The sequence below is a fragment of the Cygnus olor genome, chromosome 8, assembly GCF_009769625.2.
Source record: "Cygnus olor isolate bCygOlo1 chromosome 8, bCygOlo1.pri.v2, whole genome shotgun sequence".
Lineage (NCBI taxonomy): Eukaryota > Metazoa > Chordata > Aves > Anseriformes > Anatidae > Cygnus > Cygnus olor.
Genome location: NC_049176.1, coordinates 6,911,447 through 7,199,804, shown reverse-complemented (window position 1 = coordinate 7,199,804; position 288,358 = coordinate 6,911,447). Strand labels below are relative to the sequence as shown.

The 288,358-nt window shown below is 38.7% G+C and overlaps 2 protein-coding genes and 3 long non-coding RNA genes across 13 annotated transcripts in view; 2 read left to right on the top strand and 3 right to left on the bottom strand.

Annotated features, from left to right (window-relative positions):
* The window catches only part of LOC121073934, an 87,435-nt gene extending 19,921 nt beyond the window's left edge, over positions 1-67,514 (bottom strand). The window contains exons 1-3 of one of the 2 annotated variants that reach the window (XR_005822017.1): positions 67,356-67,514; positions 57,358-57,407; positions 51,218-51,404 (exon numbers count right to left, since the gene is read on the bottom strand). This is a non-coding gene — a long non-coding RNA (uncharacterized LOC121073934). The remainder of the gene's footprint in view (positions 1-51,217; positions 51,405-57,357; positions 57,408-67,355) is intronic. The other variant, XR_005822018.1, reaches the window with a different exon arrangement.
* Positions 1-97,505, top strand: part of CRB1 (crumbs cell polarity complex component 1) — a 106,473-nt gene extending 8,968 nt beyond the window's left edge. Inside the window, exons 2-13 of one of the 6 annotated variants that reach the window (XM_040565512.1) lie at positions 22,177-22,761; positions 29,273-29,468; positions 31,576-31,715; positions 32,751-32,933; positions 56,341-57,294; positions 60,770-60,943; positions 61,100-61,317; positions 61,704-61,869; positions 65,435-66,341; positions 67,305-67,433; positions 70,465-70,591; positions 91,834-97,505. In XM_040565512.1, coding sequence (XP_040421446.1) covers positions 22,177-22,761; positions 29,273-29,468; positions 31,576-31,715; positions 32,751-32,933; positions 56,341-57,294; positions 60,770-60,943; positions 61,100-61,317; positions 61,704-61,869; positions 65,435-66,341; positions 67,305-67,433; positions 70,465-70,591; positions 91,834-92,049 — 3,995 coding nt within the window. In that variant the 3' untranslated portion in view covers positions 92,050-97,505. Of the gene's footprint in view, positions 1-9,052; positions 10,101-22,176; positions 22,762-29,272; positions 29,469-31,575; positions 31,716-32,750; positions 32,934-56,340; positions 57,295-60,769; positions 61,318-61,703; positions 61,870-65,434; positions 66,342-67,304; positions 67,434-70,464; positions 70,955-91,833 lie in introns of those variants that run through there. The other 5 variants (XM_040565509.1, XM_040565511.1, XM_040565508.1 and 2 more) reach the window with 5 other exon arrangements.
* LOC121073933 lies at positions 4,050-12,932 on the bottom strand. Of its 2 annotated transcripts, XR_005822016.1 has the most exons (4): positions 12,030-12,932; positions 10,774-11,493; positions 7,888-7,982; positions 4,050-4,242 (listed from the first exon to the last, which is right to left on the bottom strand). It is a non-coding gene; the product is annotated as an uncharacterized LOC121073933 (long non-coding RNA). The 2 variants fall into 2 exon arrangements; XR_005822015.1 differs by having other exon boundaries at positions 10,774-12,932.
* A 6,177-nt stretch (positions 97,506-103,682) lies between the features above and the next one.
* DENND1B (DENN domain containing 1B) lies at positions 103,683-262,693 on the bottom strand. 2 transcript variants are annotated; one of them, XM_040565506.1, is made up of 23 exons: positions 262,516-262,693; positions 260,245-260,309; positions 221,623-221,666; positions 205,163-205,212; positions 197,073-197,192; positions 189,003-189,072; positions 187,709-187,789; positions 185,280-185,339; positions 183,379-183,432; positions 180,156-180,266; positions 166,282-166,382; positions 161,231-161,276; positions 159,598-159,699; positions 150,615-150,740; positions 141,239-141,340; positions 135,124-135,214; positions 132,167-132,207; positions 131,236-131,304; positions 128,691-128,747; positions 127,781-127,891; positions 113,900-113,979; positions 112,501-112,717; positions 103,683-111,272 (listed from the first exon to the last, which is right to left on the bottom strand). In XM_040565506.1, the coding sequence occupies exons 1-23, from the start codon at positions 262,530-262,532 to the stop codon at positions 110,715-110,717; spliced, it is 2,373 nt and encodes a 790-aa protein (XP_040421440.1). In that variant the 5' UTR covers positions 262,533-262,693; the 3' UTR covers positions 103,683-110,714. The 2 variants fall into 2 exon arrangements, with proteins under 2 accessions (XP_040421440.1, XP_040421441.1); XM_040565507.1 differs by lacking the exon at positions 185,280-185,339.
* On the top strand, positions 257,263-258,785 carry LOC121073931. The gene is made up of 2 exons (XR_005822012.1): positions 257,263-257,657; positions 258,636-258,785. It is a non-coding gene; the product is annotated as an uncharacterized LOC121073931 (long non-coding RNA).
* Positions 262,694-288,358: the final 25,665 nt, after the last annotated feature.

Below are 288,358 nucleotides of genomic sequence, written 5' to 3'. Positions count from 1 at the left end.
CAAGGCTGAGCATACTGGAATCCTATTCCCTTAACCTTTCCTGGAATAAAGGCACAGACATAGCATCTTTAATTGCATTAGTCAGAGTCTGAAAGCAAGATGCATTCCTTCACAGTGGGAATACCAAAGGCTGGCTGCTCGCTGAAGTAGTTAAGCTCAGAGCTGCTCTAATTCAGATTCAGGCTGCCCGGAGAGCTACAGAAGGAGACAAAAGGCAGCATACATTGGTCATACTCTTTCCTCGACAGCTGTTGTTCTCCCGTGTTGGGGTTTCTAGCAGGGATGGTAGAGCACTTCATTAGCTTTGTTCCACAAGGAGGGCCCAGAATTTGACTGTAACACTTCACCTCCTTTCTTTCACTGTGAGTTAGAAGACATTGAAAACAACATAATTTGGCAGGGAGTCAAAGCAAGGACATAGAAAGATAGACAGTCATCAACCTGTGCGGATGCAAACAACTGTAATTTAAGTAACCTGCACTGATGAATTAATCACAGTACGGAATCCAAAACTCGCACTGTAATAATCTAGCCTTGAGAAAACATCTGTATGCAGCAGTAGCTTCAAGTGTGTCTTGCTAAGCTTTGTGACAACTCGTAGGTGCTTAAGCAGCCAAGTACTGCCCTTGCTGTGGCTAACCACCTGTGAACCTGAACAAAGTTAAGTGCCCACGCTGCAGAAAGATGAAAGCAGGGTCTGTAACCAGTAAAAAAGTCTGGGGTATAACTCACCAACCTCCTGAAAGCTGGAAACAGAACCTCAGAGTACGTCTGGAGCTATGCATGTCACCGTGCTGCTGCTTGGACATCAGCCAGGTCTGGTGCAGCAGTGGTGCAGCTGTGTTAGCACTGTGCTGAATCTCTCAGCGTGAGCTCTTGCAGAACATGTTAGCTGAGGCTCTGGGTCACGTTAACACAGCTGAATGGCACCTGGATTAGAGCTGACTCAAAGCATGAAAAAGGAGTTCTGTCTGTACCTAGCCATGTACATCTTGTTATTTATGCAGGCATTTTTCCAGGGTCTCTCTTAAATGCAGTGCTAAATATCCCACAACAATCCACTGATGATCCCATTTTGGTGGGGTGGAATAGGAAAGTGGAGCTCAGGATTACATGCACAGTTCTGGAAATGTTGATTACGTGCCACAGAAGATGTAATTCAGTTGCAACAGCCAAGATATGGAGTCTACAGGCCATGTAGCATGCAGTTCCTCTTTGAGTCTGAGGACTCCAAGAGCTTTGAGATGGGAAAAGACACTGCTGAAGTCTGATACAGTGTACAGCAGTCCAAACTGTAGCTGCTCTTCTCCAGCAGCCCCTTACCTTCCTTTGATGCCCTAATGTATATTGTACAGAAAGAAGATGCACCAAGTCTCCTAAGCTAAGCAAACAGAGGTTGCATAACAGGATAGCAATGACAACGAGGGAAGAAGCCAGAGAATGGCATCGATATATCAGAAATTACATCAGTAATGTTGAATGGAAAGATGATGCGTGTGGCCCTTGTAGGCTCTGTCCCAATTCAGCCTACAAAACAATAGTTAAAGTTGAAAGTAAAGCTATCTTCAAATGTAGGAAAATATGAAGAATGCGTTGGTGGGAATGATAAACCAAAACTCTTTGCTATCTACTCGCATACTTATTTGGAGCAGTATATCTCATGAGAAGAGACAGAAAATAGGTGCCTCTACAATACAACTGCAGAAAGTAAATCTGGACAACATTTCGTAGGACTCACCAATTCAAACTTTCTAGCTAAACGCATTCCTTCTCTCACATTAAAGACTGCTGACATTTGTATGTCTTTATTCACTAATGGTACTGAACATTCTGCAAGCCTCTATCTGTGTAAAAACGCCCTCTGCTTGATGTAACAAGAATTATCTGTACTGTTCTCTCTTGAGTATGTCTTAAATGTCTGATTCAATTTAGTCTAACATCCAGCCGTTCTAGAGCTCATGGCAAAGTGCAAGAAGAGCGAGGTGGCTAAAATCAATTGTTATTTCTGCATTCAAATGACTGATTCCAAAGAACACTGAAGAACAAGTAGACATCCCAGAACTTCCGCCATTGTCTATGCTAGTGACAAGTGAAAAGACAGAGTATTTAGGTGAAAACTTCATGCAATTAAACATAAGAAAAGATTGACACTAAACACCTTTGGGGAATCTTTCCAGCAGACCAACCTAATAACCCAACAAGTGATGGAAAGAAAGAAGAGGCTGCAGTTCTGCACACATAGCAGAACAAAAACAGTCTATCACTGTGGTTATGTTCTAGCCTGAAAACCATAAGAGCTCCTTCAGATACTGCACTTCGTTGGGGGAAAATGCACATTTACTCAAATTCATATGGCCACTTTCTGTCCTTGAAGATCTCTGTAAGCATTCTCACAGTCCAGTGACTTATGAAAACTGCTTAGAGTAGACCTCCTGCATCCCCCAGCTCCCAATTGTTTTGCTGCAGTAAGTGATCCATATGTTGTAGGTACTTCCAATATTCCGTGTATAGCATTCAACAGAGCTGATTTCAGTTTTACTTAATCTGGTTCACCTTTAAAAGTCCACTGGTTTCAGTGAAGATGCTGCTGTGCTGTCCAGTTAGGGCCAGCATGGCTTTTCTTTACATAACAGAAAATTTGTGGTTGCAATCAGGAGTGGCTTCTTTTCAAGCAGGTGGAGAATGATGTTCTTTGAGATACTTGTGATGAATCAGAAATAGGACTACACTTATTAATCTTCACTAAAGAATTTGACTGGCTGGCAGCATTGCTCTCTGCTCATTGTATCTAAACTCTTAAATTAAGCAGTAATCTCCATTACTACTAAAACCAAATGGATGCTGTTATCATAGAATGATAGAATATCCCGAGTTGGAAGGGACCCATAAGGATCATCTAGTCCAACTCCTGGCACCGCACAGGTCTGCCCAAATTTCAGACCATGTGACTAAGTGCACAGTCCAATCGCTTCTTAAATTCAGACACACTTGGTGCAGTGACTACTTCACTGGGGAGCCTGTTCCAGTGTGCGACCACCCTCTCGGTGAAGAACCTCTTCCTGATGTCCAGCCTAAACTTCCGCTGCCTCAGCTTAACACCGTTCCCATGGGTCCTATCACTGGTGTTTACGGAGAATAGGTCGCCTGCCTCTCCACTCCCCCTTGCGAGGAAGTTGTTTGTAGACTGCGATGAGGACTGTTATTGGACTTTACAGGAATTTCTGTATAGCATACATGGCAACCAGTTAGAAACTTTTGCATTCTGAATTGTATCTTTATTTCTTCAGGCTTGCATAGAAATATACTGCTTTAGCAGAAATCCACATGATGACCTGCCAATGCTATTTAATTATGCCTCAGTGAGACTTGCAGTGTCACCTTCTCTACAGACAGAGGAAGCCTTCTCTTACTTTTATTAACATAACTATAAACGCTTGGATAACAGAGACTGATTTTCCTGTCTTCTTTTAACCTTGCACATCTTTTACGCCATGGCCCTGAATCAGCCCAAGGAATGCTGGGTCCTCACGGGTGACTGCGTCTTTTCTGCAGTCACTGATGAGCACCAGCACTTCTGTTAACCATAGGCACGAGGTTACACATGCTTACAGTGAGCCTGGTTTCTAGGATATAGGTGATTTTTAAATAAATCATTATGGACAGTTATGAGGAACTAACATACCATCGGTAATAGGTGCTAAGCTTTCTGCTCTAGTTGACACTGCTTTGAGCAAGTGGGTTGGACTGGATCACCTCCAGGAGCCCCCTCCAACCTCATCTGTTCCGTGATTCTTTCCTGTGAGCCACTTCAAGTTGAGCTGAGGCCATTACTGTGGTGCTAGTATAGCAGTCACTTCAGGGCCTAAATCAGAAAAGCCATCCAACCAACCCTGGAACATTTATTAACATTCAGTAACAAAGAGATTATTAGAGCTTGCAGGAAGCTGGTTAGTGACAGAAAAAATGGGGGATGGAAAATAAGATGGGAAAAGAAGATTCTGAAATATATCTCAGACCTCATTTGAAAAAAAAAAAAGGTGCAAGAAAAAACAGTTACTAGCTTCATACAAAAATCCAGAATCTCCACTCCATTACCACTTTAGTGCAGACTTGGTACAATACCTCTTCAGTCCCCCCGCAGAGCAGTAGAAATGCAAACAGTCCCGAATGCAAACACAGTCCCCCCAAGCTCAGAAATGTATCCTGACATCAAGGCTGACAGTCTTGAGACAGGGGAAGCTCCTGCAGAACATAGTAATGAATGCTCAGCTGCCCCAGGAACATCTGCAAAACCTGCCACTTGCCTTTTAAAAAAAATTGAGTGCTTTTAAGATCTTGACCTTGATGAGAGGTCCAGTGATTCAGCCTTTCATACTGCAGTCATGCCCTATTCCAGCTATTACATGCCTCATTTCTGTTAATCTTCTCTAATTAGTTCTGCTTCTCAAGTGAAGTCTTTGAATCTAACATTTTCCTGTGCTAATAGTGAGGGCTTTGCTTTCATGTTCAAGGTCAGACTGGCGTTTCACCCTGTAAAACTCATTTGTCCTCCCAGCACTTACAGCTAAATATTGAGTTTAAGTTTAGTCTCTCTCAAAGAATTTTACTGACTTTCAAGTTATTGTTAAAGTTGTGAATGTGCTAAAAGCTAGCACAGTCATGCAAGTGTAGAGGAATAGGCTCCTTTTGGATTATTTCTTCTCCTTGCAAATACACAGATTTTTTTCCCATAGAAGTATCTTCATTTTTTTACTCAAGAGGCATTTGTTTTTACAAAACATAAGTAGATTGAGCGTCAGTGTGTAAGTAGGCAGCATCTCATTTTTACAGGTGAGAATCCTGAGTTCAAGAAGGGTGAGGTGAATACCTCTTGTTCAGTGGGAAAGCTGTGAATACAATCCAAAATTATCTTCCTGTTCCACGTTCGAGCTACTAAATTTAGACCTTACATTTCTCACTTCATATGTTATAAACACATGCTTATATATATATATATATATACTTACATAGGAAGGGAGACACTTTTCCAGATTTGTAATGAGCCTGAGAGAAACTTGAGACCTATAATATAGCAAGCTTTCTTTTTTATACAATTATTATTTATTCATTCTTGCAATAAATATAGCCAATCCTTGTGTGCTGTTTTCCATTGCTAACTGGAACAATTTCCTTTGCACACCACTTTGATAACTCTTAGCCTTCTTTTATGAAGGGATCGATGCACTCTCTAGTCACATGCCATCCTACAGTCTTCCCTTTCTGAAGACTGGTGAGATGCAGCAATTTCTAGAGGCATGCAATGGCTGAGGTGTGAACACTAATGGGAGGATGCATCTGAGGCACTCTTCTCCAGCTGATGCTCGACTCAAAATGGCAGATTATTTTCAGGTTAAAAAGAATTTGTCCAGGCAAGGGGGAAACTCAACATTCAGAAATATATGACTTAGGGTACAATAAGTTTAAGCAGCTTACTTAGAGCACTGCTGCTGCAGCTATGGACAAAATTTGCAGTTCATCTTAAAAACATCACCCAAGTTTGATGTTTTTAGATTTAATGTGGTCATACATAGCAAATAGACATAATACAGGAATAGGATGACATTAAACTATCAAGTGTTTTAAATGGTTACTTTCAGTTATTTCATAGGCAACAGGTCAGAAAAACCTGCTAACTATTCAACCTTCTTCCTTACAATAAAATAATAATAAATATGTAAATGAGATATTCAGGAAATACTTAGCAGTTTCACCTTTAAATAGCCCACTCCCAATTCTCATATCTGAAAATACTACCGACAAAGCATTTTGAAAGGCTTATGGTAACGTAACCCTGGAAACTGTAGGAGTGTTTTTTGTGTTTGTTTTTTTTTTTAAACCTCTTCAGTGGGATTTATAAAGACATTCAGAAATCACTAAAAATGTTTTTTTCCCCCCAGAGTTCAAATGAGAAAAAGCACCGTACACACGCATAAAGAAAAAAAAAATCATAGACTCACTGTGATATCAGTGCTTCATTTTAAAAACTGGAAACTATTCTAAAAGTGAGCTGCACCTCACCCTGAAAGAGCCTTTTTGAATCCCTGTTCTTTGACTATTGAGAAAGCGTTCTTGTTACAAACTAGAAGCTTAAATCAGAATGGTGTCCAATTGATAGGGAACAGTCTAGAAAATACGGGACTGGATTTAGGTAGGAAAAGCACCCTCGCAAATTGTTTTTTTCAGTCAAACTCCAAGTTGTCACCCAGACGTGTTCACGCAATAACCTAGATATCCCCACTTTCTTCTCTCCTGTTTATGGTGACAATGATTTTGTCACAGAAATATTTTTTTCTATGGAGCACTGAGTACTGACAGTTTTCTCTTTCCCTACTTCAAAGCATTACCCTTATATATTTGCCTTGACACTGTCTTCACATCATCTTGACATTGTTCTGACACTTACGAAGACTCAATCACTATAGCAAGCAGCCATGGCAATGCAGAGAAGGAAATTGTTATGAAAATTGTTAGGGAACTGTGAAGAATTGTATACTAGCAAAAAGAAGATCTTGCTTTTTCAAAATCATATTCCAAGTAGATTTTAATAAAAGCTGCTTTATGAAAGCTTCAGCCAAGGCTGGCAAAAAAACAGCTCAAAGAACTCAGTTGGCAGTTGTGGATTCCGTACCTGAAGTTCAGATGTTGAAGTGACAGCCACTTTCATTGCTCTGAATTCAGGTCCTTTACGAAAGCAACATCAGCTCACCTCCTGGGGCACGCAGCCTGCTAGAATAGCATGAGGTGTTGACTTGAGGAACTCCTCAGAAACTAATTTGCAGCCCTCTTCAGGGCAGCCAGAAAAAAAAGATGAAAAGATGAAAAAGAGTGGCTGGAGTGTTACTGCCCTTTGCTAATAATAAAACACAACTTACAGATGTAGCCTAGAAAGAAAGTATTGCCTATCAATCGATCTAACAATTGTTGAATGTTGTTGTAGGAGGCAAAAAAATCAGCATGTGTGAAGTAACTAGGAAGTTTTATGTACCAAATAATCTAGGAGTGGGGGGAAAAAAAAAAGCAAACTACGTTTAGTGAAACTCTGCTCAAAGAATCTGCTCAAAGAAAAGAGAGAAAAAAGTTTTGAAGGGCAGGTGTACAAGTCTGAAAGAATCTTGGTATCCCGTGCATCAGTATTGCTTGTACATGCAGATAAAGCCCTCAACACTCCTGGAAGGCATTGCTTAGCCAGGCACTTAGAAATAAAATCAGGTCACTATAGCAACTCCAAAAGTAAAAACATTAACATTTGGCATTTTTTAGGTGCCAGAGAGCAATAAACACATAGAAAATATTGACCATTTGAAAAATTGTCAACGTGCCTGAGATTTTCAGTATTTTAAAAAGTTGGGAACAAACTTTTAGGTCTATGTTTGTACAATAGCTAGGACAACAGATTTCAGGAAATTCACCGATGTCAATAAACGTAGGTGAAAGTAGGTAAAGAATAGACCCAAACCTGGAAATCTGGAGCTACTCTGAGGATCTCAATCACATTTTTAGTGAAGCTCATGATGACCAATTTCTTAACTGTTTTGTGGACTTCTTAATGGAACAATTTCTTAACTGTTTTGTGGGTAGGTACAGACACAATGAAGTGCTTAGAGACCACATACGTTTTTGACAAGTCAGGCTTTAGTTATTTTGCCAAATGGCTGAAACACATCAATTTGAATAAGAATTCTGATCATTAGGAATCACATTATTCCCCCCACACACACGCACAAGAGATCTCTGCACACAGGCAGCTTTGATACTAATCCAAATGTCTTAGTACTTTTAAGAACACCTAGTTAATACAACAACTCCTTTATAGAACTATATGATACTTGCATACAATCCGCATCTTACCTGAAAAGCCCAGTGAAAACACATCTACCGCAAAGCAGAGCAGAGCCCATCGGCAGGGCAGACTGCATCGCCCAGCAGGTGACACGCAGCGGTTCCTGTAGGTCAGACAAGCATGAGTTCTCCACTACAAGCATAGCTCTCCCTCTCCTGCTCCATTACTGCAGCTTGCTTTCTTGCCCCTAAGGTAGCTAAGGAAGGGAGGTAGTCTGAAGCTTGGTTCCCTTTGCTGCAGAGCCCCAGGCCTCCCTCAGAGAAGCTCTGTGCCTCGTGATCCAGGTGAACAAGTAGCTCTGTGTAGAGCAGAGCACCAAATTGCCTGGGTAGGGCCAGCTGCCTCAGTGCTCGGGACAGTAGAGCTGGCAGCTAGGCACTAACTTCTCCTTGCAGAGCATAGGTTCTTCACTAAAGCCTCCCAAACTGCAGGACTAGCCTGCCAATGGATGCCTGAATAACCAGATAGCGGCTCAGGCTCCAGAGCTACAAGAAACCTCAGCCACCCCCCACCACCCACCCCATTAGCATCCTAATGAGCCAAGGAGGGGCAAGGGAGCAAAAGTGCTGATTTGTAATCTGCTGACTAACCTGCAGCTGGCTCTGTGTAGCTGCCCCAACAGGTATCTGCCCCAGGTTGCTGATAAAGTTAACATTTTGGTTTCTCGAATGTAAGCCATACATGCTGTACATGGAAAATATAGTGATTCGTGCATCTAAGCAGGTATATTTATCACAGCAAGGTGAAGAAAATGTTAGTAAAAATTTCTTGCTGCAACAGAATATACAGAAATAAAACTCTCCTAGTCAACAAATGTAATTTCTGTTGATAGTAGATGACAAAAATAAATCAAAATATGTAATTATGGACATACAATACTAAGAGTAAACTGGGCATGCACAACTACAAATGGATGCTCATCAGTTTATTGCTATTTGCCACAGCTGCCATCAATTTTGTGGCAAAATTCTTTTGTTCAAACATGATGACTAAAGCACAGGAAAGACAAAAGCAGAACAGAAGCAAAATTAGTCTAAAGTATTATTAGCAGAAACAATATGCTTCCATTTATCCAGAGGTAAAATTAAGCTTTAAATACAGATATCTGAGATCACATGATGAAGCATGGCTCTATGCAATTAATAAATAAGACACAAAGGAGAGGGCCCCACACAAGCACAACCACTTTTGAACCGTATATTTTATACTCCAAATGCTGCATTGGATGGTGTTGCTGTAACTGCCCTGGCAAGTTAAAGGACAAACATTTTAGTACTCCCTTCTTAAGCTGTTATGCCTATGAGCTCCCTTGATTATTAATGGAATAATATTTGTTAAAGTAGTCTACCATGGTCAAATCAATACCAAAGCGTCTTGAAAAGACACCACAGCTGACCCTTTAAGATATTTTGTTCCTTTCAAATGAGACACCATTTTAGGAGCACAGTGGCAGTGCCTTGTTCTGTCCAAGACTGTCCATAATTAATCCCACCGATCAAAGGAAATGTGATCCTAAGAGAAAATGTCTTTTGAGAATCCCCAGGTGCTAAGTACCGCGAATTGCTTCCCAATCTGTTCTGCAGCCTCTCAGCACAGTATGCTGTGTGGTGCCCTTTGGGATCATCAAACAAGCCCCATCGTGGAGCTCTCGGCCAAAATACCCCCCGTGAGACAGTCATTAGATATTTATCACATATTTATTATTGCCATCAAATCTTTCTTATTTTTTTCTGGTCAGCCCTTTATTATTACACGGATCTCATTTATTTATATAGCATAATTTAATACAAAGTAGGGGCAGAATCCTGCCCTATAACGTCCTCTGTACTGGTAAGGCAGGATAGGTATCACTGTGAGAAAGGGCTCTGCACCCAAAATACAGTATTCTTTCTCCCTGTGTCCTGTGAGAGGATTTGTGTGACACAAGGCTCCACTGTCACTGCAGCAGGGAGGGATAAAGCATATCTCCAGGGGAACAGCAGTCCAGAGCAGCTTCATTGTCCCCTGGATCATTCTAGAGCGTGAGCATTTCAGCACAGCTCTGGAGGCATCTGGGTTACGCTGCCAGGCTGGTGCCTGGTGACCCTGTATCTTGGGGCTACAGCTACTACAGTCACTTTCACCAAGTTCCTGTAACTTCCCACTGCTGCCTGGCAAACCCCAGTCTGCTTTGGCTAAGGTCTCAGAGGAAGAGAAGAGGAATGACTGGAAAAGATCTATGGTAGGAAAGGGAATTGGGAAAGGAAGGAGAGAGGAGTCAGATCTGTTGCTTACATAAATAAAATAGAGGAATTAAATGAGATTATGAACAGAGAAAGTAAAAAACTCCTCCCCACAAAAATGATAGCACTATACTGATTGCTACTATATAGTGTTTAGTCATGCCTTAAAATTTTATACCCTTTTACTGGCAAATGCCACGCTGCTCTAATTTTGATGAAGGATTGCTGGATATTTTTCATTTATAAGAGGTATTTAATGCCCTAGTGGCAGGAGTTTTTTATGCTAAAACACATCCCCTCATTAGGCTTATTGAAATAATTTGCCTTTTAGTGATATTCCTCTAATGTGAGAGGAATTATTCCTTAGTGTTCCCCACAGAAGGCTCCTGGGCATGCCCTGATGCTGGTGAATCTTGTTTTTCCATACCTCTACAATAAACACCTCACAAAGTTTTCAGAGAAAGCCCTAATGGCAGAGGGGATTTTCAATTCCTATTCTTGCTGTTACTTTGGGCCGGGTGACTCCCGCGAGCGTCGGCCCTGAACCCTGGCAGCCAGATGCCCGGAGAGGGAATGTGCTCTGGGCCTGACAGGCAACAAGTTGCAGAAAACATCCCATACTTGAGCTGTGGGCAACCACACAAAACCGAAGACGAGCTTGTGATCTGTTACCTCGAGGAAACTTCAGGATAAAAGGCCAGTCTGACATCCCACTTCTCTGTGAGGACAGGTTCCTGATGCTTTGAGTTAGAATAGAGACATTAGTGCTGTAAAGAAATCAACTGCCTTGGAAAACACCTTTGGCTATGGCTGTACTGCTAAATGATCCGGCACTTCTACAGATGATATATCACAATACTGAAGTTTCCAAGCACCAGGCATAAAGATGGGGGGTTGTAAACAAAAAATATCTCTCAGGTCTTTTCTGTTATTGTGTAGGAGTGAGGGAAGGAGAACTGTCCTTCAGTAGAGCATCTGGACTAGAGTGGCACATACAGCCTTGAACTCTGGGGAAACATCAGGTGACCCAGCCAGCCCGAGCTGTGCTATGACACAAAAATATGCCAGGGCTGATGATGGCAGAGGCCCTCCAGCCCTGCCTGGCCTGGCAGGGGCACGAGCTCAGCAGCTCGCTTTACTGTGAACACCACTACACAGACCAGTCATCGTGCTCTGCTCTGAAGTGAAAGGAAGCCAAACAAACCACAGGAATAACCATGTGATAAAACCAGCTCTTTATCTGTACAGGATGGTAAATGTCAAACTGGGGACTTTGTAACTCCACTCTAGTAAGAGTTCTGATTTTCCTAGCAGCCTCCAGAAGTTCACGAATATCTCTCTGTGGAAAAAGAGTTTCCGTTGTCCCTCAAACTCCATTCAAGACAAGTTCTCCTATGACAGAGAAGACAATATGAGTTTTATTTATTTTTTCTCTCTCAGCTTTTTGTTTCATTTGATTACACTGCATTGCAATCAGATGCAATTGAGTCCTAGGTGTCTTCGAGCAAGAGTTTGGCCAGTCCTATCTAGGACTGTAGTATGGGCAAGGAAAGGGTGGTAGCTGTTAGGGAAAGTTGGAATGACAGCCCTGCAGTGTGTTGGGGGTCAACATACAGTTTTGCCATTAATAAGCAAACCGTTCTTGAAAAAAAGAGGACAGGAAACCATGATGGTCTGCAGACCAAGACTAGTCTGAAATTTAATTTCATGTGGCTTAGAGTCTTCTTAGGATCTGTTTCTGAACTTACTCTAGAAGTAAGACATACCCTCCTCATGTAAAGCCATGAACTAAATCTTTCATCATCAGTTTCAAGTCAGAATATTTTTAGGAGGCCACAATATGCCTACCTTCTGCTACTCTTGGAGGTGAGGGAAGCTACCACAGAGGTCACCTTGGAGCAGTGACCATGGTGGAGCTTCACTCTTACCTGAAACTGTAGCATTCTCTCCTACTGGAAAACCCCACATTGTAGCATCCTTCTCTCAGGTCTATGACTGATTTTTACCTGTGGGAGGTCAGTAAGAGCAACTGGTACAGATCACGACCATATCATCATTCTCCACCAATCTCAAGGTGATGGTTTTGGCCTCACTGGTAGCAGCTCTCAGCATCAGAGCTCAGCAGGTGGAGTTTCTGGTTGCGCCAGTCTCCCCATTCACCTGTAGCCTGCCCTGCAATACAGGAGCTGCAACTTTCCTCAAGTAGTCTCTAAATCCCAATTCATGATTATCTCGTGTAAGGAAGAAGTCATAGCTGATTTCTATACAAAAGGATTTAGTAAATAACAGAAAGGGCTAGGATGTGAACTCCCCTATGAAGGTTACTACTCTGCAGAAGACTGACTTTGATTCCTCTGCACTCTGTACATTGTAGCTGCACTGAGGCTTTCTTCTGATTCATGTAGCATTTAAATCACTGCGCTCTGTGTATCCAGCAAAATAATGCTAATCTGCCCCAGGGCTGATTGTTTTTTAAAGTCTGAAGAGACTAGAGAAGCAGCATCATGATTTTGATACAAGAGTGCTGTTACATTGCATGAAACTGAAATTGTGTGAGAAAAGGACTATACATTCAGCGAGCCTGGAGGGACAGCATGCGCTCCGGTGGCTGTGTCATCAGTGCGACGCTAGTCAAAAGTTGGAGCTGATCTTGTTGTTCTGCTGCATTTTGTTGACTTCAGCAAAGTTTAGTCCTCAGCTGTGTTACTGAGAACCTACTGGAGGCAGTCCCCACATCTGCGCACATCAGTACACAGCTCTGAACTTAGAAACTTTAAAACATTCGCTTCCTTACAGACTTCAAAGCAAGCATTGCAAGCCAGCTAGAGGATGGAATAAATCTATAAAACCCTTATGCACTGTCCTGGTTTCAGCTAGGACAGAGTTAATTTTCCTCCTAGTAGCTGGTAGGGTGCTATGTTTTGGATTAGGATGAGAAGAGCGCTGATAACATGCTGATGTTTTAATTGTTGTAGAGCAGTGCTTACACCAAGCCAAGGACTTTTCAGCTTCTCGCTCTGTCCTGCTAGCGAGCAGGCTAGGGATGCAGCAGGAGCTGGGAGGGGACAGACCCAGGACAGCTGACCCAAAGTGGCCAAAGGGGTATTCCATACCATCTGACGTCATGCTGAACAATATATAGGGGTGGCTAGCCGGGGTGTGGGGGGCCGGCTGCTCGGGGATAGGCTGGGCATCGGTCAACGGGTGGTGAGCAATTGCATTGTGCATCACTTATTTCGTACACATTATTATTATTATTATTATTATTATTATTATTTTCCTGTCTTAATAAACTGTCTTTATCTCAACTCACAGGCTTCACTTTCCTGTTTCTCTCCCCCATCCCAGAGAGGGAGGGGGGAGGGTGAGCGAACGGCTGTGTGGTGTTTAGCTGCCAGCCGGGCTAAACCACAACATGCACTTTGTCATGGTTTTCGCCCCTGTTCTAGTGTATGTTAAAAAACATCATTTTCTAAATGTGTGTTTTGTTGCTAGAGGTTTGGCTGTGCAGAAAGGATATGGCATGTCTGACACAATATGCCTCAATGGCATCTTCTGGTTATCCAGATGCTGTAAAAATAAGTGCTTGTGCAGACAATGTTGACTGGAAGTAATCAAAACCTGGCTGTCAACATATGCCTGTTCATACACCTGACCATAACATTTTCCCTATGATTTACCAGCATTTGACCAATGAGCTTACACCTATTTTCCGGAAGCAAAAATTTAACCATGACTTATGGAAATGAAAATCTAAGATTCTGAATCTGTGACTAACAAAGTGGATGTGAAAATATCCCTCACCTAAGGAGAAATTCTTGCCGTATATTACAGATTTTGATGCATTTCTAACGCTGAGGCCTTTAAACGTATCCAGTTTTGACTGGGAAAAAGAAATCACACCTGAATGGGTGTTACAAACATTTGCAGCTATGTACCTTTATGTGCTAGTGTATGCCTTCTCATATTAAGAAAAATATTAAGAGGCAATATTAAGAAGGCCACCGAGCTGAGCCCCTGGCAGCAGGAGCCAGGAGCCCAGCAGCAGCCGGAGCCACAAACCACTTCTGGACACCAGAGGAGCCATGAGGCCTGGTGTCTCTCAACGCAAGATCTGGCCTCTTGGAGATGCAACAGCTCCTTCACTTCCCCGTTTGCATTATTTGGAATTCAGACAGAACCGGGAGTCACTGGATTTCACCCAAATTCACAAACTGACAGTTTATGCTGTTACTCCCCATGTTTCAGAAAATCTCTCTGTTGATGCAGAGAAGCGAGACCATGTTTTTGTCTTTCTGCAGCCCCTCTGGGCTCTGGCACCATTTCTCTTGTTAGTTTGCTATGTGCCTGCTTCCAAGGTGTATGTTTTCCCCCTCCTTTTTATCAAAACTGTGAATGCAGGTGGTACCCATCTAGCTACAAGCATTGCTCTCATTTTTCCAGTTCCTCAGCACCACATGCCCCCATCCCTGGATTCACATTGACAGGTTTGGAGCCAGACTGTGCTTCCATTAAATTTAAAAGGTGTGATGCTCCCATCTTTTAACTCTTGAGAGTAAAGCAGGAGCAACACCTTTCACAAAAGAATTCCAACCCCCCCCCCCCCCATCCAAACAAGATCATCAGTGTGCCAAAAAAACTTGCTAATGGCAGGCAATACACGATAACATTCTGAAGTATAAGAGATGATTCTGACTACATTCCCAGCCCTAAAAAAATCACCTTTATTCTACAAAACATTTTCTCTCACAGATGAGACCTTTACACACATGGCTCTGTGTCCTGAGTTACATGTCAAGGATGTCCCTAGCTTTACTGAAGATCTAGAAGCAGTGCAGGCAAGAAAGGCATCAACTGAATCCTTAGTACCTAATTAAAATTGTTTTAGATTTTTAGCACAATTGATTATCCATGTTCTTTGCCTCCGAAGAACTGATAGAAAAGCTGATTTGAAGCTGTCCCCCAGATTCCCTCCACCACATATTGCAGTTATTGGTCACCTGCCCATTGATCTCCCATGTCCCTGTGTAGAGGAATCCTGCTCTGTAGCATTAAGACTAAATTCTGCTGCATGAATTCAACTAAAAATGATCATCATTACACTCCTGTCTTTACTCCTCTCCAGACTTAGAAGATAAGAACATACCATGAAACTATTAAAAGAGGAATGTTATATTCCAATAGAGCGTATACAGTAGTGGGGATTGCACAGCAGAACCAGGTTCAGTTTCTGATCAATGTTTATGCCACTTATTGCAACTGGTATCAGCTACCTTCTGGGCCTGCATCTTATATAAACAAAAATCCCTGCGCACAGTAAAAGCACAATGACGGCTATGCACTATCAAATTAAACTGCAGTGGTGCACTAGGTGTAAAGGTAAAAGAAAATAGTGGATGAACTCATTTATTCATATAAGAAACCAGTGTTCTTGCCCTTGACTATGGCTTTGCTAGTAGTACCATGCCTTGATGACCAATTGGACCAAAAATCTTCCAAAGTCAGTCTGCAGGATGCCTGCTGAGCTCACGGGCCTGATTTTCCTCCTGTTCCCAGCATAGACACTGCAGTATGATACAAAATAAAGTGAGAGCCAAAAAGTATTTAGTGCGCTGAAGCAAAGGATAAAAGTGAACAGGGACTGCGAGAAGAAAGCATTTACCTCATTTCGGAGATGTTTGCTTCATTTGCCCACTGCTGACAACACAACTCACGAGCTAATGAGCTGCACTCACTCCTCTCTTTTTATCACTCTTGTACCAGCTGGAAAGCGCGCCAAGTGAGCGCCTTTGAACTAGCACACCTTGCTGTGGCTCGCTGGGTAGTCTCCACACGGCTGTTTTGTAGGAAAGCCTGTCAAATTGTTGCTGTGCTTAGGTGTCAGTAGGTGTGGCTGTAAGGACTGCTGCTGAAGTGCTCGTAGGATAAGTCTGGGATGGCACAGAGGTAAAAAGACAGCAAAAGAAAATGACAGCAAGCAGTAGCATCCTTCATTCTTGGGGAGCAGCACCAAGTTAGCGTGAGCTTGCAGAAATGATAGGAGAAGGACGACATGGAGACACTGATTTAATAACCAGTTCTGTAATTTGAATGACAAATAGCTTTGATCTTAACGTGTTTCCTAAATAACATTCAACAATTTTAATGCTATTCGGTTGTTATTCTTATGCTAATATAATACTTCGGCTTCAGGTATGTTGTTAATTTACTTTGCTTTTGCTGATACAAATGTATTTGAAAAGAAAACTGTCTTTTTCAATAGTAATGCAATATTTTGAGTAACCACCTTTTTTCTTTTGTGCCTGTGTGTAGCGGCGGTTACTATGGTAATATTCGTGATTCAAGATTTAAAGCCTGAAAGTGGTTTCTATAACAACATGCTATGACATTTTGGACACACAACTGAAGTTAGGGATTCAAGATTAACCCTTTATGACCACAGGATTTGCAGCCCCAATGACAAGCTCTTGTTAGTTGGTCAGAAGTTTGCTCATACCTTCCCAAGGTACACCTCCTCATTGAGCAGATGGAGTAGTAATTCCAGCTGTGGACAGAGCAGGTCAGGCACTTCCATCCCAGGTGAAGTTTGCAAAGGAGAAATAATACCACAGTATCTACAGGCTGCTCATTACATTACGTAATTAGGACAGTAGACAAACATATTTGGAGATGGACTGAGTAGAGATGAAATAGTGTTAGTGCAATGTTTAGGAAGTCTGAGATTTCAGTCTGGAAATCAGAACTGTGGGGAAAAAAAAATGAAGTGATCTATTCTCAGACAATCTTGATGGAAAAGCTGTTTTGAGGGCTCAGATAGCCCCTTACCTGACTCCATTTTATCCAGCACGGCATGTTGTTCTGTCCTTTTCTTCCCCCTCTGTCAAATGCTGATCCATGAATGGCAGCTCTACCTTTTAGTTCAGGGCAAAAGTATCCGATCCCATCTCTGTCACTGGTGATTATGCAGCTGTACTCATTGCTTATCTGGTTCTTCAAGATACATAAGATTGGATATATATGCACACCCACAACTTTAAGGTTGTCTTTGCAAGGAAGTTATTGTCATAGTGATGAACTATATTTTCCATGTCATGGTGCAGTGCAGAAAAACTGTGATATGCCTAATTATACCAAAGCTACGTGCTCTTCAATGCAACACTAAATGCCTTGGGATATATTTGAATATTTCCAGTTAAATGCTAATTATTTCACGATCGCACTAAAATTGAAGAGCTTGATATTTCAGTGACACTTTCACACACTTGTTTTAAAATCTCAGAGACAAATTTTAAATAAGAAACGAATGCAAGCATCAAAGATTCTTATTTCTCACTCAAGACATCAGACTACCTAAGCCCTCACTACCCTCAAGCTATCCAATGATTTCTTTATTCAATTTATTTGATCATAAGGTAAACCCTCAATTGTGAGCAAATGCTATATGCTGTTGTTGTGTCGATGGGAGACATTGAAATAACAACACTAAGGGAAGCAACTGTTGATTTATTAGTTCCAAGAACAATTTCTCTCTCAGTGACCACAACCAAGGTATCAATAGTATAAGGTATTTTGGGAAACTAAGAACAACAACAACAAAAAAAAAAAAGCAAAAACAAAACAAAACAAAAAAAACTCAACACATATTTCCTAGGTTGCTTTTCTGTTGTTGTTTTGGTTTTATAACAATTAAAAAAAATTGCAATTATATCATTGTTTCCTTATATTTCCATGAATATTTTAAAGTTTAATTTCTCAACTCATAGGCCAGCAAATGGTCTATTGCAACAGGAGAAAGGAAGATTACAGACAGAACTGCAGACCTATAATACCTTAATATTCATGTTTTTAACAATGTTTAGGTATTAGAAGACAGTATCTGGCCTTAGTTTACCTCTGCTGGATCATGAATGGTTTTCCAGTACCCATTCCTTTCCAAAGTGTATGTGTTACAAACAAAAAGTCATATTTTGCTGTGAATTATTTTATCTGTTTTAGCTGGTGTGGCTTCCTCATTTTAATCCAAAATTTAGTTCAAAAGTTTGAAGTAATAGCTGTTAAAAAAAAAAAAATACTCCCCAAACCACTGTAAACTTATCATTGTTGATGAGTATGGGCATCAAGAAGATAGCTATCTCCTCATAGTATTCTTGTTTGTTTATTTTTCTCCCTAGAAAATTGACTGCCTCTGTTAAGAAGCTCAGAAAAAATCTGCAGCATATGTAAAAAGACCCTGAAGCTGTTAGTGTTGAGAACCTCTGTCAAGCCAGGAGTCCTCCTTCAGGGAAAAAAGGCACATTTGAATGATAGCATTGCGAATTACAAGGAGTCTCCAGGCATGATGAGGTGATTAGCAAAGTGCAGGCAGGACCACATTCAAGTGAACTCAAGTTTATAACAATGTGATTAGCAGTGACTGAAATTTGATTTTAAATTCTGTTGCTGATTAAAATATTTCACCAACTTGTGGGAAGAGCCACAGAAAGAAAGAATAAATTTTTACTGAAAGAAATTTCTGCCAAAAACAACCCAACACAGCTTACTAGGTTTTGTTTGTGGACTTTGAATGGCTAAGATTGCAAATCAGATTCTCAGAACTGGAGAATTGGCAATTTACTTTTATCAATTTAATATTATATATTTTGAAAAGCACACATGAATGCTCTAGCTCTGATTCAAACAGAATCTAGAAAAAAAATACTTCACATTCTCAGGAAAGATTTGAGATCAGGCTCCTTAACATTACCTGCATAACTGAAGAACACTGGTTTCTTTGAGAGGATTCAGAAGATCTGTGCCAAATTGTTTCAGCTTGTTCAGAACTCCCACCCTGTTACCTTTCCCACTAATTTAATTTTGCCCTGTTATATTCATTTTCATGCATTTCCAACCTCCCAAACAATATTGTATTGCTTCATTACAGCAGTTTCTGACCACTGAGATGTCTGTACCACAGCAAAATCATGTTTTTTTTATTACTGATTAGTATATGAATAATCGAGATTATGTAACGAACAGCAGCACTTTAACTTAAGTAATCTTGTTTATGAGGAAAAAGAAATTACTGTCTCTCAGCATTTCTTACATTTAATAGTGCCAGCTCTTGCAAAAGATAGAGAATACTGCCGTTTCTGGCAATACTGACGATTTTCCAGTAGATGGCAAGCTTTACTGCAAGGAATTTTACTGCCAAATATCTCAACTGCATGAAAAGGACTTAACCATGGGGTAAAATGCTTGGCACAAATTCCTCTAGTAATTAGATTAATGTATCAATGTTTATAAAGAGCCAGATAATTACCTCAAGTGTCAGTCAGTGTAAATCAAAGTGATCAGCATTTTGTTTCCATTTTTCCGATGTTACATATAAGTTTTAAGAATCTGTCAGAACAAGTCACTACTGAAGTGATCCTGAGTGGGTAAGCATGAAAATGACTCCCCTGCCTACCAGAGCTACCACACAAGGCTTTTTCAGATTATCCTTGTGCAACATTACCAAAAATAAAGCCTCCAAATACATTTAAACACTTATTTCCCTTACAACTCTTTCTGTAAATGTAGTAGAAAATATTCTTTAATCATCAGCTCAAACTGAGCTAGCCTTTTCATCAGACACAATCACAATCTGCCACATCACATCCTATAGCATGGGTGTGTTCAGCTTCCACATGCTCTGATCTTCCTCTGCTGTTTCCATGCAGCTCCCAATAGCATTAGGTTTCCAATTCCATCCTTCCACATGGCTCCAGAGCTGCAGGAAAACTGAATGTTGACAGGGGAGGAAGGGATGTACTGCAAATAACTTGTTTAACATAGGTGGGAAAGTAAGTGGAAAATAGATCCTCTAACTATGAAGACTCCAAGGATTTTCTGAAGCACTCATATGATTTAGGAATATGACTTTTGTCAAAAAATCATGGGGTGCCCTGGTAAACTGCATACCATTTGATAAACACAGTTTGATAAATTATCCTTTGATGATCACCTCTTTAAGGTGCAGTTGTGCTGAATCTTACCACCCCTAACAAAAACTCTTGGTCCTAGTTTTTAAATCACAAGCAAGCTAAAACTCAGCAGTGATTACATCTCTGCTAAGCCCATCAGAATCCTTGTATTCATCAATAACTATATACATAATAAAAAAAAAAAGAAAAGAAAATGAAGATAAAACTCCAAAAATTGTATTGCTTTGCTGTAAGCTTTATGTACAAATCAGACAAAAGCATCCCTGAGGAATATTGGTTATATTGTATTGTCTGTTGGCAATTTCTGCATAAGAAACTTGTTTTTATAAAAGCCAGAGGTGTTGAACTTAAAATGCTTGTTAAAAAATTCCAGAACAGATTTACCTTTCTATATTTTTCCCATTGCAATGTCACCTTGGAGACAAATTGATTGCCTTCACTACTGACTGTGCTTTTAGGGCTTCCTTTTCTCTTCCCTCAATTTTCATCCACTGTTAACGTCTCAGTGAAGCATGCAGATTTTTAATCACTGCTTAAAGATAGTATGTTGCTATCAAAACTGCAAACTGGCAAATTCTTCATTTTCTCTCACATACAGTAATTATAACAAATTGAGATGTTGCAGGCATATCATCTCTGGAAAAGCAGTAGTAATTAACTGAATTGCTTCTCAAGTCACAGTGGTCCTACTTAAGAAATACTTCAGTGGTTGACCTTACCTCTTGCAGTTTACATAGAATAATAGTTAGATAATGCTGCAAATTAACCACAGTTAAATCCTTCAAATTTGCAACATTTCTTCAAACATGCAATTTTAATTAATTTTAAGTAGACAGACTGAAAAGAAAGCTCTGTAATGTGGGACAGTCCCAATAAAAATGTGGATTGCAAAAGTTCCATTTGGGTCTTACCATCTCCACAGCCTGGAGCCAGCATATCCCCAAGTAATGAGATTCCTAAGTGCTGCAGGATGCACACCGATGATTAACACCATTTCCATTGGCCCATACCAAACCAGTGAAGCTGTGATTGCAGAGTATTCAGCCCAGGTCAGCACACATACCTCAATCACTCAGCATTAGCCATCCTCACTATTATTCGGTATAACTAGCACTCAGTTAAAGGTGGTATACCTGCTTAGCCAAACATGGACATTCATTTTGTTATGGAGACAATTAATCAGGATTAAAACAATTACACATTTTCATAGCAAAATTCTTTTCTTTTACTGGAAAGAATGCCCTTCACTACTCTCACTCTATTAGTGTTTCTCAGTTGTGTTTCATGAACAATACTGGTAGCAGCTCACTCTTCCTTCATTGGGAAGTGAGAAATAGCTATTGTTATTACCTGTTAGTCTTTACAGCAGCAGCAACTATAAGTTGTGTTTAATTGATGCCAGGAGCTCAGTTCCTGGAGGATAAGGGAAATATTTATACCATGTCCACTATGTCATTCCAGCCTCAGAGGCTGGAAGGCTCTCAGAGTACTATTTTGAATCTCAGGTATTTGGGAGATTCTTTACGGTGGAAGTGCTGTACAGATATCAAGTTAGTAGTATTTATAATTGGGAAGTCAAAACCAACTCAAAGTGCGTAATAGTTTGAGTCACTCATGTGAGACTAAAGCATACCCAAGTCATTTAGCTTTGTTGAACTCCAATACAATAAAACTTCCACCACAAAAGAATCCAAAATGGTATTGCACTGAAAAATGTTGTTCAATTCCTCATTCTAGTAAAAAAAAACAAAAACACACACACCACCTGTTTTAAACATATGTAAATGCATTCCATGTTGTTGGTCATCTCTGTTGACAGTCACAAATATTGTTGCGACAATATCGTTGTTAAATAATGTATTCACAGTCCTGGCACTACAGCCATGGCTGCTGGAAGAAGTGAGAATTCTGCTCATATTTCCATAACTGTTTTCACTTTACATTTATTAGTCTACCAATATGTGCTGCACATTTACTGGCCCTGTTTTCTTCTCATAATCCAGCAATTGGAGCTATTAAATTTGAAACAATGTGGTAATAATTGCACCTATTTGACTCTGGTTTACTCCAAATGCGGTAGAAGTCCTCAGGATCTTTTTTGTTTCCTTCCTAGAGTCACTTTGCATGAGAAACGATACCAGGTGCCTGTCAAATTCCTGCCAAAAGAACTCTACGTGCGCTGCTGCTCACAGGGACAACACTTGCCGTTGTGCAGATGTACCACCTGACACTATGGAGGAACTCTGCAATAAAACCTCTGATCCTTGCTCCTCAAACCCTTGTCTTCAAAATGCTACCTGCTTAAGCTCTCCTGGAAACCTCAGCTTCACTTGTGAGTGCCCCGCTGGGTATAATGGGACTACTTGTGAAAGAGCCGTCAGCGTGTGTGACACAAACCCCTGTGAACATGGAGGCACCTGCCAAAATGGCGTGGCTGGGCCCACCTGCCTTTGTAGCGCAGGTTACACAGGTACTCTCTGTGAAATGGATTTTGATGAATGCATTTCTGAACCATGCCACAACGGAGCTGTGTGCAGGGATGGGGTCGATGAATACTCCTGCTACTGTGTCCCAGGCTATCAAGGCAAGCACTGTGATCTGGAAGTGAATGAATGTGTGTCAGATCCGTGCCTGAATGGCGCAACGTGTCTCAACCAGATAGGAAAGTACGACTGCGTCTGCCCACTTGGGTATACAGGTAAGTGCCATTTTAAACAACCTTTTCTTTGTATCATGGAGAATTGCCAAATTTGTGTTCTAAGATCTACTACCATACACACACACACCTATTTAGTCATACCTGTATTACCACATTGCCTTCAGCCTCAGCAGCTGTTGGTATATCATGGGTTATCTTATCACCTATCTTATCACCTGCAACTTGTGATATTGGATGGAGAAAGACTGAAGAAATCTCACATTTTCCAGAAACTACAGAGCAGTTTCTTAAACATCAAGCTGTGTCACAGGCCCAGGTTAACTTTCCTTTAAACAAAATATTCTCAAAACACATGTCCTCAGAGTGCTATACATAATTTTTAGCCCACAGACAAAACCTATGTTTGGCAGTGATAAAAATTAGATCTACTTTGACTTGGTTGATTTGCTAATCACAACAAAGAGTACTCTTAAACCTAGACATTTGCTTTGCAGGAGTCTTTTCCTTTAAAACACTTTTCTTTCATTTTTCCGCCTTTTCTGAGCAAAGGTATCTTGTTCAGAAATTTTCAAAGCACCCTATTCAGATGTTTTCTATCAGTTTTCCTTTATGCACATTCACTAATAGGCCTTTTTCTCCTCCTCTACTTTACCAGACCTCAAGGCCAAATAAATTAATCTATCACTTTTCCTCAACATCAATTCTCAGGATGGCTATGCCTTTCTGGTTTCATTCTGCAAAACTTTTCTAAGCTGTATACCCTACTGATGTCACGTAATATAACTAATTTTTCCCCTTCTATTATTTTTCTGATCCACTCCGTGATTCAGTCTGGCTGAAGCCACAGTTAGATTTCTTTTCTTTTTGCCTCAGCAAAACTTTCCAAAACTCATTTCTGGCTTCTTTTCTGGGAAACAAAAGACCAATATTGCAGTGGTTTCCAGGCATTCAAAAGAGTGTGTCTCCCTCTGTGGAGCACGTAGGTTGGCTATTTCATAATAGCCGCATAGGTTGGTTATTTCATAAAATATTAGAAATTACAGCTGGACATTCTAGAAGAATGTACATTTGTCAAGAATGGAGATAAGCTGTTCATATCATCAAGAGAAAATATCCTTACACTCAATTCTTATTCTGCAGGTTTTTAGCAGTTCAAAGTTGATAACATTGTACTTTGCCATATACTGGCCTTCCAGTTGAGTTGGAAGGTTTAGTATCAATGCAAACTATGAACTCTGATACAAAAAAAATGAGTAAGTGCAGTATAAAAGCCACAAAAGAAACATTTTCAGAACCAGAAAAGGGTAAGACAACAAGGACTAAGGAAAAAAATGTATCCTTCTGACAGAAGAAAAAATAAATAGACATTTTACAGCCAAGTTTTTAGCTTTCCAAGCAGAAACAGAAAAATCAAAAACATGCCACTGCATCTGCAAAAGCCATCCTCCCCCTGCCTAGAGGCCATGCGTATTCTGAACTCACTGCTTAGCCTGTGTAAACTTAACTTTGACTAACCTTGTTGGCTTCCTTTCCTCTGTCCAACCAGAAACAGAGGATTCATGTGGAACTAGAACATTACCTAAGTTATATAGAAGGAAAAGTACTATCAGGTTCCCAAACTACCCATTTTTTGATAAATTTCCATTTTATCTGGCCCCATTTTTAAGAAAAATCATACCCATACCTTGTATACTTTCTCTACTGGAGAACATAATAATGGCTGCAGGAGACAGTTCCCTTCAAATTTCAAAGCTGTATTCAGGGACAGGACAGCAAGAGAAAGCACACTGAATCATTAAAAAGAGAAAAGGGGATGCATTTTAGTGATAGATTGCCAGTCAGGTAAGCAAAGGAAAAAAGCATCTTACAGCACAAGAAGGGAAAAAATAACAGCTATTGCTTCAAGTGATTCAAATGAATAAGAGATGCAGTTTACAGCTCCATCCCAAAATCCCCATGCAGGAGGGGAAGTCAGAGGTAAAAAGCAGCTTTCCAGTGTCTGACGCAGCTCTTGTTGGAAGCCAGCCCTCAGTTAGCTTCCCTCATGAGCAGGGGGAATGTTGTTTGAAGGAAGCTTGTTACCTTCCTTCTACCCCACTGCTACCAGCGGGTGTCCAAGCCCGGGCCAAGCGAGGGGAAAACTACACAACCAGGGGAAAGCCAAAGAGCAGAAGGAAGGAAAAGCCTATTAACAAGCAGCATGGCTACTCTGCAATGATCAGACTCAGCCCAGACCTCCTGTGGTATCCAGGAAACTGTATTTGTTTAACCTGCGCTGTCAGTAGTGTCCAGGCCTGGATCTGTAGCTCACAAACTCAGCTTGAAAGGCAGAATATACACCTTAGAGGCAGAGGGAGAAAACATAATAAAATAATAAAGCCCAGACAAAGAGAAATGAAGATTTAGATCAACACAAACTGCTGGAGGGAGCTCACCGTGCTGGAGTCACCCCGCTTTTATCATGCAGTTCTGCTGTTTTCCAGGCAGATGCTGCTTGGTCTCACCAAAAAATAAGCAGCAACACTCGGAGTGCTCTGCACTCAGCACAAGCAGAGTTAAGAAATGAAGGAGCCAGTGAAGGAAAAGACGTCTAAAACAAAGCAGAAGAGGCTGCAGTGCTTTAACATACAGCTCCGACACTGCTCCCAGCAGTAGAGACACTAATCATAATTCTGTAAAGGAGTAGCTGACTGTTCCTTCAGCAGTAAAACACCAGCTTTTAAAGGCTACTTAACCAAATGATTTATCAGAAGCATTCTTTTTTGTTGTTTTCTGCACCTTGCTGTGAGTTGTGCTAAATGCACAAGCCAGGGGGATTACTGGATGAAAGCCCTGAGGTGTCCCCACCGGTAATAAAAATCCTCATTTACTCTGTCGGGGGATCTTGCCAACCATTATTATCCTGGCCTGACACCATGAATTACTGTGGGAAATCATCCAGCCTCATCTCATTTCCCTAAGATGTTAAAAAGGTTACATCTCCTGATATGGAGGTAGAGAATGCACAGTAAATCTATGGCAGTAATGTTAACCAAATGCTTGAGTTACTGGCTGCAGTTGCTACTTGTTTCACGGGCTATGACTGCTATTTTGTATGATTGGTATGCTGCAGTACTTCTCAAAATAGCTGAGAAATGTCACACATAATTCTTACACAAATGGAAGAGGTTAGAACGCACCAAGAGCCAAAGACTGGAAAATTTAGCATGAAATTTGCAGTTTCTATGATAATGCTCTGCATGTGTGAAATTATTTACAAGACATGTGTCACGCAGCTGTTAAATAATGAAGCTCGACTGCCTCACCGAAGTTTTGCTGGCTACCTTAATCAAATGCATTTTTTTCTTCCATTGGCCTAATTGCACTTGCTTTTAATTCACCCCAGCAGGGCCTAGTGCCGCAGCCTGTTAGCTACCCACAGCTAAGTATGTTAATTACCTTGCTGGGCTCAGCTGAAGCCAGTCCTCCACTGCCAGAGAACAGCTTAGTGTGAACTACCAGGGGCAAGGGGCAGCTCCAAAAAACAGTCTGAGTCCAAGACAACAGCAGGCCTTTTACACAGGGAAAAGCATTCCAGCATCAGATGAAATAGGTACAATGGGCGAGATCCATTCTTTGTGTAATACCTTTTACTATGATGTAACTGTGATGAATTCTGTACAATATAAGGAAATTATTACCTGATGAATCTTAGTTCTCGCACAGAATTCTTATCAGTAATGTAGATGCATCATAAGTCTTAGGCACTAAGATGAAAACTCCCACAGACTTTAGGTACCCAGATGTCAAACTACCAGCACAGAAACATCTACTCCACAAGCTAGTCATAGGTATAAATTGTTGTATTGAAATTCAACATAGGCGCTATGCCAAAACTCTATCAAAATCACCAAGTGGCAAAAGCTGCTGCGGAGTCAAAGCGTTACTGCTGCTGTCCTCATGCCTGCCTTTGCACTCAGCCTCTCCATGCTTCTGCCTCCACCTTACACCATCTGCCTGCCCAGAAGTGGGGCAGCAGTACCTGCCCCTGCAGTACCTGCCCTGGTGCTCTGCCTGCGCTCCTCCTCCCCTCTTTCATCAGCAGCACTCCTGTGTCTCCTCAGTTAAGCACCGAAGTGGGTCAATACAGATCTGTACTCAGAGAAAGGATGAGGGAGTCCCATTGCCCTCCCCCACAGAGGCACTGCAGCCTCTACTGTGGGGTGAGGTACCTCAAGCACACGTCTCCCTTCCCAGCTCGTGGTAGTGTTGCATCAGTAGCAAATGGCACTGTCCATCCAACAGCAATTGTCTGCTGCTTCCCACAGTGCTGTGCACAAGTGCTCAGTAGGACTTATTTGAAAAGCAAGTGGTAAAGGAAATAATAATCTTAGTTCTTCAAAGAAACCAAAAAAGTTACAAATATCCCTTCTCAGTCTTTCAACCCAAGGCACTTGTGGGGCTTGGTTTATGCTGAAACTGCGCAAGGAGGGAATGCCTCTGCTCTTAATGGCTTAGCCCCACGCAGTAACAGCGGAAGGGCTTGGTGGTGCCTTACCCCCCCTTTCTGGCATATGATATTTGGCATACAGCATATTCATGACAGAATGTTAGGCTGAGGTGCAAATACAGATCTAATCTTTTCATCTTTCCTCCTCACATCTAAGAAAATCTGACAGCAGACTCACTAAAGGCTAGGGAGGAATTCCCCCTGTTTGCGTGGCGTATCACATTGGCTAGATGCATTATAAAGAGAGAAGTTTTCTTCTGAGGCAACATTGCCGAAGGCAGGTTACTGGGCTTGATAGATTAAAGACGTGAACCAAAACAACAACGCTACGGTCTCATGTTAATCATCAGGCTGTTCTCAGGCCTGTAGTCTTAAATTTGGTTGAACTGAGGATCAGTTGAGCAGGGCTTGTTTTGTCACATGATTTTTAGTGTTCACAGTAAGCTGTTAACAAGCTCTGGCAGATTTACGGTCACTAGACATACTTCTGCAAACACATTGTTTACAATTACAGTGAATTCACAGGGCAATGACCACAGAGGGATTGCTCACTATGTCTGGATGTAATGTACATTACCATAAAGCTATAAGGGATCGTTCCTGTGCTAGGATCTCACACAGGCTCCCACTGAAAGCCGTGGCTAGCCAGATCCACGAGCCATGAGCCAGAAGCCCGGGACTGGTGACTCTACCCACTGAGTGTTTTATATGCAGAAGAAGCTGTAAGAATATATTCTCGAAGTTTACAGTAATAATGCTTCATAACTACTAGAAAGATGAAAAAGTGCATGTATTTTAATGAGATTTAAGATTAAATACAATGAATGTTATGAGCTAACATCTTTGAATTTTGTTTTGTTATTTCAAGATATTTCTAGATATTTAGCCATAACATGGATTTTTATTCCTTTTTAAACATGGATGCTACATTCAAAACGATCAAAACAAATCAGTGATCAAGGAACAGTGCTAGATATTAGCAATGTCTAAAAAAACAAGTTAGTGTTTTATGAAAAATGCTCCTAGTTAGAAGGCACAAATTTCACAGCAGGACAGAGCTGGAAAAGCAGTATAAAGAATTACAGGTGAGCTCCTAAACAGACTGCTAAGGTAATACCAATAATCACAATGTGGCCATTCCCATCTTTTGAAAGCCTGCCCCATCTTGGACTGCAACTTTCATCCAAAAAAAATATATATATATAAAAAATAAAAAAATCCCTGCAGAATCTTCTTCTGCTGCAGATTCTCTTTCAAGTAAGAAACGTCCCTGAAAGCTACTTACAATCCTATTGCTGCTTTGGTTAGCCAAACAAAAGACAGGGAAGTCCACTTAAAAGTGGCTTCTAAATTAAAATTTAAGCCTGTGGTTTAAATTTTTGTGGCTGATACTGTAGCTGGTAAAGCAAGTTGATTTGGCAGATGAAAATAATTTTTTTTTTTTTTTTTTTAATAAATCACTGTTTCTTACCCAAAGTAAGAAATAAGTAAACAAACATACAGAACCCTCGAATAATCAGAGCAGGAGCTGCTAGGTACAATCAAATCTTTTTTAGAGTCTCCTAGACTGGATTAGAGACAAGAAAAGGGATTGTGTACGTAACCTGCCAACTATCAAACATAGCTGTAAAGTACCATTAGAACTGATGGAGCTTCATCAGTTATCTCTGAAGAGCAGCTTTGAGAGTCTGACCTGTTGGAACGCAGCATCGTAGGCCGGTTTAGTTACACATTGCTAAATCTTTAAAGTAAACAGACATAACTAAGCAGCAAAACAGGGAAACCGACAGCTTCCCAATGGATTCAATTAACTGTGCAGCTTTAAATGGGCTCTTCTGAGGTCATTAAATTACTAATCACGTCTGTATTATATAAATACGATGGTGGCACAGTTGGAGTAATCTGAAAACTAGTTCATTCTGCTCCAGTGGTCAAGCTAACAAAAAAGTTGTTTTACCTATTGTCATGAATAACACCTGAGCTCTTTGGTGAAGCCTCCCAAGCCTCAAAAGCGAGCATCTCGCTAAGTCTGGGGCTTCCCTGCTTTCTTTGCCTCCGCAGGTGCGAACTGCGAGCTGGAGATCGACGAGTGCCTGTCGCAGCCCTGCCTGAACGGCGCGACCTGTCGCGATGCCCCGGGCGGCTTCTCCTGCTCCTGCGCTCCCGGCTTCCAGGGCCACCGCTGCCAGCACGACGTGGACGAGTGCGCCAGCCTGCCCTGCCGGCACGGGGGGCGCTGCCACGACCGAGCCGCAGGGTGAGTCCGGGGCCGTTCCGGGGCTGTCCCGGATCCCTCCCGGTCCGCCCGGGTGCGCGGCGGAGGCGGGCGCGCAGCGGGAGCGCAGCGAAGCGCGCAGCAGCTCCTGCCTCCAAACCACCTGCAGCCCTCAGGGTAACCAAAGGAAAGGCAGGGAGGCTGAAAAGTTTCTCCGCCCGATGTTAAAAGCTCTATGCATTGCTCCAAGCGCAGCCCGGCAGCCGGAGCTCTGGCATTCACTCACTAGCATCGACTCTGCATGCTCAGCGTGAGATTTTACAAACTGAAAACGTGTGTAAGCTCAAGTTTACATCACAGAAAAATAGCCAGAAGTCAGTAAGTGTATTCATGGAGGCGCTACCCTTGCCAGTGTAAGATTTGTCCTCTATCGTCTGCTTTCCAGTTTTTACAAATCTGTTTTGAAGATATTCATGTCCCAGAATCAGCCCCAAAGTCACATCAGCAAAAGGCATGCTTGCCTTGAATGAGAGGGGAAGATATCCTGTTCTAGGAACGCTAGCAGTGCGGTGACGCGGCACCAACCTTGTGGAGCTGCTCTGTGGCAGCCCTGAATGACTGATCAGGACAAAAAAAAATCCCATTCTCCAGCATAGCCAAAGCACAACAGCAGGACAGGGAAGTCACCTTGCTCCGGACTGGTTCACAGCAGAGCCAGTGGGTAACCTGCAAAGCTTTTGAGGATACGCATGTGAGGTGAGCAACTGTGATGCTCATGCAGGCCAGGCTTAATCACACTGTCCTCTTCCTCTGAGCTTTTAAAGCTAAGGTGCATGTAAGAGCAATTTTAATTGGCTTGTAATACTGCAGGACATCTGCAGAACTACTGGAGCTTCTTTACACAATGAAAAGGGTTGGACAACAAAGCAGTTCAAAGCAGAAGGGTAACTAGCCATTTTATGGTATTTTTTTTCAGGAGGGGGTGTTAAATGAAGAATTGTAGACTTTAAACAGGTTTTTCCTTTTCTGACTAATGATGTAGTACAATCAAGACTTGTGTGTTTGCCACCAGCTATCACAGCATTGCTCAAGGGGACAGGTTTAGCATTTAAAGCTATGAATACAAATACCAAACTAAGTTCCCTCCCAAATCTCAAACCAATTCTTCCAGTGAGGTTTTGGGAATGCAGCAAAGTAGGACTTGACCTCTTCTAAAACCAGTTGCACATCATTGAACATTTCTACTGTTCAGCAAGATTCCCCCACAATTTCAATTGTACAACAGCCAGTATATCATTTTAATGTAAAATAAAGCAAAATAATTAAATATTTTTGTTTCTTATAGTTACTAAAAAAAGGTCATCTGAGCATGCGCATTTATCAGTTATTTGACAAAGGTTTGTCTTTTCTTATGACACGTACAAGTTGACCTTAACTCCTATGCTTAAGGCCATAAGATACATGTATTTTATAATTAGGTAATTTTAAAAAGTTTAGACAATAGAGATTACTTTCACTTTGTTCAGTATTTCTTATAATTGTATATATATACATTAATTTGTTTACATCTAAACCCAGAGCAGTAGCATTGCTGTCAAAAGGAAGCTATCTGTACTGAACTGTAACTATCGAAACTGCACAAGTAATTGACATCTCTGTATTGAAACCCAACAACAAAAAATACAGTGTTTTCCAACAAAGAGGAAATACCACTTAGTGATATTTTAGGATCAATTACTGTCTTATTTTTTGTCCATTTTTAAGAGAAAGGGATAACTCACTTTCTCTCCCGTTTTCATTTTGTGAATAATGTTAAGCCTACAAAAATCGCACTGGAAAGGGCAGAAATATTTTTCAAATTAAAAAAGAAGAAAAAAAAAATCAATAATTCTAGAAAGAAATGAGCTGTCAAAACCTATTTTAATTCATAAGCAGTCCCCTCCTGGGCAAAGCCACCTATTTCAGGAAAACGCTCGACCTTCATTCCTGGTTTCTAGGTTTTCTCCTGTAACACTGGAGGACATCTCAGGCCTGGACTCTGCCGTGCGAGCTGTTAGCTGAGGCAGCACAGCAAGTCTGTGCCCCTTTGGGATCAAAGCCCAGATCTGCTGACTTCCAGCTAGACTAAACATTTTATTCTGCGTTGCAGGTACAGCTGCAACTGTACCGGTACTGGATTTATGGGCCTGCACTGCGAGACGCTAATTCCCTTGTGCTGGTCACAACCCTGCTACAATAATGCCACTTGCGAGGACAGCGCTGACAGTTATATGTGCCACTGCTGGCCAGGTAAGCTCCAAGTTCTCCTATAAACACCCTCTTTCCTTATGTAATAGATAAGTCATCATCATGTGCTGATACAAAACTTGAAACTATGTGGCCTTAAAAATGCTCTAAGGGCTAGGTGCTAGATGGGCTTCATTCCTCATCACGAGCCAGAGCCCTGTGGGTATACTGCTCACTTTCCCCAGATAAGGATTTGTTGGTTTCCTGCACAGCAGAAGTGGGGGAGAAAAAAAAAAAAAAAAGCTTTCTTCTTCAGAGCAAGGGCCAGTATCACCAAGTCAAAACAGGAGACTCAGCTGGAGCTGGGATCCACCTCCCAGTTTGATGTGTAATCCATCAACCCACACAGTACACAAATCACTGCTGTGGCTGACCCTTTTTTGCTCTTCACTAGCATGACATATAAATCAGTCTTAAAAACTTACTTTTCAGTGCAAAATATTAGTTGTCCTGTTCACAGATAAAAATTAAACTAGGCATTATATTGGCAAACTGCTTTCCTTCATATCACCGATGCATGCTCTGCTATCTCACAGCTTGGGGTGAAAACACACTGGGCTGTGTTTTCTTGTGTTTTCCTCTACCAGCAAGGCTTGCATACCCAGTCATTTGGGAAAGTGCTCCCGCACACCAGTGGGAACACAGCCACTAAGCTCTCCAAGAGACTTTGTGAATCTTTCAGCATGTGAACTAAATACAAAGACCAACTCCCTGCACGCCTGTCTTTGGGAGCTGGTGCAAAAGGCAAGGAAAGCTTTACACAACCTGAGAGCAGCACAACACAGTGCTTCGTTACCCACACAGGTCTCCACGTTACTTCCTGAAAAGAAGCCAAGTCCATACAGCACAGCAAAGCTCAGCTAGCTTACACAGAACAGCCATAGCAGTATGCAGCTACTGAGCTTCAAGAGGCACTTTTAGCACATGACAGACTCTGAAACCAAGCGCATCGCAGCATATACTCACAATAACACTTTCAGGTCAGGAATGAATTGGCAGCCCAACAATTAAACCCCTTCTTCCAACTGTTCTTACCAGGCTATACTGGTGCCCGATGCGAGACCGACATCAGCGAGTGCAGCAGCAACCCGTGCCCCGCCGAGGCACAGTGCGTGGAGCGCTCATGGGCGCGCTGGTACGGCAGCATCCCAGTGCTGCCCTCCCACTTCAGCTACGACAAGGCAGAGGGCTACGTCTGTAGCTGTAAACCGGGACTTACTGGTAAGGTTCTTTCGGTTAATGTAGGAAGTAACATCCTGCAGTATTCCGTGGTATAGGCATGCTGTAAATCAATCTGTAAAATAAGTTTTGGGTGTTAAGGCGTCATAGTGCAGAGGGTCCCTCTGGCGGTCACGATACATATGTTCTGGTCGTAATTTGGGATGAAGGGTTTGTTGCATAGGTTGTGAAGCTAGCAAGAGAGCATCAGGCTCCGGGGTTGACCCCCAAGCCAAGTCCACACAGCAAGAGAGAGATGCAGTCTCTCCCACAGTCCTGCCTGCTAAGCCTCATTATTCAGTCACATTTGTTTGAATTATACCATAAATACCATCAGTTTATGTTGGCAAGTGTTTCATCATGAGTTTGAAATGCACAGCATACAGGTATTGTATTAAAAAATAATAATAATAATAAAAGAGTGTTTTCATGAAGCAGCCATGAAGTACAACTGCCAGTCTTTCAGCGTTTGTCTCTACACTACTCCTGTACTTCTACACAGTAGCACTGGGGACTGCCAGGAGCACTCCTCCGTGTGAGCATAACACCAGATTTACAAAAGATGTTGCAATCTAATGTGTTGATGATGTTGTACAGCTTAAATGAAAAATAAATTATGTGTGCAGCTGTGTTCTTAGGAAGAGAACAAACAAAAAAAAACAACTAACAAAATTGCAGATAATCATAATCCTAAGAAAGACGTGCTAAGTTTTGTGTTTAACACACCCTGTACTATTTTGCACAGACACTAGCAAGGTGGCTTTGGTTCTGGGTGTAGAGTCTCCACTCCATTCTGTTACTCTTTCTGTAGAGAATGTAATTAGTAGCTGGATTAATTTAACTGGTCTTCACTTTCTCATTCCATTCATCTCCTGCACAGCTGCTAAACTTCCCCTGTGTCTCCCACCATGCTGCACGACTGATCTCTGCAGCTTAACAGATACAAAAGCATACAGAGAGTACAACTTGTGCTCTGAATTCCCAATTGATTTTTCTTCAAAGGCACGGTGAGACCTGTTTGCTTTTGTTCTGCTCCATCCCCATAACTGTCCTTCCCTATCCTGTCACTAAGTGTTGCTGTTGTACTTTTGTTCTGCCTAAGAGAGCATAACATCAGGCTTCTGCTCAGGCTTGTTATGTCCCCCGGTTATGACCCTTACCTCTTCCAACTTCTCTTCAAATGCTACTTCTTTCTCTTTGCTTCCTTCTAGCGGTGTCCAGCTGTCAGGTTTCTTTTCCTTCCCCTCTTGCTCTGTTTTAAATCCTCCCATGCTCTGCATGACCACTCAGAAGGCGGTTCCTTGTTTAGCCATCACCGTTCTTTATCCTCCCACTTCCTTCTATTGCCTATACCTGCCTCGTTTGCTTGATTGGGTCAGGATTCTGCTGGTTTTAGTCACATAAGGGGGCTCCCTTACTCCCCCAGGGGTCAGTGGACCCATGTGCGGGCATACTCTAAATGATTGAGATTCGTGATCTAATGAAAAAAAAAAAAAGTGTCAGAATCTATTAAATCTATTAATCTTAAATTATTTTTTTTTACTAGATAAGCTCCTAAATAAAATTGAAAGCTCTCCAGAGATAGCGTGGCTGACAGAAGTCTTAGAGACTCTGCAATTCCTGCTAATATCATATGCAAATGACTTTACATAAAGTCTTCATATAAGTTCAGTTATCCGCATACCTGCTGGATGCTATATATAAATGTCATTAGCCAAAACAAACAAACAAAAAACATACACAGAAAACAACCCCCCCCCAAAAAAATATATATATATACATAAATTATTCTTAGCAAACAGTGTGCTTAGACAGCTGGAACCAGGAAGAACCACCTTTAACTGGGATGGTTGTAAAAGCTGCTGGTGAAATGCCTTTCAGCAATGGGCTGCAAACTAATGTCAAGACAAGGTTAATCTTGCTACTCTTGTCAGCTCATTCACTGCCTGTGTTTTTCAGTATGGTCTAAATTTTAAATTGTTTTCTTCCTGGCCTGTGTGAAGTATAAGGTAGTCAGGTAACTTGCATATTTGTAGAGAAAACAGCAGCATTGCTCTAGCTGGCAGCAAGCATCCCTGGGGTCCTAGGCTGTGCTCTAACAGCTGAACAAGACCTGGCTGGTGGAGATCGGGCTAATGTGAGGAAACTGATTTGCATGGGAATAACACCATTGCTAAAGGTCGGGAATTCAGCAATGCCTCTAAGTACAATACATCTAGCCTCCCCAGTCCTCCTGTTAGCACTGAGCATTTCTCTCTGGCCTTTCTCCTTCCCCCAGGTAATCTGAGAATGGAAAGTGCTCAAAATGAACCCCAGCCTCCTTGCATGTCAGAAGAGCTGAAGGCATGTCCTACAAGGAGAGGCTGAGGAAATTGTTTATGCAATCTGATTCTAAATAATACAAAGTAATAATCCTGGTGTGGCAAATTTATCCCAGCCAGGAGTTTTTTTTTGAGTCCATTAGATATATGCCTTATCCCACATCAAAGACAGAAAATTCTTGAGGTGCTTCTACAAAGGGTTAAACTTCTCCAGCTCCCTTCTAAGTCAAAGGGCCTGGGGATACTCAGATTTCAAGAGGTTTCAGTACTTCTGCAGTAGCAAGCCCTAGATTTTTGATATTACCTTGGTCTGCTAGCCCCCTAGCACAAAAGTACTTTTAATAGACTGAGCTTTCTTTTAAAGGTCTTGTGATTTGTTACTGCTAGCTAAAGGCGGCAGTTATCCTAGAACTTTATCCTTTCGTATCATGGATATATTGTATTGCTCTAGCACTGCACATTTTTTAAACAGAGTGTTATTTGAAAAGGTTCAGCTTCTCCCTTTCCTCATGAAAACACGTGGGAAAGGAGGAAAGCAGAGCTATGGCTTTGGTAGTGACTCATTTCACCAGGTTGTAATAAACTTAACACCATGTCAGAATTAAAGACTCTCTGAACCTGCAAGTTCTGTCAAGTGACACATTCCAGTGCTGAGCTGAGCCCGAGGAGAGGTGAGCGTGCGAGGCAGGCGGTCCTGCTCCCTGTGCCTCAACAGCAGCCCCCAGGTGGGACAGTGCCACCAGCAGGGCTGAAGATCGTCCCTTTGGCTTCAGCAGGAGTGTCAGAGGAGCAGAGCCCACTAACCCCTTTGTAGGCAGGGTGCCTGCTGCCTGCCAACATGCAAACGAGCGCTGGCTGACGAGGACCTTACCGCTTCTGGTGTCTTGTTATCTGCTGTGTGCCAGCTGCGCCACCAGCACTGCTGCTTGCTTTGGCGTGAAGAGTTCCTGAGCATTTCTTTGCCCTTTTTGTTTGTTTGTCGTTTCCTGTTTTTCCCTTTTAAATCTCCTTGGCCCCTTTCCCAGTCTGTTGGACTGCTGCAAGAGAAAATGATACGATCAGACTGGTGTCGTATGTGTGTTGAATTTCTGGCATATGCATGAGGGAAAGAAACTGTCTCCTGGAGCCAGAAGATGAGGCAGATAAATGGCCAGTATGGGAGAGTACTGAGCACTCAGCTAACTAAAGAAAACCTCAACTTGAATACTGAACTGTGAACATCATGGGACCAGTGCTTAAAAACGGATTCATTTGGACCCTGGTTTTGCACTTCAGCCAGGATGAAAGAAACACAGGCACACAAAGCATCAGGCTTCCATTTCTCTGCACATCTTTAGATGCTGCTACAGGCAGACCATTTGGCAGATGTCATGGCAGACTGTCTCAGCCAGCCATAGCTCTCTCTCCTCTAGCCTCCTTTTTGTGTGTGACAGTATTATACAAAACATAAATATTATTTACCAATAATGGGTAGGATACTAGGTACATTGTTGCCAACTTGGGAGGCTTAAAACATGCACATATATGTAAGGTTGCTTTTTAAAAAAAAATCCCATTCTGAACCATTAGTACAATGATCACAGAGCTGCCAACTATCTTAGATGTATAAAGTGTTGTGATTCTTACAAAAATGAAATCAGATGTATAGCAGAGTTCTCATCTTGTCCCCAAACTCCAATTTTTTTCTTTATTTCCTCATCTGTCCTTCAGCTGTTCACACCACAGCAGTCAATCCTTGCTCTATCACAGCAGGTTAATTAACTTTATTTCATGGGCCATCATCACAGTTTAAAAGGTTATTTTATCTTGATTCTGAAGACTTATAAGACAAGACTATTCAAGGGGCATTCACCTGCTTTCCTTTTCTTTGCCCAAGGAAAGGATCAGGAGAAAAAAGGAGATACAGAGAAAAAAACATGACTTTTTTCATTGCAGGGAGACAAAAGAAGAGAGAAGCTGGACTGGCTTGAGCTGGTAGGCTTTTTCTGCTCCCTTCCCAATCCTCTTTTGTGAAAATAATTTTTTAGATCCCTCCCGATATTAAATTCTTCAAGGTCCCAAGGGAAAAGACATGGTTCTTCCTGATTACTGTAGCAGTTCATTGTCTCTGGGAGGGCTTTTCCACCGATAGAAAAGGAAAACAGAGGGCTGCACTTTCTCCCGGTCTTTTAACAACGGGTAGCCAAACTTGACAAGCTATAGCAAGTTAGGTCAAAGAGACCCATCTGCACTATGATCACTATGCCTAGTCATGCCAGGTTCACTTTGTGGCTTGTCAGACAAAGAAATGGCCCAGGAGGTCAAGGTGGCACTTCACTGAAGTGATTGTGAAAATGGCTTGGCAGTGAATTTGACAAAGAAAGCAGTAGGGTAGGTCAACAAGAATGACTGCTGAGGGAGCTTATGGCTTATGGCAACCACACGTCTTAACAGATGACTATGGCAGGGTGGATCATTGCAGCACCCGGTTGTTCCAGAGGGAGAAAGAGATGGCGAGCACATGGATTCTGCGTAATAATTTCATGATCCTGCCTCCAGTCCAAGTTGGTGAGGTGTCCATGGCACCTCCTACCTTTTCAGTGGGACTCAGGCTGCCCCTGCAGGCAAAGTGAGCATTCAAGTTCAAAACCAAAAGGTCAGGAGGTGCTGTTACCTTGTGATTATTCCTATACAATCAAAGGTTTAAAAAGGAAAACGGTGCTACTATCAAGCAGTCATTCAGGGTGAGCTGGTTTAAGGAGAAATTATTATTAAGGAGAAATACAGTAAGGAGAAATACAAGTAAAACATGGGAAACAAACAAACACATAAAAAGAATTAGAGTTTGATGGATACATAGGTTTCTTACCAGTTTGGAAACTCTAGAGAGGCTGTTAAGGGCATATATCTTTTCCCTCCAAACTCAATTCATAATCACTAGAAATAATAATCAACCCTTCACACTGTTAGAATGCTGTGAAAGGATCCCTTAAAAAAAATCAGACTCTAAGTGGCCTGCTGGCACTGGGAAGTTGTGCAGCAAAACATGGAAAGGTGTTGCCATTTTCTGAACATGGGGAAAAAGTTCCTATTTTCCTAAAGCTACTTCTACAGTGCTGCCCTGTCTATCTGCGTTAACAACTCTGTGAAGTGAACTCCTTCACACATTCATGTGTTCAAAACCACAGGGTGGAAGGAGGGGGAGGACCTTGTCTTACTGCTCCCAGCCAGCCCCTGGCAGCTCCAGCACTACAAGACCAGCCTAGCAAGCACTGTACCAACACAGGATGCCCTCAGGGCCTGGCAGGCACTTGCTGCCTGTAAAAACCCTACACAAAAAAAAAAAAAAAAAACACACACACACAAAAAAAAGACAATTAGCACTTTAAAGTACTTTTTCAATCTCTCCTAAAGCCTCTGATCTTGAAAGAACATTTGGACAGGCTTTAATGATCCTATTCTCTAATACTTTTTAACCTTTCTTCAATCTGCAGCATTCTGGTAAGGAGTTGTTCATGTTGTCATCAGATTTGATTCCTTTTGAGTTTTCCCTCTCCTCCTCTACTTTTGTCATTGAGCTCTTCCATCTCCTCTTTTTTCTTAGTTTTTGGAACGGTTCAGGATATTCTCTTTGAATCACAGTGCGTCCTTTAGCCCTGGCCTGTGCACAACTCCAGGGAAAGAGGCAGACAGCTTTGCGAACAGTTTCAGTATCCAGGAGTGCAGCATACTCACCAGTTTCTTGCCTAGCTCTTTATTCACTATTCATCAGGCTGTTTTCTTTGCAATAAGCACTAATCACTTCTCACGTGCTTAACTTCCAGACCAAACTCATTATGAACTTAGTGTGATTAGCCTGTCTCTGGATAGCCCCCCTGGAAGAAAAGCTGAGGTTGCACTTGCAGTTTGCACACTCTGCACCATAAAAGAAACATACCTCTTACAACACAGATAGCAGCACTCGAAGTTTGGTTATATCTGCAGAAAGTTATGACTTGTTCTGTATTTACCTCAATATTCTGCAAATTGGATTTAAACTCACTGAAATTGGAACAGTTTGTGAACACAAGCAAATCCATATATACCATTACTGTGAAGTACGTAAGTATTACTCCCACTTTAGAAATATGGAAAAAAAGACTACAGTTCAATATGTTCATAAGCTATGATGTTACCTAATGAACAGTGGAGCTTCACAAGAATGCATTTAAAATACATGTGTACATCATTATCAGATCCAGTTACTATATCTGATGTGCTCTAAGTTGAGACTGAAATAGTTTCAGATCCTAGATACATAATGTGAACTTAGCATGGGCACCAGCTATGCAAAGGACCCCTTTTAATGTAATAAAATGCAGCTTTGTTGAAAGCTTCAGCTTGACCCTATTATTCCTGTTGTAGGAAAGAACCATTTGATGGAAGAGTATTTTTACAGGCAATCATACTCTAGGTAAAAATTATGTAAAAGCTGAGCTGTGATCATTAAGAAAGGAGCTCTGGAACTCTTCATGACAAAAATTTCCAGAATTAGCCCCAAGACTTGACAATTTGTTTGCAACTCTGAGAATCATATTTAGAGCCCTAATATAGCTATGTATATTTTGTCATGAGGAATATGTATTATTTGAGAAATAACTCTCTTTGTTGCAAGTTGCATTGGAAATATACAGAGATCACAGCCTTCACTTCTGCATTATTCAGCACCAAAAGAATGCACAAAAATCAAGGGTTTATTTAGTTTTTTTCTTTTGAGTTAGAAATACAGGGAATTAAAAATGCTAGGAAGCATCTACCAATATTATTTTCAGAACAAGTATAGGGTTTTATTCTTTAAAATTTCACAGCTGAGCCTTCATTACTATGATCTATTTTCTCTAGTTACACTGATATGCGAAGTTGTGTAATGTAGTCCGACGTGACTGACAGAGCCTGCAAGCAGTGGATATTTTGAAATCTGGCACATCTCTCTGTGTTAAACATTGTTGCACATAAACACTTTCTAGCATGAAAATCTTTTTTCCTTGAACAAGAGGAGGAAGGGATGAATGGATTTTCAGCCATAAGCACTCAGGTCTTGCAATAAGCAGACAGAAAACATCCTTAGATGTAAGGAATCCTAAGTCCAGTACTTGCAGAAAGTGCTCTTAGAAAAAAAAAAAAAAAGAAAAAAAAAAGACAGTTGTATATTATTTGGCAGCAGGAATAATGCTTTTCAAGCACTCATTATTTTCATGACAGTCCTTCCTAGTGGGTCATTCGATTATATGACTGACTATTTGCTAAAAATAGTCCAAATATTCAGTAAGAATTTTCCTCCTGGGGGTTTATTCAGGCTGTGCCTACTTATCTTTTTTATTTCTTTCTGAATATTGTGAATAAACCTTTCCTAGCCTTTTTAATTGGTATATCTGTGATATTTATAGTCTCCTATAATCGAGTTTAGCCACCTCTTGGCTGAGCTTATGAACCCACTCAGTTCCACCTTTCCCTATTGAACAGTCTCTCTAGCCTTTTCATTTCTTGTTTGCTTTGCCTGAGCATAATAGTTCAGAGAGGTGTTATGCAGCCTGGAACCAAACATAGGACTCACTTTGCTGTACCCTTTTTGTTACTGAAAAAACAGTAGCCATCATTTCCCTAATATAAACAGAAACTGCTGTGTATCTCCTGGTCTGTGCGCTGATGCTAGTTCTACATGTCTCCCGCACCCTGGCATTACAGATAATCCTGTATGCTTCCTCAAGAGAGGTGTTTCTTGCACATACACAGAGCTGCACTGTGGATGCACACAGACTGAAAACAAGGACAGCTGCTAATGAAAGCAAAGTTTAAAGTGTGGTTGAAGTTATAACCGTACACAAACCGAAGACATTGCACATACTGAACTGACAGCAGAACTTTGCTGATCCTCCTAAGAATTTGATTCTCCACCTCAGCATCTACTTTATAGCACATGCTTTTCAGTGTTGCATCCTATAAAGCTACATCATTCTGGTCAAATTACAGTCAAGTTGCAAAGTCAAGCAGATGCACAACTTGCTCTTCAAACCAAAACAAACTTTAAATCTACACATTGTACAGTTTCCACTTATCTGTAGAAAGTGCTTAATGAGTAGACAGTAAATAGGAGACCTGTGCTATGGGACTAATATCTTTTACTTCCTCAATATGTTCTAATTAAAAGAATATTTAAGGTCAAATGTCAAGTGATAAGCAAAATGACCCAATTTAATAGTTCAATGATTTACTTAATAGATGATTTTGAAAAAAGCCTTAATTATCTCACTATTGTGAAGCCTATTAAAATCTAGTTTATTGGAAATACAGTAAATTATACAGCCAAACATTTAAAAGGCATTACTTCTCTTTCCCCTCATAACAGCGGAAATAAGGAGTGACATTAGAGAAGCTGAAGGAGTTCATTCAAAAATAACACATGGACAAGTAGTTCTGAATCATATGCTTACACATGTAAGAATACATGTGTACACGTGCACATATATACTGGTATGTCTATATATATACACATGTATGTAGTTACGTACATAATAGCTGCTTCAGAGTACTTTGTTGTTCTGCTTATAGAAACCCTTTCTTTGATCACTAATTAAAAAGGTCCAAAACTTTCATCATTTCTATTTTGAAGTGTACAGGTTTCTAGCTGGATTGTTTTGTGGTAAGAATGAAAGATTTGTCTTCATTCGTTTCTTCAAGATTTGAAGCATGCAATGTGTATGTTTATTAATAAGCAGAGTTTACGTTGGTCTTCATTACTAATTAATTATTTTAACTGCATGGCTTCTGACAGTGGGAAATGTGTAATGTTTGCGTGCCAAACCTGTATATATTTGTTATGCCAGCAGTATTGGCCAATATTCAGAAAAAAAGTCAAGATGTGTGAGTAAAATTATTTATGATTAAAGTATCCAGGCTGCTGTTACCTGGCTGTGGCATTCAAAAAAAAAAAAAAAAAAGGCATAAAGCCATTTATCACTTAGTTATGGTATAGTTTACAGGTTTTATACAGCTTAACTACTCTGTTTTCATGCCCATAGATTTTTTACATACCTTTGAAATACCACTTCTTACTTATTAACCTCTCCAAATAACCCACGGCAGTGGGATGGCATCCTGATTCCTCCTCATCGAAGGGCTTTACTTAGTAAACTGTTATTTGTATTACCCACAAAATAGTATAAGCTGACCTAATATGTGAAAATATGCAATTTATTTAAACTAGCATCAGCATTTTAGTACCAGCAGGGCTAAGGTCTCTGTACTCTTCCTGTAGCTCTTTGCCAGTAGAGGGAGCATGAAATACTGTGCATTTGTAGCATCTGCTACACATTAGCAAAAATCTAGTTTAAGTTGATATTTCAACGCAGTCATTAGAGCCTAATCTGGTAGGTGCCATTGCTCCAAGTGTTTGTGATGAACCCTATTTACTAGTCCAAATTCTTACTATTAATTTTCAGATTTCACCCTGCACAGTTTGAGTAGCAGAGCCTTCTGCATGGACTTCAGGGATATAGGTCTTCGGCCCACCATGCAAAGTCCACTCAGAGCTGCAAAAAATATGGAAAAAACGAGCACCAGGGTTTTAAGTACAGAAGAATAATCTGATGATCCAGATCAGGGCTACTCTTAGTTAAAAATTGTTAGCACCTTGGAGGCTTGGCTTTCGCACAAGAATAACAACATAATTTTCATCCCAAAGTATTGGGCTTTGCTGATTATGCTAGTAGTCCTGTTGGTGGAGCTATCTGGGTGAAAGAAGGCAGAGGACTTCCAGTCCTGCTAAAGGCTAAGCACCCACCATGAATTTTGAACTCTTCCTTGACAAAAATATTCATGTTTTCTTCTTGGTCCTTAAAATATCAGCAAAGGACTATTTTAGACCCTTACATAAGTTTCCCATAATGCCAATGGCATAAATGAAATCAGTTTTTAAAGCATAAAAGGCACCTCATCTAGGCTCAGAAACGTCAGTAGTAATTACAAACTTTGTTTTCAAGTATAATCAATTCTTTATTTATGGTGTGAAACTTTTCTTACCCTTTTGAACTTTCTCTATTCTAAGCCAAGCAATATTGTTGGCATGTTCCTTTAAAAGTAATTGCTTCTGGACTGAGAAATTGAATGTCAAGTTCCAACTTGATGTAAATTAAATGGGTTACATTAATAGTCTGGCCTGTGGTAGAAGTGAGTGTTTCGATTCTGGGTTTGACTTCAGGACACGACCTCTTGATTGCACAGGTCAGCACAGATGGCAAATATTGAAGAGGTACCCTAGGATGACGCGGGAAAGAAAGTGCCTTGTACTGATGTATCACAAACTGTCTGATCCATTAAACAGAAGCAATGTCAGACTCCACAGAGAATAAAGCTTGGTTGTCATAGGTCATTACGCTCTTCAAAAAAAAAAAAAAAAAAGAGTTGGAAGGAAAATCACAATGATGGAAATCCTCAGGGCCGTCATGCACATAATCTTCTAAACCTTCTTGAATTAACACTGCCAAGCCTATATACAGGGTGAAGGGATTAAAGAATCCAAATAGTCTTAATTTTTACAGTACAGCCATGTCTCAGATTTCCCACTGTTCCCATTGTAAACAATTATTTGACAACATACAGCTTTTTAAATATAAAAGCAGGTTATCACCACAACTGGGACTCACAGTTATGTGATCAGATCTTAAGCAGACTTGTATTCATGAAAGCAATCATGTGAGCAAGCCCAAACAAAATATAGATGTTCAAGGAGAAGAAACAGGTGAAGGTTAGGAGAAGTTTTAATCATTATTATTATTTTTTTCTTTGGAAAACTATTTCATGCCTTTAAAATTTACTTTCTCTTCAATTGCCCGCAATGATGATGCAGACCAGTAATACCATCCTTTCTTGAAAAGATAAGTTTGTATGTATATATAGAGAGATATATCACAGAATCATATGACTGTTGAAATCAGAAGACATCTCTTGAAATCATTTAGTGCAAACCCCTTGCTCTAAGCAGGGTAAGCTAGGGCAGTTTGTGCCTTCCCTGGGTTCTATACTGTGAAGAGTCTTCTTTTCTCCCTTCCCTGCAGGTATTTACATGCACTGAGAAGATCCCCGCACCGAGCCTTCTCCTCCCCAGGCTGCACAACCCTGTCTCTCTCAGCCTTTCCTCACAGACAGACTTTCCAATCTCTTAATCACCTTCATGGTCCTTTGCTGGACCTGCTGCAGGACGGCCACTTGTTTCTTGTAGCTGGGGAGCCCAGACCTAGACTTGATGTGGTCTCATCAGTGCTGAAAGAGGCAAAGGGTTACCTCCCTTGACCTCCTGGCAGCACTTGTCCTAATACAGCCCAGGAGGCTGTTGGACCTCCTTGCTGCAAGGACATGTTGCTGGGTCATGGTCAACTTTTTCACCAGCGTTGCAGCCAATCAGCCTGGTGCACCTCCTGGTGCATGGGATTGCACCTCTCCAAGTGCAGGGCTTTGCAGTTCCCTTCACTGAACTTCATCAGGGTCTGAAGATTGCCTGTTTCTCCAGTCTGAGGTCCCTCTGAATAGTAGCACAACCATCTGGTGTATCCACTGCTCTTCCCAATTTTGTATACATTGTAAAATTCCCATTTAAATCCACAATCAACAAAAGAATGATCACTAATGCATTTTTCTTTTCTTTTTTCTTTTTTTTTTTTTTTTTTGGATTGGACTTGGAAGGTTTATACTTTGCTGGCAATTAGTTATCACTGATGAATCCCAGGTCTATGGTCTTCTCAAGGAAACAAAAAGTATGTTTGGACACTGAGCAATAAAAACAAGTTGGTAAAGTGAACAACAAAACTAGTTCTATGTGATGCACATGGTAAAAGCTCTTTTACATGAATTGTTCCCTGTAGCATCTAGCTTTTAATTATTCAAGGTTTGCCAATAAGAGGAACAGAAGTGATAAGACCTAATATTCTTATCTCTGCTCATTTGGATTCTTTGAAATAAACCCAGGTGGCTATAAGGCAAAACCCATCTCTGTTCAGGCATCCTGACTGATTTCTTCAGGAATAAGGAGAAGTTCAAAGAAGTTAAGCAAGCCTTTTACTGACCATCTGGGTGCTGTTACCTTTAAAAAAATAATTAAATTAATTTAGAAAAGGACTTCTGCTGATCATTTGAGAGAAATGGAGTAAGGAAAGCACTCTTTCCCTGGTTGACACCGAATTTTGCACTTTCCAAAAACTGTCTCATAAAAGAAAAGAAGGCTAGTATAGACAACGCCTTTGTGCTGATAATTAACTGCTAGAAGTAGATTTGGTGGATCTGATTCAGATTGCTCTCCCACCGCTGTAATTCTTGGAGTCTAGCTGTGGTAAAAACATGACACTGTTACAGTGTATCATAATGATCAATACTATTATGGCTGTGGGCACTATATTTTCTTAACAAAGAGGATTAAGAATCTGTTAGTAGGCCTGTGTGTGAGGCCAGAACATTGCATTCAATACAACCTATAGTAACAAATAGGGAAAATTATTTAAATAGTGTGTTGTAAGTATGTCTGCACAGCAGTATGAAGTTATTTGTAGCATCTGAAGACAAACAAAAGCTGGATTTAATCTAGCTAAATCACACACCTGTAATATGACCCAGGTAATCCCTGAAAATTATGGTCACAAGTCTATGGCATGCACATAAAATATTAGCTGAAGTCCATGTTATCACTTTGCCAGTGGGATGGTTATGCGATCTACTGAAAATGAAGCTAGTTTGGGTGTCACACTTTGCAGCTTCAAGATATGTTAAGCCTACAAAACCTTGGATAAACAATGCCATTGTTCAGGTGAGTTTTCACACTGCGAAAGAACTCATGTTGAAGGGAATGAAAGAAATGAAAAAGTCAGGAGAGCATGACCTACTATTCCCACTGCTCTTAAATTTGATTGAAAGATGACAGTCCACAATCCAAGGTCTTTTGCATCTCCATCTAGACTATAGCAAGCAAAAGCTTATTTACACAGGAAACAAAACCCATCAGGAAGAGTAACAGCCTTATAAAAACTTAGTTTGGTGTAAAAGACTAGATTTTCTGCCTATAAAGTGACAAGAAAGGATGTTCAAATACATCAAGCAAGAACAGAGAAACGTAACTGTACAAGCCGTAAATAGAGAAAATCTTCATGCAATTTATACAGCTATACTATACACTGCTTAAAATACACACAACATGCACACGCATGCTATGTATGTTCACTTGTACATATTTTAAGTTTTTCTATTCTTGGGTCTCCATTCTCAGTTAAGTTCTATAGGCCCAATTAAAACTATGATTTTCTAGCCTGATGGCTTTTTCAGATTCTTTTAATATCGACAGACAGTGAAGTTATGTAAATGCAATCGTTTTGTGAGTTGTGGACGCTCACACTGGTTTTAGCAAAATGAAAAATCTTGCAAATGACTGAATATTTTCAAAGCTCCGTTTCCTGGGCAAAGGCCATTCCACACCAAGCAGCGCAGTGGCTGTGCTTGCCCACCTCAGTTAAAACAAACAGGAAGCAGCCAACAAGAGACAAGGTAGAAAAGTCCCTCTTAGCGGAGACTAGATGCAGCCTACATTTCTCAATGGATGTGTTCATCAACAGCAAGCACTCTTTTAAAGCTCTTAAGTGTTTGTAGGAGCAAAAATTAATTTGTTTTCCAATTCCAAAGTGAATCATATGCTCCAAACAGATTTTTAAGTCAATGAAACATGACCTTGTACAATCTAATTAAACAACTCAAAGGTATTGGTTGTCTTAAGATCCCTCTGGATACACTTCAGTTCAAATGCACACACATCATCTGTATGTACAAGCTCATAAATCTACAAAAAATGCAAATCAGATCATTAATGCTTTGAATTCAGCAGTCTTACCACAGTCTCCTGAAAGGTAAAACATGAAAAATACCTGACTTATCTATACTCTTTTTTCAGCTTAAAGAACACACAAAAAACGTTCTGGAAGCAGAATACAAAATAACTGTCTTTGGCTTCCAAATACCTAATGCATAACCAGGTATAAATTCATCAAATTCTCTGAAACCCAGTAAACATTCCAGTTTCTTCTCTGGATAGTGTCCTGACCCTGCTTTGAGTGGAGGTTTGGACCAGGTGACCAGACTTCTCTGCTCCATTGCACATGACTACCTTTATTTCATTACAAAAATGCAAGGACTTATTTATTTTTATAATTATTTTTTTTTAGTCATTTGTCTTTGGCATTGCTCCTGTTGTCTCCTTTCTGCACTTCTATATTTTAGGTCCGATCACTGTATAGACTCAATATATGATCTGCAGTCTTTTTAAGCATTCCTTTACATTTCCTATATATATCTGTGGTCATACAAATACACGCCTGCTCCTCATACTACCCATGCGCCCCTATGCGTGGCTATCTCAAATGCCAACATAAGTATCTTTGGGGGTACCACTGATTCTTTTATTTCATTATTTTATATTGAGATTTTATATTGAGATCCTTCTCACATTTTTCTCTACTTTTTCATCAGTTTAATCTCCAAAATTTTACATGCTAAGTAAGAAATCTCTTCTATCTTAATGGTATCCTCTATAAATCATCTTTCTCCACTTAAATTTGTCTTCTTTCTTTTATTCTTCCTTTTAATCTATCTATCACCTTTCTCCACTTTAACCTGCCACGCCCCATGCTCATGCTCTCCCTGTCACAGCCCTCCTTCCTCTCATCAGCCCTTCCTAGCTCCTGTCAATGACATGGCCATAGCTGCACACACGTTACCGCAACCAGAAAACCCACTCAGGGAGGATGCTGCCTGGGAAAACTGGGCTGCCACTGCTCAGTTTTCATTCCTACCTCCATCAGTCATCCACAACAGCAGCTGCTTCTTTTACCTATATATAAAGCTGACTCTAGAAGTAGGGAAATGAAAGGAAAATGAGTGCCATGCAGGGACATATTTCTTCACCACGTTTCTCTTTACTCCAGATTCAGACCCTAATCCCACAATTGGATCCACATGGCTGGCTGTGTTAATCGAAATATGGGATGAAGGTGTAGGCTACAAGCAACAGTTTTGCCATGCTGCCCTTCTAGGACATGGCCCCTTGCCATTCACAGCCTATATGTTTCTGACCTCTGGCTGCGCCGCTCACACAGCCTTGCAAAAGGAGCCCTGCAAAGCAGGATCATGGAAAAGGCTGGCTGAGCTACCCAGAAACTGAAGCCAATGCTTAAATCAGTCGGCTGTTTCCAATATTTATAAAATAAAATAAACACACCAGATCTCACTAAACAACTAATCACCTACATGGCTTTTTTTTTTTTTTTTTAAATGAAAACTGTTTTAGGTGTGACAAAACATGTGAAACAAGTGGAAAAACATTTCCAAGTACTTTTGCTCTCAAAAAAAACCTTTAATGATTGAAGAGATTAAGGGATTGGGGATTTTTACTGCTTTAAAAAAAGAAAACTATTTTTACTGAAAATTCAAACTAGTCTATGAAGCTTCAGGCCTGCAAAATTTGAAAAGATTAAGTTACAGCATGCCATACTGACCGTGGCACATTATGATTTCCATATTCCTCAGCTAGAGTGACATATTTAATGAATAAGCCAAGTCACTCAGCTCTATTTCTATTTCAATATTTTTTCCTAACCAGTATTAACTTTATATGTACATTTCAAATGTCAAAAGGAAAAATAGCAGAATAGTCAATTTGTCTGCAATAAAGGAATAACTAGCAAGTCTTACAACTTTACAAAACTAGAATTCTGTGTGAAAGGTATCGTGTGCAAATTATCCCAATGTTAGCAAACGCTTATTATCCTCCTATTTTAAAGTATCCAAGTTTCCATATGCTCCAGCTCAGCCTTGTATTCTGCCTTTCATTTCACATGAGTTTTTCCTCCTAAAACAGTGACAAAAAATTGCCATACTAGATCAGATCAATGGTCACATTAAGTTCAATATCCAACATAGGCCAGTTCTTTACTGAAGGAAAATAGGAGAATATAATCCGTTTAAATACCCCTTACTTGATCTACACTGATGTACATAAGAGAAAAACCTCCTTCCTGACCTCCATGACAACTGATTTATGCCCAGAAGCATGAATTTTAATTATGATGACATAGAGATGGTCAATTTATTTCCTTGCGCTTACTTACTCATGAATGTGCATTTCCTCCTTCCAGCAAAAAGTAATTATCTCTTTGCAATTATCAGCACAGATGTGGCAAAGTTAGAATTTTCATGATTGTCTGCTAAGACCTGGATGCCTGAGGAATATATGCACTGCCAGACCTTTCCGCTGGGCTCAGGATTAATGAGTCCCTTGAAAAAAAAAAAAAAAAAAAAAAAAAAAAAAAAAAAAAAAAAAAAAAAAACGTACTTTCTGCCTAAAGTAGGATTTTATAACAGACACTTCCAAAACTGTAAAATATAGGCAGAGGAAGTGTTATTGCAGGCTCTTTGTCTTCATCTTCCATAAAGCATGTACTAAACGGTTTGTTAGAGTTTAAATTTCTCCAACATTTACTCCTATTTGTATTCTATACCTAGATATGTGTACATAAATATATGTTTATATAGTTTGACACAACTGCTGCTCAGTTGCTGGGAATTATTTTATTCAAGGAAGTCACAGAATCATGGAAAACATAGACTTGACAGAATAGACATGCAGACATTGTTTTGCCTATCTGACTTGAATGGGATTAGCTGACCTGTGTCACACTTTGCACTTCTGTTATCTAACCCATTTTTAAGGAACCAAACGAGATGCTATGGCCACGACTGGGCATCCTGTGCCAGGGCTTTGTTACCTTACCATCGTGGAAAATATTTTCTTGAAGTCTGACTTGAATCTTCCTTAGTGATGCACAACTCCACGAATTCTTTGCTTGTTTACTATGGTCTCAGGGAACAGAGTGTTCCCATGCTGAAAGACTGTTACCAGGTCTCCTTTCCTCCTCTTGTCTTTAGACTGAATAGCACGACTTTTTTAGTTTCTCCTCACAAGTCATATTTTCTAGAGCCATGATTATTCCCGTTACTCTTCTCTGAATTTTTCCTCCCAATTGATCCAAACCTTCCTTGCAGTGCAGAACTAAAAGCGGACTCAATATTCCTGCTAAAGTGTGACCAAGGCTTTGTAAACTCACGTGATTATTCCCCTTGATTGATGACTATTTTGGCCTGAGACTATATAAACTTAGCTAGCCCTTCCTTTTTCAGACCATTGCTCCAGTTTCTTAAATTCATCCAAAAAGCTAATTTTTAACACAAAGTTGCTCTTAACCCTGCATTAACAGACAACTTAATAAGCAAACTTTCTATTCCATCATCCACGTCTTTTATGAAAACACCAACTACAGCAAACACAGGACAATCCCAAACCATACGTAGCAGAGCGTCCCAGTTCAACAGTGAACTCCTGATAATTACTTTCTGTGCAGGATTATGCAAGTTTTAAACCCATTTTTATAGTGGTTTCATATAGATCATTTTCCTCATTTTGTATATGAAAATGTTATCAAAGACAGTATTATATTTATTACTGCTACCTTATAGACCTTACAATAATTAGCATAACCACCATCTTCTATAACTCACTTTTTCTTGACACTTGTTCAAAAAAAAACTTACTGATGGTTCTGACATGGCTTCAAGCAGTTTGCTAAATGTCCTGGTATGACGTTCTTTAGTCTTGGAGCGTCATCAGCTCAGTGTTTTCACTGAGCTGTGTTAATGTACGTTTATCCCAACTTGCTGACAATGCATATGTTCGTAATCTTACCTCAAAACATTTGTCAGGATCATGTTGTAAAAGGAGGCTGATAACCTCCAACTTTTTCTTGTTATTTTCAAACTAAAAATGCATTTTTAGCATTACAGCTATTTCAAGCTGTAGCACCAGACATCTGACAAGTACATGCATAATAGCTTACCAACATTAACTTTATTATGTTTAAAACTTACCTACTTTCAAAGAGTCTGGATGACATTCTCACACCGCGGTACTTGTGTTCATAATAGAAATAATCACTCTACGTCTGTATCGTAGGCTGGAAGGAAAAGCAGTTTTCTGAGCACCACGATGGAAGTAACTGCACTGTAGATTAACTGAATCCAAAATTGTATCTTGTGTACAGGTCTTTTGGTAAACCTAAAAACACATTTGAAACAAGGTCAGGAATTTCCTAATTAATGACTAAATGACCTGAGGGAGGGGGAGAAATTGAAAAACATCTGCTTGCAAAAAAAATCAACATTTATTTCTCAGGGCCAGGCTGCAGTTCCTGGATGAAAACAGAGAATGAAACCAGAGGTCCAGAGAGCACTCAGGACTTCCCAAGTGGAGATGAACACCATGTCATGTACAGCCCGCGAGATCCTTCACAACTTACAGCACAGGGAACAAAACCAAAAAAATACATTGGAATACCACCTCACATAGTCCTGACTAGTGGACTACAGAGATAATTTCCCATTCAGTGATAAAATTATTTATATAATGTTTATAATGTGGAGGAAATAAAACAAGATAGGTTGAGAGAGACTTCAGGATCCATGGTTAAGGTTTTAAAATGGGAAACTACCAAAAAAAAAAAAAAAGATCTGAAAGATCTGAATGCATAGTTTGTCATACACTGGAGTTATTGTATAAATAGCAACCCAGGGAAAGACGCTCTTGCTTTATAAGTATTTCAGAGATATCACAGAGATACTGTTCTAGCAATATTTTATGCAAATCATCAGTTCACCAGGTAAATAAAGTATAGTGAAAGGAAAAAAAGTGCTGTTTGCATTGTCACACAGACAAATACTTCAGTCTATGGAATGCTATAATTATACTTTTTAATTAAATTAGGGCCAAATCAAAAATGTCTTGCTTAAGAGCTGAAGAAGAGAAATGTTTCAATAAATTATTTTTTTCTGTCTTCAGCACACTCAAAAATCTACAGACATAAATTTCCAGCAAGCAGAACAATGAATGCCAGTGGAACAAAAATAAATGAAGCCAGACACAACTGTAGGTCTTTTCTTTCTGCTTATTGACATATACAGTTTTCTGAATGACAGTGACTGTAAAAAGGTTGATCTTGGTAAACAAACCTCTTGAAAATTAAAACAATATATATAGTTCTTAAAAGAAAAATAATATAAAACAGTAAAAAGTGACAAATCAGTTTTGAAGAGATCCTAGAAATATGCCTTTTTGTCAAACATCGCCAGAGTTCAGTGTGACCACACTGGGACTGAACATTCTGAAAAAGCATGTAAGTAGAATACATATCTATTACGTAAGCAGTTTAATGAGTCTTACTTTAAGCCTTGTTGATCTGGCTTGGACAAAATACACCCTCAGACTACATCAGCAGGTACAGAAGTGGAGCAAGCTAATACTGGAAAAGAAGCCTTTATACCAAGAACTGTTTTGAATTTTGCAGAAATTTACTTTGTGGACTGCGTAAATGCTATACAATCTTTTTACTTCAGAAAAAGATGGTTGCAACTAGGATACAGGTTTACATCATTTTAATGACAATGTTTACAGGTAAATATTTTATTTTTGTGAAATGTTATGTGCACTTAGGTAGCATTGAGTCTGTCACGTCTATCCAGACTGCTTGCTTGTACTTGCATGATGATTTATAAAGTGTCAAGGAACAGGAAAGGCTGTAGAGAGATTTCTAACCAAAGGTGTGCATAATAAGTGTAATTTGGGTAATGCATATATTTGTTTAATCAAAATGAAAATTAGTGGCATTTAGCAGAAGTATGCTTGAATAAATGCTTTTGTCATTCTGCTTCTGTAAGAAAAGCTTTTCTGCTAAATATGAAACATAGTTCAATTAAGAGGTTAATGGGCAGAAAACAGCTACGCTATAATGGTAGTAAGTGAAAAAAAGGAGACAAAGGTATGAGTGGTGTTGTCAAACAGAGTCAAAGGAGCTGTTTCATCTCTGTTTTGAATAAAAATTCACAGGAGGAAAAATTAACTATTATCTATCAAAATATAATAAACAATACAATACCTTTATCTGAAATTTTAGGTAGGCATATAATATATTTAGAAGAGAAAATGTTTTCAATTCCAAAACAGAAACATGTTTAGCTGAGCTAATGCATGTAACCACTGAAGAAAAATAGTCCCCCTTGCACTTGCTTTTGGTATATCTTTTCAGAATCCTTTTTTTTTTTTTAATGCTAACTTCTCTTCCAACCTGAGCTATTTGAACTGCTTATACAGTTCTATAAATATTGACTAATCCTTTTATCTAGAGTGCTTTTATCTTGAGTGACAGTGGTCTTTGCTTGCATAGCAGTTGGCAGATAACAAGCAATATCAACCACCACTTGTAAGAACAGCTGATTTATTTATTCCTTCTATGAAGAAAAATGGTTTATTACTTGTCTTTTGGTGTGACCTATATTTATGTTTGTGCTAATCTTATTATGAAATAGCAGACATTTGAATCTATATTTATATGTATACATAAACAAATATTTATAGAGGTACCCCCCAAAACCATTATTTTTCGACATATTAATACCATTACTTAGAAAATAAGCATTTATATTCATTCACTGAAATGCTTATGAAATTATATATATTGAGGTCTCTCTGTGATAGTCACTTTGCATTTAGTAACTGGTATTATTCACCATGGGCAAAGAATGCACTACCAATATGTCTCTTCTCATAAAACAAATTTAATTTCTTTGTTAGACACAGATGCTTGTGTTATTAGTGTGTGATCTAAATTTACAGGCAGAAACATATATGATTTTCAAACACGTTTAGGATGTTCATGAAACCATTTCATTAATTTTCCTTCCAATTTTATGAGGTAGAAAACAACACAGACACTGAACGTTACTGTGAAGTTGGGTTCAGTTCACGCATCTATTTCACCCTTTCAGAGGACAAGTCAGTATTGCAACGTGCCACTGACCACAAGCTGCAAGGCAAAGATGATGCCTTGCAGGTGCTGTGGGATAATAAACAAATATACTCAGAGCTGAACATGCAGCAGCTAAGCATCTAGACAGACTCCATAGCATGCCATTCACTTGTCTGATGTTTTCTATGAAAGGTTTAATAGGAGCTCCTGGTCTGTAAATCCTTATGTTCACCCTGACCACTCTGAGGCTTTATGGCAAGGCATACATACCCAATCCTACTGCTTTTAGGCTGTACTAATTTTTCTCTCTGACACAAAAACCCAATGAGACCGATATTTCTACAGCTGTCATAGTAAAACTGAGTAGTACACAAGACCTGTGGTCACATCGCTCTGTATGTCAAAGCAGGAGATGTACTAAAACATTGACTGAAACAGGAAACAGCTCACGGTAACTTCACTTTTCATATACTAGAACAGTAAAAGCAGGACAAGTCGCTAACACAGAAATTGCCACAAACTGGGTAAAGCAGGCATTGTTCTGGCCCCCAGTCAGTAAAGGTTTGGGAAGTGCATGTCACTTTGAGAAAGTCAGGCCTAATGATTCATATTTCTGCCAGATGCCACTACACATTAAGGTATACACAGACATCTCACATCAGAATAAATACAAGCCTGGCTGGAAAACAGAGGCTGCTGCAGTAAAACCCCACTGTCAGACCAAAAAGAGCACTACAGTGCTGGATAGTTTCTGCTTGAAGCTTCAGATCATGTGCTGTAATTGAAGGAGGGGACTGTAGTGAGGAAGATCACTGCTAAGAGGGCCTTTTGCATACATGCTATGACCACTTCACTCTGTCCAATCTTTAAAACAAATCTCGGCCAACTCCCAGGTCCCTTCTGGCTCTCAGAACTTACCGCTCCCTGAGATAGGTCTAGTTACAATTGTGATTGAATAAAGTGGGCAGGCGGGGAATTAGCCTGAGTAAATACGTTTATCTGCTGCTATTTGAAGCTATTCGTTGTGGCTGAATGCTGCTCTGTGATTTTCCATGAAAAACGACTGCATTTTGCTGTAAAAATAAAGCTCTATGTGAATTTGCATGTAAAACTAGGTGTGGTGCCTTGTACCTCGCTGCAACTCTGAGAGTCCCAGCATACCTCAGGATCTAATTTACAGGCACCTAACACGATAAGCCAGTGACGAGCTGCTTGAGGCAATTCTGCTGCAGGGACAGGCATAATTATGTCTATTAATTACTCTGTGCAGATACTTTGCAGTTAGTTCCAAACTAGCATTTCAAATTTTTCTCCAGAACAGGGGAAATACTAAGAGCTGTATTTTGCATGAGTCTTCAAAAACCATTTGGATATTTTGAATGCTTCCAAGGGAGATAAGAAACAGATTTTCCCTGATCCATTTCATACTTATCAGTCACTTGAATGTTCAAGGAAGAATTACTATAATTACAATTTTATAGATAAACAACAGTGCAGAGGGATAAGCAGATTAGTTTTACAAGGCAAACAGATTTGTCTTTGTGCAGCCTGACCCACTATGCATACTTGGTTTACATCTATCAAATTCCAGTCAAGTTGAGATGAGGAGCTCTCCTTTTACACAATACACAGGAAGCCATGCACTACGTGGAAGAAAAGCAACTATGACTATCACCCATGCTTTAATCATCAGGCTCTGGGATGTTTGGGAAGATACTCTGTTCCTCTTTTCTTACTTTATAGTTTGCAAATAGGACAAGTAAAGGATGTTTCCCTGTAGATACACAGTACCAGGAATATTTTTCTGGGCCACATGGGTTCAAACGCTTCCAACAGCTTTTCTCACATCCTCATGTCCCAAGTGAATTCTCCTCTCAGTATGAGATCATAGCTGATGGACCAGACATCACCTCTGCTTCCATCCGTGAAGAACTGCAGTATGCAACTGCTCCTGAAATGTGCAACTGCACATTTATTGTGGACAAGGTGCATCTCACTGCATCTCACCCCAATTTTGATAGGATTCAGGGATGCTCTTTGGATTTCTCACTGTTACACTGCACAGCTCCCTGTTCACTCTGAGAATTTCGTTCTTAAATTAAAGGTAATTGAAGAAAGCACAAGTTCTTAAAAACACAATTCTGGGCTCTAGTTGTTCACTCCAAAATGTCTAATTCTTTGTTTATTCTTCAGGTATTCACTGTGATGAAGACATTAATGAATGTTACATGAACCCTTGCCAAAATGGTGGAATTTGTGAGAATTTTCCTGGGAATTACACTTGCCATTGTCCACCTGCAGACAAAGAAGGGATTTATTATGGTGGCTGGAACTGCACAGAAATTCTCCATGGCTGTACTGATCAGCAATGCCAAAATAATGGAATTTGTATCCCACATTTAAAAAATGGCCAACACGGATTCAGCTGCATATGCTCACCTGGATATACTGGAATACACTGTGAAACCGTAACTACATTTTCTTTTCAAGGAAACAGTTTCCTTTGGTTGAAGAATCCCACGACCCCTAAAAAGCAATCTTTCTATAATGTAAACCTGAGGTTTCAGACTGTGCAACCCACAACCTTTCTGTTTCATCGAGGGGAGAAAGACACATTCGTGAAGCTGGAGTTACTGAATGGCTACTTACACTTGTCTGTGCAAGTCAAAAACCAGCCACGGGCTCTTTTGCATATTTCACATAATGTCAGTGATGGAGAATGGCATTCAGTGGAGGTAACCTTGGCAAGAGCTGTTACTCTTAATTTACTTGACAGCTCTTGTGCAGAATCATGTGTCAATAAAACTTCTTCTATGATAGATAATGATCACGTGAGGCTTGCATTTCAGAGCACATTTTTGGGCAGCTTACCAGTGGGGAACGTTAGCAGCAGCTCTCTACTTAACATCAATAATATACATTCCACACCTTCATTTGTAGGCTGTCTTCAGGATATTGAAATAGACTTGAATGTTATTACTGCAGAGAATGCATCACCTGAATCATCTTTAAATGTCAAGACAGGATGTACTAAAAAGGACTGGTGTGAAAACCACCCCTGTCAGAATAGGGGACGCTGCACCAACCTGTGGCTGAGTTACCACTGCGATTGCTACCGGCCTTACAGAGGGCCCCGCTGCTCAGCAGGTAAGATCACGCTGTTGGCATTAGTGTTTTCAGTGGTTGTTCAAAACATACCGGCCTGCTTACCTCAGTGATGAACCAGCACGTGCCTTAGGATCTCTGGAACTTATTGCCCACTGGTAAGAAAGCACAGAGGTTAGTAGTAGCACATGTTCATTATTTTCTAGTTACTTTCCCAGGAAGGCTGCTTTTCAGCCTGACAAAAAAGTCAGGCTAAACTGGTAGATTCTGCTCATCCAGTTTTAAAATCTTCTTAGCACTCTTAGCACTCCATAAACTCTGGAAAACTGTAGTTCACTGGAGTAAAATTTAGAAAGCAACCAAGTCACTTGGAGTTGAAGTCTTATTTTCAAAGCATTCTTTCAAAATTTTATCCTCAAGCTCTCTAGGCTTTTATAAAGAAACTCATTTAAGGCAATAAAAAGCCAGCAAAAGTACTGCAAGTAAAAAAAAAAAAAAAAAAAAAAAAAAAGAGAGAGAGAGAGAGAGATTCCAATTTTACAAAATGAATGGGATTATGGTATTAACTTAATCTGATTAGCCTGAGGAGAAGCCAGGGCTTCAGAGACCGGGACCGAGGCCCATTCATCTCAGCTGAGTCCAACATAGCTCTGGGCAGCGGCTGGCAGAGGCTGCTGCTGCCAGATAACTGTTTGGTGACCAGAGGAAGATGTGTCCCTGTCTCAGTGAACACAAGAGCACATCTCAGAAAACAGCCTCTTTGGCAGTGACGACCAGGGATTCAAAAGCTGGCAATGCCTGTAGCACGTTCCCTGCTACGAGTGATCTTTCCAAGTGCAGTCCGAGGCCAAGGGGGAGGACACGAGCAGGTCCCTGCACAGCTCCCTGCTGTACCACATCTGGTGCGGGAATGGCAGCAAGTAACTCTGGAGCTGTAAATAAGCACCCCTCAGGAATGTCTTGGGGTGGCCTCTGCAGTCCTTCCTTGGCAAACATTTTAGGGATTTTGAAAAATGCACAGGGCTGTGTCCTCCCTGCAGTGCCTTGCCCCTGCTTCCCCTTCTGCCCCCTTACTAACCATGCACACGTGTTCAACCACAGCAAATGTTTTGGAAAGAAGAATACATACAATAATACGTAGATACACAGATATATATATATATATATATATGTATATACATTTACCAAGAAATCAAAAAAATGAAGTGCCACAGCAGTGCTGTGGTCAGATGAGAATGGACAGACTAACCTGGTGTAGGCTGGCAGGGCCGCACCGCGGCCAGGGAAGCCACACTGATTTGCACCAGCTGAATGACTGGCCCCAGGGGCCTATTGAATGTATTGCTGCAGAAAGCTGCAGCTTGAAATGCACTTCAAAATGTTCAAATACAAGTTCATTTTGTATGCTATACTTAATAGTTATCAATACTTTTCAATATTGTTTTTTTCCCTTATTGCAAAATGACAAAGTCTGAGAGGTAATTGTAACAGACTTCTTTGAAGTCTAGCTGTAATTTATCCAAATGTTTGGAAAGCAACTTTGGAGTATAGGACAACATCTGGTAAATACGTTTGCCTCCTTATATGAAGCGAAATTAAAACCAGTCAGGGCCAGGAGAGGCTTATACTGGCATTAGAACTGTTGAGAATGATTAGAAAGTGCGCTTTTTTTTTTTTTCTTCTGCTGACCACAATATTCCTTGCAAATCATGGCACCATGCCATTTTGATACATAGGTTCTAGATATATGCCATATTTAAAAGGCTGTGACAGGTTTCTTAAAAGGCAGAGTGGGGGAGACTTGCGGTAAAGGATAACATAAGAAATGCTAGTGTCTTTTTGAAGAAAAGTTCCTGCCAAGTATTTAATTGACAAGAAGCAATATTTTCTCTACATACACAAAATAACAAACAGATGTTGACTCATTTTGATCAACATCCACATGTTGTGACCCAAGAGGTTAATATTGACCAAGGTGATGCTAGCCATCTCATCAAACAGATCAGACTGATGATATATATATGTATGTATTTATAAATAGAGGGAAATACAACAAAGTAATTGTAAACATGAAATACCTCTTTGAAGACTAATGATTCATAATTCTAGCAGAAATTTTCTTTTTACCAACATGAAAAAATATTTCAGTCTCTAGTACCAATATTACAGAAGAGGTATCGGCTAAAGAGGTATCATGCCTCAAAACACCCATTCCAACAAGTGCATATTTCTACATACCAGATTTTTAACAGTCATCTAAAAATAAAGGTAATCTTATGCATAGAACTATTTTTTTTAATTTAATTTATGAAATCATTTAGGAACAAACAAGGGATTTTTTTCTGTCGCTAAATACTACTACTTTGCCACATAGTAGTGCAGTGTGATTATTAAGGGTCTGTTAGGGGCTTCACAGTCGGTACCCTATTTTCATTACTTATTTTAATGTAGTCATAAAAAAGAGTAGTGCTGCAGGCAGGAACTTAGCCTATGAGGTCTCACTCTAGGAGTTTTGCTGCGCAAAAGGGGACTGACTGTTCAGCTATGTGAGCACTTAAAAAAAGGCTTGGTTTGTTCTTTCTATGAATTTGATATATTAAAAAATAGCTCTTGAATGTGTTTAGGCAGGAAGTCTATAATGCTGAGGACAAGATCATGAAACTTGAAGTGTAAAAATAGAAACACTTTGTTGTGCTTTAACGAGATGATTCATCAGAATAAAATACGGTTTGGACTACATATTTTGTATCCTTACAAGTCTGAAAATCATTACTGAAAATAGAGAGTAAGGCAGAGAGACAGATGGTTTTGGTTTAATCATTTTAATTGATAAGCAGAAAAAAATAAAAAGGCTTACTCAATCCTGGATCGTTTTTCCCCATGACACAGTAGTGTTATGAGCACTCAGGAATGAGCAGGACTCAAATGAGCACGTACTGAGCTCCAGCAACTGAAAGTCTGTTGAAAAACTGGGGAGCCTATACAGGACTAAACGGGTGTGCTATTTGGAAGTTGTACACAAGAGGTTTTTGCTGAGCAGCTTTTGACTATTTCTATGATTGAAATCAATGCAAAATAGAAAATCACATAGATCCAGAATTATATTAACTTCCATGGTCATCAAAGGATCAAAGCACTTAGTTTCTTTCAAAATTATCTTTCTGATGACCAATCCAGAAAAACGTAGAAATTTGTCCTTATTTAACTGTTTGAAAACACAGCATTACACAGAGCATGACAAAGGGGAAAAATATGCACAATAATATAACATCTGGTCCTGTACTGTGGCCTAATGTTACAGCCATGGAAGCCAACAGGAGTTTTGGAATAGAAGCCCTTTATGGCTGGATCAAGTCCTTATACATCCATTAATACCAGCACATCTTACTACCATAAGTAAATATTACCAGAAGTAGCTATTTAATCATTGTATTGGCGTCTTTGTCATTTAGCCCTAACTATTTTATTTTTCTCCCTTCTCTCTCTCTCTCTTTTTTCCCCTATCGTTAATCCCAAGAGTATATTCCAGGCCGGTTTGGATCTGAGGACTCCTCAGGCTATGCTGCTTTTTCTGATGCCATTCAGAATGAAAATCTGAATATATCAATGTTTGTCCGAACACGCAAATCTTCTGGCTTGTTACTGGCTTTGAGAAACAGTACCTCCGTCTACATAAGAGTCTACTTAGAAGGTGGGAAACTCACAGTGTTAGCTCTCAATTCCATAAAATTATTAGGGAAACACTCTATGAATGATGGAAACTTCTACTTAATAATGTTAAAAATAGAACCAAATAAGATTGAACTGTTCCAGTCCTCTCAATACCTAGGCTTTATTTCTACTCCAGTACTATCCACCCAGCGTAAGAAAATTCTTTACATCGGAGGCCTACCAGATAACAGAGAAACTAATAGAAATGGCAGGTATTTCAAAGGCTGCATCCAAGATGTAAGAGTGAATAACCAGCCACTGGAATTCTTCCCTGTCATCAATTCTCAGAATTCTTTTATCAACCGAACCCTGATCAATGTCACCCAAGGCTGCATGGGTGACAACCTCTGCAAGGTAAGAAGGACATTTTTTGTAACATTTTCACAAGTTCATCATGGGTAATTAAAAAATAATATTTCTTACCTTTCCATACAATATTTGATAATAATGATATCTTAGGAAAATGTGTAGAAATGCTAGAAAAAGCAGATTCTGTTACATTACATATGATGGATATCAGCAACAAGATGTATTGGCATAGTAGAGAATGAAAATATTTTAAGGTTACAATACTGTTGTTCACCAATTAATTACTCTATGCAGTCTTAGCACTGGTCTTTATTTGCTTTCCATCTGAAATAAACAGAATTATCCTTCTTGCCAAACAGTCCCATATCCTTCGAGTTGTGAGTCCACCAAGATTTATTCATACTTAGGTTGTCTCTTCTCTTTCCCCACAGTCCAACCCTTGCCATAACGGTGGCGTATGCTATTCACTCTGGGATGACTTCACTTGCACATGTCCCCCTAATACAGCAGGGAAAGCATGTGAGGAAGTTAAGTGGTGTGAGCTTGGGCCCTGTCCTCCTGAAGCACAATGCCAGCTGGTGCACCAAGGATTTGAATGTAGGTACATTTCAGTTATTCCTGTCATCACTGGAGGTTAGAAACGATTGAAATTTTCATCAGCATTTTCGTAAAACTCAATATTCACTTTTTTCAAGGTTCATTCAAACGCTATTTCTATATTATAATAATAATACTGTTAATTATAAGTAGAGTCAAGTTAATTGGAAAATTCTGCCCTACCAAACACAGGCATTTTCAGCCAGACCCCATGACACAGACACTGATGTTTGTATGACCTTCACATTTGACTTTTTCAACACAACGTGTCAAGGTTGCAGAATACATCACTACACCACCAGAGTGCAAGTGTACCCTACATCACTCTACTGCAAAGAGATAAGAGGATATCTAGTATTGGATTAACCTTAGGATGTTCTCTACCCTCTTGAAAACACAAGCTACGTGGCATACATTGCATTACTTGATTTTCTTTAATGTTAAAGAAAGATGTTAAGGAAATGTTTGAAGAAAGTCACCTTAATGTCACCAGTACAGCTATTAAACCAGTATCTTTGTAAGAAGCACTTGCATTACAGGCAGTCTATTAGTTTGAAAAGTGATGGCCATTGGCTGTCTTAAGAACATTAGCCATCCTGAATGTCTTTATTCGCAGAATTTAAAAGGCAAGGAAGGATTATGAAGAAATATTTTGTCTTTTTTTTTTTTCTATTAAAGAAAGTCTTAATGACACTGTGAAGGAAGATAAATACACAAAATCTGATGGAAGCTGTTAGAATGTCTGACATTCTTCATGTCATGACTCTTAGGAATGAGAAAGTTGGTCTTCAAAAGATTTATACCATAGCCAATTAAGAAGCAGATCAGTATCATGCTATTTTCATTGAGATTGTTAGAATCAGCACTGCATCACTTGTTAAAATTTACAACTGAAATTAAAATAATTACTGAAATTAAAATAATTGCACCTTCTATAACAGACATATTTAATGACAACATCAAATATGTTCTCTCATAAAATTCACTACTGCATTTTAATAAAACATGAACTCCAACTATGAAAAAAAAAGAAAGAGAGAGAGAGAGAGAGAGAGAGAGAGAAGAAAAGAGAGAGAGAGAAGCTAGGTAGAAGAAGCTGAAGTGGGGAGCATCAAGTAACCACAAAACCTTATGCCCAGCGGCACAACTAAGACTAAAAGCACATCCAGATGCCTAGCTGTGGTCAGGATTTAATAAGATTTCAGCAGAAGTATTTTGGCTTTTAAGCTTAAAAACAGCTAAAACAGCTTTGTGAAATGTTTAAAAAATAATTTAGAATTAATTTAAGAAATAATTTTTGAAAAGTTCTGAGTTTCATTTTTGGTATGGTTTCCTTGGAGGAAACCTCTCCTGTGAGAAAGACTGCATTAGTATTGGGATAGACAGTCACTGAGCAATACAATAATTCATGGTGCTTATTGCCTGCGTCGTTGGGAGGTTTCAGGTAAATTGCTTTAGTATTTACTCTGCAGTGAACGGCAAGTTCTCATCTGCTGCTGCTCCCCAGCCATAAGCTTGCACTGGGGTTCCCCGGGGTTCTTTTTCCTGAGATTTACTGAGCCCAGAGAAAGCTCAGAATTCCCCCTTACCTCAGTGCTGGGATCTTGCAGAGCTAAATTTGTCTGAAGTACAAGCAGAAGACATTCCTCCTGTCTTTCCTCCCTGTCTATAATTCTCATAAATCTCAGAATGTGCAAATTTACAGTCCACTGAGTTAGTGCATTTTAGTAGAAACCATGCTAATGAAAGATGTCAAATACCTTTGTGAAGACGTCCATAAAACTGCCATAATGCTGCCCATCAATTTCCACTCACAGCAGTATAAACTGAGTCCTCTGCTGCCCTCCCAGTCCCGCCAGCGCAGGCTCAGTGCCGGCAGCGAGGCTGCAGCAGCCTGCACGCAGCGGGAGAAGCTGGCTTTAAGCACAACAGGCACGACTTCCTACATCGATTTTGAAGTGGCTTTTTGCCAGCTGACTTCAATGAGCGTCATCCTTTTTGCATCAGTGAGAGTAAATTGGGATCCAACCAAATACTTTCTAAAACCTCTTAGTGTCTTATCTAAGAAAAGAGGAATTGAGAACAAAGGTTCACCCAGTGGTGGACTGGTCTATCATGGGGAAAAACTAGTTGCTGATGCATAGGGAACAAACACAGACAAATACGTCTCCTTTGGAAAAACTCTCAGCCTCAGGTCTAAGCTGTATACGGTCATGGTCAACTCCTCTGCCTAAGGAAGAACAAGAGATAACACCAATGAAGCAGAGAAGTGCAAGGAAATAGTACCTATCATTTCCTACCTATTGATTACAAATGTGAATACAGGAACTGATATTGTAGACAAGTACTACAATGAGAAGAAATACCTAATAGCTAAATACTTTTTCAATCTTAATATACTCATGCAACTAACGTAATCATTTAACCTCTTCCCAAATGTCCTGGTTTCAGTTAGGACAGAGTTAATTTTCCTCCTAGTAGCTGGCAGGGTGCTATGTTTTGGATTAGAATGAGAAGAGCGCTGATAACATGCTGATGTTTTAATTGTTGTAGAGCAGTGCTTACACCAAGCCAAGGACTTTTCAGCCTCTCTCTGTCCTGCTAGCGAGCAGGCTAGGGGTGCAGCAGGAGCTGGGAGGGGACAGACCCAGGACAGCTGACCCAAACTGGCCAAAGGGGTATTCCATACCATCTGACATCATGCTGAACAATATATAGGGGTGGCTAGCCGGGGTGGGGGGCCGGCTGCTCGGGGATAGGCTGGGCATCAGTCAGCGGGTGGTGAGCAATTGCATTGTGCATCACTTATTTCGTACACATTATTACTATTAATACTATTATTATTATTATTGTTGTTGTTATTCTTTTCCCTGTCTTAATAAACTGTCTTTATCTCAACTCACAGGCTTCACTTTCCCGTTTCTCTCCCCCATCCCGGAGAGGGAGGGGGGAGGGTGAGCGAACGGCTGTGTGGTGTTTGACTGCCAGCCGGGCTAAACCACAACACCAAAATACCATTTAAAATAATATCAGTATGGTTACATCAGTCAGATTTGGCTATGTCCATAAAAGCCTATAAAAAGCTATTGAGCCCCATCAGCCTTGCTGACCTGGTCTTTTGCTATTATTTCTTTGCTAAGTGCCTGAGATGGACTCCCCTCGTAAGAAGAAGCAGGGCCAACTATTACCTATGGTTATGTACTTACATAGGTTCTTTTACTACAGATACTTCTGATTTACATTACAGTAAATAAGACCAGACTTTGGTCACTGTCCCCCTACTCAAGTCACAGAGAAATGCACTCAAAGCTCCAGAAATAGAGCTTCAGGTGACACAAAGCCACACAACTCCCGTGGCAGCAGGGACGCTGGTGCTGGCACTGCCCTGTAACCTCTGTAGCTGTAAGAGGCAAGCAAGGATCACTGAAACACTGCTGGAATTTGGTTGTTTTTCAGCAGATACAAAAGGAATTAAATGACAGGGAGCATGGGGGCACTGAAGAGATACTGTCCGCACATACTGTTTTAAAGCTGGCCTGGTTTTTCAATTATTATCTTTGCACAGGTCTTGCTAACGCAGTGTTTAGCGGCCGAAGCAGTGCGATATTTTACAGAAGCAATGGAAAAATCAGCAGAGACCTCACCAATATCGTATTTGGCTTTCGAACTAGGGACACAGATGTGATACTGCTGTATGCAGAGAAGGAGCCAGAGTTTGTTACCATCAGTATTCACAACTCCAAACTACTCTTCCAGCTGCAAAGCGGCAACAGCTTTTATAAGCTGACCCTCGCTAGTTCACTGCCTGTGAGCGATGGGAAGTGGCATCAGGTGATGGTCTCTATGGTGGAGCCCCTGTCCCAGTTCTCGAGGTGGCACATTGATATAGATAACAAGAAAGACACTGCAACTAGCACAACTGCCACAGGAAGCCTCAACTTTTTAAGAGAAGAGACAGACATCTATGTGGCTGACAAGGCTTTTGACAGTCTGGATGGCCTGCGAGGATGTATGAGCACCATAGAAATCAGTGGCATTTATCTCTCATACTTTGAAAATGCTGCTGTCCACACTAAAAAACCTCAGGAGGAACAATTTCTCAAAATATCTGCAAACCCTGCTCTTACTGGCTGTTTGCAGGTGGATGCCTGCAGCTCAGATCCCTGTATGCATGAGGGGACATGTGAAGACTTCTACACCTCCTACCGCTGTGTGTGTGCCCAGGGATGGACCGGCACCCACTGCGAGACCAACATCGATGAATGCTTTTCCAACCCCTGCGTTCATGGAAACTGCACGGACAGGATTGCCTCATACGAGTGCATTTGTGAACCCGGCTACACAGGGTTAAACTGTGAAGAGGACATCGACAACTGCCGTGGCCACCAGTGTGCTAATGGGGCCACTTGCATAGACGGGATTAATGGATATTCGTGCCTGTGTGCTAGCAACTTCACCGGAAAACTTTGCAGGTAATATAAACAAGGCAGGTCACAGAATCACAGAATCATCTAGGCTGGGAGAGACCTCCGAGATCATCTAGTCCAACCTCTGACCCATATGATTTTTTCAGGTGTCATCTGAGGGATTACTACACCACTGGTGCTGCCATTTAAATGCACATCTAATAATCTTTCTGTACGTTACAGACCTGTATTTTATATGCTATGCATCTATTTACACGTTAATTGTGGCTGCAGAATTGACATCTAAAGAATCTGCAGTACAGGAAGCTTTAGAGATCAGTTAGATGTGGATCAGTTGGAAGATGCCTTATATTGGCCCAATATGCTCTATCTTGTATGTTAGGTCCCTCTTTTTAGATCGTCTAAGATATCTGGCTATCACACAGATCCAAGCCACTAACCTAGGCAGAGCACTGCCCCTTTTTTTGTTTTTCCTAAAAAAACAATGAATCATTAACTTTCCAGAAAATCCTTGAAAAGGCAAACCCCAATTCAGGCGGTTAAGTATGAGTAACACGGCACACTATGTGAGCCTCAGGCTCCAGCTCCTGCTGTCCATCCACGGACAGTGCAGCACTACGCCCACCCCAGCCCTCCCCTCGCAGCACAGTCAGCAGCCAACCCCCAGCACCAGCCTGCAAACACACAGCCATGGGGTTTCCTTGCCAGGGGGAGAACCAAGGAGGCACCAGGTGTGTGCAGCTCCAGGGCTGGATGGTCACCTGCAGGTAGAATGTGACGCCTACCCCGTTCGCATTGGGCAGTATTTGTCAGTAGGAGTACTGTGCCTTCTGTTCGGAGACTCGCAGTGCTAGGTTCTGCATTCAGACAAATCTGCAAGGTAGATCTCAATATTTTTCACTAAAGCAATGGACTAGACTCAAAGAAGAAGGTGAGAAAGCACAAGACATCCAGAAGTGGACAAGGAAAGAGCAAATAACAACTGCCATTGCCTTCTTATTTATCTAGGTACAGAAAATTACCGCATACAGTTTGTGGGAATGAAGACAGAAATCTTACCTGTTTCAATTATGGCAACTGTACTGATCTCAGCGGTGAGCTGGCGTGTGTGTGCCTGCCGGGATTTGCTGGAGAACGGTGAGACGCTTCACTGTGTGGAGCAAATCATCCAAAAACTGTTCCAGAAGGGTCTAGAGCGTACCATCTACAGGGGAATCACCCTCCTGCAGAAATACAGACAAAGTTGGTTTTCAAATGCAGCAGTTCCTTGCTTCAGTGCCTTTGAGGTCCCCAAAGTATAGCACTTTTACTCAGACAAGAATCACAAATTAATGCAGTGAGGGTCATTCCAATACAGCACCACCAATTCCAGGACAATCCATTATTCCTTAGCCGGCATCTTACATCTTATTTCTTCTACATCTTATTTCTTCTACATGCCTGTTCTTCAGATTCCATGCCAATTTTGTATATGGCAAAGAAGAATATTATCTTTTCATGTATGGACACACATAAATGCACATATCCTACTCATACATAAAAATCAGCTACAGTATACTGACACAAGAATATGCAAAGCTGTTTGTTTTTCACACATATCTGCTGTGAATATACAATCTATTCTACAGGGATGGCATGACGAAATACTTGCTGGTATTGCAGCTTTTTTTTTTTTTTGGTTTGGTTTTTTACTGAACGTCAAAATAGGAAAACAGAATTATTATTTAAAAGTCAATCTGAGAAGTACTTTTTACACCTTACAGAATAGTCTGAAACAGAAGAGGCCATCATCCTTTCCCATAGAAAAATTTGTGTCATGTAGCAGATTGCCACAATTCACTCTTAAACCTTTGTTTGTCGTCTACAAAAGGCTTGGGAATAGGGAAGCTTGAGGGCCTCAATGCATCAGGTGCTGTAAAAACATATGAGGACATTGTTCCAGTCATAATATAACCTGAGGTAACGGCACCTTTCTGGATAGAAAGGGAATGCGGAACAGAAAATGAATGACTTTTGCTCTTAGACATTAGCATTACATTTTAGGACGATATCCAAAAGTTCAATAGCACCAAGCTATGCTGGCTCTGAAAGCACAAAGCAATTTTCAACAAAAGGTTTTAATTCTCTCAAAACTTATTAATCCATGGACTTTGTGGAAACAGTACAGTAAGCCATAAAGGATGGATGAAATTAAAGTTTCCACCCACTCAGTGCTCTGTGTGGTTGGCAGACACGTCTGTGCTGTATTGTTTAACTCAGCCAGAAGGTCTGTGTGCTATGCCACAACAGTTAAAAAAAGGTTAAAAAATAAAACAATAGTAATAAAAAAATAAGAGCATATTCTCAGGCAATTCTTTGGTGTGTATTTTTCTCAGGACTTCGAGGTAGAGGGAAAGCGTTTTTTCCTTCTTCCTTTCCCTGCCAGACAACGTGCTAACTACAGCTTTGGGAATGAGCCTTGCTTACATCCATCCCACTGGCTGGCAGTAATCTCTATTTTATGGTTCCCATGATCCTCATATTGAGCAGCAGCCTTGTACCAAGCACACTGCACTATAACTGACTATCACAGCAAGGCATTCTTCTCCAATGTCTAAAATCGACTATTTGTCCTCTTTTCCTCCAGGCTGCTGCACCTTAAACCAGAAGTATTTCTGCGTTTGCAGAAGTTAGTACACCAAATGAGAAAATTTCACCTCAAACACAAGACTTCTTTTTTTTCAGAACAACTTCAAATATATCAGTTGATAAGAAAATTCAAAGCAAAACCCTTTGGTATATTTATTGATTAGACTGATAAAGCAGACATAGTCCTTTAAGACAATATTTCATCCCTAAGAAAGCCACAGTGCCTTTCTATGTCAATCAATTGATTGGGGATCACAAGTTAACCAAAAAAAAAAAAAAGAATAAACTTGATAATATGTGGAAAGGGAAACGTGAAAAAGATGACTCTTTATTAAAGGAGATATCGCTGTCTCTTGAAAACAGTTTATTCCTTGAATCCAGGCTGGGATTATCAAAATTACCTAATTACCTACTTCAAATCTTCCAGAAGTTCAGCTGAATTCAGGCATCTCATGCCATGGACTATTTTGTTTTCTAGCTGTTTTCCAGTTTTGCATAGGTTAAGTTCATAGCCATACAGTTTTTACATGTTGAATTAATACTTTAATTTCAGCTTTTTGAAGAATGTGAATGTAATTTGTCACTGGAAGAAGTGGTGGAAACTTTTTCATGTATTAAGAAAACCAGCTAAGAGCATTTAATATAAAGAACAGCTCTTCTCTACTGTAACAATTTATTGGGTGGTTATAGATACGATTGAACAAAGCAATTCCGTATAATTTCACACATTCAACTTCAAGGCTAAACATAATTCTTTATCTGGAAAAAATAGGAGTGACCAGTAGCATTATTTTAAGAAAAGGAGGTAGGGAATTAAGGGGGAAGCTTTGCCAGAGCAGAAAGGCACCAACTCATTACTTGTTTCCAAAAAATCTCACACACTTTTCATTAATGTTCAATTGGTTGCTTTAAGAAATTGAGAGCTCGGGTTTCCTTTCTCATCAGAATTAACTCAAAAGCATGCAATGATACATATTTAAACTTCTAAAACATTGCTCTGCATCTCCTTTTCTTACCATTTTCGGTGCCCATGTCCTCGGAGAGACTGGGTAGGAGATTGCGCAGGGCATCTAATGGCATTTCTAATTGAGAAAAAAAAAGCAAGTGAGTATTCCCAGAGGCACTCTGTTGTGAAAAAAAAAATATGCATGTGTTTGACTTAGGTCCAAATTACTGATAAGGAAAATGTGCCCTCATCTTGCAGTAACAATGAAAATGGACGAGCAAGCTTTCAGCAGAGCTGTGCTGGATCCAGCTCTAAAATCATACAGCAATGTACATTTCATGTTGCTAAGCACCATTAACCAGGAAATACTCCGCAGAAAAGACATTTCCAGCTTATCTATCTGTATTTGAAAATAACCCAGGAAGTTCAAGATTTAAGCATGGCTAATAATAAGAGCATAAACACATGTGGAAGTATACTACGTATTTCAAAAAGAGCACCCTCCCACCAAAAAGCTTCTGAATTAAAAATGTGCCAGTTTTATGCATTTTGTACATGATTTCAGAGGCTCACTGTTTTCTCTCTTACCTCTAGGTGTGAAAAGGACATTGATGAGTGCAGCTCTGACCCGTGCCTAAACGGGGGCCTCTGCCAGAATTTGCTCAACAAATTCCACTGCCTCTGCGACGTGAACTACGCTGGGGACCGCTGTGAGATCGATGTAAGCGACCTCTCCTTTTTTGTCTCTTTACTCTTGTGGCAGAATCTCTTTCAGCTTCTCTCCTATCTCATTCTGCGAATGGATGATGATCCAGCAGTCGAGTGGGGTGACCAGGAAGACTATTAGCAGCCTTTTAACTCTTGGTTTAGTGCAACAGAAGATGCCTTGACCAAACAGCTTAGCAAAGCAATGCAAGCATCTGAATTTTAAAAATCATTTTATATTTTTTGAACTTATGTGAAAGATTCAGTTTTATATAATCATTCTTCAACTCTGGTTGCAACGTGGAAACAAACCTCTTAGGTAACATCATGTTCCTTTTAATATAATATAACAAAGTGAATGATGAGAACTTTGTGGTGCAAATGCTCAGGACCAAGTTCTTGCCTATTTCATGAACCACTTTGGATCTGTGTTAGTGCTTTCACTTCATTTTAGATCAAATGCTAGCAGATCTTAAAAAGTGTCTCATCCCACCTCCACCCAAGCATTTCACCATGTGCACACTGCCAACATGAGCAGTGGGGCACATGAAGAAGCAATGCACACTAAAGGGAACTATAAAATACACTGATGGTGGCAGTCAAGCCCTGCTGCAATGGGTGGCAAAGATCCACTGCCTTCAGCGTGGCTAATTTTACCATAAAATCTTACTGATGCCACTATCTCTGCATCACATACTATGTTCACTGCTGTTTCTTTGACAGTTTAGTCTCCTACCTGTGAAATCATGTATAGTATTTTTGGATAATTAGATACTGGTTTGGATTAGCAGTTGGCAACACACTGAGCCCACTTGTACATCCATTTGGATTAGTGCAATCCTACACTGATAACTCCAGTCCTGCACCTCTGCTCCAGTAGCCTCTACACCTCCAATGCATTATAATGAGATAAGCTGCAGCTGTCTCCATCTTCATTTTGATTCCTCTTTCAAGAAAAAGTCACTAAGTACATTAGGTTTTAAAATCATTTGCCTTTTTTTTTTTCCAAAGACTACTACAACTTCAGCTAAGTCTATGTAATCCATCAATAGATATGAGTGTCATCAGACAAAAAATCATTCTTTTATTCCTTCTGAGGAAGAAATCAAGGTAGTACAGTTGATTGGTTGTACATGGAGTCTTTAAATAATGAAAATTAGGGACATGAAAATTATGAATACTGAGAGGTTTAGCAAAAATGTAAAAACTGTAAAAAATGTAAAATATCTGAATCTGTAGATGCCTTTGGGAGAGTAGACACACTGGCATATATTGTTACATACAAAAACAGCAGTAAAAAGTGAGTTTTTCTTTTTCTAAACAATGCTTTAATGCAAAAGCCATTCATGAACTGTGCAAACATTTCTTCAGGCATTCATGATCACATTATATTTGTATAGGTTCTGTACTCCTTTTAGTCATTTAAAATAGTGTCCTTGAGTGATGGTGGCAGGTAGCAGAGTTACAGGAAGAACTAACTAATGTTATACAATGAGGTTTTATGACTCCAGTGTGTCCTAAATGAGATACTGAGGTTCCTGTTTTGCCACAGCGGGATACAGCAGAAGATACTGCCTGAGAATCAAGCCTCTGCTTTTTATTTCCAACCTTTCCAAAGTGTCCCCAAATTTGTTATTTTTTTTCTGAACGCCATTCAGAGCATAATTTCAGCAACACTAGTATTATTAAAAAGATGACTCACATTTTCAGAAAAAAAAAAAACACATTCTTTTACACATTGGTGCAAAATACCATGATTCATCCCTGTGATGTCACGTACCCCTGTATCAAGGACCTGCCTTAGCATGAAAACTTAAGCACAATACATTTACTTGTAACAATTGTATTACACAAGGATAACTTCTTTGTTATCTTTATCTTAACAGAAAAGTGGTTTGGGTAATTTTATTTTTGATCTCTTATAAAAAAAAAAAAAAAGTATTATTCAGCTAAAAGTTCCTTTCCTCTTTGGAAGCAAGCAATAAATATGAGATGGGAATGTATTTTCCATCACTGGGGATGAAATTAATGTGTCAGAGTCAAAAACAAAACTGTTTTCTATCAGTTGTAGGGTTTAGTTACCTTTCTTAGTGGGAATGATTTATAACATTTTGAAAAATGTAACACAGGCAAAGACAACAAACCAAAACCAAACGGTATTTTGGATTTTTTTTTTCTTCAATGAAAATACAATTTTGGATAACTGTTTTTTTTTTTTTTGGTTGGTTGTTTTTTTTTTTCTCTCCAGAAAACAGTAGTATGATCAATCTTACAATTTCAGAGGAAAATATACACATTTTTTTAAATGAAATCAATACTTCAGTGTCACGTTTGCATTTTGGTTTAAAATACCAAGGTAAAACAAACCAAAATGAAAACATTCCCTTTGTTCTGAGTTAAAATAAAACAGTGTATTATGCTGGAAATTTTACTGCAGACCATAGTTATCATTTCATCCTGGCTTAAAATGTTTCTTGGTATAGTATTATTGAAACAAAAAATTTAGATGGCACCAGAAATAATTTGAAATGAAAACTATCATACCATTTTCAAATGCTAAAAAAAAGCAAGGAAATATGAATTCTGAAAATTCTTATTAAGATGCTTCTAACCAAAGGTTTCCAAACCGACCTTTTTAAAAAAAAATCAAAATAAAAAATCACGAGAATTTTTTTGGTTTTATGTCAAATACCACATAAATAAATTGAGATGTTATGTACTTTACATAGTATGGATAAACTACAGTTAGCAAAAATTTCATCCTGGTATTAACATTGAAGAAATCTAGAAACCAACGCGTGTATTAATACAGTATGTCTGACATACTGTAGCTGTAAGCGCAGTATGCAAACTAACAAATGTATCTGTATAGAAATTCCAAAACTCTCTTTAACACTAGAAATTTGATGTGAGTGTACATGCTGTATTAAATATGGGCTTTATATGGATTTAAAGGAATATGGAAGTTACTCATCTAGAATATACTACCTGCAGAGCAGCCGTTCAGTCTTTGTCTGCGTGCACACTGCAAAAATGTTCTCCGTTCCTGCACTCGAATTCTTTCCTTCCTCGCATGCCTTGTCATCACGAAGCATCTCTCCACTTCAGCTACGCTGCTCCTTTCCTCTCTGTACTTCTGTATGCTCTACTACATTGTGCACGTGTACAGGACTTTCCTACCTTTATGCACAAAATAAACGCTCTGCCTTTGTCTCTCTGTCTGCTCCTCATTTTCTGCTATCAGCTCTGTCCATTTGTATCAGGTGTGCCATGCTTTGCCCACCAGCAGTGGTTCCATCTCCCAGTTGCTCTTGGGATCGCTGGCAGCACCCAGGGCAGTCGCTCTCCTGGGCAGCCCCCAGTATCTTGTGCAGCACAGCTGAACAACTCATCAGTCCCAGACCAACAGCTCAGAGAGGAAGGGCTTATAAAGGGCCCACATGGCTCAAAGTGACTCTTACTACTTGGTTCCTCCCTACAATACTTACAAAAAAAGTCAATACTTACCAAACCATTGGGTGTTAGGAGGTCTGTGTTAGCATTCCGACAGGTCATCCCTTCCCTTTGAGTTGTCACAGCCCGTAGGCTGGGTCTCCCCCGTGCACAGATCTCCAGTGGAGAACAGACTTCACAGGTCTAGTTTAAAAGGTTAAGGGAAAAAAAAAAAAAAAAAAGAAATTCCAGATTAATTAAAATAACGTTATCAACTATATTGTTTAAAAGAAAGGTAAGTTTAGGCCATTTTAAAGAAAAGTTTTAGAAACAAACGTGAAAAAACAGTTGGAAGAATAAGGATGCTAAGCACTAGTTTTTGTGTGATTTTTGGATGATAGCTCCTACTTCTGAACCTTAAAATCCAGGTTCTGAGGGACCCTCCTCTGCAGCTGCTCTAATGCAATTCAGGCTCTGCCAGCAGCACCCTATCACAGTTTTAGCTACAAAGAGCCCTTGTGTTTGTGAATTTGAAAGTATCCTCAATGCTGAATATTATTTGAATTCCCTTAATCTCAGTTCATTTAATTTTTAAGGAACTAGATCCCAGAATCAGTTTACTAAATGCATGTGACTACAGTATGTTGGTGAAACTAAAAATAGCAAAAAAAAATCTGTTTCAGACTCACAGTGATTAAACGAGGTTTCTTTTTCTTCATTGCAAATATTTTTCCTGGCCTAACACCCAAAGGTTCAGCTGGGAGGGCACTCTATTTGTATATCAGCTTTTAGCACTTGAACTGGAATTTTTATAACTTGATTCAGTGATTTTCTCTAAAAATGACAAAACCTTTGTTTGCAATGAAAAATTCTTCACAATTTCTACCTCAAAAACTGTAAGCTATATAGTAGCCTAAAAAAATAGCCACAGAAACAAACAAACAAACAAAAAACCTCCAGCAAGCGTTCACTCTGTGATAGTTGGACAACTATTACCTGAAGTACACCTCCAGAGAATAAAAAAAGAAATTGCAGAAATTGGTTGTTCCTTTTACTTTGTGTTTCAAGAGTGCCCTGAGGCCCCATTAGGCTCCAGAGCCCACTCTGCCCGTGCTGTGCATAGCAAAAGGCAAACGTGGTCCCCGTGCTGACTGGCAAACAGCTCAGGCTGTGCTTTGAAATGGTTTCTCGAGCGTTATCATCAGCTACACCTTCGGGACAGCACTTCCTCACAAAGCATACCCTCTCCTATTGTACACGTGAATATACATGAAACTTGAAAGTGGTGGTGGATTTCACGTCCCAGAATTAAAGTTCTGCTTAAGGTAGCTAATGCTGTGCTCTCTGATGTGCACGGCTGTTGCTTTCATACCTGCTTCCAGCTGGTACCATCCGGTCCTCCTGGACGCAAGGACAAGCATCATGCAGTGGAGGTTACGATTCACATTTAGTGTCATTAAAAATACACCGATAAGCATGTAAGATTTGTTCAATATTGAATCTAAATTCAGTAAAACTCTCTCAGGCTTCCATAGCACAGGCACACGGAATTTTTATTGAATATGCGCTACAGCGATTAGCTAATGTATTCATTAACTGCAAGGGTTAGTAATATGAACGTAGCAAATGATACTTAATTACAATAATTAATGCCTGGTGATTCATGAATAATGCATTCCCTATTTACATATTCATACTTTTGAGGGTATTAATGCATAATGATCATTTAACTAAAAGATGTGGACAACAGGAATGTAATGATGACACCCAGTTCCACTACAGCTTTACTTGTTTGTCTTGCTCTTGTACACATCTGTCTTGCTAGTATACAAAAAGATGGAAAGCGTTTTCTTTTCAAGAACTATAGAGCAATGCAGTGACAAATACAGCCATGCTGGTTACTTTTCACATTGCATCAGTTCTAAGCCATTATTTTCATCAGTTTATGTCCTGAGGTTACAAAAATGTAGAAGAATTTTATATTCTTTGAAACAAAACAAACAAACAAAATATTTCACCTTCTCTTTCCAGCAGAGAACTTTTCAAATTTTAGGAGATGGAGTGCAAGAGAAGTATTTATGTTCTGCTTCTTCAAATGTGAGAAATAAAAACAAAAAATCCCAAAGGAGAAATCTACACATTTGTGTAAAAGTATTTGGTGAAAGAACTTTTTTCTCCTTGTGATCATCGTAGGTTTGATCCTGTCCTGGATTTTCTTTCCTACTGCAGATGTTTTAGGGCATTTCCATACTTCAGAGTTTGTTCATTTGTGAAACAAGGGTAGTAATACTGTCAACACCTTTAATCTGAACAAATGATTCTGCTGTAGATGGCTCTCATTTATGCTCCAACACACAGATTTCAGACTCTGGGATATGATATAAGCTGATAGGCCTTCCTAACTGGAAGGAGGTCCAAAGAGCCACAGAAAGTCAGAAACAGAACACAGATTATTATTTTTTAAAACATATTTAAATACAATTATGTTAAGGCAATGTAATCGTTTTTCTTCTTAGCCTAAGTTTAAATGCTCAATGTTGGCAACACTAAGAGAGTACTACTCAGCAGCCAGCCCCAGGAGCGTAGTAAAATGATGAAGTAAGGCTGGGTAAGTCAACCAAAACTGAGAAGTGCTACTGCCCTGATTTAAGACAAGCCACCCACCTTCTGTTCCTCCTCAGCAACTGCTGCAGAGCTGGGGGTTCTCTGGCTCACTGAAAAGCTCATCCCAGCTGTTGTACCCTGCAGGGAGCAAATAGAGGGTCTTGCCATACATGCGGCTCAGCTCCAGGCTCCCCCGGAGCGCTGTCCTGGACATCCGGTGACCCCCAGCAGCAAGGTGGAGGAAGGCCACAGAGCACTGGGCTGAGGGCTTAGCAAACGAGCACGTGTATCTGCTGTGTGCCTTTTGTCTTCTCTGGTGCTCTTGCAGCCTATTGAGAAAGGCTAATATATACAGTAAAATATTTCAAAATAAGGACTAATTTTCTGAAACTCACATTATGCGTAGCTAACTCCACCGCATTTGAGGTCCTTACCTCTCAATAAAATAACCTAATGAAATTGGAGATGCCTAAAACCACTCTTGTTTACATGTCCCAAAGTCCTACTGAAGCCAGTGATACTTGAGGACCAAAGCACAGACGACTGAACCCATGTTCAAAATGGATGCTCTCATCCTCCGGTGACCACAGCAGCACATCCAGCCCCTGGCACACTCCTGCTCTCTGTCTGTCCAAGCTGGGAGCAAACCACAGGGTAGGAGAACATCCAGGGGGCAGAATTCCCCTCTTACCTGTCAGCTTTCCTGATGCTCCTCAGCTCTAGACTGGAGCAGGCTGCTGGTTCCATCAGGTGGTGGCTGCAGGCACGAGGGGCCTTCTCCAGTACTGCGGGGTTACTCCCTGCAGTGCATCACTTACAGAAAAGCTCCGGCATGCCAGCTCTTTGGAGAAAAACACAGGCAGTACAGGTAAACTCACTGCAGTCTGATGACAGGTTATTGAAATAATATTAGTTTGTGACAGAAGTGAGCTTTTCATATTTTTATTAGCCTAGCAGGGTCAGTGCAACTGAGCGGGGAAAAAGCTGGAATTTATTTGTTTTCATGTCATTCACATGGCTGTAGATCACCCATCATGGCAGACTCTTTACCGTTGATGGTATGAGCGGAGAGAACCCAGTTTTATTCCTGTGCCAGGTCAAATGCACAGTAAGAAGAAACATCTTTAGATTTGTAAAATGAGCAGTTCTGCTCTGGAAGTCATTGCAAGTGTCACAATGCCGTTTTAAAAATTGTTTCTCAGAGCAGAACAGCCCCTTAATATCCTTTGCTATTTTTCTATTAGTCTGTATTCAGAACACAGGATTTAACTAAATTTTCTAAAAGGATATTGCAAGAAACATATTTAATATGTGTCATAACATAAGGTACAAAAACATTAGGATGCAAAGACAGTAAGGTTATCTGATGCATCTTAGCTGGAAAAGACAAGAGAGCTCCTCATAAGGCCAGCATTACTGCATGCATCAGTGAAAAGCAGTTGAATATTTAATGTGCATGGTAAATATGAGCAGAAAAGGGAGCCCAGATGACATATGACAGCATAACACTCTGCAGTATAGGAGGAATCAACTCAAGTAGGGTATTCACATAACACATTTAGTATTCAGACTAACACATTTTGTCTGTACACCATCCTTACGTTGCAATGGCATTGTTTTCCTTTTTCTCACCTTCTGATGTTTTCCCTGTAGACTCACATTCACATCACATGGGCATTTACTTCAGTCATTGCTCACTTTATAACACATTCGTGCACTCCATGCCTGCATTGTTCAGATACTAAATTTTACGTGTTTTTTCTCGTATGGTTCATGAGAATTAATGTTCTTTTTTTCTTTTATCTATTTCTTCTGGCTTCCAATAATGAAGCATGCTTAGCAACAAGGGTATACTGGAAGTGGCTTTGAAACAATTAACTCAAATATAAAAACAGATTTTTTTTTTTTTTTTTAAGCAGGAACAAATACCCCAAGAGCAGGCAGTAGTCACCTATGGGCTATTTTACACAATAAGATGCTTTATATTGCTAGGCAAATTGGCCAAACACTGACTGAAATCAGACCATAAATCTGTTTTAATTCCATGAATCCCAAAAATAGCACAGCTGACCAAAAGTTTTTAAAGAAGAGAAAAATCCATCCTCACCTTCAAGCTGAAAAATATAGCCTGACTTTTCCCTGAATGCTTATGAAATGAAAAAGAAACTGGGCAGAAGTCAAAGAGCTTATGATGGAAAAGAAAACTTACTCGTACTGAGTTCGTGATGGCAGAAACCTCTTGGGATTGGATATTCGGTCTCTTCACTAAAATTAACAGAATCAAAATGTGTGCAAGGCACTACATGAAATTTATTACCGGATTACAAGTTGACTTCAGAGGAAGTATGTTCACCACCATTACAATTAGAAAGACCAGAACATACCTGCATCTAAGGTATATTTATATATAAAGGATGCCAGCTAAAGAACAAATAGGGACATTTTTCAGGTACAACACATTAAATGCTTTAAAAAAATCTATCTCCTTTTGTTTAGGTTCCTAAATGGGAACCATGGTCCTCGGCTCCAACCACTACTTTATATAGACAGTGGTAGTCCTGTAGTCATCAATACTATCTATATGCTAGCTCAGCATAACAAATACTTTTGGTAGAATGGTTTTAATGCCTCAGAAACTAATCATATGCTTATAATTACTATCAAAAGGTCTAGAAATTATGATGCTTCCAGATGAAGCAGGGGTGGCATGTTCATCTGCCTGTGTATCTCTTGGTGCGCTGCCTGTGAAGTATGTTCTTGTGCAGAGTACTTTTCAGTTCTTGTTATGAAACTCCATTCCTAAAAGTGTCTGAAAAAATATTTGCACACTTTACTAGGCTTCTAGAATATTTGTCCACTAAAAAGCAATAAAACAAAACCTTGTTCTTGAGGACTTTAAAAATATTTGGGTTTCAAATGATCAGAAACACTTATGTGTTTTGATCCAGAGTCACTTACATAAGAGGCAGAGCTTGTTACTTAAATATCTGAGATTCTTTGTACCAAACTGTGCAGCAAAAAACAGCAGTCCTCAAATTTATTCAAACACTATTTGGTAAAATAGATTATTCTCAAGAACACCAATGTGATATTGCTGTAATTCAGTGCAAAGAACAGAAGACTCAGCAGCTGTGTCCTTTACAAACCTTTGTAATTATTTAGCTTAAGCAGATTTTTCACTGCTGCAGACAGCTTTGGTTATTGGTAGACCCTGTGAAATGCTACAGTAGGGATTTTGGAGATTCTCAAGCATGTAAGCAGTTTGGAGTCTACTGTATCTATTCGTGAAATGAAAATATAAACTAACCGTTATTTGTATAACCTGCTATGAAGCAATACTCTCTGAAATGGTGAACTTCTCTACATGGAAATAGCATGGAAATATTTCCATTCAGTACCCAGCTACCTCCACTCCTCTGGAGAGACATTCAGGTCTGATGCACTCGCTGGCCAGAGCACATCTAGCCTGGACCCAGCACCCTGAAACAATGTATTTCAGCTTGAGAAAGTTTTGAGTTGAAAATCCCTAGCTCATGATAACATTTTTCATCCTCTCCCCAAATCACTGATATATTAAAAAAAAAAGAAAAAAAAAGGACACAGAAGTATTCTTCCAAAAGAAAATGCTAATGTGTTGTGGTTTAACCTGGCCAGCAGCTGACCACCACACAGCCGTTCGCTCACCCTCCCCCCTCCCTCTCCGGGATGGGGGAGAGAAACGGGAAAGTGAAGTCTGTGAGCTGAGATAAAGACAGTTTATTAAGACAGGAAAATAATAATAACAATAATAATTATAATAGTATTACTAGTAATAACGTGTACGAAACAAGTGATGCACAATGCAATTGCTCACCACCCGCTGACCGATGCCCAGCCTATCCCCGAGCAGCCGGCCCCCCACCCCGGCTAGCCACCCCTATATATTGTTCAGCATGACGTCAGATGGTATGGAATACCCCTTTGGCCACTTTGGGTCAGCTGTCCTGGGTCTGTCCCCTCCCAGCTCCTGCTCCACCCCTAGCCTGCTCGCTGGCAGGACAGAGCGAGAAGCTGAAAAGTCCTTGGCTTGGTGTAAGCACTGCTCTGCAACAATTAAAACATCAGCATGTTATCAGCACTCTTCTCATCCCAATCCAAAACATAGCACCCTACCAGCTACTAGGAGGAAAATTAACTCTGTCCTAACTGAAACCAGGACATAATGTATGACACTTCTGCCAAAATTATATATAACTTGCTTGATTTCACAGCTCACAGGTATCTCCAGTTCTGATGACTCTTGCATTCTCAAGGAAGAAGGAATTTAAGTGACCTGAGCTCTCCATACAGATATGTTTCAACCCATGGCCCACACCAAGAACCACATGGTTCTTACTTGCCTTGTCCTGTTGGCCATGGCTCTCCACACTCAGCCCTTTTGTGCCTTATTCAGCTCCTGGCAAAGGCAAGGCTATATGGCTCTTTATAAGTAAAAAGATCATTTTAAATGGGAAAAAAAGTTAACTGAAGTTGGAGCCATGAAGAAAACATCTATAATTACTAGAAATCCTCTACAGCAGACTGAAGTGCTACCTTTCTTGTTCTGGAATCTGGCCTTAGGTTTACAACGTGTACTGAATAGTGAAATAATAGGGAGAAAATGCTAGTGTTGAGATGAGGATCCCATAAGCACTGTATGAGAAAGATAACCAATTGCCTGTTTGGCAATTGCTTTTCTCAGGTAAAATACATTTTTAAAATAAGATTACTGTATTATCTTTTTTATAACTGCTCAGCATTATTAAACTTTACTTAGTTTCAGCATCCTGGCCCTCATAAACTATGAATTGTAGTTAAAAGATTAACTAATTCTATACCATTAAACTGCAAATGAGAAAGAATTTGACACCCATTTTATCTGAATATAGATTAAATTACAACAGATTTTATTCATGCAATATTTTAACATGGAAAGGTAACTTCACTGTTTGAATAAAGCACGTAAAAATCATTCCCTTAAGATGGTTGCTTGAGTACTTAACAGGCTTCTTATTGGCATTCATCACAATGTTTAGGAATGGACTCCTGAGTATCCCATTTATACAAACTGCTGGTTATTCTAACACTCAAGACAAAACCAATAACTTCTGTAAGAAAGCTGTACTGAAGTCTGAGGAAGTCCTTAGTTTAATTCTACAGTTTTAGCTTGCTAGCTGTTAGATGTCTTTTGTTTATATCTGAGCATGGATAATTCCCTGCCTTAAAATAAAAATATTGGAGCATTCAGAACAAACTCAGGTGTATAAGCATGGACAGTGGCACCTGCTCTGTCCCTGCTGCCTGAGGAACTGAAAATAGCCACGTGCTGACTCAAAAGAAATGTGTCATCATTGCTTTGAAGTAGTTACAGATAACAAGAGAGATCAAGCCCAAACCTTTCAGTTTCTCTGAGTATTTCAAGTCTCAGCAAGACCCTTCAGCTCTCCACAATATCTCCCCAGGGTGAGGAGCTGAGCCCACAGGCAGCAGCACAGGGAGTGAGGGCCTGGCTGGCCCTCCTGGGAAGGAGCAATGACTCAGTGCTTGGGCAACAGATAACAGGTCAGCTCACGTGGAAATGGAAGTTTAGACTCAGTTCAGCCTCTAAACCCATAATATATACTTATGAATTATTTATTACCAGTGCAAGTGCAATGTGCTTGCAGTTTAAGCAACAGAGAATGTCATATGCCCCTCCAAAAAGAAATCTTATATAGGAAAAATGCCTGCTCTGCAACAGCTCTATGATATCCATTATATGGTCTATCAAACTTAATCCTTCTTGCTCATGACTTCTTGCCTCCATGTTCTAGCAGCTGCACAAACAGCAAGCAAATGACAGACTGCCAAAGATGGAGCCCACAGATCCAAAATAATCAGCTGGCTAGAAACAGAGCTGAGTTGCACTCACACTCAAAATGACTTGCCTTGGAGGAGCAGAGATAAATTCATTTAGCTGAGCCAGCAGATTATTTTTTGGTCTAAGAAGTATGAGCTTCAAGAAAACCTTCTGAAAGTGTAGGAAGTCTTCTTAAAAGACAGACATTGACAAGGCCCCCATTATTTCCTAAAGTGTTAGAGTAAATCTCTCTGATCTGAACTCCAATGTATTTTCTGTTAGTTATCTTTAGGTGGCAGTAAGGTAAAAGCATGGAGTAGAAAGTTAAGAGTAATCTGATGTATTTCTTGAGACCTTTTTCTCATGTACTGTGCTGGCTATAACATGTAAAGAGACTTCATAAACCACTTGCGTCTTCAGCAAATATCAAAAAAAAAACACCAAACAACAATTATTAGATTTGGCTTTATCCAAATCCTGTTCAAATGCAAACCTGTTGAATGCTGACACTATTAGTAAAATGGCTGGATATTATACTAGGTGTGCAGTAATTGAACCAAGAATCCCTGAGAGCAGAGTTAAGGTTCTTGGGTAGAGACAGACTCATACACTCCCATCAACAAGACGGAAGTACACTGAAAAGAAAAAAAAAGCTACAAGAAGCAGCAAGTTCACTGACAAATCCAACATCTGAATCAAGATTAAAATAGGGTTCCAAGGAGTAGTTGTTGATGTAGACGTCTATAGATTTTTACAAGAATTTAATTTACACTTTCCCTGTGTGCATCCCTTCCAAAGTCTTTCTTGAATCTAAAATGTAATGATGACAGTTCTCTGTAATCAGCGTTCTACTAGAGAAACAAACAAGCAAACAAAAAAAACAGGCTAGTAGGATAAAAACATACTCCAAATTTTTATCTAGGAATATAATTAGCTAAGTAACGTGACAGTGTCATGTAACATGCTAAGGCAAGTATTATATAGCCAATAAAGGTCTAACTTATACCATTAATATTTACAGTTGGAAGCAGGAGATGGCTGCAATCTAAGTGCTGCACCAACAAAGGCTCGCTGTTGACTTGATACCTTGTTGTCTGACAGTGTGAAACAGTCAAGTAGCTACTTACTTCATCACCACTTGACAGCATAATATTAATTCTAGGTAGCAACACATGACTGTTTTGCAGAAGCTTAGCACCAAATCATAGAATCACAGAATGGCTCGGGTTGGAAGGGACCTTAAAGATCATTTCTTTCCACAACCCCCCCCCCCGCCATGGGCAGGGATACCACAAATAGGACAACGAATTTCATAGAACGTCTTGGAGATTGTAAGTTTAGTTGCTTCACAGAGTAGGGATGGAAAGTATTTGTCAATTATGGACTAGAACAGGAATCTTAATTCTGTTTCTACTTTACTGCCCCCCCTGCTTACTGCCTCCCCAGCTTACTGCTGATCTCAAAGGTCTGATTTCAGAAATAAAAGATCATCTACCACTAACTTTGCTCTTTGAAGAAGAGATCTTTTACCTCAGCTGCTGTGAGCTGCAAATTGGAGTTCTGAGCAACCAGTTCGGTGCCCTCAGTTCAGATTCTGCAAATCCATTAAAGTTAACTGAAATTGATAACACAGAACACAACTGAATCATGCATAGTGAAAACAATGTGCATTGATACATATTGGGGTGGAGAAGCAATGTGCAGGTATTCGCTTAAATCGGGTTTGTGCTGCCAGACTGAAAATACCTAAGCAAAATATTTCGTAATGTTACCTAATACAGAAAAAGAAAAAAAAAAAAAGAAAAAAAAAGAGAGAATCTAGAATCAAAGAGAAAGAGAGAAAAAACATGCAAATTTCAGAAAATCGGAAGTTTTCATTAGAAATGGGTTAGTTCCACTCTTGGCATAGCTGCTGATAGTATATGTTGTCATTTCCTGCCCTATTCTCTTACCCAAACACTGTCATTCTCATCAGCCCCATCTTCAATGTTACAGTATCATCCTTCACATGCTGGTCTGCTCCACACCTACACAATTAATGAAGAAAACCACTGTGAAATTCATTCCTCTTTCTCATCATTTCACTTAATCCATTCTGTCTGCTGAATCTCTCTTCACCTCTTTTCTTCAGGAACTGTCCTGCCCTCATCTTCAGCACTGTAGCACCTTCTCCTATTCTTCTCCTCCTGCTTTTGGGTCTAACCTACTGACCTCCACCTCCTTTACTCTCCTATGACAACAGACACAGATGTCCTCAAAAGGCCACTACTGTGCATTCTTCCAAATCCCTTTTCAGGAGTAATTTTTACCGTGGCAACTATGTGGATGCAGTAAACTCAAACCAGCTAGATGCCAGACAATGACAGAAAGTTACTGTTTTCAGCAATAGTCTTTTGATTTTAAATATTATCCATTCCTTCCTGTGAGAAGCTTTCCTGGCAAGGCTTTAATCCACCACCAAGATTTATTCATATAGAATCTGCTGTCTCAAAGCTGTAATGCAAATATCCCCTACATAGAAACAATACCTGATGTACTGCTCTGTTGCCATGTACAAAAATAATTATATATGATACCCCAAAGCATTTCCCAAGCTGGAAAGTGATGTTGCACCCCAGAGACTGACACCTTTACTAAAACACTGTCATACTATTTGTCTAGTCTGCAATGTAGCAGCTATGGGACAAACTCCTCAGCATGATTTACCTGGATTTAAACCAGCTATAGATTTTCTCTCTTACCCTTTCAAATTGCAGCAGATGGTTAAGTTTCTACACCAGAGGCTGTCAATAGAATTTTAAAAGGCATCTCATAACAACACATTGGAGCTGCACATTTAATCTGTGCCGCACCAGCAAGATGATCTTAAAAAGAGCTGGAGCACTCTTACAAAAATTAGCGCTGGCAGTTGCTGCAGAAATGCTATCAAGGAGTTTTCAGAAAGCTTGCAGCTTAACGACAGCTTACCTCCCGAACTGCCAGCCAAATCATTTCTCTGTGTGTAACCAACACTCAGCTGCCTGGGAGAAAAGGCATTTAATACTCTGTTCTGCAAGACACTGATCCACCAAAATATGTAATGGAGATTTTAAGGCACTGCTTAGGCACTTAAGGGTTTTCTTGAGTCCATGGCTCAGCTCACAAAGTATACTACTGAAAAAAGAAGTATTATTTCTTCTACCTAAGACAGACCATCCCAGACCTATTAAATACCATCATTATTTTTGACTGGGACACTTCCATTAAATAGTTAATATACACCAGGCATCAATACTCCAAGTATTAAGAGACATAATAATTATCGTATATAGTCTGTTCGTTAGATATGAGTTCATAAAAGTAGGCTTTTGAGTTTGAAAGCTACATCTAAAAAGCTAATATTGTAAATAGAAGGCTACCTAAGATCAAGGCCAATGTGGATAACACCCTTGCTTTAACCAAAGGCTGCTCTGGAATTAGCTAGAACATTTTGGAGAGCCACCTACCACCTTTACTTTCCAATTTCTTGCTCCACTATAAAACAAACTATAGAACAAACTTCCTCGCTACCTTCTGAAGTGTCACAACAGTGAGACTTTACATGACAGGAGGGAAGCTGTCAGAATTTCTTACAATGAACTTAAATCCTTGCAAGCCCAGCCAAATCATAACTATCCATTGTTTCTGACTTCTTCATTTTCTCACGGGGCACTAAAGATATAATTCTTCCTTGATAAAACAGATTGCATTTTTCTAATTTATAACTGGTCAATCCAGATGATCAATTTATAGCTGCTAAAATGAATTCTCTCTATATTTCTGCTTTGATTTCATGAAGAATTGTCAGACAACTAAAAGTTGACATTTTCCAGGGAGGAATTCACTCAAACTGTCATATTGCAATGAAGACAAACTATTCAAACTATATTTTTTAAACAAATGTATACTAGATGAAGTTTTTGTTTTGTTTTGTTTTAAGAAAACATTCAGACCGAAAAAAAAAAAAAGGTTACTTACCTACGAACATTCTTCTTCAAGGTGTGCTGTCTATACTGTGGCTGTTCTCCACATATCAAAGTGGTTTTGTCTTCAGTAATGTCCATGCCGCTACAAACAAGCTGTGGGGGGGTCTCATTCAGGTACTCCAGCAATGGGATTGCCTTTTCCTGCGGATGGCAGGAAGATATCTCAGAGGCTGATGGAAGAAACAACAATGGCAATCAGTGAAAATTCAAGACTATTTACAACTCTATACACAGTACAGATAGATTTTCAGAGGACTAAAGAGATAGGTGTGGGATGACAGGACAGCCTCCTCTCAAGGGACATGGTGTCAGAGGGAGAAGATTCCTCCATTTTTTATCTAAAAAATAATTTGTCATTTCCAATTGCCAGTGCAGGGTTTGTCTCAACTGGACATGAATCTGCTCCGTTTAAGAGTCCTAAATAGTTCAAAAGTGGTTCAAATCTGCAGCCTAACAACTCGGTCACACAGCTCCTGGAACCTGGTGGCTGGTGTTTAGCACAGGCTGAGCAGCTACTTTTTACAGATGGTGCAAGGCAGAGCAGTAGGTGCTTGGTTGTGAAGGTGGAAAAAAATCATGTGCCACTCATTTAAAGTACTTATATTGGAACAAAGTCAGTCCATAGATTTATGGCCACTTTGCTGCTGTTGAAAATAAACTGTAGTCCCACAAGCTGGGGTTATCAGTGCATCTCATTAGAATTGATTTGCGTATTACTTACTGGATTTCTTCTAGAACCACTGGGATTCTTACTTGAAATCAACTTTTAATGGGATAATTTGCTGATAAGATGGTTATAAATCCTCAATGAAATAAACTCAGCATATCTATGGGCCTTCTAATCATGCTAACGGCTTTTCTTTGGCTGCTCATTATTATCCCTATATGCCCCCAAACCTTTCAAAGTAATTCTGACGTGGATTAGTACCACTCAAGCCAATCATCCCTCATTACTTTAGCAAATGGTTTTGATTTGGGAGCAGTAAATCTGGATGGCATGGATCAGACTTTCTTACCGGGAATGAAGTGATAACCTCATGAGTGGTGTCAGGACTCCAGATCTGGGGACTTCACCAGCGAAAGCTCTAGTGCACACGAGCAGCTGCAGAATTCCCAGAAAGCACCGCACATGACAGAGAAGGGAATTCTCCAGGGCTGGGCAATTCCTGTATTTTAAAGCTTATTTTGATGTCTCTGTCTTGCAAAGCATCCAGAATTCAGCATATTTCTATGTGAGTGCTGAAATGAAGGATGATTAAATCTTAATGCCCAGCAATAGAGGCATGCATCTGCTTTCAGAGCATGTTATGCCATTGCTTTCACATCCTAAAGGCTGTGGCCCAAGCCATGCTTCCCATGCAAAGCTCATACCCAGGTAGCAGTGTCCCGAGCAGCTTGTGCTACTTCTCTCTCACGCATGCAGCAATCGCTGCTCCGGCACCACAGCTCTCTCCTCTCTGGCTCTGGCTCAGCACTTGGTGTCTGGGGCCGTAATTCTCATCCCCCATACTGACATAAAGCAGGATTAGATCAGCTAAGTCATGCTGATGTAAAACACACAAGAGGAAGAGGCCCTTTGTATTTTGCTGGCTCCCTTGTGCTGTTCCACTTGACTTTGACATTTGGCACATATGGAAACATTCATAGATAGCAAATCTCTAATGTTCTCCTCATAAAATAACTGTTTGGAAGACATCTTGTTTAAAGATAACCATACATATAGGAGACTGCTATATGCTACCTCGTGACCTGGGCATTCATGACCCAAACTGTTCATCTACAGAGCAAATCAAGGAACCAAGGCTGAACAGTTAGTCTACAACCAAATGAAATAACCAAATGAAAAGAAAAACTTCTATTCATAATTTTATCTAAATATTTGAAATATTTTTAACTTAACAGTCTAAAAACTTAAAAAGAAAAAGAATCAACTTTAAAATAAAACCAAAAGTGAAAAGTCGAAAGACCTTGTTTCAAAAAAATAAATAAATAAATAAATCCTGCATTTACTTCTGTCTTTGCAGATAAAACTATTCACTACATGAAAATTTAGTTCAAGAATATTTTCCTTTTAATTATTACTAATTTTTATTTTTTATTTTAATTTTACCCAAATAAGTTTGGGCAATATAGCCAAATAACCTTGCTCTGGCTGACATCCAAAGACACGTAAATAGAACATGCTATGTAAAACATCTTAGAGAGAAGCAGTTTGACCTTCTAATTTTAGCCAGCTTCATTTTGTTTGTATTACCATGACACATGACATCATCTTGCCATCAGCACCCATTACCAGTAAAGATATAGCTTTAACAACAGCTACTGTGTTTTAGGGGCAGGGGAACTCTCACAACTGGTCCCGTACTGGTTACCTTCTAGCAAGGCTTGTAGGTTCATTCAGGTCAGAAGAGCCCTCAGGTGGTCTTGCTTTGGCAGCAATATGTTTCTGAAAATACTGCTCAATGCTTTTTTCTCTTTGGGATCACCAGTTACGATTAGTTCAGTATCATCACCATCAAATACTGTGAGGAAAAGACACAGAGATGATCAGAGACAGAACTTCTCTGATGCTTTTTCCAGATCAGCCAGTTCATTTTCCAAATTAACTGAACTGTTCAGCCATCAGTTACAAAAGAAGCAGTTGATTTTGATGGGACCAGACTGCAGAGCCTTCTGGCAATTCTGCTATCAATTCACTGCGTCTGCTAAGGGGGCTACCTACGTCGTAAAACTTGGGCAGTGATCTGTGGGCTGATGAAGCAAGGGACAGTACAAGGGACAGTAGATTTTTTGGGTTAATAGGAAATTCACCCAAATGAATGCATAAAGACCAGTTTTTTCGTATTTAGAAATTAGAAGCGATATAAAAGCAGAATTAAAGTTAGACTGTGTATCATCTGATCATGGGGAAAAAAAAGAAAAAAGAGCTCAATTGACTTTAATCAGTGAGGTAACTTATTTTTTTTTAAACTTACTGGCTCAAGAGGAAGTATTTTGTCCAACCCAGATACAGGCAATACGTGCAATTTTCAGTATTTTTTGAAGTTCAGGTCACTGGTAGACCAAACCAAATGCAATGATCTTCTCTCACCATAAATGTTATTAAACAGAAATTAGAATTGCAGCAAAATGTCTAGTGGATTGCTGCAATGTGCTATGAATAAGGTTTCTCTAATAAGCAGCTATTGGGAAAAAAAATCCTTTTATAAAGATTTCAACCTGAGAATGAGGTTTAGATATTTGATTGCATTTTAACAATTTACAGTTGTTTTTTCTCCCCAACTCCTCTGCATTAAACTTACCCTTAAGAAAGTGCAATTTGAAAGATATCATTAAAAGAATGTCTCCATAGATATAGGCATACTTACAGCAGAAAGTAAAAAAGTATGGACAAGAAAATGGAAAAATAATTTCAGAAAGTTCACATATCGAATACAACATAATACCATCCATCAGCTTATGGTAGTATATTTCTTTCACCACCATCAGGTTCAACCCCAGGATGAGAGTTGGCCTAAACTATCTTATTCCTCAATTTCCCAGAGCAGAAAATGAAAATAATAAACAGCTTTTGAGAACAAAAATTGCATTAAAAATTTGCAGTCTTTCTGAGACATCAGGTCCTTCCATAGACTCTCGTTGAGTCTAAGAGTGCAGAGAAAAACTCAGTTCTCAAACATATCGGTAACACATCTCCAGATGAAATGACCTTCCCAATCCTACAATTTAAAAGACCAACATGTTTCATGTCACCTTATTTTACGGTTGGACTCATATGGCCTGTCACTTGCACTGGATTATTTCTATTGGAAAAAAAATGCTTTAAAAAATCATAGGAATTGTACACAGGCATCAAAGACAGAGGAAAATAATACCCCGGCGCGTTATGCATCCCCTAGAGAGAATGCCTGAGATCAACTTGCTTTTATTATTATAGCTGGACCTTTTACATCAGCATGGAGGTGCAGAGAAAAAAGAGGCAGGATTGTTTTATCATTCTTCCCCTGGCACTGTCAACCTGAGCAGTGCGAGTCCAAGCACGGCACACAGGGCATTGCCACAGAAACAACACATTGGATCCATTGCTGAACGCAGAGTCATTCTCAGAACCATAATTGCACTTCCTTAGAAATGACGAGTAAGCAGGTCACTAAAATATCCTGTAACATGCAGTATCTAACTGGGAAACCTAGCTTTGACCTGCTATTTTCCATTTCTAAATATTTTGGGATTTGAAAGTTCACCCTCGAGCACACACTCATCTATGGCAGTTCAGCTGCCACTCGTAATATAAATCAAAAAATGATGGATGGCAGAATCTGCCCAGAAGTTCAGTTCCTTCCAGGGTCATTCTGTCCGCAGTGACCACTTTTCTGCAGCATCCACATCACTTCATCGGCTACCCTCACAACATTTAAAAAAAAAACCTTAAATACAAAAGCACATATGTAGATGTGTATAAAACATTCAACTACTCTAAAATTTCCCTGGTCTAAAGCTTTTTAACTGGCAGATTTGTTTATGCGCACTGTGCCTTCTGACATTATCACGTTTTCTACTGCTGCATGAAAACAGAAAGAAAGTCATAGCATCCTTACATTCATCCCATACTGTACTGGTTGTGTTTCTATAGATTAAGCTGCAAAGCTTATGTGTAGAAGAAGAGATGGATGAATATTTTAAAGCATTTGTGAGATATACTGATACTCATTTCTCACTGAATAGATGTCAGTTATGTTCATGTGCAGTCTCTATATGCTTATTTCATGCAAACATGCTGGTAGAAAAAAAATACTGGCAGGAATTTCTGTAGAATAGTTACAAATATTTACAGTAAGCAAATTTTCTATATGCAAGTATTCACAGAAACTTGACTTCTCCAGCAAGAGAAACAGAAATGTGACTGACTATATAGCCAGTCAAAATAGCTTGCGTTTAACTCACAGTAGCAAAGACTAGCAATAACATGTTCACAACAAAATTAAAGAAAATGAATTATTATTAAAGTGATTAAGCAAATAATTGCTGAATTACCACTACAGTCCAAGAAGCATTAGCTGACAGACTATTTTCAAGCAGAAAGGAAGTTGCCAAATTAAAAGGGTCATTACATGAAATTCATCCAACTCTGCCTTGTGTGTTAATACCCAGCAGTGAGTGTGCAATTTTCTAAAGAGTCCAACGAACAAACTCTGGAGGGGGTAATTTACTTCTCTTCCAAAATAATGGCGCTTCAGCAGTATGTCCTTTCTGCAAAGTCCTGTCCATAGAAGGATTTTTTGTTTTCCTTCCATGGTAGCTCAAGTGTATCTCTGTATTCTCTTGACATAAATTATATTGCAATTATTTCAATCCTTCCAGTTGACAACTGACTTGATCTCGAACATATTCACCTCCATTGGCTCAGTAATGCTGGCCTTGTTATTGATCCTCTTCTTGGCAGTTGTGGTTTCAGTCATTGCTGCCAATAAACGGGCGACACAAGGGACCTACAGCCCCAGCCGGCAGGAGAAGGAGGGCTCCCGCGTAGAGATGTGGAACATGGTGCAGCCACCGCCGATGGAAAGACTGATTTAGAGGAAGGCTCTCCTCCATCCTGGAAGACGGCTGAATGGGGACAGTGTACATATGTTAGATATGTTCATTTGCATTCTGATACTGGGAACACCTGCTACAAAGATTACAATGACTTTGGGCTTTCAGTATTTTCAACATTTTCCTTTTAATTTCAATAATACTAAACATCTCCTAGCATTTACGTGAACCACTGCTATTTATCACCGTTTTGGACCAACCTGTCCAAGGACAATTTTTATTTGCACTGGAAACTTCAGCCTTGGTAATCAGCAGTAGGCATTACAGACAGTAATGGTTTCTGGGATACTTCTAAGTGCCTGTCTCAGACACAACACGAGTAACAAAACACATCTCGTTTGTGTTTTCCTTTGCCTGCCTAGCAATCACTGCTGCAGAAGGCAATACAGACAAATCAAATAACCCTGCACCATAGACTTCTAATTCTGTTATCAAAGGGTTTAGTACTAGAGCTGTGTCTCAGCATATCTACTTTCATATGTTAATCAGGGATTAAAAGGAAGCTGTGCAAGAACTCTCCAAAATAAATGTTTCAAACGTTATTGGTTTTATTTCCTCCAGTTCTCTCATTTTCTCTGAAGCCTCTCCATTTTCTACCAAAAAGAATTTCACTTTCCACCTCCAACAAATGCATGCATTTCTCTGAATATAAACAACTATGTCCTGAAATATCCAGCAGACACAACCTGACCTTTTAGCAGACATGAAAATAAAACATTCTAAGCAAATTCTGCACATGCATACTACCACCATTTTCTCATTATGATTTTACCCGATGGTCCAAACTATTGCCTTTCCCATCGCCAACATATATTGGCTGCCAAAAAGGCAAGCATGCTTAAAAATGTTTCTCAATGCTCATGGAAAATACCAGGAAGGCAGGAGCACTGGCTTGGAAATAATGAAAGAGCATCTCAACAGTCCTGGAGTTCAGACATCCATATAGGCACAGGCAAATTATTTTTTGTATCCGCATTTTCCTGTTTTGAAACAGGGATAATATCACCGTATTCCTCAGTAGCAAAATTATTGCAACTATTTGTCAAAAAAAAAAAAAAAAATAGCCACAAATGTGTAGAAGGGAATGGATTAACTGGAAAAGTTTGGAAAACTATTGTAATGAAAGAGACATTTGAAAATCTTCAAGTCCATTTAATGATCTTTCTTACAGAAGGAAAAGATATTCCAAAAATAGACCCAGATCAAGGTTTTTGTTTTTTTTTTTTGAACTGTTGAGGCAAATTTTAGCACTAACTCATCCAGCTGATTTTCACACGTAGTGAAGAAATTAAAGCACAAACTCATTGCTCCCATACAAATTGAACCTACAATAAAGAGGCAACAGAATGGAAAGTTCATGGTGGTGTTTTCTTTTTCTTGCAGCTCAGATGATCTGTTCCTGTGGTTGTGAAATATCCCAGATACACACATCCAACTTCCCATGGTTATTCCAGGAGTTGTATTATAGAGCACACACACTCAGTATCCATGTGTTTAAGTGATCATTTTAACTAATGATCAATACATAATTTATTTTCAATGATTCCCTTAAGGGATTATTTAAGATCGATGTCACTCATGTCACTCACACGTATTTCCTTGTTAGCTGATTAGCAGTAATTCTGATAGCAAGCACTTTCTCTTTATTTTTGAAGTCCTTACAGATATTTTTCAAAACAAGGCACTACAGTAGATGGGAGTGGATGGTAGAATTCAAACTGAGTTAAAAGAGCAGAATTTTAGATGAGCATAATGCAGTAACAACACAAATGCACAACAGATTTTATTCTAGCCCAGTTTGCAGCTTTACTACTGAAGCTTATGAATTTAAATGCAATCATTGCAAAGCTGCAGTTTAAATCCAGAGTTCAAATGGCAATAAGGAAAAAAAGAAAAAAGTTACCAAAAATATGGCAGTAAGAAATAGAGATTCAGAGAAGATCTTTTTGAATCATGGCATTATGTAATAATTGAAACTCTTAGTTCAGCCCAGCACTTGCCCTGTGAGACACTGCCAAGTCATAATAAAGAATACTATAAAGTTTGTTTGGCACGATCACTCCTCGAAATACATGCATATTTGAAGAAAATAAGAGGTTGATTTTCAGCGTGTACGGTTTGTGGTAGATAATGCTCAGCAAATGAGACTGCAAAGAACGGTGTGTGAGGGTGAGCCATGACAGAGGTGTGCTTTGTGCAGATTCCTACACACGTGGCTTACGGCTCACTGAAAAAACAGAGACCCGAAGACGAGGCAGCTCTCTAGGCAGAGATGGCAAAGATGGTAATGTGTGAGAACAAGAGGGCAAGCAAGAGGTATGTGGACAAGAAGAGCTGAAAGGTTGCAGGCAGGGAAGGACTTGGGGACAGAGAGCTCTGAAAATGAGGGGGAAACTAGAAGCAGGAATTGGAACTGGGAGCAAGGAGCAGCAGTGGCTTTGAACTAGTAAAGCAGATGCAGAGAAGATGCTTCCACATACCTGCTTTATGTTCTTGCATTTCTGCTCAATGATAATGGTTGTATAAGCTAAAAGGAGAAGAAAGAGGAAAGAAAAGAAAAAAAAAGTTAAGATCCCAGTGAATAATGTAGAAGGAGAAAGAAAAATAGAAATAAACTCAGAGAAAGCAGCAGAAGGAGGTAATAAAGATTTAACTTTGAAGTCAACCCTTCTTTGAGCAGTAGGTTGGAGTAGATGACCTCAAGAGGCTCCTTCCAGCCTAAATTGTTATATGATTCAAAGAAAAAGGACAAAAGACAGAAAGCACCTGAAGATGGAGGTCAGTTTGCATGGAGAAGTAACCTGAAGGAAAGTGTTATTGTTCACAGTGAAAGACACAGCAAGAATAAAGAAGTGGCTGGAAACTCATTTTCTGTTCTGCTCAGTGGTTTGACTTTCTGGACGAAATTTTGGAGACAGCGGGAAAACAATCTGTAATAAAACATCCAAGAAAGTGTTGTCACGCAGAGAATCTATAGGGCTGAGAAAGATACCCAGCAATGGGTACAGAGAAAGGAAGAGACAGGAGATGAAAGCCTGAAGAGTTTTCATACAGACCAAATAGAGCTCTGGAGGAACATGCTACTAAAGTATTAAAAAGACACCCATAAAAGCACAAAAAAGGGAAAATTCTCATGGTGAAACATGAGTGTGGTTTGTAGAAGGTAAGTCAGGGAGACAGAAGGCAGGGGAAAAGCCTTTAAAGTAGGATTAGAATAAATCAGAAGTGACTGCTGTCTGTCTCAGCAGAGAGGAAATGATGAAAATAGGAGTGGTGAAAATTCACACAAAAGTAAGGGGAGAAAAGGGAATGAAAGCAGACGACACTTGAGGAAGGTGGAGGTAAAAGCTGGATTGCAATCTTTCAAATGCAGTGAGGGTGAAGCGGGGTGTTCATAATAGCGAGGCCATGGAAAAGAGGACAGTGGTGAGTCAGGGCATGGAAATTGCCTACTGAGGCAGATCGGTATAGGGTAACTTCGAGGGAGGGAGTTTTATTCCAAATAGAGATTAAAATGTGAAATATTTAAAACCCTACTTACAATCTTATAAGAAACAAACAAGAAAGGGACCAAAGCTGAATTAACGAAACAACATCCAAAGAAGGCAGGGAGTCAGACTCTGCAGCTGAAAAAGCTCAACAGCAGCCTGGAGAAGCACAAAAAAGCCCAAAGCTGTGGCTATTTAACATGCTGTAGCAACCATGGTGAGGAAGCCTGACCCTTTCAGGCCATATCTCAGCCAAGGAACAACAGTTAAAACAAAGGGGAATACATTATACAGAGTGAAATAACATCTTTACTAAAATTTAAGCCAAGGATTAGGACTGATAGAGCAAATGCCAAGCCATTTACTGCTTCTCAGCCCAGGGATATAACAGAATATGTAGAGAAGCACGGGCATTCAGAGAAGAGCAATAACATAACAGTTGTGGAGAGAATGTGTGTCTCCACACAGAAGACCTAAAATATTTTGAAAATATATTTGCTATCTCCTCATTTGACTTTAAAGCCAAAAGTAAAATAATTTGTTCACAATCACTTGCAGCCTACCCATTCAAGGAACAAACACGTAATATGCTCCCAAGCGTTATACATTTGAACTTTCTCTTCACTTCTAACAGTCTTGTACAAAGGAGAAGGTGCTAAGGTAGAACACACAACCTGCTCTGTCTGATTCCTCTGAAGATGCACAGAAGCATGGGAAGGATGAAGCACTCCCCTTTCACTGTCCACTCCCTTTTCCCATGGAAAGAGGTGATATCCAGCCTGCAAAGCAGCAAAGAGAGCCTTCTGACAGTTACAGGAGAATTTACATTAGCCAGAATATAAATATTGTGGCCAGAATTCTGCCAGCTCAAAGTGATCATGGTGTATCATTGCATAATGTGCCTTCTCCACCTTATGTAAAATTAACCGCTCCTTCTCTGTATATACATAGTATGTTTATAGCTTAGTTGGTGTATTCATGTTACTATTTTGCTGTGTAAATATCAAAATGACCAATAAATAAGGATTATATTGAGCCACATGCAACTTATATTTGTTGCTTTATGAGACTGTTTCATTATTTCCTTTACAAAGGAAATTATCCTCATGCCAGAACTATATATGCAGTTTAAAAAGTCAGATTTGCTGTTTAGAATTGAGTGATGGAGGAACATTTTCCATATGTGGAAATAAGATGGAAGTGCTTTGTGCACAGCAACCTGCACAGTAACCTGCTGCATCCTCTGATGTCTGCACCCATCGATGGTACTGTGCTCATCCAAGGGAGAGGTCCTGTGCCACATCCCACGGTGGCATGAATCAATACAGCTTCGGTGCAGCTAGTTTATACAATCCAAGAATCTCATGCTCTGCTTTTCACATTACTGCACACTTTCCAGCACTGTGGACAAGTGTAGACAGAAAAATGGCAGAGCAGCAAGAATTTTCTTGACTTAATGCAAGTCCCATTTTCACAAGGTGCATTCTGCTCACTCCAACAGTTTCTCTGCTACTTTTTCAATAAAGATCAATAACCTCAGAAACCAAGGTTCTTACTGCCACAAAGACAGCAGCTAGCTGCAACTGAAAGGATCCCCTTGGACATATCCAGCGACGGTAATGCTTCTTGTTGCACTGCAAGCTCCCCTCCAGCCAGGCTGGTGATGGCTGCAATCCCTCCATTCTGTTCCAGGGCTACATCAAGCACTACTAGTTGTTCCTAACTATAAATGACTGAACAATTTTGTATTTTTCAGAAGTTTAAATGAAGGTGCATTTATTGTTCAAATGCACGAGTTATTGTGGGAGTATTTGAGTTTGCCAAGGGTCTCTAGGAAGTTTAAATCAGTAGCAACCCTTAAAGAACATCTCAAAAAAAAAAAAAAAAAAAACAAAAAAAAACACACCATGCTTTGCCATTATTTTAGTAACTGGACACTAAAAGACTTTTCTCTGCCAAGCAATTAACGCTAACATCATAACCTAGCCTTGAGGGTTTGAAATGGAAAGCATTGCTTTTCTGTCTTCTCCAGCAGATGAACACAGCGGTGGTGAAGTCTGGCTAGTGATTATTGTTCAAGAAGATGCTAATCGATAATGAACATCCCCCGTGTTACAACTTTAAATAAAGAACACAGCTGATACACTTCTAAAAACAACCATAATAAATACAGGCCCATAGCAGAAAGCTTGTCCCCTAATAGGAGACAGCGAATTCTTTTTTCCAGCCAAAACTGTCTGAGCTGTTTCATACAACTTAAGCCCTGAGTCTCCTGCAAGTCTCATTGCAGGACAAACCTCACATTTGTAATGTCACACAATGTCAGTAATCACCGATTGGAGAATTTTGGCAAAGCTCCTTTTCCTATTCTGTTCAGTCACCTCACAGATGAAGAAAACTGACACCTCTGAAAACAATTCAAAGCCTGAGCATCAGATTAGACATTGTAAGTCAATAAAGTTGAACGGGGAGTAGCTGACAACACTAAAATTTTGCCTATTGCAAAACGTCACAGTTGAATGAGTGGATGGGCTTTCATGCCCCAATGAAGCACGCACAGGCTTCAAACTACTGGCATGTGTCAAGATGCTGCAAAACCTAACATTTATAAAAGATGCATCTGGTGCATATTTATGGAGAGCAGAGTAAGGTCTTGTTTAAATTGCACACATGAATTTGATGTGGAGAACGGGCGACACCCTATGCCTCACGGTAAAAGCATGTTTTAACCTAAACTGCCTCCATCTATAATGCATGCCGTGAGGTGTGAAGGCCTCTTGCACATCGAAAGTCAGAGTATAAATTATGAATCAAGGCACAGGTGGAGTCCTGAAGGCCAAACAGAGTTCTCATTTCATTGGTGTTTTTTCTGGGTTTAGGCTCCTTCTGGTTTTAGGCTCCTATATTTATGAAACAAAAATGTATTGAGATTTCATGCTCTAACCAGCCTGAGCAACTTTTGTTAATACTTTCATTTGGTTTCATAAAAGTTGCTTTTCAGTTCTGCTTTCATTAGGCTGAGATTTTTCTTTCCCCAAAGTTGTTTGGCAAAGCAATCTATCAGCAATTCATCTAATGGTGTAAAACACCAGCAAGACTACGATGTCCAAATCAGGACTTAAAATCATCTTTTTTGATCAGAGAAAAACTTCACAGGCCTTCATCTGTTTTTATGCTCTTCGTGGTGTGGTTTAAAGCATGACATTTTTCTTAGCTCAATATTGTGCATGACCTTTCCGATTTCCCCTGTAGTTTCAGCAAAACTGCAATTTTCATTGGCATGTATTGTAATAAATAGCGATGACAAAAATGTGTGTTTCCAATTTAAAGCCACTTAGTTTCATTTGGCACCTGTGCTTAGCTTCATTTTGCAGCAGAGATTCAAAACCAGTGACAGCAAGGTAGGCATCGGAGGAGTGAGAGCAAACCGACAGGACAGCTCTGCACAGCAATCCTAATCCCACGCAGCCGCTGGGGCTGAACTTTTCTCACCTGTGCCAGCTGTTATTTGCACCGCAGCACGTTTGCAACACGCAGGCAGTCGCAGCACAGGGCAGCCTCGGGTTAAATAGCTGCTTTCCATCCCACAAAATAAATAGTCTTCCATGCAACTGGCACAACGCATTAACAGCATTTCATGTGCCACACCTAAGCAATTTCACAATCTTAAACGCACAACCTTAGAAAGGCCTAAACTCTGGGGAAGTTGTACATAGTATTTTTTCCTCCAAGTGTAAAACAGCTTGAAGAAGTAATGCAGTTTTAGCCTCTTCTAATCATCTCCTCAAGAAGCAGGAAAACATGGGGAAATGAAAGTGGGTGTGCATCCAGTGGTGACAGGTCACCCTGCCTGTGCCGCGAGCCAGTGTGAGAGCAGCCAGGTGCTCCTGCAGACCTCTGCAGGGTTCAGAGCAAAACGCACAAGGCCCTCTTTCAGGCTGCCTGCAGTACTACTGCCCAGTGCTGCTTCTTGAAGCAATGCCCGCATGAGACCCCCAGAGTGAGTCATCTCCGCTCAGAGCCAAGTGACAGCAGAAAAAAAAAAACTTACCACAAAACAGAAAAGCAAACAGATACATGTCTTTTCTTCCTCGGTTTCTGGTAGTGCACCCCCATGTCTTGTTGACCCCAGCGACTCCAGATGCTAAAATGCTTCATTGGGCACACAATTAGGTCTGGTGAGGACTCTTTAAAGTAAATTGGCAGGTTGACAGTTTGGTTCCTAAAAGTACAAGCCCTCGATGTACACCTTGAACTCATCGGGTGCCCAAGCATTTTCTTGCATAGCGAGCTGCCCAAGGACTACCTACAAAACGTTCAACATGATCCCAGCGAGATGGAGGCTCTATCAGTTTTTCCTTCAGAAGTCAGCCCAAGAGAGATGCAGGTCTGCCCTGTGGCTAGATTGCACTCTCTGTGTTGTGGCCTATTGCTGGCAAAAATGATTAAACCAGCTCATGGAAAGATCTTCCCAGTTCAAAACTGTCAGCAATGGTGACTACTTGGCCAGGAAAATGCATGGCTGCGCCCAAGACCTGCACTGACTAGATCAGACCCTGTTTGTCACTCAGTCCTGAGATAGATTTTTCTCATGTAGTCTGCTTGAGATGTAGAAATTGTTCGTCAAATTTTCTGACACTGGGGAGAAAAGAAATAAGAGGAAAAAAAAAAACTAAACACAATTACACAAGTACTGGTCTGTTGACATTTAAAAAGAGACACTGATGAGCATAAAAAAATGCTTAAAAAAAATCCTTGGCCAGCAACCCAAAGGACCAAAGACAAATCACAAAATAGGATGCAACTAATTAGGCTGAAATGCCAACAGTGTTCAGGATATCGTTCAAAGTATCCACAGTATCAGGCTGCTACCATGACCCCCAGTTCGAATATGCCAAGGGGAAATGTAGAAAGTGACTGAATCAGATAAGTTAAATACAAATATTTTAAAATGACATTTTAATTTCTACCTCGCCATTTTAACATTTTCAAAATCGTTAAATAAGCATGTCGCCTATTCTCAGATCAGGCCAAATGTCAGATGTTTGTATGTATTATTCAGCTGAACATTTTAAGTACATAATCCTTCTCATTGCTAAACAGGTGGTATTATATTAACAGGTTATTTTCTTAAAAAGAGCAGTGAATAGAAAATTGCCAATGCTATAAAATGTTGCATTAATAAATGTGGAGCCAGGGCTAGCACAGAACTGAACAAAGGGTTGCAGGAAGAACAGGGAGAGCAGCAAGCCACAATTTTCTGCTGTATCTATGATTTTTAAGGCACATTCCAAGTAATTTCTACCCAGGGACTCAGCAGTCACCTACCACAATTTAAATTAAGTCACCAAACCTGAAATGCTCTCTAAAAGAGCTGGGCTCTGGAGGTTTTAATAAGGGCATGTCCAAGCTAAAACCAGAACGTCAAACATTTAATTTCTTGGCCTTTGAACCATCCAGCTTCACAAAATTCACCCCCTGCCCATTGTGATACACACAACCAAACTTCAGCATTGTACCTCTCATGTTCATAACCCAGGAGAGTTTAAATGTGCGCTGCCATCACTTTTTAATTTCTCTAACATTGCCCTCATCAGCACAATTCCCTACCCGCTCAGTCGGGATCACACTCTGCCCTGCAGAGCATCCGGCTGGAACACGTACAACACACGTTCCTCTTCCTCCTCCCTTCATAGTGTTTGCCCACGTTCATGGCCCTGCAGTGGACTGCCTCACCTGGCATTGCAGATCTCAGCATCTCAGCACATGTTGCCCTACTCCTCCTCACCATCTTCTCTCCACTCCCTTTCTGTGCTGATGTCTATTCTTGGCACTGCCTCCGCTGGAACAGTTACTCGCTCTGGTACTCCACACTCATTCCTCAGTCCTGTCCACCTCACATCTTCTCTTCTGCTGTTTAAGAGACTGAAGAAGCCAACTGGCCTCTCTGATCGTTACTCAACTTGTCTACATAAGTTTTGTTTTGTTTTAATAAATGAATGTGTGAATTTAAATCAATACGCTTGTACCCACAGATGCATATGAACACAAATAAACGTTCCTCTTTAGCATTCAGGAAGTGCATAAAGACAAACAAAATGAAGTGATTTTATACCACTATAAAAAAAAAACTCACCTTGGAAAGCGCATTAGTTGAGCTATTCATGGAACTGGACACACCTGAAAAACAGACTTCTGTAGACAAATGCATTGGTATTTGTGCTTTACACAGCAGAGCACATTTTCCATTATATCTCATCCATGATACTGAATACTTTGCAGGGCTTAACAATTAAAAATAGATAATGAGACTGAAAGGAAAAGGGTCTGAGTTTAATGGATTCATTGTAGCTCATGTCTTTCCTTTGGTTTTCAGTATTGCTTGGTAGGTTTTGCTGTTGTGCTGTAGTGTTGTTTGCAGCACTTCAGTGACAATTATCTGCGGGAAGAAGTAGACCTGAAAAAGAGAATGTGTGGAGCAGTATGCCATCAGGACTCGGCCCTTCAACTTTCAGAAGAAATGTGAAATAGGAGCAATGGAAAGGAAATGATATATGGCCCATAGCATAATCCAAATGTAGTTCACAAACTTTGCTTTTAGAACTAGTACTTGTTTATATTTCATACAGAATTTGTAGCAGGATTGACAACCTCTGCGGTTTTAAAGCTTAAGAAGCTGCTAGCATTTTTTTTTATTTTTTGATTGATGAAAATCTGCAGACTGACTCTACTTTGTTTTATCTGAATACCAGCAACCCCCCAACATAACTTCAGGCATTGCTTAGGTTTTTGTTGTTGTTATCACTTGTCACATCAAATAAAAATCTAAATCCGTGAATTTGATAAAGTTATTTTTCCTTTTACGAACATGAGTTAACACACAATGAGTTCTGGAAAGAAAATGAAATGCTTTGTCTATCATCCAGGTATGGCTGCAGCTGTATTGTGTAAAAGTATCTTGCAAAAGCAACATTCTCAGCTGCTTTTGCAGCACAAGCAGCTGATGAACACTAATGAAGAAGAACGTTTATGATTTCTCCTCCTAAACAAGCCCCAAACGTGACAGTACTTGGGAGCTGCCTTTTTCCCCCAAATGGCCACAACTCTTCATAATATGCCAGTGTTCATACTCAGGGTCTTACTGTGACTGTTAGAGCAAAGCCCTCTGAAATAATTCATTTTTCATAGACAGACATTTGCTATCATTTTATTGACAGGAACAGAGTCCTGCTGTACCACCTGTGTAAAATTTGCCAACTTAAGTTAGACTAACTTGTCTTATTACCTGCTCTTTTTCGATCCTTTGCTGTGCTCAAGTTTGGAAGAATTTAATGAACTGAAATGCCTGTAGACAGCAAGTTGCAAGTGCATTCTCAGTGCACTGAGATAGCAAACTGAGGAAAGTGGGCAAACTTAACCTGAAACATAATGATTTATTGTCTTCATACATGCTCACTCATTCTGCTTACTTATTTTTCGTGAGAAAGATTGAAGGCTTCTCCTTGTTCCTAATGTCCTCCATTGGCTCATACACTGGACCTACAACAAGAAATTCATTGTCACAGCCATCCGCTTTCAGAGCTGAATAAATATGTGGGCACATCTACTGGCAACAGGAAAAAATGACTGAAAGATGCTTTATCAAGCAGCGAAGATCCCTGTGCTACCAGCATTCACAGCTTGTATCATTCTGCTAGCTGGAGTAAGCTAGTATGAGTCTATTAGCAGGTGTTAATATCACACCCCACATTGTTTTCTATGAATGTAATTTGTAATTCTTTCATCAGTCGTGGATTGAGTATACCAATACTAAAATCACAGCCTCCATAGTTTGCCTGCATATCAAAATGTTTTTAATTCAGAAGAGCAAATCACAGACCAGATTTTTAAAAGATACTAATATACTGTTGGAATTACAAAGGACATCAGTATTTAACTTTTGTATTGTATAAACTGCAATTAATAACAAACAGTCAGTTTTCTCTGTATTTGAGAAACTGAAATGAACATTCAATGGATAAAAACTTCCAATTATGACAGTATTTTTATATTATTTTAATCCATATGCCTGACATGTATGAAAATTCATGTCAACCCATCAAACAAGAACCTACATCACCCAAGGAGTTTTGATATTAAGTTTTATTTTATAATACAGTGTTGGGCACTTTATGGTAATGCGGAGTTCACCAAGAACTTCTATGGACACCACAAACTTGGAAATAAAACAAAACAAAACAAAAAACACTGCTTATTTACTACGTATACACAGTGCACTACCAATAGTAGTCTAAGGTCTGAATTACAATTCTTGAGATGACTTTGAACAGTAGTCCAGAGGGTGCAAAAGGATGGATTAAATTTTGAGATTTGGTTCCAGTTTTATTACAGGTCAGTGATTAACTAAATTTCTAATTTTCTAAACCTGTTATAGCACAGTGCTGGTTAGGTTACTTTGTTTCCAAAATTAATAAAATGATCAATAAAATCTCAAAGTGTCCTGTATTTTATGCCTTTCCTACAGGTGTTAAAGGACACAAGAATATTAACAGATTGTTTTCAAAGGCCACTAATGAAATGTTGTGAAAAAAAAATTAGAACTTTTGGGATATGTAATGTGTCTGTTCCATGTTGAGGCATTTCTCATCATATCTGACACATATCTAAAGAAAACAAATTGTCAGTTTGCTAACCATGTAAGCATTTTAAATTTTTTCTTCCTACTCAAATATCATGAATTAACAGACGTGATGTGCTTGTGCATAGGCTGCACAAAAACTAGCTGTTCCACAGTGCTTTATTGCCTCATTCAAGTAAATTAATTTAAAGAAGGTCTCAAGGAAAACCAAAGGTAAAAACAAAATGTACATCAATATACAAAGAAATTAATTTACGAAAAATTAAAAGTATACTGGCAACATCAGTAGATCTTTTAAGTAATGACTTATGATAATTAGGGATGTCACAAACTACATTCTTTTTAACAATACGGTCATCACCCTGAACAGTCACCTCGGTGGCGGTAATGAAAAGTGATGCTTAACTCCTTGCCTATTTTTACCAATGTTAAACAAACGATCAAATGATAAATTGAACATTATAAATTCTAGTATTTAATCTTCAATTTAAAATCACTTACTTGTATGTGAACATTGGCTTAGGCTTTATTATTTCTGTAGAATGTGACATCCATAATCATGCCTGGTCATTGGAAATATACATTTGCCTCATTAGAATATATTCTTCGTGTTTTTATCATACAAGCATATTTCAATGCTACATGTAATTTTACACATTTTTGAAAAATACCATTTCAAAGATTTGCTTGAAAAGCAGATGTGCACATTTATAACTACTAAATTACTTTGAAACAAGGAGAAATATTGCACAAAATTCACTGAAGATTTGAAAGTCAACACATTCCCCTCCTAAAACAAGTAGCTCCCTTATTTTTAACAGAAACAGAATGTCAATTCACACAGAACCATAAAAAACTTGAACTCAACTTAGTTTTCAAATGCTAATACTGTTACTGGATTCTAAATACTAATGTTGTTAGTATTGACCTAAGGAATAGTACAAATAAATTTGAGTACCCTTTACTACAGTAAACCTTGGAATAACTTCCAACTGTGCTACCTGCTTCATACTCCAACTCAGGAAAAATGCTGACAGCCCTACACTGGCAGTGGGTGGCCCTCAGACTAAGCCAGCTGTGGCCTCTTCAGACATCTCTACTTAGAAGTTTAGCAGCCTCCAGGAAAGTTGTATCAAGTACTTTCATCTGGCCACCAACTGAAACCATGAAACAGACAACACAAAGGTAATTGAGGCAGGTTTAACTTGTACAAAACCATACCATCCCTTTTTTGTTCCTTTATTCTCATCCAGCCCAAAGACCATGACGTGGCTCACCCCCGTATGTGGGGACAAGGACATATTCTAGACCAGATGTGGCCCATGCCCTTGGGCTGAGAACAAGGACACATTCTGTTCAGCCCCGACTCTGTTAGCAGGTAAACAACGCTTGGCAAAGACATACACGTCTAATAGCAGCAAAGAAGAGGTTACTGAATACAAGTCACATATCCATCCACACGGCTTTTGCTGGTGCATTTCTACATTCACACTCCAAAGATTCACTGTGGGAACAGATACCCTTTACCAAACCAAGTTTTGCAATAAAGAAGCTGCTTGCCTTGGACACAATTTTTAGTAGCCACATTTGCTTAGGCTGAAATTCCAGTCTGTTGGGAGCAAACCGGCTGGAGTCTCACAGCACCTGGACTGAGGCCTGGCACCAAGAGACAAGGTACTAACTCCCTCGGAAATGAAGACCACCCTTGATCTCTCCCTGCAGAGCCAGGGAGGTCAGCATTACGAGGCTCCTTTCTGCTGGACAGGGTATTACAGGCAGTATTTCACAGGGGATGCATTTAAAAGGGCCTCATGCTGGCACTTTGTTTATTGCATGAAATGTTCCTTCAAATTACATGCATAGAGAAAAGATTTGAGATGCTCCTAGCAATTTGATTAGACAGCTGCACCAAAGAAAGATTGTTCAGTAGGACTGAGTATAACTGATTGTAGGTCGAAAAACAGAAGCTGTTCAAAAAACCTGGCTTACCTTTTCTTTTGCCTAGAACTTTACATAGTTTACACGAACACACGTTATAACAAGCTCATTCTAAAACTCGAAAAGACATCTACAAAACAGTTCTCTAACAGATTGGGTGGGATTTTGAAAAGCACCCAGCACGGGTCTAAAACTCCCACTGAAGTCTGCATTACAGTGCCTGAGAGGGGACTTCAGCTAGTGCCGGGTATTTCTGATGACCCCACCCCTCACCAAACAGCAGCAGTATCACTGAAATGCTAAATGACAATAAAGGTTTCAGTCAAAATGGTACATGAGAACTTCTACGACTACATTTTTCCCTCAGAACAAGTCTATTTTTAGGAGTTACATGACCCCCCAAATATGCAGGATGGAAGAGCAAACCATTGCCTTCACTACAAAGACTGCCCTCTGCATGCATAGAGGGTAGGGATCACCTTTGTGTCCCAGGTCCTTCCTTCTTTTGTTCTTCCCTAAATATCTGTGCCATTTTTCACAATGGTGCAACTCTATACGGATGGATGGGAAGGCTTTGACTGGGACAACGTATCCATTCCAGGCATCCCACAGGAGATTAATCACACAGACAATATTCCTTTTACCTATATGATTGGGTTGGAATCACTACAACCAAGCTAGAATATTAAACAATATCTTAAAATCTGGATTTCCTCAAAGTTATCATCCTTCTTGGGGACTCTCAGGCTCTTCTTCACTGCCTCATTGGAACAATCCAGGAATCTTTCTACTGCCCCTAATTTTTTCCTCCAAATCAAATGAGAACTACAGCTCATTTCAGGCAGACGTATGTGAAATGAACTTGATACTAAATTCAAGTCCTAGTTTGTCTATGTCAGAAATCTGTTCCTAAATGTAAGAGATTCCAAAGCTTAATCGAATAACCTGGTATCTCTCCCTTAAACAGGAGGAATGGGAAGATTTTTGAGATCTTGATGTGATAGAAAAAAAGAGATGCCTCTGAAGACCACCACAGGAGCTCCGACTGAGCAGAAATCAGTTCTCACCCATAGCTGGTGACAAATGCTGATGGTTTTCAAAGACGTGAGAAGAATTTCCACAAGTAAGAGAGATACAAGTATAAAACTTGGAAAAAGTACTGGACCTGGACAATTTATCTTAATATAGAATCCAATGTAGTAATAAAAATACTGCATATGTAGCCAATAGACAGTTTTATATTATCAGAGGACAGAGGAGAACAGTGTTGAACCAGAAATACCATTTTGGACTTTTATCTATTTGGTAACTGGTACTGATGTTTAAGTAAGGCACAAATATAAGCCTTTTTAAAGGATCACTGATAGTAAGTGGAAAAGATTCTGTAAAATTACATGCCTAAAAGGTACCTACATTTAAATTCAACACAGGTATAAGACCAAGTTATTTTTGAACATATACAAGGCTCAAAACCAAAAAGGCATACTATTTAATGACTGTGAAAACACTATGGGCTTTATAAATAGTCAGGAAAATGCGGCAGAAACACAGTAAATAACATTTTAATGGCAACTGAATTAAAGAATAACTGTAAGCTGAATTTTATCTCCCATCTTTAACTCAGCTATTTACTTTTTATTCAGCCTGCATTTTCACTCAATGAAAGAGTGAATTATTACCATGATGCACCAATTTTGAGAGATTTTGGTATTAAACTTTCAATTTCATGCTCATTATAATAACTATATGAATATTAGCAGCCTCATAAGGCTTCCATATTTTTTGCACAGAAGTGAGAATGGGACAATCTATGTGAAAACAGGAATTCAGTGTCTAAGTCTCATGTAAAGGCAGTAGGATTTATTCTATCAGATTGATATTTTTAAAACCGTTTTCTGGCAGCATTCCTGGACTTATATGTTTGATAGATTTGAAAGGCATGATGGCCATAATTTCTGAAATTATTCTATTTTCTGGATAAGACATCAATACTGCTTATTATCTTTAATAAATCAAGACAACAACATGATCTTAGACAGAACTGTGGCCTGAAACAGTCTCAGATGTAGATGAAAAGAAGAGGCAAACTTTGAAATTCCTGTCAGCTTTTGCAAGGACATGAATGAGAACAAGTGAGAAGTGCTACAAGAACACAGTCCTTTGTGTCTTCTATCTTCCCTTACACACACTTCAAAGAATTACATTTGGTAATATTTAGTACCAGCAAAAGAGAAGAATGCACTCCATGTGACATTAATACCACCTCCTGACAAGCATCTGTGAAGTTGCCCTGCCACTTTCTCATATCAGCACCTGAGACATCCAGTTTGACCCACCTGGAAAGGTTACAGCTAAGATTTTAAATATTTTTTATGTTATTTTTGATTTTTGATAGTGTAAAATATTTTGCCAAATAACATTTTTATATTAATAAAAAAGTCCCCTTCCACCTTACATAGCATGTTGATACACATTACAGGAAAACACGGGATAGAGTACAGACCTCAGGACATAAAATCTCTGACTCAGGAATGCTAAGATTCTCCAGCAGTAGATTGCAGATGCCCTCAGGAACGTTCATGCTCTAATCAGACACAGACCCTTCCCTAAGATTTCCACTTTTACAACTTTAACTTTCAATGCACTGATTAAAAAAGTTAATTCTGCAGGCTTACCCTCAATGACAAGTACTGGCTCTTCCCTTGTCTGCAGATATACCAATATTTTGGAATGCAGAGCTGAACCTTTTTGCAGAGATGTCTTTGCATCTCTTCAGTAAAGCATCAAACATTGCCTAATGATATCGATCTTTTCCCTTAAGTCAGCTGCCTTGTAAGAAAGCACCAAAAAAAAACCAACAAAACAATCCAAAACCAGAAAACAACAACAGAAAAACCCTTTCCATTTTTGCTAGCTAGGAGGAAAAATCATTCATAAATCTCATCATGGCAACTGATATTAAACTTTGCTACAAACAACCAAAAATAAAGATACTAAATCACAATCTGATCCAACTCCTGACCTCGTTAATTTGCTCACTCAGGCCGACACTGAGGCTAAGACTCAACATTCATGCCAAAAGGGGAAAGAAAATGAAAAAGTAAAATCTGGCATCAGTATAGAAGAGCATTACATTATTCTCAGGCACAGTTCATTTTATACCCATTTGTTACTTCTACTAACTGCATCACAAAAGATCCTTCAAAGCTGAGAACTATAATCTACTGAAACTTACTTCACACCTTTACTACCCTGAGCTATTTTGGAGAAAGGAATGTATGTATGGTAAGGTGGAGATACAGAAAAAGGAAAAGTGTGTGGGGAAATTAAAAAAAAAAAAAAAAAGGCAGGGGAACAGAAAGCGTTGCTCTATGTATGCAAATTGTTCAGGAATGCTGCCAGAAGGAGGACAAATGCTTGTTCTAAATACAATGTACAAGTCCATATATTCTCCTTCACTGCCTTTGGAAAGAGATTTTTAGAAGTTCAACTTGGCTAAAATGAGAGTTGGATATATACTGTCTTAAGCTCAATCAGTAATTTCAGTTTTCTAGTGTTACAAGTAATTCCCAGTCATTAATCTTTAATAATTTAACTAAATATGACTTCTAAGTAACAGTAATTCATACTACCTTCAAAAGGTAGCTTCTAAGAATCAAAAGAAAATAGTTCCAAACAGGCACAAATAATTTTTCAAATACTAGTAGACTGTAGAAAAAAAAAAAATAGAAATCTATAAATTCCACTTACACGTTCCTTTCTGAAATTTTTTAGATGAAATAGTCTACCTAGAGAAACTGGATAACATGTCTTTAAAGTGTCTTAGTTGTAAACAGAAGTTCATAAACTTCACATTATAATTCAGCACTTCACGTACTTTACAGAAGAAAGAAAAGCATGCACTACCTGTTTGAAGTCTGGAAGACAGGGCCACAGTTTTAGTTTGCAGTAAGTTCCAAGTTATATTCACAAGCTATTCCTTAATCTAAAAAGACTTCCTCCCCCCCATCCCTTGCCTTTGCTGAAGCAAATTCTTGCCATGGAAAATCATTATTGCTGTTTTGTACGTTTGCATTCATCTTCTAAGATAAATCTTTTCTCAAAAGATTAAGGCAATTATTATTTGTTAAAAGCATTAACATTTGTACATTTCAAACAAATCTAGACTGTTTGGTTCATTTCCTGCTTAATGGGTTTTACTACAGTACCTTCAAAACTTGGTTACCTATTAGGTGATACCTTTCCTGCTGCTTAGAGGAAGTAAATGCTACGAAGCACCATCCACCTGCTGTATTTTTAGCACAGAGACTAACTAGTACCTGATTTAAGAGTGCATTTATATACTTAGTTCCATTTTGTGGACCTAACTACAGACAACAAATGAACTGGGTAAACATAGAAGCAAATGTTCCAGTAGCAGAAAATGCATATTCAGCTGAAGAGAATTATTACTTTTTTTGTAATTGAAATCTCTTATTCCTTTTTAATATTTTGGTTAAAATGTTACATGGAGTTATATGGAGTCCTGAGTAGCCTCCCTTCAAATTTCTTCTGGGAGTCAAGTTTATCTTCTAATAGTTTTCTTACGTTTTATTTCCACTGCTATTGCTGGATAAGCTATCCTTTGAAATATTTAAACCATAGTGAAAAGCAGAACTCAGTTTACATAAAGATACCACTTCTTGAAGAAGCCCACCCTCATCTGGAGTTTCATTTCCTTCTTTCCTATCTTTCTCCCAAGGGACCAGAATGGATGGATGTTGAGCAAGACTTGCTGGGAGCTGATCTTCTGAGGTATTGCTTAGTGTTTCATTCTGCTTTGCATACTTATAGGAAGAATAGCCTTCCTTGAAACTTTCTAGAGAAGCAAACTGGACGCTTGATTGTACGGGAGATGGGGATGTTATGCAACCACCAGAGGTGTCCATCTTGTCAGTAATAAAGATTTTCTCACTACTTTCTTCTTCCAGTCTTGAGAGAGATTCTCTATGTCCAACAGAAGAAACTTGCTTCCTTGGTGATGGAGGGAGCTGCTTCCCATGGAGGACACTATCATCCTGACCGAGATTCCAGTCTGCTTGATCATTAGCATTGCTGCAGAGCAGGGTAAGGTTGCTCTCACTAGGTGCATTTGACTTGTTCTGAAAGAAAGAATATGTTTATGTTTAATGTCACAAGAAAAAATGGCAGTTTTGAAACAAGAATACTGTAATGGATTTTGTGTGTTCCTAAATCATGGATATACCCTTTGGGTTTCAATGTTACAAATCAAGTTTTTTGTTGTTGTTGTTTTGTTTTGTTTTTTTGTTTTCTTTTTACTTCCTTGCCAGAATATTTTGTCTCTTATCATGGGGATCACCTTTTGCACAAAGGAAAGAGTCTGGCTCCCCTGTCCGTTCAGTCTTTGCACAAGCACTTTTGACAGTGAACAAAGACATACTTTGCTACTTTGTACCACAATATGAGAAGGAGTTGGACTAAAACTGAAACCAGATGGCATTTCCTCTTTGCTTCAGTAATTAATTATACCAACTTTCAATATTAAATCTTTTAGCCAAACAAACAAAAATGGGCAGTTTATTAATGTGACCCCTATGTGACATTCATAATATCAAATTTTACAAGCTTTTTAAACATTTGTGTCAGAATCGTTGTTCCAGTGACAAATCTTTGACCATAGGATTCCTTTCAGCAACAGTAAATGTTGGACAGCTGATATATGCCTGAATTCAAAAACACCAACTTCTTTTTAGCTAATGTCACAGCAGGTGAGGGTTTTTAAAGTTGTAGGCAAGAGCTCTGACCCATAAAGAAGTTTGCTTACACTCTGGGTCCCAAGCAACTCTATCTAAAGTTGCACAGGATCAAGGTACCCTTTTACAAATCTTTAGATTACTATTCTAGCCGTGTTTCAGGTGCAGTGGATGCCATAACTTAAGACAGAAACATCGCTGTATCACTGTGACTAGTTTAATGATGCAAGGTAAAAATTGAAATACCTTGTAAACTATATCACAAACACTATAACTAGATCAGGGAATACAAGACTGAACAGCTAAATATAGTATTAAACTATCTGATTAAGTATATTATCACTTTATTCACAACTCTGTATGTGGTTAATGCTGTAAGGGAAAAATACTGTGCCCCAGATGACTTGTGTGACACAAGTGTAATCAATCCCTTGGCTGGTGAAAATACATCATGAAGTTGCCAGCATGGTTGTGCTATTTTGTAGCAGTAGAATGACACACTTGCAATTCTAAAGACTATTCCATAGTATCTGTCCTCATGCTGTTGATTCCACAAGTGCAGGATTCCACTATAAAGGGAATGGGACTGTTTTTCAAATAAAAGCAGGAGACTAACCGTAGTCTTGTAATCAATGTCATCCATTGACCTAAAGAAATCCAGGCTCTTTGCTCCTGAGAGTTTTCCTTGATCTGAACTGTGTGTGCTCAGCGTGTCCAGAATCTCTCCAAGCAAATCCATTTCTCCTTGATGCTGTGAAGTTACTCCAGTTTCACCAGAATCATCACTATCATAAAAATAAGCAGAAGCTTCCTCACTGTCTTCTGATGACAACCTGAAGACAAAAACTTTTGCATCAGATGGGAACATAAAAGCCATTTTATTACAGATACTTCTGAAAGTAAGTAGCAGAACACATTTGAAGACTTAAAAATGAACCCCATTTTTCTTTTTGCTCAACAATTTTACCTAAAGGTAAATGTACAGTACCAATGCAGATGTAGTAGCTATTAGCTAATATTCCTGCTTCTTTGCTCTTCCCCAACCACTACAACTATTATTTCAAGTCACCCTTAATACAACTTCCCATATCTTCCCTCCAAATTTTAGTCATTCCAAACTTGGCTCCTCTTTTCCCTTGTCTACACCCTCTATTTAGGTCAGTATTTATAGAACTTTCCAGCAGACCTAGCCATATATTTTTTTTTCTCATACTGCAACTCTTCCTCTGTCACATGAGCAGATTTACCCGAGTACTGCCTATCTACAAAGAGAATGGGTGCTTTTGTCTCATATCATTTTCTCTTTCACTCATTGCAATAATCTTACCTCTGGCCCCCACACTACAACAGTCTATCTATATCTGATCAGAATACTACCATAAAGTCTGTTTCGATAGCTCACTGTTTTGATCACATCCTTTGAACTCTTCTGTAGCCCCCATTTTCCTCCTGCATCAGGCTGCTTGACTTTGCTTTCAATGGCCTTCATGCTTTGTAGCCACATATTCATTATCAAATATCATCTTCTGAATTCAGAGAATGCCTCAACAAATTTAAGTTTCAATTTCAGATTTTCTTTTAATCCACACATAGTAAGACCTTCACATAAAATTCACAAGGCAATCATTCTTTTTAGACCCTTGAGAAAACTTTCCATTGTGATGACCACAACAGCAGACTAAAGACCAGATTAGCTGAGGTCGCTGCCCACCGTGTTGATGAATATTATTTCATTGCTTCTTTGTGTATGTAGCTTATCATTTTATCTCGAGTCTGTGAAGACTGAGGATTACATCAAACTCTCTTAGCCACTAAAAGTAATTAAAACACATAATAGCCTGCCCCGCTTTTAAAAGAGGATTTAATCCTACACTACTTGACATCTTACAGATTCAGAATCAAGCTAGCAGCCTGGACAGGAGAAAGATTTGTCACTTGAACTCAAGTTTGCTAAATAATGCTAGTTATTTTCCCTTTCTCCCATACATACACATATATCCTAACAGACTTCTTACTTGCTTGTTCTCTCCATTTCATCATCATCATCTTCATCCAAGGCAAAATCCTGGTTACTGAGACGCTGGTTGAAACGTGTCTGGAGGATAGAAAATTCACATTATTATTTGGTTTTGTTTTGTTTTTAAAAAAAGCCAACCAACAAACAAAAAAGAACAACAACAACAACAAAAACTATTTCAACATTAATTATTTGGAACCTAGCTGCTACTATACTCATTAAGACTTTCTGAGCACCTGATGAGGAAAGCCACATATCGATCAAGTCTTCTAAAGGTTGTTAGAAAAGGACATGAAATCCTCAAGCATCACCAATTAGGGCTAGAAAACCATTTTTCCTCATGGCCTATAGAGTGCATTATTATTTATGCAAAGCCTTGGTTAGCAGAAGGCTGGCTATATGAGGTAAAGCATCACTAAAGTCTACTGCCTACCCTTTCCTGCAATGACAAAACACTATGTTTTACTATTTTCTGATAGAAATATTTGCAAAGTTCTGAGGTTAATGTGGTCTGCTGAGCACAGTATGGATTTTTGAAGTAGTAAATACAAAAGAAGCCTAGAGTCTCTTTACATAGCTGCATTTATACTAGGCTGTTAAACAGAAGGGCAGAGTAAATAGTATGCCAGCTTGATAACTGCGCACTAAGAATGCCTTTGCGCAGGATAATTCACTGTAAATTACAGTTAACTCAACGTTAGCATACGTTCAGACCTTCCCAAGGGAGCTTGCATAGAGACTTTTTCAAGTATAGTAAAAGTCTTCAGCCTGGTTTTGTTTGCTAAATAACAATTTGATCGAACAGGTTAGTGAGTACTCATTGTGATAGCATGCGAATTTGCAGCACACCAACTGCTCTGCCTCAACCAGAACACTTAAGTCAGGAATTTTAGCCATTTGTGCTTCACAAATGACTGTCTCAAGGTCTATGCATCTCTTACATTTGTTTTGTATCAACAATACCCCACCCAAAACCAAAATAAAAATAAAATAATATTAATTAAAAAACAACAGCAACAAAAAACTATAGATGCAATTAATCCACATAAGTGATTTTGAGCCTTGGAAAACTGGCCGTAATTTAAAGACGTGGATAGAATTTGTGCAAAGGGAAAACAGCGTTAGCTAACTTTAAAGAAAATCATATGTAAATATAAAGTGTTACTGCCCACATCTCATCATGCAGTTCACCAAATGCTTAAGCCTACAACAAGCCCCTGATGGAGGAGAAATATGACCTTAACTTCAGATTACAAGAAGTTTTGAAATCTTGTATTGTGAGGATTTCAATATGCCACCTGTTACAGATGTTGTCAGTGTTCTATATGTACCAGGACACACTGTCCTTTTTTCCCCATTACAATCAGGAATGCCCTAATATACATTTTTTATAGGCTGACACGTTATTCTCATTCAACAAGAGAGGTTTTAATTAAAGCACCAAGTTTTGATAACACTTTCTGTATCTTTTGTTGACAAAGATGAAACATGGTTCTTAATGTGTTAAACCAAATAAAAACTGCTAAAAATAAAAAACAAAACAGAAAGCAAGAGAATTATTACAGTATTAAAAACTAGGAAAAAAAAAACAAAGTAAGCTTCACCCTGAGCAAAAGTTATAGGATAGAACACAGAGAAACAAATATACTATTGATACTTCTCATGTATTTTAGAGAGAAATACCTTTTAGAACATACTTCCTGCATTGGCTGATCTTAGTGGAATAAACAAATAGTACCCAATGGATAGTTTGGACCGATTTATGATGCACTATTCATTGAATATGAAACTAGGAAGGTTTAGGAAATATTACAGACAAATGAAGTAAAACAACTTTTAATAAATGTCATCACAAGATATGACTTACTTGACATGTAACAAAATAACATTTTGTAATTTGTTAGCACCAAACAAGAATAACTTTTAACCTTTGAACAGAAATGGTTTGACTATGATTACTTTATTGCAAAGAATCAACATATGTAATAAACATTTAGAAATGTTTAATGGAATCAAGCACCAAAAACGCAGGACTTAAATCCCAGGTGCAAGTAACAGTAAAAATCATAAAACCATAATATTATGAAAAGAACAAACGACATTAAAAAGACTGACCTCAAACACACTGATCCAATTATTAGGAGACTCTTCATGAATATAATACAGGTATATTAAATACAACATAAACTGGCAAGAAGAAAATAAATTATTAGAAGATGGCTCACTGTCCATTTTGGTGGCTACACCTCTCATGCCAGGATAGTTATCTGGTAATCAGACCACACCAAGATGAGTAAAAGCATTTTAGTTATTCCTTTCAGTAGCTGTAGTCAAGTTAAATTTCCTTTGCAAATTCAATCTCTTTCCCAGTTTTGTGAGTTCTTTGAGTGATTCCCATCATTATTGTAATCAATCACACCACTGCATGTAACTAAAGGGAAGGTTAACCATTTTGCCTTAATTGATACTATTAATCGGTTATCTTAGAGATTACTGCCACAAGGGCAGTATTTAAATTTTAGTATTTGTCTTCACTAGGCAATTAAAATACTTTATTTCTGTAAGACTGGTAATACACTACCTCCTCTGGAAAATTCTGACTGACGCGACATTCATTTACGTTAAAGCTCTAATCCTGACTGACTCTTGGAGGGCAAAACTCTGTCTCACTTTCTTGGAATATGCATCTGAATTAGATGCTGCCATCACTTTTACTTCTATTAATGTAAAGACACGATTTTGCAGGACAGAATGTTCCTTAAAAATATGGAGAAATTTCAGAAAACAAAAACAAAAGAGATGCTTGTTTATCTGCAGATGGGTTAACACTGTCAATGGAATAAATTCTCACAAGGTAACTCCATGATTTTTTAACATAATAAATAATGTTTCAAAGACCATAGACAGAAAATTGGGTTTGTGACAAACAGAAACTGAATAAAATTAAAGTCAGTAAACACCACAGGCATAACAGTTTTTGGCCCCCATATGTGGCCCCTTGGAGCATCTACAGACAGTATTATGCAAGCATGTTAGTGAAAGCAAGAATAACATCATACAAAGGAGTATAACTTAGCACATGTCATAAAAAAAAAACACCACAAAACTTCTAGTTGCTGATGGTCAGAATCTTCTCTTTGAGAAACTATTTTTACTACCAATTTAAATGTTTAGGGGTGCAAAATTACACAAGACAAATTTCAAGAACTAAATCAAATAAAATGGGATTTTTATACCAAAAAAAAAGGGGGGGGGGGGGGGGGGGGGGGGAATATCTGGCTGTAAATAACAACATTCTCCAGAGTTTACAGCTCTGCAAGTTAGCCACTGAGACAACAAGCAACACATGTTTTTGAATAGATGACTTTCCTCTAGGAGCTGTAATAAAAATGACTGCAAGGGAGGGGTATGTCCAGACTACTTTGCAAAGAAAGAAAAACAAAGAAAGAAACTCTTAATAAATTGCAAAAGGAGAACCATAAATCTTTTTCAATGCTCCACCAGGCAAAGTGACATAGTACATGCACCTGCAAAAGCTGTCAAAGTCATTTAAGAAGTCCTTCCATTACTGACGTATCCTGCTGTTTGCAGTTATTTAAGCTTTTAATTTCTGTCTTTTCTGCATTTTGAAGTGTGTAACCTTCTTTTATACCATTTTATGAAAAAAGGACAGATTTCTGCTTCCTTCCTGATCAACATTCTAACAACAACCAGACCATTCATTACTGCGAGAAATGATATTGTAATACTCCTTTCTTGTTGCACCAGAACTTTATAAATTCTTAATAGACTGCTGTCATGTTTTTTTTCTATAAACTAAAGCAACAAACTTCTTAAAAACTACTTAACTGTTTTGCTTCTTTCAACTAGTCTGGCTTACATAATATAGGCATTTCAAAATCAGGCATTTCGTATTTTTCTTATCTTCAGGCACACGGCATCACAAGAACCCACCTCTCATCTTGCTCAGAATATTGAAGAGTTCAACATATTTATCACACAATGAGCTTATGCTCAGCACACACCACTGTTGAACCACTGTTTTACGCTGTTGTGTAAAACACAGCAGACGAACAACCACAGTCAGAGCAAGGATGTGTTCAGACATCCCAGCTCCCCAGAGTGTGAGGGTTCTTGTTGGTACTGTTTTGCTTTGGAAGTGACACTCACATGTTCTGGGGGAATTGTATGGCTGCAGCTGATAAGCTCATGACTTACTGCATTGTTACTGCAATCTTCCGTTTTCCACTGGTTGCAGGCAACCTGCCTTGAATCCTGAATGTTATTTCAATAATAAAGGTGATGCATTTGACTGAGGAGTCATATCTGTCCTCTTTGGTTTCTGCCTGACTCCAAAATCTTTCTGCAACTGGTCTGTTAAAATTGTGGCAAATTCTGATCACTGAAACCAAGAAGAAAAAAAAAGGTACTGACAGTATAAATATGGGTAGAACCAAACAAAGTGAGAGTAAGTCCTGAAACTGCTCTTTTCTGCTTATTGGTAGCCTCACAAAATGTGCTTCTTCGGCGTAAAAATGCAGACAAAATACATGAATACTAAAGGATTTAAATGTAAGATGGTTACACTCTTGATTGGGCATGAAAGTCAATCTTTAAAATGTCAGCTTTTTATTTAACACCAGACCTTTCAGAAGCATAACTTCCTGGAATGAGTGCTTATTGATCAGCAGTAACGCAGGAAGTTTAATAAGGCTGCTGCCATTAATTGTCCTCAATGTGAGAAACAAATAATCTTTTGATAAATGGCAGCACGTATATAATTTCACATTTACTGGCTACTCAATATATCAACACATATAGAGTTTCAAGTAAAGAAAAATATCTACTATGGTTTAAATATATGAAGTACTGCTTGCTTTTTCTTAACAATTTAAAGATAATTCATTCAGTATGAGAAAAAAAAATAAACACATCCACTTTTACTTACGTTTCTGTATTTTATTTCATCTATCCTCTGCAACGCAATCACAGACATAATTACAATTTCACCTCCAGTAGGGAGGCAAAAGATCTCAGACTATCAAACTTTCTAGTTAACCACAACCCACTGCCTTTCCTTCCGGTTAAGGACTGAAAACTAAAGCCATGGATAATGAGATCACAGGAAAAGCACTTCACCTAACACTCCACAAGAGACAAGACTGATGAGGGAAAGAGAGGAAAAACAGAGATAAAACAGAAGTACAGTTACCAAACTTTCTCTTCTTCAATGCCTTTCCTTTTTCAAGGATATGGCACAAACTAAACAACTTCCATCCTTCCTAGTACAGAAGCCTTCCCTGCTTTAACAAATTTAGATGGACATGGTGCATTTGAAAGAGCACGGAGTAGCTGGAAATATACACAACTATATGCCATGAGACAAAAGCATCATTGATTCTGAGATCCTGATAACTAAAATGATGCAGAAAAATAAATCCACGAAGTAGGTCCCCAATGAGAGAAAGAAATCCTCGTCTGTGGCAATAAAGAGCCTACAAGAGCATGAAATCCCTCAAATCTGTTTAAAGACACAGTCAACCAGAAATTTATAGATAAGAGTATGGGTTACATACTCTTACATACTGAAGTTACAAGTAAGCTGTGACATAACAGAGACCTCCACTGCTTCTATAAAGTTAAATGAAACATTAGTATCAGTGCTGAGGTAGGATTCGTTATAGGAGTGATAAATCTGTTGAGGTACCTAGTCATGGAAAGCATATTCTAATTCTTTCTTTTCTGAATTAGCGTGGTGAAAAATTAACAGACTCTAAACCTTCTACATTTATACTCCTGAACACAGATGATACTTGAGGATATTGTAATACTGCTTTTGATTTCTATGGATTAATCATGCTTCTGCTCATATTTTTTTTCAGAAATAGTTCCTTTTCCCCAAAACAGCAAATAAAGTTTCATTTTCTCTGAAGAATCACAGAGCTGTTTTTCTCAGGAAGCCTGCACCATCTCCTACCCCTCTGAAACAGACCGAGGCCCCACTCTGCCTAAAGCTGGGTCTCACTCCCAAGTAGCCAGCTCGGTCTCATTCTTCTCCATGGCACAGCGGCTATTCTTAGCAAAAATGGTCATTTTCAGCTGACACGCTGTGGCATCACGCCATGCAGCATCCTTGCTGTGGAGAGTGCAGCATCCAAAGGCTGCCTGGCTTTCCTTTCATTGGCAACAAGCAGAAGCATTAGTCCTTTAAAACATGACACCTGAGATTTCCAGTGTAAGAAGATGAAGATAAGAGAAGCACAAAAAGAAAGGAAAAACTAATCGATGTCCATATGCACAAAGGCATGTGGAAGACAGGAAAGGGAGCATGTTTCTGAGGTAACATGCAAGTCCAGAGACCGGGATGTAGCTTGGGAGCACAGAGCGACTTCAGTGATTCAGAAGAGTCGTAAACCCAGCTTACATGGCTGGAATATGCTATCTATTTGATACCATTCCTAAGCAGGTAAAAAACAAGATTACTGGTTAAATCAATACTTCCATTAAAATGTGCATCGTATCCTTGCACCAGCATAAGTATCACATGGCAAGGTCCCTGCTGGAATTGCTGATGACAGATCATGTGTGACTTTTCTGAAAGGAAGAACTAACAAAACACAAACATGTTAAATGAACAATACAAGTGACTGAAGGTAAAATGTAGGAAGCAGACGTGATCACAAACACAAACATCATATATCTTCGAACTTCAAAATTTAATCGGAAGACCAAATATCACAAAATTTATAGAAGGTAAAACCTGAGCAGTGCTGAACTCTGTCCATCAAAGCTACAGATGAGCCTATGGAAGGAAGCTCTGTACGAAGCATGACGACAGACTAATCACATTTGCAAAGAAAAAGTGATTGTGCCTTAGGAACAGAAAGATTGCCTCTAAATAAATTTCTGTCCAAGGCTCGCAGCCAGAGGAATCGGGCAGTGAAGAGGAGTCCCTCCACCTGTTTGACGCCACTAGGGGTATTCTGTTCAACAAAGAGGGCCTTTCTCTGCAAGGCACCTGGGAACACGGATGGGACTCAGATATGCATACTCTTCGCTAATTTCAGATGCTTTATTGACAAATGAGATAATAAGCATCGGGAAAGGGCAGCACTGGGATTCAATCCAGATGCTAGGTGGGCTGAAATGCCCTTTGGTCATGCCTCTGTCTTTCTACTTACTGTGGAAAAAGCATCGCTACTAACTTTGGCATTTCAGTGTCTAAAATTAGATGGGTTTAATCTGAGCTTTCATATTCAGGGACACTGAGATCCCTGCAGGAAAGGCTCTTTCTGTTCCTTCCACTGATTCCTCTTTTTGCCCCCAGGGCAAACTTTATTTTTTAATTGAACTTCTTTATTCTTTTTTTTTTTTTTCTTCCTACTCAGTTACAGGATTAGAGAGGGAAAGAAAAGGTTAGGGAACAGACAGTACCAGAGCTGAAGCTTTAGACATAAGGTTGTGCTCTCCAAACTTTGAGGCCAGAAGGCAAAAGCAATATGGAATGGACACAGGTGGACTGACCTTTTGGTTCCCTGCTTTGCTACGTGGAGCCAGAATGCTACCCATGATTGCTCTTCAGGAATATAGAAGGAACACAGCAAACTAAGCAGAAGATAGCACTGTTACACAAAGATGTCTATAAATTCTGTTTGTGAAGCAGCCTTTTTCTGTCAGACCCTCTCGCTTGTAGAAGAAAGGACCTCAGAAAGGCTGCCCTTCTGTTAGTTAAAGAACTAAAATCTAATAACCAGAAAAAGCATCTGCAAACTTTTTGATTGTCTAAATATCTCTCTTCGATAGATCATAGGTAGATGTGCTGGTGATTTTGCCCTGAAAAAAGCAAGTGTTGCATTAAATACCACAAAGGGCAACAAAAAAATCCAGACCAATTTCCTGACCATTACCCTATCTTTCCACACTTCTTTAAAAGGAAAAAAAAAAAAAAAAAAAGGAAAAAAAAGGAATCAGTAATTAGTGGAGAGAGATCTCAGGTGATGCTTATTGCAAAACTTGAAGAAGGACAGGCAAGGTTTACTTCACTTTGCAGGTGTAAAATGAATGGCAGGATCCTGCCAGAGACTTGCAATACTCCTTCACTTAAACCCATGGAGAGATTGGGGCAGAGAATAGGAAAAAACTCATACTAACAAAACCACCAAAATACACTTTACAAAGCTCTATTGCTTCTTTTTTGTTTAAATGTGCTCACTGACTAAATGAAAATCAGTCACTGTCACTGCTCAGAGGCAGTATCTACTATCATCTTGCGAGGGGGAAGCTTTGAGCAAGGTGGTAATTATAGCTCTACTTGGCAGGGTGCATTCCTGAAAATAAAATTATGCATGATACATGAAAGCACCTAAATAGTTAGGTTACATTAAATCCTGCTAATCTTCTAGTTAAAAAAAAAATAACAATAATGTGAGGATGTAGTGCTTGATTTCTAAATGGTCTGCTGTCATAAAAAAAAAAGGTTTATACATGGCAGAGGATAGTACCACTGAGGAAAGGTGTTAGAGCCACGAGAGGGCACTCTCGTAATCTACAATTTGAGTTTTTGCTGCTTAGGTTTTTCATTTTTAATTAAAAGGAAATCTGACTGTTTTGCAGAATGAAGAGATCTCACTTGACACACCAAGACAAAAGATTCTTCTCCAACTTAAAGGAAACTAAATGATATTTACAGTATTTTCAAATTATATAATATTAGCTGAAGAAACAGAACGTACTGATCAACTGAAGCTTACTTCAAATCTGTATTTCACATAAACAAAATGTATACTACATGAAAACTAGCTGTTCCTATTTATGAAATCTGTCAATTTCTAGAATTGTAGTCAATGAGAGCTAAAGTTACCTCCAGCTATGTAACCAGTATTTTCTATGGACTTTATGTATAAATATGATCTCAAGCAGATTGTCTGAATCCAAATATAGATACAGGTCCTTAACCAGAGCTATTATATTTCTGAAATTATTGTGGGTTTCTGTGTGTTTTTTTCCTTTTTTTTTTTTTTTTCTTACTTTCTTAAAGGGGTTCAGTCTCCTGATATAAAATATGTATATTCAGTACTGCATTATCACAAGCATTTTCTCTCCTCTTTTATGTTTGCGGAAAAAAAAATATCTTCAGAATAGCTCCCTCTCGCTACCTTTTTTCAGGTTAGGAGGTAATCAGTTACTCGAAGCCCTCTGTAGCTAATGATTATATCACTTATTTTGCTGGCCATTGTAGGGGCATTGATAAATGTGGCACTCCTGAAGGTAAGGTTATTCTGAGAACATCCTCCTCCCTGACACTTGCTCTCTTTGTTGAAGAGAAGCCAAGTATACCTACTGCAAGCAAAATTACATACTTTCTAGTTAATGACATACTACAGTAAAACTGTAAGAGCTGTATTTGTGTGGGTTTGTTTGTTTGTTTGTTTAAGAAAGGTAATTCTGTTCAGGAATACTAAGGAAAAAGTTCAGACAAACTTGTCTTTTATTACTTTATGCAAAAGTGTTTTTAAAACCTTTTTAGACACTATATTTAAATCCTGCAGAGTCATGGAAAGTAGCTCACTTGGCTTCTTCAATATACAAGCATTTAAAGTAGCAGTGACACACAGAGATTCCTGGTAAATCCACACTTCGAATCCAAATGCCCAAGTTTCCACTACGTCTGCAGACTAGTGCATGCCTAAAGGTACAGGTATTACATACCTTTCCTTAGAGACAAGGGAGCATTGCTAACTTACTCATTATAAAATGAACTCGTACTTGTTACTTGGCATTCTGCAAATCTGCAAGGATATTTTATTAGCCACTAAATACATTAGTACTATTTACATCCCTAAATGCTCCATTTTTAATAAGCTACCCTATCACCCGATGTAACAGTAAAATTACAAAGATCTTATTCATGAAATCAAACAGATCTTCCCAGCATTCTAACCAGGTTCATAATAGACACATTCTCTTTTCAATTATTTATTTTGAGCAATTTTGTAGAGCTCCTGCTGCATTTAGGTCCTTGTCTACCTAGAAATCATTACCTGGGTGTATGTAACAAAACAGAATTAAAATGGATTATGCAAAAACTGAATGCTCAGTAGTCTAATACATGCACTACCATACCTCCTCCATCAATAGTTAAAGGAACTCAGCAATATTGTTGGCAAGATATTGCTAAAAGAGTTGAAGCAACCTCATGCTTGCATTAATTTTTATTTCAAAAATGTATAGCTGGTAATTTCTTATATATCATATCCTCTCTATCTAATTAAAGTAGAAGATAAAATATATCAGACTTGTTATTAGATCTAGACATGAAACAGTTAACAGCAGTGCACATGCCAAGGTTTTAATAAGGCTTAACAATAAAAAGCTTCAATCCTCCACTTTCACTAGATTTTGTTGTTGTGGTTTTCCCTTGCTTAGGGCAATCCATCTGTTAATGTTGACTTGCAATATAGTTAAGCTCACACACATATAAAAAGCCTAGAACAGCTAACCTAAGCAAGAGTAAGCTCAAATGAATATTACAGAGATAGAACAATTCATCTTAGGTAAAGATTAATTGTGTGTATGTGAGTGTGCGTGCACACAGGCACATGAGTGTGCTCATGTTATTTTTACTTTTTTTTTTTTTTAGGAAAGATTTTCAAAATGCAAATTATAGGAGGGCAAGCTGACCACTACAGTTTGCAATAACACATTGAATTATTTATCCTCCAATTAGATTTTGACAGCTATTTTACATGCTATGATTTGTTTTGCTTTACTGTTGTTTTTTTTGTTTTGTTTTGTTTTTTAAAGTCTATTGCCAATCTGGCAAAAGAAAATATAATAAAACCACTATGACAGAAGTGATAAAGCTTAGTAAATATTCATTGTTAAAAACCGCTCTGCACTGTGACCAGTGCTGGTATTCTCCCTGGGCCAAACTGGCCTTGTTTTCAATAAAACCAGAGAAGTATCCTTTCCCTTGAGCCCTGTTAGGCTGAGGCTGCAGTTGGAACTGTCATCTTTACACAAAAGCAAAGGGGCTGGGTTTTACAAACGCAAAGCCTAATTGGGAGATCTTCATGGCTGTACCCTTGACATTTATTAAAGCCTCATCAACAAAACAGGAAATAACCGTACTAATTAGCAGACCCACATACAAACTACTATTTATTGGGGTAAAAGCAGATTCACTTTCTATTGTAAAGCAAACATCCCCAGTCCCCAAAATCCCCTTATAAACCGACCTTTACAATGGTGTTTTAGAGTGAAGGAAACTTTTGTATCATACACAATGTTTCAAATGAAATACATTTTACAGTACCTCAGATAACTATTAGTTAGTATTTAATTGTTTCCAAGCATTAGAGAATGAATAGCTCAACACATGCATCTAACATGACACAAAATGTAGTAACATTCTCTATATTTACAAGTTTTAAAATAATATGGAAGAGAGAGAAAGAGCAGAGGTGCCTCTAGATTGGAACAGGAAGATTATTAAAAAGCACCCTCTTTTGTTTGTTGTTTATTTAGGTTCAAATACATTGATGTTGCAAATTAATCAATACTCAGTCCCTATTTTAGATATCTATCAAAGTGCATGAATTGCCAGGTTAGCACTACTACTGTTACTGACGCTCAAGGGTACCATTTTAGAAATCTGGGGGGAAAGGTTCATCTGCAGCAACAGACAGTTACAGGAAAAATATTAAATCTTAGAATAGTAGCAAACAATGAGATTCACTTGTTTTATGCTATAGATTCAGAACTAAATCAAACAGTCTCTCTTACGCACTTGTGAATACCTACGTATATTTTTTATTTGGGCATAAAGTTTAAAATCAGCACCTAACTATAAAAGAAATTGCATTTATTTTATCTTATTCAAACACTTAAACGGAAAAAAAAATAAATAAGAGAAGCAACAGCAGACTTATTTGGGAGAATCTTTGCTTTGTTTGCTTTTGGGGAGGAGGAAAACAGTGTAAACGAGAGGGGAAGGAAATGGTGTAAGACCAGAGTTCCTGGGAGAGACCACCCTGCTCCTTCCCCCAGCCTGGGCTCAGGTAGCATCTGGGAAGAGAGCTTAGAAGACCTGGGACATGCTGGATGCAGCACAGCTAGATTGTGGGCCATTAGTTACGCTGCTTTGCCTGTAAACAAACGCTATATATGTACATACCTGTATGTGTGTGTATACATACATGCATGTGTAATACGTATAAATGCATACAGAACTATGGAATTATACGCACTCTTTCTGTCTTGTTTTCAAAATGACTGATACAAACAGCAAGAATAATATTGAGGGATTTAGCACTATACAAACAAACAAGCATACAGAAGTTTAATTGTTGTGCCAGAACAAGCCTTCAAGAGAAATCCTAAATTGCATGGAGGTAAATTATATTCTTTTGTATCCCTAGACTCCTGTACTTAGCAGCAGGCAGGACTACTACCATACTAGTAAATTACTGCAGATTTCCTTAATAAAAGCAGCCTATAGAAATTCACTGACTGTAAGAGTACATTTGTGTTACATGTTTACACAGATACATACAATTGTAGATCGACCTACACTAATCTGCATATTTTGGTGTGGTGTGCTATATATTAAAATAACTTATCCATTAGAAGTAATATTTTAAGAACCCATTCCTGTTATTAACATTACAGTTCAAGAGTCATACATAAAGCAAAGGATATCTTCTGTTCTGATACTCAGTGAAGAAAACGTGCTGTACAGAAGTTCCTGAAAGAACGGAGGCACCACAGTTGCCTATACATAAAAATACACTGCGGGCACATAGCTTAACACTTTATCACTGGCTTTAAAGGGATCATGAAAACACGTACAAACTAAACACTGCCTAAATAATTAAAGCAGAAAATCCTTTTGTTATTTATAATACTACAAAAAATGACGACTTAACCCTAATGTACAATTTCAACATTATTTCGCGATAACCTGTATCAATTCTACACTGCATTTCAAAAACTTTAGGGATAAAACTGAACTAATTCAAAACTAAATTGATTACATGCACAAATCAGTGTTACCATTGCACTATCAAAAGTTAAAAAAAAATGCTACTACATCAGCTGGACTGCATTTCTATATTTTGTATCTGACTAAAATATATGCAGTAAAAATCCATATATAAAAATCCATTACATGCATTAAAAAATGTAATAACAATATAACATAAAATCTATACCCACACATTAAAATACACACATACGCAGACATTTGTTGAGTAAAAAAGTATTACAAAACCTATTTTATAGATATCTTGGAGATAAAACTGTCAAAATGAATGCAGAGATATTAAAACACTTTCCGAAGTTGAAACATTACACCTGTTACTGCAGTTCAAGACTAGAAAGGATTAGAGAACAAAAGGGTAAAAGATTGACACCGTATTAACTAGATGACTTAGTAAACTAATAAGTCGTAACTATCTGAACAAGGCTAACAGCCATGCAACTGCCAAATCAATTTATTATAAATGCAATATTGATGAGTCCAACTATAAGAAACTTATAAAAAAAGCTTAACACAGATCTGTGAATAGAGCAGAAGGTATTTTTTTGTGAGAAGCCTTTATCAAAAACAGCATTTAAGCCTAAATTAAATCTCAGATCTATACTGATAAATCTCTTTTTTTCACCCCCTCTCAACAGGGATGAAGTATGAATAGCATTTTTTTCTACTTTTGAGCAGTATACTATGACAGAAGTATTGCTATAAACATAGCCTTTCAATCACACTATTTAAACACAGACAGTAAAATAATCTTAAACAGATTCACTGATGCATTACTATAGCTGGAAAAAAAATTACTCATAATCATATGAATAAGGACAGAAGTTTCTGGGACCTTACCTGTGCAAGTCTTCGTTTTTCTGAGTTTCCTCTTTTCTCATTATGTGATGTGTAGACTGAAGCACTCTGTACTGCACCAGTGCTGCAAGTTCCATACTCTTCCTCACTCTCCTATGCAACAAAACAGATTTAAATTTCTTTATTTATAATCGTTATCTGCAAATGTACCCTTTATATTATGCATGCAGAAAGCATGCAAAATTATCTTGCCACAATCCATTACTGTCATGAAAATACCATCCGTAGTAAGAAAATCAAATTTAGCCTTTCAAGGAGCCAAATTATCAACATTGTCATTTAAAAGATGAATTGTTCAAATGTCTAGGAAGTATTTTTGAAAGCTTTCTTAAAATAGCATAAAAATATTTTAAAAATGCTTCTTTCTTCCTAAAGAAAAATCTCAAGTGGAAACAAAATGTTCAGGAGATGCAGCTACAAAATGTGTAAAACACCTTTTCTGATATTTCTGCAATGTTCCTTTTGCAAAATGAAACTGTCTTCATTTTTGAACACTGCAATTGTTCACATACCTTACAAAACTAAACCAGACAACGACACCTTCTGAAATACATTGCACTGTAAGATTTCCATCTCAAATTCTCAGCTTGAAGCAAAGGCTTCAATTGTGATATCAAAGCAATCAACTTTATGAAAACATACATGCTGTTAATGTATCTTTGAAGACCTCTGTTGTTTTATGATAAAATATGCAAACAATAAAGAGATTATTCAGTGGATGCATAGAATGACAGATAGTTGCCAGAGGGCTCGTTATGAAAAATGTATTGTTGAACAAAGGGCTAAGCACATTTCAAAAGTCATTAAAAACACAAATCTCATGTGATTTGTAAAGTATAAGCTTCAAACATACATGAAGCAAGGTAAGAAAGTAAAAAAATGTACTACATACCTTGTGTTTCAACTTACTCCTTACTTCTTTTATTCCTTGCCTTGCGTGATTTTTTGCCTAGAAAATTAAAAAAGACTTAAGTAGCTCTGTACAATACTGGCTGTAGTCATGGAACATGCTTTATGATACCATACTTATTTCACTTATTTTTCTTTTTTTTTCACACCAGGTGCTATAAAAAGAAGGACAATAATTTATCACAAATTTCATATGTGCTTTGTCAGTATGTTTTATATATTCATGCTTTATCAGTATACCTAAGATGTTTTTTCAGTACATGCATGCCAATGTTGTAAAAACATATATGCTCAAAAAATCTCTGATATTACTGAAGATGAGCTAAAAATGGTCTTTAACATCAGTTCTTTATTGCAAGTGGTCCTTTAAATTTGAAAGGCTATTTTAGCAGCAAGGCATGTTGGAAAAATGTTAAGATTTTCAAGATGACTGCTACAGTGTTCCAGTCTGGCAACTTGCAGGGCAACATCAATCTTAAGAGAAATGAAGTGATTTCATATGCAGATGGAGATTTTGCCCAGTGTTGCTGAACAGAATAGTGCTGCTATTTAGGGGACAATTCTGTATGTATTAAAACAGTCAGCTAAGGACCACTGTTGCATAGAAAACAGAGCCAAGAATGTTCTTCAATAGAGAAATGAATTATCAATACAGGATACCATGTACTTATGTGAAAACAGAAAGAATGAAGGAGGAAGAGAGGGAGATGGAGAGGAAAAAACAAAAAAGGATATATTGTGGTGAAGGGAACAAAAACAAACAAAAAAAACCCTAAGCCTAATAGAAGGGGTATTTTTCCTATATGAATATGGTTAATATAGCAAAGAGCTAGAAAAGTTTTCAAGGTTGCCTTGAAAATAGGACCTTTTAAAATATGGTTGGGGCATAAATCCGTGGAAACCACCTATTTTTGTACGTTTTTCTGTACCTGGAAATTCAGAAAAAGAAAATCATTTTCTTGATTCAAGAGGTCAGAGCGCCTTTTTGATCCTTAAATCATACATCTATAAGCTCAATAACAGCACAATGGGGTGCCATGTAGCAGATGCTAAACTGAGAGCCACTTTTAACTTTGCAGTTCACACTCACTGCATTTGGATGCACTTAGGAGTACTTTGTTCTAACACTGAGGGATGGTATCAATCACATTATTTACTCAAGGCTACCAAATAGTTATGTAGCAACTATGAAATGCATATTTCATTTCTCTAGTAGTAGGCTAGAGAAGGGCAACAGTATGAGAAATTAAATGAGAATACTGTAAACAGACAGATCCTTAAAAAATTTAGCAGTGTTCCTTAGCATAAACAGCAGTTCACTTAGAAGAATCTTGATTATCAAAGACTATTACCAATACTGAGTGCTGGGAGATCATGTAACCACTGCCTAAGCTAATATAAACCAAAGAATAATAATTTCCAAATAACCGGTTAATGAATAATTTTTGAATTATAAATGAGTACATGAATATGAAGTATATTTAATTTATTTACCTGTTTTTCTCTTCATGACTGCTGTGTTTTTCCATTGATGTAAAATTAAAAATTCTCTTTGAAAACTTTACTTGAAGTATACTAGCTTAGACTGATGTTCTGATTTATTCAGGACTACTTATTATGCATCCAACTATTGAAACAGTTGGAAAAGCAAAAAGGAAGCTGAAAGTCTTTTCTCATATATTTAAAAATCTAACCTTAAAATACTTCCCATTTCATTTTAATCTCTTGCCTTCTTTTTTTCTTTCCATACCAGATAGTACCTTTTAATTTAACATGCTTTATTGGTTAGGCAGCGTTTTAAAACAAGATATTTAAAGTTCAAAGGTATAAGCATTAAATCTAGATAAACATGAGTATTCTGATGTAATTTTTTAAACAGAAAATGACAAAAAAGACTGTTGCATGCATTTTTGATGCTCTACCACCTCTTTACAGTAGAGCAGCACTTAGTGCCAAAGAGAAATTCCATCTATGTAAGCCAGGAGTCCATTTTTCCTGCACGATCTTCTGAATAGAGAAGATTCTCTGCATCGTGTTAATACTATATATAACTACATACTGTATCACTATATTTATAATTAAATGTAGATTTACAAAATGTTTTAGATTCATGTTAACTTTGCAACGCATGAGTTGCTACTGGACCTTAGTGTAAATGAGAATTTCTATTTTCAGAATCCATATTTTGATCATGTCGTCATCATGTTAGGATTAATTTACAGCCGCGTATCAACCACCTAAATGATATTCAAATAAGCGTCCAGTGTGTATTATGATTGAAACAATAACAGTGCATTGACACTCTGAAAATATCTGTTATGTACAAGCTATCTGGAAGACGCTGTTACCAATTCTATACCCTAGTGCTCTATGAGAAAACAAATGAAGCTAAAAGCATTCTGCAGGCGGAAGTGTTTTTCTGCAAAACTTTTGTAAAATACTTAGGTTTTTCAGTATTCAGGAAGAATCAGAGGTGGTAGGTAGTTATGACATTTTTACGTAATACTTATTTGATATAGATATCTTACAAATTTATATGCTGTTTTCACAGCCGGAGTGGCTTTGGTCATTGCTGTGTTGATCAGCGCACCACCTTTCTGCAATGTATAAAACATTTTATATTAGTAAGATTTATAACATAAGTCAAAAGTTAAGACAACAGCAAGGAAATCAACAGTGTGCCATAAAGAAATAACAATCTTAAATTGGTAAGAATAACCACAGCTGTGTTTCCTCCACAACCTACTTTCTGCAGATACACAAGGGTTACAGTATGTCATTATCATAGCTGACACATTTATCAATGCATTCTAACAGAATGATGTATCTTCATTCTTCATTCACTGTTACCATTTCAAAATCAATCCAGAAGTTCTGGCTATTTTTCATGTGCTCCTATCTTATACTATGTAACTCCGAAATACTTTGACCTGAAAGAAATAACTAATCACACAAGAATTCTGTTAATCTAAAATAATATATTTTACTAATCCTGCAGAATAACAAGGTTACTCCAAGGGTCTTCGGCTAGTCAAACTATACAAATCCATATTAACTATATTGCTGTTTACTAGAAGTGATAAACTTCATATCAAATTGTGCTGTCACAACTAATTCACAGTTATGGAACCCAATATGATAGGGAATGCATTGAAACTCTTAACTTCTGTATGTTTACAGAAGTACCTTGTGTGTTTTGGCATTTGTTTTGAGGATGGGACTTCTTTTCACCAAGAAAAAAAAAAAACATAATTCTTGCATATACCAAAGATATGTTGTTTATTATAGAATATTCTTAAACTTTTCTTTGCAAATGAACAAACACTTACCATTACATACATACATATAATGAAGAGGACGAAGACTTAAAGAAAAGGCAGTCCAGGATATAGGTTGTTTTTTTTTTTTGTTTGTTTTCTTTTTCCTCAAAAATCAATTACTTAACCAAAACATATATACCTTCACTGTATGCATCCACTGCTGATAAGATCTTGAATTTCCTGAAATTAAAATGGAACATAAAACAAAATCAAACACACATTCAATATTTTAACAGTTTCAACTCTCCTTATAATTTGCATAAAAAGTTCTGTTAGAGGATTATTCATTAATTTAATTCTTCACAGATAGACATATTTAAAGATAAGAACATATGTACACTAAGAAAAAAATGGTTCTCTTATTTAATATTTTCTGTTTTATTTGTAAAAGTTTATCTCTTCACCACACGCATTTTTTTTTTTATTTTTTTTAATTCCAATTGAGGTACAAAGCAAAATTAAAAGTACAGTAACATAATGCTAAAAATTCTAAAAAAATAAAGTAAAATACACCAGCATGGAGGAAAGAACATATAAATGAACTTCATTCAAGCATAATGATCCCCCTGGGTAAACTTTCAAGTAAGACAATGATATGGACTGCAGATGGTACCATCCCAAGGAAAAAGAACTAGAGAAAAGCCCAGGGATTATGGCATCACCATGTCCTCATGTAGGAGAAATTATTGTAAAACGTTAACTGTATCTACTTTCCTTTTTTTATTCAATATTCACATATCATCTGGCCCATGCTGTCACTCTTTCCGTATCTGAGCTGTATCTTTCATGGCCCATGACTTAAACAATTACTTGAGATAGTACAAGAGACCACAGAAAATCACCAAGTTTTAACTGTCTAGTACTTGGGTAGAGACTTAAGAGAAGTTAATAAAAACAAAACAGCAACAACAAAAGACCAGTATATATTCATTTACAGAAAGGCAATGCTAACATTGCATACCCTGAGCCAAAGTTGAAACTCCTGACAAGAAAATGCAGACTCCTTGAAATAAACAATTATGAGAACAGAGGTTCAAAGGCTTTCACTTTTTCACTGTTTTCTTGTACTACTAGCAATGACACTAGTACCATTTAGGGAAATAAATCTTGACCAGCTAACTGAAAAAAAAAAAAAAAAAAAAGATTTATAAAAAATAATGAAATCAACATTTTATTTTCCAATTTCCAGTTTGATTTTCTCAACTGGTTTAGTTATGATTGCATATGTGGGAAAATGTGAATTTAAAAAGATATTACTTAAAAAACATTTTCCATTTGATTTTATACCTTTTAAATTATACTCTCTATACCGTAGAATACATTCACTTGTTCATTTCACAGCTTACAGCTCACTTTCTGTGATGTTTCTGAATGCTAGGTTCCACCTACGTTTTTGTTTTTGTTTGTTTGTTTGTTTTTTTTAACTTTGGACCATCCGATCAAGTGGATGGGATTTCACTCTGCAGAGATCACAGTTCTACTTCTTTAGTATCACAAAACACCACCTTCCATTGAATGCATATTGTTAGCCCTGCACTTCATAACGATAATGAGAAGGCAGTTATGTAAATATTGAATATGTGCTCTAAGCAATTTGTCCACAACCTAGCAATATACAGCTTGTCTGACTTGAAAAGTAAGCACACAGTGCAATCTAAGCAAGAATGATTCCTGAAGGCAAGCACCCCCTTGCAAGCATGGCCAGGTGAGATGTGGTTCACAAGCTGCCTGTGCATGGCCCTAAAGCAAACTTTATCTCAGTTCTAATGCAGTTTTATTGCAGCCTCTTGACCCCCTAACTGCAGTGAGCAAACAGACTCCAAATACTGACATCACCTATCTGAGTAATGGATGCTCAATGCCTAAAATCTGTTTATAGAGCAGCATAAGTTACACCGTAATGGCAGAAAAGAAGCAAATCTCTGTTTAACTTAACTGCACTTTAATCAAGAAAAAAAAAATGATGTGCCATTATGTGCCAGATCATAGCACAAGACACAGAGGGCAGGAGAAGGCACTGAAAATCTTTAACAGAAGGACTGATGTACTCTGAGTATAACAAAGGTATTCTGCAGAAGGTAAAGATGACTCTGCACCACTCCACAATTCCTCTGTGTGGGCCAAGTTCTCTCTTCTGTGAATATGCCCACATAAGGGCAGCCTTGTGAAGGATGTCCATCCAAACCTGCCATGTGCAACTTGGTGGATTTGTTCAAATCACAGAACCTCCATTTGTTAAGGACACTTGTACTCTACTTTCAAGATTGACCATAAAATAGTACTTGTGCTGCGTCATGCACGTTGTGATCTAACACTTCGATAGCAAATAGGGTACCTTAAAAAGCAATATAGCAGATAGAGCATATAAATGTTTAACAGGACATTTCGATAATTCTGTAATAATCAGAAATGGATTCAGTACACACTCTTCTATATGGGTTAACTTTTAAGCTAACCAGCGTAAGAAGTGTTAAAATAACTGTCACGGAATACAACTGAGGGAAACAGCACAAGGAATAATACTTTATTTTTCTTTTTAATGTAGAGGGTATAATTTTCAACGTTCCTCCTAAGATGATAGACAAATGTTCAATTTATTTATTTATGAGTAACACACTTGCTAGAGTTAGTATTCATCTAAACAGTCAGGAAATCACTATTTTCTGCACTGCAGAAATAATTAGATGTAAAAAAAAAGTTAGGAGTATTTTTGAAAATGTTAGCTATCTAGAAAAAAATCAGCAGCACAAATTTAAAGATTATTTTTAAATAGTTTGCATAGAATTTATCAAGCAATATAAACATGCAGATAACATACAATTAACAGTGACATTTCATCACTTCTTGAAATCGAAGTATTATTTTACTAGATTAAAACAATGTATCTTCATTTAATATACTGACATAACTATATTCATACTAATACATGTCCTAGCAGTGATTTGTTGAAGGCTAAAACCTTTCCAAGAATGAATGGAAACACTGAAACAGTAAAAAGATGACTTCTAGAATGTATAGGATACCATAAGGACATCACCATGTTGAACAGTTCTCAGAGAAAAAGAATCAATGAGTACACACAAATTAGAACTGTACCTCCACAAAAGCCTCCTGCTGTAATTTCTTCTTCAAAAACATCGGAGAATCCCCTTCCTGCATTTAATTTTGATAGTCGACCATCAATAAACTGCAAAAAAAAGTCACACTTTGTTGGCCCTTCTATTTCTTTAGAGTGTTATAAGTTTAAGTGTATATGTTACAATGGAATTTGTATGTTCAAGATAACGTATGGCTTCAGGATAATATATTGCTTTTAGATGGATTTTGCAGCTACAAGCATAAGAAATATCTGAATATCAGACAAAAATATCACTGGCACTTCCTTTCAGAGCTTCTGCACTTTTTATGTATATTGAGTAAATTATATGTATTGTGCAAAATTTAATAATAAATTTGTAAAATTTTATAGCCAATGAACTTTCAAATCAGTTTGTTCAGAAGTGCTTTTGATGACTTTCAAGTTTTTCTTGATTTTCTCATTGCATAAAAATATTTTATTTCCTTGCAAATGCTAGCTCTGCATAATCATAATCAATAAAAGACATCTGAGAAATCCTTGATGTTCTGCTCCAAAGTCCTAAGGTTACTCCTTATCGTAAACAGAAAGCTATAAACAGACCTCCTTTTCTGTGTACACTTCAATGGGTCCAAAGTAAAACTTGTTGAAGTACACAGAACAGTTCCAGAACAGCTAGAAACATTTCACCCCGTGCAGTTCAAAGACACAATAGGCTATGATGTCTAATCAATTCCCATTAAAAGTTCAATATATATGTTTTACATTAGAAGTGACCCTATAAGGACAGTTAAGTGAGGGGAAATTGGAGCAAAACAGTCTATACTGAAACACCAGAGGATTGCTATGGCTTGGTTTCAGAAATGGTGGTAGCAGCAACTTGATTTTGATTGCCAGCACGTAAGCTAACTTGAAGGACCTTTCACTCCTGTGTATGGGAATATGACACATGAAAGGTCAAAACAAAGTAAGGCATGATTCCAAGGCAGACACCTAAGATTCTCTCCACCCAACTGAGCACAGTTCAGGGTTTCCTCCATTGTATTTTTTAAGTTCTAACAGATCTGTTTGCCTTTCTTTAACCAGTAACAGTAATTTAGTTGCATCTACAGATGCATATTGCAATAGTCATGCTTATGCACAGGTTGCAGCTGCATGAGTATGTGGATTTACATCCACATAATGTGCGTATATAAAGACTGAAATTATTCAGATATGCCAGAAAGAGTCAAAATAAGATAACTAATGATTAAACCTCTCAGAAGAGATGCAAACATTCTTTTCAAGAATTAACAGGGTTCAAAGAATTACAAGCATATTTTTAAAGGTTTAAAAACCTTTCAAGAAGCAATCTCTCCTTTTTTATTTTGAAAAGGCTAACTCAAGTCTGAGAGATAAGTGAGAAAGCACTTTTCCAATTATACACAGTTCATCTTGTAGGAAGAAATATGAGTTATTCACTGGTACTAAACAGTACATAGGAACTGACCAAAATTAATTATTTGGTTATGTCATATATTACTACAGATTATCCAAACAATGTCAATGACAATCTGATGCTTGTCAATGAGCAGACTAGTGACATGAAACAAATTACATTCTAAGAATACAAAAATTCCAGCAGGAATAATAAGGCAAGCACAAAGATAACCAGTCCTTTCTCTTTCTTGTCTAAATTCCTTTTTTTTTCTCTTCATTTTCCTCCAAGTTGGCTTTTTTCCAAATATGCTGGGTTCATGGTCATACACTATGGGATCACCGGATTATTTCACAGTAAGTAGAGAGATAAGAGCATCTTTAGCTACTGCTGAGGGAAGGAGAGAAAAGAAGGAGAGAAAGCCTTGGAACAGAAAGGTGTTACTTCTTTGGGGAATGTTATGAATTCATTCCATACTATAAACTAACATAAGATTTATGGATACTCAACATTTGGTAAAATTCTATCAACAGCAGGCTGAGACACTGACTGAATTTTAGTTTTTAGAGGATTAATCCAATTGAGTATTTAATGTAAATACTGACAAACAGATCTGCTACCAAAAATATACTTGAATTATTTAAAGAAAGCGATAGTGGTACTAGCTGTATTAGTAATTATTACTTTTCAGTAAATTACAGTTATGAGTTGCATTTTAATCACTACATGAAACGAACAACAGCACTTGGAGTCATACATACACTGTATGGCTTTCTCTTCCTATTTTTCAAAGCCATACACCCTTGGAAAATCAGGGCCTGTTAGTTCAAGTAATTCATTCTCTTATTTTTAGATCCAGAGACCCCCTGTTTAACTACCACTTTATTGAAAAAATAGTAACTCTAATGGTACTCTTGGTTTCTAGCTGACTAAAGATAGAACTACCATACCTAAATAATTTTGAATACTGAAAATAAAATATAGACCACATCCAATTAAGAACACCTTGTTGCATAGCTGCTAAAAAGTGGGGGCGATGGAGGAGAGATGATGTTTTGTGAGCTAAACCCAATCCTTTATTTAGGCAGCAGTAAAAGTTACAAGTAAATTCGCCAGTTATTAGGGACGAGAATTTGGTAGAAGCAATGAAAACATCTTACTTTCCACACAATAGCAGCTCAATACATTCGGAAAAAGAGAGCTCTCTCATGAAGCTTGCAAACGAAAATTGAAATTACTAGTGTTATTAATTTGCAAAGGCTTGTGATTCTTCACGTCCTAATCATGTAATCATTATTTATTTTTCTAGACAGCATTCCCTGGCATCTTAGAAACAAGTGCCAAAAACTGTTGCGGATTATTAATACAATTATATTGTTTAATGAAATAGTTTAACATCAGTTTTCATTGTAGTTCTAAGAATTAACTAATATTATCCCCGGACATTCAAAAGAAGTATTTGACACGTGGGATGCTAGTATTAATTGCTTAGATTTGAAGTTTGATATAAAGATCATCTACCATCAATGCTACCCTAATTAAAGGGAAGCCTTCCTAAAGCTCAGAATCAGATAATAAATGTACAGCATATATAATAGTGTAAGTATCAAAGATGGGGGGTGGAGGGAAAAGATGTAACATAAGTATACAGAATGTTAAATCAGGAACTAAGAATATTTATTCTACAAAAAATAGTTATTTACTTCATATGAAAAAATAGAATGTGATTAAATATCCCTTATGTAAGAATAAATATAACCACTTTTTTATTATTTTTTATTTTTTTTAATGAAATCTTTCTAGGGCAGAAGACAGCTTAAAAAACTACCAGGAAAATATGATAAAAAAGAAATTCAGATGTCCCTATAGTTTTGATTCATATCAGGGTATTTATTATAAATGACTTCTATGGATTCCTGGCATATGTATGTTTTGTATAAACACTTTGGTGTGTTCAGTTTCAGAGCAATGAAACAGTCTTTTTCAGCTTCCAACAATGCAAAAGCATCGACATCATTTAAAAGACATCTCTGTAAATTATGAGTCAGAGAATGGTTTGAGAAAAAGATCTCATTTAAGCTTCATAAAACAGGCTAGGCATAACCCCCTGCCAAAATACTCTGCTTCAATTCAGTAAAAACTATGATGCTGGAAAAGGAAACAAATATAAAAGGGCTAATAAGAATGAGATATAGAACTGGACATTCTAACAACCTAGAAATAAAACTCAAGTTAAAAAAAATCTCTGTCATATGATTATAAAGATACCAACAAAAACAAAAAATGTTAATAAATCTATTAAGGTAAAGGAAGCACAGTAGAAGCAACACTATCATTACTTAAAAAACAAAGATTGTAAGTGCTGGTTTGTCAGTTTGCTCTTAACAGTTTGATTAGGCTTTCAAACAGATTTGGAAGTGGAAAAATGGTAAATGGGAAAATGGAATGTTATAGCACATCGGTTATCAAAACACAGGTTCTCACAGATTCTTTGACAATTAATTTTCTAGATAAAGGAAATGCACATTATCTGTATGTAAGAAAAGCTTTGTGCCTCCACCTTAAAATATTAGTTAAGATCAATTAAAAGCTAAATACTTGAACAGCACCTGAACTTTAAGCCAGATGAAGACTTTCTCAAAAAGAAGATAACAGCTTATAATAAAAGGGAAAGCATCAGACTGGAAGCATCACCAGTAATGGTATTTAAGGACAAGTGTTGGACTGATCCTATTTACAGGTTAGTTAATGATTTTCATACAAAAGACTGGTATGTGCTAACGCATGGACATCCTTGATAGAAAGCGCATCAAAATAATAATAGAAGGTAAAAATGGATGATGTTGAAGGTGAAAACACCCTGAATGGGAAGAACACACAAAGTAATTCCACAGTTTATTCCCACAGTGATTTGCTAGTATTTTGGTGAAGAGATACTCCCAACATCCAAAATGAAAGAGTGGTTAAATAAGAGGAACCAACAAGTTTTAAGGGGGGAGGGGGCAATTGGGGAGGGGAGATGAAAAACCTACAAAGTAAAAAAGAGGAGAGAGCAAAAAATTTTATAAAATGGCATAAAAGTGTATTTAAAATGCCCATTCTCTGCTTCTAAGAACTATTTCTTACTCAAACAATTACTCATTTTCAAGAACAGAATAAAATACAGTTTATTCTGTTGAATAAAACCTTGAAAACAGCTCATTTGTCACTGGGAAGAGCTGGAACAGATGCAGCTGGGCTGAGCATTAACTGAAGAAGTAGGAGTAACATTTCATAACAAACGAGAGAAATGAAAAAATGTTTACTACCAAACCACCACATCAACAAAATTGTTAGTATTTCCTAATCCTCTGTAATATATTATTTCCTTTAGTGGGAATAAAATTAAAAACAAGCTATAAACAAACTATAAACTGATTCTTTTTAAATGAACACACTAAAATGTAATGGGTAAGTTCAGAGCCATACTGACAAGCCCATTTATTTCACTGGAGTTAAACCTTTTTGTTACAGCTGAAGATAGTGCTACAGCAGCTTGACAATGATTTGCAAACTTCCCTTGTAAGCAGCTTTCTGTTAAGAAAGTTTCATGCTAGCTTACAGGCCTAAGATATGCAAAGTATAAACACAGTTTACTCTACTACTTCTTCCCATTTCAGTCATATGTACTAGATATTAGAAAAAGTTTCAGATTTTTCACGGTAAAAGTAAAGGAGCCCACTTCTATGATCTGTATTTCTTTAACTTTTATACAAGTAGAAAAAGCATTTTCACAGGACTTCTACAAATTATCATCCTTACATAAATCTTTACTTTAGACATTAGCCTCTGATTAACACCAAATGTTTTTTGAAAATTAGAAGATTCTATATACTGTGAATTTCCCTTATCTATTATGGCAGTATATCTTCTTCAAAGAAGTCCACCAGATTAGTTAAACACGAACTCCCATACCTCAATCATTCCAGATACTTGCAAGTAAATAACTACTTTGAGTCTTTCAGATTTCCCTCGATTTTTCACAAACCTAATAATAGGTTTCTTGATACCTTTTTGATGCAATGAGATCATGTAATGCAAAGGAGGAAAAAGATTTACAGAATAAAATGAAAGAAAAAATGATTTCAAAGACTGTGATAAAACCATTACTGAGCTGTGCAAGGCATTCAACAACTTGCTCTCTGTTAGTTCAAAATCTGTATTAACAGATTAGCTAGAATATCCTTCAGGCTGCCCCTGTGGCTCAGGTTTGTAACATTCTCTGTGCGCATACTTCAGAAGTCCTAGCAATGAAAACTACTATTACAGTATGAATCCAGTTTTTTAAATAAAATGCTGCTGAAGTCCAATTTAAGCAAGCACTGTGTTGTTTAGGTTTTTTGATCATGATCCAAGAGAGATGAAAATGAAGTTCCCCCATCAAGCTGGGAGATCCATGATTTTTCTTGTTTAGATGAGTTGCTGACTGGTACTGCAGAGATGTTGCACTGGCTCTGCAGCCTGGCGTTATTTTTAGTTTTCTTTTTTTTTTTTTTTTCCCAACTCTTTTTCATTATAACTGAAGTTTTAAAAATAGAATAACAGACAGATGACTGACTGTACACAAATACTTGTATTTTATCTCAGAGTTTCATAAGCTGACAGAAAGGAAAACATATTTAAATATGGATATGTTTCAAAAGAAACTAATTAAATATAGGTCATTCACCGTCTCATACCTGTTTAAACAGTTGAAGATTAACAGCAGTTTCCAGGAACTGTTTAGTAGTACTGGAACGATGCTTCACAAAACTATTCTCACAGAAAGTTATAGGTTCTCCCTAAAACAATTTAAATGGAAAAAGTTAGTTAGTAACTACAGTATATGAAAGTGTTAATTTATTTAACATTCCCCATTATAAATTTCTCAATAGCCAATACATACAAAAAATTCCCTTTCGAGCAATCTTGAAAAACATGCATCAAACATAAACACAGAAAATAACAACAAAATTTTCATACATTTTAAATAGTTCTCAAAATACATGTTGCAGTTGAACCTCTGGTTTATGAAGCTTTAACATCAGCCTACAAAAAACACTTTGCAAGGAAAAAGTAAGTGGTTTACAGATGGTTCATGTTACCTCTATAGCACTCTTCATTAAACATTTCAAGGAAGTGGTTCAAAGTTTAAGGGATAGCAGGTCCTCTACTTCAAATAATTCAACATGCATTACTCTGATTCAGTGGCGCACAAAATAATCAATACTAAACAAAAAATCTAATTCAATCAAAAATAGGAATCTGTCAAATTATTTTTAAATTCTACCAGAATTCGAGAAGATTGACAAATACGCTACCGATTTAACAAGAAATTATTGAAACAAACATACATTTTGACATATTTTTTTTCCACAACACCAAAAACTACAAACTTTTTGGAACATTGTTATGGAAAAAGTCTGAACAGATCAGATTAACATTTATTACAATAATATATTTGCCCAACATGGCAAAAGCACACAGCTTATAGTTTATCAAAAACCCACATCAAAACATTTGGATGATGAAAATATGAAACAAGATGAACAATGAACAAAAAAACGAACAAGATGAAACAATTGAAAATAAAGTCTTTGTTGAAAATCTTACTACTGAAAACAAGACTCATTTAAAAAAAATAAAGATTTATAAATCATCAGATTGGATTCTATGTTATCCATTAGTTTCTTTTATAATTTGCTGTATTCAGTGTGCACAGACCACTGGAAATTACTGATGGGCATTCTCTCAAATTGTTATTCTTGTCATTACTTTGTGATAAATATTTGAAGCTGTTAGATTTAACTGAATAAATAATACATACATTAAAAAGTTTGTGCAGTTCATGACAGACATGAACTGATTCCATTATAAAGCCAAAAGGCCTCCCATCCAAGTATACAAAACAAAGTCATCAGGTTAGAAACAATTAACCAAAGGTCTTTAAGACAGAAAAACTGGAATCCAACTAAATTCCACATCTAAATCTACCTCTAGGATATTTTACTACCCAAAAACTAAACACCCACAACAGAGTAAGACACCTCAGCCACTCAAAAGAAAGATCAAAGACACCTCCTATATTGATCTTCATGATAATAAAACAGGAATCTTGTCAGACTCCAACTGTTGTCCACTTTGAAGACAAATTTATTTGTGCCCATTGACCACCATTGCTTTCCACTCTATACCCTGGTTAACTTTAACCGCACATGCTACATCATGCATTTTCCTCTCTTTCTGGCTTACTGTGCCCTTCTATGCTTCTAGAATATCACTACGTATTTTCTGCATGTGACCTATGTGAGTTTGGTGGGATAGCTCTAAATCACTTTCCACTGCTTTTTACACCTTGCATTGTGTTTTTAATTGGTTCAAGTAAGATCCAATGAAATGTCAAAGCAAAACCACTGTCATGTCATTTTAAAATCCTATTCTGATATTATCAAAAGCTTTACTCTTTCTAATTTTTCATGGGCATCTCCATGTATCAAAAATTTGATTTCAGCTATCTTACCACAATACTAAATTCAAAGTACCTAAAAAGCAAATAGAAGTCTAATCTTACTCAGCAAAGCACTTAAGTTCCTGCTTAACTTGTTTTTAAGTTTTATGGTCTGACTTCTTTATGGAATCCCTGGTTTTAGAAAAGAATTCTCCAAGGAAGAGTTAAAAGCTATACATTTACGTAACACACTCCTTCCCCTTTCTCAGGGTTGCTGGAATGCTGTGATATGCAAAACCATCTCAATACAGTATATGGATCAAGTCTCCAGGACAAGCATACAAGTTTTTCCACTTACTGCTTATCCAGAGATAACTGGTGAACACTGTACACATGCAGGACATGCTGCATCTGCCAAAGAGCTTGAAATGTTTGTGGTACTTTAAATAGCACTGCCTTCCTGACCCACTTTGCATTAGCTGATCTTGAGCTCCTAAAGACTCTTGTCTTACGAAGATGACCTCAAGCTACTTAGCAAATTCAAAGTGCATCAAAACAAATGAAACAGTCTCCAGTGAAATATGGTGGTACAAGACATGGTGTTCCTGAGGGCAGACTCTCTTCTCAGTTCAGTCGTTCTTCCAAAAATTTCAAGACAGCAAATGAGAAAAAAAATCCATATTTATATATTTCTTTACATGACAAACAATTTCTGAAAATACAGAGGCTATGTGGGAGTGCAAAACTGACTAGATGATGGCTCCCAACACACTATGGAACCTTAAATTTAGGACCAAAGAGTGAAAATAATATCATTATCAAGATATACTCCTTAGAATAATAAAAACCAAGCGAAGTCTCCACTGCCACTTTCCCAAATGTCTTGGGAAAGATGAAAGACAGAAAGAAGAGGTTATCTCCCAGTAAAAGAGCAAACAGAGACTCTTGCTCTCCGTTTCACAACAGCCTAGGAAGAGAGCACAATCAGACAGTTCTACTTGATGGCACCTCTCCTGCCTGAGCCATGTAGCAGAATGCCAGGAAATGGTAGTTCAACACACATTTGTGGTGCATGGCTGTATTATTTTCCCAAATATTTTTCTTTATTACTGGGTGCTTCAGATATTTACTAAGTACACATGCGTTGGTGCATCTGTTGCCTTATCAGTAAAGTTCAGAAACAGAATAACCAAAGCTATTCCGTAACTGAGAATGTATTTAGATCTATAAAGGGTTCACGTCCCAAAGCCATCCATGTTATTTTAACCTACTGATAGAAAGTTTGCTTTAAAAATTTGAGTGAGCTTAAAGCTTCCACCTATTCAGCACATGAAAGTAAGAAAAACCATCGAAACCTGTAGAAATTCCAGACTGTTTTCTGAGTATCTGCTGTAACTACTGAAATTCCATTAAATAACACAGTTAACTTCTCTCTCTTTAATTTGCTCCATACTCTGAGCAACAAAATTGCTTTCCAAATAAAACTTTAACAAATCTTCAAGATTATTACTGTAAACATTAGGGATTTTGGAGTATTATTTTAAAACGAAAATATTTATTCAAATAAACAAAAATAGGTTTTGGACATAAAGCTTGTAACATTCTTGTTTCTGCAAATACAGCTGGGTACCTTTAGAAACGCTGAGTTTTGGAGGAATCCTCCACTGATATTTAACTACTACACCATCAAATGGCCCTTTCCGTATTGATCTACAATGTACTTTCAAAACAAGTTCGATCAAAACCCAGTAGGGACTCTATACTGAAAAGTAGACAGCTAATACTCAGACCAAACAATCCATGCCCAAACAAGATATCTGTCCTTTCAACAACAGTTGCTATAGAATTTTCCTCCCCTTTCATAGCTTGCCACACGCAGCAGGCATTTTTCACTCTAAGCTACACTCACAGTTTAAACAAGCTATTTATGCGGACCTCAATGGAACAGGAAAACAGAGCTAAAACAGTGCGGTATTTTTAAAACAAAAAGTAATCTTGATTAGAAGGTATGCTTACCTTTAAAAAGGAGAGTGAACATTCTAATTATTTCAGAAAACATTCATATCTTTCTAGCATGAAATGACTTGCATTAACTATTTGTACTATTGCTATAATTAGTACAGTTTCATATGGTAGTTCTTGCTTATTACAAAAAAGAGCATAAGGTAGGTATAACTTCCTTTGTATTGCGTCATTTATCAAAAAAATAAAAGCTTTAATCACCATGACTTATTTATATCAATATTCTTATTTTTACATGGAAATTCCTCTGTTTAAAAGCAAGGAAATAAAAAGATGAAATTTCAGCTGTTGGCCTGAAATACAAAGATAAAGGTCCAGGGAATAAGAGTATGACTTAAATACTCATTCTACTTAGAAATGTCCCATTTAAAATTGCAAACAAATTACTCCAAAATTTGCACATTTCTTGCTATCTACCTAATCAACAATTCAGATGAGCTGATAGTTTTTGCAGTCACAATTAAACCCTACTAACACTGCTATTAACTTCTATATTCAATAACAGACCAATACAGTCCTTAATTCAAATTTGGCTTTTAACACGTAAAATAAAGTTCTTATGGAAGTGACAATAAAGAGGCATAACAGATATTACACAGGATGGCTCTGTATTTAAACTCAAACTATGTTCTGGCATTTTAATACTCTTCCTTCTGTTTCTGCACCCTACTGTACTTTTTATGCCTAACTCTTGCAGAATAGACAAACAAATCATGTCCTTTTCAAGACACTTGTCCTCAAAAGGTTTCATTCTGAAAAGTACAAGCAATCATTGCTTCCGCATTTCCAGGCATTCAGGTAGATTCTTAATCTTAAGATATCTTTTTTTTTTTTCTATAATATAACATTTAATTGCATTATTTTGCTTTCGTGCAAATTGAATACAATACCTGGATCTGTTGGAGCACTGATGTCATTAGTTTAAAAAGTGTCTGTACTGGCCCAAAGCACTCCAGTTAGCATTTAATTAAAGTGAGGTCTGACAGGTTGTGCTATCTCCAAGGTGGAAGCTTACCCATCCCCCTGGTGTGCTGATCAGACTATAAACTCCTGCTGCCGAGAATTCCAAACCATGCCATTAGCCTTTGCTCTTCATTTCTTAATTTCTGATGATTGATGTTACAATTATCATAACTTAAACCAAAGTTATCCCGGTTTATTTCTTTTGGTTCAATATCAGTAACATCAAGAGCTTTCATGAATTTTTCCCCAAAAGAGGAGGTGATTTTTTTTCCAATGACTATTTTTTGCTAGCTAATTCTTGAAGAAAAGCCAGTTCCTCAGAAGTAGAAAATAACTTATTGTTTCTTATATTCTACAGTCTTTCAATAGATATGTCTTAAAGAAATAAGATTTGTTTATTTGAAATACATTCGAAACGTATTTGTCTTGTCATGATGGATTTTATTTTAATTTTTAATCAGACCTACATTTCCTCCTGGTGTTTGCTATCACATTCCCTGCTTTGTTCATTTTCCCAATGTTAAAATTAATCTCTATTATGGTGAATACTTTTACACTCATTATTATTTTTCTTCTCCTTCCCCAGTCTCTCACCTACCCTTCCATCTCTAGACATAGACTGTCAGTGGAATATTGCCTGTTTAAGAATTTGTACACCACACGGTGCTTTATTATCTGACCATACGGTATATATTTAATAGAAAAAAAATCTAGTCTTTTCTGTCACCTGCAAGGTTTCCACGAGTTCATTTGTAAGGCTAACTTTCATTAGCCATCACAGTGTTGCTAAAATGTTTGACTGTCATGGCATTCATCTGATACAAACAAAGGTGCCTGAAAACCACCTACGAAGAATGTGTAAAGTAAAAAAAGAGCTAGAAACAAAACAAACACAATATTGCCCATACATTGGATTGACAAAATGACACAAGCTGCACAATTATAAACTTTCTATTTAACTCCCACCTCTGCCTGCAATTATGAAACATGCAATATGATAATACTAAATCATAATGATAAATTCCCAAATGCTGGACTACTTAAAGAAAACAGGAGCAACAAAAAGTTCAAGGCTAAGCTGTGACTACCCAAGCTAAATATAATTTCGATTTTTATATGCATCTATACAGTATAAGGAGCACTTATGTCACAATACTCTGATCATTGCAATGTCTCACCAGGGACAGACTCGAGATCAGAACACTTCGTGATCACTGACATTGCAAATCACACAATGGCTCCTACTGCAGCTGCTAGCTAGGCTAATACAACAACATATTGATATTCCACTGAGGAAATTTTCTTCTGAATACACAGATTATTTTTCAGCCATTCATCAAATGGCAGTGATGTCAACAAAGATGAAAATCTGTTTAATTTTCTTTTTCTTTTCCCTATCAAAATCTTGTAATGGTGATGAGATAGTAAAACAGGCTATAAAAACAATTTTTCCAGTCATCCTCATCTATCATGCATGAACTAGATTCCTTCTGTATTAAAGTAAACCAGAAAATGAGCTTCAGCTAGTGTGGATACTCAGCAGTCAACACTAAAATAAGAACCACAGTAAAGCTAGGAATGCACACTGTGTGGATGCCAGGTCCTTAGCACCAACTGTACTGATTTACTCTACAGATCCACTATTATTATGCAATAGTTTCTAATGTAAAATGCAACTTCTTATAAAAATATTTTTGGCAGTTATATCAAATTTGATTTCTCTTTTTTAATTCAGTATCATGATTAAATTGTATAAAACAACTATTTCTGCTTTTCTTGGAAACTTTTACTGCATTAAGATTTTTATTACCATTTATTACACACAAAAAAAATTATCACCTATATGTATTGTGTGTCGTAATTCCTGCCTGTATTAGTCAAATTTTCCATATGGTCTTTCGGAGTCCCATGAACTCCTTTCAAGACCCCTGAAGCTTCCCATTTTCCCTTTCACCAATCACATTATTTTCAATAATTGCTAGACGTTTGTTCAAGACATATTGCTATACCAAGGAGAATCTGTCCTATGCTGAAAACAAACAGTTGCACAGAATGAGTGTTCAGTGTGATGAACAGCGTTTGGAGCGAAGAGAAGTGTTGGATGAGTACAGACACTATCAAAGCTGTTCTTTACTCAAAGTGAATATTAATGACAGTTGTTTCATGTTTCAAGTTAAAATCATACAGAACACTCTGTTGCAAAGAAAATAGTTCACATAAACATATTTTTCAACTTACAAGCAAGCGATAACTATCCAAACACAATTTTATTTTTCATTAGGATGTTTGTGATCCTAAAAATGGTACCCCAAAACCTCTCAGGTCTTGATTTTGAAAATATGACAAGTTTATTTATAGCAAAAGTATTTCAAAACTCTATAGAAAATATTCTCATTCAGGTATACCCTGTACATAGTTTCTATGTGAATGCTACTTCACATAGTTTCTATGTGAATGCTCTAGAAAGAATGTAAATAAAGTCCATAACTTTGGTTTAGATTTTCCGTATTAGATCTAGCATCATGGACTCTAAGACAAAAGACAGTATTTTCCTTGCAACACCAATTCACATGTCCTAAGATTCCTGACAAAGTCCCAATACAGTCAAACGTGATCGGATTTTTTGAACCTCCCCCTTCACAAGGCATTGAACTTAGTTCAAAAGGCTCATGGAAAATGAGCCGAACAACCAAGAGACAATTCCTCTTAGTGTCTACTAATCTGTAGTTTTTCCTATCACAACAAAAATTCTGTAAAATACTATTAGTTAACACAACGTGAACACAGCTCAAAATAACTTAGGCACTTTTTTTTTTTGCCTTTTTTTTTTTTTTTTTTTTTTTTATAAATATACACACTGTCTTTGGACAAGTTGATGCCAATCCAAGATATGCTGGTATTTGCCAGCAGACAGTATTCTGAAATAACATATTAAAAAAAAAAAAAAACACAAAACACCACCACCAAAACAAAACAAAACAAAACACCATTAGGCCCCAACAGTTTCATAAATACCTTCTCTTACACGTAATTAGTGGAGACAAAAAAATGCAAAAGAGAATAATGCAGAAAGAAAGAGTGTAAAGGCCACTTTGACAAATGTTTGCCAGCTGAAATGATATATGGTGCACTACTTCCAACACAATACAAATGTACATCTTACAAATGTGGCAGCAGAAACCAAAATAAAATGGAAAGCAGAGCTGAATTCAAGAGATGCTAACCAGAAAACTGAAGAACTTGCCTTCAGTTCAACAAACTTACCGTAATACAAGGCACTGGCTCCAGCCTATTTCTGATCAGAACAGAGGTTAAGGCCATCAGCCAGACTGACATCATTCTGTTTGCATACATTGAACGCAGACTAAGATACCTTTTGATGCAACTGCTTGTAATGCAAACTGCCAAGAGTTGACACTGACCAGTGTCTTCACCTTTAGACTAAGGGACCAATTATATAACCCCTTCCAAAGCAGCGTCAGGTAACGCCAGTATAGAATAAACTACAACTGTTTTGTAGAAATGATTGATTTTAATGAAACTCATACTGTGTTGTACTCATGATTTTGAAAACAGGTACAGTTGTTTCAATATACTATGCAAATTGATTTTCCATATCAAAAGAAAACTATAACAAGTGTCAAACACACATATTTGGACTAAACCCTTAAATACTACTTCATTTCTACATGGGATACCTTTTTATCTCAATAGTTTTCTAATGCTTGTTAGTGGCTAGGGTGTAAAATGCTCATGTCAAAAAAAGACCACCTCTAGGAGAACCACTTGCGTAGAAAGAAGACCCTGCCATGCTGTATTTCAATGTGTTTCCTCCAGAAATATATCTCATCTGGAATTAATAACCATTTCATCCATTTCCATCAAGGAACACTGCACAGTTCCCTGCCCAAGGGATTCAGCCAACAGCATTTCAGTGCATTTTTATCAAATGAAACTGCAGAAAAATCAGTAGTTTGCAAATATCATACAAAAGTAATTTGAAATTAACCTCCAAGTTGTTTCTGATTAATTATTTTATCATCCAGAAGGCTCAGTATGTGCCACCCTCAAAAACCAGAAAGGATGAGAGCCCTAACACATTAATCTACTGAGCACCAGCAAAACCTCAGGCATACAAGTTCTGATGGGATGGATTGGGTTTTAATTTCTCCTACTTCTCAGTGGAATCAAGGTAAGTGTATAAAAGTAGAGATGCATGTTTGACTCGTCATATCGGGCTTCTGCTAGGAAATAATAATAATAAAAAAAAAAATCTTCTGGCCTCAAACACAACAAAGTCTCTGTATGAAGTACAGAGAAAATTGAGTCTCTGTAAGGCACAACCTCTTCAGTTCTTCAGCACATTAAACAAGGTAAACTGTAAGTATTTTCATTAATACAATCCAATTTTATACTAAATAAATTCTAGAAGTGATACAAATGAAAAATAGCTGACTTTGGACAACTACTCATTTTTCAGTACAACTCACCATCAGGAGGTGGTAGTGTCTTCTAAATTGCCAGCATACCTTTTGCTCAGAGTAAGATTTAAAACATTTTCAGATTGGGACAAACATTATATTTTTCCTGCAAAAGAATGAGCCTGCGTTCTTGTAAATTAAGGCAAACAGTAGTTGTCTTACTGGTTTGTATCTTAGTGCATCTCTGTAGGATCCAAACAGTGCTGCCTGTGCCCGAAGAAAGGCCTTGGCTACTCCGTCACCCGTAGCTGTAGACTGCTTTTTCAGTTTATTTTTCAAGGCCGAGACCTGCATGACAGAGTGGAACAGTTAAATTAACACCTCAGAAATTGGTACGGCGAGGTACGAACCCAATCAGCAGGCAAACCATGGTGTCTACAGGTCAGCCAAAAATTCATCCACCTCCTTGATAGCTTATCTTTTTAACTGCAAAGAGCACCTGCTGGTCTGTTAATTGAAATGAAGGCAGGGGATGATGGTAGAGTGCTAATGCAAATTGGTTTATGCTCTCTTTTTTTCCCAAGGCCTCTTGACATAAATAAGCTTAATTATTTTACAGTAAACTGCATGTGAGCCACTTTTCTGCAGGTCTCTCTCTGATCATAAAATTTACCTTCTCATTTTGAATGAAGACAGTTGGATATTTTTTATTTATATTAAGAAAGCTTATTTTTAAGTATTCCTAATGCTAACTTATGATTCATTTTTAGGGATTTTTCTTTTTAAATATCAAATTACTACCTTACATGATTTCTCAAGCACCATGGGAGCAGCTGCTACCGCTGCCAAACAGTTGAGAAAAGTTTGTGTAAATTCAGTGGTACATTATTGTTAGAATTGTCCTTGAAGATAAAACACATGAAAGGGGAAAAAAAAAAAAGGAGAACAACGTTCTGATTAAGCACCTATAGTTAAAACAAAAAATTAAAAAAGCTATTCTTATTTTAGTGCTTGACATTGTTTTGGAAGGAGGTCTCTATTTTCCTTTTTCTTGGCATAGATGGCTGTTACTCGGAGATTCTGGAGAAAGATCTTATAATTCTGGAATTATCAGAGTATTTTATTTAAAGATATGTGGAATTACACCCAGTTATAGTTTTATTCAACTAATTACCATCATGAGGGATATCTGGAGAAATAAGCCAGCTCCAATTATGTTGAGTACAAGTTTCTACCTCCCTTTGTATTGTAATATAACCATGAAAGCAATATTTTTGTCATTAAATACTATACGAAGTACCATTTAGAGTTACTCTTTAAACAGAACATTATAAGCACAAACTACGAGCAAAACAGCTTTCACTCTTTTAGAAATGTATGCAAGAATGAATATCTTTTTGTTTCTTTATGCAAGCAGTCATGACTGTTCTTGTAGATGATGATTGTAATTGAAGTGTCAACCTAATTAACAACTAAACTTTGAATAATGCTAATGAGAACTGAACATGGCATCAGAGAAAAGACCAGCTCTACAGGTGATAAACCTTCACAGTAGTGACATTTTCCAGTGTAAAGTCACAGTTACTGTGATCTGATCAAAGAGAGAGACCCCCTTTGGGTCCAATTATAACTATAGTTTTGAAAAAAAAAATTATTGAGTTATGATGTTCATAATCTATGCAGAAAGGCCTTTACAGTATAGGTCTTTTCCCCACAGCTGTGATCTTTTCAATTTATATCCAAGCTCCATAGATCTAGATAAAAGTTTAGAGCCTGATTCGTTTAGCCCATGGATAGCATACACCAAGGCTCATTTACGTTTTTCCCTTATACCTCAAAAGAAAAAAGAAAAAAAAAGTATAATTCTGAGCACAAAAAGCAGTTAAGGAGTTCAAGGTTGAAAAAACAAATGCATGTTATTTTATTTTCTTTGTTCTGTACTGTATGATTATTTTAAGGTTGTTAAAAATCAGGTTTATTTAATTTTAAGGGCAATAAATGGGGGAATACACTTTGCATAAGGGAAATCTGCCCATCAGTATTAGCTCAGTTTCACTAAAAGAAAAACAGAAACATGAGGTCAAAAAATGAATTCTCAGCCTTAGAAAGTTGTCTCTGTCATGATGAACAAAGCAGCTTAAACATGAAAGAATTTCCTTTTCCCTCTACTTTCTTGCAAATCTACACTCTTCTACATTATATCTGGTATTTAATGATGTGAAAAAAAGACAATTTTTATACTCATAATCTTACAGTAGGAGTTTGTTTCATAAAAAACAAACAAACAAAATCTCGTGCATACTCTATGAGAAAATATAACTGGTATATTTACATTAAATAATTTCTGTGAAGTGATTTTTAGAATTCAGTAGCTTTTTTAAACAAAGGGATCGTTTGTTTTGTTTTTTCTTTAAAGCAGAAAAATTGTTCAATGCTATCTGTTCAAAAATGTAATAACAATTAGAACTCTGAAATTTAACTTGCAAAATGTATTTGAAAATCCTTTCAGCTACCAGGTCATATATTTCCCCGAAGACATATGTCGAATGGTGTGACATGATCAAATGATAAAGAGTTTGAGAAATACTTCTAAAAGAATCTGGATACCTATCTTGAATTTGAGCGACTTCATACTCGTAGTGGTAGTGTTCTAGATCTAAGGTAATCATGGGCTTATATGTTGTGTTGGTCAGAGGCTGAGTATCAGTATTTTTTAGGACTGTTTTCAAATTAAGTGAAAAATAATTGCTTCCTCATACAGTCCCACAATGAAGTGGAAACACATGACCTTTCTTATCATTCAGCTACAGGGACACCCAAACAAAAGAGGAACAAATGTCCTCTTCACCTGAAATAATTTTACAGCAACATGTTACAACTGAGTTTCAGTTTCTGTTTCAACAGTGATAAAATCAAATCTCCCTGTAAATTGACATTTAGACAATTCTTCTAACCCCAGCATAGGCTCTACCTATACATACAAATGTAAACAGGGAGTAGGCTTCATACTGCTGTTTGGTGACACAATGTCGGTGGAGAAGCTTCTGATGGATTGGTATTAATGGAAATAGCAAAAATAAAACAGAAAGGAGGATCACAACTTGGCTGCAATCAGTTGTTTCTAGGATAATCAATATTTAGTGTCTTTCCTTACGGATGGATAAAGAGTTGATTGAATACTCCTCCCTGTGTCATTCTGGGAGGTAGGGGCACGATGCACGTAACTAGTAAAGACCAAAGAGCAGAAGTGGATATATTTTAATTGAAAGAAAAAAGATGTTATGCTGGGCACTGAAAGTTTGGGGCAATTATGACAGATAACAGAAGGTAAGAGGGAACAGCGAAAAAGAAGATGTAGAGCAGGGGAATTACAGGACAAAACAAGGGAAAAGGATTTTCTGATTTTTTCAGTTCTCTCAGGCCCTATATACCCTAACATAAATCAATATCAGGATGCTTTAGACAAATATATATTAAAAAGAACAACAGAAACAAAAAAAAAAATCTCCCAGTTTACTGCAGTACTGGTACATTATTATTTCAACAACATTAAGAACATCCCAGTGGACTGTCAGCTTGAAGGCAGGAGATTCCAGCACAAATGTGCAGGAACGCTACCCAGTCAGGAGCTGCAATCCCAGGCTGCTATCCTGGAGTGAGTTCTAGCCTCAGGAAGATTGTTCTGGAGTTCAAAAAGTTTCTCCAGCCTTGATTTCCCAGTCACCAGAGCTGGAGCCCCTGCTGAAGCACCCTTGCTGCCTGCCTGCCCACCCGGGTTCCTTCAACCTGAAGTCAGCAAACGTGGACATGCTCAGCAAACCACCGAGCGACAGCAAAGCCAAGCTGCCCGTCTGGGTAGGCTGCCTGCAAATCCTCCACACTTTAACCAGAGTGATAAGCAGTTACTGCAGCCAACACAGTAGGGACAGATATGAGAATGGGTGCTTTGAACTACTTATGAGGACCTGGTGCATAGCAGGATTATGATCACTTCAAACCTAAAGTCAAGGGAGAGTAAGCCCCCTTTACGTGATGCCACGGTGGCAGAATAAATCGTTCTTAAAATTTCAAAGAAAATACACAGTACTGACATGAAGCCAAAAAACACCCAAATGGCATCCTTACCACAGTATTTTCCTTATATGTGTTTTAATCCATCTACCTATTTATGATTAGGAATGCCTGACTCTTTTTCTCCCTTTTTTTCTGTGACTTAAGCAGAAATAGCCTTTTGAAAAGTTTAAAAATACAGAACTAGAAACAAACAAACAACAGGGATTAGAACGCTTTTTTTTTTTTTTTCTTTTTTCCTGTGAGGCACTAATGATCTGTTTCAGAAATGGTATTATTAATTGACACTAGGAGCAAAGTGTTCTTGTCTTCTCCTAGCAACTGCTTGTCGTAGGAAGGTGACTTCATAGGACTGTTAAACACTACCAATGAAGAGCAATCAGAGCTTTGGGAAGGACTAAATCAATAGAATAGTCTTTCGGAGATTTAGGAAGTCATGTGGTTTGCATGTGGGTTTGCTTTCATACATACAAAGTATCTGAAAAATGTCAAAACATATTGTATTGGGCATTGAAAAAAGAAGCATAATTTTTTAAAATAGTCACCCTATATCCTTTTCAAGTTTCCAAAATACAATTACCCGATCAGAAACAAGACATGACTAATACCTCTTCAATATTCATGTGAGTAGAATAATGGAAGGACCCACAAAAGTTAAAAAACCAAATTCATAAAATGATATAACTATTAATCAAAGCCTTTCTTCCTGCAAAAGCTTAAGCACACGTATAAATTTAAGCCTGAACAGAAACATTCAAAAGATTTGTGCCCTAAGGAATGCAGAACCATGCACTGTGATTCCCAAAAACTATTGGATCTCTGAAAAAGATATACCCAAGTATTTCTCCCATATCAGTGACAGTTATTATGCTTTACATTATTTTCCAGTGTTCCCCATCAGATCAGGTCACTGTAAAAGTAAAAGCACACTCTCAATAGCAAAAAGTAATAAGTGGCAGAGAAGAGAAACAAAACAAGACCGTACAATAAAATGGAATCTGAGTTGATTTAAATCGATGTTGTTAATGAAAGAGCTTCTACATACTTGATATTATCTATACACACAGGATTTAGGCATCTCAGCTAGCCCTCCAGCATCTAATCAAAAATACTCATTATCTACCTAAATGCAAATGTTTTCAAAACTAGTTGCATTTTTCAATCTGATGGTCTAGTTTCTAAAATTATATCTAGGTTCAACAGAATCTCAAACAACTCGTTTGAGATTCAGCATAAACAGCTGTTTCATAACATTGCAAACATTGCTGCCTGCTTTGAGTTTCTAAAATATATTAGTAATATTTTGGGTATCTTCTAATGGAAAAACTAACTAAATTATGGTATTTAATTTTTGCCAAAAAATTTTTTAGTTGCAATGTTACATGCTGCTAGTTATTTCTGAAAATGCAATGATTAACGGTATTGTAAAAAAAAAAAATTACAAAAAAAATCTCAATAATTATTTTGTAAAGTAGCTGGTTAATTTTCAACATGAATTACAGCCCATTTCTCAAATGCTACCTTCAAAACAGTGATGTTCATCGCCCAATTTGTGTTGTTAAAATACTGTGACTTTTGGAATCTCAAAAGAAAAACTCAAAAAAAGAAATCTTTGAATTCTGTCCTGTATCAGTGTATATGTACAACATGCTATAAAGGCTATGCATCTTTCAACAGCTCTGTAGATTTCACAGTTAACATTTAACAAACACAGTGATGCTAACATGCTATAAAGCCCATTGTTTTCTGAAGATCATATTTATAAAACTTCTGCTTAAAGTCTATTGTGAATTGAGTAAGATTTGGTTGCTAAATGTGATAATTGTGATAACCTCAATTCTCCAAGATTTTTCTGAAAGTGTTCAAATTGAGAAAAGGACTAATCTTTTTGTCAGAGGTAATTGCAAGCAGGTATTGCAGAATCAGGCCCAAGGTTTATAATTGCGTAAGCATCTATAGTCTACACTAATTTATATACATCACAAATGTTCTTTTTCTACTGCCTTACTCTATTAAAGTGGTGATCTATGTATTATTGCGTTAGGAAATTTACTCCCACAGAAGCAGCTACTTATTTTCATTTTTTTAATTAAAAAATAATAGACAAATTCACAGTGAAATGATTAAATTTAAAAACAAGTGTTCTTGTCAGAAGAGAGGGGAAAAGAAGGTTTTTCCCCCCTCTAAGAAAACAAAGGATTCCTGAAAGTCTTGCACTGATTTATTTTTCCAATTTTAAATACCTTAGGAGTAGCGGAACTGCTACTGGCATGGTAGTATTTCTAACAGTCAATAAATCTAAAATATTATGTGTGAATATTGGAATGAAGCCATTAAGAAGATTACAGCATGCAACGCAGCAGAGGGTCCACATGAAAAAAGGACTGGTAATTCAGGACAACTGTGACCACTGACCTTTGCACCGTCAAGACCACTGGTCAGTCTGACAGAATAATAGAGTTCACATGCATAGAAAGTCATCTAGCCTGTAACTATAATTTAAATACTTAAGTGAATGATTTAAAAATGCCTTTAAATCTCAGTTAATTTATTACGCAGTTTATTAGATAATGCTATATAGTAATGTTTTTCAATCTTGAATTTATCTTGAAAAAATTCACAATGGGAACATTTTCATAGACACATTACTTATACATGGGTAAACTGTTAAATACCTATGCAGTGAGGACGTCATCAGGCATACTGACCAAGGAAAGAATTTACTCAGTTTCCTTCAGACAGAAGAAACAGTTTTAGAGAAGTCTTTGAAAAATATTGCATTTCTTTTGTTAGGCTGTTAATCTATCTGGAATCAATTTTTCAAAGGGATGAGAGCTTCTTTTATATTTTCAGTTCTTCATCCTATTTTAACACCCTTCATTGGTACTCCTGCTTATTACATTTTTTCATCAGAAGTTTTACCACCTTTGTACGTATGCTTACAAGTCTTATTTATATAAGCTAAAATATTTCACGTATGTAAGCATCTGACATCTGCTCTAATGCTTTAAGTTTAACTTACCATTTTGATTCTACAGCCTTACATCTTATACATTTTAACCCAGATGTTAGCAGTTGCATTGTCCCTGCTGAATGCAGAAGGACAAGCGTGCTGTCATTTTATGAGCCAAAACCCAGACACTGTCTTTGTTTCTAGGTTTTCCAACTATAATATTATGTGTTTTCCTTTTTTTTTTTTTTAATTCTTTTATAAGTAGAGAAAGAGATGGGTCTATTTAAATTAAAAGCTTCACTGTAAAATCCTAAAACAAGTTCTGCAAGTATATTTTGCATAAAGCACAGTTGTTCTGTTTTGTTCAATATTAGATATGGAACGAAATATTTTAAGTCTACTGTATAATCCACACTCTTAGATAACTTTCCTTAACATTAATAATAGTAACATCTACACATCATGGGGAAAAACATACTCCTAAAATTATGAAGAACTGTCGCCCCTATTTTTTCATGCTAGCCTATTCATTTAGAGATCATTTTGACATGCAGCTGTAAAATACATGAGGTCCCCCTCATTGCACAAACATCCTTTTTTTTTTTTTTTATTGTTCGAAGGACCTCCAGCTACAACTCTAGTATGTTACAGAAGATGATGCCTAATTCTCAATTCTACATCTAGCTATTATTTGACAAGAGGTACGTACCTCCGTGACATTATAACCTCAACCTTTTACACTGAATGCAAAGTCAGTTAAAATTAAGAACACACCAGAAAATAACTATTTTTTTTTACTTCAGTTATTATTTACTTCAGCTGTACAACAGAGTGCACTCAGAATTATTGTACGTGTATATACTTTTTCATAGATCAGTGTAAAATCACATAACAGCAGAATATTTTTTATATAATCAAAGTCAATTTCTTTCACATTTCTGAACTACAGTTGATAATGAATCAAGAGGAAGACTGACCAGACAATCTATAAAAAAATATCTAGGTATTAAAACTATTATAATCAAAGAGGACTGATATTAATATAATCATCAAGAGTTTGATTTCTGTTGTTCCACATACATACAAATTATCAATACAAAAGACATAGTATTTCAGTCCAATGCCTCACTTTGATTAAGACAGATTGTTTTAATGATTCACAATTTCAGAAAATGTAGCTCTGATTTCACATTTTGATATAAAATTATTTGTCCTGACAATTTGTGATAGCTTGAGCATCTATAGCTAAATAATCAAAACAGTGATTTCACACCGATATTCTTTTAGAGCTCTATTGGGAAAACCAAGGTAAGTGAATTTTACGACTATTTAAAATGATATACAGAACATGTTCCCCTATAGGCAATAGGAAAAAAAAAAAAGGAGGGGGGGACCCTCTGCAAGATCAAAGTCCAGAAAGAACTGGCACTTAATTTATCATCCTTTACAGACAAAAGACAGTTTTCGTCATTTCAAAAGGATCAGATGTCTTTTATGACAAACTGGGTTTGCAGTTTAATTTACAAATAGAATTCTAAGTAAGCAGTCTTTGCTCTGCCAAAGCAAATGACAAACAGTATAGGTTTTCATTCACGCAGCCCTCAGCAGGATAGAAGAGATTAAAATAAAACTGAAATAATTTAGAGAAAACAAATAAATGTTTCAGAAAGTTGAAGAAGATCAAAGCCTGAATTTTCTGACCCCAACTGTACAAGCATTTCTTATTATATTGACCAGTGCCATCAGATCATTAATTAAAAGGAAAGCGCTGGCAGGTGGCAGGGAAGCAGAAGCCGATAATTGGCCCCCTTCTTCTTTTTGCCTTCAAAAACTCTCTCGTTCTTTTGCAAGACATGCCACTAGGCAGACAGAAATGCCTACTTTGTAATATAATGATTAAGATGAGATGAAGAGACTCTTGCGTTTAAAGCAGCTATGCCTAATGAATGCAGCTAGCTTTATAATTATGATCCTACTTTTACAATAAGGAATATGATATTCCATTCAACATCTCCTCAACTGTCAGAAATGTAAAATCTCAAATGTAGGGGTCTATAGTTGCTGCTTTTTACCCCCTTATTCTTTTTACAGCAGTTAGCAAAAACAGGCAAAAATAGCTACCAGTAATCCAAGCATCCATTTAAGAAGGAAAAAATACATATATATATCTGTAAGACTCACCACTTCACCAGGTAGGTTGTTCAGGTCATTAAAAGGATTTTCTAGAGTGTTTGTGTCAACATTTAGCAAAACCACATCCTCCAGCGATCTATTTTTTACTCTCTGTAGAAGGAAAAAATAGTGGAAAAGCATTTTACTATGGCATTCTCCTGAATCCTCCTTTTTATTACAATGGCTAGATTAAAAATCTTGATTTTACAAAGGATAATAATAGCAAAGGCAAGATTTTGAGCTTTACTTGTAGGATCTGAATTAGACAGAAGAGTCAAAATAGATTTTAAAAACACTTCCTTTTCATCAAACACTAAGGTTATATTAATAACCTCTGAAATACATGCAGGTTCAAGAAATTAATTATTGAAAACCAAGAATTACGTAAAACAGTTAAGTATACTGTGTATATATATATATTTTATAAGAACATTTTATTCTTTCCTATTTGTGAAAATCAGAGGATATTAATCATATAATCAGATTAAAAGCAGAGCAAAGTAAGTAATTATTTGCAGATTTATCCAAGTTACACGTATGTGATGTCTACTAGTATTAAAGAAGAATGGATGAAACAATCTTTCACCAATGGACTAGCAGGTAAGAACTACACCATTTTTTCCTTTCAGGGAAAAAAGAAAAAAAAAAAAAAAGAAAACTCTTTTCTATATGGTCCTACAGTAAAACACAGTATTATGGTCCAGAAAATAATTTCAGAAAGAATAATCTGAAAATAAAATCATTGAATTCTTTTCAGGTTTGTTATTTTCTGACAGAACATAGAAAAGGATCCTAGTCAAGATATTACAATCAATGTATATAGAACATAAGAACTAGGTTTGAGAGAACAGAAGGTTATGCCTAGTTAAGAGGTATACATGATAGAAGGCTCTTTTTTGGAAACACAAAAGTGCTAGGGGCTCAGTCTGGGGGAGAACCTACTTCACTGGTTTAGCAAACGGGAATTCATCCTCAGAAGTTGCTTTAGCAGAAGTATGAAACATAGCTCCTGAATGAATTCTCTCTTCTGTATTATAATCAGACTACACATGTAGGCCTAACCGTGTCATTAAATGGTTATGGAAAGAGACAAAGCAATTTATTTATTTATTTATTTTATGACCCTACTACTACTTAGCACTCAGGTGGGATTTATTATTTTGTTGTATGTTTAGATCTGGAAAGGCTACCTCTTGTTTTTTGACAAAAATTACTGTTTTCTAAATGAATAGTTATGAATGTTATGGGATTAATGTTAGACTCAAATTTTCAGAGGAACAGGAATACAAGTTAGCTAGGAAATCCGAATGATGATGGCCCCAGAAGAAGTTTTTATTACTATTATAGGAAAAATCTGATATGTTGTTGTACCACTAAGAAAGGCACAAAAAATCCTATCATTGAGCTATTAAATAGACATAGAAATAAATCATGAGGTAGAGCTTGTATGTCTCTATAAAACACTTCAAAAGTATCATTTCAAAGAGAGACAATTTTATTTCTTAAAGCATATGAAACTTAACTTTTGCAATTTTGATTGTAAAAAACAGGGATTTTTTTCTGTAGCATTTCCATTAAAATTATCAATTATAGCACAAACACTTCATGCTTATCAGTACTCAGAAGTATATATTAAACTTACCTCTATTAAACTTAAGTGGACGCCAATTAGATAAGGCATTGGTGCACTGAAGAAAAAAGACAAAACGATCAAATTATCTATTAACTACAACTATTTGTAAACCAAAACATATTTAAAATCTTGGCTTGTACAGTGTCTAGTTAACATCCACTGTGTAAGCTTGTATTAAATGTATACACAGGTGCTCTTGAAATTATTACTAGCTGAAAGAAAATATCTTTTTTACTGTGTAATAAATTTCTCATTTCCAATTTGAATAAGACAAGGCATCATATTCTCAAAATAAAACAATTATCCACACAGACTCTGGAAAGAGACCTCCTGCAGTATGCAAGCAGGAAAGTGAACTAGTCAGGCTAATTTACCATGGTTTTCTACAATCTTCTCTTTCTTCCACTAAACTGATAAAGAATATATTCACTATCCAGTGTTGGAAGGAAAAAAGCATCCAAGAATCATCATCACATTATTTGGTGCTGTGAGATTACTAAAAGTATTCCCTCCAGAGAATTGAGCGATGGACAGACTGGTTCAAGCAACTCAGCGGGAAATGAAATACTAAGGGAGCAGAGAGAAAAACTAAATAAAAGTAAGGCCTAAAAACTAAATCAAAGGCAAGATCGCTTATATGAACAGTTACACACATCAGCTCACATTGCATCTATTTGACTACATCTCTGAGCCTTAATGAGGCACTGACTGCTTCGAGATTGACTTCCTGAGGCACAGGGAGAGGCTTTGCTGGGCCAGTTCCTGGGGCCTTACCAGTGCAGTCCCAACTCCATGCAGGAAAGTAGCAATTCTCACCTGCCTATGACTGCAGGCATTTTTAGAAAAAAATTACACTCACTATGGATTATCCATTTGCTTACATTAGCAATGTCCCACAGGAGAGTACTGATTAAAACAAAACAAAAAAAAGAAAAACAACTGACAGATCAAAACAGGTTGTCATTATGTTTACGTTACCAAAAATCAAAGGTTTGTTGAGACTGCAAACTCTCATGGCTTAAGGCTTCAAGGCATGGGGTGTAGACGTTCACAAAGGGAAAATGGAGACCCCTACATCTTCTCATGTCTCGTTCTTAGCCCAGTGTTGAAAAATTTCAGTACCTCATGACCACTTCAGCTAGGCTAGGGCCTTATACCTTTGCGGTCTAAAAACAAGGGGGTGTCCCTCCATTATATGCAGCGAGGAATTAGCCTGAAAACACTCTATAATTTCAAGAATGTCTAACCCTAGGGAGTATGTATAAGCAAACAAATCTGAATAACTGTGGCTGACATGTAAGAGAGGATTCTTCCGCTGAATATTGAGCAAAACAGATCCTCCTCTTGTTCATCACATCAGAATATCTCAGTGTTACAAGTAACATGAACTGGAGAAACTATGGTGAAAAGAAGTGCTATATCACCTACGTATTTTATGCACAGTGCTCTAGCAGCTTCACCAGGCCTGTACTGACTTGTAATAGCTGATGATTTGTTCCATTAATAAATCTGTCATTAAAAAGGGTAGTGTGTAGCTCTATTCCGTAGAACAAAGCAACAGCTACATCATTCCAATTTTAAAATATTTACAGAATGAATGTACAAAGCTAATTAGATAAACATCTTGAAAATGCATGAAATAAAAACTGCAGGTATGGAAAGTCAATTTGATAATTTTCAGCAAACAATGAATTTTATTACTGCTGAACTCTGAAGCCCTAACAACTGAGGTTTGTAAAACATACATAAAATTGCTTACTGTGATACTACTGGGAGCTGCTATATAGTTTTTCTCTTGCTTATGCATGTTATTACCAAAAATGTTATTAATCCACAGCATAATTTCCTAAAATAATTACTATGTTATGCAAAACGTGCAAGTTAATTGGAAAATAATTGTCCTATTCTCATGAAAACAGGCTTGCATATATCCCAATTCAGGAGAGACCAAATCACATAAAAAGGCATGCTACAATCGTAACTTGAATTTTCTAATTGCATTATATTCTTAACAGAGCAGCAGCAGAACAGATGCTTTACCATCTACAGACAAAACTGTCATACACGCATATCAGTGACTTAGTTTGCCAAGAAATTACGCTGAAATTTGATGAAATTAGCTTTTTCCTTTACAAAAATTGATTTTATTCAAATATAATTACTATATGAATGCTCAAACTTAATTTCTGTAAAAGTTTCCTTGAAAGCAAGCCACCTAATGGGATGAATGCAACAATCTCTTTGCTTGCTGAAATGTGCAGAAGAAATCAATTCTTAAAAAAATATTCAGAAAAATGTATTTTTGAGAAACTGCTGTTCAAGAATACATTGTAGGAAACTTATTTCTCTGTGTTCTCTACTACTAGAGCTAAAATGAGCAGTCCTTTCACTGTCTAATATTTTTCTGTCCTTCAGAAAAAGGAATTGCTATCTTCTTTTTTATATGGTTGTTCCAATTTTCACATTGGAGTTCTCATAGCAGAACTTAAGGCCAAGGTAAGTTATGTGAAGGAAAAAATCCTCTGAAGTCAAAACACAGTATGTTCAAAAAACAGGACCTTGCACGTATTCATAACCTTGCAAATCCTGATGGCACTACGGTCCACACTAGTGCTCAGTGCTGGTGGGTTTGGATTACTTAAAGAGTATTTGTTCTGTTGTCTAAAACTTGTCTGTACATAATGTTACCTGATAGAACCACAAGATCCTTTTTGGTTACAAAGCACATTGGAAGAATTTAAATGATTTTTTAATACAGATAGAGGTGTTTTGCTCAATATTGTATTTTGCTTATTTTCAAGCCCAGAAAATGCACCCCCATTTATGAATTTCTAAACCCCATTGAATTGTATCATTTATCTTTATCAAATGTTAAAGATTTATAGTTAAAGTCATTAACAAAAAGTGGATTTCTCACAAAACATTTGATTATTAACAAGCAAAATAATTTGCAGGAACAGGATCTGTACTTAAGCAGTAAATTTAAACACATTTTATCTTTATTTAAAAATATCCATACTCCCTTAGAATGACTAACATTAAAGAATTATCAATTTGGTATTTATTTAACTATTTAACTAATTCAGAATGTATTATTTCAACTGAGAGTAAACGGGAAATATCCCAACAATTTTTAAGTTAAACAATGACAATGTAGTTTCTAAACATGAAAATAGATTCCATTAAAAAGAAAAAAAGAAAAGGCATTTAATAAAATAACTTTACTCTGTCAAAATAATACATGAAAAATTAAAATATATAAAAACATTTAGAAAATTATTTCGTTCATTTTGAATTTGGAAGATCCTCTTGGACTACACACGAAGTCTGGTCTAACATACACTTTGATCCTGTAAATTCATCAACCTTTTCTAACTTGACATATTATATACCTAACTGGAAAACGTTTACTCATTGTTAATGTATCAAAACATGAGGAAAGGTAAGAATTGTATGCTTTTATTACACTATTCCAATCTATCTCACAAAAGAACCATTCAAACCAACATGATCAGACAGAGAAACAAACACAGACAACTTTGGTAAAAAAAAGTCTGAATTATAGTTACTGTGGTAAATTCATTAATTGTGCATTTCCTTTTGTGAACTTTTATGTCTCCATTTGAACATCTCTAAATAAAGGAAACTTTCTTCCCCCTTCTATTGTAATACAGTAGAAGAGAAAAAGGGATATAAATGAGTTTCACAAGTTTAAGAAACTCCATGCTTCTTTTTAATGAGTAAAGAATATTCTCAGGTCATGCCATAATGACCTAGAATCTCAAGTATTATCATCATCAGAAGGAGCTGTGTACAGCATCTAACATTATTATTTCTGAAAACATTATGTGTGCTTAGGAGGGGAAATAAAAAAATCTTCTAGTATTCAGAATGCACTCTGCAGGGTACAGCTTGAATAAAGGTGTTGATCTACCTTCTGAGAACCGCATTTATGGGTGATACTAAAGAAAATAAAAAGCTTCTGGCAGTAACTTCAAGTAATACGAAAACTAAACAAATATATCCAAGCTATATCCCCATCTTGGTGCATTTTATCAAAGCTAGGAGGAAAAACAAGTAGGACAGAGTTTCTCCAGAAGAAAACTATCATTAAAGATGAAAGGCTTCGCTACTGTTGAAAGCAAAGGGAGAAGGGGTATTTTTGAAGACAATAAATAATATACAGATGAAGCATAGGAACTATCCTAGATGAAGACATACGACATCTATTACATATATACTATATATAATAAGTCTTGATCTGTAAAAATGTTTTAAATGGTTCATTTTTCCATCACAGATCCATAGGGTCTATTTGAAGAGAAAGCCTCCAGGGACAGATACTCCTGTATTAGTTCCTTAACGGAAGCTAATTTGGTATCTCTGGCACTATTATGAGCAGAAGAAAGTAAATCTTTTCTTAGCTTGAAATCTTAAAACCCAGGCATTTGGAACAGAAAATTTCCTCAAACTAGCCTGGTATAACACGTAACGACCATCACAAAGGAAACAGCATTCCTTGAAGGACCAGAAGTGACTCAAAAAGTGACCATTTCTTTTCCAATTTAAAAATTTACCAAAAACATTAAGCCCGTCATGTGAACAGCAACACATCAGGAGAAGTATTTGAGAGAAGAGTTCTTACAATAAAAAAAATTGGAATTACCAAAAGGAGATTTTAAGCAATTTGATTTTCTGAATGCTTGTACCAGAATCATCTACCTCAATTTAAAGTAAACATCAAATAAATGAAAACTGTAAGACACTTGCATTTAAATTACTGAACATGGCAATAAAACATGACCAGTTTGTACAAACAGGATTCTAAATGCTCTGTTGATAGTAATCAGCACTGTAATTCAAGGTACCAATTCAAAAACAATATAAAGGCATGCTGAAATACCTATGTTCACGTAATCATTTAAGCATTGACTTAAGTGCTTTCATAAACCGGATCCTGCACATTCAGTCAGATCGGTAGCTTCTGTTTTCGTGAGTTACTTAGAACTATAAGACAGGTACAAATCTCAGAAGTGAGGATAACAGGTTAGTTATCTTACCAGCAGTAGTCCAGAAGATGTGGAGGAAGCACTGGGATGTAAATGTGTTGCCAATACATTGGATACAACAATGCAGCTGACGCATGAACACAAGCAGTTAACTAAAAACAAAAATGCACACACGGAATTGGCAACAAAAGTAATATGAAAAATAAAAATACAAAACCTTAAATTAACTTTTAGACATGTAAGAACCTTAACATCCCCAAACTGCCTACTATAGCATTTGAATTACTTTTAATTACTTAAATGCATCTATGAAAAAAAATGATATATGCATACAAGTACAACGTCTGCAAAAAGTCAGACGGACAAGTCAATTAAAAGTCAGCCCTGCTCAGCTCTTCTGAAGAAGAAAATAAGCATGCACTTGTTGATATTTATCACGGCCAACAAGCCCAGGTATTGTCACAAACACGCAGAACTTGAGTGTGCCCCTGCAGCACCAGCTCTGCTGAGCAGGAAGGGCAGGGGAAGGGACCCACATTTCCACTGTTCGGAACGAATGGATTTGATTTGGTCTTGCACGAAGTCGCACAAGTGCACTCAACTCAGGAGTAGGATTAAATTCTATTTCTGTCACTATCTTTATTTCCAAACCACCTTTAAAAAAAATCTAAAGTGAATATTCCCTGTGACAGCAAAACAACTTTATTAGAAGTATCCAAAATTGCCCATCCCCTCTTCTAAGTTCCCCAAAACAGAAACTGGCAACTCTGGCACTAACATCACCAGAAAATGAAGACTCCTTAACCAAGAAAAAAAGTGTTATAATCTGCTCGCCACTTAAAATGGACATGTGGATATGGCTAGTTTGTTTTCAAATAAATAAATAATAACACAAAATGAAAAAGCACTACTACGGAACTGATTAGTAACTAGCTCTTGTTCACTTCTTAAGCGAACAAAATAGTTTGCAATACATAGAGAATTCAGATTTGATCTCTCAAACACTATGTTACTGCTAGAAGTTGCTCAATTTTGTTTATGTTACTAAGCAGCCACAGAGTCCATGGAATGAGAAAATATCAAGACCCGTGTTCAAAATGAGATAGCCTATATCCAGCACATAAAACACTAGAAATCTCGCAAAAATAAATAACAAATAAAAAACAAGCAAATAAAACACACCACCACAAAAAAAAAAAAAAAAAAAAAAAAAAACACCACCACTTAGACCTATTGGGAAGAGAAGTGTGCTCAAAACAGCATTTAAGAAACCCAACCAGAAGGCTTAACACAATCTCTTCAGGGCACAATAGGTTATAACCAGGGAACAATTTGTGCTATTGATGCTATATTGTCCTTCTGCTTTACTTACCACCATCACCTAATGAAGTCTGAGAATAGCAATACACACATAGGGAATGCCCCATGCAGAAGACTCCAAACTTATGGAAGAAGACAAGTCTGTCCTAATGCTTTATATCACAACTAAATTACTATCTGAGGTTAACTTGATTATTACCGCTCTTTATTGGACGTGTACTTTTATTGCAGCAAAATGAAGAGCTAAAAATAAAATGTAAATCCTATCCATACAGCAAGTGCTAAAATATTATGGATTTTACAGAAAAAAAAATCCCTGTTGGTGGAACAGATCAGCAGTTAAAGCTTTCACACCCAGGCTGCCTTGTAAATAAAAATTATGCTGTAATTTCATATATATATATTTTTACACTAAAAAGGAAAAAAATAATTATAAGAGCACCACAACAAAAATCACAGACAATTACAATTTGTGCGGCATAGTTTGCTCAGCACTCAGATTAATATAACACGATTAAATATGGAAAAGAGGGTCTGAAAGCTCCTGAGGGATATCATTAGGGCAAATTGCCAAAGAATGAAACATGAGCCAGTCAGGAGAGCCTGGAAGCTGCAGTAGTACCAGGGGACCTGAATGTTCGACAGTTGGAGCTTCAGCAATGTGTGAACTGCAGGTTAAGGCATCAGGAGAGGCTGCTCACTGACACGCAGAATGTCACTATTGACCAGCACGCTGCCCGAGCCTGACAGCTCTGCTACAAAAAGCCAAGGATATCATAATTCTGTACTTAAACTGCTCATTTCAGCTTAACATTTTCTTTCCTAGCTTTACGTCGAACAGCTGCAATTACTCTCAGTTTAGACTTAACAAAAAAAGGCTATTTTAATAGTGTTTCGTTACTAAGAATTAATTGATTTGGGGGATGAAATAAATGAATACTTACCCCTCTTCTACACAGTGGGATTTATGAGTTTTATTTCCATATCCTCTCTCTCTGTAGTTTAGCTCTTACAACTGATAGCACAAATCAAGCTCAATATTATGGTTTTTGGTCTTTTTGTAATTCCATATCCATTCCGCGAAATTACTGCATCCACATACTGCTCTTTATAGTATATAAATTTCAAACCACACCAATACAAAAATTAGCATGTATTTCAATCACAGACTGCCATAAAGCTGAGCACAGAGTTATATGGGAGATCCCTCAATGTATATATCCTCCTCCTCCTCTTAATAGGCATTCATAAATTATGAATTAACATGACAATACTTTTTGCATAAAGAAATATTTTTCTCTCTTATGCATATGTCCACGTTATATTTTAGCTCTCGCTTTAACAGAGGAAGCAGATAATTCCATTAAAAACATTTGAAGTTTTCTTAACTGTTGTTTTAGAATCTGTATTTTGGTATGGCATTCGGATTGGCATTTATTTAACATTAAAAAAAAAAAGTATTAAATCTTAGCATTTCTAGCAGGAAAGGTAAAGATTTGATTACTTAATCATCAAATATTTCCATCTACACTACTGTGGTAGGTTTCCAAACATTTTAATTTGACATTAATATGTTTTATAGTTTCCTGGTGTATACAGCTTGTAACACAAGCAGCTAATGAATACTGCTACTCTTCAAACTGTGCGACATTTTTAATACCATGCCAACTCTGTCTTTAAGCAAATACTCATATGATAATTGTAGATTTCGTATAAAAATATTTCACACTTTCTGGTAAATTTTCTTTTTGTGTTTTTTAGTGTTTCAACAGTGGCTGCATTTCTCAAAGGCATTAGCTATTTAAATAACGTACTTTTTAATTGTCATACTTGCATTTATAAATAGAAGAAAATGGGGAATACTAAAAATCTCTGAATAATGCTGCAAGTCCTAAGTAGCCAGTTTAAGTGAACTGAAAAGCACGCAGGAGCAGGTAGAGCCCGACTGCTTGCATGGGCCCTCAGGGGTCTATAAAGGCGACCACCAGATTTGGGGAGGGGATGTCTAACAGCAGCTGCACTTGGGAGCAGAGCCAGCAAGCGCATGAGCAGGCACCCTGCGGGAAGCTGGAGGAGGAGAGGGAAAGGCAGACAGCGCAGCACAAGCTCCAAGGTGCAGAAATGAGCATCTGTTGCTTGACCAAGTGGTGAGAAGTATGACTGGTGAGATCTTTATGCTACTTAGAGAAAAAGGCATTTGTCTGGAGCCTGTGTGTTGACAATCCACCTTTAAGCACATTTTTAAGAGAAATGGCATAGATTAGAAAAATCTCTTTTTGAAGACAAATAGCTGTTATCCTAAATAATAAGGTCATTTTCAAGGCTGTGTACAACCTTACCTATTTTGCCAGCTACTACTGGAGATCAGATAAGCTTGTATATACAAAGTGAAAACACCTCTCCAACACAATTTGCTAAATTTTTATGTATATGCAGAAACATAGCACTGCTGAACTCTGCGGTTTGTTAAAAAATCTTAATTTTTTAAGAATGCATGCACATTTCTGCATGGGCTAGTTACTGCATAGTTGATAGCTCACTACACAGCTTGAGTATGCAGCGACTGATTTTGAGATATACTTCTACAGTCCACTGCACTGGAAAGAAAACACCTAGCAATGTTGTGTTTTAAACCATAATAAAATGGACTGGCAATTTTTAAATAAAGCTTTTGTCTCTTGAAACCCATTTGTCAACATTGAACAGATTTTTTAATATTTCCAATATTTTTCACTTTTTTAGACTTTTTCTTCATTTCAAACAATTTCTTCTAGATTGAAACTTTTATTTAATATAAGTAAGGCTTTAAAAATTGGTTGAAATAAGGGGTTTTTAAAAATTGGCTGAAACAAAAGGATTTTAAATTACATAAACTCAAGTCAATGGATCTCAACTAGCTTAGAAACAACTTTTAACAAAACTTCTTAGTGTTCAACACATCTTCTAATAAAAAATACAAATTTAATTTTAAAACCCTGTCTTTTGATAGGACACACACACACAAAAATCTTTCCCATTCTACTAGTTAATGAATTTACTAACATTGAGTACAACAAAGTTTCAGCTTGTTTCTGATCTATTCTGCTAAGACACTCTAGTCAGCATAACCATATAAGCTTTCATCACCCTGCAAGAAAAGCATGCGGTGTTTTATCCGGAGCTCTGCAGCGATTCCAGCACAATAATTTTATCTTTCTCTCCTGTAAAAAACATGTGAGAACTATGTGCCGGCAGATAATACTGTCTCTCCAAACAGCAGAAGAACACGTTACAAAGTCTGTTTGCAAAATTCATTACTGAGTTAAAGTAAATTGATTACTATGAACTTGCAGCAAGACTGAAACGATGCACAAGGAGCTCCTTTCCACCTTATGGCAGTAAGCAGCCGCTCAGGAACAACTGTTGTTCCAAATCTACACTGTGCTGAACAGGAATAGTCTGAACAGTTAGTTCAAGCCTTGAACTAAAGCAGGTTTATCTGCTCCTGGAAACATGGAGACTGCAGCTTCTCCTCTCTCACGTAGCTGTAATAATTCTAATGCGTGTATCTGCTGCACACAATATTCAATATTCAATTTAGCAATGAACCTTTCTGCCGTAGATTTTAAAATGAGTGGTCCTTTTTTCTTTTTTGCTAAAAGCCCTACAACATGTCCAGAACAGAAAGATTTTCTGCAGACTCACTTATTATGTTTACTTGATACCTATTATTTAAAAAATTTCAATGAGTAACATGAAAACAATTATTCAGTATCTCGCTTAAGATATTTTCTTTTGCTTGGTGCTTACTTTCTATCTATTAAAATCATTTTATTTGAAGCAGTTTCTGTAACCAAAGGTAGAAAGAGAAGCAGAGCACAGGTGACAAGATTTGCACACGCCACAATGCAAAAGCTAGAAACACAGAATCTGATTAGCAGAATCTTGTCTGAAAGCCAAAAATGGCAACAGAAGTTAGACAAAACGCTAAAGTAAAATTAACCTGTGATACCATACAGCCCTTCAAAATCTACTGTAAGTAACTGAAGAATTACTGCGATAAAACCATTTCCTGAAAATCCCTCAAACACCGTCAATCTCTGTCAACACCACGTCCAGAAATGGGTACTGGTATGCTCCTTCCCTCCTCCCTCACAGAACCATTGGGCTAAAGAACTGCTTGCCTCCCACTGTCTTGACCACACATATGTTGAAAGATGCCGAAGATACTGTTTAATTAACTCATCTACTTAGCAGTACCTGTAGCAATAAATTGTAGAGGGTCACCATCCCTATTCCAGTAGCTACCATCAGCCTGGCCCAGCTCTTACTGCTGCTACCTCAGTACTCCCAGCGTATGAGAATTACTGTGAAACCACTGAGAGAGGAATGGTCATAGAGCTGAAAGGAAGCCTCTCCTCTACCTTATTACAACTCCTAAGATTATCAGCTTTGTCACAGGGGACTCCAAACTTCTTGTTTGGTCAAGAATAAAATCAGGCCCCAAACCTGTAACAGATACTTAACATCTGCTAAAACTCATTTTCTCATCCATTTCTTGAACGGGTAGGTGAAGACTGCTGGACATTAATAGTGGGAAGGGAGCCCTTGCTTTGGCCATTTTGATTTATAACAGAGCATAAATCCCTTTCCAGCTTTAAAGAATAAATAGTTGGACTAAATCATCAGCTTCATCTATTCTGCTGTCCTTGGAAAGAGGACAGAAGTCACCGATTTAAAAAAAAATTAGCAACAAAAGAGACCAGAATATACTATCCAAGCCATGAGAACCAAAGGCATTTCTCATGCATTATTTTAATTTAGCTCCTGGCTAACAGTTGCCCATCTGCCATCCCCATAACCTCTAAGAAGAAAAAAGGGAAGACCTTAAATGAGCCATAATGCATTTTCTTCCTGTTGGCAAGATGAAGCCCCCAGTGCTCCTTAATCACATAAGGGAGAGAGGTAAAGGGAAATGTATTTCCAGCCCACAGATGAAAATTTTAACTTTACCCATTGTGAAAACAAAATATGGAAAAGAAACATTCATTTAAAAAACTGCATGTATCCTGGTTTTTGGTTTTGTTTCAATATTAATTCACTTCTTTTTTATCCTTATTCTGGAGGAAGGAAAGGGAAGAGAAAGAAAAGCATTGTTCACGAATTTGACAGCACTTCATATGCAATCAATTTCATTCTTTTCTTGCAATTCTTCATTCACAAAGCAGCATTATGGCATCATTCTTGTGCATTAGTTTGGAAGGGAAAAGAAAAGACCGCAGACACAGTTTGTTCCTTGCCTATGGCTCCAGGAATGACATGTTTCTCAATAATGGAAGCTGAACAGAAAATAAAATTGAAGTGGTAGTAGACAGGTGAGGACTCGGTGACGAATACTGCTGGCATCCTGTGCCTACACTAAGGACCTACATGCGCTTTTATGGATTATCTGAGGTATGTATATACCCAAGCAGGTGTGTTTGGCATAAGAAAAGCCACTTAACTTAATTCAGTTACTCAATTTCATCATCTCACAAAGGTTTTTAGTAATTTTTTTTTAGGTTAAAAATGAAACATCTGAAACTTGGTCAAGTCAGCTTTTATTCCTAACACATTGCAGATTAGGTTAACATATCTCCTATTGATATTCATTTATCCCATAACTAATTATGCTTATTTACATCATGTTGAATAATTTCAGTTTCCTCATTCTTTCGTTTCATCTTGTATATTCTTGACAATTTGTTTGTTCTTATTTGGTCATTAATTTATTTCCTAGCTGCTTTATCTCCTCATCTCTCACAAAAACACACAGACAGAAGAACACGAACCTATACATCTTTATGTCTCTTTTTTTCTGACCATCTTGTAACTCCCCCCGTCTTTCCTCCTCTATCATGACTCTGTCTCCATGGAGGAAGAGCTACCCTCCTGTAAAATAAGGGAGTTCTGCAAATGTTTCTTGGTTCTGAAAGGAAAGTTTCCAGGAAAATAATTTTTATTCATGTTTCCTTCCCCCGGAGTAACTCCGTGGTATGTTCTTCTGCCATACACTAATTAAGAAGCAGCAGGGAACAGCTTCCTTGCGAATAGCTGACAGACAACTTATTTACTGCAAGCAAGAGTAGAGATAACCACTGACTATGTTATAATTCATCTCACCATTGGTGAATTTGCGGGGGAGGAGGGCGAATAAAGCAGCAGTTAGTGAAAAAGGAGAAACCTTGCCATAATGGTACACCAGACCAGACAGCTGGTATTACGCTCAAATACTCTTCAGTAACTCATCTTCACATCTTTCACTTCACACAACCACAATGACTTCTGCAGTTTTTTGTTTGTTTGTTTTTTAAGGGATTGAGACTGTTCTTGCCATCCATAACAGCATGCAGACCCTTTCACTTCCCATTCCCATGCAGCCCAACCACAAAAGGCTTCTCTTGAAGGGTTAATGCCCACAGCAGGGCCTGCTCCAGCTCTACATGGCATTTTGGTTTGCCAGTTTTTACTGAATTGCCAAAGATTACATGAATCAAAAGAAGCAACTCTTGCCCCATATCTTCATCTTGGATTTGTTCTATTTTTTGAAAGTGCTAACGAGTGAAAAACTTTATTTTGAAATGAATGTGTAAATCAGTCTGTATGCCAGTCTGTATGCTTTCCTTTTACAGTATTTGTTTTGATTTAAAGGAAACCCAGTGATACAATTCTGCACACAGGTGGCAACAGCAATCTGCAGATTTTCTGAACTTCTGGACTGGGAGAGCTTTCCAGTTCCTGAGCTTGGCTCAATTTTGATGCCTCCCTTCCCTGCTCCCTTCACTTCACTGCTAGAAGCGGACTGCAGGCCTATGTCCTAGCAGGACCTCAGCTGCACCCACAGCACGCACCCTGTCCAGCTTACCTTACCTTACCTCTGGTCAAGGTGTCTTAGACTACTTATACCTAACTTTTAAAAATTAAATGACACTACTCTTCATCTACTCAAATGATCTAATTGACCTATTATTCCAAAATGAACTCTAACAATGCTTCTGGGAGCTCTCCGAGTATCAGCAGAATAACTGTGCTGCTTTGCAAGTTAATGACACATTTCTACCCATTTTTTGTTTTCCAAGAACTACATTTAGCCCTTGCATATTTCTGCCCGATATGTACTACCTCAAAGGAATTTGAGATAATAATTAGTTTCAAATTTATAATTTTTGTATTACTGGGACAGTATTATTTTAAAAGAATCAAACACTTCATAAATACATTTTTAGATAAAATTGCAACCACACTGCAGTGTGCAACAAAAAAAATGGAAGCTATAGTTTGGTTCAGTCAGAACTGGGAATATAACCCCAGCACAAGGCAATGTGATGCTGTCACTAAGATATATGACAGCACCTAATACTATTGTTTTCCCCAACCTGAAAGGCCTGTATGGAGCCAATTTTTCCACTGTTTTGGCTTTTTAGCTTACGCCAGAGAAACAGCTCCGCAAATAGTCAGCTTTGAACTCAAATAAAAAAATACAAAAGAGCTTTCTGTCTTTCCAGGCTTCACACTAACACACACTGCACTCCAAAACCACGCAGCGATCTGGCCTGGTCACAAAGCACTGCTTGGCTGATTTTCTAAGTATATCCAGCAATCTGCAACATACGCACAACAGAGAGATTTAAATGAAGTGCAAGAAATAGACAAACCCAAGAGTTGTTTTCTGTTTCAATTGACGATATTACTGCCTTGGGACATATGGATTTTGGAATAAACTTAAGAATCTTGGATTTCAGGTCAGATGCAGAAGGAGCAAAGCAATGCACAAAGATAATGTGTCAGAATAAGGAGGGTTTTGCCCTCCCTCACAGCTGTCCAGCTGTATTACATTCTCCAAGGAGCCTCCTCAACCTCCCAGTCCCCAGGTGACCACAGATAGCGTGACAGTACCTCAACAAGACTACAGAGGCAAGGAACATGCAGCTACTGTTCAGACCAACTAACTATTGCAACCAAGTGGAACTGCAGAAAGCTGTCTTTCAATATAAGCAGCAGTAAAAATAATTCCACAAATGTATGTTGTGGGCAAATTTTTTTCAGTGCTCTTTCACCACACACACAAAAAAAGTCTGTATCTTTTATTGACGTATATGTTCCTTTTTACAAGGAGCTCCAGTGAAGCCTACAGCCAGCACAAAGCAGAACTTTGCAGCCACAGTGCTCTCAAACACATCAGACTCATATTACCTAAAACAAATATTGGTCAAAAAGGAGATAACGTTTAGACATTTGCTTTAAAGTGTAGCATCCTTTCCACCTGCCACTGCAGGCCGCAGAAAATACATTCTAGTTAACATACTACTGACAGGATGACGAGAAAGCTCCTGTCAGACACTGGCCAGCCGGGTGTTTGAGACAAAACGCGCAGCCCCAGCTGACTAGTTAGAGAAAGGCTGGTGAGGTACAATTACAGAGGCATATGACAAGCTTTCATGCTTGAGTGACTTGAGAACCGATGACATGGCTTTAAACAGCAATCCTTCCTACCTCCGGTCACAAAACAGCAATAAGTCAACTGATGCACTGTTGTAAAATCATGATTTATTCCTTTGCTTTGAATACATGAGAGTATGGTATGATGTTCTGGTAGACTACCACAGCAGGTGCACTTGGGGCCTCAACATCTAGGGCCTGCCTCCAGCATGCATAAAATCAATGCTGTAGTTCAGCCTTCCTGCAAAAGCCTTCCCCGGCACTTTAATAATTGATAGTAGATTGAATTAAAAAATTATTTGTACTGAAACTCTTACAGCTCCATACAACTAACAAGAATACATGCAGATGTTGTGATGGGTGCTGTGTAAGAATATACAGTATGACATTTACAAAAGGTCTTCCTTTTACAGTTAAAATGAAACAACTAACAGCCACCTCTGTGAATAAATCAATTCCTTTGTTTCATTCATTCTTTCATTTATTCCAAAGTCATATAATTTGTTTCTCTTTTATAGTTTACTGTTCAAAAGCAGAAATGGTAATTTTTGCTACAAACAGATCTTACAGAACATAATCCTCAGGCTAGCTGAATCTATCTCACTCTAAGCCTCAAGCAAGCTGTGAGGTTGGTGATAATCACATTATTAAAGTGGTTGGAAAGTCAAGCTAATAAAAGAATCAACAGTTAGGACAAATAATGACCCAGAAGCTATGACAGAAAGGAGCAGTGGGAAGTTTCCACTTATATCTTTGTAGTAATTGGTATGGCAAGTAGACAAAGATGTCCACCAAAGGAGTTTTTAAGGGGGGTAATAAACACAGAAAATCAGTTTAAAGAAAGATGTAAAGAATACATTGTGATTGTAAATATGAGAAGATGCATGCTTGGCTGAAATAAAACATAAGCTGAAAATTGAATCAGAGCACCTCTAGATAAATTGATAATTATCTTTTGTTTTAATTAAAAACACTGTACAACAGCTGAAAATGGTAAATTATTTCTGTTTCTTTTTCCACTGAAGTAAACCTTTTTAAATATAGCATCCACTCCCTGCACTGATATACTTCAGTATAACGAAAGCATGAAATTCATAGGACAGAGACGTCAGACTTAAATATGGTTTTCTACTCTTCCCTTCCCTGCCCATGCCACTCCCTCAAGAACAGTGAGGACAAACTAAGCAAGGCCTTGAATTATGCCTTTTTTCTTTCTTTTTTTTTGTTATCAGTCACTGCCCTGAGATAGTGAACCGAAACAGAGCTGATAACTGGAAGGTGACATCACAGCCCAGTCCTCCTGAACTAACATAAACACTTGGTATTCAGTTAGCCCCAAAGATAAGGCACAACTCCCTTAACAGAAACTTGTACTTGAGAGCACCGTTTTTGAAATAATTATCTTTCTAAGTATCAAGCTGTAATTTAGAAATATTAAATTGCATCTCTTGCAACACAAAGTACCAGCCTGCTGTGTTTTGTACACACAATAGCAAAACAGCATAAAGCTAGCACATGTCAATGTTCACATATACTCCATTCGCTTCTTTGTATTATATTAAGCATTCCAACATTTTGAAGAAGTATCATCTTATGCCAAAAACACATTTAATCATTCTTGGCTATTCAATTGAATTCTTCACTAAGAAGTGTTTAATTTGCTTTTTAAATTATATTGTTCTGTAAAGAGGCAAGCCTAGCATAGTTCTTGTTCCGTTTATGAAAGAGTTTAGTACGTTCTCATGGAAGCTCCTGACAAGCCAGCTCTACTCTTGTTTTACCATACCTCACTGGTGTAAGGGAAAATTTACCAAGTGCTATGTGGAAAAATGCTACATGACACAGCAGTAATTTCATTTAACTATAACTTATGTAATGTTAGCACACTAAAAAAATAACCAGAAGGAAGTGAAATTGATGTGCTCTCTCTATTCAGACTTGGTCTGCACTCTACTACTCACACTTACAGCTTGGTGACATCTCTCAGGACATCCAAATGATACTATGGAAGTCTGTTATCACTACCTATCCTCATCCAGGAGATTAATATAAATTATTTTCAGTGATGACTATTACTTCATGAAAAGATTTGGAATAAACAGCTGAATTTTACCGAAGTGAAAGTTTCTCACAAAGACTGTATTACATCTGTTAATCTGTAATTGTTTCTAAATAGTTTGGAATCTGACCATGGAAATAAGGTAGTCTACATCAGCCCAGTGTAATTGTAATACTGTCTCTCCTCTTGTCATATCATAGCAACAGAGACCAGCTGAGATGTTGAGCCTAACAAAAACAAGTCTTAAGAGGACCCAAATGTAGGCTGAGAGTATGATTGCAAATCCTGTGAGGCAGACTGATGCATGCCCACCTGCAGAACCAATCTTCCACAGGCACAGACCTGCCATCGCAATTCCTATTTCCTCACTACTGGAGCAGTAAAAGAGGTTTGACTGGGGCATCGTTACAGTTGAAGGTTTTTTACGGTGTATTTTGTCTTTCATTTTTTTAATACCAAGCTGTGTCCCAAACTGGAAAAAAAAAAATCCATGCTTTTGCCACATTGCCAGAACTTCTACTAAGGGCTTTCCCTTGAAATTGTCTTCGCCCACTGGAGTAGTCCTATTATTGTATTGTAAAGCCCAAATTTTCCGCTAGACAGTTCCACAGAAAAAAGAAAAATATGGAAATTTCATAAGATAGAGTAAAATCTTTAGTGCCTAATAAAATATATCATAGCCTAGTAATTTGAAGACTGATTATATTCATTCACGCACTGCTTTTTAGGTTTTATTGTTGATCATTTGGCTTCTGCTTATATGACCCCAGGTTTCCTTCATTCCCTAAACATCACAGGGTTACTTAGTTCCATATTCTGCAAATCACCACATCGTGAGGCACTGGCCTTGTGCATCCCCTCACTACAACAGTGATTGCAGATTCAGGGACCTAACATTGTAGTGTTTTGGAAAAAATTAGAGGGAGAGGGGGAGGGGGAGGGGGGGGAGGGGAGGGGAGGGGAGTTATACAACTCAAAAGAATTTAAAGTGGTTTTATCCACTATCTGTAGTCCAAAAATTCTCACTCCTTATATACACACACACCACACATATATATTGGAAATTAGCACCTGCAATTTTTTGAAAATGTTAGTTTTTAGTCCTATATCCAACCTTGTCCCTGTGTGTTGAAAATAACTGTTCATCTATTTGGTAGAAGAATGAGCCATGTTCAGGAACAGAACATTGACTTTCCACCACAGAAACAGTATTAAACAACATGTTTTATGAGGTACTTTTGAAAAATATAAATTAAGGTATTTTTACCGACTGAGCATAACAGGTTATTGTGTACAAGTTTGTAAAAGATTGTGTACAAGTATGCTCTATGACAAAAGTTGGTTATAAAGTGACAGTCTCATAGTAATGCAAAGTGAATCTTGGCAATATATTCAAAATACAGGGTATTTTAAAGCCACATAAGATTCTGCAAATAGTAAAACAGAATAATGCCTGAATATTTAGATATACTTTCAAAATGAAATGCAACGCTCTTATCAAGCAGCCTAAAGCAGGCATTAAAAAAAAATAATGTGGACAGTACCCTCAAACCTTTAATAAAAAATAAAAAAATAAAAAAAAAGAAGCAGCAGCAGCTATTTTGAGTTGTACGCTATTATAAGTCTGAAGAGCTGCTCCAAATCAGAGCTATTACAGTATGCACTCCCAAACCACTCTATCAAAGATGAATCTACCTATTACCAGGTTAGGATAGCAGCTATTATTATGCCCCCTTGATTTCTTTCAAGTAGCTCCAATGGAATAAGCCACAAGTGAATAATAAAGATCTTATAATAGCCCTTAAGAATTCTTTTTAGGTTAGAAGGCACAGAAATGAACTCAGGAGAGTTAAAGAACTCTCATCTCCTGATAAGAAAAATAATTAACCTGACTTAATGTATCTGAGTAGGTCTTATATAAATCAGACTTTTGTACTTCAAGAGCCAGACTAAAACCATATATCAGAGAAGTATGTAGATATTGTCTTATAAGTACACATGGAACATATCTAAAACCACAAAGGTCTGTAGGTCATTTTGTGAAATGTTCAATATATTCTACTTAAAAGGAGATGTGTGAAGTACTTACAGTGCTTAGTTTGCTAGAGGTAATAATGATTCTTCTCTCATGCAACATACTGGCATAAAGTTGCAGCATGTTGTTCACATCCACAGCAACAAAATATTCAGTAAGGTTTCTCTGTTTAAATAAATAAGATGTTAACAATATAGCAACAATGTTGGCTAAGAGGAACATTCATATATTACTTACAAAAATTTTGACCAATTAGTAGAATTAGTAGGTTTAAAAATACATATATATATAAAAAATATGACAGCATTAAAATTTATATGCTCTAAAAATAATTGACTGAGTTTTAAAACGAATGGAAAACTATATTTTGCTTATTTGATTATGCTTCTAAATTTAGATTTGTATTTCTGTATCTGAAGAAATAAGAAATGTATATCAGTAGCCACATATGCTATTAAGATAACCATTACTTCAACCCAGGAAGAGATCCCCCACCACAACAATAACTGTTCTATCACAGTTATGATAATAAAACCATAATATTTTTGCCTGCTCTCCTGAAGTCAACACATTTTATTCTACTTCAAGTACAGCAAACCAGCTTGTTGGGAGGGAAAAAAAAAAACCAGCAACAACAGCCAGAAGCCCTGTTAGAATGTAGTGGGTCTACCTCTATGGGGTTTAATGAAAAGCAAAGCCACCAGCACCTCTTATTCACAGTTCAAACAACACAGAGGAGGGGGAAGAAGGGGGAAGTGAGGGTAAAAGGGTGGAAATCTCTGTGCTCAAGCTGAACTTCACAGTATTTCTGCATGGCATATGGCCAAACATATAAATTCTGAAACTCTGAAAATGCCAAAACAGCCACCAGCAAAAAAAAAAATGCCCAGAAAAACAGCAAATTTTTGTACATGTTGGAAAACATGTATGAAAATATACCAACAGACCTCACAACATATGAAGCATATATCTACCTAATTTCACGTATTCTTTACCATACACCTGCAATCAGAACAGTTCCCCACCTCCTCTCAGAAACAACACACCACTGAATGTTAATGTAGGAGACCCACCGATTGCAAGGACCAACCCAAAGAACAGTCACACTGCCAGCCTGCACCAGATGTGGGGTCGACACAGGGCAGCAAGGGATTACAGCCCCAAAAACCAGCATGGGCACGACAAGCAGGGTAAAGGCCCCAGGGGAGCACAAGCGCTCCTGCGCCACGGGGCCGGGAGGCGGCTGCGGCCTGCAGCACCCCTGGCTCGCTGCCCTCCGCGGTCAGGGAGCGCGGTGTGGATCTGAGCTGCCGCTGAGCAGCTGCCGTGCTGGCTCCTTACAGAGAGGGACTGGGGGAAAACCTAGCCTTACTGAAAGGCTGGGTGATGATCAGAACGTTGACCTCCTTTCTGGATGCATTTCAATATTAAGTGAAAAAGTTATTGAAAAGAAATGACAGAAGATCCAGTGACTGAACCGGTTTCACATAAATTCACAAATGGATTATTAATTCAAAGACATGGAGTACAGAGTTATTCTTGGTCCATGCTGCATAAACTTTTGGAAGAGATGAAAGCGAGAGCTTTAATGCTACAAACACAGCATTTAGAAAGAAACTGTGGTCCTTCAAGTGCTACCTTTAACCGATCGTCAGCGGCTGATGCACCATGATAATTTGAGTCCAACTTATCTAGGACACCTTTTAACATTTTAGTTGATAATGATATGCTGATTCTGTGTTGCAAAAGTTGTGGTAAAAAGTCTGCAATCTTGTACAGACCAATGTTTCTTTGGGAGACAGTCAGTTATTTCTGCATTAGAGCTGTAAAGTTACTGCTCCTGAAGTTTGTGAAACTTAGAACAAAGAAAAAGGAAAAGCCATTTTACTACTGATTTATTATAATTACCACATCTCTTAACCGCCTACTTGTCCTACCCTCCGCTAGTATCAATCCATTTTGATCATTCTGGAAGGATGGGACTTCCATAAGCAGAGTAAAAAATAAGTATACGAAGGCATCTTGATATTTACTTTTCCTTTCTCCCACAGAATCAGCAGAGTAAATCCACAGCAACACCATTGTAAGATCCTCAATCAGCCAGAGACTCAAAGTGAAACCTTCCCCCTTTTTCTTCAAGATGAACATATAAAACACCTCCTAATTCCCAAAGCTATGCTTTAGTAGAAGCCCAAATAATGAGTTTGAATACGAGATTTTTTTACAAATAGAAGAATTCACTCTATGGGGTGAAATCAATGAAAATAAACGGCCGAAAATGAATCCCTGTCCTGCCCCAAGAGCCCCTGCACTATGGGTCCTCTCTTCTCAATCCAGCACCTTCCTGTAGTTGTCTGGATTGCAACAAAGGCCACGCATCTCCACTCAGCCCAGGCCCAGGCCTGAGCTGCACCCTCCTCGCTGCTCATGCTCCTCTCGGGTTTGGGTCTTCCCAGCCTGTCCTCACGTGGCTCCTCTGCTGCCCTTCCCTGCCTGTCCCACGTGCACCCCAGGGACAGTGTGGTGCTGTACCACGGCGACCCCACCGCAGCTACCGAACCATTTAGCTTTCGGGAGGAAGCCACCGTGTCAAAGTGTAAAAATGCAGATCTAGATAACCATATGCAATTCCAGACAATGCAAAACTGGACAAGCAGAAAGTTGGATAACACCTAATTAAGTAGCTTTTATCTAAACACACCATAGAGGACAGGGTTTGACATCTTGCATTTGCAGTCTACTAGCAGCACCATCAAGGATTTATCAGCCACAGAATGCAAGTCTTCATTAAAAACGTAACAATAATACCCTTGACTGGTGCATGGTTACCACCCAAATGTGAGCAGGTACAGCATGTTTTCAGAAAGCCTGAAGCAATGCCTTCTTACACAAAAAAATAAACTGCATATCTTGATAGCTGTATTTGCAGCTTAATAATGCACCGTTTAAAGGGCAGGTATTCAAACAACACTAGCTGCACAAGTAGAATATGTTTTGCATATATAATCCTCATAAATGCAAACAAACTGAGTAACTATGAACAAAAGGCAGATATAGTGGTGCGCTAAAATGCCCTGTATAATGCTTTAATATTGGTTAACAATGAATGCAACAGTAACCTTACTAGCTAAAGGTTATAATAATATACATTAATCATATTCTGAAAACAGTCCTAGAAAAAAAAAAATCTCCTATTGATAAAAGCAGAGTTCAGCCCTACCCACAGAATGAGATTTATACTTCTCCTAAATATTTAAAAAAGAAACTGCATACTTACGCTTTCAGGGATTGTTGGCAATCCAGTTATATCAGGAGTAATGAAATACGAGTGCTAATCAATGGAGAAAAATAATTAATAATTGATGTACACAGCAAACAAAAAGTATTTCTTTAAAAATCCAGCATTCCAGCATTTAGGATTTCCAACCCCATCATTGTTTAAGCAAATAGCCATTTTTCCAACAGTATTCTTACCACTACTAGACAAAGAATTAAGCAGATCAGAACATGAAATGACAATCTCTGGGTTAGCATAGCAGACAAACCAAGTGAACAAATCACTGTGCTGCAGTTTTGAAATAACGCTAAAATTAAAACAGCTTTAAATGTTAATTCAAGCCTGAGAACAGCATTGATTAGCTTAAGCATTGATTTTAAAGTTGCAAATACAAAAAAAAAAATGTTAATGGACAAAATGTAAATTTAGAATGGGTAAGGAAAAATCATTTACATGAAAGTTAATTAGAATAGAAATATTATTACTTAATATATGTTCTTATCTCTTTCCAAACATCTTTGAATCAAAAATGTGCTAACAGAAATCCAAGGTCTGACAGCTTGACATTCCACAATGATTTATGAAAAACATTAGTAATTTTAGAATCTTAGTTTGAGGCCATTTAGAATGTAAATATAAAATAAACTGAAAACAGATGTAATTTAAATTATTCTCATTAATCCAGTGCTCTTAGTAGCTATCAAACATGGATTTAGTTCACTAATTTTAAGACTTTTTTGCATAATTAGTCTAAATCTTGAAGGACAAAAAATCTTAAGTGCATACTAAGCAAATGTGATAATTATTGGATTTTTATCTTCTGTTACTTTTTAATGTTTTTTTTCCATTTTTCTTAAACTGTTTTCCTTAAGCTATGCACTGCTATATGATGATTTATAACACGAACAGTCCATTTTCAAGTCAAACTTGAAAAACATACACTAAAACATTAAGAAAGTCTGTAAGATATTGTGTCTTTTGTTCAAGCAAAAAAAAATGTTTATTAATACTATCAACTCTGTGTAGGAGGCTCTTATTAAACCAGCTTGATGCATTTAATAGAAAACTTTCTCCATAGATTAGGTCTTCTGGCAAGAGTTTAAAAAAAATAAAAATAAATAAAAATAAAAAACACTGGTTTAAAAAAGGCATCCCATAAACATCATAGCATTTACACAATTAATATTCCAATATATTGTTTTGCTTCAACAGAGGAAAAACATGTAAGACTTTTTTCTCTAATCAGGAATAGGAAAATATTCAGATTAATGCAATGCTTATATTCTTCATAAGTATGGTGAGAACAGAAAATTATTTCCTATACATAATAAGGTCACAGAAAATTTAACAAAAAATTTTCTGAGTAATGAATTTAATAAGTTTCAAAAGCAATTACTTATAATTAACAAAGTAGTAATATTTCACTCTTTAAACAGAAAAGGAAGTTAGAACTATGAGAAGCAAAGAGGCATTACTGCAGTCATTAAGAGTCATAAAGCAGCAAAAATAACGTGGTATGGAGTCCTTGCACATCTTTGTGAACTCCCCTAGGAAGCATGACTTTGGAAGAGATACTAAATTAACAGTTGCTGTCCTGTAAAAAGTTTTCTGTAAAAAGGGACACTAGAAAATTCAATTTTTGTTCATCAGTTTAAGGGTTTGATTTTGGTTGTGGGTTTTTTTTGATGAAAGGATTACAACACACACGTACTTAGCTCTGAAATTAGACTGATTTAAACAGAATAGGTACGTTAATATTAGACTGCTTTTTTAGGCTATAGACAACAGCAAAATTTCCCAAAGGACAAGTATAAATAAGCCTGAAATCAAAAGAGATACCCTATAGCAAGTAATTATTTCTTTAATTGCAATAGGTTTTAGATAGTGCCTTTTAAACTCACCGATACAAGACAAGGCTGTTTTTTCAAAACTTGCTGACTTGCAAAAATCATCTCTTGGTTCTTAGGCAACATGAGAGAAAGATTGAACAATTGACTTTTTAGCTTTTCAACAAATAGACCAAAGCTGACTCTAATGCTTTCCAAGTTTAAAATATTGGCTGAAAATATGTTTTATTTTTTATATTTCTCCCCTATTTGAATTCAGACTTGACTTAGCTAGCTTTTCCAACAAAAGAAAAAGCACTTGTCCTGGCCCTCCATGGGTAAAATAAAAGTGAATCAAATGATATTTAAGCTCTGGTTTCATTACAAATCTCAGCTGTGGAGTATTTGTTACTAGGAATGCACGGTGAGAAGAGAACATGGTCCTCAACTGGACCAAGTCATTTTGGTGTCCTCCTTACCAAGAATTACTGGGAAATACCATGTATCTGGATACCGGTACAATCATGCATAATTTATGCATGATTACATACATGTAATCATAACTACTATTGTGGTCTGCTATTTAAACCCCACTTCGGTGTCCATGAGCCTTACCCTGCATATCTGAGTAAATGGGAGGGAAGAATCTTTTTAATTCTGCATCATGAAATTTGATCTAGACTCATCCTGGCACAAAGAAAGGCAAACTCATGGTGTCATTTCTACAATTATTTTTCAGACCGGAGCTTCTTTTTAAGTCTATTACCACTGACTGTTCCAGTCTAGCCTATTTATACAATATACAAGGAGCCAGATAGGGACGTCAATATAAAAAGTAGACACACAAAGTTAGAGTTGCAAGTGGCCATAAAGATTTCCCTACTCCCTGCAGCACTGAGCATTATGAAAACAGATGCCTGTAGATCCAAAAAACCATTCTGTTTCAAGGTAACCTACTCCTTCCTGCTCGTCCCTGTCTGAACCCACAGTATTTGCTCAACTGTACCTGCAGCCAAGTATTTGGCAAGGGGCCTGCATTTAGATGATCATTGTTCAGCTAAAAAGATTACAAAACTTTTTAATGGAACAAACTACTGGGAACAAGAGACAGTTGAGAAAAAAATAAAAATCAAACATTAGATAATATTGAAACACAACCAGCAAGCACGAACTCTATTGCAAGCAATTTGTCATCCCAGTGTTTCCAGCTGTATCTACCACAACCTCCAAGGCTCACCACAACATTCATTCTGAGGTAGGCAAGCTCTATGCAAGATGAAACACACACTGACAGCAGTAGGCAGCAATGCTTTGCAAGAAATGAAACAAAAATAATCTTTAAAATTTCTCTATGTCCAACCAAAACACAGGAGAATTTTTAAAGCATGTTATAAAGTATTTTAGGGTTGCCAAATTAGAATTGGTTATAATACTGCAATTAATGATGGCAAAATAGTATTTGGTATACTGAAGGGCGCTATAGACTAGTATAAAATGATATTTTGTAGTTCTGAAAAAAAAATTTCTGTTACTTTCTGAAAATTAACTTAAAAACATTATGGCAGCAACAAAAAAAAGCAACAAAAAATCATCTGTAGCTTTAAAACCAAGTATATTGTTCTGGTGAAAGACAACACACAAGACTGGAAGGACTTCTAAATACAAATATTGGATTAGTACTGGTCAAGGAAGAAAAATATTAGGGCTCTACAGACTAGGAAAAAAGGAATAGCAAGGAAACTGAAATCTGAAAGATTAAAATAAAAGCGGCATGGTTTTAAGCAGCAAGAGTAAGCAACTACTGGCAGTGGAAGCCTCTCCATTTCTATATGCCCTCCTAAGAGGGCCAAACGGTTTTCTAAAGCCTGCTCTTACTTTACGTAAAGTACAGGGCTCAGTTCTAAATTAAATGGATTACAAGTAACAGGAAATGTCAAGATAAATAATCTAATGATCTTTCAGTATGTAAGGGAAGACTTTATAAAAATCACTTCTGTGTCTTGCAACTTGATAGCTCAAATGAGTCGTAGCTACTTGTGCACATTTACTTGTGTGTGCAGTCATTCTGGAAGATGGGAAAGAAGGCAGCTTACATAGATTTGTGTCCAGTCTTATAAGTCTACCTACTCAGACACGGGAAGCAACAACACAAATTCTGTTTTTCATGATTCACAGCAAGAGAAACCAAAATTATCTACATGAAACAGCTGGAAGCAAAAAAAGTAGTTCCAGCACTGCCAGACCCCACTGCTGTTTACTTTTTCATCCATAGAGCAAAACTCAATTTTTTGCTTCTTTATGACTGACTTTAAGAGAACAACTTCAGACAGAGACAAATTCTATTCTGCATAGGAAAAATGAAAGGTTAAAAAGGCTGTCCAAGCCAGTTAATTATAGGAAGCAATGTAAGTTTACTATTTACAAAGGTGTTTTTTTTTTGTTTCAACCATAGCTACTATTTTGTAGCAGACAATAGAAGTAGGAATAATACAGAGAATACTTACCACACTTAAACTGACTAAAGCATTTGCCTTTGGCACAGGATGGCTATACAATGATTTTAACAAATCATTTGAGTCATTTTCCTACAGGGAATATTTTTTAAAGGTGATTAATTGTCATATAATACAGAATAATTACCATTTACAGTACAACAAGCTATATATAGATGAGAATATACATATTCATTTAATGAATTTAGACATTACAACAAAATACTTCCGCACACCACTAAAGCTTTCTGACCCATCAAAACAATTTCCTCAGCATATAGCACAACACACACTTAACCTGGCATCTTAAATTGGTTGTAGTAATAACTGCAGTGCCAGAACTACTGATCAGGAAGCAGAGGAGAAAATGATTCCTACCCCAAAATTCTGCCAAATACAACCTTAATAACCATTTTACTGTTAGGGCCAAAGATAAAAGTTCCATTTAAAGATTCAGTACACCATTCATGAGACCATAAATAGAGAATACATTTAACTAACCCAACTAGCACCTAACTTTCCTACTGCATTTCCATTTTACATAAAAAAGTCATCATACAGTGCATTTGCTATAATGCACCATAACTGCTTAATCTACAGTTCATCTATTCTTGAAACGTCATCTTTTCCAATCTACAGCATACAGCAAACTACTGATGCCCCCCTCTCCTCCTCCCGAATTACAATCTATTACTTTAATATAGTTAAGGTAGAAAGGTATGGGTTTAACGTTCTCAGTGAAACAGATGCCAGTATTTCCCTTCCCGTGTAATCCTGGAATATGTCTAATTGCTCATGAATATGCAAACTAAACTATCAGGATTCTTCACCAAATGTTGCAAGCAATTTTGTCTTGCTAGTTGAGATGACAGAATTACGAGAGGTAGTTCTTAGTGAATATGAAGGGTGAAACAGTACATCATATTTTATGCAGTTCTGAAAAAAAGTGTTTGTAACTGATAATCAGATAGTTCTGGAGATCTACAGTTTACAATCAATACATCATACAGTTCTCCAGTGATGTGACACTTTGCTCACACTTCATCCAGGACTTGTTTATGCTAAGACTGACACTTTATAAAGGTAGATTCTCAGCAGCTTTTTAAGATTAATGTGGTATTCAAGTGATAGGGGTGGTTGTACATTCAGATTGTTTGAATTTCAATACAATGAATTTAACGACTTGCTTCTGAATTCTACCAAGAAGATTTAAAGAGTGTAGAATCCCCTTATAGCACTTGAAATAGTGACTATTATTATTACAAGGAAAATCTTTAACACAAAGAAACAGAATATGCAAAATTACCTGTTCTTTAGCCAAATAATCTGCCAGGGTATTTAAGAGCTTATAGTATACCTCAAACCAGGGCAGGTAACTAAAAGAGGAAGAAAAAAAAACATTTGAATAAATTATTAGTGTATTTTTCCAGTGCTTATGAAATACTACTATAATTAATGTGACTTGCACTTTTTTTTTATTTCTACATAGAAATAAAATGCATATAAAACTTTTCTCCATGAATTTCAATTTGATGGTGCATCACTGACAGATAATACTACTAAAGCTATATTTCTTTACACTGTATCTATTAAACATATATCTATTTTGCAAGCCTCTGGTTTTGCTTTGTTTGTTATAAAGCTGATGTCTGAATACTTCAAATGCATTAAGTATACCACTTCACTTTGCACAATAAAATGGACAACGATTTGAAGTTCCACGTAACTGTAGACTACTAGCTCATATTTTTGCTTCTCGTTATTCTAAATGCATAAGAGCTCACTTTAAGCATTGTCAGACAGTTTCAAATCACATTCCCACTACCTTTTGATGTTACAAGTTTCAGTAGCTTTGTTTGCAACTTTACTTGCAGTTTTGAGATTCCACATTCTGTTGTACCTGGCCAGACTGCCCCAACTGCTTCCCTGAAGACTGAAAACCTTTTTACCTGGGCAGAGCCAGTACCCCATACTTGACAAGTTGTGCACTGCTAAAGAATACCACAGATGTCACATCATAAGACAAGAATATTGGTCTCCCAATAAAGTAATTCCTATACATAGAAGCAAATTCTAAAAATGTGAGCCTTCACCAACAGCTCACAGCACACTAACACGAGTAATTGCCAGACTTAACACAAGTCCACAGCGCATATATACGCAACATTCCCAAACAGTTAAACAGAATCCAAGATAAATATAACATAACTGAAGAGCATGAGAAGAGAAACCCAAACATGGTGCCATCATTTCTATTTTTTGTGCTCTATTTACAGAACAGTTACCTTTAGCTGAGACATCAACAGAGACAGCATGCTACAGAACCACATAATAACTACTCAAGCATTTGATACAGAAGTAATAAGACTTTTTTTTTTTTTTTTAAGAACTTTATCACAAAGGACATTACCATGAATAGTATAATATTAGTTGTTCATGATTTGACGGGGCTGGGGGAAGAAATAAAGCCTGAAACTTTTTTATTACATTTTATACCTGTACGTAACAATACTACATATTTGGTTGTTTAGCACAGTGTGAATCCATGGACATAATTCCGGCGCATTTTTAAAAGCTGTAATGCATGGTGTGGTTATACCTTGAAATGACAAAAATGTACTTCAGGAAACATTAGGCTAATTGCAACTGAGGAGCCCAGTATGCACAACCTAAACGCTTTCCCTTACAGGAAAGGGAAAGCTGCTATGGGTTGGTTCAGAAGCCAAGGCTACTCCTGCCCAGTGAGCAGAGTGAAGAGGTACATTTTTTTCTAACACCTCTGTTCTCAGTAAGCAGCTGCCCAGGCTTTAGAAATAGACTCCAGTTCTTACAGCAGAGAAAGAGAACAGCAGACATCTGATTTGGGAACACGGTTATAGTTAAGCATTTTATAGCAGTCTTACTTTGCTATCTTTATAAATGCCTAACTGCTAGTTCTTAAAACAAAATAAAATAATAATAATCAGAACCATCACAAATGTACTCTTGCAAATGCAAATGAACACAGAGGCAACAACATCTTTAAGCCAGTGTATTCATATCTTTAACACACTTTACCATACACTGTACTGGCTAATTATTGAAACTTGATCAATCTCTTTAAGCTCACAGACATTTCTAACACTTGGTATTGTTGACAGTAGTTCAAGTGTGACATTACTGCATCTGCTTTTCAGAATATTTGTATATAATCGTAACTTTTACTTCATTGCACCTGCATATGGCCACTCACTGCTTACGGGCCTGCTACACACCCCTGTAAAATACTCACTGCAACAGCTCCTAAAACAACTCATCTTGGAGTTTTATTCCAGCTCAGACTCCTGTTCTGTTACCTTCTGAAATCACATTAGCTTTACCTTGGACAGGAAAATAAAACTGCAAGAGCCACTGAACAATTCTATCAGTCTCGAACTGCAGCAGAGGTCAGGACACAGCTCAAGCATTTTGTCCGAGGTACAAGGTTTAAATTGCAAAATACTTTCATAACACTGGACACAAGTAGTTTACGTTATCTAAAAACTTGCCAGGGTTTGCCATGACCTCAGCAGCAGAAGTCTATATTACCCAAGCATATTTCTTTCTGCTGCAGACTATTCTAAAATCTTATCTGATCATTCATTTTTCATAATGAGTATTTATGAACAGCATGCTATAAAAATAAATGCTCCTACTTCGATAAAATATTAACCATATTTCTTTCTTATATCTATGATCTCAGCTCCCCTCTTACTTTGAAAAGAAAAATTAAATGCAATTTTTAAAATACATGCCCAACAAGGACAAATTCATTATTTGAAATTAATAAACCTGAGCACAAAGCCAGGGAAGATTTTTCTTTCATACGGTTACGCCATGCTGACCAGAGTACTCAATACAAGAACTCTTTCCCTTGGCAAAATCAGGTTGATGATGCACTTCCTTGTCTCCATGTAACAAAACCACAAAGAAATATGTTGTAAAAACAGACTACTTGAACATAGTTTAAAAATGCCAGTTTCCTTTTTGAGCTGAAATACTGGAAAAAGAATTGCTTTCAGCCTTATAACCACAGACATGAGGTTAATATAATTTCAAAATGCCATTTAAACCTGAAAAATTAAGACCAATCAAAACAAGTGCTCCATTATATTCTATGGCATGAAACCAAAGACCACCAAAATCTGTCCTGTTTTTTTCTCCCACATCTTCAGCTCTTACAAAGCATAGTTCAACTGCAAAAGTTTATGCCAGTAATTTTAATTATATTGTTTTACTGTAAAAAAAAAAAAAAAGACCTAATGCAAAGCAAACAAGTTCTTATATTTTTCTTTTATGTATTTACTAATTGCTATTATTTCAGTACAATAAAGAATTGCTACATTTGTTGTTTGCAAACAATAAAGTGTGTGTTTGTATTAGTGTACACAATGCATCTCTGCTTTTAAAAGTAAACAAACACAGATTGTGTTTGTTCATAATTCAGACAGCTATCAGTCAGGAGGGATTTCAGATTCTCAACGCAAAGACCAAATATAAGCTCGTTTCATTTTGAAACATCTTCATGGCTGTCAAGCAACATTCTTTTCCTGTTATATCACAGGCCGGTTTTGCAAGCACTTGTATTAATAATCCCATTAACTTATTTGGACTACTCTAGTAAATAGATTTATTCATAGATGAGCATTCCCATGACTTAAGCTTTACATCTTTATCCAGTAAGTATATTGCATTGGATAAAGTGCTGTATACAGGACTTGTGTGCGTGACAGAACAGAAGCATTAGGATAAAGGAATCTTCTCAGCTTGTTGTGTTGGCAAAACTTGCAAAAATTATTTAATCTTTATTTAGCACAGTAGAACAAGTCTATGTACGGAAAAGTCAAAATATCCAGTGACATCTGTTAAGTTGGGTAACCATTTTTTTCAAGCACGTCAGTACAGAAATGCACTCTCTGCAAAAATGGCTTTAGAATTGCTGAATAGAGGAGACCTGTAATATATTACTGCTAACTCAGAACTGTCACACTAACATGTACCTTAACAGTGGATAAAATCAAAATTAAAGTCTGTTACTAGAAAGATGTTACTGTCGCACACATTCATAAAATTATTTATGATTGTTCTATTTTATAATGAATTAGCTGTCTTAAAAAATGTCAAAAGGTTATCAGTGAAGCCCCTTTGCAGTCGATAAAACTGAGGAAAAGCAGGGCTTTAATGTATCTAGAAGTGTAAGGTTCAAATAAAAATAATTTAGTTTCTTAAACTATGAAACCATCATTGGCTTATTGAGTGTTGTTTTTTTTAATTGCACACATTGTCTTTGCAGACTGCATGTTACATCCAGTACTCTTTTGAGAAACAAGCATATAAGACAAACATACAACAACTTCATATTCTTATGAAGTTGCCACAAAACATTATTCCCACAATAAGGTAAAATATCAAAACCTAAGCAGTTTTGCTTTAAAAGACATCTATTTCCTGGTTTAGAATACAGTGGTCTTTATTTAAGAGTACAGCCACTGCCTGTCATGAGAACACGAGCACAAGATATTTCATGGCTAATTAGAAACATACTTAACATTTTCTTTTAATCCAAATGAGCCACAAGGCAGGAGCTCAGACTTTTATTCAAAGTCATGCATAACCCTTGTTGCAGTAAGTAGACTTCCACCTCACTTGTGCTTCTACTATAGCTCTGATAAAACTTTTACATTCATGAGTCAAAGGTTAAATAAAGGAAAGGAAATGTTTTCTGTCAAATAGTCAGGTAACCACTAACAGTCCTGAACTATCAGCAGGAATCTAACTTTTAGTAATCAAATAAAACTAAGGAAACTGCCTTTCCGTAGCTAAATGTCTAATGTCTAGGGGCTACTTTTCTGTCTGGAAAATTGACACAAAATGTGTAAAATTGAAACATTCTGCTTCTAAGGGATTTGCCTAAAGGAAGAGTGAGAAACTTTCAAGCGTGGTCTGAACTGAAGAACTACAAAGGCTTACCACATAAACCTGTCTTCCTTATTAGAGCATTTCATTTGGAAACGTAGGTGACAATTTTACAGTCGTAAAATTAATGAAACCTAAGACTGAAAATTTTAATGATGCATTTTCCATTTCTCTAGATACATAAGGGCAACCTCAAGATTCCATCAACAGTTTCAAGATTTTAACAAAACAAATTTCGGTCAAATTATTTGAACTTTGTATTAAAACCATTCAGACAATTCAAAAACAGCTTAATGTAAATTCACAAAGTATTATTCCTGCTACAAACAGCAGAGATATACAGAAACAATACCCAAAAGATTTAAGTCTCCTTGTATTATTCAAAAATGAACATCAATGTTTCTACTTTGCCACTTCAAATCTGAGCTGCCAAAATTATTATTTAAATTAGCATATAAAAAGTAAAATTAGAAGAAAAGATCCTGTATAGTATATGAGTATATTACAATATTCCTGCTGTGGTACCTCTTGTTCTTAAGGGGCTACATGAGTTCAATAGTTTGTAGAGATGGAAGAGGTGACACAGGGATTCACACCGAGAGCTTCACAAAGCAGCCATGCAGTTTGAAAGAGAAAAACAAACTAACAAAAAGACTTTCAAGGAATCACACATAACTTCTGGAGAATTATCCAAAATGTGTTTTCTCATCTTACTGTGATTATGCACTCATTTGCATTTTGAAATTGGCAACTGCAGTCAAGTTACGTATGATCACTTTAGAAAATACTGTACCACGGTTAAATTCTTCAACTAAAAATGCCTGGGATAGCTACATTGGAGCATTTTTATTTAATTGTATTCGTGCTTACAGAGAACTTGAACAGAACATTCTGATTTGGGAGACAATTCTTTTCATATTGTTCTTATACATGTGTATATAAAATGTACATATGAAATTTCTCTGTATGTTTTACAAGATGGGTGTATATTCTGATTTAAATTCTCCAGTTTTAAGTATGACTATGTGGCTGCAAATTCAAAATTGATTTCCTTAAATTAATGTTTCAGATAAAGAATGAATTTTAGAGAGATAAACTACAAGAATTAACCTCACAAGCAGCTTTTCATTGGTGGTGTAAAATCTGAGGACAAGCCTCTCCTTCCCTTTACAGTTGAGAATCCCACTAACCAGTTCAAATCCCAGTACTTTAGCACGCCTGGCACAGGTTAACATATGACATAGTACCATTCTCAAAAGACATTCAGAAGAGAGAAGCCATCCTGTTCCCTACTCATCAGTCTGCCCCAATTTTTATGGATTTCTTTCTCATCTCTGTGATTGGCTTGTTCCTGTTCTTCTTTTCAGAGATTATAAATTAGATTTCAGTTACCTACTGCCATTTAGTTAAGTCTTCTATACTTGACTTTCTCTAGTTTGTCTTTGTTAAAGCCCCAACCAGCAGTGTGAATGTATTCCTCTTCTTAGTGGAGATACACAAATACATGCATATGGAGATGTGCAGATGTGCAGTAGTTTGACCTGGTATTTCTGTATGCCTGCATCTGTGTGTTTATATAAAGTCCATGACTGTTATGTACATATCTGTGACAGACACAAGTAGTTTGAACTGTTCATACACAAGTCATTACATGTAAATTCAGAACGTGAATATACATTGACACTATTTTGAAGTATGGAAGAAAAGAGAGCAAGTGTGCATACCTGTACACATCTTTATGCATAAAGACAGCAACTCTTTGTTAAACTTTCTTTGATATTGGTTACTTTAAGATAAATTAACATTTACAAGGGAGAGTCAGATGAAACACTGAAAGAAATCTGCTAGCAAGTCTCCTTTCATTTGGTCATTCCTAACAAATCCTGGATTTAGAGCAGAAATCAGACTGGGTACTAAAATGCATCAAAGGAAAATACTGATACATTCTTTCTGTCTGAACAAAACACTATTTCAAACTGGCATACAAATTGGAGAGCAAAGAGCTACCAATCTAGAAGTACAATTCCATGAAGCTAGTGCTGTTATGCATTCAGCATTGTAAATTTGAAATTGTCACAATAAAAGCAATAAAGGCAATGTTTTGATTATGGTTTGGTGAAAAATTATAGCTTGCCACTTTTCATATTCCTAGTTATTCTGCCAAGTAACAGACCATTGGCTAATCTTTAACTGATGTATGTCTCTGTGGAAATGTTAACAGAAATACCTCTGTTTACACCAACTGAGAATCTGCATCCTTTGCTTTGCAGCACTACATACAGTATTGAAATGTACGTACTTGAGCGTAATCGATTAAAGAATTGTTACTGCAACATTAGAAGCTACCCAGACAGTGTTAGGAGTACAAGTAAAAAAACATTTGTTTTTAGTCTGATGAGGGAAGAAAAGGCTAGCTCAGAAAAAACCGCTAAGAGCATACACTTATATTCTCTCTGGGCCTTAACAAGACTTACCAACAAAACCTAGCACAGTGAAAACAGCTATTATATGCTCCAAAATTCTGACTTAAATCCTTCTAGAGTAGTATTAAAGAAGTATTGTCAGGATCACAGAAAGCCAATTAATTTCCAAAATAAAATCTTTTCCATTTGTTATTTTTATTATATGGTAGTAAATTTTTACAGTATTTATAGCAAATACTTATTTTTAAATTACCTGCCCCCAAAAAGTCCAGTGCACAGGCCCTCAACATTAGTTTAGAACCTGTTTAAAATCCCAGATGTTGGGGTCTCCTAATGCACTTCCGAACTGGATGTTCCCATTTTTTCTATGAACATTACAAACTGGTAGGCTATTAATTGAACTGGCAATTTGGCCTTATAATAAAGCACAGTACAAAAAGGCTTTAACTAAATAATTCTGGGGTTTTTGTTTGTTTGTTTTTTCACTACCAAAACTATTATCTTCAAGGAGAACAAAGAATAACCAGAAAGAAAAACAAAATGTTTTGCTGGGGTAAATTTCTTCTTCTTCAGTGTCTGTTCTGCACCAAACCGGCATGCTGTACATTGACAATTAATTTGGCTCTGGAGTTTCTCATAAGAGAAATAGTCTGGCTAAAGATGATGGAAGACACACCCAAAAATCATATTTCCAAGGACAGGAATACAGAATAGCACACTTCATTGTTAAATTGACCGGATACTTGTCAAAGATTACATTAGAAAGTAAGAACATACAGATAACATTCAAAGCCTGCAAAGCTTTTAAGCAGAAATTGAATCATTTAGCCTCACTCAAGAACACAGTCACATGGGGCTCGAGACTGTTCTTCAGCTGAAATCAATGGTAACACTGTTGTACAGAAATGGTATACTGACAGATAAGCACAAAATACTATCAGAAGATTTCCAAAAGATCATTTTTCATTGTATTTTTCCTATATTCACTTCTATACTCATTTTTTCTTGTTCCAACTTACCTCAGAATACAGAGGCAGACCTTGCCCCCTGACGTCAAACGGCAAAATCCAAACCTTTGCTTACTTTCAATGTCAGTGAGCACAAAGGTAAAATGCTGTCCTACTTGGTTTTGGGACACCCTGAAAAATTAGATACAGAGTTTAAGAACACCAAATCATGAAAAACACTAGCATATAAGTCACTGGTCTCAAACATTTCCACGTTCAAACCTCACTATCCTTCTCAGAAAACCCTTTTCTCCATTCCTTCCCTCCAGGCTGCCTCCTCCACCCCACACCTTCCCCCTGGGCACCAAAGAGGTCGGTTCTCTTGTTCATCCGTACTTCCTGCCACCATCCCGGCAGCCCCATCCACTGGATCTGGCCACCTCCACCTCGGTGAGCCCCCAGCTTGAGGACTATGTGAGGTTCAGACCCCGTATCACAAAAAAGAAGGCACAGGAGTTACAGAAAGTATAGAGCAGGGTAGATAAAGATGAGGAAGGAGCTGCTGCATAAAGAGAGACTGGAATGTTCCTGCCTGTGCTGCTGGAGACAGGACACTGCCCCGGACTGCCCTGAGCTCAGTAGGCAGGCCGCTTCCTAAGGTCTTTTCCTAAGTAAGGCCTAAGCAGGAGCAGCACAAGCTTGCTGCAGCTTCCTGGCTTTGAGCACACCTCAACAGTGAAAAATGCCAGCCAAAACAAAGGTCTGAAGTTCTACAAATAATTTAATTAATTTCATAGCACAGGCTTGGCTTAAGACATGCATTAGAAAACCAGCATTTTTTTCTTCTGTAGACCTGTAGCTTTCCCATGCACACCTACACTTCTTCCACTTTTTTTCCATTATGTATTGCCCAATAGAAAACTTTTTGTTAAGCCTATTTTCCAGTGCAAGTTTTTCTATTCTGCAAATGCAAAAGACAGAAAATAATCAAAAACAAATAGCACAAGAACTAAAATAATAAGCAATAGCATCTTCGAGACTATACCAAAACACATACCACCTGCAACAGAGTAAGTTTGCACAATATTTCCCTGTGTGGTCTTCCATTTCCTCTTATCCCCAAGCTCCCTGCTCAGCCAGCACAGGGTAATGTGGTTTGTTCTCAGCATCACCTCTGATTCCTCAAACTCTGCAGTTCCTAGTCCTAACCTCCATTCCTTACCCCCACTTTCTGTTTGACAGTATAAACCTTTTCCCAATTTCCTTCTACAATCAGGGCACCTCCTCTGCTGTGACGTGGCTCCTGCCTCCTTTCGCTTTTGAGCCAGACACCTTTCTCTCCTGTGCAACCTGTCAGCTTCAGCCAGAGGACAGCAGAGGACGGAGCAGCTCTCAGCTATGCCGTCCAGTGCTGTGACAACAACTTTAGGCAAGTCCCGCCCAGTTCTGAAGCAAGAATTACAATGTATGCCTCAGATGAATGTACTGGTCAGTAAACATCATTACTAAACTCTAAAACTGGAACGCTTCCAAAGGCTTCTCAATGTGGTCAAATTTTGGTGATTTTCATAGAATTTAGTGTAAGCATTTCAGAACACAATTGCATCTTCAGTTTACTCACAGAAATACCTATTGCACTTTTCCAACACCTTCCAAAGAAAACAAGCTTTAGAGTCTCGTCATTTTCAACCACAAAAGATAATGTATGGCATAGTTAAAAGCAAATAAAAGCAAAGTTGTAAGGGGAAGTGCGGGGAGATTTGAAAACGTAAAATGCAGTAGTTCTGCCTGAAATTCTATTTTCCTCTGTTATTTTCTCATTCTTAATTTATCTTCTTCAGCAGAATACCTATGTGGCTGCTAGTGAGTGATATGGTTAACATATGTCAGGTATGGTTCATTCTTACATACCAAGCTGAAAATGAATTCCTGCAGAAGCTGAGAACCATCACAAATCTCACCATCTTCCACTAAGTGCATCTTTTTTTTTTTTTTAATTTATCCCCTGCAATTTTTCAAAAAGCTCCAACAAATAAAATATAAAAATTTTCCCTTCAGAAAGAAGAAAGTAGGAGGAAATAAAAGGGATGAAGAAATTATGTGGGACACACGCACACTATACTGCTTAATGATACATGACAACAACTTAAATATTACCCAAGTGATGCTACTACCCAGACTGCAGAATCTCCCACTTGTTTCCATTTGGTCTTGTCCCTTCAGAACATTCAGTGACAAGGCCAAAATAAAAGCCTGTGCTAAATATAAACAACAGTACAAGTTATCTTTATCCTGGTCCAGTAGAACCACTGGAGATCCATGATAGTAAATGGACTTTTTTACATTAGGTAATTACACTTAAATCATTACAAGTATTTTCCTCAATTGTCTTCAATAAACTGGAACAACCCAGTGTGCTTTTAAGACACAGTAAATGCTCATCGGCTCTCTCAGTGCTTCATCTTTCAGGTTCTTTTACATACCTTGAATGCTGCCTGTATATTATGTCAGACACAACAGAGAACCATCAATAACAGCATGTTATTACTCCCCTTCCAATGATCCAGTTTGCTATTTCACATCTTTGCACCTGTCTCTTTATTCCTGCAAGCAGATCTCCACAGAAATCTGCAGCCTGGTGCCTCACTGGGTGCTTACAATGCCCAGCAGCAGCAGCGCTGGCAGCCACACCGTGCACAGCGCCCTTGGCTGCCTCCTGCCCTCACCCGTGCCCTGCTCTGCTGCGGCCTCACCTGGGCCTGGCAGTCACACACTAGTCTGGCGTGGGTAGGCCGCGGTTCCCTAACCCAAGGGGATGATCAATGATTTACAAAAAGCTATTCTTAACAGATGTCCATCTATGCAGGCTTTGGTTTTTCTGTACTGTGTATATGTATGTCAGGCAAATGACTCGTCTCCATTGCTGCTTAAAAACAATTCCTTAGCCACAGAAAAACCTCATGCCAGTAAGGGTCCCTTGCTTAAAGTTATTTGCCTCCTCCCTTGCCAACACTGGTAGATGACATGGGAAAATATCCAGTGTTGCAATTAAAGCATGTATAAAAGTGTCATTACACAAGACCACTTTAAAAACAAGATTTAAATTTTGTTATTCTCTTTGTATTAAAAATAGCTCAGCCAAGTTATGGCAGTCCAGTGGGAGGCAATCCCCGTGCCATCTCACCGCCTCCAACTCAACATCTTCCCTTGGCTTCTCTAGGAGATACAACTCCGTGTTTTGACAGTCAGTGTGAAAACAGCTCAGCTTGAAAACTTCATCCTGCAGACTTCAAAAAGAGTGTAAGTAACTTGTTCCGGATGTTCAAACTGAGGAAAACTCCAAAGCTGAATCTCTACAAACAACCAAAAGTTTCCATTTGGTTCCATTTGCTTCAAGGAACAGCTAGCAGAACCTAGCGATCATCCATCTGCACCACATTTTTTGATTAGAGTTTAAAATATTGATTTAATCCTGGGTTGCTAATTCGAGAGCTCCACATAAGAGCTGGGGGCAGCAAGGATGCCTGTTTTTTTACTCCTCTTCATCAGAAGAAAAACTGACTATACGTAAGCCTTACAGTAACAACCTAATGATGACCAGAGATCTCTGTACAACAGTAGACAACCAAAATGTATAAACCTGACACATAAAACATTCAAAAAGTGCTACCATTACAGATTTAATGTATCTATTGCATGTATCATATATAATGTGGACAAATTTTGGCTATGAGACTTATGCCTCTGAGGTGAAGTTTTGACTTTGGTGGCACGTAACAGCTCCTGTAACTGCTACCAACTCACAGCAAAGATGCTTCTAGCAGTTTGCCTTAGCATTAACATCATGTGTAAAACACAATTGTTACTTAGTGAAATTACCTACAGAAAGTATTACCTATACTTTCTGACAGAACACAGGATCAACTGACCAAACTTCAAAATGGTGGCCTAGTGGGTTATGTCAAAACAAGGGGATCTGCTCTCTTGCAGGGAGACAGCAGGCACAAGGTGCCACAAACTGTCACCGAACTCACTCATTCTTCTGCATTGCTTTTTACTTCCTTTCAGCTCCTGCATTGCATGCTTACATTTAGTCTTAGTTCAACAACAATAAGTCACCAACAGCAAAGGATGTGTGTAAACACTTATTAACTCTGTAGACTACAATGGGTTCTTTCAAGGTTATTACAGTTCACTATATGAATAAAAATAGTTTTTAAAATTTCCCTAAATATCTACAGAATGCAGAAAAGGTTCTTTGATATGCATGGAGCAGGTAAACAATCATTTGAAAGATTTTTGTTTATACTATTGCCATTGTGCATGCTGCATTTTAAGGCTGCCTTGAGAGAACTGATTAAGGCAGAAATTAAATCTCTTCCTCCAACAAAAAACAGCATGTCTGACCATTACATTTATCCCTTGTTCTCAATTAGAGTTACTCTTCTTCCAAATTAATCTGTTTAGGAAACAAAGTATGTTTGAAATGAGTTCTTCAAATTTTAGAATTTCTAAAGGGCTTTGAATTTCAGGGAACCAGTAACCCTAGGTTGGGACTTCTTCCATTTATTACTATTACCAAATCAGAGACTACTGTCTCCACTTCGAAGCCTGCTCTATGACCCATGACTCCACTACCTGGGTTTCTCCTGTCCTTACACAGACTTCTTGCAACTTAGGACTGAATTTGAAGCGGGGCCAAAAAGAACAAGGGGAGCATTGGCATGCTTCCTCCATCACCCAGCTAAATGGATGGAGCTAGAGATCGAGGTACGGGCTCTGCAAAGTTACACACAGGTTTTAGGTTGAGAGGGAAAATACAGAAGGCTGATAGTGGAAAGACGCGAAGAACATCATGCAGAGTTTGCATAAAGGATGCAAGGAACAAGAGAAAAGAAGTATGATTTCTCTAATGTGAAAAAACTGGCTTAACAAACATTACAAGGAAATGAAAAACCTCTTCATTTTCAAATGGTACAATTCCATATGAACAGAAGCAGAGAAACGAAGCGTGTAGCAGAAGAAAAAGGAACATATTCATAAATATCTACAAATGAACTCTTAAAATGGTATACGATTGTGCTATTTATTAAGTCTAAAATAATTTAGTCCCCCCAAAAAGAAGACATTGGTTATTGGGATAAATGCTCAAGAACTTCTGTTACAGTTCCTTTCTTAATCCCTTCAACGTAAAAGGTAAGCCATACCAGGCAGCAAAAAATTATGCGCTTGCTTTCAATAATAAAAAAAAATTATATAGAAAACTCAAAGTTTAAGTCATGGTCAACAATTACTTCAATCATTTATTGTGCCTTCTTTGGCTTGACTTTCAGGTTAAATTTAATGGGAGTACCTACAGATTTTAATCACCATTCACAGTACGCAATTTTGATAATTAGAACAAATAGCATACAGCTATTTACTACATCCACATAAAAGATAAAGTCAGTATGTCTGGTGAGATGAAGTAAGCACTATGACAGAATCAAATCTGGATCTCAGTCTGTGATCATTGCATCATAGCGAATAAACAAAATTAAATACATTTTCTTTCGTTCACTTCTCAATTCATTCATTAATTAATCACAGGTGAGGTGGAGTTAAATATGTGATGATGGACTTACCACTGTGCTTTAGCAGGGCTTTAACTTTGCTATTTCCATAATCTAAAGAATAGAGCTTTACTACTTAAATGAGTTGTATTTACCTATTTAATAAAAAGAACACTCAAACTCTGCTGCATGGTAGGAGAAAGCCCAGAAGCAATCTATGGAACAAAGTCATGTTCTTTATTCCAGCTATCTTGATCAGCAGCATCAGTGGAAGTTCCACTTTTGCACTGGTAATTCCTAGCTCTTAGGAGGATCAGAAGGTGCTCTAAGCAGTTTATATATGGATAGTACACATAATACAGTTTGAGAAACTATGTTCCCTAGAGTACAACACGCTCAATCAATGAAACAGAAATTTTGTGTTACACTTCAATCCAAGATTTCTGTACAGAACTTGTCATTGAAACTGCCTGTAAAACACGTGGGGGGCACTCAGTGTATGGTCTATCATGGTCCTCAATACAAGAAAATAAATAAACATTCACCAAACAAGCGAAAAGCACGTTTATGGCTAGAAAAAAAGCTAAGTGTTTGTCACATCTTCAACATCCATCAAAAAGAAAACCACATGAAAAGGAGTTATAGCAATGTTTTTTCTCAATACTTGTCTGTATCAGTCCCATTTTTTTCCAAAAAAAAAATGGAGAAAAAGAACACCTGAACAGCTTTCTTTAGAAAAAAAAGTAGCAATATATGTGTATACTATAAAAATGCCTGAACTGAGTAGCATAAACACCACACAGCCGTAAGTTGTCCCACAAATAGTTGGCAGTAAACATTCAGCCCGTATTCTTGAATGGGCTTCCAACATTTCTATCCTGTTCCCCACAATAGCTCTGCCCCTCCTCCCTGTCCATGCTCTTTCACTCTCTTGTGACCCCACATTGCCTTTAGTTCTCTCACAAATCCCCTACAACTCAGCTCCCAGTGGCTGACTTGAAAGACAGCAGTGCTCTGCCGGAGCAGCCGGCGGGCCAGACAGAACGAGCCAGGTTTGTGTTCTGTCAGTGTAACTCAGCTTCCAAGACTCTCTCCCCATCTTCTGTCCAACTGCCAAGTTTTATGGATTTTGTAGGAATTTCATCTCTGTGAGACCACTGCTTTTCAAGCAAATATGAGCCAAATATACACCAAGACTCAAAAAGTTTTGGGGGACAGGACAAAGGGCATTAAAACCATTAACACACAAACAACAAACATCCCTTAATTTTTATACTCACCCCCCCAACACACACACTTTGGATACTTAGTTAAAATAAATTAATATATTCACACAGTTCTCTGATTAAGCTCATCAGTCTTATACAAGCCACTAAGTGTCTTCTGAATGGCTTAACAGAAACAGTTAACATAAGTTAAGTTGTTGAAAATAATTATTTGCTACCACTGATAATGTTCTTGCCACTGGATGGCAGCAACAGAACCTCACCTTTTTCTGTTATCCTCAAATTTTATTTCCATTATTCATCTTCATTACCAATTTTAAACAGAATTCTGTATATATCTTAAGCACATTAAAGACTTGAATGCTTTAAAGCCAACAGTGACAATTGTATTAGTTAAGGCATTAAAACAGCTTAAAAGACAGTGAGCTTAACCAGATCAAAAATCAAACAATTAAATTCAACTATAAAAGACTAAATGAACATAGTTTACTTCCGAAAACTTGTGTTTGTGACAATCTTTATTTTTCCAGTGTGTTTTCCTTCCTTCCTCTATCCACACACCATCTTTCACTGCACTGACGGTAGCTTCTTGCAGGGCTCTCATACACAACTGATGCCAATGTTGTGCTGAAACCAGCTCAACCTACACACTAACTGGGTGTACTTTTCATTAATTATGCAAATTAAGCTTTTAACTCAATCTTTGTTGAGTTGGACAATATGAGTTTCAGAAATTGAGTATGATTGATTAAATTACTTACCATTAATCATTTTGACAAGCACAAAAATATTTTAATTAATAAAATTGTTTCATATGAACCATTTAAATGACAGGCATCATTACATGGAAGCCACACTATAACTGATACCAGAAAGGTAAGAGCTAATTAGTTATAAATAACGGTCTTGAATCTACTCTGAGAAAAATCAATTGCATATTCAGTTAATTCCAAGCAATTGAAGTCTTAATTTCTTTGAACTCGAACAACATGTTCTCAGTACTGGTCAGTGAGTTTCTATATACCAGTGCATGTAACATTCCTTTTTTTTTTTTTTTTCTTCAAGATGCTTGCTGTTTGAAGGAAACTATGTTATATCCTTATATTAAGGCAGATGGTGTTTACAATTATAATGGACAAAACTGGGAGCCAGAATATTGCTCTATCCTGATGAACATATCCCTAAAATTCTGCATTTTGCTGTGATAATTTTCTCCTAAGGATTTAATACACACTTGAACAACAAAGAACATGTTCTTCTCATCTACAGGTGCAAGCTTATGAAGTATAATGTATTTTCCTGTTCCTTATATCTTTCCTTGCAATTATGCAAAGTATCATTTTATATAAAATATCTTTCAATAAATAATAACTGTACCACATACCTTTCAATGTCAAAAGGAAAGCAGAACTTTGGAACGCTGTTCAGCACTTCCTGTAAATACAAGTAAAAGAAATAAAGTTAGGATTTTGAAAAGGCTTTTTATCTCTATTTGCTAGCATCTGCCCTACAGCTTGCTTTTAAAAAATAACCCAAAATGCTCATATCAAACAATAAACTCAAGGAATATAAGATTGCATAAAATACAGCACACGTTCCTGGACTGAAATAATTGATTATTAAAAAGGAATTAAGTTTGTGCTTCGGCAGATTGCAAAGACAATGCCATAGAAGCCCCAGGAGGGAAAGGCCTGGCCTGAAGGGTATTAACACCCTTCACATCCCCGCTGGGATTCCCTTCAACAAGGCCATATGGATTTTACAAGAAGCACCACACCATATGGGTAAGCCACGTCTGCTGCTACTTGTACCACAGACTAGCCACAGGGACTTCTGACAGATCCTGGCTCAAAAATACAAATGTTGTTTCAATTAAAATGCAGGCAGAGAAAAGGGAATGAAGTTGGCAGCAGAATGAATTACAGAGAGGTATAACAACTCTATACATCCTTCATGGTCAAATGCTGAAAATGATGGAAATCTTCTGCTGGTCCAAAGGAGAAATTTATATGATTAACCCTTTGGTTTTCACAAGCAAGCCTCACTATTCATAAAAAAAGGGGGTGACAGATCTACCAGAGCTACACATTTATACCACGATATAAAAGGATAATGCCGCTCTTTCTCACAGAATTTTATTTAAGAAGTTGTTTAGTGGCAAATAAAATGTGTTAATTAAAATATAAAAATGCTGTCAAGCTAGTCAATGATTTTCTCTTAAAAAAAAAAAAAAGTGAATTGCCAGATCTGTTAGCAGAAAGTATTAAACAGTGTTCTTACAGGAACCCAGAAAAAAACAGTTATTTCCTTGCTCCCAACTGGGAAAAAAAAACCTTTTGTGACACGTCAGCTAAGAAGGGACAATTGATGACACTGCAGTTGGTCAGCAAAGTTACAGTTCTCCTTTTGTACCAGGCCAACAAAGAGACAAATATACCGGGGTATACACAAGTCATCCTGCGAGGTGTGTGTCTTCAGAAAAATGCACGCTGAGTGCAGATTTCTGGGGCTGCTGATGGGGGCTTCAGAACTGGATCTGAGATGTTCGCACTCTCCCACCTGAGCACGCTGTTTACTGTGTGCTGCAGTTAACTCCCATTAGGGGAAATTATGTATTTAAATTCCTGCACACCACAATGACTATTTACTTCAAACATTTGCATGGCTCAGTCGAAAGTGTAAAACACGAAGAATCCATGCAAGTTAATCAGCAAGGGATGAATAGTTTAGGAAAGGAGAAAAAGAAAGCCTCTAAATAAACATGCACACGTTAGTTGTAATATTTTAAAGGTATATGATGTGCTCCACTAGGCTGTAAGGAAGTCAATTTTTCTCGAGTTTCTAAGACACATAAGAGAGTTCAAGAAATCCTTCAGACTTCAGCTTTCTCAGCACAGATAAAGAAGGGTAGGAAAGCAAGGCATTGTGCTTTGGGAAGGAGTATTTATGAACTCAATTACAAAAAATGGGTTCTAAGGAGCAGGACACAGAGAGTGCTCCGGCACCACCCGGCTGCTGAGTGCCCACTGTGGCAGCACGAGGAGCAGCAAACAGAGCGGAACATCTGAATTTCTGCAGGCAGGAAACAAGCCTACATGATGCTGGTACCAGTAATAATAAACTGACAGAGGAAAGCAGAACAGACTAATCAAAACTTCTGACTCAGAAATTTCCTAAACACTTCCAGTTTCTTATTCAGGCTCACAAAGACTGTTTCTCCCATTCCAAAGAAATAATATATTATGCTCTGTTTAAACTCTCCCCAAATCCGCACCTGTTGTGACACTATAGGAAGTCATTTTCTCCTTACTACTAAGGATTTGAGTTGCTGCCTGATGAGCTTAGACTTAGAATCGGGTACGGAAATGGATTCATTCAAGTTCCCCACTGTATCCTCTCAGCATAAACTATCACGCAGGAAGAACAAAACCAAAACCAAAGGTAGTAGCTCAGCATTTCGACCAAGTGACCCGAAGACGATGTGTGAGTTTTCCGGCCGCGGGACGGCAAGGTGCCCCCGCTCTGCCCGGCCCCCCCGGCAGCACACGTGCACACAACTTCTGCAGAGCAGCCTCCGCTCGCTTCCCAACTGGCAGGAGCATCCCTCGGGGGACAAGTCTTTAAACCTCCTCACTCTTTAAAATTCAACCAGCCAGCAGGTCTATAGACTGGTGTATAAACAGTATAGACAAAAAAAAAAAAATCCTCTCTCAGCTTATGTCAGTGACAAAGCAGCTCAGCAGTTGACTGCTTTTCCCCTGACAGTGTAAGCTGGGTTTACACAGATCAATGGATGGAAGTCCTACCTCGCTTCCAGGGCTCCGTTTTCTCCCTTAATTACAGGTGTTATTTAGATTTTTTAAAATGGAAGAAAACAAGATGCCTCCAAGATGCTTCTAGACAAGTTTAAAATGCGAGTGACTGTTATATACACATTCACATACGCAGTCACTAATAGTGTGCAATTAAAGTCAATATTTTCAGTAACCTCTTTATTCAATAAAATTTGAGCTCTGCTTCCTAATGGGTCACCCTTTCCACGGATCCATAGCCTGGCCAGGACTTCCACTTGAGTCAAAACACACATCCTCAAAAAAAAATAATGCATTTATTGTCTTTTATATTAAAAGCTTCATAAAAGCATGTGTTTGTTCCTGAAAACAAAAGGTTGTACAAGTCTTCAGAAAGCAAACCATCCTTCATTCAGATGTCTCATGACTGTTTCCACTTTTGGCTCACACAGAATTGAAGCATTCAGAAAAAAAATGGTCACTGTTTCAGAAAGGAAAGAAATTATGTACAGGAGGAAAAAGAGAAACATGCTGGAAAAAAGCAAGTTAAAGCATATATGCTTGCTTTGAAACACTGAATAAACACATACAGTTGCATATACAATTGAGTTTAATTGCCAAGTCAAAGGATAACCATCTTGTTCCGTACACAAACTCCAGTGAAAAATAAAATCACAAAATTATTATCATATGAACTTATGAACTACAGCATGCTGCTTCCCTCATGCAAAGCTTAAACAAAACAGCATTTAAGAAAAATATTTCTTCTATATCTATAGCATAGCTGTAGAAATTTGCCCTCTCACAGGTTCATGGCCCAGTGGTTTATTTAATTCACTTGCACCAATTGCACTACACAGCTCCAGCCTGGCCTGGTCACACTCACTGGTTCTACGCAGAGATAATATAACAGATGCTTAAAAAGTAAGAATTATTTAGTGTTCCGTGATTGTTTCTATATCCATACAGCTAATTCTTACCAGCTTTGATATATATTATGGAGTCAGCATATTTAACGCATCTCCACATAGGCATGAGGCTTTTTTTCACTTCAACTTACACCCCTCAACAGGTTACATTTTTCTTTTAAGGTAGACAAAGCCTGATGACTTGATGAATCCACAGAAACTAAGTTGATCACTTGATACTAAGTAGCGTAAGTTTAACCTGATTAATTTCTAAGGTTAGAAGGATGTGGAACTATTCCCCCTAGTATTTTTTTTTCCTTATAATGTTCTGCAGTTTACATTTAAGTGAACAGGAAAGAGAATCCCAATTTTTTCAAGTGCATCCCTGTAAAAGGATTGAAAATATTCTCCAACAGGAACATTTCAAGGTGCCCAGAATGCTGAACCACTTCATGAACAGCACTTTAGACACTGTCGTTAAGAAAGAGTCCTGTTACCTTCCAAATATTTCCGTGTTTATCTGTGCCATAAGATGATGCCCAAGCAAGCAGGTAAATTCGCACCTAGGTCAGCTCTACCTAGGAACCAGCACCTCTCAGGAAATGAACAGCCTCACCCTAAGACACAGTCACACCGCATCCATTCCAGAGGCATGTCAGCACACCCAGGAAGACATGGCCTAAATGAAACAGGTAGTAAGCAAGATAATTTGCATTATTTAACTACATTATCCTGACCAGGTTACCAAAACCATTCATATAACTAGTGGCCAAATAACTATTTATTTATCATTATCTCTTCATTCTGTTTTGAGGCTGAAATTTGCCAAGGAAATATGAACTATAAGACAAATAAATAGTCATCCACCCAGACATAAAACATTTTGCACTTTTTCTATATTTCTTCAACCTTTTTGTTCCTAGTTTTTATCTCTTTTTTACTTCTCTACCTTATTTTTGTGAAGACCCTTCTACCCCCTCACTGAAAGGAGAAATTTTCTTTTTTGCCAGTTTTATCTTTCTTCTAATCACGTTAACAAACATTTTCTTCTTTTCCATCTTGCTGACAAAAGCTACTTGCTATTCTACTTTACTATTTTATCTAATCGTCCTTCAAAACTCTTATTTTCTTCCTCCTAGAACTTCCTCTCCGTACTCACCTCTCTAAATGTCTTCTGTTGAAACACAAGAATGAAGGTCTCTCTTCTGGCTCTCTCACCAGTTTCCCATACTCTCCATGTCCAGCTCCTAGCGTCCTCGTCTTCACTCTTAACCCAACTTACTCTCTGGGACTTTTTTTCATCATTTCGTACCATAGTTTTCAGTCACCTTACTTCAGTTTAAACATGCAAACAAGAGATCTACTTGAGATTTAAGATTGTCATGACAGGTATTTCTGACTGAAAGCAGTCACTTAAGTGGGTATATTTAAATGCTTTAAGTTAAGCACAGATTTAGATTGATTCTTAAATCAAAGCCAGACCGCTTAGCATCTTGCAGCATTGAGCCCTTCATCATTATGGCTCTACTAGAGTGAAATTCTAATGCTGCTCCATAAAACAGTCCATGAAAAGGCAAGCTGCTCTGTCCTCTCCACTGACTTTTCCTTTTCCTTTCTCTGAAGCTGCACACACCCACAGCAGGGACCTCGGTGAAGCTAGCAGCAGCAGTTATATTTCAAAGACTTAGCAGTTACCTCTGGTAAAAATCTCATCAGAAAATTGTAGCTACGATAAAGAAAGGCCCAAATGGTTTGAATAACCAAAAAAAATTAATGTTAGATTACATTCACAGAAATCCAAAGGTCTAAAGTATGGAAGTCATTATCAGGCCTCCATAACTATTTTTAACCTTTATGTGCCTCTCTCCGAAGTGCATCATTCTGCAATTGTCCAGTAATTCTGTAGGGTAAAGAAAATTATCAGCTGCTTTCTGCACACTTCTTAGTCACATAAGCAAAGAATACACAAATCAAATGCAAATGGTTTAGGGTAGAGATGCAAAGTTCTTTTGAGAAATAAATGAAAAATGTACCTTAAGGCTACAGCACTTCACTGTTGCAAGAATTACATGGCTTTTTTTTGTTTTGTTTTTTGAAACCGTAACACTATAAAGCTCAGAAATCTCCAGTTTGAAGCAATTTAGTTACCATTTTCACATTTCTAGTCACCTAACTCAATCCCAACACATTTGACCTGTATGAGACTTCACTGGTTTCAGAGCATTCCTCACTTTAGAAGGAGGAAAGAGCACATGTATTAATTAACCCCAGGTACTTTAAAAGGCATTATCAAGCTCATTGTCCTGAAAGACTGAAGAATAAAGCTTCCTAAACAAACTGGAGTGAGTTTAAAAGTTCAGAGATTTTTACTAAGTTACAAAATCTTGGACTCTCCATTTGTCTAATTGCTCCTGAATTTCATCCCGTAACTAGTTAAAAATAAATCGTATTTCACTGTCCACTGTAGAATCCAGAGACCCCAAGTTCACTTCAAACAACAGGCTCAATTAAATATAACAGAATAGTCAAGAAAATAAGAACTTCAGCACAGGTTAAGTTACTCACTAAAGAAAACCCTCAACTCTCCCAGAGCTCAGAATAAAAACACAAAAACTGACAATATTCTTCTTCTCAAAGGAAGTTCCTATTAGAATAAGCATAGATTGAAATGTTAGCATGTACCCCTCTTACTTGTGAAGCATACAGAGCAAGAGAAATAATACTTCTCCATCCAGACCTAGCAAGCATATAATATTTGTATGTCATGCATCAATAAACAGTATCCACTTACTTCCCGTATTCATGTCAGAGAGACTGTTATTCCCTAGGCAATATCAGAGAGCTAGGAGAAAGAGGAAATATGCTCTTCCATCTCTACTCTTGAGATTCCTATGGGGGCAGTATTTAACTTTCCAGACAGCAGATCTTAAAGTTAGTTCACTGCATTTTGTATGAAAAAGACAAGAGGATGACAGAAAATTTTCTATCATCATGTGGTATGGAAAATGAAGAGTGACTTTTTATTAATATACAATTTCAATTACAGCATCTCAAACATTATCTGGAAACTCAATGGAGAAGTTGTCTTAAACCGGAAGTAATGTAGACATTACTTTTGAAATCCAAACATAAGGTACAAGGTAAGTCTTCGAAGACCATGTCATCAGCCATCTGTATTTCCACACAGAGGACAGTAACATGTTTGACTCAATTTGTCTTAAGATTTGCCACTGCTTACATCACCAGTTAAGATGCGTTTTTGTCAGCAACACTAAGAACCTCCTGCACATCCCGTTCAGATGCTGTTTTCTCCAGTGGTGAAAAAGTAACCACCACAGAACAAATCACACAGTAAAATTAGTTATTTATTTGTTCTATAACCATTAGGTTTTTTTATTCCATCTTGGAATACTCTGACATCTCAGGATAAAAATGAACCTATTTTCTACATATCCAACTCTACCTATTCAATATATCGCTTTAAAGTTTGCAGTCTCGAAAATGTCTGCAAAATAATATCAGGTGTACTTCACTCCCAGGTCAAAAGACTGCTATTTCCAAGATTTTCTTCTCATTCATCAAGGAAACAAAGAACAAACAAACAAACAAAAAAACTCCAAGAGCATGCTACAATAGCAGCTACATTTCCATAAAAATAAAATATACTGAATAAATCATAAGGTTTCAAGCATGACACACACTATTTGTGACACTTGATACATTTCAGATTCATTTCAATTCCATTTTTTCCAAACTTAAATATATTTTTTCCTCCATAATTTCTAGTTTTTCACTGGAGACTTCAAACTATATATGGTACTAGATGTAAAAGAAACAAACAAAAAACAACTGCATTTTTGATGGGAAGTAGTAAGGTAGAACACACAACACTCAGCAGCTAGGAAACCAGAATGAAGAGTCAGATATGGGAAAAGATGATTCTTTTTGAAGCAAAAGGGAGAAAATATAAACAAGTTTACTTTATAAATTAGATAATGCTTTCTATATGTGCATGGCACCATGCTGTTTTCTAAATATAGATGATCAGTGGCTGCCAAACTTTTGGATAGACAACCAACAAACATTTTTGATACCTACCCATGTTCTTTCAAGTCTCCTCTTAGCATCTTCATTAAAAATTTGGATTCTTCCATAAAACATCTGTTTTTTGCATGCTCATAGGTTAAAAACAAAACCAAAACCATCTTGTTTGAAATACCACTTTATGCTTTTAGAGTCCTTCAGTTTTCTAACCATGTAATGTAAATCTTCACCAAGGAACATTTCATAAGGAAGCAAACATTATGACTACAACAGGCAAATTGGGCATGGCAGCCTGAATGTGACATATGAAATTGCTCTTTTTTTCTGAAGTAAACTCAAACTATAATAAGCACTGTGTTAGTTACCTAAAAGACAAAATGAGTCTTGAGGCAGAAAGGTGAGCAGCAATCTCTGTAGACAGTAAGGTATCATTCCTTGCCTAGACTAGAAAGCTTCTACTGAAAGACTGGTCTGCCCAAGTAGATACCTACTACTGATGTGCACAGAGGGGTCCGCACCAGAGCTGCAGATGGACAATATGCAAGAACTGGCCTGCTGAGGCTGGGGAGTGAAACTGTCTTACAATACCAGGTGATGTTCTTCCAGGATCAAAACCTTCCACTTTTTTTTTTTTTTCATAAAAAATACTCGTGCTGTGATGAAATCCTGAGTTTGCAGGCAACTCAGAAACTTAGAAGCTGTTAATATAAATGAAGCATTACACAAATTAATGAATAATTTGGGTGTCACGCCAAGAGAAAATATCTGTAGTAGAGCGACTTACGCAGATAAATGAGGTGAGACAGTCCAAAAGCTAACACTTGAGTGGGCTCCCCACCTCTAAATTTATAGCACGATGGAGGAGCACACTGGCTTGCTCGCCTGTGTCAGTAGCAGGGGAAGTAGGTGAACCACATTACAGTGTAAAGGGTAGTGAAACCAATTACGTACGTGGGCTGAATTTCTTGAGCTAAATGAATCTACAGACAAAAGAAAAGGAACTGAGAAAGGAAATCAGTTTCTAAGGAACCTGCTGCGATTATAGTTTCATAATTACAATTATTTGCAACATTTTTAATAAAGGAAACCTATGCCTCATTTTACAGGCAGCATAGGCCAAATTCTAAGCTTTACTATAAAACAGCTCAATGAGAATCACTTACAGCAATACAATATGATTGGAAGAAAAAGCATTATTCAGTTATATCTGAATTCAAAAACTCTGATATTATTGACAGGGCTGAAACACAGAAAAGAAATAGAACAACTGCAAGACCACCAAAGAGCAACAGGGAAGAAGTAACCAAGCATAATTTTAAAACTGCACTTTATCCCTTGTAGAACGAGATACAGATAGACTTCTACCACACAGAAATAAAGGCAACAGACACAATTACATACATTTTTCCTCAAGGAAATAGGCAACGCACGTTCACTTCACCTATGGCTGAGCCTGTCAGGACCATTTGGCCCCCTACAAGTGCATCTCCGCTAGAGATTATTTTGCACCAGTTTCAGGTTGGTATTTTGGCATGTGCATGTCCGTCAGCCACTTCAGCACCAAGTGATCAGATCAGCCAAGACCTGCTGTAGCAGAAGCCAGCCCCGAGCAGCTGGAGGAGAGGGAGGCAGTCCCAGCAACAGGCCAGGAAGCACAGGCCACCATATGCAGCAACGCCGTCAGCTGCCTCCCTTGCGTCCCAAACGAAACTGCCCAAGAGCAGGGAACGTACTCACAAGCGTAACCTGAATATTCACCGCATAGAAATTAACAATGATCTCGTTCCTACTGCAGGATCTCTCTATAAATTGAAAGAGGTCTTCCCTCTTCCTGACTTTAACTAGTCTGACTTCTGAGAACTGGGCCTGCACCGGCCCAGTGTGTTTTCTCTAAGAGTGGCCATTAGTACGTACCACAGGACAAAGGGCAGAGCTAAGCACGCACTGTAACTTCAGAGACATGACTGTTTCTCAGATGTGGATCTCCTGTTATTAACTGTACTTCTACCACTCGTAGTTACAGACTGACTCACAAAAAAACAGAAATTCAGTTGAGAAGAAGAAAATAAAGATTTTACTGTTCTAGGTGCAATAGTTCACAAAGCCTTGAAAATGTATACAGAAGTAATGAGTACCAGAAATTATTCTATTCTGATGGATTACTGTATTTCCTGTCCTAATCACCTTCCTGGAGCTGCTTCAACTTCACTTACTCCTTGCCCAAGGTCCCAGACCACACAGTCTGGGCCCCTCCACCTGCTGCCCTCTAACCACGCTCCCCTTGATCCTGCTGCAGGCAAAGCCCGCTGCCTCTCCAGGTCCCGATGTGTCTGACCAGCAGCTTTCTTTGGGACCAGAGTGCCCTGGAATTTCATCATACTTAGGTTATGATCTTTGACCCCAGACACTTACCTAATGTAAGAACTATGTAAATGAAAGTTATTTCATTTAACAAAATATAAACTAATTATTTGAGGTGACACTTCAAGAGTCAAGAACCAAACACTGGATTCAAGAATATTATATCCAGTACCTAAAATAAAAAAGAAACCAAGCTTGCTAGGATATTCCTTAAAGAACAGCAAAGCTTGAGACAAAAAAGCAATGCTGAATGTAAAACAAAGGCAACATAAGGATAGCTAAAATGGATTGGGGAAATTCAGCAAGTAGATGGGAAAGTATAAGGAGGCATAGAATACAGAATAAGGTGACGTTAGACTGGAATATTCTGAGGGCAACTGAGGTCAATCAACAACGGCATCACACATGACAATTTGGCAGTCTTTCTGGAAGATGTTCCAAATGATTGTCATCACTGTTTCAATCATCAATTAATTTTTTCTTCTTTGGTTTGGCACATCACTGAAGACTGTAAGAATAAGCCAAATCACTAACGGTTATTTTCGGTGGGCCGATACAGTATATCCGAAGGACAGTCAAATATTAATAATGTACTTATTTGAACAAACAGAGAAAACATTTTTATAAAACGCAGTCCCCCAATATCACAGCTGTATGACAAAAAAAATGGCTAACATGCATACAGTCTATTAAAATGCACATAATTTGACTCAAAATGAAAACATATCTAACAAGTAATTCCATTCATCTGGCCCTTTTTCACCCAGCCTTAAGATATACAAATGCATGCCTTTTCACCAGAACACAGCAGCTGGGAATGAAAAGGAAAGCATTCAAATGATCATTTTCACATCATATTCCATCGTCTTTTCACCAGCTTCTCCCCAGTCTTTCTTTGAGTCCCATTCTGTTACAAGAGAGCTGCTTTTTAGATCAATTCATATTTCCATAATCCACACTGCTGTTTCTCCCTCTCCTCCCCAGGGTGGACTAACCCCTGCATCCAGAACTATAGCTTACAACTGTCATTAAGACCTATAACAAAAACAAGATAACAAAAGAGCTGGTAGAGGTGCAGCTAGCCAGTACCATATGCTGATCAACATTTTTAACTTAAAAGCACTATAAAACAAAACTGCTGCAATCCTGAAAACAAGTATAATTGAAGTTGCCACCTGTTCTCTGAATTTCAAGAAAGTTCAAGTTTTCAGTACTGGGCTTTTACGCTTTTAAAAATAAAAGTGTCAAAGTAAAGATTTATTCTATCTGTTGGGATGAATAAAAAAGTCACTGAGAATGCATCTTGGAACATTTACCTCTTGAGAGACGTTGGAGTCTCAGCAATCCTGGGTATTCCCAGCATGTCTAGATGAGTAGTTATTCCACAGAATATCTACCAAAACAGGATAGATCATCTCTGCTCGAACAGTGCAGTTTAGCAACTCTCTTGTATTTATAACTACACCTTAAAACGTTTTTCTGCTGGTAGTCTATCGTGATTTGCATATATGGAAAGCATTGCTACCATACAGACACAGTATTCTTCAACAAGAACAAGGCACATTTCAAACATAAAAAGCCCTGAAGATTCAGGAAATCACAGAAAACTATCTTAACCTGACAGAGCTTGCTTGCAACACACAGAGTTGCCATCATCTCAGCTCAGTTAATCATTTTCCTGAAAGTTACGCAGGGATTCAAGTTCCTAAATATCCTTAAATAAACAATAGCATGTAACATTTAGACCAAAATACTTTTGAAAAGAAGCAATTGATTAGATTGATTAGTATTTGGATACACTGGCATGAGAAAGGAGGAATCAAACTTACTAATACACAAACAACAAAATCCTAAAACCCTTTTTAGGATTTACTAATAAAAAATAATAAATTGAATTTAAAAAAAAGCAAGCAGCAAGTACCTATCTAATTAACATAAACATTTGAAACATGTATTTAATGCCTCATCAGAATAACAGAACAAAGCCATCAAATGCAGAAAGATGGTGAGCTGCATCCCTTAACAGCATGCCTGCAGCCTTGAAAAGAATGTAAACAGCCTCGTACCTTCTGGGTTCATGCTGTTCTCTTAGGAGAGCACAGAGGAACACAAAATCATTACAACTGGCTTCCAAATATTATTTTGACCCAGACAAGTGACTTTAGCAGGCTTCTTGATTTTTTTATTTTTTTTTAATAAAACCTATGCTATTCTTTAAATCTTTAAAACAAATATATAATCTCGTTCATATTGACCTTATTTATATAATTGCTGCCATCACCTGTGCAATTAAGTACTTAGTCCTCCAAGAAATTTAGCACTTGGGCTTCCATCAGCCATTCATTTAAACTAGGCTTAGCTTTCAGAAGTTAATACATACATTCAAAGTAAAGCGTGAGATCAGTGCTCTGCTGAGGGAAGGCTAACATTTTATTACTACACAAGATTTAGTCTTAAAAAACTGGTATCTACAGACATGCACGCATATACATTTATATATAAATATAATTTGTGTATGAAACTGATAGATTTGCATGTATATAAACTTAAATAACTGGCTTCAGTAGTTGGTTTACCACAGATTAAGGACTGAGGTTTATTGCTCACAATTCAGCAGTGACTTTTTAACTTTGTAGCACATCATGTACTACACTGAAAATAAAACCCAGAAAATATGATATAAAATACGAGATAACAACATGAGAAATGTTAGTGTAACTTCACGGAAAAGAAGAGATGCCTCACGTGGGACGCCATATTCCTTATGGGTTACTCATCTGCAGGGTATGAGAAAAGCCTGACAAAAAGGCAGGTTTAGTCTGCATACCTAAGAAAGCAGAGAGTGGGAGAAGATAGGATAAAATCTGCAATGCAATCAACAGTCTAATACAGACACTCAATTCTTTTTTAATCCGTAATTTTAGTCCACCAGCCCTTGTCATATCTCCTATTACTAAAGTGGGTTCTGGTTTCCTGCCATATTAGCTATTAGCATCATCTTTCTAGGTGTGATGTTTTTCACTAGCAGAGAAGCAGCAGACCAAGGAAAGAAATTGTGTGACTATAAAGACAGAAGAATAAAAATCTATTCAGTGAATCAGTTTTTCAGTACATCATATACTGATTCTAGGACTTACTGCAGGTGGAAATCAATTTTGGCCAGTAACTAGCCAGATCAAAAAGGTACTGAATTCTTACACAGCTATAATAATATTCAGAACAGCCGTAATTACTGCTGCTGTTAAGAAATGTCAGACTTCAAATGCTTCAAGAGTTAAGGCAACACAAAGGTTAGGATGAAGCCTAGTGTAGAGGGCAGAAAAACCCTGATACACAGACTTTCCTCAATCCTTGTCTCATCTTTCACAACTATAAACATTAAAAAAAAAACAAAAACTAAAGCTTGAAAAATCTCACATATGGTAATAGTGAACTGCATTTGTAATTACAGTGCACTGCATACACATGCAAACTGCCCTTGTAAAGGATCAGTCCCTGCTGATGGCTACAGCCACAGCTGCACACACGTTACCTACCAGAAACCTGCACTGCCCGTGGAAGAGCCACTAGCGCCTTCTGGCACCGTCAGCACCCTCCTGCTGTCCTTTCCTCGTGCCATAACTAGCTCCTTTCCCAGGAACACTTCAGCTTGATGAAGTTACTGGGATCCTGAACATTCTTATTTGAAGAAGAGCTACAAACAGAGGACTGCAGGTGTCTAGACACATCTGCCATCAACAGGGCTTCTGCCATCGCCTCCATTGCCATTGCCAAGAGAACACAGCCAGCATTTATAGATGTTGGGTGAGATTAAGAAGTTACGCTGTTTCAAAAACACATTCTGTTTTTAAACAGTTACGAAGTATTTCATTTTGGAAGCAAAGGTTTTGTTTGTTTGTTTTAATTTGGTTTGCTTCCCTAAAGCACTTGAAAATACTTGATTTCTAAGAACTACTACATTTTTTCTTCCATAAATTACAGGGTTATAATTTTCACTATATAGGGTTTCTTTTGAAACTCAGCTTGCAAGGCTGAAACTAAACTCCAATCTAACCAGTCTGAATAAACAAAAGAGGAATTCCAAGATGAATACACACATCTTGTCATAAAAATTTCATTGAGCCCAAGGGGAGTTCTGAATACACTACACAATAGAGCCTGTAGGCATACATATTCAAAATATATTTTAAATATAAAATATTCCATTAAATGGCCATTCCATTAAATATATATTATATATATTATATATATATATATACATATTATATATATAATATATAAATATATATTCCATTAAATATAACCAACTCCTCATCCCAATGTGTGCTTGTGAGGATAACTGTTCAAACTGAAGACTTGTATATGCTTAAATCCAGAACCCTCAAATTCTTCCTGCAGCGATTGATCAGAATTTCCTCAACATTGCCAAACTTGTGCTCACAGCCTTAACGCCAGTAAAACAGTAACTTGTGACTCTACGGTCCTTTCAGCTTTTAGAATACAACAATTTATCAAGATGTGCTATACACTGGCTGCAAGAATAAGACAGGTATAGAAATAAGCAAGCATTGGAAACTTCAGGCATACTGAGAGGAAGAATGTGAGAAAGAGAAGGAATATATCAAAATAGCACAGACAAGTTTTCTTTGCATTTTGAAGGCAACAAAAAGGTGACATGATAAACTGCAGAAAAATTCAGGAAGAGAGGAAAATATTTTGCCCGCTGTTATCACATCACTGTGAAAACAGACAGCCCTTGGATTTTAGGAAAAATGATTCCTTGGGATACATCCAAAAACTAACTCACACGTTTTACATTTAAAATAGAAATGACTGGAAAATAGGATAGAGGAAAATAGGAGATAGAACATTTAAAATAATAATAATAATAATTTCCCAACAGATTTTCATTGAAATTAACCTTGGTAGTTTTTGCGAGAGCTCACTGGAAAAAAAAAAAAAGTTGATCTGGTAGATATACAGATCTCCAATCCAAACCTATGGAGTTCAACATGCGTACACATACACATGTGCACAGAAGGCTTCTGCAGCCTGCGCTCAACCATTTGGCTCAAAAGTTTGCTGTAGAAGCTGCTATATATTCTGCTCAAATCCAGTGAGCCCAACAGGAAAATTTCCCTTGCAAGGAAGAGGATTAAAACATACTGTTTTCCAGGAACAGAAGCAATTTACCTGAAATATTAGATTCCCTATACCACCGAGATAAGTGCAGGTTTTTCAGAGCCTGAAGGCAGATCACTGCCTGAGGACTCTTGTTGGTTTTTTTTTTGTTGTTTTGTTTTGTTTTTAAGATTAGGTATGTCTATTGCATCTTTATATGATTCCCTTCCAGTCTTCAGTGGGCTTCACCTTCTAATCATATTTCTATACCAGCTGTTCTTTGAATAACCTTCGACTCACTGAATAAGCTCCCATTTTTCTTCATACATAATTTTTCTTTTTTCCTTTTTTTAAGATCAAGTCTTATGAAGTCTTATGAAAAAGAAAAAGAAGAAAACAAACCAGAAAAGAAGAATTTAAATCATAATGAAGACTATCATCTTGCAGCTTAGAAAATTATCAAAACTTGCTGGATGTTGAGCTAAAAAAGTGAGCACGCTTTCCTCATATTCCATTTATCATCATCTTATAAGCTGCACATGTTTGACTGATGTTATTCCCTAACTAGACATTCTACCTTCTATGTTTGTATATTTATTCCTTTCGTCATGAATCACCGCTGTCTTTATAGAATCTTGTATTATTGATTTAAAAAAAAAAATCAGGATCTAGTGTACAAAACTATTTCTAGATCATCTACTGTGGGGATACTACCAATGTAGAATATGTTGGACTCGTTATCAGTCTAAAAAGAAGAGCAAAGACAGAGACATTTATTCTGCTAAGTGTTTTTATGTGTTTTCTTTATGAAAATAAAAATCTTTCAATTGAAGAAACTCATCTACAAGTTGCTGAAACAATAATACCTGTTTCATTATTTTTATTATTAATAATTTAATAAAAGCAGTTTAAGAAAAAAAATACTACAAAAATAACAACAGCTCTGCCATTATTATAAGCAGTGAAATAATCTGTCAGCCTTGTATGTGTAAACTTTCCTTTGAGGATTAATTGTAGATTAAAAACTATGGTTTTCACGATATCAAATTCAGTAAGTTTGAGCATCATCTCTTATGAGTGTCTGATGATTTTTTTTGCCCCAAGCAAATAACTAGAGTATCTCTAGAATAATATTTAAAAAAAATATACTAAATTGCGCATTGTAAAGGACTAAAGGAACAGAACACAAAGGTTCTGACATTAAAAGGACATACAAAACCTTGCAAAGGTCTTCATCTTTTTTGTTTTGATTTTTTTGACACAATTTATAACAACATTTGGCTTCCTGAGATGAATAGCAAAGTTTTGTTTACAAATTTTCCATGTTTTTAATTCTGAAACAAATAAAACCCCAATACTTTCAACAGAAACAATTTATAAAACAAACTATTTAAAAAACAGGGTGATACACTGAATCAGTATTATATATATTGCTCAGAATCCACTATTGCATATTCCTGTCACAAATGCATTCTAATAGCCGAGCCACCAGTTGGGTGAAGACTTCCTTACTGCTATCATTAGCATCTGCCTTTCTATAGCTGAATAGGAGAGCTTTTTTTTTTTTTTTAAATCATTATTCTAACATAAAAAAAAAAGTTCAATCTCATGTTTCCAACCTGGTCTCCAAAGTCCTCCGGGAACTTCCACAGTACCACTGGATCTGTAAATAATTGACAGACAGCATTAATCAGAGGCAAAGGAACAGAGTATTACAGTCAGAGTACATTAATATTAAAGAGAGGGTCAGCTTAGCTTCAAGCTTTGAGGCAAGTACAAAAATGTATCTAAAAAACTAAGGAAGATACTGGATTATTAAAAAGACGTTTCATATTTATGAAACCATGCTTATTGTTTTACGTACGATAGGTTATAATGTACTGAATTGTTTTCATATTTAACTCTTCTTTTTGACCTAAGTACTTAATTTTTTAAGCATGTACTCAATTTTCACATTTTAATTTAATTAAAAAATAATAAAACATAAAACCTCTTTTCATTCAAGGAAAAAAAATATCACAATATGAACTGATACAAAGGGGAAAACAAAAAAAAAATCTCTGTGAGGTACAGAAAAGGGTCATTTGTAATTTTAAAGAGTACCAATATAACCAATACTCTCAAGGAAAAGACTGAAGAGATAAATTGGAATATTTTTCTGTTCGGAGCCATTTAAATTCAGCATTTTCATTATATCTTAAAGCTTTCATTAGCCTATTATATTTTGTATATTCCTTGTTATTATTATCAAATATCAATCAATATCAAACAGATTATCAAACCAATCTCTTGTTGTTATTTAGGCTATGCATTAATCTACAAATAATATTATTTTGAATGTATCTAATACAATAATCTGAACCACAATGTTTCAACAAAAACTGAATTATACTCTTTATCCTCCCAAAGCTTTTAATATCATACAACACAGTATCTTCCCTGGGTTATCTTGTTTAATCTGCATCACAAATATTCACAAATTCACATGATTTCAATTAGTAGAATTGTTTGCTCACATGCTAAGAGTGAAATTACCTGTCTTCCTAAAAGTGAAACCCAAGTCATGTCAAAACCTGGACAAGAACGTGAGTTCCCCAGTTCCCACGCATGTCCTAGCCCAAGTCAGGCAAGCACTCCAGGCACTCACTACACTGCGGACGACAGCTCCAGGTGCCCAGGGGCAGGAAAACTGAGAAAGTCGCTCGTAAGAGGCAGGGGAAGCTGCCTGATGAGAACTGCAACCTTTTGGCTACCTTGGGAGTTGCTGGGATTCCTGTCTTCGGAAGAGACAAGGTTTGTGAAACATTCGGATTTCCATTTCTCACATTTAAAGCTAGCACTGCCTGATAAATCAGAAACTTCCTTCTTATTGCTATGCTCTACATCAGAACTGGAGACTTCCCCACTTTTGGCAAAGTACAGAGGTTTCTACCCTTCTTCATCTTCCCACAATTTGCAGCAGCAACCATATGAAGCTTTAAAGGAGGAGAAACATCCTCGATGGTATTTTCATTCCCAGTTGCTGATTTCAAATTCTCCTATCCTACACGCAGCCGCTGTGCCTGCGTTTGCCACTGGACAGCTCACAAGAAGTTGAAGACTGAAGCAAGCACCCCTCCTTCACCCTGGTCCAGGTGTTAAACAAATGGTCGAAAATGTTTTTTGAACATGCTGCAAAACTTAATTTGTCAATTAACTCAACCTAATTAGACTGAATTTTGATTAAAACTAATTATTTTGGGGAAAAAAAAAAGCATTTGTAATAAATGATCAAATAACCATATTTTTTCTCCTAAGAACATTTGGGGAGGCTTCCACAGCAGTTGTTTATGGAAATTCATATATTTTGCACAAAGAATCTTCCTCCATCTACCATGGGTAACGAGAACTTTTGGAAGCAGATAGGAAATGAGAAAAGCGAGAAGAGCACTCAGTCTAAAAGTATACTAAAGGACCTACTAAGTACAGTTATCACTTAAGCAGAAAAGCTTTTTCTCTTACTTTTCGTGTACGTAAGTCACAGACATGCTCTGTGTAGTGACCAGACTGACGGTCTCAGTGCCTGTACTGTTAGTGATCTCATTTTTATGCTGATTTAGCATCATGAAAAAGAAAGTTATTACAGGTAAACAGTAATCCCCAATAAACTCAAGGAACAGCAAACACCTTAACAGATAAATTCTGCATGGTAAGTAATTCAGAAAATACTTGCTAAGAAGCACTGTATGTTGTACAGAATCAAAAATAACATCTTTAAAGTGCTTGCAAATCCAAGGCCATACATCCACAAACAGTTCAAGCCTGAATTTCTCTGCAAATGAGCCATCCCGCCGCACTCCCCCCACCAGCTCCTTGCAAACCACACCAGGGAACTCACCAAGTTCACACCAGCCATTTGGGCTTTTTCAGGTCTGCATCAACTAGACCAGTTCCCCAAAAACCTCGGTTTGGGGCCAGAAGGAGGAAGGAAAAGTGGGGGACAAGGCATTACAGGGGGAAGAGAGCAGGCCAGCTTCACCGGGCAGCAGCACTGCCTCACACCTTTGCTAGAGCCTTGGGAATCCAAGCCGGTTATTAGCTATGGCAAGTCCCATTCCTTACTGCTTGCTCCTTCTGCCCCATTCTTGCTCTACCACCTACAGGTTCTTCTGTTGAAGAACTCGGAGCTATTTTCTGTCAATAGGCGAGATGATCATCTCACAGGAAGCACGACTGACAATGCATCGCCAGTCTAAAGCTCTCATTTTCTTAGACATGAAACAGATCGGCTTGGCAGATGTTAACTGCATTTACATAATAAACAGTTAGTTATTGAATAGTTTAGCAACATATAACAAAATCAAAGGGGGTTGTGTGGGTTTTTTGATGTTTCAATTTGTAAAATAGTTATTGCATAAACTTCTAAATCTAGAAGAAATTTTCCAATTACTTTCTTTCACTGTTCTTCGTGGAAGTGTAACATCAGTCTTCAGAAAAGGAAGTCAATTGCAAAAGCAAAACCTCTAAGGTTAATTTTAAAATATCACAGTAAGGAACAAAGCACAGTCTCAGAATTAAGCAAAACTTGGATCTAATTACCTTTTATTTTTTCTGTCAGAAAATGAATAATGCCTTCACATTGGAACGAACAGACCAGCATCTCACAGGAGCACCCTCTACCTACTGGCAACGAGATACACGCCTCCAGTTACTTCTTTCAGTGCCCTAACTGGCTAGCGGACACAAAACCTGCAGCTAGAACCTACTGTCCTCCTCCTTTTACTATCTACACTTCATATGACATACTGCTCTCTGGTACTGCTTTGGTCCCACCTAAAATAATAAAAACAAGAACGTTAAAGGAAATTCCAGTTCACTGAACTGCAGGTATAACATGTGTTTTCATTCTCTTTGTTTTTCTTTGGCTTTAAGGCAAGAAGGCATAATACATTATGAGAAGGCAATTAAATTCATGTAACCTAAACCAGGGAGAACGATGCTCTGAATACTCTCTCCTGAAAGCCCAAAATAGCCAACAATCAAGCAAATATTCCTAACTAAAATCAAGAAGGCATTCACTGCTACACATACAGGAAAAAAATATACTCTAAGACTTTACCAACTGCCCTGAGCTGGGTTTTGCTGTTGTTATTAATGGATTATTAAAGTGGTTATTTTAATAGGTACTTGCACACTTTTATTAAGCAAAAAAATCCGATGCGACTTTTGCCTCAAAAAGAAAGTTACTATATTCTTCGTATTCCTTCACTCTCTGAAACTCTAACACCTCTAAAAAGCCTTAGGATTTTATGATAATTATCCTAGTCAGGGACTGGGCTTTTTTCAAAAGATCATGTTTGTTTCTGCTTTTGGAGCTGGACTCAGACAGCATCTGACATCTTTGTGGCAACTCCACACAAGTGCTGCAGAGGAAGGAACAAAAGGGTACTGATTTAGAAATAAAAAGAGAAAGTATAATCCGATTCTGCAACTTTATGCACTTTATCTTCAGATTTACAAAGACTGAATTTTCTTTTCCCTGAGGATTACTTTCCAGATACCCCATATGATCTGGCAATGTTAGGTCAATTTTATGCTGATTTTATGGGTGAGAGGACGAGAATTGCTCAGAAATAGCTGTTGTTATAGCCGGCTGAGGGTCTATGACATTTCTCCTTGTTTTTCATTCCTAACAGGCTTCCCAGGACAAGTGCTTTGCACCATTTCAGAGTAAATGTGCTAGTAAGAGGGGAGTAACATGCTAGTAAAACATGTTTGCGTTGCACATGTAAATATACACGTGTATGTACACACATCACTTATTCCTAGGCCTACTGCATCCACGACAGACATTTCTTCTGAAAATACGCACTGTGCACGTGCCAGAAACACCTGCAAGTCCCTCTGTTTGGTGTCACACGGCACTGGCAAGCACACCTCCCTGGGGGGCTCTCCGAGTACACTGCCAGCGCGCGAACCGGTCACACAGCGCGTGTCAGGGCAGCGCTACCTATAGAATTCCTACGCAGTATTTACCGATGCCGTGTGACTTCCCAAACTATAAGCATCTAACACAACCCTTAAATATATGTGTGTGCTGAGAGGAGAACACTAGCCCTCATTCCCTTAACAAGGAGGAAGATCACTGCAGCTGCTGCAAGGCTGCAGAAAGTGACATGACAGATTCTAATTCCTAAAAGGGAGCTTTTAATTAAAGGTCATGAGTTTAATTAAAATTTTGCTATAATGACATTTCTAATTTAGTGATGCCAGAGTAATATCGCATATAGTCATTATCTAAGTTTGAAAGGAGAATAGGAAAAAATGCTGGCGCAATGCTTTGGCTTCTGAAAAAGCATTTCATTTGAAAACTTATTTCACATATGTGCCTTAACTCCAGGTTGAATTTAAAAATGTGAGGGGGGTAATCAATTCAGAACAGATAACCTAAAATCATTACAAGATCAGGAAAAAAAGTACTCAAGATACCATGTCTATACCAAGCTTCAAAAAACCTTTGGCCTCATACAACTGGAAGGCAGTAATACAGTAGGTTACAAGGTAAGCGCTTTAACAATCACCAAATGAGGCTTCAATCAATTAAAGTATGCATGCTGAATAACAACCTCGGAACAATCTTCCTCCACAAGCACCTAAAAGTACAAATAAATAGTTGTAAATTTGGGTTATATCTTTAGAAATAAATCAAAAGTTAATTCCCACCTTAAAAGAAGCTTAACGGAAAGCATTTAGCTGAAAAATAAAAGTAACATGATGAATATTGAATCTATTGTGAGTTCATGAATTACATGAATGGGCACGGAGGAGAAGGGTACTGAAGGAGTAAGAAGAGGCAGTGTTTGGGAATTGGGGCGGAGGGGGAGTACAAGGGATAAGCACTACCTGGGGACGTGCAAGGACAGGTTGGTTAGAGTGGCACGAAGCGAGAAGGGTTTGGGGAAGAGAGGCGTGGGCAGGGAATGCCCTGCTCAGGAGGGAAGAGCAGGAGCACAGGGCGGAGGGCAGGAGGAGGGCAGCAGCACTGGGCTCCCCCCGGCCCCTCTGCACCAGCAGGGCCCCGCTGCAGGGCTCTCTGAAGCTCGAGGACTTGTCTGCCTTTAACCAGGGCCCCGCTCTGGGGGCAAGGGAGCATGCTTAGCACTCTCTCACACAGCATTACCGTTCCCAACAGAGCCTGGGAGAAAAAGGGGGAAACCCTTCTGAAAAAGAGCAGGTTTAGCTTTGGAAGCCTCCAGAGAGGACCCTTTTTAAAACTCTCATAAATAACTGTAACTTAGCAATATCTGTTAAAACACGTGGTTTTTCTGTCTCCACAAGCACATTATTCAGGAGGAGGTGGTCCACAGCCCAGTAGCAATATGAAAAGCAGCAGCTGTCAGAGGCTGTAAGCGAGCCGAGAGGAGGCAGTGTGAGCGCCCACCAGGCCTGCCCGCCAGGCCTCACCCACGCTGGCTCTCTGCCAACAGAAGTGGACATGTAAAGTTGTGCACTCCCACATTTAAAAATGTAGCGTTAGAAGGGACCTCAATGATCACGTGTTATTTTAATCCTCCAATCTTTCCAAGACAGTCTGTTGTGAGACTTCCTTCTGATCATTCAAAACTCTCTGCAAAATCTAACCTGAATCTTCCCGGGTGCAATCTGAGGCCGTTATTCCTCATGAAGAACACTATGCCTTTTCTCCTTCCAGAGATCTTTCACACCCTTGTCAATTCTCTCTCCCATAGTCTAATTTTTCATTGCTACACAATCCCAAATTCCTTTACGCTTCCTTCATACGTGTTTTTTTTTTTTCCTTAGGCTATCACCCTTGCACTTCTCTGAACCACTTCCAAATGGCCTACATCTATCCAGAAGCATTTCACCCAAAGTTTTATCAGTGCTGAACAGAACAGCAGGATTCCTTCACGGCTATGTTACTCTTCTCCCCTAACCCCCCACTTTTTTTGTTGTTAATTTAAATAAATTTCAGCATTATGTTAATGTTTTTAAAAAGCATGATATTCCTCATTTGTGGCCAGCTGTAATTCATTACATTTCCTTACTGAGAACTGCTACATGTAGTCAGTTGTTCTGCTTCTCCTACTCATTATTTCTGTTGCAGAGCAGTACCTTATATTTGTCCCAACTGAATAGCATTACATCCTAAGCACAGTCCCCCGACTTCTCTGTCATTTTGAATTTTAAATACACTCTCCAACATCCCTGTAATCTCCAGCAAGTTTTAATGTTACAGGAGGAAATACAATACCGGTTGAATCACCAGTCTGTTCCTCTACAACATTTGTGCTGAAGTGCAGAAAGGCTTTTCTGAGTGCTGGCAGGCAGAACAACACAACGCACCTGGGCAGGAGTGAAGGGAGGGAAGAGTGAACTCGCCAAACACTACGGAACTAGTTATAGTACCTAATGCTCAGCCCTGAAAACAAACATATTTTAGATAAAGCCAACTAAAAGTCGCTATTTTGGATGTCCAGAAAGGAATTAAGCATAAATTTTCAAAACAAATTGGTATGCTGCACCTCCACTGTCCCTTTCCAAAACCACTGCTTAAGCAATTCGGCAAGTTACAGACGACGTGATGCAGATTCTGTGAGGTCCTTCATTTTACAGCACTGCTGGATCACAGAACAGATACTTGCAGCTGAGCTGGAAGGATCCTGTATGACTACATAGAAGCCCATGAGAAGATAGACACAGCAAGTAACATAGACCATCCTTGTAAATAACCACGCAAAGGCCAAATGAAGAGTATGAGGACTGACTTGCCTACTTCCTGACCAGCGAAGCCGTCTCTCTCTTATCATTTCTGGGATGATAATAGGAAAAGCAAGCAGTGTTCTACCTGCTTTTTTCCACCAACACGAAGCCACAGGTCACGTACACATTACTAGACATAGCTTATTACACTGCAATCTATCATGTATATCATATCTATACACATTTTAAAAGAATACTTTTTGTAACATGATTCAGAAGAGAATTGTTTAAGCTCCTGAGGACCACATTTAGGAGTTGATGCTACTCCCAATGCTGCAGATTCTTGGTGAAAGTCAAAGGCAGACCAGCATGGAAAGGAATGTTGAGGGACCAAAAATCAGAGTACTCAACATAAACAGAAAAAAAGAGGCACATTTAAAAAAAAAAAAAGTTACATATTAAAAGAAGAGGAAAACATAGCATATCCTAAAGGTAATGTAATTCCTCTCCAAAAATCTGCTCTCACAGAGGTAACTTCCTATAGGATGTCATCCATATTTTTAGGAAAACCACTTTTAACACATTTTAATTTCTGTAACAAAGCTAAGAAAATATAGAAGTAATATATCTCATGACAAATTAAATTAGAAAAGTAGTGCATTCGGAACTACGATAAATAACAACAGGAAAAGCTTACTGAACGGTAATTTTCCCAAGATTTGAGTGGTTAAATATAAACTAAAGAATGCTCTTCAGTATCATTAAGCTTGCAGATTATAAGCATCATCCAAAAATACAACAGGATAAGTTAATTAGCTCACATTCTGTTTGGTAATGAAAGAGAAACTACAAACACATGCTGAGAAACATCATCTCAGGTAATTCTCTTGATAGCAACACAGAATAATTTGAGACAAAAAAACACAGTTAAGGTAAAATGAAACAGATTAATTAAGTAGTTCAATATTCTGCCTGGAGAGGTGGAATCCTCATCCCTGTGGGTTTTACAGAGCAGGATAGACGAAAACTGCCAAGCAGGGTTGGTCATGTCTTGGGACAGAGGAATGGGCTAGATGGCTGCTCAGTACCCCTCCAGCTATATTTTCTCTGATGCTGTAAAGATATTCTTCGGAAAAAAGCCATCGGTGCAGAGGGAAAAGAAGAGATGGGGTCAAGAGATGTGGGGGTGGAGAAAAAACTCAGGGAGCTAAAAGCAGGCAGCAAAGCTAAACTTACTGCAGACAGTTGTTCTTTTTCGTCTGAAAAAGAAGCTCCAGATCGCTGTTCTAACGTGAACACAAGAATGCGATTAATAAAGCTGAAATGGCTTATCATTACCTCAGGGAACTGCTTTATAAACATACATTTAAGTTACAAGCAGAATTGATTTTCACAGAATAAGTAGTTCTCAGTAATAAAAAGTTCTCTACATTTATAATACTACTATCATTCAAAGTCAAAAGTCTGCTATGTGCTGAGAACAAGTTGACAGAAAACTGAAACAGTACTAAGATGCTTTTGTATTGATATGGTATTTCATGAGTTATTCAGAAACAAAGTAAGAGATGAACATAACGTGCAATGCAAGTCTTTGCTCTTTTTTCATCAGATTTCATCTGTGAATTCACGTTGATGACTTCCTGCAAAAAAGACTTCTGTATATCAGCTTAAATTGCGAATAGTTTTGTACATGAAGTGCCAGAGGTGCAGCAGGAGCATGAGGTGCTGCTGTCAGGAAGATCTGAGGGCGGTGGTGGTCCTCAGCTCCTGGGTGCTGGGGATCAAAGTGGAGCATGCTCCAGCAGCCGGAGCGGCGGCGAAATGCCACGGAAACATGGGAAGGGAGCTACACTATCTTCCAGGCTTCAGTAATCAAAAGAAAGAACAAGGACAAAATATATTGAGGAAACTTCATAAAAAGGTGGAAGTAAGGAACACTTGCTAACTTCTCCGGCACTTAGAACCTGACAGATTAAAGATGATATGCAAATGAGGGTGCCACTAGAAAATACTTGAAAGTGCACTTTTATGTGAATCACGTAGTGCAGGTATTTTTTTGCTCAAAGGAATATTGGGGAAAAAAAAAAAAAAAAAAAACTTTCATAGGAATGTTAAGTTTGTTCTTACTTTACCTATACCACAGAAAACTTGCTACAGAAGGCATCCACACCTTTGAGTCTTTTCATAAATTAAAATGTATTTACAAAGTTGTATCAAATGTTAAGGATCAGCCCTTTTCTTTCTTTCTTCACACTTGACCTTTACTTTTTTTCACTGATACTTTATCAGCATTCCGGAACTACCTCCGTAGTTCCCCCCCAGCTGCCAGTCCAGCGAGCGGACATGGAGGCAACAAGCGCCCCACCACAGAGCAGCGTGCTCTGCACCAAGGCCCGATCTGGTGCTCAGCTACCACTGATGAGGAACTCAGCTCCCTTACAAGAGAGCTTACAGAGCTCCCACTTACCGCCTTTTATAGCCATACGTTAATACACCCAGATTTTTCTAGGCTTTTAAGTGCTTACACAGTACTCTCAGTAGCACATTGTAGCGAGGTGCTGAACTTTGAGTTGCCTTCAAAACCAAGCTACAGCCTGGCCAAACGCAAGAGTCATGGGTCTCCTTTCACCAGTGGCCTCTTCCTTACCCTCTGCTGACTGCAAATCCTACATCCCATTCTGAGAAGCTGCTCAGATTACCTAACTCTCACTGGAACCAAAGGAGAAATTTGGAAAGTATGACTTTTGACATTTTTCCTTTTAACTTTTCTAATGCAAACTAAGGTGTGGACTAAATGACAGAAGTGTCAACAAACAAACACTGAGCACTAAGCTCCGTAAGCAAAGGAGCACAGAAAAAGGACATTTTAGCAGCCTGCCGCAGTTATGGTCCCAGCAGTTGTCGCTTGTAAGCCTTTGCAAACACACAACGATGAAACAGAAATGTGGTTTTTGTATCAATGACTTCTCAGTCAGGTTCAGACACATAATTACAAAGACTGGATAAGACGAAAATCCCTTCCGCCCAGTAGGGAGCTTTTCCTAAGGAAACTGCTTTTAACTGTAGCTAAACCCAAGTTGGGTAGGCTTTCAAGTAAGCTGAAAACTGTACCACGACTTAAAATAGTTTCTCTACGACTCATGCTTGCAAAGTACCCGAGACTACGAGTAAACCAAATTACTCACAGATTTAACAAACGCCTCAGGATTTAAACTGCAGCTTTTCACAGACACAGAACTTACTAAATGGCTTCAGGATACCAGTGGTCACGTTTATGGGAATTCAGCGTTTTGTTTCTACTAGACGGGAAAACAAAGAAGCAACCCGCAGCCGTGGCAGCCGCTGTTCAGATGAGAGCTCTCCACTAAGTTCCTCTCAGCGCTGCGCTGACACAACCCACTCCTCAAGTTGCAGGTCCAGCTCAGGCACTGCTCACAGCGCTGCGACACCACAGCAACACCACAGCTTCGAAACACGGGTCATTTCTACCCATGATCTATTTATATTTCACAATCCGTATTTAAGTGTGTGAATCTAATGCGTGTACATCACACAGTAAAGCCATGCAACAGATTTGCCAATCACAAAATCTATCAGAGAATTATTTTCAGGTATTTCCATTTCTAACTTACATTATAACATTTCCTCAAAGTACTCAGAAAAGTAAGGATGTGAAAACAATGTGCAAATATTGAACAAGCTGCTCCACCTAACAGCTGACAAGGCTCGGCCTACTGCACTGCAGAGGCCCCACGAGCACTTGACCTGTAGGCCCCTCAGCGCTTTCACAGTGCTTCCGTTTGTAACAGACACTCAGACTAGGAAATAACTACGTGTTTTCCCTTTTATGAGCAGATAGGTGGTCAAAACTTCTAGCCGCAACTCGCATTTCCTTCAGAGCTGCAGGTCAATCCCTTTTTGCCAAGAACTTGCTACCCCAGAAGGACAGAGCAGAAAGTCGATTCAGCTAGCCAGGGACAGAAAGAAAGGGGCCTTCTGGCTGCAATGCTATTAGCCATGCTTCAGGATAAAACCTTAATCAGGGTGAGAGTTCACTGCACAGACAGCACACAGATAAAATTAATATGTCCAGCCTTCGTTTGGCCTTTTTGCAAGATAAGCAGGACTTTATTTTACCTGCTAAGTCTTCAGAATAATCTTGTAAAATGTGGTAAGAAATGTACGCCTTTTGGAGCTACAGTGTTATTTTTTAATTTTCTCATTTTTCACTCGTAATCATGAGTGAATTACAGCTCATGACAATGAGTACCTCAGAGCTCACTGAAGGGGTAGCAAAAGACCAAGCAAGTGAGCACCAACTATGCCTTCAGTCAGTACTAATGTTCAAGGAAAGTTTATAAAACTAAGTATTTCTGCTCTTCCATCACCGAGTCTCTTGGTCAAAGACTTTTCAGTGAGAGAGGCTGTGCAGTGATCTAATGAAATGAACAATAACTGAAAACAGTAAGACTCAGGGCATTCATGTTTGCAACCAAATCTAAGTTTTGCATCCAGCTCTCTAAGGATGCCTATACCCCCTTGGAAATAGATACCTTATGCAAGGTCTTGCTTGTTTTAAATGAAGGTAAAGGACCTAGAGTTCTTTAAAAATATTGTGGGTTAAATGGCTTTTTCATATATTAATGCTATCAAGATAGAGTTTGCGAAAGATCCAGAAGGGTTCCCAGTATGTTATTGCCAAGCCCTGAGTCCACTCGGTAAGTTAGGAAGAAGCAAGCCACCACACAGTCACGGGGCTGGAGGTGGCCCTTTGCTCTGCTCTTCCACATCAGTGCTGGCTGACCAGAGAGAGAAAAAACATCTTATCTCACGTTATATTTGCTGTGTGTAACCCATGCAGAGTGCATACAGAAAAATCAAAAACAGTTCTGGAACATAAAAGAGACTACATATCCATTAGCTTATGGATGCTTGGGTTACTACTTCCTAAATCCCTAGCAGAAATACAGATCAGCTTAGTATCAGCTTGGAGATAAAACTGAGGATATATGCAACCCTGCAAAGCAAGCTTCCTGGTTGGAGGAAATACCAAAAAATATTCGAGCCATTTTTAACAAACATTTTTCAGAAAGTCTCACAATACAGTTTACTCGCCTACAGAATTTAAAATAGAATTAAACAAGCAAAAAATTCCACCAAGAACTCAATGCTTCCAAATTTTTTTTTCAAAGCAGACATCAGTCCTCTTGTTTTTTTCAAGAAAATAGTGTTGCTGGGGAACACCCTCATGACTGGAGAAGGTATAATGAACATCGACTTCTTGCTTAATTGGTGCAGCAATGTTCCTTCCACTTTCTGCTGGTGAGGGCCACATCCTGGTGACAGCCCAATTGTTTCATATCTGAGGGCAGGGCTTCCCTACAAATTATAGCCCTTGACTTAAATACCAACTAATGGAAGCAGTAAAACATGATGATAGATAAAAGTTTTTTCAGGACAAAGAAATACTAGAACACATAACACAATGGAATAATGGAATGTGTAACATAATTATGGAATATATAACATCATTATCCAAATATGTATCAAGAGGAACATTTTCTCTGAGGCTCTAAGCATGATGAGAGGCTGATGCTGGGTTTGGGCGCTGCACATGCAGCAGCAAGCAGCCTGGGCTGCCTTCTCTCCTGCTAGGCTACTGCAAGCAAAGCTGAAACTGCAGCTTGCAACATGGCACATCTTCCAGCATCAGAGGCTGGCCAATGTTTTCTCTCTTCTTCCCAGAGGGCCCTGCCTTCACCAAGTGCAAGGAGGAAGGAAAGTAAACTCATGCAATAGCCACTAGCAGGTGCAGCAACCAAGGGCAGCTCTGCAGAGCCAACCTCACTGACCCTGTTGCTGCAAGCAAGGATGGATCTAAAGAGAACGGGTTAGATCCTCCATTCATTATTTTATTCTAGATTATTTATATGACATTTCAATTATTTACTACAGATACTACTTTATCAGAGAGATGGGGTGAATATATGATAAACTGAGAGACAAGGCTGGAGACTGTTTAGTGGTACTCAGCTTACATGCAAAAGAGAATGAACATAATTGCACATTACAAAAACAGTTTCAAATTCTCTACCCTTACCTTGCTTTCATTCTCCCATTACAATTAATATGAAACTCTAACCTTTCACTTTTTGCTTGCTAGCTGCGGTGGGACAGGATGGAAGCAGATAGCACTGACAGCTCAGACCTGGCCTGGTGATTTCCTGCTCCTCAGGAGGTCTGCGGCACCATAATCCACACTGTGTCTGATGTTGAAAGCTTCAACTACATCAGACAGTTTGTAATTCTCTAAGACATTAATCTGCTATAAACTAAATTAAAACAATCATAAACATTCTATGATTCTAAGGTACTAAAAGCTCTAAAGCCATAAGAACATGTTGTTTAGCCACAGACTACATATAATGTCCTGTGTGTGAACAGCTCATGGATTTAAAATAATTAAAATGTATTTTAATTACATATATATATATTTCCTAGCCACTTCTGATTCAGTATTCATTTTTATCTTGATTGTTCATGATATTTTAAACTGGAACAAAGACAAAGGAGCACTGATCAATAAGTACAAATCTTTTTTATTTTTTGCCTTTGCTCTCAGTCTTATACCAAATCCATTTTAATACTGTTGGGGGAAAAAATAAACTCATCAGTCACCTGATGGAGTAATTCAAAACTTAACCAAACAGGGCTAATGGGTGAGAATTGAATTGAAAACACCTTGACAAAGAAAGCAATTTCTTTTCTTCGCACTCCTCAGAAGCTGTGGGTGATCGCTGTAATCGAACCATCAACAGCGAGGGGCCATCTGTCCCAAGGGCCCTCCATGCAGGCAAGAATCAACAACAAAAAATTTTAGAGGCTGGACCACATGCATTCAGCCCTGATCTGTCTATGACAGGCAGCATGCAGCTGAAAATCAATGTTTTGACGTTTTCCACATACCAATCTTTAAAAGTCAACACTGAACTTTTGAGAAGAACAAAACATGAAAAACAGGTTAAGAGGTTGCTTACAGAAAGATCAGTGTTACTCCAGCAGCTAATAGTCCTCTAATCGGCTGAGATTCTCACTCTATCACGAAGCACTCATGGCTTAGTATCCAGTAGCCATGTACAGGGGGGAAAAAATTCCCTAGCATTTAAGTTACAAGTCCCTTCTAGCAGCTGTGTAGCTACTGAAGATATTCTAGTCATTTGCTCATCCACTTACAAAGAATTACCCAACTTTGTTATTTTTCCCACAGAAAACAAAGAAAATGTTAAGAAAGGGTCTCCACAGAAGTTTCCTGGGCAGTGGCTACATCCAGCGCAGGCGAGGGGCAAGGGGCTCAGGCTCCCACATGAGCAGTGGCACCGTGGCTATGGCACTTGGTGGCCCAGGGAACGGGGACCCTCTGGATCCCCTCCAAGGGGGCTGCTCAAGACAGGAGCACAGACTCCACAGCACTCCTAGGGACCTTCCCAAATTGGGGATTTTTCCCTCGCTAAGCCTTTCAAAGGTGAACAACACATGCAGTGGAAGGTTAATGCTATTTACTTCTTTGGTGTTTTCCTGCAGGGAAATAGACTGATCTTTCAGTAACTCTGAAATAGCTGCACCTCTCTGTGCCTTTCCCTCTAACTGCTTCAAAGCTCCAAAGAGTCGTAAAGTAGTTAAAGAGGACAGGAAGAAAAATAACAAACCACTCATTTGATATTCTTTTTTATTCAGCTTCGTTAACAGTATTTGTCGCTCCCTGGTTTAGCAGGACTAGAAGGCGGACACAGGCTGCCAGACAGATGGCACGCTGTGCAGTGAGTAAGGCAGCACACCGGGAGGCGGAAGATGTGCCCTCTGGTTCTCAGTCCTGCCAGGTACCTGCTGCATGACCTCCACTAAGTCCTTTCCCCATTGATCCCTTTGTTTGAAATATAAAAACATATACATTGTCATTCAGAATGCAAAGTACATGTATCGAAGCAAAGAAAATCATTAGGATGCTTAATGCTCTGTAAGGTCCTAATACTATTCTCAGATCCAGGATTTCATGGTTCCATCCAGGAATTCTAACAGGGAAATACAAACACAGATTACATAGGGTACACATCAAAGCTGATGCCCACAACTCACTGGATACAGCATGAAGGCAGAGAGATGATTTGCTTACGTTTCCAAATATCATGAGATCTTGGAAAAAGCAATTATTTTTGATTCAGAAGAACATTTAGAGGCATAAAAAAGGATATTTCCATCCAGAGTTAGTTATTTTAAAGCAGGGGTCATTATTTATATAGACAAGTAAAAGCAAGTCAGAAAAAAACAAGTCAAAGGGTTTTCTCGCAGGTGTTTAAGTTACGCAGGTCAGAACTCCCTGCTAGGTGCCAGATGGGGCCAGGAAAACAGGGAATGTGAACTACATCCCAGCACATGTAAAGGGGCTGTAACCAGAATGGTTTGTGTCTTGCTGTCCTGGAGGCAGGAGATCTGAGTTCCAGTCTACACAGATTACTAATCCCAAAGCACACTTGATAATTAGGAAACATCAGGACATTTCTTGGAATCATGTACTTCAGTGACAAAACAGAAGAGGGACACTGCCTTACTGATTTTTGAAGTAGTAAATTTTCACAATTTCACTTGATGTTCAGCTACAAAATTACTATGATACATTTGCAGTGCAAAAAATACTTTATCCTATTAATAGCTCAATGTCTAATGCCTGCTTCATCCAGCAGAATCACGCAGAAAATACTGGAAATTATTTTAGCAGTGCGATAACAGTGGACAATGTATTTCATCTAGAATACAAAAAGCTACAGTTCAAAGTAACACACAGCACTTGCATGTCCTACGTGGGCTCAGAACTCAGCAGGCACTTTGTAAGTTGGGCTTTTCCAGAAGGCAGCATCACAAGTCCTCTCCTATTTCAGCAGCTTGCCTCCAAACCGGCTGCCCTACAAGTACCAGGACACAGAGCAGAAGGAACTCTGTCAGTGAAGGCATCCCACAAGGCAGGCAGCTGCACGGCAGGTCCTCGCTGACCCGAAATGCGGGCAGGGCACGAGGGCAAGAGGCGGCCCAGAAGGCCGTGAGGAAGCAGGCCCATGAACGAGCAAGAGCTGCAGGCCCACTGGGGGCAGGTGGGTAAGGACTGCAGGCAGGAAGGCCGACGGACTGCCCATTGGTCTGAACCTGCCTCTTAAATGAGGACCTTAATTCTATTTTCCAAAAGAGCATTTCAGCAGAAAAAAAAAAAATAAGAGGAAGGGGAAAACATACATACTGCATATATATGCACCAGATATCTACCAGTCAAAATTCCAGCAAGATGGAAAAAAATATTATTATTGACATGAAAGAATAAGGAATGACTTCTCAATAAATCAATAACAGCATGAATTAAGGTTGTCTCATACAAAAACATCGATTCACCAAATAAATCTGATGCTTATATTTCAGAACACAGCTATAAACCTGCATAACAGCAACAACCATCAACACAGAATGCACGAGAAGCTGAAATACATTACCCTGCATAGAGCGCTACACCAGTCATCTTTCACAAGGTACAGAAGAGGCTTAGACTGCTTTTAAAAATTCCAGAAGTAATTACAGGAAAAAAAAATCTGTATCCCTTGTTTTCCAAATTCAAATACAAAATAGTGGAAGGCCACCTCCTCTAAAACACAAGGGCTCCTGCTGCTTTTCACTAAAGGGAAAAAGGCAGTCATTTTGGTTGAAAACACTTCGATTCCATCCAATATGAAAAGCCTAGAAGGTCACACCAACTCATACTGAAAAAGTTACAAAACTAACCCATTAATAGCAAGCCAAATAGCGATGTATAATGGGTTCTTCATTTCACTTCCTAGCCATAGGAATCACCTGCAAAGGTACATCCAGCAACAGCTGCAATCCCAAGTCTTTCATTTAAAAACGATTTATTAAACAGCTCTGCAAGTTTGAAAAGCCCACCACTAAAGCACTGTAGTTTGACACTGGTGAACCCAAAGGGTTTCTGAAGAATTTAAAGAGAATTGCATCTCTCCTCCCTCATTTGAAGATGCGTCAGGCCATGAAAGTACATTTAGTAATGTCTTTCTGAGACATTTATCCCTAATATTATTAAAAAGAAGAGAGATGGATGTCTATGAAATTGAGAAACAAAGTATTGAGCTTCGCTGAGGATCTGAGGAAGCATGAAGTTTGCGCCTGGACATAGCATGGCTTCAGACAAAACCAAGCATGTACCAAAATGCATCTCACTGAGCACTGAGAAGGCTCGCCACTGGCTGAGGAATGCCGATGCTTTCTGATCACTTCTTTCAATGCAAGGGGCCTAAAGCTGTCCAGGTCATAAGCAAATGTTTGAAGATGTGACATGTGAAGAGGGTCAACAACAAAGCCTAGCTTTAATCCCTTTGCGTGAAGCAGGAAGAGGAATTTACCTCATATATAAAACACATCTCTGGCCAGTGAGGTATAAAACTTCCAGAAGTGCAGAAGCTAGGCATTATGCCTTCCTTGCTTTTTGGCATGCTGGGAGTGACAGGGCAAGATAAAGCAGTGCTTCTCAAGGGCTGGGCGTAGTGAAGCACAAGGAACGGCTGTGTTCCAGGCAGGGAGCTCTGAGGCACCAACTGCATTAAGCGCTCTTGGTATCTTCTGCCAGCAGCGTAACCAATTGGCCCAAACCGGTGGACCTGAGAATATGGGAGGCTTAACTATTAGTTAACATAACTCCCATCATTTCTAATTGGATTGTGACTAAAGTCCCAGCACTGATAATACCGAAATGAGATCAGAGGGGAAAGCCTCCATATTCCCTTTGCAGGGAGATTGGGAACAGCTCTCCCCTGCTGCTGTACAATAGCTCTGACCACCCAGGTCCCGCGGCATTAACTGCAGAGACCCATCTCACTGCACAGCCAGTACGTGAGGAGGTGAGAAATGTTATGCTTCTTTATGAACTTCAAAAATAGCCCATAAACAGAGGAAACTGTTCAAAGGGCAAAAGGTAAATGACGTTAGTTTATGCAAACGAAGGTTTAAAAAAAAAAAATAATCTGATCTGGGCTGGAGAGGAGGAGAGCAGAGTTGACTGTGGTTTTTAAGGTTTGCTGATGGCTTAGATTTTCATGTGGGGATGGATGTCTTTACCAGGAGTCTCAGAAAAGACACAAGCTACAAACTGCAGCAGCGTGCAGCTAAGTTAGTGCACATCTTCACAATCACTTGTGTCCCATTAGAACTCATGTAACCATTCCTGACACTCATTTGCTTGACCCATTTTTGATAAACAAAGAATAGAGTACTTGAAGTATTTTTCCTTCTTGTTCAGCCCATTCTTCACTAGTCTCTTATTTTATGGTCAGAGGTTAAACTGCTGACCTTTCACCTCCAAGGCAAGTTTTTCCCCCCTCCTATAAAAGGTTTTTCACAGTGTGCAGCATTTGGATTAGCCCCTATCCCCTGGAACAAAAGCTATGCCTTTGTACTACTGGTTTGGGCACGGAGTCCGTACATCAGAGGAAGCTGCTCCTACTTACCATTCACAATAACTATATTGTGAGGCCCCTCTAACGCCTCGTCTCACAGTGTCTAGACTTTCACCCAACCAGCCAGCAAAAAGAAAATCCTGTAAAGCACTCAACTGAAAATTAACTATGGTATCCTGTTGTGAACCTGATGAAGACGTTATTTGAACATACGGTAAAACTTTCCATTGTTTAACATAAAGATAAGAGAAAAACTTTTAGAGACCTAAGCTTTAAATAGTCATAGGGATCAACTCACTCATGGGTCAGTAAATGCATTTTATTAGCAAGCAGCTATTGCTTATGTGTGTCTTTAAAATAATACACAGATTATTAAACTACACCCAAGCGTCTAGCATTCTGGTTATCAACATTCGCCAACGACACACTAAGGCAAAACTTAAGGCATAGGAAAACAAGAACATCTTCTGGACCTAACTGGAAGTATGGCATCAGTTGTGTCCACTGACTTCGTTATCTTCATCAGTTAAAACAACAGAAGTATGGCAACAGAAGTATTTACACTTGGCTGTGTGGAACAAGACATGTAAGTGCTCGGCATCAATTGCCATCAAAAAGGAGAACACTAGGCAAGAAAATGTATCTATAGCGTGTAAATGAACTATGGGATTTTCTGGGGAAAAACACACTGCAATGATTTATCTTTTGTTTCTTTATAACACTTTCATTTCCAGAGCATAAACAACACAGAGGCCAGAAAGCTTACTGAGGTGAACTAAACAAATAAAAACATATCCTCTCCTATTGAGGAAAAAAGATCCACAAAGCAGGCCAGGAAACAAACTAACAAAGAAGAAAAAAACAACTAGATCTGAGCAGTATTTTAGTGTCTGAATACATGCATGATACAGTGAATCACCGAAAAGAATTTATTATTGCAGACAAACTGATTTCTGCATCTTTGCGGAGCTTTTATAGCCTCTCTCAAATGTGTATTTTGGAAAGAGTTTCCTGGGCTTTGCTGGGAGAAGAAGCCACAGGGTGTGCATCTATTTCACCAGTTTCAGCAAGCTATTTGAAAAGAGAGCCAGAGCGTCCCACCGTAAGAGGCATATGGATTTGGCACAGGTTGTTTGATGGGGGGGTGGGGGGCGTGTGAAGGTGTTTGCTTGTTTTATATATGGTTGTCTTTTAAAGCACGTTTTTGATGAAACAAGAAAAAGTTAAATATATAATAATAAGAGCAAAAATAGTTGTATTTACCCCTTATCAACTGCCCCTCGGGGCCTGGTCATAGCAGCAGTATGTGGAAAGCAACAGGACTGGAGAACCAGGGAACAAAAGCTACAGCAACTGCACCGCCACCGGACGGGAATGCCAGGAAGCTCAATTCGGTGAACAGGCAGAAAAGGCTGCACTTGGGAAGGAGACAAGAATAAGGAGATACCTTTCTCTGTCTTTCTGGAGTATCACTTCTCAGGCAGACGCCGCCACCACCCACTGCCACACAGGACAGTCATGCTTTGGAAGCCCACCTATTTTAATGTTCCCTGTAATGACCTTTAAATAAAGAAGTCACACAGGATAGCTGCAGTCATACCTAGAGACTGCTAGGTGAGGCAGCTGCCAATACCTTTAGCTAGAAAAATATCCAAGTCAACCTTTGGTATGTTACAGGATCTGGGACCCTTCCCAAGCCTGAGAAGTGGGCCAGTTCCCAAGGAGACAAGTACTGCACATCGCAGCCACCAGCAGCAACGCCTTCTGCACCGAAAGAAGAGCACGAACACCCTCAGGCCTGTGCTGAACTAGTTTTACTTAATCAGCAACTAGAAGAGAGATTTCTCAGATGAGAACTTATGGACATTACATTTGAAACTATAAAAAAAACAAAAATCACTTTTCTGTGCAGTACTACCCAGGAGCCATAGCTCCCTGAAACAACACAACTGTCAAAAGAACAGCAACGGGGGATCTTATACTATAATCCTACTTTTGGTACTGAAGAACTTCCCCATTTATAGATATTTATTATGTGCGTGACTCAACAAGATGCACATTTTCACACACACGCAGGCCAGTCTGAGAGGATATATGCAAACTGATTTCAGATAGACAAAACATCTGAGAAGAAACAGTCTGAGAAGGGACAAATCCGGAGCATTAACCAAAGAGTGTGATAACAGAAATGGATTCACTTGTGATTCACTACTATTTTTAGTTCTAAACAAGGTTACTGAGAGGGGAAAAAAATACTAACATGGTAAAAATCAAAACACTTTGAAATTCTCCCTGCAGCTACAACTGAACATCAGAAATTCTTCATCCTAAACTGAAAATACAATTTGAGCCATTTTTATATTCTCTTCTCCCACCCCACCCCACGTTTAGCACCACGGCATGACTCCAAACAGGCAAACGTTCTGACAGCCAGCACTACAGCCAACGAGATGAACTACTGATTTGAAGCTTTAAAAACAGACAGAACTAAAAATCTGTGGTTTGTGGGTGGTGGTGCTTGTTTTACAACTCTATGCATTTACAATGTTGTTATGAGAAAGAGAGGTAGCAGTAAACAGTAGCTCCTTCACCCTGGCTAAGGCTGATGAAACGCTTGGTTCAGAGCACAGGCCAAAAAGTTGTACTTCAGTGTGCTGCTGCTACAGAAACCCATAGCACGACACACATCCTCTTCCCAAAACCCTAAAAGATTGAGAAAAGAATAGCAAAGAACAACACTGAGACAGAAAAGCATCTGTTCATGGTCAGGCTCAACAGACTACACGCTTTGGTTTAGACAGGCAGATGTGGGGATAAAAATCAGTGGTGCAAATGAAGGTGAAAAGGAAATTCTTCCGTACTTCTTGTAATACAAAACCTACAGAACAATTAAATCAGCAGCAGCAGGCTTGAAACAAGTAGAAGGGCACTCTTCCCTCAAACTAGCGCAGCTCCAGAAGTGACTGCCACAGGATGCTGCAGAGGACAGGGCTGCACCAGAGACACCCACGTACGGTGAAGGCGGCAGCAACCAGCCGACCACACAGCCCTTCCAGCCCTGCCCCAGCCAGGTCCCGCTTCATCTGCTGAGCAAGGGCACAGCTGTTCCCCTCCAGGCAGCCTGGTGTCTGACCCACACCAGGAAAGCTGCAGACGGCTGGACAGGGTTTGTATTTTAGGCTGGGGATGCGGGTGTCCTGTCCCTAGCATCGCTTTCAACGATGGTGCACTGAGCTCACTGCAGCAGTATCAGCTCTATTACGTGCCGCCTCTTCTGGAAGGCAGAGCTCCACTTGGCTCAGAAGTTTGCTGGATAATTCAGGTCACGCTGGCCAGCATCTCCAAGCACTGAACTGCAGCACCTGCCTGGCTACCTTAGCTGCTTTTATTTACTGCTGTTTTAGCAGTTGCACAAGTGGGCGCGCTCATTCACAGAGAGACCGTGTACACATTAAAGAACAAGGAAGGCCCACATGGCTGATCTACAGTGAAAAAAAGACAAAACTTTACTTGTTCTGATGATGTGAAGCAACATCTCTCTTTTGCACTGAAAATTTATCTAACACAGAAGTTGAATTTAAGAATAGATTTCTGTTTTTCTTCAAATTACACAGCATCTCCAATGAACAGCGTCAGTCACAACTTCCTCCCACATACACTTGCACACAAAATTAAAACCAAAAACGAGAACACAGCAAAACGAGGAACCAACTGCTGTATGATAAGGGGATACTCCATCAAACTGCTGAACAAAATGCTGAAATCTCATTTCTGATGTGGCAAGAAACATTTTTTCAACAGAAAGTTACAACCCCAACACATAAAACACCTACTTAAGAACCATCCCACACAGATGATTTGGTTGACCTACTTTGTCCCCTTCATCTATGTGCTGTTCTTTACCGTCTTGTTTTCACGTATACTTAGGGATAACATTACTTAAATTGTTATTCATTCCTGATATGTAAGCATATAATCAAATTAATTTACAATTATACACGTATCACGCTAGAAACACCACACGCACATTTACGTGTAGTTTACTGTCTTATATCTAAAATCCTTCTTAACAATGACAGATATACAAAGTACTACCTACCATCTTTTTGGGCCTCTTTAATCATTTTGATCTCTATTAGTCAGTTACAGCCTCTTAAGCTGCTTCTAAAAATGGGAGTTAGAATTCTAAATTTACAGCGGGGTAATTTTTTAAGCCACGGTACAATGCATGAGTCATTCCAAGCACTGCAAAACTCTGTAGCTAAATTTAAAGAGAAAAAGGTTACTGAATATAATTCTCCACTAATACCTGAAAACCACTTAAGAAAATTTTGACTACAAACAGTTCAGTTTTTCCCAAAAAAGGTTCTAGGCTGAGTACATCACTTCATTGTTTTGCTTTTGGTATGGAAGTCTACAGGCATTTGGAAAAAACTGCACGGTAGCGTTCCTTATTTCTTTGCTAAGTAGTCAGGAGGAAGGCTTTGGTAATGAAGAACAGAAACATGATAAACACCCGTCTTTATAGTTCTTTAAAATATCAGTCTATTTTAAAATGGCATATTTTACGTAAAAAGTAACAGTGATCTGGTATGAAGCAATCATCGGATGGTCTGAAATATTATGAACGTATTACGAACGCAACAGAAGTTTCGGTCTGAACTAAGAGGGTCTGATGATCTACCTCACAACTCCCAGCACATTAATCAAGCCTTCACGTAAAAAGAGACAGAAATCAAATAAACTCTGTTAACTGAAGTTTGATACATCTGTGTGGTATGTTGAACTCTCAAAAAACCTAGATTTGGCCATATTGTCCCCTCTAAGAACAAGGAAACGAAGAGGGATGCCATGCACCAGGGTGCTCGCTCGCCCTCTCACATCGTTGATTACTCTCTGGATTTCCGTCACCAAAACCTGCGCCTGGCTGGCTTCCTTAGTCAGGAGAGGTTTAGAGGTGCACAGCAAGTAAGTGACCACAGGAGAGGTGGCAGGAGTTCCTCAGCTTACCCTACCACAGCGAGGGCCCAGAGGCAGAAGTGCCACGTCGTGGAGCTTCCCATACAATGCGCCCAAGCCCCTTGCTGTGTGGACAGAAAGCAGAGCATCTTCCCTTCTCACTGGTGCTGCTCCTTGGAGGGCAACAGGGCAGTAAGCACCTTGGGGCAGCTTTGATGACCTATGGGCAAACTGCACATACTTTTTAGCTGTGAATTTTCTGATTTCCTTCAATTATGAATAGCTTGAAATCTTGTAAACATGCTGTTGCACAGGACAACATTAACCATGTTTTAATGGTAAGTTTCACAGCTCAACAGAGCCTAGAACACCTTTTTTCACATTACAGGTCAGCAGGAAATTATAACTTTCACAGAGACTTGCAGCCGAAGCGCTGCTGTGGTGCTAAGGCAGTGATTGTACATAGTCTTGCTTCATCTTTTCAACAGTAAATATTTAAGCGCTTCAAGGAGGACACAATCGTGGTTCCCTCTCTGAATGAAACAACAGTGTATAAAGCAGCGATTTCTTTTTTTAAAGGCTGTTTACTGCTCAAACATGTTTACAAGTTCATACAGCAAAAGCTCCCCGCTGCCTTTTCCAGCGGACAGCCCACGTGAGGCGAGACGGCTGCTTGACCACAGGCATCACCCGCCTGGGCTCCTGCCTGAAGGGGAGTCCTGAAGGGTTCTTCAGCCACAGCCAAAGACATTGCTCATTAAGGTTATACTGCTAATTAGGAGCTAGTCAACAAAATAAACAGTCTCAGGTCATTTTCTGATATTCTAAAAATTATAATTCCCAAATATTTACTCCAGAGATAAGGGAAAGCTAACAGGAAAATGACATTTTCGTTCCATTTGAAAAATCTAGGTGTTTCTTCTACAACCAAAGCAGAAAGCACAGATATCCCCATAATGCATCTGCATCCTAACTTCCAGCACCGAGGACCAGCACACACACCTACCAGTTTTGCAGGGCCAGCTTCGGGAGCTCTCATCCCCTCAGCACAACCTCGCCTGTGCCAGCACAAGGCCTGGGCAGCCAGGCAGTAGCTGAGCTAATTTTTTGCTTTCTGTTAGCTTCCCAGGGAAAGAGAGGCTATAGACCAGAATACAGTAACACTTGCAACTGGCAGAAGAGACTTACCACCAAGAAATACACTAGTGTTAGCCACTCGATTCAAACTTGAAGCAGCTATTTCCTGGAAAAAATATTATTCAAAGAAAAGAGGAAAAAAGAGCTCCATCTTTTCTCTTTTCTTCAGAAAATACCTCCTGGATGCATATTAAGAGCAACACTCGCTTTTTTACCTCAGGCTTCCAGCGATGTGCTGCTGGCTTTCTTTGATCCCCTTCTGGGGTGGGTGGTGCTCTCATTGCCTGCTAGCACGTATTTTACCTTTCTGAAACCATTTTTTTTCCAGTTTGGCTGAAGCTCAACATCAGCAAAACTCAACAGAGATCTAGGATTACGTCTGGCCCTTACAATGAGTTTTCTTCATCCCTTTCCCTTAGTGTTGCTAAGCCAAATGAAAACATCAATCTTACACATGCAGAGGGGGAAACAAAAATGAACAATAACAGGACACTCAAAAGGAGGAAAAAAAAAAAACAACACAATCCATCAGAGGTAGCTCTATAAACGTGTTCCAGAGCTGGAAGATTTTATATCGTATTAATAACTACCAAGCTACCTAATCCCACAAGTTACGAAGATACTTCATTTATTGTTTATAAAACTCTTCTTTGTTTACTTCAAACCAGACTTGGCTAATACTGCGTATTATCCGATCTGTCGTACCACCATGTCTCTGGCACGTATGGTCAGCTCTCAGTGCACAGGAATTACTTGTTATTTCCCACAGCACAGGAGCAGGGTTTATGATACATAAAGCAGATTTCATTCATACACCTCTGCATTATATCAACGTCCACAACTTCTAACATGGCTATTTATGCAAAAGCATTATTGTTTCACTGCCCATATAATTTATGAATATAATTATTATATCATACGATGTCTGAGAATTTCAGATTCAAAGATTCACTTGGTGGATCTCAACAAACCGCTGCTTTTCCATCCCTGCTATACAGTAAACATTCCCTTTAGAAGAGCCTAATGAAATTGAAAATAATGACTTCCAATTCATCTCTCAGTTACTGGTGTTCAAAGCAGATCTGAGACTAAAATCTGGCTTTCTGCCTAACCAAGCATATTTGCAACACGTACATTATTCCGGTATGTCTAGCTGATACACTGCAGAGTTAAACAAAAAACTCCAGAAATCTTGTTGAATAAAGCATGAATATTATTGGGTAATTAAACTTTAGAACTATCGATTTACATTTCAAACGTGGTTTCTTTGGTTTCCAAGATGTATTATGTTATTGTAATGGATCACTATTGTTCTGTCACAGGATTATTAATTTAGGATAACACACAGCATACGCTATCATTTCTTTTTGTTTTTCATATATGACATGACTTCTAATATTCCCATTAAATAGATTAATCAAACATATCCTGCTGGGACTTCAAAAAAAAATGGGGGGTGGTTCTGGAACATCAATCAGTAAAAGGCACTTCCTCACTTCCCATAACACTTAACCGTTTCAGTCTTTATCTCAGATTAGGCTATCTGTATCTGTTTCACAATGTTCGCTGCCTTCTGACCCACAGACACAGAGATACTATAGTAACTGCTATGATAAATAACAGACACTCTTTTACATTTCCAAAGCAACATTAACTAAACATAGATCAAACAAATATTACAAATAAAATAATTAATTAAAACATCCAAAAGATTTTGGTCTCATTGCATACAAAGCACTTCAAAATATCTCTTCGCTTGCAACTATTGTTGATGCTGTTCTGGCACATTCTGTCCTGGCAAGACCTCCTGTCCTGCTTGCCGACAGACGAACGCCTCCAGGTGTGCTGACAGTTCAAACGTACTGGTGATGCTTAGGTGAGGAACTCCCAGGACTGATGGACGCAGGAGCAGCAGCACCCCAGCTGCATACATCAGTATCAAGTTTCCCTGTTTATATTAAGATATAACGAGGACTGTACAAGATGCATTCTTGCTGGCTTATAAAAATCTCGTTATGATTTTAGGACACGTGAGCAGCCCTGACTTGGCCTGTGCACTGCCTGGTTTATGTGCCCAGCAAGAAACCAGAACAGCTGCATGTACCAAGGCTACACGTTCACTTCACCTGGTTACAATGCTACCAAAAATGACCCCAGGCCACGCTTCACTGAAATGACGGCAGACAGAGGCAAGCTTCTATCCTGAACGCGTCTGTCTCCCTGTAAATGGGCTGCTGAGCAGCTTAAAGCTTGGATGGCACATGAAGCACATCCACTGTTAAAACAGAAAGCCAAAGCCTCTTCCGGGTATTCCTATGGAAGAGAGCAGCTCACAACAAAAGGTCCCCATCTTTACACAGATGACCACACAGCATTTTTCAGTTTGCAGGAGACCACGTGTCACTGCCGCAGAGTTTCCCAGGATCCCCAGAGAAGCGCAGGTTTGGGAGCAGAGCCACCTCTCCGCTCCATGCCAGGCGAGCTGGTCACGCCTCCGGCCTGAGCTGACTAACGTCGGCCTGGGAGCAAAGCACCTCTTTTGCTCTTTCTACAGCCCCGAAGCATGCTGCAGACTCAGATCTTCCTCACCTATTTAAAACACACACGGCAGATCACGTACAAGGAGACCACGTTCACACCCCCCCACGGCCAGCACCAGCTCGCCCCCTACTACGTCTCCTTCAGCCTCCTCCACTGGTAGCTGGGTTTATTTTTATTATTGTTTTCTCTGTTTTAGCCATTCCTCCATCACTACCCCCAATAACAGGAGCTGAAAGGATTTCTGTTTTGTTCACTGTTGAATAAATAATGCAAATTTCCCCCAAGGACTGCAAGGTCTGACAAGTATCGTAAAAGACAAAGAAGTCTGCTGGATCTGTCAGCATCTAGCAGTGCCACACAACACTGTGTATTTCAAAGGAAGATAGTCACCATCGCTGGCTGCCAGAGAATTTAGGACATGTTTTAATTTAATTTATTTTTTTTTAATTGACAATGGAAAGTGTTTTCAGCCAGCAATATATTTTCAGCCAGGCATTTAGAGGCAGTTCACCATTTGTTTTTTTTGTTTTATCTCAAGCGTCCATAGCACTGATTTCTAACACAATCACCAGAATACAAGTGAGTACCTTTCAAATTATTCCATGTAAAATACAGCATATTATATCAAGACTGAGAAAGATAATTCTCATTTTCAGCTGCTTCCTTATTAGCTACACACACCAGTTTGAGCTGACTTTTTCCCCAGCTGAGGCTTGTATCAGTTTCTTAGAGTAGACCTTTTAAGATGCTACGGGGTTCTGACCGCACGCCAAAGCAGATGTAAGCATGTGCTTACATTGCATGGGACAGGCCCACTCCCAGACTAAAATGGGCTTACTCAGATGCACCAGTTAAAAGTGCTTGATTGAATCAGCAATTGAATGCTCAGAACCTTCCCAAATTAAGTTTCCAGTGTCAGAAGACTTTACCTGTGCTGGTATACAACCACTTTTTCATCACAGCCACCTGTGACACAATGAAAAGCTCATTAATTTCAGCTGTAGTAGCAAGCAATTCATCTGCTTTAGGGAACCGAAGTCATTTTTCATCTAGCAATGTTCTTAGCAGGGAGAAGATACCTAGAATATGAATACCAGCAAAACTCTTTCCTGCACAAAGTTTTTCAAAATTTCCCATGTTGTGTCACAATACCGTTAACTATTTTCAGTTCTATAAATTACTGCATGACACCAATCTAGCATAACCGTGCTTGTTAGACAGGACTTTGTTTACACAAAATGAAAATTTAATCTACATCCAAATGTGCTATGCCTTAAAGTCACTGTGAATGACAGGGATATAACCTTGAGTATTTGTTTCTTCCTTAAGAGCTAAGCTTCACTGCATGAACAGAAATTTGGAAAGCTCGAGCTAAACTGTTGAAGCCATATTCTCAAGTAATAGACAGGAGTTTAACATAACCTGGATTCAACAACAGCACTCTGAAAGCAGCCAAGAAGTCCAAAAGCCTTCACTGCAATGTGCCACAGGAAGATGGCAGGAGAGAGGAAGGGCATCTCTAGCTCTTTTTTTTTTTTTTTTTTTTTTCAGATTCTGGATCTGGCAACATATTTATTTAAAAACACACCACATTCAACAACTTCAAATTAATTCCGGGAAGTGAAACAACAGTTTATGCTACACTGGAAGGCACGAAAATCCCACCAGTTCCTGCTTATCTGACTCATGTGAGAAATATTTCCTGGCAGCCCAACGGTGAGCACCATGCAACGCGAGGCTACCAGGAGGCAACCGAAGCAGGAAGGATGCCCGCCCCACGCAGCACCCTCCAGCAGCACTTCTGTGCTCCTGGAAGTAGCTGCCTGAAAAAAGTTAAGCCTTCCTTTGCAACTCGTGGGGGTAGCAGTGCTGTGCTTGTAACAGTTATCATCACAGCCTCTCTGTGTCAAGCACAACTCTGCTCTTGTAACACAGCTAAGTTAAATACCGGATGATAAATACTGAGGTTAATTGCAAAGACAGCAGACTTCTGCATTTAGCATGTCACGTAACAGAGCAAAAGGTCTGCCTCCTCCCAAAAGGAAAAGTTTGGCACCGTAATCTTACAATATTTATATGTGTTCTAACACAGGTTCAACCAATACAAGAAATAAAACCCTCGATGTGAACCACATCTAAAGTCGGATGAATAGGAATTTCTTGCTCTCTGAACGCAAGCAGAAGCATTAATCACTCTGTGTCATTCTTTCCCATTCTGAGCTTAAGGAAAAATGCAACGGTGAATGGTTACATCTATGGCAAAATACCTTGGTTATGATAATTATACCTCTATGATGATTAAAACTTGAAATTAACTAAAAAAAAAAAATGTTAAATATACCCTAAATAAATACAGAAACCCTAAGCTATATTCTGTTCTCAGACGCAAGCTTGTACTTTTAGCTAGATTTAAATCTACTTCTGAATACCCGCCCAGATTTGAACAGAAATCAGACCCACGTTCAAGCTCCAACAAACATAATCTAATGGTGTTCTTCAAGCCTGATTTCTAGTTAAGGATTTAATACTTGGACAGTACCTTTCAAACGAGGACTACGAGTTTTGCAATGGACAACTGCCTGATTCTGAACTGCTGCCTTGGCTTTCCCAGTTCAGGAAGCACAGACACCACACCCAAAATCTTGTTCAGACCTTTTTTCCCCTCACCACTTCTGCTTTCTCTCTTCTTCTTTCCAGATGAAGTTCAGTATTATGTTTTAATCTTTTCTCCTAAACCAGATTCATAAAATATAAGAAGCCTTCATCCACCCAAGTTACTTGGTTCCAAATGTAGAGCTACGGTTCCAAAATACAAGGAAAACATCAAAGGCAAATATAAGAAGTTGTTTCTTACAGCATTTCATTGTTTCCTCTATCACTTAGAATCTGCCATTTCAAGTATGTGTCTGTAAATATCATGCATTTACCTAGATCCTGGAGTTATCACAAGTCACCCTAGTATAAAAATAGAGCTTCTTAACACACTGATTGCAAAGTGGTGCTGCACACAAATTGCTCTTACTACACAAAGTTATTTTAAGGAATAAAACCAGCACCTTACTGTGAAAACTTACTTTGACTTTAGGGTTTTTGTTTGTCTGCGGGAGGGTTTTTTGTTTTGTTGTAAAGGCTTCCATTAACAGCCTATGTAACAGTTGTCTTTGTAGCCCTGATCATGCTTTACTTTATTTACAAACAGAAGGATCGATTCCAAGCTACACGAGGAGCATGTGTACTGCATCCCCCACTACTATCGCAAGTGGGGAAGGAAAAAAAACTACACAGACCATTGCTGTGAATCAGAAAAGAAACCCCACGCTTCAGCTTTTTCAAGTTGGTGCTAGAGAGACAGTGCCTTATGGCTTTGCAAAAAACATTACAAACCTTGAAAGTTGAACCCATTTTTAAAGCTTTTTAAGCAGATTTTAAGTCCTCCACACAGAGAAGACAAGCCATTTAGCTATATATGGAAAGCTATCAGCATAGCCTATCTCCTTAAAGGATGATAAACTTTTGTGTAAGATGGACTGTTCAGCGTGTGGGAGGGCAGAAGCATGCTGACATTAGCTTAGAAAAATTTGTGAACTCTTAACACTTCTGAATGCAAGCAATTGAAAAGCCTGCAAACTATCCCCCAGGCAGCCATCTCAAATAGTTAAGCACTAAAACGAAACTAAAATTAAATGTGAAACAAGCACAGGAGCTTCAGCTTTTATACTGATGGACTACACTGCATAATGCAGTTTGTCATCTGGGGCTTCTATTTGCTTATTTTAATACTAATACGTCAATTGTACTGAATTTTATAGGAAGTACATTTTATAAAAAAACTATATTTGTATTAGTTAAGTCACTGGATTTTTTCCCTTTCCAATCCACTGTCCCCAAGCTGACCACACTGCTGAGAGTGGCCTGTGGCACGAGGTAACAAAACACCGTGGCCAGGAGAAATAACTCTCCGCCAGGCGCCCAGGGAGCTCACAGCCTGCCCCTGCACCCACGACTGCTGGAACCTCTGGAGCCGAGCGGGGCCGGCCGCCCTCCCTGCCCTGTCCTCTGAGCACCGGGCTCAGCCCTCCGCACTGAGGTCTCCTCTCCTCTCTTGGGCCAAGAACGCAGGGGAGATAGGAGGGACACAGCCTCCTTGACCTGTTTCTCCAGCAGCTCTCACCATTCCCCCTCCTACACACGCATATCTGCACCCGCCTCCAAATTACACATACATCCAAGAATCTCTGTAGGTTGGCAAAAAAATCTATAGGAAATACAGCACTGAAAAGCACCGATGTTTTCCTCCACATTTTTGCATCTGTGAACAGAAGCTGAAAGCTGGAATAACTAACCCTCCATTTCTGTTTCGCATAAAAATCAAAACAAACAAAAAACACATCAAATCTTAAACACAGATGCAAAACCATAGCTGCTTTAATTGTTTTTGTTCCTAATTCTACAACACCCACTCTTTGCTAGTGACAGTCCGAGTATACAGGAAGACGTTGTTCATACCCTGAAGAACTTTCCAATTAAATTAAAAGTTTCAATATAATGAATACATTCATTTAGATATGACTGGAGGGCTTTAAGATATAAAAAAGATTATAAACTATGAAGGTCTTATAGCACATTTGGTGCTCATACATGAGAGCTTCAGCCAAATTCTGCCTTACACTCCTCGGTTTGTCAAACTAGATGACAAAGATGCACAAACTCATGCACTATCCGCATTTGCCCTCAAAACATCTTTGTAATCCTAAACAAATGACTGTGAAACATTCTGCTCCTAATCAAATCAATAATCCTGTGGAGAAAACAGACTAGGTTAAATATCCTCTTCCAAGCCTTTTATGTACCAGACCACCATTTGAAAACATTATGTGGAAGTAGCATTAACCTAAAATCCAACACATGAAGCTAATGAGTTGGGGGGATTATTGGGGGTGGGGGGCTAAATTTAATGAAATGTCAGAGGGGTCCAGAAAGAAGGCCTTTTTTTTTTTTTTTTTTTTTAAAGATACAAAAACTGCATTGAAGACTATATTCAGATAGCCCAGGTTCAGAATGGCACTGTACAAATTTTATTCTAGACCAATAAAAAGTAAAAGATGTTTTCTCATTCTCACATTGCAATGCAATATTTGAGACTGAAAATCTACAAATAAATATACGACTCGTAAGAAAGTTTAGCCAGTTCATAGCAATGTATAGATACTCTTCAGAGTCATCTGACAAACATAACAGCTTTAAAATATTGGACAAAGCTAACTTTTTGTAGGCCCTTCCAATTAAAACCAACAGTGAAATAAGGTTGGCAATTTAAAAAGATTATATCAAAATTTTTAATTGCTCTTTAAAAATATAATTCTATCAGCATAATGCATGAAGAAGTCTGCAGTACTTTATTATTTCAAATCATGTTCGAGTGATGCTCTGCAAAAAAAAAAAGCGACAGAGGAAGAGAGTTATCTGATCAGCACGTTACACCCACAGGCTCAGAGTGTTTGTGGTTCATAAACATCTCTCTACAGTGAAGAAAATAAATTAAAAAAAAGTAAATGCTTGCTCTGACCACAATCCTGAAATCAGCTTTGGAAGATTCTTAATTGAAATCCTACCAAAGCAAGATAGGTAGTTCCTGGAAGGTCCCAACTCTGGAAAAAAATTGAATGCAGTTGAAAATTCCCATTCACGGGTAAGTTACCTTATTAGTAACTTATAGATTATAATCAAAGCCCATACAAAGACTTTTAAACTTCTGGACTAATTCCTGGACTTAATTCATATAGTTCTTAACTCCACCAATACAGAATTGAGCCAATTTTCATACCTTTTCCTTGATAAGTTAATGGTTGCAAGAACTTTTACTGAAGAACAATGTTATTGTCATTCTGGCATAGGCAAGAAAAGCTACAGGAGCTATTTATGCAATTCACCACAACCTAAAAACACCTTCTCTCTCTCTCTTCTTTCACCACAAACTTAAAAAAATCTTCTCCAAAAATGGTGCATCTAGCCCTACAGCTGTAGGAGCAAAGCAGACAAATCTCAAACCTTGTTCAAACAATTATTCTTTACCTGAAGACAAAGCGAACTGCTATTTCAAAGGGATTTTTAAGTAAAACTTGAAAAACTTCAGTCAGGACTAAAGCTGTCCTGGACACAAACCAAGACATCCAGTGGTTTAATTCCCTGGATTTACAGGCACGCTCACAGCGGAGCCTTTTCTAGCCTAGAATTCTTTCTGTTGCTTTTTGTATGTGCTATAATCGAAGAAAATGAAGGTGTAGCAAACTGTACTCTTAACCACACAAACTGAAACCAGCTTGAGTCATCTTCTTCTTGGGAAGCCGTGGAAAAAAAATGCAGAAGACCTTATGTTCACAGAAGTTGTTGCACGTAGCCGTTCTACTTCTTCCTACTACACTTGCGTTGCCTTTTGCGTTTGGCCTCTGCAACCCAGTTTTAATAAAATCGGTATATGGCGTACAGTTCATAGAATGAGCTGAATTATCAACATTTTCTTTGCATACTTAACCAAAATCTAAAGTTCAGATGTATGCATGCATATACATATGTTCACGTATCAATAGTGAAAATATACAGTACTCTTGAAGATAACACTGGAATCATTACTTTGGGCACGTCCTGTGTTCAGAATTCAGAAACATCAATTCCCCAAAACAAAATTAAAAAAGCAGTTTACTTTTTACGATGAAAGGGTGTGTACAGAAGAAGAGGAAAAAGAAGCTGCAGACTGCTTTGGTTGGCCAATTTCTAGGCTCAAGTGTATCTTCTAGTGCCAGGTGCGATCAAACATTTTCAAGGGAGACAGGACAGTGACAGAAGTATGTGTCTTGCTGTATGTGCAGCTGTCGTACAATCTTGAACCAAGTCTTACATAAGGTTACACACTCAGGAAGACCATAAGAGCACATTATTCCTGATATCTAGGAAGTACAATTCAGCCCAAAGAGCAAAGAACTTGTATCTTTTTACCCTAAAGAGCAATGCTAGTCTTTAAAATAACATGACAGTTTCTATAATACCTGTTTCCAAGTTGTCCTTTGGCTCTGTAAGTGAAAACCTAACACGGCCAGCTGCTGACGTAAAAATGGGCAAACATTTTTGCTGTTTCTTTTGTTTGTTGTTCCCTAAGGAGTAGCATAGGGGAGAATTAACGATAACTTGCAACTGCCTGGGAGGCAACGTCAAACCTTTTGCACAAGATGCTATCGACACTGCAAGCCAAATTTATGGCTGCAGCACTGAGCAGTTACAATAGTTCAGCACCATCTCCCAGTTGCTTATCAAACTATGGTGAACAGAAGTTAGTTCATTCCAAATTTCTGTGAGAACCATGCTATAAATTTTCCAAAGAAAAACCTGCCACACTAATCAGTCACTCTGTTTCAACATACAACATGAATCGATGCTCACAATTTTGACCAGGCTGCAGAGGACTGGAAGTTTTGACATTGGCTACAATACAATGTTCCTGAAGTCTTTTCTCCCCCTCTTTGGAATAAATGCCTCAATTGTCTAATCAAATACAGCTGAAATGCAACTTACAAGGTAAAGCTGAGATGTGGTCTAACATCTAAAGTGTCGTTTACACTAAAATACAGTAGGCAACATTCTATATCAGTAAGAGAACTATATTCTGTTTTGTGCTAGCAGTAAGCATTAAGCCCTTCTAATAAATAGAAGATTTTTAATCTAACTCAAAGAACAAAGGTTATCAACAACAGCAAAAATGTTAAAATGCATGCTACTAGTTCAATGCAGTGCTCAAATACAAGAATATTTATCTAAGAAGTAACCCCTCTCTCTCTCCTGCCTCACAAATGAGAAAAGGTTACAAGTACACTATTTTACTCAGTCCAGCAATATTATTGTGCACTTCTGCAGTTTAAAAAAGAAAGAGCAGCCCAAAAGCATTATCCACTTATTCAACAACACAGTATTAAGGAATAAATACTCGAGTAAGCAAGCAACCCTTACATGACAGAAAATAGCTACCCAATGGAAAACAAGATTTGGATCCGACTATAACTAGTGCCATGCTAGCCAACTGAGCCTAGAGCTAATTGAGGAGTTACATGCCACACGCGGAGTGATAAATTTATATTAACCTACGTGAAACCCCTCAAGTGCCTACATCAAATAGAAAACAATATTTTAAAATCATTAGTGGAAAGATTTAAGATGAAATTTCATAATACAAATAAACCCTGCCACATTTCATGTACATATGATCCTTTATAGCTGGAAGAGCCCTAGGACACTGTCAGATCTGAAAAAAATAACATTCCTCAAGAGCTATGCTGTAATTAAGAAGTTATCTAAAAATTCTTTTCCAAAAACATGCTAATTTTAACTGAAAATTTTTTCATCATGTCACATTGATGCAGGCATACAGTACCCTAATAAAAACCATCACCTTATTAACAGTTATGCATTCAGTAGGGCTACCTCAATTTTTATTTGTTAGAACAGTTATACACTGGCAAAGGGAAATTAAAATTCAGGAGAATGCATGCTACAGCGAAGCCTGAACAGAAAAAGCCTCAAGATACACGGGTCACAGTAAGGTCTTCCTCTCTCCTGACTCGGCTTCTCCTGCTGCTCACTCACGCAGGGAGATCAGAATTTGGTGGCTGTGATATTTCCACGGCAACACTGATGACAGTGATGTCACAGATTCAACCCTGACATAGCTTCAGGATCAAGTACAAGGAGCAGATGGGATGCGAGGGAGAAAGCCCCTATTTAAACACAAATCTCTTTCATAAGAAAGAAAGGCATGAGCAAAGAAACAGGTGAATGGATCACATTTTCAAGTATGATATATTCAAAAGATTATCCTAGCATGAAAATCTATTTAAAGGCAAGACCTACAATACAGGCTAACTGTCAAATTTGTTAGGCCTTATAATAAACCAACCTTGAAAGCTCCCTGTTCAGCATGACAAGCCTCGTGCTCTGTTTTTAAAGTGGCGGTGAAGACATTACATTTTTATCCCTTGTGAATTTCCTTTAAATAACTTTAACATTCAGATATGTTAATTTGATACATTATTGTAGTCGTAGCACCACATGTAAATATAATGTCAGGCCCTCGCTGGAAAGAGTTTGTTATCTGAATTAGGTATAATATGAAAGAAATTAAAACAAATCCCAGGTGGCTCACCAAGTGCAGGAAGATGGTAACCAGAACAATCAGCCATCACAGCTTGACTGGCAAACGGAAACTGAGCGTTTGTCCTTACCTGGGGACTGCAACAGGAATCGATACAACCACCAGGCCTGCCGCAACACCTATAAGCCCCTCACTGGTCACACCACACAGACTCGAACCCTGTTTGCATGCCTCCTCCATGCCTTCGGCCACCCCACTCCTTATCCACGAGGTCACCTCTCGGGTGAGCAGCAACTGAGCCCATGCGGGGCAGCGAGGACAGCGCTGAGAAGTGGGACAGAAGAGGGTGCACCCACAGCGCAGCCTCCACATTAACTCTGTTCACGGCTACACACAGGTTTCCTAAAGGTGCTGTTCTCCACAGAAGGCAACTGGTGAACAGCATGCTGTGCCCACCTACGGAGGCACGGGAAGGGACCAAAACCAGAATTCAGGCCTAGGTGGTCAGTCAGGAGCCTCAAGTAACAAAAAGCGGTTTCTTACGATGGTCAAGATAGAATAAAGCGAAACAAAAGGCACGGGTCAAAAGGCAGATAAAAGGAACTAGGTGGCTATAGGTCCACATTCTGATCACAGAAGGAAAAACATGTTTTTCCAGATTTCAAGACGAAGACCTGGCAGGATTATCGACAGTCTAGCTCTCAGGAGGGAAAGGACGAGAGAAGTTGAACGAGACCTGATGCCTGATGCTGGGCCTGAGTTGAGATGCAAATGGGTCTCCAAAAAGGAGGTCAGATGGAGGCAGAGACTAAAGCTGCAATACAAGGAGCAATCTATCAGAAGTAGAGTAGCTAAGCAGGATTCACAATTGTCATCTATGAAATTAGCAAGGTAAAAACTGCAAGAGTGAGCAAACAGAAGACAAGTGTACCACGATACAAAATAAAACACAGCAATGACCGGACTGAGGAAACCCAGTCTGATTCCCTAAACCACGACTGTACTAACAGCAAATCAAAAAGGCTGACAGTAAGTGAAGGATGCTTGCTGGTCACAAATATATATATATATAATATATATAAAATAAAATAACCGAGGACTGCAACAGGACCAAGATGTCATTCTACAACTAAATAAGCACAGCATTATAAGGAAGAAAAAAAAAGAAAAAAGAGCAGAGGAACTTGAGGTATCAATAACGGATAGCACACAGTAGAGTAGGTACAGAAAAGCCTGTTGTGACTGTCAGTGAAAGACCTAAATAGCTATGATTGTTTAACTTCAACAAAAACTTGCTTTGTAGACATACTAGGCAGGTACCGTTTACACCACGAATGAAAATGTTGGCTAAAGAAAAAAAAATGAAATAGTCAGGGTTTATATACTTCTATAAGCTCTTCCGTAGGCTTCTAACTTACTAGAACAGTAAACTCAAGAAACAGCAGCCATTATCACAGCAGGATAAGAAATACGCTCAATTTTAAAGTGTAATTTATTGTACTTACAGTTGTGATTAAGACACAACTGTCACAGGCTAACATGGCTACATGACCTCAACAAGACTTCTTCTCTCCCAGTGTTTCTAGCAGGCCAATAACCTTGGATGATAACATGACCTGAGTTCCCCTAATGGAAATTATAGAGGTTACTTTAATTTTAGCACTGGAAATCCCATCATCTTTTTACACCCAAGATGAAAAAAACCTCTCTCAGGTAACTCTTGTAGTACTAGATCTCTTTACCACATGCTTGTAGAGCTGTGAAACCAACGGCTAATACAAGTGCAAGTCAGAACTCATCGCTGTTTGTGTCATGTACCACACCAAAGCATCTGCCAAACACAAGCTAGAAAAAAATTTATTTTTGCTGTTTGGAAAATAACTTTCTTCCTCACTGTGATACTAATTGAAATGAATAGTCCACTGATAGGCAGAAGTCAATTGCTCTGCTAAAAGAAATCTTACACAAAAATCAACGTTTTCTTAAGAACTGTGGAAGCTACGCTTCAAGTCCAAGCTTTGCAAGTTTCTCAGAGCAAAAATATTTTTACAACAACCAAAAGGAAAATATAACAATAAAAAAAAGCATGACAACTATGAATTAACACATTAATAGATTTTAAAAGGCAATACAGTAACCACAGTCATTTTCTAATACAATCCCAATCTGAAAGCAGTTCATAACATTAGACAAAACTAGAGCAGGATACAAACAAGTTTTTTTTCCATCTCTTCTTTCTATAAATACCAATAGGCACAGTACATTACCTTCATTTTCGGATGCTTGACATTTTACCTTCAGTACCAAATCAAAGGTACGTTCTGGATTTTCCCTAGGAGAAACAAACACAATTGATTAATCATACAGATGTTTCAGATAGCGTAAATCATTTTCTACAGTGTTACACCTTTTCTGTTCTGTTTGTACAGAATAAATTAAAATAAATTAAAATTTCATTAAAATAAAATTAGAAATCAGATTGGTTCCTCCACAGAACTAAGAAGTCACATTTTCCTGTACAGCATTAAAAAAGAACAAAGAAGATAAATAAATCACATAATTTAGGTTGTTTGATACTGTCATTGCCTTATGCATCAAAATATCTTTTCGGCGGCTCCACCACACTTAACAGTTGAAAAAAAAGTACTACTAAAATCCTTATCAAATGATCAATTTGAAACACACTAAAGGGAATCCCAGGTAGCCTTCTGTTTCTACTTAATAGGAATGGTTCATCATTGAACTTCCATTTTAATGCCGCACTTTTGCCACTATCCTTTGGATGCGTCTGATCACCACCATAAGGCCGAGAATCACTGAGCTTCCTCTTTGACAAGATATTGATCGCCAGTGTCAATGTTACAGGCTGAATCTCAGGCACAATTCCACGAGCAAGAAAACACTGCGGCAGTGCCTGGAGACGGACACATCCCCGACCCAGCCAGCCAGAGGGTGTGCGGAGATGGGGCCTCCCCGCCTGCAGCAGCCACCCCCGCCAGCGCTGTGTCCTTTTGGTAAATGCACACTTGATGGTAATGAATGGCACATGCTAAAGCAGGTAGCGCTCATCCTAATCCAAAACTACATTGTTATTAAAATAGTTCAAGTTGCCATTGCTATACCATCCAGCTCTCTCTGGCTACCAAGCACGCTGCTATTTATATTAAAAACAAGTGGTATAACCGCACCCATATCAATTATCTATTTAACCACATAAAAGGCTCGCACTTGAACTCCTTTCTTCGGGTAATGCTCCTACTGGAGTTTCAGGTAGATTAAAAAAAAAACGGACTTGGTTCCAAGTTTCTAGAACGCTTCAAACAAAGGGTGCAGCAAGTTAATGCTCTGTCGTTTCTTTAAAGGCAGCTTTGAATGAAATCCAAAGGCTGAGCTGGGGAAAATTTCAGCTGTCACAAATTAATTGATTCAGTTCGTGCTTTCAGTGACCTCAGCACCATCATCACCTGACATATGCAATTACAGTCTAATTCAGGTTACCGAGACATAACCCTCCCATATCACAATCTTCCCTTGCATTATAATTTCAAGTATTTAGCTGAAAAATGCAGGATCTACAGATCCTGCGTGTAAGCAATCCAGTCCTGCTCAGAGTTACAACCCCTCAGTCCAGGGGGCTGGAGGTTACGCTGGGGTTCAGGTCAGCGCCTCGTTACTCCAGCTGGGAGCAGGTTCAGAGTGAAATTGGAGAGGCTTGGCTTCACTTGGCTATCTCCAAAAGTGGACCGTCCGTGTCCTTCCTTTAAATGAAGTGCCATTTCCCCGTGACCTTGCCCAAGCTGAGGTCATTTTGCCCCTCCACGTGTCCCTGGGTTGTTTTAAGGTGAATCAGTCACCGTGTGGCAAACACTGAACCAGGGCTTCCCGCTCCAGTCCTACCGGGTACACTGGTGGGGGAAGCTCTCGGCTCCAGCCTTTCACCACACCACCCTAAATCTGCTCTTCCAGAAAACCCTTTCCAAGTTCGCTCCTCACACCCACAACACCTATAAGTGGCAGTGTCACGCGAGGGCTGTCGGCCGCCTCCCCTCCCGGTGGCTGCTCAGCAGCAGCCCTCTCCCTGCCCACCCAGCGGGGCGGCGATTTTTGCCGGTTCCTGCAGCCCTGCGGAACGGGGCCTTGTAGCCGGTCCCCCCGCTTGCTGCCGGTCCCCCCCTTGCTGCACCTGCCACGGCGGCGGCACAGAAAGGCGGCGGAGCGGCCCCGCAGCCCAGCCCCCCGACCCCGCCACCATTTTACGATCGAGCCCAGGGGCGCGCTCCCCCCCCCCCCCCCAGGCCGGGGGGCCGCTTCTTCCCGCTGGCCCCCGGGGCTGGCAGGCGGCGAGGGGTGGCCGCGGGGCTCCCACCGCCACCTCCTTTTCCTCCTCCTGCCGCCGGTCGCCCCTCTGCCCGGCCCCGCCGCCCGGCTGTCACTCAGCGGCCGGTGGGCGCCCCGCCGCCTCCCTCCCCTGCTCTCCTCCCCCGCCGCGCCGGGCGGGCCCGGCAGGCCCCGAGGCCTCGGCGGCGCCCCCCACTCACTTGAACCTGCTGTCCATGGTCTCATCGCGGGCCCCGGCCGGCACGGAGGGAGGCGGGGAGGGACGGACGAGAGGGCAGCGCCGGCCCCGCTCCCCCCTTCGGCCCCGGGGGCGGCTGCTCAGCGCGGCGGCGGGCGGCGGCCCATGGCTGCTCCGCTCCCCCGGCTCGGGCCGCGACTGCGGCGGGGCGGCGGCGCCGCCTCCTCCCCCCGGCTCTCAGTTCCTGTTGCGGCGGCTCCGGCACCTTCTGGCAACCAGGAAGGCCCCGCCGCGGCCCGGGCACGGCGGCACCTGAGCCTCAGGGCCCGGGGCTGCTCCGCCGCCGGGCCCCGGGGCAGCCGGGGGGCCGCCCAGCCCGCCCCGGGCCGCCGCTGCCCGCTGCTCTGTCGGCGACAGGGGTGTCGCGACCGGCTGACAGCATCGCCCCGGGCCGGCCGGGGAGGCCGGAGAGCGTGTCTCGCTCGCGGACCCTTTTAATACGAGGTGGAAAAGTGAAGTATTTTCATGCTAAAGGTCATAAACTTTGGCTTGACCCGCGGTAACTTGGCCTTGCTTTCTGCGGAGTTCGCAGCGAACTCCCCACTGCACGGCCTCTGCAGCAGCTCGGGGAGGTGCTGGAGTAAACGCACAGTCGTGTAAACACACCTAAAAAAGCTTTACGCCCTTGAGTATTTCCAGTCGGTTTGGAAGAAGAAATAACACTATCCTTGAGAGTCTTCCAAGTCTCGCTCATCTGAGATGCGCTGAGCAGCCCAACGCCCAGCTACGCCGAGCTCCCTTCAGCAGGAACATAGCATGGGTGCAAGGGAAAGCGCATACATACTTACATACAACTGCTTCTGCAACACCAGGCCAAAGAGAAAGCTTCGCTCGTTTCACCCCCAGAAATCAATCATAATATCAACAGTTAAAAAGAAGGAAAAGATTCAGGCCAATTATATATTAAACACATAAAACAGCATTAATGCATTACCGAGGCTGAAAGACTCAAATATTCAAAAGCCAGGAAATTACAAATACTAGCTTTTCCAAAGCAATATCGTTTTGGCTTCATTACACATCCTACACACCTCACAGGATATAGATTAAATAATAATAAAACGTACAGAATGTGCAGCGAAACCAACTGAATGTTGCAGCAGAAACGTTAGCTTTGGGAGTTTCCTGATTTTCAAGTACTTACTTTCCCAGCCTTCATTTTACAAGAAGTCTTGGCTGTGTTTAGCAGACAGCATTTGCAGCTCCCCCTGAAGTAAATGAAATTGTCTGGGACTTTGCATCCGTAACACATAACCATGCACTTCATATAGCTCGGGTTTTTGCTTTTAGAGAAATCATGAAATCTGGATCGTACACCACGAGAGGCCCTGGAAGCAGGCAGCCTTAACACACCGCTGCTAAATTTAACTTCTCTGATAAGATCAACCTGGACTAAAGGGCCGGGAAAGAGTGGGTGCAGTGCCTGCCCGTGCTCCACACCCAGAGATGGGAATAGCAAAGCAGGGACCCTACTGCGGATAGCCCAAGCCACTGGGCTGCGATGCCAGAGGCAGAGCGGCCGCATCCTGTACACAGGGGAAGTTGCAGAAGTAAAAGGGCTTCAGCAGCAGCAGCAGCAGCGAGTCAAGCTGGGTGCAGCACACTGAGAGAGTGCACATGGGGAGGGAGATGAATAGCGCCTGTACGCCTCTCTGCACCTCCCTTCCGCCCTCCGTCTCTGTCCCCATATGCACTATAAAACACACAGATTTCGAAACTCATTGCTGCAAAAAATGGCCAACAATCTCGCTAGATTGAATTTGGATTGGGTGATTGCCCAAACAGTGAGACACTTTATTCATGGAAAAAACTCGATTTTGAAGCGTACCAGAAGGAGGACAAAAAGCTGTGTTTCAGGATTTCAGTAAACCAGTATTTTGGATTATATTAAATATTTTATAAGGCTGCTGTGAGTTTCTTTCACTCTTCTAAACTGCTGGTGCTTGCCACTTTTCCAGACAGAAGAGCCATCTGACAGCCTGTCAGGTATATCTGCTGTGCAGCCCTGGCCTGGCTCTAGGACCGGTGCCTTTCTGGGCAGATATGACCATCAGGTCCCTCAGAATTTATTTTACTATAATTGGAGGAAAAAAAACAAACAGGCAGGGTTTCTTTCCCAGAGTACCTACGTGCCTTGTCACTAAGAGTAAAATGCCCGGATCTTCTGAAGGTGATAGATACACTGCCTCACGCCTTGCCTGCCTGCAGGAGGAGTAGAGAAAGTTCACGTGCAAAATAGAGGGCACACGAGATAAAACCCTGACAAGATGAGCCTCACATCTCTCAGAGCCATTATTCCAGTCTCTGTGAAAACTTAAGGAGACCTTTATGCCTAGGTTACACTTAGTTCATATTTTCAAGACTGCCTTATAACCACAGCAGCTGGAGTTACTTTATTACTATCTTTTAATGAAAAACAAGGCTTTAGGAAAGGTGCTGGTGTTCAAAACCACCTCTTCCTGCCTTGTTTTAACCCTGGGAAAGGGTTAAGGCAGAAGGAGAAACTGAAAGAAAATTCTAATAGCTACACAAAGAATGGATTACTTCAGCGTACTCTGAAGCTGCGAACATCTAGCTTACTTTTCATTAATTTTTCTTTTTCCTTTCCAAATTAGAACCACAAAACAAGTGGTATTTGGACTTTTCAGTGTTGGCTATTCTATCAGGTAATCCAGAAGTCAAAGCATTTTTATTTATGCTTTGTATAACTTTAAAATGGCTGAAGTCTGCCTAAGTTCTCCTTAAAAGGTTAGCGTAGGGAGTAATATAAGAGGATTTGCTGGAGGCGGGGGGACAGGGGAGAAGAACACTTATTTCATAGATATGAGCAATTAAAAACTTTGTAATTTAAAGATGAAGATTCCTACTCAATCTTAATTGTAGTTGGCCAGCAGTAAATACTCATTACTCATCTTTGTATCACTGTAATAATGTGAAGGAGGCCTAAAGCTCCTAGAGGTATATATACCCACTGTTTGGCCCTTCTGTGCTGTCAGTAAAAGAGAGCTTGCTGCAATTCGAATGGGACCTGCAAGTCTCTGTTTTCTCCCTGACTGATTAACTCATCGCAATAAGTACGAGCTTGCATGAAAGACACACAAAAGCTTACTTCACCCGAATCAGATAAGGACAGGATGGAAACAGCGACAGGGCAGCTCTAACTCAAGGATCAACGTACCAAAATGTGTAGGACACATTTGAGTTTATATCCAAATTCAGTATGGAAACAACAGGAGACGTAGTTGAAAAACACCAAACAAAATTCAAAAACAAGCATCCACATCCTTTCTAATATGGAGCAATCTGCCATTCTCTGCCAAATCAAAACCATGTGGGTTTGGGTCTATAAAAGTTATGCAGAGTGCAGTTCAAATCTCAAAAAGGGATATGAGAAACAGACAAGGAATGGCCACACATCACGTCACTTGGGAACAGTGGAGCAAGCAAGAAAAGTTACGTGAGAATCCAATCACTTTTTTAAAGCTGAAACCATTACATACACACAGTTGGTGATTTTCTTTTGGCAGGGAGTAGGTAGAGGGGACAGAGAGAAAGGAAGAGCACAGCCTGTGGAAACAAGCAGCTCTCTGTTAAGCATTTAGCATGGGGTGAATTTGAATCCTCCCCATGTGAACTGCAAGCAAGTATGCTTCATGGGAGGAACCCGCAGGGACTGCAAGATTTACCCTACAAACAGAGGCAATCCTAGGAAATTATGGGGGTTTTAGGAATCACTGACTGACTCCACCTCTGTACAGGTCAAATCTTGCACTCCAACTGACTCCACCAAAGTTGTTTGTTTTTTTTTTTTTCCTGCTCAGTTCTGAATTAGAAGAGAGCTCTTATCACCCCTGTAAGCCAGAGCACAGCCATAACGAATTAAGGGATCTTAAGTACTACAGAAACCTTCCTTGGTCAGGTATATTTCATTCAATAGTAAAACATACTACAAATTTAAAAAAAAAAAAAAAATCTTCCTCTTAAATGCTACTGAAACCAGCAAGGAGATTTCCTGCAGAACGCTGTTAGCAGAGCTTGCGGAAAAAAGATGTTCCCTCATAGGAATGTAAACAGGTTTGTCAAAAATGGCAAGACAGGAAGAGATGCAAATTCCTATTGTATGGTTATAACAAAATATTTCCTGGAACACATTTGTATGATCAGAAATATATACCTTGTACCAAGAATTACTTCTTCTTTTGCCACAAACTCTTCCAATATGGGGATTGCTTTTAGCCCTTGTTCCTTCAAGTGACTTCAAGTTGTTTTATGCTATCTCAGCTGCTACCAGTGCATCTCCTAACAATGTAATCACCTAATCACACCTCACAGACTTGGAAAACATTTCTTAGAGCAAAATACTGACCTCACAGAGAATTTGCTGTTCATTTTAATGGGATTGGAGATGATTTTCTTACCCCCTTGTTTGTTATGCATACTCATCACAAATTGTAAATGCAGAAACAATGTAATCTCCCTACACGAAATCCTCCAAATCTGCAAATTCGCAAACATCAATTTACTGATTAAACTTCTCAGCCATAATACTAACATGAGACAATATTTAAGAGAAAATACTTAAGAAACACAATATGCCTACGCCAAGTCATTTCATAATTCAGCTTCTTTAGACAGTCATTGACTCAAAGTAGACCTCTTTCAAGAAGCCTGTGAAGATTAACTAAACGTATATAGTAAATAAGCCTACAATGATTCTTTGTATTTATTGACTATTTGCACAATTCATCCAACCATCTTTTTCATCTTTTAGCATTATTTTTTCTAAACAAACAAAAAAGTAAGAAGCTTAAGTTTTCTTGCATAAGAACAGTTTCTGAATTGAGAAAAACGCAAAGTAAATGTGATACCTTGAAAAGGTAGAGATGTGACTCAGTAGGACTTCTGCGTGAAACTTTTGTCATGCCACCATTAAAGTTCAGGGATGCAACAACCCATTAGCTGTCAATGTCCCCTCAGCAATGCTACGTGCAAAGGCTAATCTGCCCAAACATACATGCCCAGGTAAACACAGTCATAAATTAATCAGTGAGCACCCAGGGAGAGATCACTACTTAGATAGGAATGATGATTTCCAGGCTTTGTAATCAATACGTCCTACCAAGGAGCCTGAGAAAGCAGGTCTTCTTAATCAGGTCAACTGGTGTAGCTGTCAAACTCATCAGATTACATTAGTATGCCGATTTAAAATGAACATTTTTATCACGATCAGTTACAGGACAAGTCGTTGCATAGAAACTATCTGACTTCAAAATACATGACCCAGTTTGTATGAGATAGAAGCATGATACTTTTTTTTTCTTTTTAGCTGTTTTTATTGCTATCTGGAAAAGGTTTTGAAATATTCCATGCATTTTCTGTAAAGCAAGTGTCATAATCTCTTGATTCTGAAATCAGACGCTTGTGCTACAAATAAAATTGTATTTAGTAAAACTTTAAATTGCAAGTTTAACAAAGAGGCTGAAGGAATTTATATGAATGCACATCCAGACTACAGAGTTTTAAGAGCTAAAATACTCAAAAGGTTAAATGTTATGATACGGCTATATTAAGCATTTGTTTGTAGGTAGCATTTGCAAATCCTCACAATCTGATCTTTAGTACCTTTTGTTAGCTAGTGCCATAGCCTGCAGAAGATGTCAAGTACACAACTAGTAAATATTTACAAGCCTTCAGAAGGTTTAACCAGACATTTGCTTTACCCATGTAGTCTTAATGTCTTACCAGTGGTCTGTATATAAATTTAGAAAAAAAGATAAATAATCTTTCCATGCATGCTAATCTCAGTTAATAGACAATTTAGGAAAATTCTTTGTGTGAATTTCTCATTTATTCAGACAGGAGAGCTGACAATCTAACAGCAGAACAAACCACCTGTCAGCTCTACTGCCCAAATCCAGCTTCGGCCTGCGAATACCGAGCATTTCTCAGTGGACGTTGATTATTCACAGGAGTGTCTGAAAACAAGCAGTGGTCTTTGCCCAGCTTCTGCTCAGATACAAGTCAGGCACCTTCAGCTGCCCCCCTGCAAGCACGTTCAAAGAAATGAACGACTGACAAGAGAAGCTGAACTGCTCTCTTCTGTCAAAAAAAAAAAAAAATCCCAGAAAGGTTCAAGAAACACTGATGGCCACGCCAAGGGAAAGTATCCAGCTCTTTCCCACAGTTAGCGATTACTGTGGAGATTTTTTCAGTCCAGCAGATAGTTTTCTAAGCATGAACGTTTTAGTGAGGCAGTGGGGTCAGCCGATACCTTTCAATATGCATGGCTTCTGTAGAAGGAAATCACTCATTCACGTCATTTGCAAGTAAAAAATTCTTACCAGCTTGAACACATTCTTGCTGAATAAATTCAGTTCTTCTCTTTAGGCAAGGATATACTCCTCACACTTCTTATACATATATATATGTATTTTAAATGCTGTGGGTTGTTGGCTACCTGATGAATCTCGTACTCATTATAATTACCATGGAGCAAGATTTTTTGCTGTATTTGAAAGTTATTTTTTAAAAGTTCTATTCAAGACAGTAAGAAATTATTTTCTATCAGCCATAAAAAAAAAAAAAAGAAAAGAAAAAGAAAAAGTCATACTGTTGTAATCTTCTGAATGTGGCTTCTTGCAGTGAGGCCAAATATACATAAAATTAGGAACTGAACTTTATTAAAATGAAAGTGTGTTAGAAGTGTGCAAGCTGTTTTGGAAACTGTCTGCTGTGTCTTCCAAAAAGATTCCAAACGAGTAAATCAGAGCCATACTAAATATTAAAAGAACAGTTTCCAGCTGTTTATTTATCATGGATTAAGGCCCTCTGTATGCACTGGCAAAATTATGAAAAACTATACACTGACATATGTTTTGTATGGAAATCAGTTATAATAAAAAGCCTTTTTCTCAGATCTACAAGCAGTTGAACTTACAATTAGCCAATAGTGGTGGCAAATTCTTATATTTATTTGCACATAGAATAAAAGCACCGTAAGGTTTCCCCATCAGGATGTCCTGCAGCTTCTTTAGTCCATGTGCTAGTATTGTGGCTGACAGAACATGAAGCCCACAGTGCCAGTGTCTTAGGCCACATATTTGTCCTTGTGTTTTACTCATAATTGCATCAGATAATTCAGCAATAGCATTTCTTCTTAGAAAAAGGCACCTTTCCTCTAATAACATAAAATTAATTGCTTAATACTGTTTCTGTAATGAAAAAATAGTGACATTGCACAACATATGAATCATAATGTAGGTATACAGCAAGCTTTTTGAAGATTTCCCACACCTTTGTTGCTATAACTTAGTCATGCAACTGGATCTCAGATAAATCACTGAAATATCACACACATCTTCTGCTGCTTTCTTCATATAAAGGTATAAGGACAATTGACCCCGTTATCTTTGTGTTAAATAGATATAAACAGTTCAGACAGATGGCTTTAGATCACTATATATATATATATATTTGCCATCTCTGAGTCATCACTGGATCAGATACTGAAGGCACTAAACTGGGAGATTCTAAGCACAGCAGATGTGAGTGTAATCTCCAGTAATCAACTAATAAAGTAAACGGCCATGATTATTTGGATACTTACTGAAGATACTGAGTTTAATAACTGGCTATAATAAGATGGGCAGAAGGGCATGACAGCTCAAGAAAAGCAAGACTGTCCTGGGGCAGTACCTCCATGCACTGTACAGCTGATGACATTAATTACTGGAGATAGTCCAGCTGCCTACTCCAACCACTGGAGCTGTAGATCCAGTTTAAGAGCAGACAAACAGTAGGACTCCATGCTGTCTGGCATTTAAGAAGATGCACCTGAGAATTCAGAAAGACAGCAACAGCTACCCCAGTGCAGCCAGCCACCTCGCCTTTTGATTGCAGGACTTCAGCCCTCGCTGATGTAAATGGGAATAAAGGGTACTCAGCAGTTCTCAAGTGTCTCTGGAAGTCTGCCGCAGGATCAGGCCATTTTGTTCTTAGAGTGCCAGACAGGCACAGAAATTAAATCATATTGTTATTACTTATTTTGCACAGAATTCTCCATCTGTTGCTTTTCTCAATAGTTCCATTAGAAAGTCATTCTGCTTCATACCCTATTATTAACAGATGTTGGAGCAGAATGATGTCTCTGTTCCTGGGACAGTTAGAAGTATTGCTGAGTGCAAACCTCCGTGTGCTCCCCTAGCACCAAACTGACACTGCACCAAAGCATCTCCCTGCCACATGAAATCCCACAGGTGGGAAGGGACCTCCAGAGGTCACCTCATCCAGCCTCCTGCTCAGAGCAGGTTGTGGAAGAGCGGCTGCTCAGGACCTCTCCCATCAGGTTCTGAGAATATCTGCAAGGGTGGAGATACTGCAGCCTTCCCAGGCAACCCACTCCAGTGTCTGACCAACCTCACTAAAAATAAATAAATAAATAAATAAATTACTGTATTGAGTTGGAATTCCTCATGTTTCAACTTGTCTTCAATACCTCCGTGCATCTCTGGGGAGTGCCTGGCTCCATCTGCCCTGTGCCCTCCCCGGGTAGCTGCAGATGACAGTGGGTTCCCCGATACCATCTCTCCTCAGTGCTGGACAAGCACTCTTCTCTCAGCCTCTCCTCGTGCATCACCTGCTCCAGCCACCCACCATCCTGGTGGCCCTCACTGGACTTGCTTCAGTGCATCAGTGTCTTTCTGGGGTGGGGAGCCCAGAGCTGAATGCAGTGATCCAGTCCCATAAATCCTAAAGAGAGGACCAAAGACTTCCCCTCAGCAGCTGCCTACCTTCTCGCTGATAAACCCCAGAGCACGGTTGGCCTTTTTTGCTGGAAGGACATGGTGCTGTCTCACATTCACCACACTGCCCACCAGATTCCCCAGGTCTTTTTCTGCAGTACCGCTTTCTGGCCAGTGAACCCCCACCTGTACCTTGAGTGACCACCTCATTCTAGGATGCTAGCTGCTTCAGGAGCTTAGCTGACAGCTCCAGGTCATCTGTTTTGCTGCTGCGATCAAAGCTAGTGGCAGCCCTGGTGAGGGCCTGCCTGCCCCTTCCCTGGGAGCTGCATGTACCCTGGGGTTTCTGCACCAGGCCCCGTTGGAGCTGCACTGTAGCAACACCAGCGCCCCGTCTCCTACCTCCCTGTTCCTCACCCCTGCCCTGCTGACTCAATTTCTGATGGATTGGTTCCAGACCTGGCCCAGATCCTGTCATAGAGACTCAATGTCCTGGCTTCTTGTCAGCAAGGCCACTGCCCTGCCTGCCTCGCCGCTACCTCAGCCCCTGGCTGCTCATTCCCTGACGCGCTGTCACAGGAGCGTGGGGCTTGGTGTCTGCCACAATCGCCATGCAGATTGCATTGGCCTTTGCTAACACCAGCCAGTGCTGTCAGCCCCTTGGATGTTCCCTCCTGGTCCCGCTGACCCATGTACAACCAAGGGGTTGAAGCACTCCCCAGCTGCATTTGTCTCTGGCTGTGGGTGCTGCACGTCGCCACAGATTCCGCTAGCACACCTGGGGAACCAGCAGATAAGAGGGCTGCCTTCAACCTGCACCTTTTCAACCAGTTCTTCCTCACTTGTGAGTAACAAGTCCAGCAGAGCACCTCCCCTAGTCCCCTGTCAATCACCTGCTTCAGGAAAATGTCTTCAATACACTATAGAAACTGCCTGGATTGCTCGTGCACGGCCCTGTTCCCATTCAAGCAGATACCAGGTGCTTGAAGCTCTCTGTGAGCACCAGCACCTGTCATAAAGAGGCACTCAGATAAAACAGAACTGAACAGTAATTCATGTCTATGCATGCAGCATGTTTAGACCTCTCATAACCCTGCAGACACATTAGAAGATAGGGAGGATGAAACTCATCACGCACACTATAGCATCACCCAGCAGCACAGAGCAGGAAATGCAGCTAGAACTGTGGTGCAACTGCAGCCAGCAGGACGATACAGGCTGACACAGTGAGACGGAGCCTTCGAGGCAAGACACTGAGACATCAAGCGAGACAGCATCCTTTTAAGTCCTGGATTTGGTGTCGACTCTGAAGAAGTGGGGACCACCACATCCTCCTCGTCACTACCACTCCTTGAAGCAGTTCTTCTCATGATACTTCTGCCCCAAGACAGCCTTAGCAGCACATGACAACTGATGGGCTACATTAAAGTATCGTCTTGAAATGCTCATTTACAAGAATAAACTTTTTTATTTCTGTTGCAATGTCCTGAAAAACAAAGCAACAGTATCTCCCAAGGACCTTGTTTGTGTTAGCATGTAATTTCACTGCATCAGGTGGTCTAAAGGCATGTTGCTACTGTTCTGCTAACTCCTTAGTTTCTTTGATGCCAGCTGTCAAACACAGTGGTTTGTGCTCAGGCTCTACCTTGCTTCTGTGGCAAAGATTACTGAAGAGCATTTCAAAAAGCATTGTGAAAACGGTTATCATTCAGAGCTTCATAGTTTTCTCATCTCATCTGGTATTGATTATTAACATTCAATGTACGTAGGTTCATCAAGGCCAGGGCAGTTCCCCAGACCAGTTAGTCTGAAATTTGCCAAGTGAAAATATTTTGGATAGCTTAATAAATATTCCTGTTGCCATCATTTACACTTAATGTGAGTATATCTATTAAAGACATGTGATCCCACAGTTTCAATCATTTGTTCCACATTTCCTATTAAATTACAAACCATTTTGAACTGTATTTTTCCCCTCAAATAACATAGTAAGCTTGGCAAGTGGGAGGACACAGGGAATAGTTTTACAAAACAATATGTCATTTTTCTTTCTCATAGAACACATCAGCCACTAGCAGACTCAGGAGATCTAACCCATATGAGTGTTCCTCGAACGTGTTAAAAAACACAGGCAGAATCTTGCAAAAGACATTTCTTTCTCCAATTTATAAACTTGAGAGTGGAATTAGGTCTAATCCATCAATATAGTTAATGCAAAAAAATCATAAGAAAAAATGCCTTTCTTTGTTTTCCATAGTAAAACTATAGGATATTTCCAGGCACTGGTTAAGTGAATAAAACATGTTTTGAACTGTAGGACCTCCTTAATGAGCTCCTCACTTATCCTGAAAACACGGTATACTGTAATTCTGATGTGACACAACTTATTTTCAGTTTTGTGATCTATAGAGTACATTAAAATTACATACAGTGCAAAGTGTTCTGCTACCAAAGTGCTCATGTCATAGAAGCTGTTTCATAATAGACATGGCGAGAGGGGCTTTAAATAGCCTGTGGTGTTGGTAAACTGATCTAAATGCCTAAAGATGCTTTCTGCTGTTTTTGCAAGACTACCCCTGTTATGCTATCAGTGAACAATTTAAATTTCTAATTATGTGGTCACCAACTTGCAACAACAGTAACCAAAAGAAATCATTTGTTAAAGTAATAACACATTCTGTTTTATTGTATGATGATTTCCGGCCTGCTGAAGAAGTCAAGCAGTATTTCCAACAAATCTGGGCATTAACAGAGGAACCAACGCGAACTACCTTTAACGCGCACAGCAAGTAGCATCCCCCCAGTCCATCTGCCGCATCCTGCTGCACAAGCAATACGTGTAGCTCAACAGAGCTGCTGAGATATCACAGAGCAGGGTTCTGCTGCCACAGCTGCTCTGCTGCTGAAGTTACAGAGCTGCCCATGCTAACACCCAGCCGATTAACTAGGGACAAGCAAGGGTCTTCAGACAACTCCCTCACCTACTTCCTGGTGACTGTTCCCACAATTATGCATCCAAGAATGAGTACTTGCAGAACCAGGCCATGGAAATATCTGCCAGAGAATCTTTTTCTTGATACCATAAAACCAAATCTGCAATCCCCTCACTGCTTTAGAAGAAGCTATATTGAAAACATATGTCCTGCAGCTGTACTGCAAGGCAAATAGGAGACTGAACAACTGAGACAGCACTGACTGAGCCGTGACCTGCTCAGGAGTTTTCTCTCTGCTGCCTTTGCTGTTAATTTGCTGTCTTTTTCCTCAAACAGAGGGGATTTGCAGAAACATCACAGAACTAACAGGTGCTTGGGAAAAAGACAGTGTCCTAAGGAATAAGAACTAGTGGTGGGAAACCTGCCAATGTTCTCTGACAAAAAAAGTTGCACTTTCTTTTCTAAATGGACCGGCTTGCTTTTATATGACATGAAACAACAATGATATATACACAAAAGTAGGAAAAAAAATCAATACACTGTGATTAATTAACCTTTTTAAAAATTTCTCTCTGTCCTTAGCATGTCTTTAGATTTCCTTGCCTAATCATTTGTACCTATGGAATACTTACAATTTGTAAATGTCCTCTCTGCCTGAGAATTACCCTGGGAATGTCAATTAGCATTTTATGTTTCAGAGAATATTTTCTTGATGCTCACAAGTTCTGCAATCATTTTTGGGTAAAAAGTTAATATTACTAAACTACTTGTGCAATGTGAACATTCAAAGAAGAAATCTTGACTTGATTACACTCAGTTCAACCTTGTCCATTCTGATATTTTCCCAAAATATTCTCAAAATGATTTTCCTCACTGTGTTTTTTTTTCTTTCATATTCCTATGTTAGCAGATTCCTTCTCTCTTTAGGTAGTTCCTTGTCCTCAGTCTCCAGCACTCTATGCAGTTCTGCTGCCATTTATTGTTCAGATCCATCTTCTGTTCTCCTGCCATCAAACTCTTCCTGTGCTGAACTGAGGCACAGATACCAGTTAAAGCCTTTAGCACTGGGATGAAGTTGTTTTTTTCCCATAAAAAAAAAAAAAAAACAACAACCTTTAATTCACTAGCTTATGTATAAATTGATCTTGAAATGCCTGGCTGAATATACAACGTGCCTGAAACAAGAGCAGGAGAGGTCCCTCCATCCTCTGCCATAATTTGTGTGAATCCATGTGGATCCAGCAGAAGACTGATTCAGTGTGGCAGGGGTGGGGGGCTGAAGGAGATCAGTACTTCCACCCAAACAGAAACACAGAAACTCTGCTGTCCATGGGGGCATTTTCTGGGGAGGGAGAGGAGTGTGATGATGCTAAACCAAAGAGGAGAGGAGAACACAAAGGTCTCTTTGTCAAGTTTCCAAGAGACAGTTGCCTTCGCCCGTTCGTGGTGGCAGAATGCTCCCCCTGGCCCGCTAACGAAGCTTGCCAGACACCCGCCCACAAATACTTCATGCATCACTTCACTGCACAGACCCTTCTGTCCTCAGCATTTGTCCCGTATCAGTTTTTATCCACTGTATCCTTGCAGACTCCTCCTGGGGAACCAATAACTTCACCCGTGAGACTGCTGTCACAGAAAGCAGCGCTGCCATTCCCAGTGAGCCCAGTGAATTTTAAACCAAGACTTTGGACTATAAGCATTAATGTATGATCTTTTTCATGGGCAAAGCTGTCTGATCAGATTCCGTCAGCAGGGAATCACAGCCCAAGTTCCTGTCGGGGATCATTACTGGTTTGTTTTCCAAGTGTTAGTACAAAAAGCCCCCAAACTAAGAGGTCAGCTGTTAAGTTTGGCACCCCCCAAAATCAGCTGTTTGCAACAGAAATACAGAGAGCACTCCAAATCAAAAAGTTATACGCGGTTATGCTGCTTCTGTCTATTGCACCTTTAGACACTGAAGGATGTTTGTGCAGCAACAGGAAATTCATTTTGTGCTCATTCAAACGCACTTCGTTACCAAATGAGTCACTGTGGTCTTCCTCTCCTGACACAAGTTTGTGTTTGTTTGCTTTTCCAGTTTTCACTTTGCATACGCGAACGCTCTTCTCCATCCACATGTAAAGTTCATTGTTATCTTGATAATATTTTTCCATTTCTTAGAACAGCTTCATGTTTTTTAAAATCCTCTTAAGTCCAAAATAACAGCCTGCACTTAAACGCAGGAATAGAAATGTCAGAGGAGACAGATTTTGCCCCAGATCATTAACATCAGTCTACCTTCACAAAAGTTAGGTGATTTATGCCAGCTGATGTTTTGGCTCTGCATTTTAGGCTTCCAATAAGAAACTATAGAAACAATACTGACAGGGATCTAGAGAGTTATAAAAAAATAGACTTGAAAATATTATTTTAAGATTTCGTTGTGCATTTTTGTATAAAACCCAAATGTTTACTAATCAGGTCAAAGCATGTGTCTATTCAGGAGCCATCACAGTATTGTTGAAGAATTTGGCAAAATTCTCAGCTCTACTCTAGTTTATAGCTCTTTTTGCCAGAACGCTCTGTCATTTTCCAAGAAATGTGTATTTCTTGGACTCATTGTCCCAGCTGGTTTATTGATTTCATGGTTTGCCTTTCCAAAGCACTGTTCCAGCTCATTGATGATTCTATCCAGTGCTGGTTACACAAAATGTTGCTGAAAGTCATCTTTACTTTGAAAAGCCATGTGTTGACCAGTATTTTTAGTTGACAGATATACTTAGCCAAGCTGACAATCTCCAAATTTTCTACTTCTGTGTTTTTTCCGCAGAAGGCAATGAGCTGTTTTCTGCAATAAACTCTTCTGTTTTGCCCATACTTATGGCCACAATCCACACTCTAAATCACTGTCTACATTATTTTAACATAAATCCCCTTTCAAATACCCTTCTAATTCAATGGCATGCTGTAAATCAAATGCACACTATTATAACTGCCTTGAGACTCTACTGGAGCTCTTCAAATATACTCTTTAAAAGCACTGAGTTTATGGCAAGCTCCAGGGTAAATTTACAGCATGATACACAAAGACTTAGTCACAGGATAAAATTCTGCATGCAGAGAAGCTTAATAGTTTGGTCTTCTCAAACACACAGGTGGTTCACTTTAGAAATATATATAGTCCCACTGAAGTTAATGGAATTATGTGTATGCTTAAGGTCAAGTGTATGCCTAAGTATTTTCAGGAGTATCTCCAGTATTCCATTTATCTAAAGAGCTACACATTTAAAATCTTACCTTTAGCAACCGGCTAGAATTTTTCTCTTCCAGAGTGCTTCATACACTTTTGGGGTGGCTGCCAGATTCTGGTGCCTAGCAAAACTTGCTAAAAAGACTCCATTGGCTTAGATCATCAAGAGATTGGCTTCAGTTAGTCACACTGATTAAAACAATTTCTAACAAGTGGACCAGGGCAATACAGTCAGACACAAACAACCCACAGGGGCAAGTGTAGGGCCACCTTAGTTCGTTCCTACAGTTTACAACAAGGACATATGCTACTGGTCTGCAGAGCTTTAGTAAGCAAAATGGAACACAGGCAAAATGGCACTGCCTGTCTTCCCCCCTCCAAGAAAAAAAAAAAACAGTTAGAAAACCTCACCACGTCTCCCACCCATCCCCTGGCCTGCCTCTTGCCCCTGCTCCCCAGGGACCGCGGAGAAGCCCACCTCTGCCAGGCAGCCTCTGACTGCTTCTTTCTCCGCTTCGTATGCACACCCCAGGCTGAAAGCATTTCTACCCGGCTGATTAGAAAGGATATCAAGATGACATCTGTGATGATGAAGACCACAAGCAGCATGAACAGTAGTCCTCATTGTTTGATATAAATTAAGATATTAGATGTTTTCCAAGAGATTTCTACCAGTGCACAGCAGCTCCGCTGTAAACCTGCGGCAACAAACCAGGACTAATGCTGAAGAACAGCAATAAGGAACAAGCAGTCTATGCTTCAAAGCCCAACTTTCTGATCATCTTGTCAGCCATAATAGGCTCCGTAAGAAACAGGACATGTTGAAAATGCTTTAAAAAAAATTGACTGGCTAATATTTGTACAGCAGTTTTGTTGTACCATAAGCCAAGAGAAAATGTCTCAATGTACTTGCCTTCCAAAGGAGTCCCAAAGGAGGAATCCAGATTGCAATTTAAGTCTAGATTGCCTGATTTATTAAGCTCCTCTTCTGCTGAATTCAGCCGCCTACAGGAACTAATCCCAACATCATACCTTTACGAGAAAGCTAAATATTATTCTCTATTCACCAGGCAGAGAACCTAAAACAGGAAGATTAAACAATTCACTGTATAGCACAGGGCAAGATATTGGCAACTGCAGACCACACAAATGCCGCTTCTGCCCCGGTGTTTTGGATCAGCACCAAACACTATGGTGAACAATTGCTTATTTTGTCTGAAAAACAGCTTCTTCCAATCCAACAGAACTCAGGTAACAAAGCATCCTTCTGCAGTCCCTTAGTTGTTTAGCAGGTCTTCCCACTAGGTCAGTGTTATAACATAGCTAATTAGCACAGATAGATAGATTTATTCATTTAAGGCCACCTCAGATCACACAATGAGATTGAGGGTGCTAGCTGGAGGCCTGACGCGGTGACTTCACTCACATAGACGATTTCTTGCAGCACATAACCACCTCGCAGTCAGTGACACTACGCGGCGGACTTACCCACGAGTGTGTAAAGTCCTAGAACCACAGCCATCAAGCTTAGCTGCTCAACAGATATTTAAACTTAAACATCCAAGTTATATATCATATTTCTGAGTGGCTTAAAATGGTTGCTTGCCTTTACTGTCATTTATACAATATAGTAAACTTGAACAGAAAAATGAAGACACAAACTCACTGATGTGTGACTGACCACAGATGATGTACAGATATTCAAAACCTAGGGAACGTGTCACCCTAACCCCGGCCAGGTACCTACAGCTGGTGCTTAAGAAAGAAAATACTACAAAGAGGTAGAATTATCTCTCAATGTGGTAATAAACTATGCTAAAATAAAAAAGGATAGCATAGACAATTTTTTAAATTTTGTTTTAAATAACTTGGAAGAAGTATGAGAAGTTCTAGAGAGGTCACCAAGATAAACCTATTATTGAAACCCACTCTCTTATTAGAAAGCTGAATACAAACAGTTCTATAATGAGCATTTTAACTTTGCTTATATGAACCAGTGTCTTCCACTAATGATTTGTCAGAGTTATTCCTGAACATGGCAGCTGACAGATTTCTTTATGAAATAATTATTGAACTGACAAACAAGGCTATTTTAGACTTCACAACAGAAATGATGTTATAGAAGACTTGCACATTCAAAATACATTTGAATTAAGTAATCAGAAGTGGATTCTAGTTAAATGGAAAAAGAAACAAATGTAGGTCTAGAACTATGATTTCTATTTCAAAAGGGCATACTTCAGGAAGGGGAAACTAACTAAACCATCCTGAAGAAAGCAAAAATATGAATACTAAGGAGCCTTGAAGTTTCCTTAAATGAAGTGTGCTAAATCGATCTGGAACTTGTAAGCTGGGAAAGCTTGGGAAGGGGCTCCAGGAGTAGCCAAGTCATAGCCATTTCCAAAACAATTTTTAGGAGTAAGCATGGTAGCTAATACAAGCTGATAAGGCTGACACAGCAGAGAAAAACAAATCCAACAGCCACCACCTATGCCAGGTGAGGTATTTCCAGTAGTAACAAGCCAATGGTTCATCTAGTTTAGCAAAACAAAGGCTGTGAGGGCAGCTGATCACAATTTCCCAACCGTCCTGGAAGCTGCTAGCACCAAAAGCTATTAGCCTCAGTTATAACAATTGTGTTAAAAAAAAAAAAAAAAAAAGGCTTTGTGGGGGTTTAGAGAGGAAATAAGGTTTCTTAGAAAAGTTTTGAAACAGCCTCCCAGTAGGGGCAGAGAGAGCAAACACCCAACTAGTATTATAATACATTACGAAAGAATAATGACTGTCGTTGCTTGGGTTAGACAAGGAACCAGTGACCAAAGGTCCTTCCAGACCTCCACCCCAGGCTCCTGTCTTTAGCTTACTGCTCTCCCCTTTTCTAAATACCCTAATAAGTAAATGCACTTTCTTGCATTTTACCAAGTTGTACAATACAGCTTCAGGGAAAACAATAACCAAGCTCTTGTGCATGTTTTTCCCAGAGCCAGGGACCGGAGCCATGGCATTTGGACGAAAAAATCTTTATTCTTGCCCAGTTTTCTTCTGTGGAGCCAAAGTGTCTGATCCTGCTGGCATCCAGTTTCAGTTCTGATTTCAGTCCAGTAACCTGGTGACTCTGGACCGTGATCTTTTACGCTGCAGGGTTTTTGATGGTCTTTGTGGCCAAGTTTATCGTCACCACCTCTCACAGTACACTCTCGCTGCTGCCTGGGTTAGGTTGTTTGTCACTGTGCTTTCTGGCCTCTCAACCCTGAAGTTCACAGAACTGACATGTAAACTGTTTTTCTCCTTTACTCCTTTCTTTCCCTGATTGTACAAAATTGCTCTGAAGAATCACGTCATCTGTTTCAGTCATCTTTGCTTTTGGCAAGTATGTTTCAATATCCATTTCCTGATCCTATTCCTAAATAATCATAAATAGAAAAATGTGAATATAAATATGCCAGTATGAAGCTAATGCCAGATGACTCTTATGTCCCCAATGTCCTATATAATACCAATGCAATCAACATTTCAAATCCTGCAAAAGGTTTTTGCATTTGCATTGTCACAGAGGGCTCCACGAAGCTGAGGCTACATACAGCGCTGCGGTTGTGTGGCACACCAGCCCGCCCAGATGAAAGATCACAGCTTGGGATTTTAGGCTCAAAAACTAGAAGCAAGGATGACATTTTCTAGATGGCACCATACTGCAACGTAGGCAAGTAAATGCAAAACTCACTTGGATAAGCACTTCTCATCCCATGGTCTGACAGGAGAACAAGGAAGAGCCTCTCCTCTGACTTGGAAAAGAAGTGATGGTTTGCAGGAGCACAGGGGCTTGTTACTGCTATGACAGAAATGCAGATTTCCCCATTATTTGAGATCTACATGCTCTTAATCTTTCTCTAAGTCTTCATTTACTTTCTCTTTTAACATTCCCCTGGCTGAGTGACTACTTCCTTTTGTTACCAGCCAGACAAAGCAGACTTCAGCATCTGCTTTCTCATCAGTTAAGAGGGAAAAAGGCACTGACCTAGTGTACGCAGCTTGGTGTTTCTCCAGGACGCCAGAAAACAAGAAAATTAAAAATCTACACCAGCAAGTTGCTGTTAATTCCTATGAACTCTAGGTCTCAACAGCCTGGTGGTTTGATGGATGCCTCTCTGACTTCTACAGTGGAAGATCTGCATTGCACTCAGCAATTTCCACTGATTTTAGAGAGGCCGAGGTTTCATCTTCCATACTCCCAAGGATTTTTATTACACCTACACATATATGCAGACCAGCATTCTTACACAGAGTTGGTAGGGAGTCCTGTCTCGCTTTGGAGACCAAATGACTCTGATGAGTCCTGGTATATTCTCCAGCTAATCTTTTCCATTTAGCGTAGAGGAAATTGAAACAACATTTTCAAAAGCGTTTCTATCTGCCAATCCATATCCCGAGTCAGGAGAAAGCTCAACACATCACGATTTGGTTTGCTCGCCACCCGTACCATACGTGAGGCTTTGCTAAAGAGCAGAAGGGCAAGAGGGAGGGAAGCTGCCCACCCGCCTGCTTCTGGCACCTGTGGTCTGGTTGGGCATCACCCTCCAGAGGAAAGGGGAAATGGCACCTTTCTGCTAGGGACTGGACACAATCATCTGGAAGAAGCTTAGGAAAACTGGAGCGTTTTTTTTTTCTTCTTTAAACTGAACCAGCCCCCAGCTGGCCAGGCAATATGCAGAGCTGGCAGAGGAGGAGCAGGATGGCCTCTGGCCAGGGGCCAGCAGTGAGGAGAGTTTTCCACCGGAGCTGAACATCGCTGCTGAGAGCAGCAGGCTCAACAGCAAGGGGCAGCAGCTGGTAGGTTTTTTTTAAATATTTAAATTATGGCTTGTCCAATCCAGTACCTGACCTTCTGTTTAAAGAGAACCTTATTTTGTGCTCTACTGAAATAGCCTTCAGGGACAGGAGCCTGCCCGGTGCGCTCGCTCCAAGGACAAGGTTCAGCCGTGTTGCCCCAGTGCCCTACCAGACCTCTGCTCTCATTGCATGGACGCTGAGCTGTGGCTTCCTGAGCAGTGCACGGGAGCACTGCTGCCCACAAGCAGGCAGGCACGCAGCAAGGACACTGGCACAACCACCCCTTCCAGAGCTACAGCTTCCTTGGGAAGACAAACGTCTCCCTCCCTCACCAACATCAGCATTAGATGAGACCATCTCGCAGCCCAGCACCAGGACCTCATTTCTGGCCTCAGAGGTATGTTCGCTTGCTTTGGCATCACCTTCCAAATTAATCTCCTGAGTCTCGATGAACTCGGAAGAAAGGCAAAGTGCTCCTGACTGCTGCCAGGGGGGACGTGGAGCCGTGCCAGGCTTAGCCCCGGCCGTGGGAGGAACCCACGCCGGCCAAAGGGAGGAGGACAGACTTTGTGCGTAACGCAGCAAAGCAGAAAATACCTATTTCATGGGCAGGTTTGGAGTTTCTCCGTTTATTTTCATTCCAGTGCAGAAACGTCGCAGTCAGTTTCCGACACGCCGGCTGAGTGACTGAGCAGCTCCGAAGCGTGGAGCTGCCCTGGGGCAGCGCCTGGCTGTCACCGGGTGCCAGAAGACTGTCACATCAGGCTGTGTCGGGCTCCAGCATAGCTGCGGGACTGACCCCCCACTGCCATTCCACCCAGGTGGCTGAAATAGGGTGCTCGACACCACCTAGCTTGCAATTATAAGCATAAAGGGTCCTATAAAATGTTGGGGGGTTTAATAGTAATGTAAGTAGCAACGCTTTCCAAAGTGGAAAATACCAACAGAGCTACTAATTTCACTTGGGATTTCTGTACGAGCTCTCAGTTCTGTTACGTTCTAATTAATTTTCCTTACCAGTGCCCTGAGCACACCAGCAGGCTGGGCAGCTCCCCCTGTGCCAAGGCTTCGGCTGCCCCTACTGAAGCAAACCTGTTCCTGCTGCTCTGGGAAGCGCCGCGGGACGCCCCGCTGACCCGTCCCTCAGCTGGGAGCTGGCTTCGGGGTAAAAAGAAAAGTTTCCCTCTAAAAATCAGTTAGGGGAGTATCTAATTGCAAAAATAAGTTTAGTTCCCAAAATTCTTGGAGTCTGTCAAACATTAAATTTGTTTGAAGAGTCCCTGCAACTATTACTTTTTAATAGTCCAGTTTTTAATAAAAATGCTTCAAGGTTGTTGCTATGGAGTACCTAGATCACCTGCAGCTATAAGAATGAGCATCCTGTAATGTATAACGGATGCTGAGGCTGTACTTAGTTTTGCCCAGGGCTTGTTTTGCCTTAAAATGTTGGGTTTTGTTTTGGGCTTGCTTGTTTCAATAATATTCGTTGTAGTTTTCAAGGGCTTAGCAGTAGTCCAGGGAGGATTCTAGTGCTGGTGTTTTACATTTACATATAGCAAGTACTAAACTTTGTTGAATAGTTGATCTTCAGCTCATCCAAGAAGAGTTTTAGCAGAATATTGTTTCTGGCTTCACAGCTAGGACCACCGGCAGGCAGGATAACAGGGCAGTAGGTTGGTCTGCCCTTTCCATGGGACAGGGGAGAAAGGGAGAGGTTCCCTGTCCACTCCCCGTTCAGACGAGGTGCTAACCAAAAGCAGGGAGCCCTCTACACTCTCAAGTCTGTATTTCAAAGGAAGCAGAGGACTTCTATTTTTATGAATAGTGCTGAGAGCCAGCGATACTGGATAGACATACAGAATGATTCATGAAACTGCAGAACTGTAGCCTTTATTAATCCCAGATGGCATGGGAACATCACCTTTTAAATGAATACTGATGTCTGAACCTTATTTACTTGTGACCGAAACAACCACAGCCCTCTAATATTTACCATTATCTTCCAACTTAAAGTCAGCTTAATCACTTCAAAAAGCTTGAGAGTTTGTCAGTTCCAAAACTGAACGGATTTTGTCAAGCTTCTGGCTATCTGATGACACTGGGTTATTTTCATTTTACAGATGACAATGAAAGCACAGATACATGCAGCAGTTGGTTTTTCAAGGCACTTATCCACCTCCTCCAGGTAACTGCTCAGCACTTCCAGAAACAAGTGTGGGTGCTTTTGAAAGTACTCTTTTCCTTGATCACCTTTGTCAAAGACCACCTAGGTCATTTTTTATTTATTTATTTTTAAACAGCAGCAAAAGTTCCCCTGCCTTTAATCACTCCTGGGATAAGCTTCCAATGCAAATGCAGCTGCAAATCCTGAATTTACTAGTCAAAATATTCCAAACCTTGAAGCATTCAGTAATTTTGAATAGTTACTACGGCTCTAAAGTTCAGTGCAGGCTCTCACCTGTGTTTACTGAAGAAAATAAACATCCATATAGGCCCACCAAAAAAAAAAAAAAGAAATCAGAGAAGGGGGTTAACTTTTTGATTCACTTTTTCCACCAGTGGCAATGATTCCCTGCAAGCACATTAGTGGGGACCAGGGAAACCTGAGTACCATTACCTCAGCCTGTGAAGCCAGCCAGAGCAAGTTAATTCTGGATGACTAACTGCTCCACAAAACCCCGGAGATCAATGACAGAATGCCTTGTGAGAGTCTATGGGATGAGGACTGAGACAGGCTGTAAATAAGCACAAACTCCCCAACTACATGATCCTGTTCGCTAGTGCTGTGTATAGACATACAGGATCTACCAGACAGCACCTTTAAAAGAAGTCTGGAATTCAGTAGACAGGAGGTTCATCCCACAAATGGTCCCACTGGCCTTTTCTCCACACAATGTAATGACAAAGGTAACAGGTATTTTTAGAGTCCTTACGCAGTTACAGTGCCCTAGATTGTGAGCTGTTTGCTGAATGCTAGGCACCTTTACAGTGCGTCATGCTGGAGAACCTGAAAACTTTTTACAAAAAAGCAATCAGCCTTCACAAACCTTCAGCTCCTGGCACATGGATGACTTTACAAGGATTTTTTTTTAAAATCACCTCAGTTAGAAGAGCAGCGCAGCTCACGGACCTGCTCAAGCCACAGGACCACAGTGCTGAAATGAAGGGCAAAAAGGGCACAAGAAAGCTATCTGAAATCCCCACTTTCCTCTCTATTTGTGGAAAAAGTAGAGAAATTGTTGGATCAGAACAGCATACCTTCTTACACAGAACACAAAAATCTTACCTTTTGTCCATTAGCTAGCAATGTATTCTGGTAAATACATCCTACATTACATATATATCTTAGACAAATTATTCCATTATGAAATGAAAGATTTTTAATGTGTCTTTTGCCATCTAAAATGTTCCTATTCTTACAGGACTCAAGCAACTGTCCCTTAAAGCATGCCAGGGGCATGTGAATGATAATGCAAACATTGGCAAGGCAGTCTGAAGAGGACCACAAAATTTCTCTTGAATTTTCCTCAACTTTTAAAGTCACGAGTTTGTAACTGCCAGCATGTATATAACCTTTTGGTATTAAGCCATCCAATAATCAAGAATGAAGAAAAAGCATGATGCCAGCATGTATATAACCCTTCGGTATTAAACCATCCAACAATGAAGAAAAAGCATCAAAACTAAGTTACTTTTCACTTTTAAGAAGCACTATTTAGAGTCTAAGTGCCAATGATAAGTCGCATTCGTCATACTGAATGAGATCCACATACACGCATCCTGGTCACAGCCAGGATTCAGCCCCCGGACTTCCAGGCCCCGTTCCAGGCCTCAGCCCGCTCAGGTCTGCCAGCCTAGCCGCAGCCCCTCACTGCCAGTCTCCCCAGGAATTTCACCCACAAGTGACCAAGAAAAATCAAAATAGAGCAAGAAGGGTCCCTAGCATACTGTAAGAAGTCATAACACAGCAGCAAGCAAGGTAAGAAAAGATATTTATGGATAGGGTAATCAGCCAATTGAAAACATTAGACGCAAAGTTTTCCATCTGCCTAAAGCCCAGCAATTCCTAATAACTGCTTGCATGTACAAAGCTCACAAGAAGCATTCATAAGCTATTTCTTTAGCTCTGAATTATTTTTAACATTCTTACAGTTCATACCCTATTTACAACCCAGTTTCTGCTCACTACCTACAAGAGATTTTCCTTTCCTCTGAGTTGCAGGCAGAGGCTGGAGCCGCTGCGCAGGGGCTCTGGGTATGTTTCAGTTTGGGGCATTTCTCTGACAGTAACAGACAAGATGAGAGCACAGACAATCCCCGGTACTCCAATGAATTCATGTCAGATGACTTCGCACTGTGGCTGTGACAAGCAATAATTTGAATCCAAACCATGTAGAAGGCCTAATTCTGTTCAGGCACAAATTGGAGCAGCTCCACTGAAGCAAACCCAACTTGCTGCAGACCAGCACAGGACCTGCATGCGGTGGTTCTGGGCATCGCTGCGCCCTCATGAAGGGCCCTGTGAAGCTACGGCAACGCGTACAGACACACAGGCTGTTTTCTGTAGAAAGCCTGAAGCGATGGGAGAGAATTCACCAACATCACAAGAACGGAGCCCCCACAGGGTGCAAGCGCCAATCCAGCTCACTCCGCAGCAGCGACTTCTCCCTGCGATGGTGAGGTTACTGCTGCAGCCAAAGGCTGTCCCCATGCCTCTCAGAGCTCCTGCATTAAAACCACGGCTCCAGATCCACAAAAAAGCTGTGACGCTTCCCTTCAAGATGCTCGGTGCTGTTACAGATGTGCAGCCCCAGGTCAGGAGGACATCCCCCTGCATGTGTGGGAGCATAGCCAGCCCCAGGCCACCACAGCCCCTGCCCACCTCCTCAGCCAGGGCTGGCAGCAGCTTTGCTCCAGCTCTTTGAGGCCCGTGTCTGCAGCCTCCTGTAGCTCAGGTAGAGCTCAGTGTAGCAGCAGCTCCATGAATAGATGAAGAAAATGAGCACAGGAACCAAGAGCTTGACCAGCCAAGGGGGCAGCCTGCGTACGGACTGCAGTCCGGAGCTCCTCTGCCACTCTTCCTCATTCACTCCAGACATGAGGAGCTGAAAACACATGCATTAACTCACCAAATCCAACAGGACACATCTACATTCTGGCAAAAACTGGAAGGTAGTTGCATTGTCACCTATGTCTGCCATGACTACAAAAATAATTGCACACAATTTGCATATGCAAATCATCCCCAGCTTTCATTAATCTGTTCCTAAAAGTGCTGCCAAGGAAGTGGGAGGTCTATTTAAGCATAGATTCAGAGGGATAAATTAATTGTTATTTAATAGAGCAATTCTCCCATTTTATTTAAGTCCTTTCTTAGCCACTGTGCACCATTAGCAGATGAAATAACATCTAATCAGGCTATCACGTTATTGTATTTTTGCACAAGCCAACAAATGCTTAATGGTTTTTATTTTAGAAGCAAAAAGATTCATATTACAGGAGATTAATGCTGTGAAAAAGTCTATATTAATATCTCTGCAATAAAGGGTATGAATTAATGGATAGATGACCCAGTTACGAAAACGTGGTGGTTTTAAAAAATTCAATACGATGTATTTTTAAACCTCACACTGTTAAGTCTTTGAATATACTTCTACAAAGAAGCCTTCTGTTATGCAAAAATGTTGTACACCCTGGCACAGAAACACGAATTCAATTTTAATTGAAAGAAATCCTGACACCCCCTCACCTAGGAAGCAGGCTTGTATTTCGTAATGAAGGCGGCGTTCAGGCTTGATAGGCAACATCCTCTGCTGCCTGCCTGAGTTTTAATCCAGCAGCAAGCAGAGGCTCTGCGGTTATGGCCAAAAAGGTAAGTACTGCTTTCGACCACCGCAGCCCACATTGCGTTCGTCTCCGGGCCGGGCGGCTGAGCAGCTGGCGCTGACACCAAGAGGAGCAGCTTAACGGGCATCAAGGGGCACAGCGCTCCCATCACTCCACTGATGGCATCCTACAGAGAAAGCCTTGTGGAAGCGAACATCATCTGCCTCCGTCAGCCCTCACCCACTCTCA

Excerpts from the sequence above, each read along its gene's own strand:
- DENND1B (XM_040565506.1), bottom strand. Across the intron at positions 187,790-189,002 it reads ATTATTTGGCTAAAGAACAG|GAAAATGACTCAAATGATTT; the intron begins GTAATTTTGCAT and ends TATTCCCTGTAG. Across the intron at positions 141,341-150,614 it reads ATGCACTAAGATACAAACCA|GGAGAACCTATAACTTTCTG; the intron begins GTAAGACAACTA and ends AAATTGTTTTAG.